The sequence below is a fragment of the Aquila chrysaetos genome, chromosome 22 (assembly GCF_900496995.4).
Source record: "Aquila chrysaetos chrysaetos chromosome 22, bAquChr1.4, whole genome shotgun sequence".
NCBI lineage: Eukaryota > Metazoa > Chordata > Aves > Accipitriformes > Accipitridae > Aquila > Aquila chrysaetos.
This window is the reverse complement of record NC_044025.1, coordinates 18,553,914-18,765,470: the sequence shown is the minus strand read 5'-3', so window position 1 is coordinate 18,765,470 and position 211,557 is coordinate 18,553,914. Positions and strand designations below refer to the sequence as shown.

Below are 211,557 nucleotides of genomic sequence, written 5' to 3'. Positions count from 1 at the left end.
GCTTGCTGAACGCTGCTGGGAGCAAGGCAAGGAGCAGAGATCAGCCCTAAACCTCAGAGGGATGATCTTCTCTCTAAGCGTGGTCGGGCTGAGCTCTACACACTTTCCAGCATTTTAAGAGACAGTTAAATTAGCTTAACTATCTCAGGCCTTTCAAAGTTTCCCAAGTTGAGCAGGGATGCAAACCCCACAGTTACTGTACATTGTGTTGTTCTTGTTCTCACAGATTTTGTTGTCTTTTACCTAATATTTAGATGTTGAGTGATTCCTTATTTAACCACACCATCTTATCTGTGCAATACAAATCTGCAGCTGTGACATTTCAGGGTTATTGCCTTTGCAGCATCTGTAATAACAGAAGGATGAAAAATGTCAACATGCATATGGGACAAGGCAAATATGCACTGAGTATTCCGGCTTGTTCTACATGGAGAGAAAAGATAATGGATTGTTTCCCATGTGACGAGTATAGCAGCTGCAAGGGGAAAAAAAGGTTGGCTCTGGGTGTTTTTATTGCTCTAGCTCTCCCTGCCCACCTCCCCTCTGGGTCTCGGCAGCGTCTCAGCAGGAAAGCTGGAAAAGAGCCCGTTAAATGCAGGGCACAATACGCCAAACCACCAGGAAACCCAGCAAAGTCTGTGTTGAAATGTCCCTTTTGCAGCTCTGCTTGCAAGGTTGCATTGGATTTGGTAGTAAGTAACAGGAGAGTAAAGGTAAACTGCTCAGCTTTCATGGTGGTTTTCTCTGAACGTCTTCAAAGAGATGGCAGATTTTGGCTACGGTGTCTTAAAAGCAAAATTAAATGTAATTTTGAAGACTGTAAACTTCACCAAGAGGATTGTTTTGGACTGGAAGAGGGTGTGCAGCACCAGGGTTGCTCAGAAGTAGGACGGGTGCATTTGCAGCTCCTGGCAGAAACACCTAATGCCCTGATAGTCAGCAAAACTAAAACAGAGTCTGGACAAGATGCTGAAAAATGTTTATTCCTTCACTTCGGGGGAAATAAGCTGGATAAATCAGTATTTTTTCCCCCTTTCTTTCCTCTGGTTTTTGTTCAGCACTGATGATGCCGGTTTCTGCCAGCGGTTCTGCTTTCCTTTCTGGGTGCAGAGGGAAGAGGCCAGCGCACCCAACGGGAGAACACGTCCCCTTCGGGATAGATGGTTCATCACCAGCACAACCCCATCTGCACCGTAAGCCCGGCTCCTCCGGGACCACGCGCAAGCGAAGATGGCAGGACGCAGCGCTGGTGCCTGTTGTATGAATTGCAGTGGGGACTCTGGTTTTTTTCCAAACTCCTGGCACCTGGGGACTGCTAATCTGCAGGGAGTGCTCTGGGCCTGGCTGCTTTTATGGACTGCATAGAGTAAGAGCAGATTTATTTCCCGAATGAAATATTAACCTCAGTGTAACTCACTGCTTTCTAACAGGGGGACTCGGGATGCCATTTACTGGCCTATGAGACTGCTCACTAGCTTTTTTTAATACTTTCATAAAATCTTTGGCATAGCTAAGGATTCCCATCTCCTTACAATTAAGTGGACAACACCGCCTGCTTGAGCAAACAGAATTACCTTACACTAATGAATGTGTGGCTGAGCGAGCCCAAGGGCAGCGCTGCCTGCTAGCCAGAAGGAAACGTGTTTGGACCTTCGCAAAAATCCCATTTCGGCTGATTTCCCAGCCGAAGGTAGTGTTTGCTGGCTGCTGAAGAAGAGAGGGGATGCCGGGGGCTGGCAGCAGTGAACTCATCATGCATTTACAAACTCATTTTGCATTTTTGGTTTTTGTATGTATCAATGAAAGGGATTTGTTGGAAATGAGGGAATTGGGGCACAGGGAAAGGTTTGCTAACTGGGGCTTGTGTGGAGCTGGAGGGCTGTACCGCTGGGGTAAATAAGCAAGGAATTAGCTCCTTATTGAATGGCAGGAAAGAACCAGAAGTCAGTTCCCAGCAGTGACTGAAACATCTCCCAGACTCAGCCGTCGACTAAACCCAGCTCGAATGAGGTTTCGCAGCTCTCAAGGAAAGCGGCAGGAGCGGAGGTCTCACTGACAAAACATCTCCATCCCCTTCACTTTGCTTTTTGCCTTTCCCGGGAAGGCGCGTGGGGCCAGGGCTGTCCCCCCCTCCATGGGACATGGCACTCGGGTGCAGGGCTGTCCCCCCCGAGGACACTCCCTCGAGCTGGTACAAATGGAAACCTTACCGCAGGCAGCAGTTTCATCTACATTTTGCTCTGAGATTTTGAGTCATCCCAACCTGAAAGTCATAACGAAAGTCACGTCGGGGTGGAGGGAGGGGGGGGATGTGAAACACCGAAACCCGGGGGAGGCTTGCACCCTCACCCGGGAGCAGAGGGCAGCGGGGAGGCTGCAGAGGGCTGAGACCGGCTCATTGCCTCGCACCTCCGACAGTCAGTGCCCTCTGCTCCCAAGCCTGGCCTCCCACGGGTGCTGCAGCCCCTTTTAGGATGCTCTTGGACCTGATCCGGGCTAGAGGACTGACAGGCTCAGCTCCTCTGCAGAGGAATTTGTTTTTCATCCTGTGACACCGTCAAACGTAGACCTAAAGGAAAAGCCCGGACTGAAACGCTGCTGTGGCCGACCCAGTCCCAGCTCTGCTCCTCTAATGACTGGCCCAAATTCCCCAGCCTCCACGCTGGCTTTGCCCCACACGAGCACCCCGCGCAGCTGAGCCCTGCCGCAGCTCGGTGCAGCTCAGCAACACGGGGGGATGCCTGGCCCGTGCTCCGGCATGTGCAATTTTGACCCCAAATTATCAAGGCAGGGAACACTACATGTCCTTCCTAACCGAGACGAGGAGCCCGCGGTGCTGCCCGTCCCGGTCAGGGCTCAGCCCCTGCCTTTCCCTTCGCCAGTGCCATCGTCTCCCTTCGGCACAGTTTTGGCACCTTCACCTGGAGAAGGGGAGGGAGGGGAAGGCCTCGGTCGGCGACACCGAGAGCATCATCTTCCCCACGAAACGCATGAGTCATCTCCGCACCGCGCAGCCGGTGTCAGCCCGAGACACAGGATCCCAGCGCTCTGCCCACACGCTGCTGAAGAGAGCCAGCCAAAATCAGCGTGTTTGGCTTCCCGGCAGCACCCGGCCCCCTCCTTCCTTCCTTCCCCCGCCACCACTTTCAACAGCCACCAGCTCCGCTCGAAAAGATGCTGCTTTTCAGAAGACTACTTTTTTTTTTTTTTTTGCGGTTGATCTGGGCCAGCTGGCTTCAGAGAGGAAAAAAACTGGGCTCATCTCCTCTCTCCCCAAGCTACACGCGGCTCTCCAAGCAGTTTGTGTTGGGTCTGATGCGGCGGCGAGGGGATTTGCTCCAAGACAGCTTCTCCTCGCTGCCGCGCACACGCTCTGCGCTGGCAGCACAGCCCCGCTGAGCACCTTCCCACCCCAGCAGTGGGGATGGGGACAAGGACGGGGATGGGGGTGGATGGGGATGGATGGGGATGGGGACAGGGACCCCCCGAGGCACACCAGGATGCTCAGCATCGCTGCAGCCTGAGGACCGTCCTCTTCCCTGTGCTCTGTGCGCGCAGGGCTCTTTTGCTCAATGATGAAAATAGCATGAAGATGTTGCCGCAATAATTTTATGACTTCTCGAGTCTAATTTGATGGCAAAGTGGCACTCCAGCCCCACAGGCGGGTGATCGCGCTGCAGAGCGTGCCGGAGCCATTGCTGCTCCTCCAGATGACACTGGGTTGTCCCCATGCATCCATCCTGGTGGCTCACCACCCGGCAAGCCGGTGGGTGGGAGCTAGGCTGGACCTGGCAAAAGAAATCCATAAATAAATAAAACTCTCAGAAGCAGCAGCACTCGGCCTGTTTCAGGTAGTGTTTGCCCCAGCCCAGCCACTCCCCGGGATGGACGGGAGCCGGAGCGACCCAGAGGGATGCGGGGCTGTGCCCGGAGGAGCAGCTTTCACGGTAGCAGCGCGTGGGAATTGCTCTTTTCTGCAGGAATACGAGGCCCCAGCACTGGCAAAGGTCCTGAGGAACACCCCACCGGTGCGTGCTCTGGCCGGGGCACAGCCACCTCCGGGCAGACATCCCAGCAGCGGGGAAAACATTTTGGAGAAGTGCAATGCCACGGGGCTGGTTGGAAGCTGCTTGGGATCATACCGAGTGCCTGCAGAGCAGCTTCATGCCCCTGGGATAGCCCAGGAGCGGCTGCGGTGCCTGCTTGGGCAAGTGGAGAGGCAGCTCTGCCACAGCTCCCAGCTTCGGCACTTTTATCGAGCACCACATTAACCATTATTTCAGCAAACAATGCAGCAAACCGCAGGGGAAGGGTGGGGAGACACTGAAATTTGCAGGCTCTTGTTAGGTACAAATGCTGCTCAGCTGCATTGCACTTACTTACCCATGTGGTTTATGCAGAGAAATCACGCAAATAAATATAAAGCAGCACTTGCTGTAGAGAATGAGCGTAACCCGCCTGATGGGAGAAAAACCATCCCATTTCGGCTGCCCGGCAGCTGGGCCCCCCCTGGGAACTGCTGCATCCCCCGGTTCAGAGTCACGCAGCTCCAAAAGCACTTTGAGATCTTTTTTGGATGAAAGCCGTGGACAGCTCGAGCCAGAGGGAAATGGGTGCTTTCAAACAGAGGCTGAACTTCTTCTGGAAGTAATTGCAGGCACTCAGCACGTTGGAGCAGCAGGCACAGATGGAGGCTGGGAATAATACAGTAATAGCCCAAGCCTGAGCAGAAGGGGTTTCTATTTAAGTGTGATGCTTAAACTGTAAATTTCCCACAATAACCTGCAATACCTCTCTTTGGCTTTCCTTACGCAGATGTGAACCGCAATATGAAATGCCTTTAAAACACAAACACGGCCTAACACCTGTTCTAACGTTTCCTACGCCGCTCTTGCTGAGAGAAAAACAATAAAACAAAGCCGGATGGCACCAACAACCACCAAAAAGCAAAACTGTGGCAAAGCTGCCGGATTAAACAGCATCTTCTTACGCAGCTCCCACCTGCGGGCGCAGAAGCTTTTCAGGGTTTACGGCTGAGCATCCCACCAGCGCCAGCATCCGCATTTACCTGAAATTAAAAGATTTTTTAGCTTTACAAGAGTATCTTACAGGCACAACCGTATCGAATTTCTTATAGGAAAAACTATATTCATAGAATTTAAGGTTGAAAAATCCAATTCCACGTGGGAAGAGAGAGGCCTTGACCCACACCCTTTACTGTCACAACGTGTGGCATCAGCCATCGCCAAGGCTCAGCCTTGGGGTGCTCACAGCACAGCGGGGTCCCCGCACCCCGCGGCACGTGCTCATCCTGGACTGGGACCATCCTCTGAACCCTCCTTCCAAGGAAATATGATTTTGGAGGGCTACCAAGAAGCTGGGGTACACATTGCTGGTTTGAATAGTGGCATTTTTGCAAATATTTTTGCTTTTTGCTGGTATTCCTGGGTACTGGGAGCCCTCCTGCTGGGTGCTCGGGACCAGCGAGGGTGATGGAGGCTGAGGGTTTCCCCACCTCGGGCCAGGCAGGACCGCAGCGAGCCCGGCTCCGAGGACAGCCACCGCCTGCGCGCCGACAGCCCCGCGTCCTGCACAAATCTGCATTTTATGCTACAACAGATGAAGAACCACTGTTCTCGCAGCTGTCTGACATGAAAATTATTCCTTGGGAATTTTCTAGAGTGGGGAAGGGAAAAAGCCACCCAAATCCGGGCAGAACGCTGCAGAAGCCCAGTCTCCCACGCAGCCTCCACCACCCGGGCAGGACCCCTCTCCCCGATCCCCCCTTTTTCTTCCCGGGGTGCCAGCACCCACTCGCATCCTGCACGCTAGTGGTTTCTAACCAAAGGCCGCCGCAAACTAGACCGAGATCTCCAGCTCATTTTATGTTAGACAGTAAACAGACATAAGATGATCGCTTCAACTTAATTATATAATAATTAAGCCCTCATATTCCTGTCATCTGCAACTGTCAAAGGCAGTCTGTACGGGGCTGCTGCTCCTCTGGAAGAGCCGTCACTCATCGCTGCTAGCTTCTGAGAGGTGTCAAAATAAGGGTAATTTTGCCCGCAATGCCAGCTAACGGCTGTAAACAAGCGATCGTGCTTTGCTTCGGAGCTCTGCCGCGGAGCAGGGCCGCGGGGACGGAGAGGTCCCGCTCACCAGCAGCGTGGGATAACGTCCCGGGACAGCGCAGGGAGCGCGGCAGCCTCGGGTCCCGGCACGGCGTCCCCACGTCCCGGCGGTGGCACCGGCATTGCACCCCCATCAAGTGAAGTCACCTCCTTGCCTCGTGCGAGCAAGCTGTGGAAAACATATGTGTTTAAGCATGTTACTAGGAGAAATTAGAGACAAATCAGCATGGGCTTTTCCATGCAGGGGCAGAAAATGAAGGCTGAGGATGGAAATGCGGCTTCATTCACTGTGCACCCAGAAGAAGATGCAATTCCCCGCGGTGGAGCTGAGCACGGCACCCACTCGGGCACGTGCGGAGATTTGGATGGGCTCCCTCTCTGCCGGAGGAGACCACGTCCTCTCCCAGCTCCTCTGCTCACCGGGCCTGATCCTGCTCCCTCACTGCATCTTCCACGGCTGAACCGAACACGCTGTATTGTCCCCTCTCCCGGGAGAGCCGACAACCCCAGGAGGTCTCTGCATAAACCCAGGCTTTCTCCTTCCCCTTTGGCTGCCTCCCCTCCTGGCTGAGTCACGGAGCTCTCCGTGCATACGCGCACTACTGTAACTACTATTTTATTATTATTTAATTTTCACAAGCACCGTGTACAGCTTGCAAGGTTTCATTTAGGATTGCTCTGCTGCCCGTCAAAAATCCTGCCACCTTTGTGGTTTCTAAGCAAGTCATTACCATTGCTCCAGCAACACCCCATCAGCTAACAGGCAGGTGGAAAAGAATACCTCATTCAATTAAAGCAATGATTAATTTTTGCAGGAGAAGTATAATGACTTATATGGAGGGCTTCCCTCACGCTTAGCCGGTGCTGCTCCTGCGCACCCGCTTCTCTTTCTCACCCGTGGCCCAGCCATGCTTTAACAAATTCCTGATTAATCACCCTGGGAGGCAGCCGTGACTCATTGCCTTCTCCAGACAAGTGCCTCCCTCGGAGCCCGCTGACCTCTCCACCCCGCCTGCAGCCGACGCACCTTTTGGCTGGTCCTTGTCAACACGGTCTGATTTGTTTGGGTGAGCCTGGCACGGCACGCAGGAAAATAAAAAGAAAGAGTCACGGCGGCACGCTTGGCATGTGGCACCGTGCTCACCGGGACGTGCCAAGCGGTGCTAGCCGGGACCCGCAACCGAAAAATACTGTGAGACACCTTGATGCTGACCTTTGTCTTTTATCTGTTCCATCCGGAGAAGGGGATTTGGGATGGGGAGGCTGGAGGAGGGCTGGCTTATGGCACTGGCGAGCCTGGGGCAGCGGTGGTGCGATGCTGCTGGAAGTGGTGGCAGTGGGACGGAGATCCTGAGCGCTCCTTGGAGCTGGGTTTATCATCACCACGGAGCAGATCATACTCCACGTGCTGCTGGGGCACGAGCAGCCAACCCTGCCCCGAGTTGTCCCCGTGTCCCCACCGTGCTGAGCCCGCTCGTTTGGTGATGCCGCCCGAGGCTGACCCAGACAGCAGCCAGGCATCAACACGGGGGAGAGAAGAGAGATCCCCAAATGCAGGCAGGGACATTACAGAAAATGCAAAACCAAATTTGAGTGAAGCGGCTTAAATCTGCATCACAAACCCGACTTTTTGCATCCACGTGCTTTTGCAAGGCAAAGCAACATTATTTTTCCTGGGTAACTTATCAGACAAAATTGCTGCTCTTTGCAAGGGTGTGTTGGCCCAGAATAGGTGCTCGTCTGCCCTTTCTTACCCCCGAGATGGACTTTCTGCTATTTGCCTTCATAGAGCAATTCAGTGAACAGCTGCAAAGGATGTTTTGTTCCTTGAACGTAATTCATTCCTCTTACACCAGCTCCATTCACCAAAGTTCTGGAGATCATCGCACAACTCCCCGAGCTCCTAAAAACCATCAATGTTGAGAGGTTAAAGATTTTAAAGCCTGCTGCCACCTATGGATGGAAAGCAGTGAGAGCAGAAAACCACCGCGGGGGGCACGGCTGGCTGAAATGAAGACTTGAACTCTTGAATAAAGGCCGTTGGCAGTGGGGACATGCCAGCAGCCCTGGACAAGACCTGAGCTTTCTCCTTCTTCAGACAAACTTAACAAGGTGCAGGGCACAGAGGGCTGATGGAGGGTATTGGGAAATTTGCTACCCATCATGTGAATACACGTAGTCCAAGAAAGGAAATAAGCCTTTTTTTTGGCTTGCTGGATTAATCTGATTACAGTGTTTTTATTGACAGACAGTAGCTTGCCCTCCCCCTTACCTAATTGTTCTGATTTAATTACATCCTTAAAAAAAATTGTACATATTTGCATTCAGATTGCTAAAGTGACAATTTTTGCAACAAAACTCTGCAGAATACTTAAAATAGACATTTGTGGGACCACAGAAACTACAGGGTGGCATATTCCACCCTCACTGGAGGAAACAGGGTTATCTATCATAAAGGGGACATGTTATTTGTATAGCATCATACCTAGCAGAGCTTCTAGTTCATGGAAGAGGCTATTTGGTTTGTGGCAGGGTAAGGGGAGAGGTCAGGCAGTATCTTCCACAGGCGCGGGACAGAAACTCCAGCCACATACAACCACGCGTGGACGGAGAGAGCTCCCACCCCGGGAGCATCCCGCCTGCGAGCCGTGCTCCCTCCACTCAGCGGGACCAGTCTTAAACTGGACAAAGAGAAGAGGATGGGGAGACTGATGCAGACAAATGACTGCAATCCAGTGTTATATGAAATGCTGTTATATACATCATATTTAATGCTTATACACATGGTATTAATCTTCTTTTTTTTCCCCTCTGGTTATCTGCATGCATGCTCTGAAAGTGAAAAGGTAACCAAAAGCAGGCACAGTCTAACCGGCTGGTGTCAGGCACCCACCATAACCACTGCCTTACTCTTTAGAAAAAGATTTCATACTTTCTACACAGGGTTAAAGATGTCCTATTATTTTATTCCTTTTTTTAAATTTCATCAGCTTCAGCTTCTTGAAAAACCTGTTTTTCTTTTATCCTGAGTCATTTCGCATGAAGAAACTATTGTTCTAAACTGTGACTCATCAGTTTGCATCACCACTTTCCAAACCCCTCGGGGGCACACGGGCTTCGAAGCAGGCAATGGCAACCAGCCTTTATTTACCAATAAATAGGCACTTCATCGCTGCATTGACTCATCGCTATTTAAGCCTCATTTTGTTCCTACTTCCCAACCGTGAACCCAGAGTGATCATTCTGGTTGCTTTTGTAGTTGTCTTTTATGAAGAACTTTCACACGAACCACGTCTTACTGACAGTCTGTCTGCTGTTTAAATACAAATACAAAAACTTGTAAGGAGAGACAAGTATCTAAATGCTAGTGCTGAAGTATACCAAGTTTCCAGAAACCAGCTTGCCACGAGGCAGAAAACACAACTGCTCGTTACTGAGACATACCTCATATACTAGAATTAATGGGGAAAAGGAGGACAACATCAAAATTATCCGCTTCATTGAAGCTCTCACACAGACCATAACTGTATCTTTTTGAAATCCAAGTCAAAAGGAGCACTTTCGGAGCTAGACTCCCCTCCGTAGCCTGGAGATACATCACCCCTGCCCAGCAAATGCGGTGCCAGCAGCAGTGTGTGAGGGATGAGTGAATTTTGGATGAGCAAAACTGAGCCTTTAACTGAGTTTAAAGGTGCAAAGTGAAAGGCTTGATCCTGCTTTTCTTATGCACCTAGACCCCAGTAATCCTCCTTGTGTTCTTCTGCTACTGAATAAGTATCAATAAAACAAAGAAACCAAGGAGTTCGGATGCATTATTCCTTCTAAATCCCACAGCTGCCAAGACCGAATGATACTCAGCACCTTACCTTAAATATATGATGCTGCACTTTCTTGTGGGACATAAATCACAGCTCGAATCTCCTGCAGCCGTAGTGCCAACTGGAGTCAGAGGGAGCTGAGTTTGCGGAGAGCCTGCTGCACGCTCAGGCAGCGCGCTGCTCCAGCAAACTCTTGCCATGGTTCATCTGGGTTGAGATTCATGTCAAGGGCAGGGGGATCGCCAAGGCACACAGCAGCCTTAACGCCAACAGTCGTGTCCGAGGCAGAGAAAAGCGCAGGAACGTCGCTTGAAAACCAGTGTGAAGAATAAAAAGAACGTCCAGACCTACGACTATGATGATTTCTGTTAAGTACCCCAAAAGTGGGTTGCACACCATGATAAGCTTAAACTGGGGCATAAACTCCTGGTTTTCTCTAACAGCAAGTAGCCTATTGATGTGAAATTTTAACACAGTTTAATTTTTCTTGCCTTCCTACTCTTCTATGCTGTCCTTTGTACACCTTTACAGAAAAAACATTTGAAAGTCATCTTTAGCCAAAATTTCCACAGCAGTCACCAACACTTCACTGCTGGCAAGAGCTTCCCAGCCATGCAGCATGGGGTGCAAATTTATTTTCATGGGGGAATGAGCTGAATTTGGGGCTTGGGGTTTTCTTTGGCTCTTGAGCAGCAGTGACACGTCAGTCTGAGCTCCTGATTGAAACCTCCTCATCTGGCACAGCTTTCCACCACCAACCTCTCCTGTACCACAGAGGGCTTTGTGGGGGGATGCTCCAGCTTCCACTTCACCCAATTTCTTAGTCTTAGCACAAAAACCCACAAACTCTCCAAAGACTGGCACTAAGAGCAGATTAATTCCTAGCGAGATACAGAAATATAGGCTGAAGGGGACAGGCGCAGGGTTGCAACGCATGCCCTATAGGCTACATTGTACAGGAGAGAGATGAAGGCACATGCTGCTCCAGGAGCTTTGGGGATGTGGTGTGTGAATGGAGGGCCACCATCTGTTTTTGAAAGGACTGTCTGCTCAGGCACTTGCTGCAGCGAGGCAGGAGTTCGATCGCCTCTTCTGTGAACTGAGAAAACCAGGAATAAAGTAAATCCAGGATCCCACTGACCTTTTTTTTGCTTTTGCTCTCCCTCCTTGCACAACTTTTTCACCCGGTCCCCGGGACAGGCTCTGGTTTTTCTCCCACCTGCCAGCACTCATCTGCCTGCACAGGCAGGCTGCCGCCTGTCCCAACGAGCTCCTGCCCGGTGCAACCCAGCGCACAGCCCGCTCCCTGCCCGCACATGCCCCTCCGGCAACGGGCTCTGGATCCCAAGGAAGCTGCCTAAGCCTCCCTACAGCAGCGAGCTACACTGAATACGGGTGCCGGATGAGGAGATGCTATGCTAGGGCAGACCTACAGTAGCCCTTGAGTTTTGGGGAAGAAATTAAGCATCCAGGGCGGGGAACATCACTGACCTTTGCACTTGGGATGCAGGCTCAGCGCCGGAGCTGATGCAGAGCAGAGGTGCCAGGGCTGGTCCCAGTGAGCGCAGGCGGGACACGTCTCCTGGAGAGCAGCAGCAGCAGGGGAGCGCACGGCTGAGGCAGGCTCCAGCGGACGACCCGGGGCAGGACCAGCTCCTTCCCCACCGCAGCCTTGTACCACGCAGGTCACCATCGGTACCACCTAACGAGTGCCAAAGCAAAGCATGAATGGCCCATTTTGCCCACATATTTTCTTCCCTTCTTTTGCAATCCTGAGACACTTTTTTTTTTTTTTAAATTTTGCAGAAAGGAACCAAGTCTCAGCCACACATCTGTTTTAAGAAGAATTCACTTCAAATCTGGACTGTACACAAGAAACATGGGGGTTTTGTTGATTTTTCTGATAGACGCTGTCTTTGTGAAGTGCTCTTACGTTCACAAGATGTGCAAGACATTATTACAGAAACTCACAGCACCTTTCCTCTTACCTGGTAATGTACTGGGTGGTTTCTTTGCTTTATTGCTTGACCTACTTCCCTGTCAATAAACATCTTCCAGCAGCATCATGTTCTGCAGTAAGTTCAAATTCACTTTGCACTCCCAGAGAGGTGCAAGTCCAATGATAGTTGACCAGGTCAGACAAGGACTTCACCAGCACCATCTCCCTGGCATGTATTTCATAATTTCATGTTTACAGAGACATAAATAGACTCCATCCCACAGTCACATGCATGAGGATCTGTTACACATTCTTTGCTGCAGTCAGACTTCCAGCAGCTCCATGAACTTCAACTAACCACGGTGACTGTAACTTTTTTGGCTTTCCTCGTTTCTCCCAAAATAATAATGGCAAACAACATGTGTAAATCTTTTACTGACTGTCTCTTGCATTCTGCCTGACAACGGCTCTGAAAACACAAGCAGAATTTCTTCTTTGATAGAGGGCCCCCTCACAAATTTCTTCCCAAAGATTTTAAACATCAAACTGTTGAAGAAAAGCTCTCCCCAAAACAGCCTGGGGGAAAAAAGTCATACTGTTTTTTAAACTTAGGAGGCAACTCAAATTACAGATTAGGAAACAAAAGGATATTACAGATGTGGTAATAGCAGACAGGATGACTAGAGGAGAACTAAAAAAAAAAAAAAAAAAAAAAAAAAAAAAAAAAAAGGACTATAAATCAAAAATAAGTTCTCTTACAAATTTTCAGGTACAAGTGTCAAACCAACACAACCTTCTTTTGGGGATGTTCATCAGAGCTCTTCAGAGCCAGCTGTCACAACCACAGCAGTGAGTAGGAGCAAGCGGATGGGACACATTTTCTAAAAAATGCTTGAGTAAACATCTCATTGTGTAGGAACACCCATACTTCTTTACAGCAATGCCAGAAGTGTCTCTGATGCCAGTAACAAAGCATAAGCTCTAAAAAAAGGCAAACTATATTATTAGCTCTGCCTCCTTCTGTTCTGCCTAAACACGGTTTCTCCGGGCAGCACCCAGAACTCCAGCTGCTCTCCCTACTGTAGCTGCACATCTGAATTTCTCCCACGGTATCTCCTGTAATTATTATCCACCAGTAAAGCAAAAGCTTTTAATTTTCTCCACTGCAAACTCCTGATTTTTTTTTAGCCTTTGAAACCTATGAGTGCAGACTTTCACTGAATGTCCTCTGCAATTTCATGCTAATGCATCTCAGTAACAATATTTTGAACATATTTTAAACATCTTGTGTATATATATCCATACATATATATATAAAAATAAGTAAATATATTGCATACATCTATACACACACACAGAGCAAGGAGTAGAAGAGTTAAGAGGCACATACAGGAGTCTTCCTTTTACAATTCCAATTTATTTGAACCTAAACCAAAATCCTGCTCTAAGAAAGCAGAGAGAAAATGGCACTTGGGCACTGGGGCTGGAACCAATAGTCTAGGCTGAACTCAAAATCCAGCTCTGAGTGCCAACAGGCATGAGAGAGCTTAAAATATGGTTTTAAGTTTTGCAGCCCATGCTTATCTCTGGTCAGAAGTCAAGTGCATTAAACAAGTGACCTCAGCTTTGTCCTTGGGGAACAGTCGACCAAGGATCAGCAGTTTGCAGTGACTTAGCAAAAAACAGCTTAATTGTAGGATAGTGGACAGATTTCAAAATAACCTGACAAACGCTGGCATTACCATAGCATGCACAGACCGATTGAAATACAGCTCCTATCACTAGCTAATTTCTCTCCCTCTTTGCTTTCACAAGCACCAGCGTTTCCAAATACCAGCCCCAGGGGCAGTCCACAAACAAGCTGTGGCAGAGCAGCATTAGGAGCCCTGTTCGTAACTGTTCTCCCTCTTACCTCGCTGGCAAGAGGACATTTTTCAACCCAATTAATTTTTCCCTTCCTCCATTGCACAGCCTGGAACTTGGTCAAGTATTTCCTAGAGATGCTCGCACAACCTGCGGGGCAGCCCCTGCACCACGGTCCCCAGCGCTGACCCCCTCCTCCAGCCTGCTCTCTGCCTGGTTTCCTGCCGCTAGCAAAGCTTCTAGGTTTCAACAAACCTTTAACAAAGATTTTAACAAACTCTAACTTAAAACAAATTCCGACCTTCCTCTCAAGAGCCACATTCTCACTGAAAAGCAGCTTCCTTTGCTCAGAAACCCCGTGTGCTACAAAACCTGAACCACTTCAGATCCTCTGGACAGGGCAAGATCAGGTTCCCCTCATTAGCTCAGCCTCCCCATCTGCACATACTACTGCAAGCACCACTCCCATCCCTTCCCAGACCAGCAGCTTGTCACAGTATACCCCTTGTCAACAAACCAGCTATATCCACTCCTGGGTTTGGGTACTCAAGTATCATTAAATTGCTAAGATCAAGTCTCCAACAGCTCATCTCTGCCCCAAGCTACTGCCAGGGGTTTGCTCCAGCTAGTGCTGCTGCTCCTGGGAGTTAATCAAGCCACTCTGACAGTAAAGTACCACCTTTGTATTCTTGGGTTAGATTTTTCCCCCACAAATTCTTATTTGCCTGTACCAAAACCAGGCATTTGGACGCAATACTGAAAGTGTACCTTTAAATTCTCCTTTTACAAGCATAGTGTTTATTTACATTGCATTTAGGAAAGAGAATCAGAAATTACAAGTAGATCCAAGTTTCGCACCCACTCTACACATAGCAAGTTTTTGTGCTGTTCTTTTAACTTGTTACCTACTAAATATTGTCATAGTTGGGTGCAACACGGTTGACAGTGAATGGTACATGCTTAGAGTGGCTTTTTTTGCTATGAATGCAGAGGAGGTGACCCAAAATGCCATTGATTTACACATGATTTGTGCAGTATCTTCACTAACTTGCATGTAATGAAGGCTTCTGTCATCACTTTAGGACACAGGCAAACGGTGCTCAGGTTAAGGGAGGCATTGCTTCATTCGATGTTGCTGCTGGTTGCTGTGAGAGCTCTTCTTATTCAGTCAGTGACCAAGTACGACCTAATCCCTCTGGACCTCACCTTCGTCAAAGGTTAAACAAGGACAACAAGAGCCCTCTGCCTCACAAGGGTGTTGAGGCAGCATTAGCAGGTAGAAAACTTCGAGATCCTGGAACAAAAGGCATCGAAGGCTCTAAAACGTTATAAATTTCTTACTGTGATGGGACACATGCCGTAAGAAACAGGGTCATAAGAAAAAACAAGGGATACCTTTTTCTAATTATTATTTTACCATAACTGCTCACTACCAAACACATTTCTAATTCTAGTTCCAAAGCAGTCAAGTAAGAAATAATTTGAAAAACAAACTAAGGAGAACACATACTTAGGATTGCAAAATAGTTTTCCATCACATAAGGTTAATACACTTTCCCATGGGCTGCCTCAAACAGGATTCAGTGGACTCAGCTTGAGGAACACCTAAACTCGGTGGCAATCCCCACTCAATATAGTCCCACCAACAGTGCAAATCCTAGAGGGCAGCTGGATTCTAAGGCAGTATCATTTGCCTGTAAGATCAGAACCTTCCATCTCATTTTAAAATTGCAACAAAGGAAACGTCATTTTTTCCATGCTCAAAGAATTTTCCAAGTAGAGGGTTTGCTTCCATGCAAACATGAACAGAAACCCTAGCAAAGAAGGGACTGAATTATTATTACACCCAGCTGAAAAAACCCAAACTCACTACTAGACCATGTACTAAGCACACTTTTTTTCTGGTTTTGATAATTAGACAAGAACTACCTGTTTAAAACTCCTTTTCTTTAAATTCCAAGTCAGAACTTTATTTTCTATTCCCGACACTTAAATTTCAAGCATGGGATGGGATAACATAACAAACACCACATTAAGAACATGTTTAAGAACACTTTCATCTTTAGCTTTTCTTCTGCAGTTTATTATATAAATTATGCTTTTAAACAGCTAGAGCACTCACATTTCAAAACAGAAAATGTTTAGTTTCACACTGAGATACTAGTGCAAAGAGTGGTTTATCTAAGTGCAAATAAGTTAAATGCCCCCACTGACAGCCAGTGGATTATGCTGTTTTTAATATAACTCCTAAGTCCATAACGAACAATTACATTACCTACACTAAATCTGAGCATGTTGTAGTCAGTAGAAATATTGGACTTTGTTTGGTAACAACCAAATACTCTGACGGTACAAACAAGAGAAGAACAATTCGACTTCAAGCAGACCTGTGAATTCACTGGGATTGGAGACCACCACCGTCACTTTCCTGACTTGACTTTAGTTATAAATAAGTGGATGTCAAATGTTCTATTTGACCTTCAATTCCAATGATTAAAATACAATAAAGCTCACATGCATGCAGGTATTGTATTCCAGTGAATGCCATAGGTCATCTTTGGCACATCATAGACAGTACCTGAACATTGAATACAGAAATATTAATGAAATAATCTTGATCTGGCAAGAGGATAAATGAGAAAGCTCAAAGATCCTTCCCATCTCCAATGCCAATCATTGCTGCCAAAAAATTTATTAAACCAAGACTGAAATACACCAATGCCTCTCAGTTACACAAGACATACTAAACCCCAAGTTTAATTAAATCCAAGCAAAATCAATCTTATTCAACCCATAGACACTAGCATATGGGGTCACTACAGTGAAATACAGGCCACTTTGTCAGAAGTAGTTATTAGCATCTTAGGAATCTGCATTCATTTCGCTTAAAGAACTGTTGCGATGTAAAAACAAAATGACACACTTCATAAATAACATCTTTATTAATGAGTTTCCTTTTTCACATTCCTTAAAGTGATGTTTAATTGAAATCTGCATAGTCAAGAGTGCAAAAAAAAAAAATTCATAGAAGTCGGACCCAAATGTGAATGTTGCCTTTTTTTTTTTTTAGTTAAGTAGGACTGGTCACAATCATAGGAATAAGCAAACTCCAGAAATAAATGGCTGGGGAGATGTGGAAGGGGTGGGGATGAAAACCACCAGAAAAACTCTCATCAGTATATCTGCCTATTAATGAAATCTTCACAAAAAGACACACAACACCCATTCACATTCATGTGTACAACAGAACATAAACTACAGAAGAAAGGTACTTCCTCTACTGAATGAAATGAAACAGAGCGAGATTATTTGTGTATTTAACTGAGTGTTGATCAGCTATTCCCACAACAGGAACCATTACAATACCCAGGCTGATAAACACAAGGTCCAGATTTCTTCATGCCCTTATTACAACCACATTTAAACTAGCATCCTACAGTAGGAAACATGAAATCTGAGTATTCCCGTAATACTACAAATTACTCTTAACACACACTTTTAAAGCAGTACCACCTCCCTTCTTTTTTAATTCTTAATACTATCAACCCTTTCCTTACTGCTAACGTTATTCACAGTTGGTTGGAAGAGCAGGTGAAGAGGACCTCTCAGTGCCCACGTAATGGCTCAGCCTGTGGAGGTGGTCTGCAGCAGAACACCTCCAGCTTCATATCATTGCACAGGCAACACAGTCCCAAGTCTCCCACATCAACACCACTACGTGACTCTGCAAGTAGTATTTTTACTATTTACACCATCTACTGATTTAGCTGTTGTTCTCTGCATTATAACCATCATCAGAAAAATCTAGAGAAAAAGAGGCATGTCCCCTACGTAACAGCTGTAGGTAGTAAAGACTCATATATTGTCCATGCACTGGTGAGAGGCCATTTCTTACCTCCAGTTTTGATTTATGCAACTGAGACGCTACTCTACAGCTAAGCACCAGCTGTATGAATGCTCTTATGTTGGTCATTTGGAAAAGCTATCCGATACCATCACTCTGAACTTCACCATGCACAAACTAGGCTTAACACTTTGCATATGATTGTGCAGTGATAAACTTCAGTTACAATTTACATTAAGTTAGGTTCTGAATTATTCATCTTATTCAGATGCACAATCTAGGACTGTAGGAAACTGATCATCAATATTCAACCATACAAGTTCAGATCTGGGCAAGGAATAAGTCTCATTTATTTGCTGTGTGCCTATAGGCTTTAAAGCCGAGATTCAAGCCCAGCAGGCCAAGAGAGAAAGTTATGAAATCAAACCAGTCAGAAATACATTTGCTGCCATGGATATTGGAAACATAAGGCCTGAAGTATTTTAGAGAAGACCTACAACAGTGAGTAACAGGGATTCAGTGAAAACACTTGCACAGTTTGTACTTGTACAAGGGGAAAACAAACTACACAGTGAAACTCAAACCCGTCACAGCGAAGTGGTGACTCCAGGGCTGAAACCCTACCTTCATTCAACAGATTAGAGCAAAACATCCCCAGCACATGGAAGCACCAACCACAGCACCATGCCAGTGTCAGCCAGCATCAACAAGATGTTGACAGACACATGTGCTTTAACACCCTTTCTTCAAAAATAACCTGCTTTCTCCTCAGGGAACTAATGCACTCAAAGATGGGGAAAACCAGTCAGAAGTCTGGAAACAAGAACTGCAGATAGCTTATTTCTGCGGTAAAATTTGGTTATCTGGGCAGCCATCAGCTGCCACACTGGCTAGGTTGCAGGGCAAAACCACGGAAAACAATCCATCTTGTCCCAGTTCAAAACACCAAAAATAAAATTGGCCAATTGGGTGTGAGCTGCTAAATTTTCACAAGCAGCAATGGCAACATTTTTTTTTCCCCTGGCAATTTCACAGGCAAATCTTCTGGCAGACCCCAAATCTAATTAAATTAGGAGCAGAATATTTAGTGCAACGGTATTCTGAATTTCTTCAGAAAAAACCTCTGTGTTTCTTGTGTCGCTTCCAGGGTTTAATTCAAGAGACCAGTAGAGTAAGACTACTTTTGACATTAGCTCAAGATTTACATTGGCACAGCTGATATACATTATTTTTACTTTTTAAAGGTGGTGGTTATAAGGGCATCGGATTAGATTTTTCTTTTAGTAATGCAAAATCCTAAAATAAATGCAATTTGGTAGTCTGAAAAAAACACCTTACTCTAACATACAATGAAACTACTTTGTGGCCTTCTGTGTTTCAGGAAAATATCCCACATATTCAGATCATCAGGCAGCCTCACTAGTTAAGACACATTAAAATGAAACATTTTCCATTAAAGTTGCCAAAAACTGGATTTAAATTTATTGCATGACGTTGCATAAGAAAGTATATTATTGAAAACCGTAAGGCATCATGCAATTATCCATCAGCTAATTATTTATTATTCCTTGAAAGATGGTTATATACTCTAAAGTTATAAAACCAGTTTCAAAAAAGTACATAAAAAAATTCAACATAAGCATTAAATATTTTTCACATGTTCGTAGTCTTTAGCTGTTAAAAAGTGCATTCAAACATACTGTACTGGAAAGTTGCTCTGACCAAAAGCGGTGCCAGAGACTCGTTAAATTAAATGCTGCAAAAGAATGTTTCATGGGATTAGAAAGCTCACAGGTTGTGCTACTTAAACTTACAAACTTGCTTGAAATAATTTTTCAACCCTCACGCTGACAATTTAGCATACATGGTATAATTAGCTAAAAATGTGTATTTTTATAACTAAACAGTCAAATGAATTCAAGTTACGTACACTGAGTGATCAAATAAGGAGCAGACTTAATACTCAGACATGGGACAGAATGTACTGATGCGATTTTGGCATTAATCAATGTACTGTGCCATCCAGCGGAAGCCTTCTCCATAGCCTTGTCTCTTTAGCACGCTGCACATAAACACTTCTAGTGGCCTTGCGTTCAATTCTTTCAATGGTATACTGCCCTGCAGAGACACAGAAGTATTCCAAATTACAGTATCGTTATAAAAAGACAGCTACTTTACATTGACATTTGTTTCTATGGAAAGCCATTATTTAACTTGTGTTGGATACTGAATTTTAGAAAATAAATTATTCTAAAACATGTACATGTTACTAAGATTAGGGTCACTTGAGAAGTACACAAAGCATATTTTCACGTGCATTGACATTTGGAGAGAGTGAAGTACATGAAACCAGAATGCAACAGCAAGCACGTGCATAGAGAATTTGAGAGCTTATACTTGGTTTTCAGTCACAGTTCCCTGCTCTGTTTCTAATAGCTTTCCAACCAGACAAAAAGAGCATTTGCTACCAATTGTAGGACTGACCATAGCAAGAGTGCAAGTTGCTTGCTTGCCAAGATCAGCACAGTGCGATAAAGCTGTTGCTCAGCTGCAGATTCACAATGGTATTCGTACTTCATAGACTACGTGCAGTGTTGTAAAAACCAGGCCAAGACGCACACACAAAAAAATTAATAAAAGTCAGTAGTAACTGTTTATAGCCCATTACATCTATTCTAGAACTAACCTGTGCAATTCTCTTTCACGCAGAAAACTAAAAGATAAAGATCTGTTCCCGCTCAACCTAAACTCTGACTGGCACTGAACTTTAAGGGACGCATCTAAGAGTGAATAAGCAAAGAGGAATTACAAGACCAGGTGCCCTCCTCAGCAGGGCCACACTGCTGGTCATCTAATGGGAGCTGGGATGGAAGCCACACTGGAATGGCTTTCTCAGCTGCAGAGAGGTGTCTTTCCAAGGGCAAAGGACAACAGAGCAACTTATTTCTAGTGCCTTGTATCCAAAGGTCTCCTCCAAGTATTTACTTTAAGAAGAGTTGAAGTATCACAAAGATCCATAATAGAAATCTGCTTTGTTGTTACAGATGCCAGTAGAAACTTTTTTTCCTCTCACGACCTACAAACTCAGACTTGTACAATAGAGTAAATCTGTTTCTAAGCTTTAGGTAAATGTGTTAAGTAACAAATTGTACTAAGTCTACACTTTAAATGAGAAAAGTCACTTAAAGACTATTAGTTTTCTCTTATAGTTCTCAGTAGAACTATAGCCTCTGAAAACTTGCTCATCATTCAAAAAAACTGCATAGGAGAGTTGAAGTATTAAAAGTTATCCTAATGAAGTTTTCTCTGAAAAAATGTGGCATTGAATAGTAGAGATGCATCTAATAGACAAAAAAAAGACTCCAGAATTCATTCCATATATGGTTACTATGTACCAAGTACTTTATATATTAAAAACCATTTCTTTTGTGTAGCTGGAGTGAACCAGAGTCAACACACAAATGTAAGGCAAATAAACTCCCTAACAAAAAACCAAACCAACAAAACCACAAAAAAAAAAAAGAAAAAAGAAAAAAGAAAAAAGAAAAAAAAGAGCATTACCTTTCCTGTTGTCTGGCCATACAGACCAAACATCTCTCGTAACCTCTCTTCACTAATGGCTTCAGGTCTGTCAATCTTGTTACCAAGAATTAGGATAGGCACATTAGCAATAGTTTCATCTGTCATTAGTGACTGCAAAGGAAAAGAGAAAGGAGGTGAGATTAATTTAGAATATAGAAGGCCAAATTGCTATTACTCATGTCCAGGTGGTAGCAGGGCTCTGTTGGATACTGGGAATTTGAGCTTATTTCTTAGAAGTTAAAACTTTCAAAAACTTATTTAAACTTACATCAAGTTCTTCTTTTGATTCAAGCAATCTTTCATGATCTGCACAGTCCACCAAGAACACAATGCCATTAATCGCAGGCAGATAGTTTTTCCACACTCTGCGAGCTACGGGGAAGATGTGAATTAAAAACAAAAGGAAATTATCCCAAAATTCAGAGTGAAGCACATCAGTAATTAAGCAGCAACAGGTTTTTTTTTTTTGAAGACTTAGCTTATGTTGCCAATCTTCAAGATGGAATTTCATGTTTTACAAAGTTTGAAATAATGGAGCAAAAGTATCATTCCCTTTACTGTTATCACCACTCTATCCCACATGTACACTGATGTACCAAAACTTTTTATGTTTCCCCAAGAATTATGTCAACAAAGGCAAGTTTGAAGCATAAAGCTTAAAGGTAAATGTAAGCAATTCAAAGTACAGAATCCTCTTCAAAATACAGATATCAGTCAAAAACTTCTGCTCTACTGCAGCTCTTACCAAATTGTATTTGGGATTTGTGGTAAGTGGTGGAGACGGACAAAAGAGCAGCGTATGTTTTTTATGCTGTCAAAGAGAGTGTGGGAAGTCAACCTCTGCAGTATGGTAGTATTTCTGATTGGAAACAGACTGTAGACAACTAACTCAATTCAGTGAAGTTAAGCGAGTCAATGTATTCTCTTACCTTGAGCATGTCCACCCAGATCGAAGGTAGTGAAAGTCATGCCAGCAATTGTCAGCTCTTCTGAAGCTAGAAATACACAGAATTATGTTCTCTGTGAAGATTATGCAGTGCATTGGAACAGTCTAACCTTCTAGCATGTAGATTTTACTTCCTCTCTTGGTTCTTTTCAGTATTTTATATTCAAGAAGCAAATCAGAGTAATACATTTTCTCTCAAAATCAATGACACATTTGTTTAACAACCAAATGTTATTAACCATTAAAACACGTGTGAAATATCTACAGTGCTAAGAATAGCAGAGAATATTCGTACATTATTTATGCCTACATATTACACAAACAACAGTTGGCTCTGGCATCCGGTTTGCCACAAAGATGGCATTTCATGTACAATACTGTTCAAGGTTTCTCCTCTTCACACCCTTTCCCAATTTCTCACCTCCCTACTGGACTTCACCAATCCACATTTTTAACCTGTGTTGAATTTTTTCTCCTGCAAGGCTACCAGGATAACAATTACACAGCAACCTCTGAGCCAAAAAAAAAAAATCAAAACAGTGTACATAAATGCTAATTTTCCAGCTACACAGAGAAGCTGCTCCCAAACACTGCAAGCTCCAATTTCCCTCAGCTTCTGTAATCTAGACTCTCAGGTCCACCATTCTGCTTGTTGCTCACCTCTTAATTTTAAATATACCACATTGAACTATCCTACGCACATTTTTTTGAATTTTACTTGAACTATCTACAGATCATAGTCCCAGAAATTCCTTTGTTTCTCCCCAGTTACGCTGTTGATCTTACGACGTATAATCATATCCTGCTTTTCCTGCAACACTTTAAATACTTTCTAGCTATGGAATCAGCGATATTAACTTACTGGGGTGTAACGTGGGGACATGTTGTCCCAGTCTGTCATCTTTGAGCATGTGCAGCAGTGTAGTTTTTCCAGCATTGTCCAGTCCAAGAAACACTAGTTTGCCCGATTTCTTGTACAGTCCTAGAACAAAGAAGGACCTAGTGAATAATCAGTTAAATTGGTGGAAGTTACTTTCTAGCTCTAGAGATGATTTTGCTCCCAGGAACAAAGTGTTCAGTCATGGTACAAAATACAGAACAGCCAAGCTCCACCGCGCACTTTATCTATGCCCTTTATCCGTGTTCTCCTACTCATACAAACTACATTCACACTTGCTCATGTGCCTGCTGCACTACGTGTACCACGTGCGGCTTACAGGAGGGGGAGAGGCTCACAACTGATGCAACGTGTCACTCACATAAATGCATTTACGTTGTCTTAGGAAAACCACAGCAGAACAAGACTAAATTTTGCCCGTGTAGCTTACTCTGCCCCAGCAAAGGGACAGTTTTGCTCACAGGTGGTGAAGAGGGGGGCATGAGGGTACAGTGCTAACAGCAGGCTCTAAAATATGGACCATCTTGGACCTGAACAGAGGGCATTCTGTTCAGCTACCTCCAATTATGACAAAACGTTTGTTCAAGGCAAAAAGAAAGTTCAGACCTCAATCAGTATATTACAGAGGAATCGGTTTCAATGTCAATAGTCATAATTAGTATACGTATGAAGACTTTTATGTTGATTCATATATTATTTTGACAAAAAGTAACACTCACCCATAAGCCCAGCTAAATTGATAAATCCTGAATGGCAGCATCAGGGCAATTCTAACATACTTGCTGTCATGTGATAATGCTTTCATAACAGGAATAAGAAATTTTATTTTCACTGATTGTCATTTTTATAAAAATGCCTTTCCCCCTTTTTTTTCCTCTACTTGTAACCCCAATAAATGCAACAGTTGCTGTGAAGGAGAGGAAGGATGTTTAAAACGTGAACACCATATTTTCTGAAGTTTGAGATTATCAAAGGGCAATTCTCTTTTAACTTGCCAACACTACATCCTATGCCAGGATTATTTTTCACTGCTTCAAACTGATCGACACTCAAAGTAAAACATTTTTAAAAGAAATTAAATTAAAAAAAAAAAAAAAAAAAAAAAAAAAAAATCACATTCTGTACTGAAAAAAACTACTGAAGTAAGAGTCTCTTAACTTCGCCTTTTTTAAGCAGAAAATCTTCCCTTATTCCCTCTTCGAAGACCTGTAGCTGGATAAGACACACTACACATTTCCTTAGGAACCACTACTGACCCCACAGCCTTCCCAAGTGCTGAAGAGGGCAGAACACTTACAACAGAGGATGAGGAAATACATACACATATATGCTGAAATTACATTTCTTCAAAAGCAAAACTGAGCTATGTTCCTAACAGAATTCTCTCTTCTTTGTGTAAAAAGAATTGCAAAATACAGCCAAATATTGCAATGTGCGAGGCTTTTACATCTTCAGGATCTTTCACTATACAATGTCATAATATTACAGTACTTTGCAATATGCTGAAGAAAATTTTATTTTGCCACCACTGCGACGATATAGAAACATTTTGTGAAGTACACAATCAGATTTTACTGTTAAAGCTCAAGCATCCCATCGCTGCAGTCCCTATACTTAACTGCACCTTCTCCTGCAAGCACAACCAACACTGCAAACTACGCACCAACACCCTGCACTGTGCCTCGGGGCCGCAGGCAAGAGGCTGGTAGCCGTCTAAAGGATGCATTAACAGCCAGCCTGGGTCTCCCTGCATGAGGAGGGTAGTGAGCAGAGTGAGCCAGTAACATCAGTTTCTGGAGCCCTCATTTTTTTCTTCTTACCTAATGTGTTATGCTCATACATGTTTTATTTGGTGGGATTTTAAGCGACAGTGTCACACAGGTGGCTGCTCGGACAGCCCCGTTGATGCCGCAGCATTACAGGGGCATAGGTGCCTCTGCCTGGCCAACCTTTACACTGCTGCTGTTTGCTTACCTCTCCCTTTGCCTTTAAGCTAATCTCTGGGGTCACATTCCAGCAGGACATGTTTTGTAACTTGCAGGAATGAATATTCTTTCATATTCCTCAGCTTCTTTCATTAATGATCTTTATTACTACAGGAAATACGCTTAAGAGTGTCTTCACAGTTCTTTCAAACACAACAACTCTTACTTCCCAAACTCACCTTCTCACACACCCAGATACATATTACCTATTAAACTACAGAGTGGAGGAGAAAGTATTAATGTTTACAGAGAAAGGAGGAGTGGGCAAACATTTTGATATATCAACACATGTCACAGGAGAAACTCCAGTTCACACTTACCTTACGAGTTAAACAAAATTCTGCTAAACCATAGTAAAACAATATTTTTGCCACTCTCAGCCTGGACATCCAGGAGCCTTTGCTCCCAAATCAAGTGCTGCTGCTCCCTTTGAAAGATTTCACGCTTCCCGACTGTCTTTCATAGAAACGCAAGATGAAAAAGCAGCAATACTTCAGCTATTAGCTACACCAAGACCAGAGTTCATATATATCTATATAAAAAGATTATCTGTGCATTCTAAAAGTATACGTGTGCAAAGATGTACTTCATAAAGTGATCTTGTCAGCCTGCTGACAGGACAGCACCGAGAACTGCAGGGAGTTTCCCAAATGTTATAATCAACCTTCTTCAACTGTAAAAGTAAATGAGAATGAAAAGAAAAAGTGTTTCCTCTAGAGTAAGAGGGACATTTTGACACTAATTCTCCTTTCTACTTCAAGCTCCAGTATCTTTCACCAGAATTAGACTTTGCATGCACAGGAATGGGAAAGCAGGCTAGCATGCAGTAATCACTGCTCCGCTAAGTAAGAGGAGATAAGAAAGATTAGTCAACTTAGTTAAAATTTCACTGGCTAATATTTCGATAGTAGGCCAAGGGTCTAACATTCAGCGAAAAAGTTTAAACTTTCAACTGATAAAAGGCAGGTGGCACAGCTTGCCATGATTCCTTCATCTCAAATGCTTTTTATTCACTTCAATAAAATCCTTCGAACTTGTAGGTTAAAGGCACAATTTACATGAGCTGCAACTTCTGTTCCTTTTTTTAGTATCCTAACATTCCTTTTCCTCCTAGTTGTTTGGTTTTTTCCTCTCCCCCCGCCTCCTGTTTTGCACAAGCTAATATTTTACCTTGGATTGATATGGATTGCAGACTCTTTTGGCCACGGAATATTTTCCTGAGGCTCTTCAGCAGATGCCAGTGAAGTTTCACACTGATTTCAGTGACATCAGTCACAGAATAACACGCTGCTGAACATGAGCAAGGGCTTCAAAATCTGGCAATAATTTTTTGTAGACAGTCCCTCATATTTGGATTCTCAAGTGATATCCTCATGTGCAAAAGAACTGAACTAAAATAACTGAGTTCAGTTCTTTACAGCAGAGAAAAATCAGGAGAAACCCCATAAAAGTCAACTGAATTACACCAGCTTAAATGTAGTAGGATTAGAAAAATCAAACCTATTGTGTTTATGAAAGAAAATGTAATTTTTTCAAGAGGTTAAATGATTAACCCAAGATTCATTGGACAGCACGCTCTGGAAATACTCAATATTGATAAGTGAAACTTTTGTTTGAATGTTACTGAATATGCACCAAAACAAATATTATTATTTAACCAGCGGCTATGTTTGAAGATAACAGAGGTGAACAGACATTTTATACAAGAATAGCAGAAAGGAAAAATGCCAAACAATAAAAACTTACCTAAAAACTGTAATACACTACTGAAACCACTGTAAATCCAATCAAATATGAAGGACATATCTGAATCTTATAGTCTGAAATAAACAGAAAATATAATGCATTTAAGATCTGTCAGAACAGCACATTAAACATTGTAAGATATTTATAGGTAACAGAAGTAATTCAAAGTCCTGGGTGAAAAATAAAAAACAATTTAGTTTTGGTAAACTGTACCATGGACCAATTAAGTGACCCCACAATGCATTAAAAAAAGAGTGTAGAAATGGAAAACAGAATCCAGACCTTGTGATCTAACAGCAAAGATCTTTTCCTCCTCTTGGAAAACACTACGTGGACATAAGTCTTTGCAAGAAGTAAAAATAATTTTATGTTAAGTATGGTTTGGTGGAGGTGCGTGATGTTCCACTGAAGATTTCAAATGGGATCTTCACACAAACTTTTCAACCAGGTAAAAGTGGCACTTCTGAGAGGACAATAGAAGGATTTCAGTGCTCCAGCTGCACTTGGGAGCTGCTAGGGTTTGAAGCAGAGGCAATAAGAGATGAAGTTTTGTGAAGTTGAATCCAGAGAAGTTTGATACCAAATAAAACCCTATTGTCTGCACAGAACCTGTCTGTTTGGTTTGTAATGGGTAACAACTACCTAGCACAAAGCACTGGCATTGCCATTCAGGGACCATGACCTCCTGTACTGTCCTGCACAGGCTGCCACAATTTAAACCTTAAATGCAAAACTTACGTTTAAAAAAGGACTCTAGAATGCCATGCTTCCCACCAAATTCCTTCAGCTTAGATTCAAGAACAAAAGGTCAATCTAAGAGCAGCCAGGGTGACTATAACCAGCAGTCTAGTTGTGCCATACAACCGCCAGCCAACTTCAGCCGACCATCACAGGCAGGGGACCCCTTGCTACCAGGATGAAGCTCTGCTACTCATTCCACAAATACCCCTTTTTCGTGGTACGGTTAAAAAATATAAGGCTGCTGTGCTCGTCCCTGGGAAAGAAGCAAGAGGCCAGGAGGGACTGCAGAGACTGACAAATTCAGTTGTTCCTGCCCCAGAAAAAAACCCTCTGCCACTGAAGACAGGGCTGTTTTCTGAACAAGCAGCCACGGCAGAGGTGTCGGGGGAGCTCTGGCACACCTCGAGTGCCCAGGAGGACAGGTAGCACAGAGGAGGAACCGCTGCTACTGCCAAAGCGATGCTTTGGGGTGCAAGAATAAAGCCATCCCTAGGTTCAATGTGCAGCCATGAGCAATTAATTTCTTAGCTTTCACCCTAATTTCCTCATTATCTAAAGTGAGGATAATCACACTGAGCACCAGTTTGACACAGTGAATTACTATCTAGTGTGAAAACCTCTTGAAAGACTAAAGGGCAACATCCTTATAAGCATTTAGCCAGCTAATTCCTACTGGAGTGCATAACCCCTGCTAACATCAGGGGATGGAGTTCAACTGTCCTTGGGAAACTGGACCGCCCTGCTAAGTCGCTGCAGGCTGTCTTGCCGCACTCGTTTTGACATTGTGGCGGTGCCTTGAGGCATCACAAGAGGACTTTTAGGGCAGCTTTGACCCTGGAGCACATCACACAGTAGTCAAAACACAGGTCAGAGCCAGACCAAAATCCAGGCATCTGTCACTGCAATTACACTCGTGACAATGAACAGAGTTTCTCCACTACACAACAACAGGTCTATCATAGAAAGATAATATGGAAAGAGGAGGAAAGAATATTTTAATTAGGTTTGCTTGCACTGGAACCAAATCTGGTCAGATGATGAAGCACTAGGAGTCTTGGTTTCTCAACAACTAACCCTGAAACCCTTACCTATGTCCTACGTCACTCTGAATAACTGATCAGCTGCAACAGGCACAAATTTTAAGAATACAAATCAAATACGCTTGTCAATGCATAAACACCCAGTTACACAACATCACGACTGAAACTGTCCCTTGCATTGCTAAAAAGCAAAGGTCAAGAATAAGCAAACACGACAGAGCATACACGTCAGCAGATTTATTTATTGCTTGAGCAAAATACCGATCGAGAAAAGCCTCTATGGGGCTTAGAAAAACGATCGACTCAAATAACCTGCAAATCAGGGCAAACAGCCTGATGTAAGAGAAGTGCTCAGGTTACTGAGGTGAGAATAACTTCACAGTGTTTAGTTGTACTAACCTTTTCCATCTATTAAACTTATGGATAAAACAAACAAACAAAATCTTCATGCATCACAGAAAAGACTTTAAGGGGCAAGATTCAAATGATTAAAGTGAGAACAGGATTACCTGCAAACACAGTTGAAGTGGCATTAATATAGGTTAAATTTCCATCACCACAAATCCAAATACACCCAGAACAGCCTCCATATCAGCTGGCAGCGCTTAAAGGAAAATACTTTTTAAATGGGGAAAAAATGGACAGCTAATTGTAAAGGCACACTGGTAATACTTAAATAGAGATATTGAATCTACTCTTATCACACAGGAAAAGTAACTACATAATTCACAACAGTGTCAAATCAGAGCATTATAAAGCCATAGTGGCTCTGCATTGGTATCAAGAGTTGTTACGCTGCTAACACGTCCAAGTCACAGAGCTACGCTGAACTAAGGGAAGAACCGAGGCTGTTCAATACACACGAACGCAAGCTCTCAGACTCATGTTAAAAATACCATAAAAGCAGAACAACGAAAACTCTGGCAATCACTGTTCACAAGCCATGATGAAGACAAAAATACTATTTAAAGGTTATTTCAAGGGTATCCTTGAAAATAATCAGTTGCGAGCAGGCATAAGCTTATAATGAAAAATTGTACTGGACACAAGACAATCTTCTGATACCAAGTACTTCTACAGACATCACCAACATACTTGTGCCTCCTTAACAAAAATAGGAAAACTAATTTTCTAGCATCACATCAACAACAGATGGCTATCACTTCAAAATGTCTCCAACAACCCTGGGTGATGTTATTTCATCAGCAAAGTATCATTCGGTAACTCCCGTGGAGCCCTGTAAGCCACTCTATAGACCGAGGAGATGGGTTTGCTTACTGAACAACACTTCTGACCACAGGGATGCAGAATTCCCAGCCAGCGGCTTTGGCAACATCTCGAGCCAGCCTCCTGAAGGGAATGTCACTGGCAGCAAGAACTAGCAAGCAAACTCACTCGCGCTTATTTCTTGTATATTCTGAAAAACAGGAGATTTTTTTCCCCTACTCTCAACTGGCATTTTTCTAGCTAAAAATTCATCATTTCATTTCTGAACCAGTTATAATAGTGCTTCTAAAGTCTGTGAAACTTTAGATAAGAGAAGATATCAGGCTTTTAAAGACAGTTTTTAAATCCCTTTATGGAATAATTAGTAAACAGAAACCAGCGACACCCAAGCTGAACAGCTCTTGCAGTAACTGGAAACACATTGTGCTGCGCCTGGGTGGGTACCCTCAGCAAGAGCTAGGAGAGAAACCTCTGTCCAACCTACCTGCAGCAGCCCTGCACCCCAGCCACAGTTAAGTCTGCAAACACAACTTGCACGCAAGAGCTTCAAGTCTACTCTTAAGGGTGTATTTGCAGTCTTTCAAGTAGGTTCTAAACATGATCGCTTAAAGTTATGGTTTCACATATGATCATTTTAACATCATAAAATGTTATCACGGACCACAAAAATAAAAATCCCTAAGAAACTCAGTGAATAAACTGATACCTGCCTTCTACAGCATGGTTTATTCTATGATATGAAACTGCACATTGATGTAGTATTTTAAAAGTTGAGGAAAAGGACAGAGTTTGAAAATGAGGTAATGGCATAGATTTTCTTTGGGTATTTTAAAAAGTTTTTTTGATAGCAAGTCATCTTTGAGATTTTGGAAAGAGCAATCATCATACTGGTCCATTACTAATTGGGTCGAAAACCACAAAGATTACATATTGCCTGGCAGATGACTTAAATTTAGCTATATCGCACCTTTCACTCTGAGACAGCCCGTCTGAATTTCGCAAAGATCTTAAGCCCACCCGAAACAGCAAACGGTTTATCTGTGAAGACGGCACTGCAACACGCACACTCGCTCCTAAGGGCACCTAATGCGGCGGTTCAGCGGCAGCCCGGCTCGCAAAAACCAGTTGTCAGAGCACACTCTCCACGTAGGGCCTACTGCAGCAGGTTACTTACTTTTACATATATATATAAAATACGTTAGGAGTCTTGATTTCTGAAGAAATAATAGTACTTGGAATAAACCTTGACGGATGGGTACAGCGTGACAGACAGCTGCCCAAGGAGGCTGCAGAGCACCTGTAGGTTACGGGGCAATACTTGCAACGCGCTCCTCCGCACCACAGACCCCCCCCCTCAGGCGAGGCAGAGCCCGGGCAGCGAAGGAACTGCCGCACACCCGTGAAAGGTCCACGGGCCGGTGCCCCCAGCCCCACGGGCGAGCGAAGAGAAGCGGGAGCGGGAGGCAGGCCGCACCTCACCTCAGAGCAGGCCGCGGAGCCCCCGGGCCAGGCCCAGCCGCGGCGCCGCGGGCCGCTGCCGGTAGGATATCGAGGGCGGCCCGCCGCTCTGCGGAGCTCGCCCCGGCCCCTCCGCCGGCCACCGAGGGCGAGGCCGGGGCGGACAACGCGCCTCAACCGCCCGCCCCACCCCGCTCCGTGCTCACCCGCCGCCGCCGACCGCCGAGCCTGAGGTGCGGGTTACTCCGCTCCGCTGGCACCGACACCTCACCCCGCGGCTGCGCCCCGCTCCGCCCCCGACGCGGCTCCTTCCGGGCCCGGCCGGCCGCGTCGTAGGCACCACGGCCGAGGTGAGGTGAGGTACGGTGAGGTGAGGTGCGGTGCGGTGCGGCCCAACGCTCCGCCCGGCCCCGGGCCGCGGGGCCCCGCCGGCGCCTCCTCTTCCTTCCCGCCCTCCCTTCGCCCACCCAGCCCGGCCTTAGCCCCTGCTCCTGCCCCTTTAAGACGCCAGGCTCCGCCCACTGCCGCAGAGCGCCGCTCCCGGAAGTGCCACGTGTACGTAGTGCGCTTGCGCTGCTCTTCCCGGTAGTTCCGGTGCGGGGCCCGTCCCTTCCCTCCTCCCCCGAGTTGGGCCGGCCGCTGCCAGACGGGCGGCACCGACGAGACCGGACGAGCCGAGCCGAGCCGAGCCCAGCCCAGCCCGCCGCCATGGCCCAGCCCGCCAGGCCCCCCACCGGCTACCCCAGCCAGAACGGCGCCGGCCAGCAGCCCTATAGCAACGGTGAGTGCGGTACCGGGGCCGCCTCGCTGGCGGTAGAGGGCCGCAGGGCCGGGGCCTGGTGGTGGTGGGGGGCGATTCCCGCCCCGTGGTGCTTCCTCCCCCGGGCTGCCCTGCGCCCGTTCTCCCCGGGGGCAGCGGGGGAAGGGTGCCGGTGCCCGCGGGGAGGAGGCGTCCCGGGTGACGGGAGCGGGGGGAGCCGGCGGACGCGGGGGGGGGGGGGGTCCCGTGTTGCGTTAGCTGCTCGGTTCGATCAGTTACAGCCCGTAGGAACGGGCGGGGTTCGCAGCGGCCCCGGGGACAGCTCAGTGTCCGGCTCCAGCGACGCCCTCACCGGACACCCGGCGTACCGGGAGATGGGGGGGTGTTTAAAAAAAAAAAAAAAAAAAGTGGGGGTGACCGAGTCCTTCTGCCCCCACCACCCCCCCGGGAGCGTTTCCCGGTCTGTGCGATGTTTCTGCCGCCCGTACCCCCGAGGGAGCCGAGGCAGCGCCCTGCGCCCCTGACCCTTTGGAACGGAGCTGTACATGTGGCACTGTGGTTATCGCTGGCGGGGGGGAGACCTGGCTGCAGCGAAACGTTTTTTTTTTTATTTTTTATCTTGTCTTTATTTTGTCTTGCTACGTGTGCTGCGGTCTGGGAAAGTCTTGATGACTTTCTTCTCCTCAAAATATGTACATATATATTTTTTTTTTTTTTTTCAAAAACGAGATGTCAAAGGTGAAACTGAATAACTTACTAGCCAGCCTTTTAAGCTAGGAAGAAAGAAACACAAGGCAAGCTTTGTCGCCGTATCTGTTTTCTTTGCATGTGTGGAATTCCGTGCTGTTGGAAGTATTTCCTGATTTCGCATATACAGGCAGCATCCTCTGTACTTGGTTCCTTAATTACATGCTTCTGTGTTTCAGTAGTTGCGCTGCATCATAAGCAATTCAGTTATAATGAGATCTTTTGATTTTTCTGTTTTATGCATGAGTAATTAAATGGTTTGATTTGTCTTTCCCCTCCTCCTTCACAGCAGACTTATTACGTTTCCTCAAAGTCATCTGCAAAATGGCATTTTACAAACAACCGTATAGTTGCTTATAGGGTCAAGAAAGTGGGAAGCGTATGAATACAGTCTGAAGAGAGAGTCTCTATTTTGGAGAGCTTACGGTTTAAGCAGAGAATGTACAAAGAGAACGTTAGCTAATGGAGTAATCGAGTGGGATGATTTACAGACTGGCATCGCTTCATGTTTGCTGATTTCCTTGTAGTCAGATTAAGCACATAATGGAAGTTCTGGAGAGGCAGTCGGAGGAGGAGGAAGAGGTATTTCAGGCTACCCGGCTGTCAGGTGTATAAAAAATAAAGAACTGAAACTCAGAGTTACGCAAATACAAGGTAATAAAATCAAACAGTTGTTATGGTATGTTAGAGATAAGGTTTGGGTTGCTGGCCTTTTGAATAAATTTGATTATTCAAGCATGGATTGTTCTTAGCATTGTTTAAAATACATGTTGAGAAGGTGCTTGCAATCCTTGACCTTTACAGTAAAAACAAAGCTTTTTAAAACAGTCTAGAGGGTACTGAGACTACTTTTGTGGTACTTACAGTAGTCTATGAGGAAAGCAAGCTATCAACAGAATGATAAATTGTTATATAGCTGTCAGCTCTTCCTCTCAACTTGTTGCTTGCTTTACTGCAGGTAACTTCCCAAGCTCGTGTGTCCATAAAGTGAAGGCAGTAAATTGTCACAGCAGCACCGTGTGCTGACTGGGAAATTGTTTAGCACGGAGCATCAGGTAGCTTAGCAACAACCTTTTTCTACTTCATTTGTGTTTGTCTTTTAATAGGACCAGTATTCTGTATTCATTTAACTGCAGGTTACTAATTTGCTTTCCAGTTAATAGATCTGAAGTGCAAACAAGAAGGAGAAACAATTCTTTTAGAACTGTTTTGCTCTCCTCATGTGGTATCTTAGCATGGCACTTTGAGGTCATGAGATGCTTTAGAAGCTGTTGGGTTTGGAAACCAGTGGGTCAAAGTCAGCTGAAGTGGGCACTGGTGGTGACCGATCCCATGGCAGTTCGGTTGGGATGCAGCTTTTCAGTGTGTTTATCCTTGCATCTCCCTGGAAGTTGGAGAGGTGGCAGCTGGTGAAAGCAATGTACTGAATAACTAGCTTGGAGTAGGTGATGCTGAAATTCTGTATGGCAGAGAATATGACTTGAATCCTAGCCTCCTGCACTAATATTTTGACCCCTCATTTTATAGAACCATCAGGCAACCTTCATATAAATTCTGGTGCCATTCCTAATCTCTTAGAAATGTCAAATGACCTTGTGTTCCTGTAGAGGTGTCTTTCGCTGTTAAGGAGGTGGCCTACCTCGTATTACTAACTCATCTCTCTGGTCTCTGAGTGTTGGTGGTTTTGCTGCCGTGCAGGTGATCTAGCTCTTCAGTCTACACTGAGTTCCTTGTTGGTTCTTGGTTTCACAGAACAGCACAGAAAACCAGTAGCGGCATTTGGGGAAAGCTGGAGAGCCTATATGCTCTCTGACAGGCCTCAGTAAAGAGGTCAGGTCAAGATGGGTACCTGGCAGCAGCAAAACAGCAAGTCCTGAGAAGTTTTTGTGCACTGTGAAGCCCTTTGGAAAGGGTTTGCACCCCTCAATGCTGTTGCTTTAGTTTTGTTGGCAGCTTTATGCAGGCTTGTCTTGGAAATGTGAACTGCGCACAGGCTATCGAGACTTCTTGTTGTGCTCCTGACTTTAAAAATAAAAATTGAAATTTGGAACATCATGCTGTCGGGAATTCAATTTTTTTTTTTTTTTTTTTTTTTTTTTTTTTAAAGCAAAGTGCCGTAGAAGATATCAGGTCAGTCAGTTTTGGGTTTCACCTCACTTCCATTGCTTTATCCTCAAACTTATCCCTCAAGCAGGGAAAACAGTGTGTGTAAGAGCAGTCCAAGTATTCTGATTTCCTGCCTAGGCTACAGAGTCGTGCTCTAAGGTGAATAATCAAGTTATGAAATTAATTTGTATTTGTTCTGTATTTTTCATACGGCTTATAATAATGTTGTTATATCAGTGTACATGCTGATGCAGTCAGGAGGCCTGGCATCACATAAGAATTCTTCATCATTCTTAGAGTTAGCAAGTTTAATTTACAATGGATTTTGTAAATCGATTGTTGAAAACCCATCTGATACACTGCAGGGTAATTTTCGAAGGTGAGTTATAATTGTTAGCATTTTCATCTTTGCAAGCTTTTTGTTTAGACACTGTTGGTTGTAGAGAATTATTAATTACTAGGATTTATGAGGAGCATTGTAAGGACAGCAGGGTATAACTGGATTTCCTAACTGAACGATAAGTAGCATTGAGATTAATGGGTGGAGAATAATATGGTATGTACTTTTTATGCACAAATAACAGAGGCAGTGCGGGTGAGATCACTGGCACTGTAGTACTGCCTTGGCTATGTAGTTAGCGTGGATATGTACGATATTCAGTGAAGTAACAGCTGTCTGATCCATAACCTAAGGCTTTCTAGGGAATGAGGAGCTAAATGACCGGTGCAGTGTTTGTCCTAACTAAGTATTTTAATGTATTCTGTGTTTAGCCTAATTTATTGTCAGAAATGCCCGAGTTCAAAGTTATTTTAACTTGGAAATGTGATCTTCCTCACCTTTTGAAATTTAACTAGAATGTTTCAATAGGAAACTAGCTGTCTTTGTTTCAATGTTAAAAGAAATTCTGTTACTTCATTCTCATAGCAGCTGTTTCCAGTACTTGTATGGTAAATATATACCCACTTTCCAAGCTAATCTCTCTGGCATGTTTTTGAAAATTTAAGTGTTGAATCCCGCAGGCATTTCTGGTCTGGAAAATTAAGTGCTTTTGTTTATCTAGGTTCAAAAAGATTGCCCGAATCTTAACTAATTCTGGAAATCTGGAGAATAGTACAGGGTTGCAAAGAAAAGGATCTTAACTCTAAACAATGAAGAGGATCTTTTCTGCTTTCAGATGTTTTAACTGTGTATGTGGAATGTCTCCAGTATTCAAACTGTGTGTTTGGGGGGTGTGGGGGGAGCCACAGCGTGGCTGGCTTAAATAAATGATACAACATTGGAAAGTGTTTTAGTAATTTTTAAGGAGTCATGGCTGGCTGTGGCATGCATTTTCTAGTGTATTCTGCTCAGAAGGATTTCACTTGAAAATTTCTAGTCTCCTTTCAGAATGTCCATTTTATGGCAACAGTGTGAACAACCTGTAGTAGTAACTTTTTTGAAGGAGCTTGTATTGCACTGGAAATCTCACATTATTCTGTCTCTTTGTGTTCCCGTGTAAAACAGAAATCTGATTATGCTCAGTGCTGTTTACTGTTTGGAGAGTTACTAACCTTTTTTTCAATTTTTTTTTTCTCCAAATGAGAGTAAAACTTAGTTCAGCTATACCAACCAACAAATACATAAAATGCACCATTAACATATCAAGTTTTATTTTCCTGATTGATGAGTTATTTTATGATAAAATCACCCTTCATTCCATGTTCGTGACCAGTTAGCTACTCACAAGTGGTATGTGTATGGAGTAGTTCTCTTACTAAAATTAACTGCAGAAACTTTCATAGATTAACTGTGTTACTTGAGAAACAGCATGGTGACCTATGCTGAAACTGGGTGTTCGTGCCTTTGCCGTAAGCTAAAGTTTAAGTTGGTGTCAATCGTCAAATGAAACTGAGTTATTACGTAATGGATGCTTCCGCTTTGTCTGCTCACTTGTACTGCTGCCAGCTGTGTGGGAGAGCACTCCTCTTTGGTTGGCTTGCTTTTGGGTGTTTCTGAAGATAGAAATAGTATTCGATGTGAATTTCAGTCTAGGAGGATAGATTGCGCTGAGGCACTGGAATGCTCAGTGGTTGCGAGGCTACTGTAAAACAAAACAAAGATCTAAGTGCAAAATCCTATCAAATTCATGTCTCCTGCAGCAGTACTCCTGTCGCTTACACCTGGTTGTTTGAGTTAAAAAAAAAAGATTACTTTTATGGCTTGGAGACTAATAAAATCCTAAGGAAAGAGATTCCCAGGAACATCTCTGATTTTCAGAAGTGATACACTACACTGACTTTCTAAAGGGTTTGTTGGTTTTTTTTCTTCCAGGCCCTGTTCAAAATCAGCTGATGCATTCATCAGATGGCCAGGGATATAGCCCTTCAGTTCCGGGATTGTATTCACATCAGACGCCAGCAAAGGTTCCTCCCCATCAGACTTCTGGACAGTACAACTATAGTGGCTCTCAGAACGTTTCTCAATTAAACAATTATCAAGGACCTGGGCAGACACTCAATAGACCACCAGTGGCACCTTTCTCTGGGTCACCAGTACAACAGACAGGTCCTGTTCCACAAGTGCTGCTGCCTGCATTGCAAAACTCAGCTGCTATATCATCTGCTGGTAGCTTTCCTCCTGGAGCTAGCCCACCAGTGCTTTCAAACTGGCAGTACAGCCAGACTCCTGTGAGTCAGCCAGTTGGGTCTCAAACAAGCCATTTGGCTCACGTGACGGGGACAGGGTCAGCTCAGCCACCGTCATCGTTATCAGGAAATACAAAACCTCCAGGAAATTATCAATATGCTGCTTCTCCAGGAGGTCCTCCGCTTCAGAACAGCTATATGAAGCCAGGTAACCATAAATTTTTTATATTTTACCAGTGTCCATTTCTCTGCATCCTTTTTAAGAAAATAATATAGAATTGACTATGCAGAGGCATTGTGCTTGTGAAATGAGGTACTTTGAGAAAATGTACATCACAAATACTGGGGTGGTTTCTTTGGATTAGAAATGGAAGTTCTGTGCGCAGGTCAGGCATTTCAGTTGGCTGAAGCAGGTAACTCCTGAATGGTGTCTCGTTGTTTTGGGAAGCTGTGTGTGGGTAATGCTGTTTCTGTGACCTCCACCGTTCCTTGGGGTGGCTGTTGGAGCACTGGCATGCTTCAGTCAAGTGGGGACTTTGGGACTTCATGGTTGAAAACTGTAGTCCTGTTGAGTGAGTATGGTCTTTTGCATTTTAAAACTTGTTAGCCTTTCCGTTAATCACTTGATTCATGTAGTTCTCTGAACAGCCTAAGCCAGGTTGATGCAAACAACTTGAGGACAGCCTGGAAAGAAAACTGAAAAGCATTCTGTGCCATTGAGGTAGAGGCCAGTTGAATGGAAAGCTTCCTTCCTCCGAACTTGTAATTTTCACTATCTAATAATAATTGTCAGTCTTTAGAATGTACTCTGAAAGCATGCGATGCGAAGAATTACCACTTCTGTTACTGCTGCTTCTGTGGTGGTATATGCAGTGGCGAAAAGCTTTTTCAACACTAAATAGCTCTCTTATATAACTTGTGATTATTAGGGAAACAAAGTTAATACTCAAGCTTCTCTTTGCCAGATTGCTGTTCCTTGTTACAGAGGGTTTTTTTTAACTGAACTAATAGGAGTTACATACAGAAATATTTTGTATGTTAAAGCAAATATTTTTTTCTTGTGAAATGCTTTTAGACTCCTTAGATATTTTTCTTGATGCTAGTTTTTTTGTTACATGCCTGACTAATTTTGTTAGGATATTCAAACTGTCTTAAGCTCACAGAATTTATGAAACTAATTCTGGCAGTTGATTGGAATAAACAATTAGTAATTTGGAGTTAGGGAGGAAAATGCTGAGAAATTTTGGAAAGTGGCATATGAAATGAGTGAGTGTCTGGAATAAGAGAGTTCTTATGTCCGTTCAATGGTGATTCCTCCTGAGCACTTTCCCTGGTAGTTTTTTGTAGAACAATGATCACTTCTGAAATTAATTTAGCTCGTTTTGCTGATCATGCTCGTTCTTAGAACAAAGCTGTGCCAGCTTCCTGCCTGCATGGCCAACTTTGGACAGCCTCTCAGAGACAGAATCTCTTCCAAGTTCTGTGATAGTATTGCCTGCATATAGCAATTATTAATTAGCTCTGCAGTATCAAACACTAAGTGAACAAACAGGTAACTTCACTGAATGTAATTTTTTTTTTTTCCTCCTTCCTTTTTTTTCTCTCCCTCCTCCCTTAAATGTGACCATACTGTGGAGGCTCATGAAGTTGCATATTTTGTGTGGTGGGGAATTCGTCAGTATACTTTTGTGTATGGCTTACAGGCTTCTATACCATGTTGAGACCTGGTGATACTGTACAATTTGGCCTTATCTTTTGAAAGGCTAGCTTTTATATTAAAACATTGGTGTCTTCATAGAGTTAAAGGGGCAGTTTTACTGGCCTCTGGAATAATAGGGAAAAAAGGGGTGGAAGTGCTCTTAGGATTTGGCATTATTTGAAGAGAAGAAAAGCAATTGGGTTTCTAAATGTCTTGGCTTGAGAAAGTCCTAGAATTTTAAAACAGAAGCAATTAAAAACTTTCCTGTGACTTTTAACATGGAAGGTTAAACATTTCAGAGCAAAACACCTCACACTCGCACAGCAAGTTTATTCAAACTGCGCATTGCTGATGCTTTCCCAAGTGAAATCTTTTTCCTAAGCAATTTTAGTAGCTATAGAATCTGTACGTTGCTGTTTTGTATCAGATTATTGAAATGGACGATGAGCATCCTGTCAGGAGGGATGTGTTTAGACGCTTACTAGTTCGTTCATATGGGGCTGTACTATAACTTTATAAAGTCCAGACTTAGTAACTGAAGTTGGGATGCTTTCTGTACCTCTTGAAATTCTTCCCAACAATAGCACCAAAAGGTGAAAGAGAGCTACAGGAACCCAGTATGAGAAGAGCGTGACAGAAACAATCCGAAGTTGTTAAACCTTCTAGACACATGTTAGTATTTATGTATCTTATGCTATTCATCACTTGAATAAGAGGAATATTTAGAGTTCAATCTGCACGTTTTTGTAACAAAACTTTTGTGACTTTTTCAGCTGGCTTAAACTCCTCCTAAAAATTAATCTCTCTACAGGATCTGCACCTCCACCAGTGACTCAGCCTTTAACTCCACTCCACCCTCCTGCAAGGCCACCTTTAGGACCTCCACCAGTTGGTGGTCCACCTTTAATTAGGCCATCAACACTGACAGCAGGACCACCTAATACACAGTCTCTGCTAAATTCAGCTGCAAATAGAGAAGGTAAGAAATAATTTGCTCTTTTTGTTGAATTTGAACATTACAACTTGCTCTAATGTGCAACCTTTAAAGTCAAGTACACTGTTCTATTAGACACTCAAATAGTAAAATTGATACTAATGCGGCATAATTTTATCTGAAAGGAGCAGGTAAGGACTTGGAAGTAAAATATTTCTTGTTGACAGTTGTTAATAAAATAAAACAATTAACACTTCAAAATAGATTCCTAAGTGCTGTTTGACATGTCCATGTCTCCCATAGTTGCCATCTCTTTTTTTTATTTTTAATGTTCTAAAGTGATACTGAAATTTTGATTTCTCTGCATCCTTGACTGCTGTGGAGGACATAATCTGTGTATAACTTCCTGTACTGTTTTATTCTGCAGGGAAAGCTAAAATGCAGACCCTGAAATTCCTTGCCTGTTTAGGTAGCTGTACCTTATTCTTCCCTTCTGTGTAAAATCACTGAAACACATATCTTGGATTTGTTCATTTTCTGAAGGTTGTTACTAGAGGCTGTTAAGTGTCAGCTGTTGAAGACAGATACCTGACTTCCTCTGTCTCCTGTGGGCCTTGCACAAATATGCCATTGTTTAAGAACTCATCAGGGCTCTGTATCAAACAGACCTATAGTTGTATTGCATTTAGTGCCCATGCTAGATGGGGCCACGTGGTAGTCGACAGTTTTATTTTTACTTATATACTTTGTTCTGTCAAAGCTGTTGGTTCCTTGCATGTTCAGATTGACAGTTTCTTGTATGTGGTAGCTGTGTGAGTACAAGAATAGTATATTGAGATTTAGCTTAGTTTTGAACATACGAAATGCATTAGAAACTGCTTCTGCTTAGAAAGTCTTTTCTTCAAAACAAAGAGAAACATTTCCGGGGCCATGGAGGGATAGAAGTGTTTAGTCTGTGAAGTAGCTCGACTGCTGCGTACTAGCAAGATTCAGTGTATAATGCAAGTTCCTTTCATTGGGCCACCTTTAAAGATTTTAATGATAATAAAAAGTAAATTGAGTACCTACTTCTCCTTAGCAATAGGTAATTGGGTTTGTATAGCTAGCTTACAAAAAGCAATCCTTTAGGAGCACTCTCTCAATTGCAAGGTTTTTCTTCTCTCAGCTGGAATTTATATCTTTACTGGTATATGACCATATCAGAACTGTTGGTGTTTGGTGAGCAGTACTGGACTAAGTGTGTAAGTGAAGGGAATTTGGTGTTTCTGTGAATTATCAGTGGAAAAAGTTCTTCAGGGAACTCAGTACCTAAATTCCAAGGTGCTTTGAAAACTGCAGCTAGCCTACAGACACTTCCTCTGTTGAGAATGAAGTGTACCCTGACACTTTATTGTGTATCAGCTTGGTAGTTAAGGCAAGTATCTAATCTGAAGTAATCTTAAAAGATCGTTCAACCAGCAGTGTAGGGACTTTTGTTTTACTTGAAAAAAGATTGTGGGGTTTTATGAATGTCCTTTGTTGAGGTCACGTCAGCAGGGAAAGTGTGTGTGAGAAAGAGGCTAAGATGTATATTTAATTCGGTTTCGTCCTGGGAGAGAACAAAGTAGATCCAAAGTAATCTTAATATTCATCCAGCAGGTAGGATTTACTTGCAATTACCTCATGACAACTTCTTAGTAACTTGTGAAAATTTTTACTGAGACTGTGTTTCTTAATAGGCGATGCTACATCTGCTGCCAGCGATGGGTCTGTGGTGCAAAACAGCTATGATGCGATAGAAGGTGGTGGCCTCATGGGTAAGGCAACTTTTTTTAAAAGAGTCTGGGACAGACAGAATTTTAGGCATTTATGTACAAACATATATACTTGGTTCGATGTCTTGAAACTAAATATGAAATTTGAAGCATTGACAATGGGCAAGTCTGCCTGTAAGTATGGTAAAGCAGTTAAGAGCATTTTGCAAAATTGACAGCAGTTGTCAGTTGTTTACACTTAGAAACTAAATGACAACAAAAAGCCCTCCTGCTTTATTAACACACTGAGCAAGTTGCTGTTCTTCAGCAATTAATTTTAAGTATTTGTCTTCTCTGCCTTTAGCAACTCCACATCCTTCTCCTGCACCTCCAAATCTTAAGATGAATAGAAGTGTTGGGTATTCTTACCCTACCTTACCTCCAGGCTACCAAAATACTTCTCCACCTGGAGCACCAGGAATGCAAGCATCTGCTTTGCAATATCCGGATGGATCTAAACATTTCCACCAGGTAAAGATTGTCTGGTTTTTATCTTGGTACTACCCGTGGTGCGTGTGGGTAAAGAAAAGCGAAGATTGGTGTGTGTTGTGCATCTGTGGGGTGCTGCTCCTACGGTTTGCTGTTTGGTATGCCATTTGTTCAGTATGGTAGATGTAGTCTAAAACTAATGCTTTTGCTGACGCCTTGTATCAGTTTGGAAAAGCTGGGTGCCAGCTCTTTCTGAAGTTTCCTATCCTTGAATCTGTTAAGAATATTACTCTTAAAACTTACAGCTGCTTTTGGCATGTTTTTCTTCCCTCGGGTTGGTATTGTTAGCTGAAGTATTGGGGTTTTTTTCCTGAAATTTCAAAACAAACTGATGAACACTTTTGCCAGCTGAGCCTCTGTATTTCAAGAGCTTTGTAGCAAATGTATGCTAATTTTTACCTCTGTTATGTTACATGCCTAAGTCCAAGTTTATGTAACAAGTAGTATTTCTAAATGTATCGTTGTAATACAATGGCAGTTAATACACAAACAAAACAAAAAACTGAAAGGGAAATATGTTTGCTTTTTAAATGAACTGTGGGTTTCATCCAAGTAATTGGTGTTAATTTTTGAAATTTTGACTCTAGCCTGCCCTGGGCACTAATCACTTAACTGCATCTATGGGGGGCCTGAGTCTACAGCAAGAAGGATTAAGACCTGTGAATCTTCTTCAAGAAAGGAATATTCTTCCTATGACCCTCTTGAAGGCTCCTGTCCCAAACTTGCATGAAGACATCCAGAAGCTCAATTGTAACCCTGAGTAAGATTATCCATTTGCTATAATTCATCAAAATAAGTAGAATTATAAATGCCTACTTGTAGGCATAACTCTTCACAAAATATTTCCTTAATTTTGTGAGTAGAAAACATTGAAAACAGGCTTCACTGTGTTACGATAAAGGCGGTAAGTGGTTTAAATTTTGAAATGTGGAAAATTATCTGTGTAGAAAGTATGAGGGAAAAAAATACATTGCTTGCAAGGCAGCTATAGATAGGTACAACACAAAAACTTTTCTCAGTCATACTCACTGCCAGCTATATTGTAAAGATATAAAATAGGAGTTAACTCACTTGACTGAGGTACACCAAAAAGACTGTGAATGCAGAAACATGAGTGACCTCTGTATTGAAGTAACCATTTAAAACAATGGAGTAAATGGAATGTCAGACACGAGTCTGGCAGTTGGTTATTCAAGTCCTCTTTTTGAGGAGACGAACCAAACTGTGTATAACCAGGTACTCCTGCTTTCCAAGTCTTTTATGATAGATAAAGGAAATAACAGCATCTTTGTGAAGTTGTTCAAACAAACAAGCTGGACTGGATTTGCAGACGTACTGTGCACATCTGCACTTGTGGAAGCCACTGAGTTCTGAAGTCCCTGAAATGACTGTGGGGTTGTTTATAGTTAGTTTTGTGTAGTTTTAAGACAACTTTTTAAACTTCACTAGTTCAGATTTGTATATAAGGCCACCTCAAAATGGTATTCCAAAATAACACTTAGTATATAAAGATTTGGTGCAACCTTGAACATTGTTAGGCTTAGCTTTGACTTGAGTGACTAAAATGATGCTCAGTTCTGTGCAAAGAGCATGTGTATAAAATAACATAAGAACTCAAAGTAGGTACTGTGGGTCAAGCTCAGACTAAAACAGAATGATTTGACAGAGTTGGAGATGATCCTTTATTGGAAATGGATATTCACCATCACCAGCTCTAGAAAAATATAAGGGTGCTCTGTACTACTGAAATAATTTTATTATCTGAAAGCCTCTGAAAATAACCCTTTGTCCTCCATGTAGGTTGTTCCGCTGTACCCTGACTAACATTCCTCAAACTCAGGCCTTATTGAATAAAGCCAAACTTCCTTTGGGGCTCCTGCTTCATCCTTTCAAAGACTTATCGGTATGACAAATATTCAAAACTTTAAATGCTGAAATATCAACTACTCCTGTATTAAAGTCCAGAGCTGGACAATGGATTATAAAAGAAGGGCAAGTACATTGGCTAATCTTGGCCCAGAAAAATTACCCTGGTAACTGACATTTCCCTGTTCCATACAGATCGTTGTAATTTTTCTGAAATTTATCTCCCTGCCATTTTTAAACATTCAAGCCTCACTTCCTAATTAAGAAAAACCCTCCCAAACCTCAAAAAACCAGAAGCTTAAAGGCGGCACAGCCTTCGGACTATGACAGAAGGCAACACATTTAAATTCCAGTATTGCTTAGATAGCTTTATCTTGTCAGAGATATCAGTTGTAGTTATTGATTTCCTATACCAAACCTTCTACTGATTCTTAATTAAGAATTAACAAAGTTAAAGGGGTTTGGATGTCCTCAGATAGCCAGAAGACTGTGAATTTAGCAGTGCCTCTTTTAAACGTTGTTATTTTTCACAATTTAAGTAATTTTTCAAAGATGTGGGGGTTTTTTTCTGATTTTTTTTATCTGTATTGGGCATAGGACTTGGTCTTAAACGATCAATGTAAAATGCAAGACTTCAGAGGCTTGAAAAGGGAACTTATGCAGTCAAATAGGTTAAAGCTCCAACCAGTCCTCTTATTAAGGAATTGTAGGGGTGCTGTGAGGATGCAGAAATACTTCCTTCAACAATTATGTTTTGACTAGCTAACCAGGAAGCATGGTGTAGATAATGTTGTTATTGTAGATGAATAGGTGTAGTGTGGTGATGCTTTAAAACAGGAAGCTTTTCTTTTCCAGCAATTGCCAGTGGTCACTTCAAGTACTATTGTGAGATGCCGTTCCTGCAGGACATACATTAACCCTTTTGTCAGCTTTCTAGACCAAAGGAGATGGAAATGCAATTTGTGCTATAGAGTGAATGATGGTAGGTTTTAAATGTGCTTATTGTTTTAAACTGCTAAGGTTAACCTTTCCCACCTTGGCCTTTGAGACTGTAATATTGTTGGCCATATCAGTACTAGGGATCGTCATCAGTCATGCTGGGGCTGTGAGACATGAGAAATGTTTCCCATGGGTAAAGACAGTGGTGTCACTAATGAAGCACAGTGAGTCTGATGTCGTCTTCCAAGGTACCCTAGCAGGTGACAAAGTAGCTGTCCTATCTAGTGTAGTTCTCCAAGAAGCGCTGCCCAACAGGCACAAAGGAGTTGATGTATTTGTTTTAAAATGCAGCACAGCTAATACTAGTGTCAAGTAATAATATATAAACTTATCTGCATAGTTCCTGAAGAATTCATGTATAATCCTGTGACAAGAGTTTATGGAGAACCTCATAAAAGACCTGAAGTCCAGAATGCTACTATTGAGTTTATGGCTCCATCTGAATACATGGTAAGGCTTTATTTACTTTTAGTTATTCTCTCCCTTTGTTTTATTTCCAGAGGGAAGTCAGAAAAAGCCTTGTTGTAGAGGATGCTTTCCAGCTTAGTAGAACAGTTGCTGCCTCAAGGACTGTATCTGAGAACTCATGGGAAGGACTTCAGATAGTTCTTCGTTTCTAAACATTTATGATGTCAAAGTTCTGCATTTAAAATATGTAGGCATTTGTAGGTCTTCTGGAAGAAAACTATAGTTCTAGAGCTACTGAATAAGACAAATGCATTCAGAAGTTTTAGCTGTCATCTGTATGCTGTTTTAATAGAGTTTAAGCTTGCAGTGGAATGAATAAACCCAATCTAATAAATGTTAATTTGAAAATTAAAGGTAATCTTTTCTTTGCTCAGCTACGTCCACCTCAGCCACCTGTGTACCTCTTTGTGTTTGATGTCTCTCATAATGCAATAGAGACAGGATACTTGAATACAGTCTGCCAGACCTTGTTAGACAATCTTGACTTGTAAGTACCTTTTTCTTAGAATCTCCTTTTTTCGTTCCTCTTATGAAACTTGTGATAGACATCAACATGCCAGTACTTCCTGTCTAGAAGAGAAATTTCCTAGCATTGGCTAGCAGTGGCCAACAATGTATTAAAATGTAGTGTAAAGCTGTAGTCTTTTTCCCATCACAGCTGCACTGGTATCAAATGTAATTTTGAGTCTTGTTTCTCAGTCTGGCTCTTCCCTATCTGCTTCATCAATCCCCAAAAGGACTAAACACCATGTTTATGATGTCTTTTGAACTGTATTTTTTAAAAGCTGAAGTTCAGATAAGCATTTGCTGAAAGGAATGCTTACGTCTAATAAACTTTTCATAAAATACATGCTGTTTGAACCAATATAAATGCTGCTTGATATTTGCAGCTTGTTTCTTCCTTTTCTTCCATTTCTTAATACCCTCTTAAAAAATTTCTTGAGTGTCTGCTAGGTGACTCTACTATGAGCCTCTTTTTTTTCTTTCTTTTTTTCTCCAAAATGACTTAGTCAAGCTGTTGCAGTGTAGCTGTTAAGCTAACTACTTGGTAACAACCTCGGACAGGTGCAGTGGATGTTTTTAAAAAAAGAAAAAAAAGCCTGCAGAAATAAAATTTCATCTTGCTGAACACCATATGTCTCATTTTTAGGCTTCCTGGGAACACTAGAACAAAAATAGGCTTCATAACATTTGACAGCACAATCCATTTCTACAGTCTTCAGGAAGGTCTCTCTCAGCCTCAGATGCTTATAGTTTCAGATATTGAAGGTATGCAGAAATAAATTCTGTGATTATTATCTACTAATGACTGCTGGTTTTGACAGCCTTTTTAAAAAATGTATCTGGTGAGAGTTTGTAGATCAGATCCTTAGTCTCTCTAGTAATGGCTTTAGAAGTAGCATATGTCTGTGTTCGTTTATGAGCAATGCTGTGGCTGTTCATGATATAAAACATGAAGACAGCCTTCCTAATTTCTAGTTTAATTTGTACAATTATCTAGATTTCTCTTATGATCCCAAATACTGATGCTTGGTAAATTGCTATAGATTCTGTGGTGACTGATGCTTAGCGCTTGTTCTTCTGCCTTTAGTTTCAAGTCACCTTTTACTGTATGTTATAGGGCAGGGCAGAATGAACACTAGAAAATCTTCGCTATGTGTTTTTACTTAATAGTCTTAATTATCCTTCAGCCCTGTTGATTGCTACTCTAACATGGCATTCTAGCCACAGGTATGCTTATGAGAAAAAAAAAAAAGAAATCCATATAATTGTGTTTAAATGGGTTTACACACTGATACTGTATTCTTTTTTCAATAGGTATAATGGTTGGCAAATAGAATTGGGGGAAGCTTGATGTGTTTTTAAAAAATAAATACTTTTTTTTTCCTTCCAGATGTATTTATACCAATGCCAGAAAACTTATTAGTAAATTTAAATGAAAATAAAGAGGTAAGAACTACCTTAAAGAACTAGTGACATTCACATAGTTTGGGATATGCTTGATAATTTCTGGATTACTTAATGCTCTTTAACACCTACAGTTTAAATGCCAAGTTTGAGGTGGAAAAAAGAGGTCTTTTACTTTATCTATGTGACTGTGAACTTTTGCCAACCTGAAACAAGACAGTACTTGACTTTTGCTAGGGCCTTTTCTTTACTACCTTAGTATTAGAAGTGTTTATATGTGTTTATGTATCTTGAGCAATCAGCTCGATAAAGAAGAAAACTCCAAAGACTCCTAGCCTTAATACATTTGTTTTCTCAATTGTAGCTCATTCAAGATCTGTTGAGGACCTTGCCACAGATGTTTACCAAGTCCCTGGAAACTCAGAGTGCTCTGGGGCCTGCATTACAGGCTGCCTTTAAACTGATGTCCCCCACTGGAGGTAGAATCTCTGTCTTCCAGACACAGCTTCCATCTGTGGGAATGGGAGCACTAAAGTCACGAGAAGAGCCAAACCAAAGAGCAACTGCAAAGGTTAGAAAAGCAAAAAGGCTGAGAGAACTGACTACCCTGTTCTGTACATGTAGGTGGTTCTGGAATTGCCTGTTCTGGGTTAATTTTGTGGTTCTCTTGTTGGGCTAACCTTCCTTTGTTAAAGTAGTAGAAAGAACAAAAAAAGCCCCAAGCACTATAAACACAGATTAATGATCTGATTTTTTTTTTTTTTTAAGATGTCACTGTAATTGGTGATGAAGAATCAATTATTAGTGTCTCTGAAAACAGGCATTAAATGTGTTAATCTGTTTGAATTTCCTTTGTATTTTGTAATACTCTATTGTATTAACAGGACATACATCTGACACCATCAACTGATTTTTACAAGAAGTTAGCCTTGGACTGCTCAGGGCAACAGGTTGCAGTCGATTTGTTTCTTCTTAGCGGGCAATATTCTGACTTGGCTTCTCTAGGTAAGTCATATTAAGCTGTTTTGGGGCGTGTAACTCTTGTACTTCTGGCAAATACATAGAATCTACATTAACATTTAGTATATCAACCTGATTTGAATGAATCTAGTGTGTTAAGATGCAAATTCATCCTTGATGAGCAGTGACAGTGAATAGAATGTAATCTTTCAGTCTTTCCTGATTTAACCTAGCTGTTTTTATATTCTCCCTTAGTGAGTCAGGATTCTTGTGATCCTGGTATAAGTGGCTCTCCTTCTTTTATGCCTTTTAATCATCAGTGTAAACATCTTTAGAAAAAAGCTTCGTTAGCATTTTAGTTATTTTCTTCTCCATTTAACCACTTTCAAGTGACAAAGTACCTGTAATTTCAGGCCAATGGAAAATTATTTTAACACCCGAAACTACGCACATACTTGAACATACAGTTGTGTTACATCTGTGTCTCTGTATGCAGGTCTGTAACTGTGTAACAACTATTTGCAGGTGTGAACAGTTTAATAATTAAAGGGAATATTGCATTTGACTGGTATATTTAAAAGACACCAGCAACTGTCTGCAATCTGCCAATGTATGTTGTTTTTGCTTCAGGTTGTATATCAAGGTATTCTGCAGGTAGTGTCTATTACTACCAGTCTTACCATCATAAACACAACCCTGTCCAGGTGGAGAAACTGCAAAAGGAACTGAAACGATATTTAACTAGAAAGATTGGGTTTGAGGCTGTCATGAGGATAAGATGCACCAAAGGTTTGAACACAGTTTTTTTGATTGGGGGGGTGGGGCAGGCAGGCAGAGGGGAAGTGGGTGTTTACTGTTATTTAGAAATGTTTTGATTGGTATTTTGGCTGTTATGTAAGCTTAAATGGTTAAAAGACAAAGATTAGAAAAGTAAAATTCAGTACCAGGAATCAGACGATTTATTAAAGACTGTATTTGCAGTATCTTTACTGGCATCCAAGTTCCATTTTACAGTGGTTAAAACTGGAAATTTTGTTGGACTGCTATTTCAACAAGGGACTGTTTTTATAGTTTAGAGACTTACTACTATTCTGGATTGATTTGACTTCCTAATTCCTGCTTTCTGTGAGGCTTTGTGGATTCTATGGATTAGTTGTCTGTTTAGGATATTTACCTTTCCTGAAGATGCTTTATTTCATTGAGAATGATCTTAACGTTCTGACAGTGATGGCACATGTGTACATGCTGTCTGTACTTCACGACTATAAAAATAAAAATTATTTGATGCCATGCTTATCTTGTAGGTCTTTCCATTCATACCTTCCATGGGAACTTCTTCGTACGATCTACAGACTTGTTGTCATTACCCAATGTAAACCCAGATGCAGGATATGCTGTGCAAATGTCAGTAGAAGAGAGTCTTACTGATATGCAGGTTGTTTCCTTTCAGTCAGCTCTCCTGTACACATCCAGCAAAGGTAAGAAATACAGGTAGTGTTAGCTGCATTGACAGTACAGTATTCAGATGAGTTTTCTTGTGTCCATTTATCAGCTGCAATTCAGTTGCAGTAACTTAGACAAACTATTTTATCTAGTATCAAGATCACAGCTGTGATATGTTACTCATGTTGTTGATGTTATTGCTTCCTCCAGACCAAGAAGGTTCTTGGAAAACTTAGTTCTGGTCTGAAAATAGGTGAACTTAACCCAGAAACTGAGACCTAACCGTTTTTAAAAGCTACTGGAAATGGCCTGATTCACCACTTATATGATAAATTAGATTAAATCTTAAATTTTCTTTTTGCTATTGAGTAAACAGTGGCATTTCTTGTATTCTTTCATAAAACGAAAGTTATGTTTGGAGACTACAGTTTTTCTTTTCTTACAGGTGAAAGACGAATTCGTGTCCACACTATGTGCTTACCTGTTGTAACAACACTGAGTGAGGTCTACCTAGGGGCAGATGTACAAGCCATCACTGGGCTGTTAGCCAATATGGGTAAGCACGATAAGAGCTTGTTTGGATGTGTATGGATGATAGCCCTAAAGCTCTGAGCAGTAGTCCTCTAGGGAGTAACATTAGAAGAAGAGATTCTTTCTTTCTTTCTAAGAGTGCTTTCTAAGTTGCAAACCTAAGAGGTTGTTTGTTGTGGTTTTTTTTCTAATGCTTGGCTTAGGTAAAGTATCAGTATAGATGTATGTAGTCACCTGGACTTACTCTGGTGCATCATCATGGGCCCCTGGCTTTTTTTTCTGAATCACTCGTCTTGGCTTCCTCTATAGTGTAGTAAAAGCTTATTAAGATGCATGAAAGTGTATGTTAAAATGAGAAAAGTTAACATATGTGACTGTACTCCTACCAAGGGACGAAAAGCCTCTTATTTGAGCTTTGTGCTCTATTTTTAGCTGTGGATCGATCAGTTTCTGCTACCTTGAGTGATGCTCGGGATGCCTTGGTCAACGCAGTGATAGATTCTTTATCTGCTTACCGTTCATCAGTCTTAAGCATTCAACAACCTGGTCTCATGGCCCCCTTCTCACTACGGCTCTTTCCACTTTATGTACTGGCACTCTTAAAACAGGTAAGAGTTACAAGGAAGCTGTGCAAGAGCATGATTGTCTGTTTGGGCATGTCACCCTGAAGTAAAAAGACATTTCTTCAATGTACAAAATAGCATCTAGCTTCTCTTTCAGTATTTTTGAAGGACTCAAAATGGAGAAGTTGCTTGATTTAGATTGTTTAATAAAACCAGCCTTCCTGCCATTTGCCATTAGAGTACTGAGAGATTTTAGATTTGAGAATGATCCTTCTTGCACAGATAAAAGTTCTCTCAAGATAACAATTCCATTTCTCTGCCCCCCCAGAATTTGATGACTTGAAAGGTCAATGTAGAACAAATCGTATTTAATTGTTTATCAGGCCTGGGTAGATAACATACGATTTTACAGGTGGCGAATATGTTTTTACCTTGGAGTCTGTTATGAAAAATGGAGGGATTTGGAGAATTTTATGGAGCAAATGTATCAGGGTAATGGATGGGTCTTCTGCTCTTGCCTGCAGAGGAGAGTGATAGGGGATAGAGAAGACGTTTAAAGAATATCACTATGGAGAATGATCTAGTTGAGAAGCAGGAGTTCAGAAGTGTGTATAAAAAGAAAAGTATAAATGTTTTCGGTAAGGGAATAGGAAAATATTAAAGACACTGACTAGTCTAGAGAATGTGACAGGGTACTGGTAGAGTGTTTTTTTCAGAAATCTAATTTTTGTGCATTTCTGGAAACGTAGCTCCACATAGCAGTTCAGTGTGGATTAAAAGAGAGCTAGCTGGCTGGTAAGGAGGTAGTTGGCTGCCTGATCTTGCAAAAGGTTTAAAGCATTTCACAGTATTTATTCAGTGTAAGTATTTTTTGACTGTATTTTGCTGAAATGATACTAGAAGTGATTTTAAGTATTGGACAAGCTAGCCAAGCTAGCTTTCTGTTCTAGAGAGAATTTTCTGATTCATGCCTCTTGATAAGGAATTAACCAGTATGTTGTTACTAGCATGTTCATCCTGGCATGTGAGCTTTTTCATGTAGAAGACTTTATAAGTGTTTGACCCAGTCAAGTGGGAGGAGTGAGCCCTTGTTTCAGTTCTAGCTGGGTTTTTTTTGTCCCATCGAGCCAGGAGTATCTCTTTCCTGTAAGTCCACAATTACCTGAGATTATGTACATTGAAGCAATTGTAAACTGCTCCAATATTTGTTCTTTTAAATTCCATCAAGTAGCATTTTTGAGGTGTATGTTAGAAGAGATATATTTCAAGATGCTGTCATCTCAGCTGTAGTGCTCACTAGAAAGGATTGATGGTGCAAGGTTACAGTTAATTCTAGAACCCAGAAATGGGAATAAGGAGACTTGTATGATTTATATGTGAAACACTGAAGAGAACTATGGAGAATTAAAATAGCAGTGGTAAAATACCATACCATGAGAAAATACCTATGGCTCATCCCTAAGACTTAAGTAAGTTAGAAATAAACAATAGATGCTGTGCTAAATTCAGCTTATCTGACTTTGCTTTAACGGTCAAATTAAATGCCTGATCTTGCAGAAAGCATTTCAAACTGGGACAAACGCACGTTTAGATGAACGCATTTTTACCATGTGTCAAGTGAAAAACCAGCCCCTTGTTTACCTCATGCTTATGACACATCCCAGTCTGTACAGAGTTGATAATCTCACAGATGAGGTGAGTATTTGCATTGCTACATGGTCTGTTTGTCTGATTCCAAAGATTTGTATGATGTGAAAATACATTTGTGTTAATCTCACAAGTTTTCTATGTTAAAGCTGTGTACCTAAAACTTACTGTTTCGTATTTTCCCATTTGTTTGCATTTATGCATTTGTTATTTGGGACTGGATTGAGGAATTCTGGAGAGAAGCTGTGCTCTGGCTATGGGTGGATGGGGAAGGTTTTTTCTAAATTACTTCACTTTTTGCCTTGTGTCATTATCTTGCACTATGAATCACATATACGTAAAGACAGTATAACATGCTTTTTGTCCCTCTGTAGCTTCCTTTATTTTAAAATGTCAAAATAGTTCTGTGAACAGTGAATGTCTGTGTAAGAGCCTGAAAAATTTTAGAAATCACGTCTTTTGTACATAACAAATCTGATATTCCAGTTCTAGAACTAATTAACTAAGATGAAGTTGATGAAGTACACCCTCTCCAAATAAAACATTATAAGATTTATTAGTAAATTATGCACTTGAAGTATGACTTGAACTAAACGGAGAAAAAGGGTCCAGCTTCAGTATTCAGTGTAATACATCCTATTCTTATTTAACCTTCTGTTCTTGTGCCTGTTTCAATGCATCAAGATGTGAACCACTGTTTTTCTTTTTGCTTTTTCCTTTAGGGGGCTCTTAACATAAATGATAGAACTATACCTCAGCCACCCATTCTCCAGCTGTCAGTGGAGAAGTTGAGTAGGGATGGTGCTTACCTTATGGATGCTGGCTCTGTAAGTTGTGTGCTGGTGGTGATCTTAAAAAGTATCCAAATTTACTTGACCCGTTCTTTCTGAGAATTCAAAATGTGTAAGAGACCGCTGAGGTGTGGTTTTGCATTGGATTAATGTTGGTATTACTGGGTATCTTTCAGGTAATGTTTCTGTGGATTGGGAAGAACTGTGGGCAGAGCTTTATCAGCCAAGTCCTTGGAGTTCCAAATTATGGCTCAATACCACAGAATATGGTACGTGCTTTCTTTGCTGTACACCAGTGGTACAGTCCTGCCAGAATATTATTTTCACAAGAACTGAAATACTACTATTCAAATATTAGCCCTTTAGTTATTATTCACTATAAATCCAGATTCAGGGAAAGAAATAATTTCTGTTACCTCTCTTGGAGTTTCTCCAGGCTAAAACTCTATAGATCTTCCCATGAAAGCACAGTAAGAAGAGGCTGGCAATGATTAAGTTTCTGAGAACTGTGGGAGCAGACTGAGAATACTTGCAAATAGCAAGCACAGTGGGTTAGTGGGAAATCCTTCGGTTTCTGCAATAAAACAGGTATCGATCACAGCTCTGTCATCACCATTCTGATAGCCAATTGCTGATACCAGTTTAGTGCACTTGACTGTTTCAAGCCCTTTAAGAGGAGACTAGACTAAAACTATACATCACAAAACTTATCTGTCTGGGTTTCCTTTATACCTGATTAGGATAGAGTTGGGCTATTTTAAGTGTTCCTTTTGCTGTTTTTCTGAAAAATATCATGTATGTATTAATGATACCCTTTGCCTCTTAGACGCATCTCCCAGAACTTGAAACTGCAGAATCCATCAGAACAATAGCTTTCATTTCTTGGCTGAGAGAACAGAGACCTTTCTTTCCTATACTATATATAATAAAGTAAGTGTTTTTTAACGGTCTTTGTGCTTCTTTAGGGACCTCTTAACAATATGTATTTGGATATCATATACTGAACTTTCTTAATGAAAATTTTAACAACAGTGCATGCTGCCCCTAACAGATTTGACAACGGATATGACTTGTTATGAGTTGTCTCCACTTAGAATTTCCAGACTAAAAAAGACTACGTCATAGAACAATCTTTAGTTAATGTTGGATAAATGTAGTAAATGCTGATAATTGCCCTTGTTAGGATTAATCATAAGGGCTATTTGAGATCCTCTTTTCATATGTCCTTAAACTCTTGAAATATCTTGCCACTTGACCTGTAGCTTTATTAATGCATTGCACTGTAGATCTTGGCAAATGTTTATTTCACTCAAATGCTTATATTTTCATTTTTAAGGGACGACAGTCCATTGAAATCAAGTTTTCTGCAAAACATGATTGAAGACAGAACAGAATCAGCCTTATCATACTATGAATTCCTCCTTCATATACAGCAGCAAGTGAATAAATGAAACACTAGCCTTTGGCTCACTTCTTTAAGGAAAGATTTTGCAGTAAAGAACGATTGTGCTTGTAGTATCTTCATTAAATCTGTGGCCTGAGGCAGTTGATGAGAAGTTCTCACTGTGATTTCAACGAACTAAAGCAAATAAAGGACCACATCTGAGAATCAAATGTGCAACTACATAATATTGTACCTTAAAAAAAAAAAAAAAAAAAAAAAAAAATCAAACTGTTGGAACTGGCTGAGCACCTTTAATTTGCTGCAAATCATGTTTTTACTGTAAGTAGTTGCAGCATGAAGTACATTTACAAAGGCAATACTGAAAAGGTGAAATACATTTTGTAAAATAAAGAGTTCTTTGTTGTTCAAAATGTATATTTCTGTAACTCTCTGCATTTTTTTTTTTTTTTTGCTGCTAGATATAAAAACCTCACAATACTGATCATGATTTGCAGGGAAATTCTTTCTAAGTGCATCCAGTGATTACAGACAGAACATCTCAATGTTCAACTTAATGCTTAAAGTAGCAATGAAACAACTGTTCATTGTGAAACGAACAAATACTTATGAAGCGTAGAATCCAGTGCTTGGATTGGATTATGGCTAATAGGACTAAAGGTAAGCTTAACCCAGACAAGATGGCTGAATTTGTTAAAGCTTTTAATAAGTCAGTATTCTAATTAAAAAATAGTGGGCAGGAGTGGGCCCTATATGAGAGACATCTTAAAAAGTCAGTGGCTGAGTCAGCAGCAATAGTAGACTTAGGTAGATGGCGAGCTTTGTTTTTCTTCAGTAAGAGGAATAGTTCTGATTTTAGTTTGTGAATGGTGTGGGAGGAGAAGGGCAAGGAAGGTTATTTCAGATTTTTTGGTTTATGTTTGGACTTTTGGCTCTTGTTTACATTAACTGAATGTTAGGCCCCTAAAATCTAGTGTGTTTCTGAAGTGAGTTTGTATGACAGCAGTTCAAACAATGTTTCAAGGCAACATTGAGTATTTTGATGTTGAAATTGGAAAAGAAACTATTTTTCCAAAGACAAAAATATTATATTGTGTTTGAAGATTTGTTTATGGTTTGAGACACACTTGAAGTTTTCAAAAAAAAAAAAAAATTTTTTTTTACTGCAGCTGTGTAATGAGCCTAGGTCCAAAGCCAGTGTGCACCAAATAAAAGCTTTAAATATACTCTCAGATCCCTGCCAGAGCTACAGATGGAAGTTGACATTGAAGTGAAAATTTATATAAAAAAATATTTAAATCATTTTGTAAAAGTGTATTGGTAATTGTTCTGTTTTAGAGATTAAGCTATCACTGAAAGCTACCAACGTAAAGAGTATTTAATTACTGTATCCCAATGCCCATAGAAGTGTTTCATATAGAAAAATCTTGGTTTACTTTTTTGTTTAATAGTGGTAAACTTAAAGGTCTTGCAAAACCTACTTTCTGAGGCAAGTAACTTGAACAGGTAAAACACAAGTGGTCAAACATGTACTGTGATTAGGCTAGTTAACTTACATTTTGTGATACAAATGTCAAAGGACATCATAGGGTAATCATTTGCTGCCATTTCAGGCTGTAGCTGCACGTGATTGTCAGGAGTTGCCTTACTTCAGGGGAGAAGTTTCTTTGCAGAAGTTGTTCTTGTCGCTTGAGCACAAGAAGCTAAAGTTCAGAACAATGTCTAAAATAGCATGAAAAGACTATTAGAACCAATTCAAGCTTCCCTGTCTGCTGTCTGCATAGCAAACAGGAGTATATTTACTTGAACAGATTTTCAGAGAATTGCACGGTTTCTAGTCATAGTGAAGAGGTTTTTTAAGTTTTGACAGTCTGATTTTTTTCCAGCGGAAAGGGTCTCTTTAAATCATAAATGGAAGCTATGCACTTGCATAGGTTATGACTTAAAACTTGTTGTTTTGGGAATATTATCACTCAGATGTTGAAATTCATCCTTGCATCTAACAGCCCACCCAAAGTCTGTTTCTTACTGTGACTGTATTTTGCTACTATATCCCTTATATTTTTTTTAAAAACATAAAATGTTGGAGATGGCTTCATTGCTTTATGTATACCAGACTAATGGCTAAAGATGTCAGTCTTTGTGGCAATTAATAACTTTGAAGTAGAGTCCCTAAGTGTTACAGAGCAAAACATTATAAACAAGACTCAGATGAACCCTCTTGGAGTTCTCTTCACTTCGGAAGAAATTCTGTATTGAACTTTGTTAGTTTATTCCCTCACAGTGGGAAAGGCCTGCTGGTTCACCTTGTGTTGCTGTAAGGGCAGTACAGGACAGATGAACACACAAACTACCTATGATGTGTCATTTTTACCTGCAATTGAAAAATGAGGACACTGAAGATGAACTGCAAAAACGGGCAAGAGTGGCTCTGGTACTTAGATCTCAGCACGACAACTCTACCACTGCAAATGTACTCTATTTTTCTAGTTGAAGACTTTTTTTTTAAAACTATTTCTGTATTTGACACATTAGTGTTCAGCCAACATTGTTACCATCCATTTTACTTTGCTTTCATTATCGTTTTTAATTTAATATATTTGAGTCTAAGTCCACATAGACTGTGTTGCAATAACTAGATGATTCACTTTTCTTTAGAATTAATTTCTTAACAGAATTTAATCAAAGATGCAGAATGGCTGTTAAGTAAGGGACCATTAAATGTGATTTTAAGGTTCTGTTTACTATTATGGATGTAATCCTTATAGTAAATTTAATTTTGTAAAGTAGTGTATAATATTGTAATATTAAATCTTTGTTTTCTGAACTCAAACATTTGATCTTCAGTATGAAGTTATAAATCTTCCCCCTTCTGAATTTGAGACAGGATTTACTTGTCCTCCTTTTTACAGTTTGTAATTTTCACTGTTTTATTCCTGTAAAAAGTCATTTGTAACACATGCAAATGCTTATTTTATCTGTGCTAATTTATCAGATTTGGCTACTCAATAAAATTAATTGAAAGAACTCACGCAAGTCCATCAGTCCTTTCTTATAAATAATGTATTTGATTAATTGAGGTAAATACCATGTACCAAAAGTGATAAATTCTGCTTTTAGCTAAAATGTAATATTTAGGTGATAAAAACTGAGAGGGAATTTGAGAAAATTAGTTCCAGCTGACTCAAACTTTTCTTCTGTCACTGGCATTTTTTTTGTCCCTCCAGAGCATCTCTGTCAGTCAGCACTGTTATTCAGCCCTACCTTGGGGTTTGTTCTTCCAGTAAGCCCGCAATGGTGCTGCACCCCACTGTGTGGTACCCTGCCATCTGGCTGGAAGTTGGTCTCAAGAGCCAGCTGACATTTATGGTTGGAATTTATCCTTCAGCAGTGTTCCCAAGATGGTGATCCATTTTATTGTAGGTAACCCGGTATCTTCATTTAACATCCTAGTCTTTCAACACTTTTTTTGTAATGGTCATTCCATCTTACGCTTGCCAGTTTTTTTTATGAGCTGTCATCACTGCTGCTTCTGGTTCATCATACATAAGTTAATGCATGAGCTTGGTACTTTGACCTCTGTATTTAACATTTTTTTGAATACAGAATCCTATCATTCTCTAAATCACTTAGTATCACAGAAATATTAATTGGACTTGTTGGCGTAAAGTTTTTCCCCAATACATGTAACGATCTGTCCCGCTGCTGCTGAATTTCACCACTTCAGCTGTCACTTGGCGTTCAACAGGCAGCCATCCTAGCACTGGTCTTTGGAACTCCAAGTACAGGATCTTGAAGCTGAGTCCTGCTTCTAATTGAAGTGCCTGTGGCGCAGTCTGTGAGTTAAGGAGTGCAAGTCGTTCAGTGTCAAGGATGTTGAAGGTAATTAGTTTGAAGTATTGATGGAAAGTATCCACGTCCCTGTCTTCATTTGGTTTGGCTTTCAGGTCCTTTTGCTATGCATGTTAGCTCTGTGAATGTTCAGCTAAGGGAATAATACTGTAGCCCAGTTTTGTCATTTTTTGTCATGCAAGTAGAGGTGTGATGGACTTTTTATTGTACATAAATATGGATGTTATGCCAACTGTATCTTGCTAGAAAGAACCGAAGACACTCCTTGTTTTATAATGTTACAGTAACTCTGGCATCCTTGAGAGGTCCTTCTTCCCTTGTTTTTTTCCTCAATATGAATAGTCAATCCCTTCAGCTGCTCACTATATTAACAGCAGTGCAGTGACCCTACACTGGGAATACGATTCGGGAAGCTGACCTGTGCTGCCTGCCAGCACCTAGAAGGCATTTCCCTATGCTGTGTATCTGTTTCATGTCCACACAAAAACGTCTGTTTCCTGGCACTCTAATAAACAGCATATTCTCTTCCCTCGTTTGGAGTGTGCCCAGAGATGACAAATTAACTTCCTAAATTCAGCTCCACAGCAGCCCTCAAAGCTTTTCCAACAGAAAAATCTCAAAACCCGGCACTGCGCTCCCCCTCAGCGCGCTGACCTGTTTTGCCTGAGGAGCACAACGGGGGCTCGCACGTTGTAGTTTAAATGTCGCGGGCTGGAAATTAAACAGCTCTGTGAACTTAGCCTTGTGAACACCTCTGATGTTCAGCTGCTTTTGTATGGTCACAGTTTTAACTGTTGTTTTTCTAGTTACAGAGTGTTAGGTAAATACTACTTTGGTTGGAAATATGAACGTTCGCTTATTCTAATGCTTTAAGTTTCTACACAGAAACTCTGTAGAAACATCTCTCTGTATGATAAGGAAAATGCTACCATCCTGTACCAGTTTTTATATTGCATCGTTAAGCAGATTTTCCTCCTGGCTTTGCCAGGTTTACCGAAAACAGAATTTTAAGCAAACCAAGGAAGGCGCTGGCCAGCGCATGAAGTCACGTCACCGCTGGTTTGCTTTTCCTATAGGCATGCAAAAACCCTTACCCTGGCGGCAGCTGTCAGGCAAGTTTCCCTCAGCGCGGCGTTCCCCCCCCGCCGCCACCTCAGCCCCGCTGAGCCGGCGCCGCCCCGCGGCCATCGCTCCCTTCCCGCCTCCTCGCTGCGCTGACGCCATCGCCTCTCGCGCCGTGATGTCACTTCCGAGGCCGGAGCGGCCATCTTCAGTGCGGGCGCCGTCCCGCCAGAGAGCGCGCCGCGCCGAGCGCTCTCCCCGCACGGTTCCCCGTTCTCCTGCCCTTACGCGAGATGGCGGCGCTTGCTTCAGCGGCTGGAGGCGGGCGGCGCTGGCGCCTGCGCGCTAACGCGGGGCGGCCCCATTGTGCGGCGCTGAGGTAACGCCGCGGCCTCTTCTGCCGGGGATGGAGGACGGCGGCGGGGCGGGAGCGGTGCCCGCGACCCCGGGGGCCCCCGCCGGCCTCTCGGCCTCCCAGCGCCGAGCCGAGCTGCGGCGGAGGAAGCTGCTGATGAACTCGGAGGAGCGGATCAACCGCATCATGGGCTTCCACCGGCCCGCGGCGGGCAAGGGTGAGCCGGGTGGCGGCGGGGCTGCGGCGGCGGTGTGAGGGGTCCCGGCCGCGGGGCTGGCGGTGAGGTCCGGCTGCGGCCTCCTTCTGCCGTAACCGCTCCCCCCCGCAGTCTCCTCATGGGACAGGAGTGGCTGGCTCCCAGCGGCTGCTGTTTGGCCTCTCGGTGCGATCTTTCGTTTCAGCGATGCTTTAAGTCAACCACGACCTTCTCTGGTCCTCGAGAGACCCGCGGATAGAATACGTGTGTCACCAGAAATGTGCCGAGATCGGGTCTTGGGGCTGTTACTGTTCATCCATAGCGAGCAGAGAAGCTGTCGTTTCCCTTCAAGTAGTTTTTCTTAGTTGAAGAAACGATGAGCCTCCCCTACGTTTTCATTCAGTAACTGCTTTCATAGCTGCGTTTTCATATTGAAGTTTTCTTGCATTTGGATAATAACCAGTCATTGGGTGCTTGTGGTTGACATGCAGAATTTTCTTGCAGATTCATAGGTAGGTTATTTATATTTCTGTACATACTCTGAGGAGGCTGACTGTCTTGTCAGGAAAGAGCTCTCCGATTCAGTTTACAAGGGTGCCCATAAGCCGTGAATCAATATGCTTTAATGCTGAAAAATACTCATTAAGCATTGGTTCTTCCTCTCTGGTAGGACCAGACCTGTTCTGCACACCTCTTGGTTTGGTTTTTGTTCTCTAGGATCACCTCTTTCGCTGTAAGATGGGGTCCTCAGGTTTAATACAGAGCAGGTTAAGACTGCTTTGCCTCTGAAAATAAAGAACAAGCCAAAGTACAGTCCTTCTATTGCCTGCTCATTTGCCAGTCTTTAATGCTCCTTCCATGTGATTCACTTTCTGTAAATATTTGTCCTTTTTTTATGTTGCTTCATGTATTTGGAACAACTTTCCTCTTGGGCATGCAACGTTGTTGCTTAAGGAGGTCTGATGTTTTAATTTCTCTATTGCTAACTGACAGCTTCAACTTCCAACCAGTGTTGCACAGCTTTCTGTCTCGTGTCTGCGCCGTTTCTGAAGAGTGCCCTGCAATGCAAAGCAGGTACACGTAGGGTTCTTTGTAGGCTGATGGAGGGGATCCAGGAGTGTGCTGAGTCCAGCTGTGTAAAAATGTAATTTTGGTGAAGCTGATGAGTGTTTTCAGTCTGGGCCATGCTGTGCTCTTCCCTTTTTGTTATCATCATCTGTTGTGTAACCAACGTCTGAGTGTAAATGTTTCCTTTGATACACAAGTAGGTTGTGTATGAGCTGAGCCCGTTTCTTTTTAAAATGGGATTGCTTGTATTCAGGTATGTCAAATGGGTTTGTGATTAATAATAAACACATTTATTAATCATAAATCTGTCTTTTAACTTTGGAAGTGGAGGCATCAACCCAGGACCCCAATCCAGTATGGCTCAAATGGTGTTCCATTTACCCGGTGTGCATAACTCTGTATTTTTGTTTCTCTTCTTTAGATGACGAAAGTCACACAGAATCAAAGCTTCAGCACGAACAAGATAAATCAAACTCCCTTCCCATTCCTTCAGTTTCCAAGCGAATTGTGCTTGGTGATTCTGTCTGTAATATGGCAGGCACGGCTGACCATGCAGGCAGCATGGTAGACCTCAAAGGGGATAAGGACTTGTACAGTAAAACTCCAGAGCTTGTCAATGAGGGTACAAGTGAGCTCCGTCACCGTAATAGAGGGGAACTGCCATCTGAAGCTGCACCACGGCCACCTAGACATGGATTAGACCAGTACTTATCCAGATTTGATGAAGCTCTGAAGCTGAGGAACCAGCTGATGAATGAGAAGCCAAGCCAAGAGAATGGGAATGCAGTGGAGGAGTTTGACTCTTTCCGCATTTTTAGATTGGTGGGATGTGCTCTGCTTGCCATCGCAGTCAGGGCTTTTGTGTGCAAGTACTTGGTGAGTTCAGGGGAACAAACAATCCTATTCTGTTTTGCTAGTTTACTGCAAACTTACTGTGAAATATCCTTTATCTAGGGCTGAAGTCCATCAGTAGCGACTGAGTTTGGAACTTCAGGCACTCTACATTTCCAACAACTGTATAAAACCTAAAAAAAATCTCTAAATTCTTTAAGATGAATCTGTGTTACCTAACACACCCACTGGGTTAACAGCTGAGAGTAGCATGCGTTTGGCTTGTAGTGTTTGAGGAGCAGAAGCACTAGAATAGTTGTTGCAGCTTCAGTCCTCTGCAAGTTTATTCCCATCTTTGTGAGCATGAGTCAACTGCTCTTCTAGTTTGGAGTCTACAAAAGAATAATAGAGTAAGAACAACAATAGTTGTCCAAGAGAAGCAGATCCTACTCATTTATCAGTCTTCTGAGAAAAGTAGTTCCTCAATATTCCTGGTGTCTGCCAGTACATCATACAGAGGTGTGTGGCTGGTACAGCCTGCCACCTCCTGGATCACTGGGCTCATTTTTACATGCTGCTGTACGCTTTAGGTTTTCAGGTTTTTAAGCTCAAAGAAAATAAAGCAGAACCTCATTTTTGACATGTAACTTGTCTACTTAGGTTTGTAGTATTCAAGAATACTGTTGCTATTGTCCAAAAATTATTTTTTTACCTACGTAACTTTCTTTTATGACTTAGGAAGCATTAAATGACTGTGTTTTATTAGCTATTACTTCTGACCAAGTTAACTTTTGTATATTCTTTTCTGTTCCTTCAGTCAATATTTGCACCGTTTCTTACTCTGCAACTTGCTTACATGGGACTGTCCAAGTACTTTCCAAAGGTAAAATATTTTTTTCATAATTAATTTGAAATGTTTTAAATTTAAACTTGTGTTTAGATTGTATTGTTTTAGGACCAATGCATGTGAAGTATTCTTCCCTTGTTTTAAACTGTAGAATTGAGAGTTTCTAAATGCTGATAGTTTATACTAGCTTTTAATCTTCCCAGATTTAGTCCAAATCTTTTTTAAAAGTTGCTGTGAAAACGTGGACTAGCAGCTTGTTTAGCTGTAGCCTAACTGAAAGCATCGGACCAGGAAAGCCAGGTAGTTCTTTCATGTCTTCAGAAAATTTTTGCTTTTCTCCTAGACCACACTGTTCCTGTGGTTACTGTTTGCTCTGTCAGCAGCTCTTTGCATGTGATACCTGGATGAAATCTGGGAGGTGTTCGTTAAAAAATGAGACAGTCCTTGGGTTTTAAGGGCTCTAGATTCCATTGCTAGTATCTGTTTGAATGGCAGCTTGAAATGAGACATTTATTTGTGTGTGAAACTTGCTGCTTATTAGCAAGATTTGCTATATACTTGCTTTATATATTTACAGCAGTTAATTGTGCTGAAGTATTTGGTTGATGATTTTGTCAGGTCTACAGTGCAAAGCAGGACTGAATGATGCTCAAGCCATAGTTGAAAGGGAAAATTTGCATTTTAAAGGAATAATAGATTACGTGTAGCAAATCAGAATAAATCAGCAGTTCTTTTGTAGTTAAGTATATCATTGAAAACTAAACTTCATAGTAGTCATTCTAAGCCGACGTGTCACAACATAGAACAGTAGAATTAGCCTTAGACTTGCACTAGCTCATCTGCTAGATCTTTTTGATCTTGTTTCTGCTGTCTTTAAAATCAGCTCTTCAGTTTCAGAATTTAAAGAGGTGGTGCCTTTCCACAGCTTGCTTTTACTGCACTTACACCCAGGTGAGGTCAATCAGCTTGTTATCCTTCATTTTTCTCTCATGAAACCTAGGGAGATTCTTGAAAGCTTAATTTAGATTGGATTAAATTAAGATGTTCAGCAAGTATCAAATTGCCAAAACTTTCAGCCACTATCATCTTTTCCTGCCTGTCAGACTTTGCATCCTCAGGATTCCTTACCTTAAGGACAGAAGAACAGCTTTCAAAAGGGCTTTTGGGCATTTCTGAGTTCAGAGGATAAAATTGCCAAAGGGAGTCATACTAAAATAGAAAGAAACAGTTGGTTTTCAATTCTAAATCATTTTTATATGTTAGAAAAGTAACTATTTTTTGCAAAGTAGTGTGAAGAGATTAATCCTGTTCTGCCAGTGGAGATGCCTGGCTTGGCTTCTTACACCCAGGCTGTCCTTGTCTGGGACTCTTCCTGCTCATGCAGAAGCTGCTGCACAGCCCCACTTTACAGCCTGCTTGGAGTGCCAGCATGAAGTAGGCATAATACCTGTGATGAATTTTACCTGCTGTTAACTAGCTTCTCACTCAGCTCCATTGGATCCATCACAACATGAATCTGTAGTTAGGATAAGTGTTGTGAATCCTGGAGCGTGTCTGGAGAGAATCAATCCAAAGCTGCTAATCTTACCGATGAATTTGGAATGTGCCTGGCTATGTGTGAAACCGACACAACATTTGTGAAATGTAAAGCAGAATTGGACTATAACAGAAGAACTAATGTAATACTGTTTGTGTGGTTTTGTTTTTTTTTTTTTTTTTTCTTGTAGTGTGAGAAGAAGGTGAAAACGACAGTATTAACTGCTGCTCTTTTACTGTCTGGAATCCCTGCAGAAGTGATTAGTCGCTCCATGGACACCTACAGCAAAATGGGAGATGTTTTCACAGACCTTTGTGTCTATTTCTTTACTTTTATCTTTTGCCATGAACTTATTCTGTTTTTTGGTTCTGAAGTACCATGATGGCTGTAGAATTCAACGCAGTAGTTACACTAAAGCTTTCTGGACTGTATTCCTTTAATGTCTGACTGTGCAGACAGGTTTAAACCTTCGTTGAAATTCTTACCTGTTGGAATGCTTGAAAGGAGCCTTAAATCCAGTCATTTTGGGAAAGGAAGAGCAAGGTCCCAGACTGCCAGTTGTATTGGTTCAGTTTATTTAAATACTGTGTCTGCCTGTTACAAATGTGAAGAATAGGATGCAAGTGTCAGTGGATGATTTATTTGGTTTAGTTAGATGATGCCCTTCTCAGCCTCCTTCATAAATATTTACAAAGCTGCCTTTGTTCTTTCCAGTGAGAACAAAGAGAATTCCTTTCAGCAGAACCATATATATATATCCAGTATGACTATAGCTAACAAGAACTGCTCATTTTGTGGTGTTCCCATTTTTTAAAGAAAGCTCCAAATAAAAGAAATCCCTGTATTCTGTTGTTCAAATTCAGAATGTTGAACCAAGTAGCTGCTTCTGGAGAATGTTGGTGAAACATGCCACTTTGTTGTCCTAATCCTTGCCTTGCTATACATTATTTGTTGTGATTGTGATTAATTTCATTTGATAATTATAGTGCAAAACAGCTAAGCAAAACCAACAACAAAAAAAATCCTGTTGCTTACAAATGTTATTAATCAAAAAATAGGAAGAAACAAAATTGTTAGTCTCACCTCTTTGTGAGTTTCCAGCAGCCTAATCCTAGTGTAGCTCATACATGTGCTTTCATTCTGATGCTTTTTCCTTATTTAACAGTTCATCTCATGAGGGGAAAGTTGTATATATTGGTAACCAACCTGCAGTATCAAATGTTTGCTCTAGTATATGTAAAACTTAAAAGGCAACTATTTTTTTTTTCTAGCTCCTTGCAGGATTGCATAAGACAACTTCTGATAAGACATTAATTTCTGCCATTTGTATCTGTTTTATTACCAGACATTTGCATGTAAACGGGATCTTAACTGCAGAAGAGTTCTGCTCCTGCTGCATAATACTACAACCCAACCGTACACAGTCTTTGACTCAGCAGAGCTGTTTATGTTAACTTTTTTTGTGTGTTTGTGCAATTGCCCCAGTGAAACCACAGTAGCCATTCCTGTTTAAATCCTGTATACCACAAGTGACAGTGAAATAAAAAACGGTGCTTTGAGTTGACTCCCACATGAAGATCTACGTATGAATGGAGAATAGCATTTTGTATTTTTTTCTGTGGGCGTCCAGCCACATAGGTGAAAAGACAAATACAGATGAATCCTGTTACTGGATAAAGTAGCAAGCTAGCGAATGCTTTTGTTTTCAATCTCATATGAATTTTGCACAGTGAGAGGAAGGAAGTGTCATTCCAAATAGTCAGCTTAAACGCTGATAATCTGTAAAAATTTCTATTTAAACTAAATTTGGTAATATTTTCAACTTGTAGTTTTCTGTTTAGAATCTGGATTTTCAGGTAATCTAGGCCAATACCTTTTTTAGTATAGGGAAACACCTATTTATTTTGGTATTTGTCTGCAGAAATTTTTTTAGGGAGCAGCAGTGTTTGATTACGCCTCTTTAAAGTAAATGGCCCTGCTTTCTGATTACTCTTTTCTGTTAAAGCTTCCTGCTATAACTTTAGTGCTGCATTGCTGACTACTAAATTAGATATATGTTTGTTTGTGGCATGAAAATGAGAAGCTTACGTTTTGATTTGACCATTTTCAGGTTTTTTTACTGATTATTTTACAGTGAGTATTATGTTACAGGTGTCCAGGGCTGGGCTGCAAAAGATTCTGACTTGGGTCTATTAGCACAAATATTTATTCAGAAGCTTTAAATCTGTTCATATTAGACAGGAGTTTCAGCAAATTGAAATAGCTATCATTTAAGGTTGAGATATGTAAATAATGAGTTTGCTCAAAAGTTACGCTTGTTCTGACTATTTATATGCCCAAACGTAATAAGAATAAATTGCAAAAATACTGTGTACTAACATCTGCAAAAAGCAATGAATTTTTAATCCTCAGCATAAAAATTTTAATCCTGATCAGCTAAATGCTAAGAAAAGGGCTGACCCACCTGCTGTATGAACGTACGTTCACTCAACCCCTTGCACCGTCCTTACGTGCACGGAAAGACGAAGCGTGTTTTCTTCTCAGGCGGTGAAAGAAACCTTGCTGCGAGACCTAACCTGGAACTTTTCAGCCCGTAAACGCTTGGGGTTTTTTGTCCGGTGAGTTCGGGGGGGCGCTGGAGGAGGCCTCCCCGCCCTTGGGTGAGCGGGCACAGCACCAGGAGGGGCTTGTGCTTGTTCCCCTCGGGTCAAGAAACGAATCCCTTTTATTCCGTTTCTAACTTATCCCTGTTCGTGTACATAATTCTCTTTAACGTTTATTGCCAGACTGATCGTTTTCTATTAAAAGTATATTTGTTACCCCCTTCCTTGGCGGTTTGTCCTGGCTGGGGAAGAGGGTCGTGGTACGGCGGAGGACGTTTTGCACCGGGAATCCCGCCGGGACCGGGCAGCGGGGCTGAAGCCTTTGCCCGGGCAGTTGCGGCGAGCGCCGGGGCGGCGGGCAGCCGCCCGTGCCTGCCCGTTCCGCTGCTGCGCCCTCCGGCCGCCAGGGGGCGCCGCAGCCGGGCGGCGGGCAGGAAGGGGGGAAGGGGGGGGGCCGCAGACTTCCCGCCGCGCCTCTCGTCGTCCCGGCCGCTGGGGCGCGGAATGGCCGCCGCCGTTTAGCGCAGGGACCGCGCCGCCGCCGCCGCCATGGGCCGGGAGTCCAGGTGAGGGCAACGGGGTCACCGCCGCCGCGGCCGGCCTGGCCCGCGCTCGGGGTTCGGCGATTCCCTCAGGCGGCGGCGCGGTGCGGTGCGGCGGGGTGGGGGGGGGGGGAACAAAGGGCGGCGGCGGGCCCGGCCACGGCAGGCCCCGGGCCCGGGTCCGGGCCGGCGGCGGGAGCTCGCAGCTGGCTCTGAGGGCAGGGCCGGGTGGCTCGGGGCTCTGGGCCGGCCTTCGGGGCCCCGTCGGGCCGCGCGGCCGAGGCGCTGTGGGGAAGGTCCGCGCTCCCCGGGGAGCCGCCGGGCCCCTCCGCCGCTGTGAGGAGCCGGCCGTGGGTCGCGGCCGCGGGTCTGGGCCCGGGGGCGCCTCGGGGCTCTGGGCGGGGGGGGGGTGGTGGTGTGTGTGGGGTACAGGCTGCCGGTTTTGGTGCGGGGCGTTGGGTCCGAAGTGCCGGGGGTAACGGGGAGGAAGCCCCCAGCCTCTCTGAGCCCAGCCGGCCTTTGCTGCCTTGTTTTAAAATAATAGCAATGGCATAATTAGCCCGGTAGGCTTTTTTACCTGGATTAGACGTTTTTGCTTGTTCTTTTTAAGTTTATGCAGATCGCGTGTCTTTTGTCCCCTCGCAGCTGGTATAAACACCTGAAGAGGTGTTGTAACCAACTCAGCAGCAATGGGATCGTGTACTTTGTGTGTTTCGGGTCAAGCCTGTGCTGCCAGATGATTTGGAGCTGCTCGCACCTGTCGGGCTTTAAACCAGCTCCAGAATTTGCAAGTGCTGTTGTGGCATATGTCTCCGTTTCCTAGTTTAATGTAACCATCAGATATTAACACTAAAACTGTGACACAGTAGTCCCGGCATGCAGTTGTGCCTGCACTGTAACAGCTTCCTAGATCCTTAACGAAGACTTATACTGTGTGAGGTGCATGAGCTGAAATTTTAACAGCCGGCTTCGGTTCAAATTAGTGATTCAGTGAAGAGCTGGGTACTCCCATAGATATGTCTAAATTAGTTTCAGACTAGCTAGGGCAGCAGTTGGTGCCAGCGGGACACTGTTAGAGACTCAGGCTGCAAAATCTCCTGGGAACTGAACGCCAAACTGCTGACGCTCAAGCTAGCAGGACTCCCTCGCTTATCGCAGTACAGCTTCTCTTCTGATAATGACAAATTTTTTCTGTTTGGCTAAAAATAATAGAAAAAGTGGGTTTAAACTTGTATTGATTTTCTGTTTTAATATCTACAGAAAGTTTTAAAAGTGAAGACATGGTAAGAGGGTGAGATTGAATGGTGGGTGGAGATGGATGGGGTGGCCTGCATGTGCTGGAGTTGATGTTCATCAGACTGGGGCTTTTGAAACCTGGAATCATATGCTCAGCTTTATTGCACACTGTAGAGGAAAACTAAAAAGAAATTTTTAGTTTTCTAAAACTAAAGGATTAGAAAGGGGGGAAGTACAGAGCAAATCCCATGGCATTTTGTGACAGAGATGGGAAAGAAATTAGAGACGTCTAACACTGACAGATGTTCTTTGCATTCAGTTATACTGACGATAGGCAGTATATGGATATCGTGCTGCTACTGTACTGATTCCAAATGTACATGGTACCTAAATATACCAAAGTGCTGAAATAAACTATATTATTTTTAGTGCCGATACTGTTGTAATACAACCCTGTGTGGCAATGACGGAAGGGAGAGAAGGAGGTGGGGGGCTTGAGGTCTCGCTTTCTCTGCTTCTTTGTGGATCCCAAGCCTGGCTACTAGGCCTTGTCAGGAGAAAGGCTCTGCGGGTCCTGGAAAAATAAATGGAAATGTAAATTTACCTAGCTTACCTGAATAAAAGTCATATATTGTATAAAAAGCAACAAGGAACAGTTATATTTGTTCGACAAATTTTGAGGTAGCTTCAAAGAGTCTTCATCTTTTCCTATGTATAATGGAAACCAATGGATTTTCAAAAAGGAAATTGTTCTTGATGTTCTCTTGTTCTCATGACGTGCTTATAGTAGTACTCTAAAACCAAAACAAAAATTTGACCAAGTAATCCCTCTAGTTTCAGCATCATCAGGAGTATATGTATATTAATCGGTTTGGCAAGATGATTACAAATGTTTAGAAATTTAAAAAGTCCAAGAAATTAAGATAAATAATTGGGTTTTGGCTTGTCCACCTAAATATGACAAATACCCTTAACTGTAAATTGTTCTCACACTCATGTTCATCTTTTTTTGTGAATTTACGATGCAGGCATTATCGGAAGCGCTCTGCGTCACGTGGACGCTCTGGTAGCCGTTCTAGGAGTCGTTCTCCATCTGACAAAAGAGGAAAACGTGGAGAAGACAGACGGTCTAGAAGTAGAGATCGAGAACGTAGACGTGAGAGGTCACGCAGTAGGGACAAGAGGAGGTCTCGATCACGTGACAGAAAGCGTCAAAGGTATGACTTATCAATTCCAGTCAAAGTAGATAAAAATGCCTGTCATCTGAATATGTTCTTCCACTATAATTAGTTAGTTTGCTGTTGTTCATGTTAGATTTTACTATGCTTGATGTTTCTGCTTATTAAATGGTTTCTAGCTGCTGGTGCTGGAGTTTGTAAGCTCTTGGTGGTCTTGATGATTGTTGGGATTCCTTTTACAACCTGTTCCTCAATGGCAGGCTAAAATTATACTATGATCATGTGCTAAATAAATACAATTTTTTTCTGTGGCAGACGTTCAAGAAGTAGAGAAAGGGAACGGAGCCGAGAGAGAAGAAGATCCCGGAGCCGAGAGAGGAGGCGCTCTAGAAGCAGAAGTAGAGGTAGACGGTCTCGATCCTCCAGTCCAAGCAAAAACAGGAAAACCGAAAACAGGTATTTGTGTCCTCTAATTATAATCAATGTCATAGTGACAAAATATCGTAAAAGTATTGGTAGCATGGAGGGAATCATCAGGCAAAGCTGTGCAAAGCTTTGGTTTGTAGAACAAGGAGAATACTATGTGAGTGTACTGTTATGATCTTTTCCCACTGCTTGATGTGTCTAACATAGTTTGTTGTGAGAACGTTTCTGTAAAAGAAAAAGTTCCAAGTTGTGACAGCTAAAAAAAGCAGTTAACTTTAAAGTTAAGATTGAATTTCATTCTGAAAGTTTTGTAGTGCTTCATTGTTATCTCAGGTTCCAGTATCAATAAGTAATGTTTTGTGTCCCGGCGTGTATGCCCAAGTTAATAAAGTACAGGTGCTCTCTAGCACAGGCATTACATTGTAGTATAACTTTCTTCAAACTTGTAAATTTGTAGGGAATAGTAAGTTTTAGTTACCAGATTTACTTCAGTGTAGTGTTCTCAGTGATGTGCTGTATCATTTTCTTCCTCAAATAAAGCACTTTATTTCTTTGGAAACGTACAAGGCTTTTAAAAAATGCAGGTAGGGTAGGAGCAGGGTATCTATAAATGGCATCATGGTAACATCTATAACAGGAATTCCCGAACTGTTACAAGTGCCACTGATTGTACCTGAGCTCAATGTTTAAGCCATTCTTTACACAAAAGGTGTTCTAAAGACTGTAAGCCAATAACGTTTGGAATCTGCTTTTTTTTTAATGATATTTTTGCAGAAAAATAAAGTATATAGTGTAACACTTCAGCGAACCTCAAAAAGTCTGCTTTGGTAAAGCCACCACCTGTTTTATCTGCTGTTTGTTAAATTCTGTGGGTGTGCTTAGTGCTGCAATCAATACAGATTTGACAAGTACTGGTCTTAGGGGTTTATAGTCGAATAAAACTGTCTAGTAAATAGACTTGGTAAAGAGGTGAAGCTTGAACTTTTGTAGATGTTGAGTTTAGAAATGTGTAAAAACTTACTACAGGTTATGTTCTTTTAAATATATTTTAATGGATTTTTCAGATATAATTACAAACAGCATGTAATCATGCTATACTGTAAAAGGCGTGGGAAGTCCATAAGTTGTAACAGCAGTCTGTATAAAGAATAAGCAAGTTGCTGACAATCTAGAAATCGTGAGCTGGAATCACAAAGTCTTTTGCAATAAGTGTATGGTTTGTATTAGAGTAGCTCAATGAGATTTAATTGGCTAAAGTGAATTTTACATTTATTATCATGAGTTAGCACATGGATGCGTTTTTTTTTTTTTTTCTTTTTTTTTAATTGGAAGCAAGTAAGGATAAAATCTGTGACAAATGGGTTTTATATTAAATGCAAGTCTGCATGTTACATTTGAGTTACATAAGTAGCTTTTCCCAGAGAGAGGTGGTTTTATGTCCTTCAGCCAGTACTGTATGCTCAGGGGGACATTCAAGCTTCTGTGGCAAGATGCTAGATCACTTTACCTTTCTCTAGAAATTCAACAAACAGGAAATTTTTAGTATCTCTTTTCTAAGCGCTGTCTTCAAGGAGGTGTAAAAAAACCTGCAGAACCACTAGCGTATCAATTGTAAGTGTTTGGAAATGAAGTCTGCAACTTCCCCCTGTAGAGAAATGAGAAGAACAGAACTAAAGCATGTGAATTGGTGGATTGCATTTCTGGTAGTTAAAGGGAATATTTCCATAACATGGAAAGATTCTCTGGGAGGCAGTGTGCTTTGTAAGGTATTTGAAAACATAAGCCTGTACAGGGTGTTCATAGTTCTGTTTTTATCCAGCACATGTGTATCCCTGCCCTGAGAAAAGCTGTAATGTTCCAAGAAATCTTTGATCTTACTTTTTAGATCAAGATCTAAAGAAAAGACAGAAGGTGTGGAAGTTTCCAAAGAAAAGAAAAAAGACAAAGAAGACAAAGAAGAGGAGAAGGACAAAGATGCCACCACAAATACTGTGGCCACTGAGGTAGAAGCTTTTAACACTTATAAATTTAAAAGATAAGAATTTAAACCAGGAATTAAGTTAGCCATAGATTACTGCATCAACAAAAGAAAACCTGTTCTTAGAGCTGGACAAAATCCCCACTGAATGAGAGAGTGTTCTCTTCAGTAACACAGACTCCTGTCATGGGGTACGCTTCCAGTTCTTGGCATAAGAAACATTCTTCTCAATTCAGGATTTCAAACTGCTTAGACTGTGAACCACAGACAAGCGTGAAGATCTCTCATTTTTCACACATTAGGTGTCAGTAGATGAGCTGAAAATTTTTTTGGCCTCTGGACCCAGGCAGGAATCAAAGAACAAAGGGAGAAGGAAGCTCACTTTGCCTTGTTCCATGTCATGAAAAGATGTGCCTAGATGAAGAATTCCCAAACTAGCAGTTCTAGCTAACTCTTCTAAACCAGCACGTTGTTAGTAACGCTCCTTTGTTAACAGTGGCTGCACTGTCAGTGAGAGCTCCCCGGGCATAAACTGATCACAGGTTTTTGTACTAGAAAGACTTTTGGAAGTAGAGGGTAACGTGATAATTCTTTAGTCTTTTATGGATCAATGGCTAAAATGAGTTGAAACTCACTGGTGTGAGTTACGGGTTTTTTTCCTAGTAAATAAAGGAAAGTTTAATTTGCTATTATCTTAAAAATTATATACCAGCTACTACCATGAAAAATAAAATAGTAACTGCATTATTTTACTTTAAAATATTATAGTTGATGTTAGTATGTTTCATTTACTTGTGTTGTGATAAGTTTGTGGATGTCTAGTCTCCTACAGCATGCTCACACAACAGTTACATTTGTTTGAAGAAGCATAGGCTAAAGCCAGTGGCCATCTATTTTCACTATTTGGTTGTTTTTTATCATAGAATTTTGATCAGAACAAACTAGAAGAAGAAATGAGAAAACGAAAAGAAAGAGTGGAGAAATGGAGGGAAGAACAACGCAAGAAGGCTATGGAAAACATAGGAGAACTGAAAAAAGAAATTGAAGAGATGAAACAGGGGAAAAAATGGAGCTTAGAAGATGATGATGGTATTTAACTTTTTATATATGACAGTTAAAATACTTTTGTTCCTAATGTTTTTATTATATTATCTTTAAAGCATTTAATTACTTTTCAGAAGGTGAACTATAAAATAACAAAGCCTAAATCTAGTCGTGGCTTCAAATGGTTTAAGATACAATTGAGATTAACAAGCTGGAGAGATTTGTATGAGGAAAAATGATACAGTATTAAAACTGGACTGTAGTTATTTGGGTAGACTAATAATTTAACACCTGTGAGCACTTCTCTCTTTCCCTGTTTTATTCCCATCTTTCTTGCTTGTATTAGATGATGAAGAGGAAACTGCAGAAGGAGAAAAAGAAGGCAATGAGGTTGAAGATGAAGAATTAGATCCTTTGGATGCTTATATGGAAGAAGTAAAAGAAGAAGTCAAGAAGTTCAATATGAGAAGTGTGAAAGGTGGAGGTGGGAGTGAAAAGGTGAAATCACTTATTAAGATTTCTTATCTTTGTCTTTTAAAAATAGCTTAGTGTTTTAATATCAAAATGGCTTTGAAAAAAAAAAGGGAGGAAGTGCAAAAAAGCAAGAAGTAAGTTAGATGCACTTAATGCCTGTTTGCCTTAACTTTAGTTTCCTGGTGCTTTTATCAAGCATTATTCTGATAAAATTTCACTGAAAGAAGTGAAAAAAAACCAGCATAATGCATTCAGAAGTACAAATATTCTGTATATTTTATACAGTATGTTTTTTGTTTTATATGCTAGCGCAATAATTTTTCTTAACTGTTTTTATAGAAAACTGGACCAACTGTTACCAAAGTAGTAACTGTGGTGACAACCAAAAAGGCAGCTGCAGAGTCAGAAAAGAAGAAAGGGGAGCTCATGGAGAATGACCAAGATGCAATGGAGGTAATGGAAGTGTCTTGTATTTCTACTGTGAAAAGGCAATGTGCCTCTGTTAAGAGGCATGAGAATGAGATTTTTCCATCTCCTAGGAGATAAACATTTAGTTATTTAATTCACAGAACACTGGTCAGAAGATTTTTTGATCTTATGCAGTTTCTTGTTACTTGTACTGTTTGGGGTTTCTTGGGTTTGGTTTTTTTGTTTGGTTTTTTTTGTTTTGGTTTTTTTTTTTTGTTGTTGTTTTTTTTTTTTTTTCAGAAATTGCCATTGCAGCTTTATTGTTCAGAGGCAGTGTTATACAGATGAGAACTGAATGAGTGCATCAGGTTGCCTGGCTTTGTATTTGTTCTTAATATGGCTGGGCTGGTGTATGTCACGTGTAGTGTGTGTTCAGTTCATGTGTTCATGTTACTGAAATTGGGCAGGCAGTCCTGGTGATCCTGTGTGTGAATGACCCACAAGCTAGCATAGAGTGTTTATGTATGCAGCTGCTCAGTCTGCACATTCAGTTGCATGTATCTAATCTGAAAAAAATGAGGTTTACAGTTCTGCTGAATTTCTTTCTAAGTAGAAATATATTAATTCCCGAAACACCTGTAAGTTACAGATCTCAAAATACTTTGTAAATCATAATGAGACATCTCTTTTAGCACAAATGAGAGGTAGATGTTTTCATTTTACAGTTTAGGAAAGAGTAGAAAGGAGTTTGATTCTGCCTGGGGCTACAAAATGCTATGCCAAGTCGTGTTCTAGTAGACAGCACCCTAAACCAAATATATAAGCATTGTCTGTTACACTGGCTGTAACTAACAGTGTTTTAGTAGGAAGAGGTGGTACAAGTAGATAAATATAAGCTGCCCTTTCTGGATGTGGGTTCAATGAATTGGTAGATCTCCCCCTAGTCTTTACGGTGTGCATTTTTCTGCATGTTGAGCAATGGCAGATAAGCATGAGTATTGAATTTTAACAGCACAGTGCTCTGGGATTCTCATAGAGCCATCTTGCTCAGGGATTGGACCTGAACTTCTCAGAATTACTCTTCTGTGACCAAACTGCCTTCATAAAATGCTTTCAGGAGAATAGGAATATTGAGTACTTAATGTGGTTGTGTGTGGTATTGTAGGCCTGAATAGTTGTTAAGTGTATAGGTATATTGCTGTCCGGGGGGTCTGAGACAGCCTTGCCCAAGTCGTGGACTAGATACCCCGCTAGCACTGTAGCTCAGCTAGGTCATGGTAAGCTCTATGTTGCTGCAGTTCCAGTGTTAGTAGAACTCAGCTAGTTTAAAACTGAGTTGGGTGCATCTGTCAGAACTGTGACTGCAGTGGGACACAAATCAGTGGTATGCTGGCTGGATTTTTTTTCTTAATATTTTCCTCTTACTGTTTCTGTTGCATGGCAGTGATTATTTCTGAATGACAAGGCTGGTAGTATTCATAAAGTCATGAAAGTGATACAGAACACAATGAAAGTTAAGGTTTGGGAGAAACATGAAAGAAATAGATGAAAGAACAGTTGGGACTCAAACTGAGAGCGGGTTTTCAGTGTCTGGTCTAATAGGGTAAGAAGTAACTGTTGCATCTGAGTGAAGTTCCTTTGTAAATGAAAAAACAGAGCCTCTCAGAATATCATTCATACTAATTTACACACAAATTATAATCTATGCAGTATTCCTCAGAAGAGGAGGAAGTTGATCTTCAGACTGCCCTGACTGGCTATCAGACCAAGCAGAGAAAGCTGCTAGAACCAGTGGATCATGGGAAGATAGAATATGAACCTTTCAGGAAAAACTTCTATGTTGAAGTACCAGAACTAGCTAAAATGACTCAGGAAGGTAAGGACAAATACAACCAGAACACCTTGGTTACTATTGAAGAAAAGAATGATGGATTTTGATGTGCAAAGAAACAGCAAATTCTTTTGGAATATAAAGAGCATTTGGAGCAACTTGGTATACAAAAACATTGAATCAGTCAGAACCCTATTACTTATAACTTCATATCATTATATATGAGGCTTTCAGTGAAAAATTTACCAGAGTCCTTTCCACCTACCTCCTGTATTTATGTATAACAAGCTAATTCTGGTAGTGCTAAAACTAATATTTCATGTTCAGGGACAGATCAAGAATATTTTGATCGAGGTGGTAGAGAGATGTCAAGTTTGACTCTGTTGTAATGCAAACTCTATTTCAGAGGTGAATGTGTACAGGCTGGAGTTGGAGGGAATTACAGTCAAGGGAAAAGGCTGCCCCAAACCAATAAAAACCTGGGTACAGTGTGGTATTTCCATGAAGATTCTCACTGCCCTCAAAAAGTAAGCAAGCACTTTATGAACTATATCATGCTTGATTTTGCTCACTGTGTTCTATCATACGTTTATGAGAAAAACCTTTTTCTTTGTTGCATAATGCAACATGCCCATGTTTATAGATGCTACATATGTAGTCATCAGTGTTTATCACTCAGTATGGAACTATTGTTATGAACTATTCCTTCTGCCATTTGTATCATGCTTTTGCTGCTCATTTTTAAGCTGTGTTTTTTGAATGGCACTGATACGCATATGTAAATACAAGTATGCAAATTTTTTTAGCATGACTTTGTGATTCACATCTGTGAAATTTTGTGTATTTTATTCTTAAAATATCTTTTTTTCCTTTCTTTAAGACATGGCTACGAAAAGCCCACTCCCATTCAAACCCAGGCTATCCCAGCAATTATGAATGGACGTGATTTGATTGGCATTGCTAAAACAGGAAGCGGAAAAACTATTGCATTTCTGTTACCCATGTTCAGACACATTATGGATCAGAGAGCATTAGAAGAAGGAGAAGGTCCCATAGGTACAAAGCTTTTATTTTCAAAATTGCTATTTAAATAAATAAAAACTCAACCATACACTTCAGAAGAGTCTTCAGTTCTTCACTTGTTTATAGAGAGGAATGCTTACTTACTGATGTCCATTTACGAGTGGCTTTTTTTTTTTATTTAGTTAACGATCACCGTGCTATTTCATGTTGTTCGTGATCACTTTGCTATCTAATGTTGTTTTAAGAGCACTTACATGTCCATGTATCTGGAAGGGAGACCTTACTCCTTTGATTTTGAAACTTTGACCAGATTTTCTCCCCATCCTTGTACTGTCTTAATTCTCTTTTTCTTGAAATTACATTTTTAAAAATAGGTGTAAGTAAATTGCTGTAAACATTATTACAAATGATTAATTTTTGTTGTATAAATAACAACATCTCTTATATTACAATGTATGATGAAAATGCTTTGCTTTTCAGCTGTCATTATGACACCTACTCGCGAGTTGGCTTTGCAGATTACCAAGGAGTGTAAGAAATTCTCAAAGACACTTGGGCTTCGAGTTGTCTGTGTTTATGGAGGAACAGGAATCAGTGAACAGGTACACAAAAGACATACCTTACTTGTCAAATAACTCTTGAACTTTATTAGTTAATGTTACTTTTGCAGTGAATTTAGTTCCTTTCTCTTTCCCATAAATCTGGTACTTTTGCAGCCTTCATTATGGATTTTCTCTGTATGAATGGTCATAATGCAAAGGCTTAACCGTTTCTACCTAACTTAGCCTTAAACATACTAATCTTGAAAATTCTCAAGTATGGTCCTGAAAAGTTTCAGACTGTTTCTTTTTATGTATGTACTGAGCATGGCAATAGTTAAACTATTAGTGGGCTGTGATAGTTTGAAAGTTATTGAGAAGCTGTACTTTTATGAGAGTTCCCCTCAAGATAACAAAAGCCAGAAAATGTTAACTGGCGTTTATTGCATTATGAAATATTGCATGTTAGAGTAACTTAAGAGATTAATTTCAAGGGGTTTCCCCACCCCCATTTATGGAAAAAACAGGAGTGACCATCTGTGATGGAACATGGTTTATTTAGTATCAGTTGTCCCTGATAAACATGTGACACTTCTTATAGGCCCTTAACTGTACAGAAGTCATATCCCTATTATAACTACTTCAAGTTGTCAGAGGTTACTCTTTTGGAAAGCAAAGTTTTCCAAAGGCTTAAAGAAACTGCTGCATAAGATCTTTACATAAACAATTCACATTAGTAGAACAGCTGTATTACAGTGTATGTCATTTTCTTTTTTGCAAGGTGATACATGTTTAAAAAAAAAAAACAACAACCACAAAGCAAAAGACCACTCTAATAGTTTGTTTACTATGTTTTGAAATCAGATAGCTGAACTCAAAAGAGGTGCTGAAATTATTGTTTGCACACCTGGACGTATGATTGACATGTTAGCAGCTAACAATGGTGAGTAGAAAACCTTTTCCTATGGAGAATTTTTTATATTTGTTGTGTAATTCTAACAAATTCAAAAGATCATGTATTTTGATAAATGGTCTTATGGAATTTTCTTATATCTCTTCAGGCTGCACTATCTAGCTATTGAGAATATATAGCACTAATAATAGGTTTAATCATACATTGGTTTGACTTTTTTGGGGAGGACAGGAAATACTACATTCTTGAAGAGTTTCTGAGAATGTTTATCATTGTTAAACTTAAAATGTGCTGGTCCAAATTTTTTAAATTCAAGTCATTTAGATAAAGGTTATATAAGAGTTGCTTATTTTGTCTGCCCATTGATGCTTTATTATTGTTAGTGTAGCTCAGCAGTTACCCACTTTTATGTAAAAGCATCCGACTGCCTTTATCTGTTGGTTTTAAAAAACAGACAAAGAAGCCCTCCCTAAATAACTGTTCAAAAGTAAAAGAACTGACCTTACATCAAATATTCAGATTGATTAAACTGAGCCACTGCAGCTTTAAGAGGTTTTGTCCTAGTGTAACCATTGCATGCTTATTAGATAAAGTTTTATTATTAAATTATTCCACATCAAAACCTCTACTAAACTGTTGACATTATTTAACTTCTGTGGAAAAAGTACCTTCAAGACATATAGAACTGGGCTTCCAAGACTTAAATCGTCAAAGGTAGGTACATTAATGCTGTTCCCAAGTAATTTTACAAAGTTATTATTTGGGGATGAAAGTGTTAAGATGTTAAATAGATATGTAGATTTTAAGAAATATTTATTTTGTTCCTTAAGTATGAATTCCATATCTTAAAAAACCGCAGCGCTAAATCTCTAAAAAATAATTTGAGGATTCAGCTACAATTTGCTGAAGCTGAAAGGACCAAATTCTACTGTAGTTTGATAGGCACAAGTCTGAGTGATAGTTGTCGAAAATGTGAAAAATCTGTTCCATTCTGAGAGCATTTCACAGTGTCACTCCACAGTTGTTTGGAACTGAATGTGTTCACATGTTTATATCGTTTGAGAATATGATTCTTAAATCCTTGAGTTAAATCCTTCTCATGAAAGGGAATCTTAGCTATTTGTTTGGGAAGGGTGCTAATTATCCTGTCCATCATAATTTCAAAATGTTCACAGATATACAACTTGCTTATCTTGTTTCCAGCTGTCCCAGAGTTTGGGGTGGTTCTTAATTTTACACTTAGTAATGTTACTGGGTAGTTTTTAATCTTTATATATTCATTTTGAAAAGACTGCTTACTCTGTTTTATGCATATTATTAGCAGTTAACTAGAATTAGTATGATTATCCTCAAATAGTTATTTCTAGCTCCAAGGAAGCATTACAGATTATATGTGTAAAAGGAATTTTTCTGAGGCTGCAACAGTTAGCACTGGACTTTGCCTTCCACACATGCGCTGTAATCTCTAATATGTTTTTTTCTAGGTGGCGCTGTCAGATAATGGCTGATGTGGCTCCTTGCTTCATCTCAGTCTTAGTTTTATGATGTGTTTTGGCGAGGGCAGTTTTCTGAATTTTACAGGTTCTTCTGGCCCTATGATGGTATGCAAGAGAAGAGTTTGACAAAATAAAGGGCCTTGTGCATACTTACACATTTCCCAGAATGTATATGTGATTAAAATGAGAACATTAAAATTCACATTTAGTGAATTTTTTAAAAAATTAATTAATGTCTTTGTTAGAAGATAGTGAGACTATATAACATTTAAAAAAAAAAATTATTCCTGAGGGAAACTAAATTTCCATTTGATTTTGTTTCCCATGTGTTTTTTCCTCTCCTTTCACAGGTCGGGTGACAAATCTCCGTAGAGTCACATATGTTGTACTTGATGAAGCAGACAGAATGTTTGACATGGGTTTTGAGCCTCAGGTAATTAATGACATGAGTGATATTGCCACAAGATGTTATTTTCCACTTAAAGGATTTTGCAATGCTACGTTATTATTATGCTGCCAATGAGTATTCAGAAAGATGCACTACATATGGACAACAGTTTAAACTGACTCTTTAATTTTTCTATTATCCTCACATGCTTTGTTTTCAATAAATTCTTATGTAGCTTAGATTTTTCTCTAATATACTTTTTTTTTTTTTCCCCCACAGTTGTTTTGGGTACTTGTGGCCGTGTTGTAACCCTATGTAATCCCTTGATGCAGGTGTCATGTTAGTAGTTGAAGCCTGCTTATAAAGTCTTTGATGTCTGGTGGTAATGTCGTGCAGGAGGCAGGAACAAAACGTTGAAAATGTTGGTGAAAAATTACTTGCTGGCAGCTTTGGACGTCCAGGACTCTTTCACTTGTCATCAGGCTATATTGTCCCCCAAAACTAGAAAAATTCATTTATTTAGGCTCTTGAGCTGTGGGGTTTCTGCTGCATGTCTTAATATTTCTGCTGGGCTGTTGTTGGGTTGCGTATTGCCACTCAACTTCCTTTTGAATCCAGCAAGTTATGCCTGTCTTCAAATGCCAGCACCTAGGTCCCAAGAGGAAATCTGTAGAGAAATGTTTTGTAGTCTGTGTAGTGCAGATACCGCCTAACTTTAAAGACAACAGCTCTCTATCTGTATGAAGTTCAATTACAGCACTTGGATATTAACAACAAGGAATGTTCTCTTAAACCAGGTTATGCGCATTGTAGACAACGTCAGGCCTGATCGTCAGACTGTCATGTTCTCTGCTACTTTTCCCAGAGCTATGGAGGCGTTAGCTCGGAGAATCCTAAGTAAACCTATAGAAGTGCAGGTCGGAGGCAGAAGTGTTGTCTGTTCTGATGTGGAGCAACATGTTGTGAGTATCACACATCTGCCTTGCTCATCTTCTCATTTGCTTGCAAAAGATTATTTCCAGCAATATTGAATGTAAACTAATATACCCACAGAGCTTTTATTTTTAGAAGTTTAGTGACTTTGTTAAAGCTGAACTCAGAATAAACTAACACCCTAATCCGCAAATGCAATGTGATCACTTTTTTTTAAAACTTGTTTTTATACCACTTAAGCTGAACAGCAGTTTTGCCACTAGCTGTGGAAACAGCCTGAAAAAGTCATCTCCTGTTCCTGATTTTTATTTTTATGCACCCTGAATGTGTTTAATGACTGAAGATACAATTTATACTCTTCCTACTTTGCTTTTGTATATCTTTTTCCAGATTGTCATAGAAGAGGAGAACAAGTTTTTGAAGTTACTGGAGCTACTGGGACACTATCAGGAGAAAGGATCGGTTATCATATTTGTAGATAAACAAGAACACGCTGATGGGTTGTTGAAAGATTTAATGAGAGCCTCTTACCCTTGCTTGTCTCTTCATGGAGGTAATCTGCAATCTTAAGGATTTATATTAACAACTCCAAACTAGAATATTGGTATTCAGTAGTTATAAAGAAAATTTACTTAGTTCCTGTATAGTACCAATTATTATTTCTTCCTAAGCAGCTTTTGCTTTATAATTGGGAAAGATATTTGTCTCTTAATTTGAAATAGACATGATAGTTTTCCATAATTACTCTTTATTGTTCCCTGGGAGATGTCATCAAATGCCAAGTCTTGTCTTTGTGCAGCAGGATTGTTACTGAGAGTTAACACCTCTCAGGGAATATTACTACTTGCTGTTGTAGAGCAGTGAATGCCATTGGGGGGAATATTATATGATATTTTTATTTGAGATTCCACAATAATAGCAGCTGTTGTTTCACTTTTCTGCCATCAAGTAGTAATATAACAGCAGTAGTTTAGTAGCAAGAGGAGGAAATCGCTTTAGAATGTTGTCCATCCCAGAGTGTTTTAAAACTTTTTATATATAATGCTTTTAAAAATACAGTAACCAATAAGTACAAAACCACTGCTCGTTTAGTGCAACAATGGAGGAGGGAAAAATATGATCATTCTTCTGAGATTTCTATTGCCTTTAGAGAACAGAAAAAACCTCCAGATGATGTCTCCATTTAATATAAGAAGTAAAATAGAAAATCATATTAAAGAAACTTTTGAGGATCTTGGTATGGGAAAACATCTTTGTAGTGGAAAAACTAAAAGTTTTGTTATTCTGGATAGTAGACTAAGAGATTTATTGTTTGGGCTAATGTATTTTGCCTGTAAAAGAGTGAATGTATTGAAATTTTATTTGCTTAGGCTTTCCGTTGTTTGAGGTTGGAGGGTGTTTTTGACCTGTGTACAAATTCTTTTGGCTCAAAGCAGAGCTTTATAATTAACTGTTTTGTCTGGTTTCCTGCAGGTATTGATCAGTATGACAGGGACAGCATAATTAATGATTTCAAGAATGGAATTTGTAAACTTCTGGTGGCCACATCTGTAGCAGCAAGGGGCTTGGATGTAAAACAGTTGATGCTGGTGGTCAATTATAGCTGTCCCAACCATTATGAAGATTATGTGCACCGAGCAGGCCGAACTGGACGAGCTGGCAATAAAGTATGTATAATCAGTTGCCTTTTGGTTATTACTGAAAATTTTTACTTATTTATTGCTTGATCAAGGTGTTCCTAAGGCATAGCTACAGAGGGAGTTGTTGACGTTATTGGTGGGAAGAGGGTTTTCCTTTAGAGTGCATCTAAGGTTTTTGAGTGATGGTGTGTAAAATATATTCTGAATATTAGCACTATGAAGGTTGGAACTTACACGTTCTTCTGATGTATGAACGTTCTTTTAAATCCTGTTTGTGGCTGAAAGTTTGGGTGTTTTTCACTGTTGGAAATGTGCCCTACTAAATTTATAAGATTTTATTTTCCAAACTTTTAACTATGACAAGATTGAAAGGAAAGACTTCAGTTTCTACCATCTGTGGTTGGTTGCCTCTGTATCAGCTTCCTCGGAAATCACATTATTCATTCTACATTCCCACTAAAAAAAGTTTATGCGTGAATATCATAGTTACTTTTATTGACCAGAACAACTGTGTCTGTGCAAGGGTGCGTCAATAAATTTAGAGATGAAATGTCTTCAGAGATTTTTCTTTATTATCTTTTAAATTAATTTTGACCAGGGATATGCGTATACATTCATTACTGAGGATCAGGCACGGTATGCTGGTGATATCATTAAGGCTTTGGAATTGTCAGGGAATCCAATTCCTACTGATTTGGAGAAGCTCTGGGCTGACTTCAAAGACCAACAGAAGGCTGTAAGTAATTCTTTCTTCTGTAGTGGGCTTTGGTCTGGGTTTAACGCGTATGCACGTGGGTCCACTTGTACAGTATACATACATGAGTCATCTCCTGACTTCATTGAGAACACATACGTATGCTTAGGTAAGCGTCTGTTTTCAAGATTGGGATCTTGAATGTCATTTACAGGACTGTTCTTGAGAATTTAAATATTGTCATCTGGTATGTGATAGAGAAACGCCTACTGTATAAGGGGCACTTTGGTTTTTATCAAAATTCACATAAAAGATAATGAAGTACTTTCACAGAATTTGTATTATTATTTCTAGAGCTCCTGCCATCAGAGGATCTTGCTTATGCTGAGAAGAGTGACTTTGGAGTTTTTCCATTAGATATTGCTTCTTAAATAATTTCAAAATTATTTGTATAATTTTATAGTTATTTTATGACTATTGGACATACTTCTCAGTATGAAAATACATGTTTTTATTTTCAGGAGGGAAAGTTGATTAAAAAAAGCAGTGGCTTCTCTGGCAAAGGTTTTAAATTTGATGAAACAGAACAGGCTTTGGCTAATGAAAGAAAGAAGCTACAAAAAGCAGCTCTTGGCTTGCAGGATTCAGATGATGAAGATACAGCTGTTGATGTAAGCACCTGAAAATAAGATTTAAGTTGCTTCAGGATTTCCAATATATTTGTTTTTTCCCCAGTAGGTTACATAATGTTGCAGATTTTTGTTACTCCATGTCCTATGCTACTGATTTAGTTAAATTGCATGAATATACCTGTATGTATTCTTCTTCGATATAAAAGATATATAGCTATGAAGATCTTGAAAGTATCTTTCTGACTTACTGGTATTTTATACTTAATAAATGTAGTTATGTAAATGTCACAGAAATTCTTTTCTTTGTAATATTAATCTTCTGTAAATGAAATAGAACAATTGCTCTCAATTACAAACTTTTTTTACTTGCACTGTTTTAAAGAAATTCATAGTAGCCTTTTCTATTTCTAAATCCTTACTAGATTCCTTTTTTAATGTTTGTTAAGAGTCATATTTGTGGCTTTGAAAGTAAACACTTATGTTCAAACTTTTTCCTAATGATTAGATGATCTGTTCATTTTTCTGATCTGTAGTTCTGGGCAGGCTTCTACCCTTTATATAGGATTAATTTCTTTAAAAGCATGTAAACTAAATGCACCTTAGTGTTTTCTTTCTTTAGGATGATAAGATTATCTAATGGTAAATGCAGTGATGTAATAATAATTATTTTCTTTAGATCGATGAACAAATTGAAAGCATGTTCAATTCAAAGAAAAGAGTAAAAGACATGGCAGCACCAGGAACATCAAATGCTCCTACACCATCAGCTGGGAATGCAGAAAAATTGGAAATTGCTAAAAGATTGGCTTTGAGAATCAATGCCCAGAAGAATCTTGGAGCAGAGGCACAAGTATTGGTCCCCTTCCACTTTAAGGTCAGGCTCTTTAGAGAGCAATTTTTTTTTTAATTTTTTTTTTTTTTTTTTTTAAAATAAAAGCAATTCCTTTGTTCTGTGGCTGCCATTTTATTTAGTGCTTCTGCACACTAAAAATATACTGCATTATTTAGCTCATTTGTGCTGGGCTAACTCAGTTACAAGTTGTAGGATTTGTAATTGAGCTAATATGATAATAAGATTTAATACAGAAACTGGAGATGCTTTGTCTGCCCTGGCAAAGAGTTAATTCATTACTGATAAAATTACACCATTAGGTTTTGTCAGCTTTAGCAGAGTTGCAGAACATCTCTCTCTGCTTGAAGCACGTGATATACAATCCATTTAGATTTAGGTTAATGTGATCTGGAATGTCCAAAGGTATTCTGAGCTGAAGATACAAAAGACCAGTAAGATCTTTTCTATGCAGATGTGAGGGGAGTTATTGAGAGGAAGGAAAGAAGAGAAAGAGAAGTTTGGAGAACATATTTATTAGGTGGACAATTATATTACATAAAAAGCTTTAATAAAACCCTTGTTGGTTTATATAGGACTTCTTTTGGCTACCTTGTTCTCAACATGGACCTATATTTTTACAGGATGTGATGCAGCAGGCTACAAATGCTATCTTGAGAGGAGGCACAATTCAGGCTCCTACTGTATCTGCCAAGACTATTGCAGAGCAACTGGCTGAAAAAATCAATGCTAAGCTCAATTATGTACCCATAGAGAAGCAGGAGGAAGAGAAACAGGATGGAGGACAAAATGAATCCTTTAAGAGATATGAAGAAGAATTAGAGATCAATGACTTCCCACAGGCAAGTAACCATTTTGCTATAATCAAGTGTAAATGACCATTATTTAACAAAGGGTATCTTCATAGTTTAGACTATGATTATACCAATAAAATATTTTGTCTTTATTTCTTATCATACCTAATTGAAATTACTACATTATCTGTGATTATTTCTCAGTTTATAGATACACAATGCTTTGGTCATATTCCAGAGAATATCAGAAAAACAAGCATTCCTTATCATACAAAAATCGTTCCACCCTCTGCCACTGACTTCTCTCCTATCTGAATCTTTGACACTGTCTGGCATTTTATTTCAAAGGTCATACTACTGTGACTGATACTGCTCTCTGCTTTTTTATTACCTGAGTATTTTTGCCATTCACAATATTGCTGCTCTAGTCTACCTCATCTGTTGAGGATTTATGTTCCACAGTATCAAGCACAAATTCCTTGTATTTATCTTTGAGGTTCTGACCAGGTTTGCCTTATTTTATCAGGTTGTTGTGTTATTAGTTTGTTACCCTTCCCTCTCAGAAATCCTCTTAATTCTTATCCTAAGTGGTTTCTCATTCATAGAACATGTTCTAGATTTTATAATTTTGCTAAGGATCGTTCAAACCCTTTAAGGATACGCTTGCTAGGTACAAAGCATTGCCTGCTTATAATGGCTAGACAAGTAACTGTTCTGTTGTCTGCATGTGTGTGTCTGCAAATAAATAAATTGCAGATCTTTAGATTACTTTTTTTTGTAGAGCTGCACTAGAAAAAATAGCTCTCTTCTGGTCTTCTTTTTGTTCTTCAATATTTTGTAACATCTTCTCTGAAATACTGATGTATATATGGCAGTTCATCAGTGAGAATCATCACTGCTCATTATGTCCCTGGAAAATCTCTATAAGGAAGTGGGACTCATCTTGTATGCGTTTATAATACTGAACACAGTGCAGATCTGAGGTGACAGAGATAAAGTAAGATAAAATGATCGCCTAAAGCAAGAATGACAGCTGACTCTGTAAGCTGGTTTTTATAGCAGTACTACACAACCATTCAATACCATCACGTCAGATACGCATAGGGTAGGCTTCCCGATTACGGGTGCAGTCATTTCTGAGAGTCAGATTAATGCAATTGTCTCAATCTACAAGTAACTTAAAAACAATCTACTAGATGCTTTCTAGTAATTTCATTGTCTAAATTAATGGGATGCATTTATCATAATGAAGTATTTTTGAGGATATTGTAGAGATTTGGGACAATTTTTACAGGGTTTTGAGAAACAACTGGCAGTGTTTATTCCTTAGGCTTTATTTATGAAGATTTTGAGGTTTACTTATTTTTGTCTTTAAGCAATGAACTATGTAGAAATAAATAGCATTTATTTTGTTAAAGGGAAGTACTTGCAGCCATTAACAGTATATGTTTGCCCTTGAAGTATATTCCTGTACAAAAAGTGCTAAATGAAATACTTGAGTGCTGCTTTAGAAAATCGCAAGAAAAAATAACAAGTTTTAAACTTTCAGTATAGCAAAATGGAAGGTCTCTATAGAGTTCTTGCTTCCATAGTACTATGCATCCATTCTCTTTTCTCCTTCTTCCCTAACTTTATCTTGCTGACATAAGAGGCAGATGTTTTTTAAATATACTTGCATAAAAATAACTGGCTAAAATTTCAGTCTACATTTTTAAAGCAGAATGCCATGACTGATTTTCACAGTGCAGTGTTCTTGTTGTTTGTCTAAAATGTCAACTAACCTTTGGATTGCCATTTTGTGTGATGCCTTTCTCCTCATTGATCCTCCCATATCTTTTCCCTTGCAGACTGCCAGATGGAAAGTTACCTCCAAAGAAGCACTACAGAGAATCAGTGAATATTCTGAAGCTGCTATTACAATCAGAGGAACTTACTTCCCTCCAGGCAAAGAACCCAAGGAAGGAGAACGAAAGATTTATTTGGCTATAGAAAGTAAGTATTCTTTTTATAAATGTTTCACTTAAAGATAGGAGTCTAGTTTTGTAATTAGACATGGAATCTCTGTAGTTGTAGTGTTTAGATGCTCAGTTACAAACCCACTGTAGTTAACTTTGCAATTACTAAAGAAACAGTCATTTATCTTAATACACTTTGTCAGGTGATCCATGGCGATCACAGAGATGCTTCTCCTCAGAAGACTGACCTGCCACAGAGCAACGCAAACATATATGGAATCAGTTTTGGAGGAGATGGAAAGAAAAGAGAGAAAAAAAAAAAAAAAAAAAAAGCACAAAGATGTCTGTGCCCCTGTTAAATAAGGAAGAAAATGGATCTGGGGGGTGGGGGATTGGCTGTTAAAGGTATAAGAAATTACATCAACTACTACACAAAAACTTTGCAAATCTCATGATGGTTAAGTTTTTCTCAAAGAAACCTCTAATCCTGGGTATTTCTGAATAGTGTAATATATGACTGTCTGTTTCAAATATCTTCCTTAAAACAGAGCACAGTCTAGCTGTGGCAGTCTTTACAATACTAGAGTGTTGTTGAGCAAATAGCTGAGGATATTCAGCAAGTTTTATCTGAAAATAGCCAGCAGTGTTTGTTCTGTGGGCTTCACGTACACAAAATGTTTAAGATGGTAATATTTTTTTGTCTTCAGGTGCCAATGAACTGGCTGTACAGAAAGCAAAGGCAGAAATCACACGACTTATAAAAGAGGAGCTCATCAGATTGGTGAGTGAAATATCCGGAATGCAGAGGGAAAGTGCCTTAATTTATGCTTTGTGAGATTGATTTCTACAAATGTTGACGCTCTGGCATACGTTTTCATTAATATCAGGGGCTGGGACCTATAGATCTCAAAAACATTGTTTCATTGAACAGCCTAGAAAATATATTGCTGTGTTCAATCAGCCAGACATACGGCTATTATCCAGCCAGCAGATGGAGATAACACATTAACAGAGCTTTTTGAATGAAGACCCCTTGAAGAGTTAGGTCCCAATAAATTTCCTAATTTCAGCACCATCAGGCAGGGGAGAGGCGAACTATTCCCCTCATTTTAGTACTTTATATGTGTTGAGAGATTTGTTTTGCCATAACTTCACAGTGTACCCAGCTAATAATTGGCTGTGTTCAACATACTCTGTTTTCAAATAAGATACTGTCTTGAGAAATCGTATTTTGAGTTCTCTGCTTGAGGAAACCTTGGCTTTCTCTAGAATAACCTTCAGTGATACTACATTAGACTTGACAGTGTCTTTGGCTTTTTCTCTTAAGTAGCCTTTCAAATCAGCAGTCAATTCCAGTGGTCCTGCTGTGAGCCATTATTGATAGTTTTGGGGTTAGTTTTTGGTTTTGTTTTGTTTTTTTTCAAAATTGTTGACCTTCCCATAAAAATGTTTTCCAAAGGAAGGAGATTGCTAAGGAATTGCTAGTGTATATGTAATGTGGATTTATTGCAATTCATTTATCCCTTTTCACTTCAAACTGTGATTATGCTTTTCTTTATTTGCAGCAAAATTCATACCAACCAACCAACAAAGGAAGATACAAAGTTCTATGAGTATTTGGAGTTATCTGTCTGCCAGTGGCTGGTGCGTGAAACTTTGTGGCTTCTGTTGTTTTTGCTGTTTACACTGCTTATTGTAAATTAAGAATTTTTTTATTTTGTCTTGCGGACATTTTTTAACAGAAAATTGATACTTGCTGAAACATCTTAATTCTCTCCACTAAAGTTATCAGTCTTAAAGCAGACCAGTTTTGGCGGAGCATGATTTAATTTAAAATTGCAGTTTATATACTTTTCATCATAAAGAATATAAAATAAAACAGATTTTAATTTTTCTGACAGACTATACTGTTAAGTAAATTAAACAATGTTGGGATTTGTGTTGGAAATTGTTAGAATGTACCTGCTTCATATTGTGGGGATGGTTCATGCCATATCAGTTTATACTGGAAAAATGATAAAACACCAAAATAAAGGCAGGCTTTTCTCCTGATCCATAGCATCTCTCTGGCTGGTTCCACACACATTCGTTCCCTGTACAAATGTCCCCCTAAGGTCAGAGAGTCTTGCAGTGATCAGAGTAGAGAATTTTATCCAGAAATACTTGAGGTCTAGTTTTAAGATCTTCTTACCCTTTTCACATCCCATGTTGTCTTTATCATCCAGGTAATAGAACAACTCTTCGGGGTTTTTGTAAAGTGAAATGTTTTGTAGTATGAAAATAGTTTTCCTGTTTTTTTTCTAAACATCAGAATTTTAGGATTTTTTTTTTTCCTCATTCTCTGACATAAGAATGAAAGCCTGTTTAGTTTAAAAAGAAATTCTCAGAAAAAAAGAGAAACCTCTTTTGTAATGAAATACAACTTTGTCACTTTTTTATAGTATTCTTATATATACATTTAATGTGATTTTTCCCCCAGGGTTGTAGTCTTTATTACTGTTAGGACATGGCTTTAAGTAAAAATGAATAATATTTATGAGTGAATTCCACAAATATTGACTATCATTGCAGTCAATAAGCTACGGGGACAAGACCTTTGTTTTTGAGGTCTTATCCCCGTAACTATTAGTATTCACGATGGACACTTACTACTCTTAAGCATTTAATTTTCCTGTCTACTTATCTGGAGCCTAAGCGGTAGCAATTTGAATCGTCTCATTCTAGCAGCTGCAAGACTTTCAAGATGATGACTTTCAAAAGGACTTTTGTAGAAAGCTTTTCTTACCTGACACATTGAGAAGAAATGTGTCATTTTAAAACAGCTGTGTATATACTGCTTTAACCCTGGTGAAGACAAATCATACATCCTGCATCATGGCTGTATAAATTCACAACTTCTATTTCCCAACTTCAGGTAATTTAAATGACTATTTCTGTTTGCATACAACTGTCTGTTACTCCAATGTCAGTGTACCTTATTTGCAATACAGGAAATGAAAAGTAATGATTATACCAACTTAACAGTATACATTTAGGATAAGAACACCCAATACTTGCCAATATTAATACATTGAGTAGAACAAAGAGAAGAAGCACACACAATAACACTTCTCAAAATTTAAACCAGAAATCTCAAACTAAAGCCCTGTGGTTCCCTTTAAATACATTGGGTTTCCTTCTGTTAAGAACTGGGTTTTGCTATGTTTCATACCACTTGTTTGTTGAATTGTCTAACTTTTTGACAGTGTCCCCCCTGAAGAGTGACAGATTTTGGTGTATTTAATGAAGAGCACTTTCAAGTTTGGACAGCCTGACACTTCTTTAAAAACCTTGTTTCAAAATGTTCATATATATATATTGGTATCTCCTAAAAACGGCATGACGGAGACATTTTTTGTGATTTCCAGCTTTGCACTGTTGGATTTCAGAGATGCAACAATGTATAATCTTTAACTTCCTGGGGTTTTTAAATGCAATGTCAATATTCCTATGTTTTTTAAATTCCAGCAAAAATAAAAATAATTTCAATGTATATTTTTCAGAAACTGTCTTTCTGAATAGCTCATCTGTTTTCTGCACTTACATTGCTTCTGTGTTTTTTCCTATGACAGTTAACCTCATACTTTTTGGAGTAGGGTGATGTGTAGAGTAACTAGTGCTTGTGTTTTTCTGCTTGAAATGCAGTGAGATGCAGCTCTGACTCAGCTAAGAAAGTCACAGTGAAGGTGTTTGGATACATGAAAACAGGAGCAAAATGTATGTAAGCCAGAGGAGAAGAAACTCTGAAATTAACAAATACACAAGGAAAAAATAGTGGAAACAAGATGAGAATAAAAGTTTGGAGAAGACACAAGTAATGAAAAATGTTATATTTAGTTCTTTCCAAGTGTTTCCATGGATATAGACAAGATCTTTATGAACATCCCAGTTTGGCTGCTTTCCAGGGAATCTACCCTGGACAGATTCCTGTCACCAGTTCTTGGAAGAGCCCAGGGATGCTGTATTTCTTTTTTTTTTTTTTTTTTTTTTTAATGCACATAAGCAGAGCTTGTTCTGTTATCTGCCCAAGGTGATACACTACCAGCTTTCTAGGTTGCCTTACGCTTTCAGTGCTTGAGTAAACAGTGGTATTTGGGGTGGATTACAGGTGGATACAGGTATTTGGTAGTGGATCATGAATGAGTTTCTGCACGTGTGTGGCAGTAATGCAGTGTTGACATCATGCAGTGGAGGTGGTGAGGGGCGATACTCTGGGAGTGTTGCTGTTCTCAGGGGACAGGACACTGGCACTTTTCGGTGGCAGTGAAATAGGAGAGAACTGCTGTGTAGGTGAAGGTCTGTGAATCTGGAAGAGATGGTGAGCACCGGGAGTGGCTGGAGGCACAGAAGGGGAGCCCCGTGCCCCTGTTTTCCATGGCAAACCTCCACCACAGCCTGAGGTCCTGGCCCCAGTGGGTCCACATCAGAGGTTAGGGGAGGGGGAGAGCAAGACTTTTGATCGCAGCCCTGCTGGCTCCCTTGTTCTCTGTGCAAGTGGCCCACCAAAGACTGAAACAGCAATGTTCCTCACTGCATTGTGAAATGTTAATACGGACATCCCATCTGTCGCTGTGGTGGCCGTTGGCATGTGAGAGCTGATGCAGCACGTCAAGCTACTCTATGTACGGACGTGAGCAGGCAACTGGGCAGAGGTTTTGCTCTGTGCCCTAGCCAGGAAAATGGGAGAGGAGGACTAAAGCCAATGTTCTGGGTGGGAAAGACAGAATTCACAGCAAGATGAAAAATGTGTGCAATCACAGTTCAGAATTTTATACTACCCTAATGATATTGCACATCGTCACCACTCTTTGTTTCGTTAAATAGGCAGCTTAAGGCTTACTTTACATGTTAGTCTTTATGCTGTAAAAGTTGTAACAAAAATGTAATGAGTGTAGATCACAGCCTGGCACGTTCCGTAGCTGTTCCCTGTCCTGGCTGCTTGAGATTTTACTTGTACAATTGAAGTGGTGCAGTCTGTTTAATGTGCATTTGGCTGCTAATTAAATAAAAGATTCTGAGGCTCAAAGTGCCATCTGTAGGAGCTTTTCTCGCTTGAGTCTTCCAAGTGGAAGACAAAAAAAAATAAAGATTTTTAAGCAAAGCTTTGCTAAAATTCTGCAATTGTAATAGCCAAACATAAAACAAACACCAAAGGCTGGATCTGGGATCTTCCTAAAATAAGAAAAAGAATGCCAGAGTCTCAGGGAGAGAGAGTGCACTTTGGTATTTCAGTTCTTCAGACATGTTTACATTTGTAAGAAATGGCAGTTACTTCAGTGAAACTAGTGACAGGCTTAGAGAGACAGGTATGTGTATCTGTGAGAATGGAGCCTGTGTAGCTTGCTAGAATTAGTTTTTAATTTTCCACTGTGGACACATACTATTGATGTTGTGTTTCTGAACACCTCCATTAATAGAGCCTTTTCTAAATTTGCCTGAATGCCCTTAAATAGGCTGGTGAGGTGGTTCTCAATGTGAATGTTGGTGTAAAACCAGCCCTTGCCACAAGCCTACTTGCAGAGAGTTACTCGTTCTGGCCTCCTCACGTGACACTCAAGGAATGCACTTTCCTTTGATTATTTTTCTTGACCCAGATCTCTTCCAAATATGGTCTCAGCTTAAACAAGTTTGTGTTCTTAGAGCTCAGGCGTTTGCAGAAGAAATTCTGGCTTCCAGCTAACTGTGGCTGTATGGGGGGAGTGGAGGCAGAGAGCAACCAAAAAATGTAAAGATAAAAGGCGCACAGCTGGACTCAAATTTGTCCCCAAATGTACATTTTGTAAAATGTTTATACAGTGCTAGAAAGGAAGATTTGTTTTCATAATTTTTAGCTACAGTGGAAACAATTGTTTTTAAATAAATGACCATTAGTCTGAGTGATTGCCACCCAAACATTGCTTCTCTGAGACTTTTCATCTGAAACAGATTTAAATATTTTTCTTTAGTCAAAGGGAAAGATACAAAATTGTCAAGCTGACCAGCATAAGCAGAGGTAAATTAATTAGTATCTCAGAACTAAGTAGTTCTAGTGAGCTAAGAAATTATTAATAACCTACTGTGGAGTGAGCATATGATTCTTAAGTTATTTTATACTTTGGCCATTCCAAGTACAAAGTTCATCATCACAAACGTGTTTCTCAGAACAATAAATACCACTGGGCAACTGTTCTGAAACTAACTGCTGAGCAAGGAAAATGTTACACTTAATGAAAATCCTTCATCTTAACTAAAACCTACATTTCCTGTGCCTGTGTATGTTAGCAAGCGAGTGAATTTGTAGAAATTATCAGCTCCGATAATTCATAGTTAAATAGACAGGAGGTCGTGGCAGTTATGGTACTGAATTCTCCCAGCTTGCTCAGCGCGCTGTGTAGCTGAGGACTGGCGAGAAGGTCATGCATTGGCAGAAGAAGGAACTTGTGATTTTAGGCCCTTCCTCTCCTTGAAAATTTGGATCCACAAGTGAGATCTCTAGTAAGGGAGGAGGGGAATGGGACTTTGCGGTCTGGATGTAGGAAGTGGCAGCGTTTCATTGCATCTTTTACCTTACAGATAATTAATGTAATCATTTGCTACTGCTAGCAAGAGCAGTCCTTTAGAGAAAGAAAAGGAGGAAGCAGATTCACAACCTGAGTAGCGGCTGTGCTTCAGGCCCTGCGGAGATTTCACAAAACAAGACAGTTGCAGACCAATTTGTCTTTTGTTTGGTTCCTGTTTTTATTAGCAGAGCGTGCACATGAGGAAACCGGACCCTGTTGCTACCATATTAATATTTGAGCACTGTAGGCATCGGAGCTGGCTCATCTGGCGTGGGTTTGCCTGGAGCACAATACAGAGCAGTCACACAGAGTCAGCACCCTCACAGAGGCACATCCAGCTCCAAGGTCAAACATTTAGATCTCGCTCTGCCAGTCTGCCGGCAATAGCGTCAACAACAGCCCGATTCAGGTTTCACAGCTTCTTGGGATGGAACCTTTCACTGCTTCACATTACAAGTTCACTCCTCTAGTATCTGACCACTTCTGCATGCTGTTGAGATCATGGTTTCTTCTAGATAAATCAGGAGCCTGAGCCTGAGCCCAGCCTGACTTCCATCACCTTCCAGACTAAGATATTAAAAGGAAAATAACGGGATACCAAAGAGGTATATACCAAAGAGGTATCGAACTCTACCACTTTTGGTTGGCGGCAGCATTTCCAGCAAGAGTTAAAAACAGCAGAAAGATGAGGTTCGTAAATAAACTGAATCATTTGCTAAATTAAGCTAAATAAATGCTGCTTTTCCCTGCTGCTTTCTTACATTGCAAGTGAGGATTCCTGCATGCATTAGGAAGCACTGGCAAAAAAAATGAACCATCGCCTTGGCAGGATGTTTCACAGCAATTTTCGGCCTGAAGAGCTCCAAGTATTGTAGAAATGGAGTATCACAGGGTTGGAGTACAGCAGTCAGCTGCCCAAACAACAGCAGAAGAGGAAAATATTTAGAAAAACAGAATTAGCCATTTGTGAAAGCTGCAGTTTCTTTTTTTGCCTGGTCTTTCTTGCTTTTATTTTTTAAGACCTCATCTGAATAACGCAGAACATCTTTCAGACTCTTTCATATGCCAGTCATTTAAGGACTCACATGCTCATTTAGACCCTGTGGTTTGAAGGTCTATGTGCTACTGTCTATCAGTGGCCCAAGGGCGCTATCAGAGGGCAGGAAGGTTTGGATGAATATACAGTGGCACTGATGCTGTTAGCATCATTAACAAACGTGGATAAAAAAATCTGTTGGTCATAGCCCTCCATAAAGTGGGCTGTCACATTGTTACACTAAAACTGACTGTGACAACAAAAGGTTAGATTGTGAAAAGTGTTGGTCACTTAAAATTCCCGTTTCTATGGGATCTCTTTGGAAATAGTTGAAGTTGCTGTTCCTGCTCAAACGTATAAAGCCTTGTTCATAGCGAAGTGCCACTGCAATACTAAACTCTTTAGAACATAGATGGATGCAACGGCAAAATATTTAATAACAGTACTTCATTGCAGCTGGTGCTGCAAAACACCAGTGGCTAATGGTACGTGGACTCAACCCTTGCATGAGTTACATTGGAAATGGCTGCCGTCTTCATTGCAAAGTGTAAGAGAACTAACCTAATATGTTATTTTAATACAGCCCTAAAGCTTGACTATTCTATAATGGATTGCAACGTGTACTTTTGGGACAGAAAATACCACACTCCTCTATCCAAATGAAAGTAATGGAAACACCAAGCACCCTGAATCAGCTTTCATGAACGTGCTTAACCATTTACAGTATTTAACATACACAGGACAGGTTCTATGGTTTATTTTACTATACAATAGATCGGTGATCTATCCTTGGGAGCCAGATGCAAAGACGAATGTGAATAATGCCACTCATGTGGTGGAGAAGAACAGGAACGACGGCTCAGTGCAAGCGCTCCCCTGCCCTGTCACAGAGGCCCAGGGCGATGGGGATCGCTCGCCTGCACCCCAGGCCGCCGCGCGCCATCCCAGCTGCCCTCCTTGCCTGCCCGGCGGCCCTGCCTCCTCCTGTGTGCGAAAGCCAGGTGCCGTCAGGGCGACCGGCCTCGCCTCGCCCCTCGGCAGCTCCCTGCGCGCCTCGCACCTCAGCCGAGCGCCCGCCCGCCACCTTCCCGCCCGCAGGACAAAATGGCGGCGGGTCCCCCACACTGAGCGCCTCAGAGGCGGGAGGAGCCCCCCCCTACCCCCACCCCGCCCGCCCCGGCCCCGCCCCGCCCCGCGCGCGCACGCTCGCCGCGCGCCCCCGCGGCGCGGCCCCCCCGCTCGGGAGCGCGCCCCGCCCTCCCTCCCGCCCGCGCCCGCCGCAGCGCCGCTCCCTGCAGCTGCCCGGCGGGGTGTGGGGGAGGCGGCCGCTCGCTCCCGCCCGCCCGCCCGCCCGCCCGTCCGCCGCCCCGCAGGCCGCCCCGATCTCCTCAGGTAGGTGCGGGCCGGGGGCCGCGTCCCCCGACCCCTTCTCCGCGCGGTGGGTAGGCGGCGGGCGGGCAAGATGGAGACGCGGCCCGCGGGGGAGGGGAGCGGAGCGGAGCCGAGCTGGAGCTCCGCTCCCCTCCCCCGCCGGCCGCGTCCAGCCCCGCCGCTGAGGGGGATCCCCCGGTCTCCTCACGGTGGGGGGCGGGGGGGCCCGCCTGCGCTCCGTTCCGGGGTACGGGAGCTCGGCCCCGCAGGGCCGCGGGAGGGGAGCTGCGCCATCGCCGCCCCGTCCCAATGTCCCCCCGCCGGGCCGTGCCCCGGGCCAAGGCAGGGGGGGGGGCGGTTTGGGCCGGGCCCTGTTTCTTGCTACCCACGCAAGACAGGTGACACGCGAGGCGAGCCCCCTTTCCCCCCCCCAGTGACCCCAGGCGCGGGTGCGGAGGCGGCGGGCCGGGACCGGGGGGAGCTGTGCCGCCCCTTTGTCCCCTCAGCTGGCCCTTGGCCTCTTCAGGTGGAGCTGGGGCCTCCTGCTGCGTCCCAGCCTGGTCCCTCTGCTGCGCTCAGGAATTATTAATTCCCTTCAGCACCTACAGCTCTTGTGCGTGGGGATAGTGTATATGCAGTGCTTTTTACTTAGATTTCCATTAGCGTTGTGGGATCTTAATGTGTATGTACAGTCCATGGATGTCTTTCCTTGGCATACCTGGGTAGCGGATGCCTTCGTTCACCTGCACGTCAGGGTATCTGGATAGCCTCTGATATGTTCCTTCTGTGCCTCTTTGCGTTCTAGCATAACGCGTGAGTGGTGTATTTTCTTGCACGTAGTTACAGATAGTTTAGTACATCCTTATTCGTGCATAGCCCTTCTGGGGTAATTAATTAGTGAATAGTTGCACCTTTAATTTGTATGCATTTCTCTCTGGATATCTTTCTAAAGAAAGTAACAGTTGTTTTGATCCACATGGGTTTTATTTTTGTAAAATGAAGGAGAAGGAGGAACACTGAGTTAATATATTTCTTAAATTATGGTTTACTTCTATTTCAGTCTTCAGATGCCACACTTTCTCTTACAACTTTTTCTTTTTGTCTGTATCTGTATCCTTCAGGTTTTAGATGCAACCTTAAAGAAAAAAAGTCCCACATGTTTGTCCATTGACCATTGTTGAACAGATTCAACAAGTGGACTTTGTCTTTCTGCGGTCTAGCATAAGTATGCTGCAGTGGCTGTGTTTGGGTGTGTTGACAGGTGCCTGGAGCCTTTTGCACCAGTCCTGTTGCAGAGAAACACCGTGGAAGTGCACATCAGGAAGGAGGTGTTTGATCTATCTCTTAAGCTTCAAAACCCTTTTGTGGGAGGAGGCTAGGGAAAGAGGAGAGGGTAGGTGAGAACACCCACTGAGATGAATGAGCACCTCTTACCTCTCCGAGCTATTGTTCTAGACTACAGCGAGGTCTGTTCCCTGGGGAGAAGAGCGGGTGGGCGAGAACACCCACAGAGATGAATAAGCATCTCGAGCTCCTCAAAGCCATTGTTCTAGGCTGTGGTGAGCTCTGCTCCTGTTTACCCGGGAGTAGCTCCTTGAGGTGAATGGACAATTTCACAAACACTAATAATCCTTTCTTTGTAAAGATCTACCTCTACCTGCTCCGTCATTCATATGCATATTTGGATTGCCTTGAAGTTTGGTAATTACAGAACCACAGAATAATCAGGGTGCAGTTTCACAACCTTAGTCTTCTAAGCCAGTCTATCTGGCCTGATGGCTGCCTTGATTCTGCACTGCCCCATCCCCACCTGTGGGCGTTTTCCCCAACCTCCATTCCCTGGTGCTGTGTTTGGGACTTGTCATACCCTTCACTCAGGTCTTTTAAGTCCATTAAGTTGTCAAAGTCATCTTTTTGAGGTCTAGTTAGTTTTTTAAGTAACTGGGACCAATGGTGATTGGGTCAGTGGCAGCCAGTGGGTAACGTGGCTTAGGCTGACCTGCGGCCTCTGTCTCTGTGCTTCTAATGGAAATGCATGTTTCTGTTCCTGTCTTGCCTTAATGCCAGCCGACTGCTGCTTTTGCTTTCTTGTTGGATCAGTTTTCACCTGGGTTAGATCCCTTGTGTTGGTTTGTCCTGCTCTTGCACAATAGTTAGTGTTGGCACAAGGAGTGGGAATGTGGGAGAAGACGAAAGGGCAAGATTGTGCCGTTCAGAAAAAAGCCGGATTCAGAGTGGTTTCTACTGATTATGAAACCAAACTGTCAATTGTGTCAGTGTAACTGGAGGTGCACAGTTAATTAAATCATTGACGTGATCTTCCTTAATTTTTGTGAAGCTATCTTAACCCTCTCAGGTGTTCTGTTTCTCATTATCACATGGTTATATGATCTTAATTTTAGGGTGGGAAGAAGTCAGCTGACATTCTTGCTGATGTTAGCATCTAGTGAAACTCTGCCCTTCGATATGACTTACTTGTCTTTTAAGGTTAGAAAGCCTAACAATTACTTGTTTGCCTGGTTCTGCAATCACATCACGAATGATCTCTAAAAGTTCACAGTTTACTTGACACTTAGCCTAGCTAGCGCCTGACAACATCTAATCTATGTGAGAGCAGCGCTGATCTCTGTCTTTAATACAAAGCTGGTGTTTAGCCTTTGGAGAGCACTATTTCTCCAAGGGTGTCTGAGTCGAAGACTTGAACTCCCAGAGGCAGAGATACATCCGGGTTGCAGCTCTCCAATAAGGAGCAGGAGTCGCAGCCCCTTTGTGAGGGAAGGCTCCCCCTCCACCTGGCACATCTGGGGAAGAGGAATTTGAAGGGGGTGGGTATATCAGCTCCAAATAACTCTTCCCTTAACTGCCATCATGTAAGAAAATGATGCTGGGTCACCGGGGGAAGGGCCATACTTCTAAGTTCTTGTATTGCTTGGGGAACTCTTAATTTCTTAGTCTTTTTGCACTAAGAATAATTGAGAAAGAAACTGTTTTCAAAATCATGAGACTGCGAATTGAAGAGACAACATAGTGTCATGTAGTAGCTCTAGCAAGTCACTGCTGTAAAGAAATTGTTCTTATATTTTGGCTGTTTTTAATATATTTTACCTAGTGTCTAGAAAAATCGTATTATGCAATCAACTGCAGAAAGTGCTTTGTCAGCACAGTTTGGAGAACCTGGTTATCTAGCTTCAGAAGTAGATTAGATTTCAAATGTAGGTTCAGGTGTTACAGTGTATGTTGTGCCACTGATAGGATTTCATAGATAGTATTTTTAAAATATTTACATATATGGGAATACTTAAGGTGGGTGCAACATTGTGAAAACAAGTGGTTACAGGTTTTTAAAATTTGGGTAAGGCCCTACTTTAGCAAGAGTTTATGTGGAGAAAAGGAGCTGACAATAAAAGGGACACTTGAAAAACATTTAGATTTATGTAATTCATTCTTTTAACTGAGTGATGAAAGTATTTCTCACACCAGCTATCCTGAGAGGGAAGAGCAGAACCTATACTGTATCTCTGTTGCAATCTTGAAAGGGAAAATATCGCTGCTGCTGCTTAAACTCCCCCCCTGCAAGGAAAATGAGCCCTTTGGTATTCCCCAGGGCCTGCAGCCCTTGCGCTGTTGTATGTGGCATAGAGCGTTCTTTATGCAGAGATCTTGAACAGAGCTGGTCCTGTGCTCCACTGCAATGGTTTTAATTGGTAGAAGTGACATTCAGAGTACTAGTGCAGAAATAATACTTGTAGCTGCTTGTGGTTTTTAGCATGTCATATACTTTTTATGTGTTGGATGATGATGAAAATGTACTTCTGCAGCCTCCTACAGCTCCATCAATGCTGTTGAAACTATTGCAAGCTCAGCTGTGGAAAACTTCAGAAAAATGAGTGGGTTTTATATACTAACCCTCATTAAAAAAAAATTGTCCCTGTTGGCGATAGGAGTTTACCTTTCCTGGTATTCCATCATTTGAAAAGCTATAACATAGACGTACTTCCAGTTTTGTTCAGACTCAAGTGTGTTTTACCAGAAGTCAAAAGCAGTTGCTGAGTCAGGACTGTTCTGGTGCTAACCAGGCTGCAGTTACAGAAAGCAGGCTGGGGTGGGTGAGTCCAGAGCAGTTGCCTGCTTCTTATATTGGAACTGATTATTCTGCTAATGCAGATAATGGGTTGCAGGTCCAGTACTCAGTATACAATAGGTAATGAGCAAGTGCCTGTTCTCGGGGCTTGTGTACTTTCTTTGCTCGTGAAAGTTTTCATCTTGCCTATGCTGGCAGCTAAATTCTGCGAATGAAGAAGGCAAAGGGCGTGATGTTTGAAAGCTAAAGACAGCATCATGTCACAATCCAAGAGGGTGTTCTTATGTAATGTGATGTGAGTAGCTTTGATCTTAAAATTTTGTGTAGTGAACAAGACACAAATGGGTATTTTCTGCATAGTTTCAAGCCTAGAGAGGGATGGCCCATACCACTAACAGAAGCCTTAGCAGTTAAAAGCTAGAGCTGTGCAGTATGTTAACCTGTATTTGGGCATACAAGGACGGACTCTCTGTCTGTCCAAAACCTGTAATATCAGTGGAATTAGGTGAAATTTCATAAATTTCTTGCTGTGTCTGTATTGCCTATAATATGGTTTCTGTTTGTCGCGTTTTAACCCCAGCTGGTAACTAAGCCCCACACAGCCGCTCGCTCACTCCCCCCACCGGTGGGAGGGGGGAGAGAAGCAGAAGAGTAAACGTGAGAAAACTCGTGCGTTGAGATAAAGACAGTTTAACAGGTAAAGCAAAAGCTGTGCATGCAAGCAAAGCAAAACAAGGAATTCATTCCCCACTTCCCATGAGCAGGCAGGTGTTCAGCCATCTCCAGGAAAGCAGGGCTCCATCACGCCTAACAGTGACTTGGGAAGACAAATGCCATCACTCTGAACGTCCCCCCCTTCCTTCTTCTTCCCCCAGCTTTCTATGCTGAGTATGCATCATATGGTCTGGAATATCCCTTGGGTCAGTTGGGGTCAACTGTCCCGGCTGTGTCCCCTGCCAACTTCTTGCGCACCCCCAGCCTGCTCGCTGGTGGGGTGAGAAGCAGAAAAGGTCTTGACTCTGTGTAAGCACTGCTTAGCAATAATGAAAACATCTCTATTATCAACACTGTTTTCAGCACAAATCCAAAACATAGCCCCATACTAGCTACTATGAAGAAAATTAACTCTATCCCAGCCAAAACCAGCACACTGTTTCATCTCCCAGCAGAATAAAGCAAACGATATCAAGCTTGGCTCTGAAATACAAAAAATCCTAACAGCAGCCTCATACGTTGTGTATTGACCGATCAGTAGCCTGGCTATCATCTGAGCAAAACAAAACTTCAGACTCACCTCGCTGGTGCTAAAGCAGGTTAACTTTGCAGGAGAGTGGCAGTGCAGCTGTACTTTAAAAGGAGGGGTTGTTACCGTATGCCCAGAAATCCCCCCACAGCAAAGCTTTGTGGGTCCTGGATGGATGGTCCTGTTTCTTTCTTTATTTCTAGCAGCTGTGGGGCTTCTGTGCTTCATTGCATGGTAAGCTCTAATGCTGCCTCTCTTTTCCCAAAGCTAGCTTATCCAGTTGTCTCCTCCTTTCCCCAGCATTTGTATAGAAATAAATTACCAGATAGAAAAGGATCCATACAGAAAATCCTTTACAGCCACTTTCCAGTAAAAATCTTTTTGAAATACGACTAAATTTTGTTACTACAATGCCTCATCTTAACTATTTGTTTACATAGAAACATTCAACTAGTCAGTTGAATCAGTTTAAAAACTTGATTTAAGTAAACTGTTGCAAATATCTTTTACATGTCTACTTACAGGTTTAAAACAAGTAAGTTCAATTTCACTGAAAACTTTTCTGGCCAGTTTTATTTAAGAATGCTCGCACACAAAGTTGTATGTGTTTGGCTCTACAGTTTAGCTACAGTGTGATTTTTAAATTGGTGTAGCTTTGCATTTTATACCAATTCTCATTTATACTGTATATCTCCCTGCCAAGAAACCTGTTTCCACTCTACAGATAGACTCACTACATTCTTTTATTCCCTGCTGTAATGTGAACGAAGTAAAATTATGCTGGAGATGTCCATGTTAGGGTAATTAAGCTCGATTACAGATTTCCTTTTTAAAACTTTTCAAAAAAAGTCTTAAATCAAAAAACACAATACAAACCTTGGCTACTCCTTGAAATTTTCATGGTTTGATGAAAAACGGTGTGGGGGGGAAGCATTAAAAAAAATCCCATTGGCTGTCTTCCACCAACATTGTGGGGTTTTTTTTTAAGCTTCCTCTTGTAAGAAATTTTAAACAGTTACTGATTTGTATGTCTTTCTTCTTTCATCAATTACAGTGATACTGGCTGTTGCCAGATGGAAGGTAAACTAGCATCAGCCAGGTTTTGTATGTAAAGTTAGTGTTTGTCAAGAGCTTTCAGGGATATTACAGTAGACACAAAACACATGCATATGGTGATGAGGCTCCAACGTTTGGCAGTTACAGCAGGATATATTCACTGTCTAGGAGTACCTGCGATAGTTCTCAGGAAGGATGGATGGTGTCTGTAGGAAAAATCTCCCTGACTGTAATGAGGAGAAAAAGCAGAGAATAGGAGTGTAACATAGACAGGAACAAGTCTGAGTGGTGGTCGGTCTCCTGAGAAATACCAGGGGCCCTCACTTTGTTCAGTGCCTTCTCCCTGCTCTGGTGTGTTCCTCGGATACTGGGCAGCTGAACTGATCCTTCTTTGTGGCAGTCAGGCTTGGAGCAGCTTTTTGGGGTGAAGCCAGTATTCCTGCGTTTAAAGTGAGTACTGAGACAAGAATGCTGCTAACCGTTCCAAGTGTCCTCTAGTGTATCAACAAACAGATGAATAGCCTTTCGGAGCCGCTGGGCTTACTCTCTCAGCAGCAGAAGTACAGTATCAGAACCCTTATGTTGGCAATTATGTATCATGAAAAATCTCAGGTATTTTTTGTGATATTGTGGGCCCTATTCTAGTGGGGTTAAAGGAAGGTAACATTTTTTTTGACTGCTAATTGTAGAAAACCTTAAGCTTCCTTTTTATTGCTGCACAGAAAAGTCTGTCTGGTCTCTTGACCTGTAGCTTACTTGTTCTTTGCTAAGTGCAGACTTGCTAATTGTTCTTAGTTGTTTTGTTTGCTAGTCAACATCTGCAATAACAGTGGTTTCACATTTGTTGCACCGTACCCCCTTCAGCACACCAGACTTGTAGCGCTCAGATAATCTCCGCTAGAATATTTAAATATTTAAACAATATTGCTATCATAATTTCACTATTTGACATAAAACCATATTCGAATATTTGCACAAGAGTAATGCATACGTTGTAATGCGCATTTGACGAGCCAAGGTAAATTGTAAATTGGGTGTTACTCTGGGAATGTATCCATTGTAATCAGAAGAAAAGGGCATGAGGATTTACTCCTGGGTAAACAGACCGTCTCTGCTGTATGCTTTCTCTCTGGCTGGGAGGAGACATTCATAACTGCCAAATAAATTCAGTAATCAATGGTAGAGTTTAAATTGGGTTGCTGTAGGAGATATTCCAGAGCTACTGCAGGGAAAATACAATAAATCTTCCAGACCTTATCTGCTAGAGAAATTTACCACAGGAAGAAATATTTGGTGTCCTAAGCATGACTGTAGGGTGCAGAAGCACTCTGATGTGCCAGGTATTGATTGGCTTAATCTTGTCTTCAGCATGGTTAAATATTACTATCTTAAACTGAGTATTTACAGCTTATTTAAGTTGTAGAACCAGTATAGTTGAATGGATGAAAAGATCATGTTGCTCCTTGTGCGCCTTGCTGGCTTCTTATGGTATTGCCACTCTTAAGAAATCTGAGGCAGTATCTGTGCGGTTGGTATTTGGAAGCATTAATCCTAAAAACGTTTTAGAATACTAGTAATATTGTTAATTGTTGTGATTCTGCCCCAGTACATATGCTGCAGGGATTTGATATGATAGATACAAGCATAACCAGTTTACTTAGAAATAGTTTTTCGTAATTATGATGGTGGCCGTACGTGATTTCTAGCAGCTGGACATCAGTTTGTCCATTGGAACGGGGCTTAGCCTGCAGTAACAAGCAGGTGAGAGTCACCCTTCTGCCATCCTGAAGATAGGGTTTTGATTCATGTTTAAACAAGTAAACCTCTGTAAACAGAGCACAGCTCGAGTTGTTTTTGTCTAACGAAAAGAGCAGGCTATATAAAACAGTTCATGACCTTGACGGACCACGCTTGTTTTCCAGAATATTTGGAGATGTGTGACAGCGTGCACGTCTGTAACAGGAGTCGTGTTGTTTTTCCCAAAGTTGTTACCTTGGAGTTGGCATTACCAGCAACTTGCACCTGCTCTTCTAACTAGGACAGCAGTGGCTTTTCTGCAGTCTAGCATCTTGTACTTTGTAATAGATTCATTCCGTACCTCTGCTTTCCCAACTATGGCACCATTGTCTTTGCTGAATGCATAACCTGTTTCTTTCTGTCACATTAATTGTGACAAGAAATGACAAAACTGATCAGTGTTTTATTAATTTGCTGTAGTTAAACGAAAAAAAAATCTTCAGGAGCCTGTATCTACTAAATCAAGAGAGTGATACCATATTTTTCCTTGACTCACAAGCGATAGGTTAATCTTAACAACTAGATGGCTAGAATTTACATGACATTCAATTAGAAAGGTTTTGAAACTGTGGTGGGTGAGCGTATATTGTATATTTTGGTTGCTTAAATGCTCTTGTTTAGTTCTATAACATACTTCTTCCCTAATTATACCTATCTGAATAATACATGGTTTTAATTGTCATTTTTAACTATGTGTAAAGGTTACCGTGCAAAACCTCAAGCAAAAGCTTAATAAAACTAATCTAAAAAAGTAATTTACTGACATCAATACTGTTTATTAAAAATAGACAAAGTAGTTCAGACTAATTTTAAGAAATAGAGGTAGCTTTTGAAAGATTCTCACTTGTGGAACGCTGCAGTATTATTATATATTGATACATATTTGTCTCTCTTATTTTTGGTAGAAAATGATGCACCCTGTTGCCAGCAGTAATACAGCTTTCTGTGGGACCGGCAAGAGTTCTTGCCTTAACGAAGACAATGTGAGATCTGCCGATCAGTTTGACTTGTATGCCACACAGCAAAGTAAATACAGCCACGCAGTCAGCCACAAACCAATTGCATGCCAGAGACAAGATGCGTTGAACGAATCGCACTTGCAGACCACAAGTGGCAGGAATATAGAGACAAAAGATGAACTAAAGAAAAAGAAAAACCTCAACCGATCTGGTAAACGTGGAAGGCCATCAGGGACCACAAAATCAGCAGGGTACCGAACCAGCACAGGTCGACCCCTGGGGACCACCAAAGCAGCTGGATTTAAGACAAGTCCAGGCAGACCCTTGGGTACAACTAAAGCAGCAGGATACAAAGTCAGCCCAGGCAGACCTCCAGGTAGCATTAAAGCTCTATCACGGCTTGCAAATCTAAGTTATACTTGTGGCAGTGCAGCTTTTCCCTACCCTATGGTGCATAACAGAGGAGTACATGCTGCTGGTGAAACTAGTAGCAAAATCAAACAGCCTAATGAATGAAAGGAGGGAATTAGTAACTCCTTACTAATCTGCTTTACTCTGAGTTTTGGCATGTTTCTTGCATTTTGTTGTAGTGTTTGCCTAAGTCTGAGATTCTAGATTTTATTTTTATTCAAATAATGCCATAGGCTACGGGTGCAATTCAGTAACTTTTCAATGTTGAGAAGGCACTGATTTAAAAGTTTTTTTTTTGTTGGTTTTAAATCATAATTTATAAGAAAGTCTGAAGTGATGCATTATGCCTTGGTGTCGATACTTAAGTAATGTCCATGTTCCTAGTTTTACATTCAATTTCTGGTAAATCTAGTTGTGTCATTATGCATTAAATAACTGAAATAAGAAGGACAGAATTAGCTGGCTGTTGGTTCATGATGTGGCCTATCCCACAATAAGGAACTCGGCCAGATGAGTTCTTACTTGACAAGAAAAAATTGATTAAGAAAGCAGCAAGCTACATTTTCCACTTCTGCAGGAGCTTCTACAGACCTCAAATAGATACTTAAAAACTTAAAAAACAAACAAACAATAAAACCCAACCTTTTTTTGAAGTGCTGATTTCAGGTGGCTTTTGTTTCTGGAGTTGTAGCATTAAGTCAATTTCAACTGATGCTCCAAAAATATTTTTGAAAATATTAAGGAAAACTGAGCATTTGTACAGCACGTTACAGCTTCACAGCGCCTTATTAATACGAGCTAATTTGCCTTTAGGTGATAGCTGTTCTTTTAGTTACGCTGTTACAGGATTCTGCTGTGTAATTTTGAAATGCCTAATAGTACGTATACCAAACCACAAATAATTCTTTGAAATTTGAAATATTTTATAGGAAATTAAGAACTGTTCATTCTAGTTACGCACTTGGTTAATATTGAACAGTATGTTCTTAAATCTGTAAATAGCTATTTACACTGTTTTTTGCCTTTAAAATCTGTGCTTAGGTGGCGACAGTTTAATAGCTTTTAAAGTATTAATCTATAATGTTTACAAATTAAACTTTTTAAATATACACTGTTGCCAAGTTTTCAGACTTAGTTTTGCCAGATATTCCTGGAAATACAGTTATTTCGTTGTTTGACACTTATACTATATTTAAGTTATGGAAGCTTATATATCTACCAAAGGACGCCATTTTCATGATTTATAAAAGCAAACTGTATAGCTGATGCAAACAGGATGCAGTTTACTGCACTGCTAGACCCCAGATATTAAGTAATTCATCTATGCATGCAAGCTGAAAAAAATGTTGTTGGTTAACTATAAATACCTTTCTTGACTCAAACTAAAACCTTCCCTCCTTCCAAAAGAAATGTTCCATTTTTCAACTGGGTGCGTTTAATTTTTTTTTTTACATGTGAGAGAGTGCGTGAGTGTGTGTGTAAAATACTTCAATCTAGACTTCAAAAGAATCAGTCCTCAATGTTGCATATTGTTTGTTCTAAATTTATTTCACTGGAATTAATGCTCTCCCCCCCCCCCCCCCCCCCCCCATCTGGAAGAAAGTTTATGTTTAAGTTGTTTCACGTATAATATGACATTATGATAAATTTGTAGCTTCAAATATCTGGGGAGGGGGAACATATAGAGTTTGCAGATTTGGGGGAGCATAAGAATTTGGGTTAATTGAGCCTGTGCTGAATGAGTAATGAAGCTGATAATTTTTGTTAACATAAATGCTATTCTGGCCTGCTGTCATTTTGATGAGAACTCTTGATTTCAGTGATGACAACTTAAGAAACAGATGTCATGTTTCATACCTTTTTTATCAGGAAAAAAGCAGCAAGCCTTCAGGTGTTCCAGTGATGCCTAACACATATTGAGCTGGACTTTATGCTGTACTTTACAATAGGTGTGTTGAATTGTTTTGGGGGAACTGTGTATGCACTGGCAACTAAGACAATGAACCTCAACTATACTGGATGGCTCCTTAGTCGATAGATGAACTAATGGCAGCTAAACTGCTACTAAAAAATAGTTTCTTCGTGCTGAAGCTATGAAATCCAGTTATACGTTCTGTTCCTCAACAAACTCGCAAGTCTGAAATTTAGCAGTCTTTCTCAGAATGATGTAACTTCTGACACATGCAAAATGCTAACATGAGTTAATTCACCCTCAGGATCTGTATTGTATTGGGAATTTTTAATCAGATGATTTTTCAACAAAAGACTGCTTTAAGTTCTTTCCTGAACTCAGCTGGGAAAGCAGTCCTCTTCAGCTGAATGTAATAACTGCAGGAGAGTCACACCTCGCTGGCAAGGAACGTGTTGCATGTCACCACTGTACCTTGGAGAAACTCCACTTCTTACCTCCTCCTGTTTATCCTGTTGGCTCCTGTTCGGTTTCTCACTTGTGCATCTACTCAATGGTGCTGTGCTGTGTGTCAGGAGATAATGCAGATGTATTGCTGTTCTGCTAGTATAATGAATTTTGTATTCAAGTATGCTGATGAAATAATGAAATCATCTAAGCAATTTCTGTTCATTACAGTGTTTATTAATTATATCAGATGGAATATAATCCCAGTAAAAAACAATTAACGTTGTCAATTGTGAAATGATGAGCATAAAGTAGAAAAGTGTTCAGAGAGTCTGTAATGGGCTACCTGGCACTCTAGATTTAGCAAGGAGACCAGAAGTGCACTGCTGGGCATTTCCTAATTCTGGTTTATTTTTTATCTGACTATAGTTTACTGGTGCTGTGCAGTGAGGGGAAGAAAAAAGAAGTTAAGAGATTCAAAGTGAACTAGAAGTGGAATTTTCAAATATTTCTGCTTTTCCTATGTATAATCTGCAGAATACATTGTGCTTTTTTTTCCAACACCTTTCTTTCCATGAGAAACACTGAAACAGCATGTTAATGCCTAAACTTTATTAGTACCAATGGGAAAACTGGCCTTTTCCCCCCATAGTATGAAAATGTTACTTGTAAGGTAAATTGCTTATTTTATATTATATATCATAATTCAGCTATTCATAAGCTAGGATCACTGTTGTGTGTTAACACTGTTCAGAAGATCTACATGTCAAGTTTGTTTTTTAATAATTTCTTTTAATTACCAAGTTTCTAACGTCTTATTTATGCACAAATGAAATATATTAGCTTGCTATTATTCCTTAATGATGCTATACAAGTTCACTGTTTAATATACATATAGTAACTACTATTCAGTTTCTGATTAAATTTACTTAAACTTTAAAACCAAATAATTTTGCTACTATAAAGTCTTGCACTGGACATATTCAAGATGCTAGCACCGTATTTTGGCATAAAAAAATCAGATACCATCAGAAGTGGCTGACTTTGATATCAAAGATAGTATTTTTAAAATCAGCAGTTAGCTTTGTCATTAAAGCAATGTTCTTTATATCTTGGATTTAGTTTAAACTAATCAAAATAACTATGTATCAAGAGCCATTGAAGATCTCTGTTCTGAATGAATATATTTTCATTTTGTCTGAAAGATCTTAGAGTTCAGTCAGGACAAAACCAAGCCTTGTCAGTGAAAAGTGATGTGTCTGTCTGTGAAAAGAATTACTTGGAACTACAATACACAGAGTAATTCAGATGAGAATTTAACTCCCTCCCCCATTTTTGAAGAGCTTTAAAAGGCAGAGCAATGTGAAGTCATTTGTCCGATGGTTTCATCAGCTGTGACTCTGCTGTTCTTTGTTATATGTATAATAATGTTTCATGCTATCCTTAGAGTTGACAGTTAAAACAGTTGGTAACAATCATAAATACTTCGAATTGCAGACTTCATTTCTGACCACAAAAGAAGTTTATTCTTCTCTATTTTAATGCATATATTTTAACACTGCTTAAATATATTTATGACTTCAGTAGAGACTAGACCTTTCTCCTTGTGATTTTTTTTTTTCCCAAATAGAAAAAAATCTGTATTCTGAAATTTGAACCACTTTCTGATACTTTAATCTTTCATCATTTGCTTTTCCACAGGTTTACTTTGGGGGAAACAGTAATCTGTTAAATAACTAGTATCAGCACCCCGTCCTCTGCTGTAAAAAGCCTGATTAGATACTGTGTATGTTTTTATGTCCATGAACTTGAGCTACTCGTGTGCAATTATGTGTATGGGAATGGAGTAGTGTTCATGATCTGTATTTACATCATCATATGGATGTATATTTATTAATAAAGTTAATACTTTAAAACCTAACAATTTTTTCTCTGGGCTTTTTTTAATAGCTTCTAAACTCTGGTCGAAGATGCCTGTTGACAGCGTTACCAGACCAATAGCCTTAGCCCTTCTCTCTGGTAAATAGAAGTGCTTTTTGTTCTCCTGACGTCTCAGTCATAGTTAAGTGACTTGAACTGGCACTGAAATGTGTTGGTACACCTTGTACAGATTTCACTTAAAATCCGGTGGCTTGTTGTGATTGTCCCTTGCCTCCCTGAAGTGTAATTGAATCCTACTGCAGTAGATCGAGTATGTTCATGCCTGTGTGGACTTTAAAACGCACACAGGATTTGTGAGAGTTGGGAGGCTGCTGTGTTGTGTGATTTTTAAATTGAATAAATAAGCCCACCCTTTCAGTATACTTTGCTTTCTGAATTTCAACGTGAGATGTGTATTGCTTGTTAAGGCAAGTCCCATGTATTTGAATTAAGGCAAAAAGCCTGTATGAATTGCAAGGTATCAGAAAATAGAGGAATGTTGGTTATTTTTTAATGAATTGAAAATGCTGCTACAGTAACTTAATTGTTCTTACCCTTTCACTCAAATATGAGAAGAGGGGCGGAAAGGAGTTACGGCTATGTATGTATAAATAGTAAGCTGCTTTTTTCTCCTCTGTTGCACATGAAATCAATTTGAGAGTACCCATAAACTAAACTTTTCATGGAATGGTGGTCATTATTCATTATTCTGTGATGAATAAGATGTATTTATCCCTGTATTCTAGCAATATTCCAATTTATCTTTGTTGGTAACATGTGCTCTGCATACCACCCAACCCCTCTTTTTTTTTTCTTTTTTCTTTTCACTACTGAAGTTTTTCAATAACTTTGGGGGAAGGTGGGTAGTCCTACCTACCAGAAGCTGTAATCTGGACTGTGCTTGGTCTGCGTCCTCCTCTTGCTCTCCAGCACCCTCTGTTTTCTCTTCCATGTACTTTCGAAGGCCCTGAATACATCTAGGGTTGAAACTTTTAAAATGTCAGTTGCAGTTATTTTGCAGACTTTTAAGTTGCTTTTACCTGAAAAAGACATCTGATGCTTCTCCCCCACCCCCCCACCCCCTCCTTGGTTGGCCATCCTGCTAATTCTAAATATTTGGCCTTCACGGTGACTGGATATGTTCAGAACAGAGTTCAACTACAGTCTGTTACATCCTGGTCTAAAAATCAGTTCCTGGATGTGATTCCTTGAGCAAAATGGATTATTTTCTTGGTTGTAACGAAACCTTAAGTGTTAGATATTAAGCAAGTCATAAATTATATTGTACAAGAATACAGGCTCTTCAGCTCTGTTGGGAGTTGCTCGACTGCTTCCATGGCTGCTGTGTTCTCTGCCATGTAAGGAACTGAACGCTAAAAGTTGCAACGCAATCTGTTCCCTCGATACACAGCTGGTGTGCAAGGCCAGGTGCTGTTTCTGATGACAGATCCAGTTTATGATTTATTCATGTTGACAGACTAGCAGTGTTGGGGTGTCAGCTGTGCTAGCTGGACACCTTGAAGGAGCCTTTAAGATGGTCATATGTTTTAATAATTTCATTTACGTGTATAGTAAGACACCAAGGCTTGCTTTGGGGCTGGACTGGCATTTTTATGCTTTTGTACCTCCTTGGTGTGATCTCTTAAAGTAGCACAAATAGTACAGTGTGAATTAGAGATATCGTACCTGTTAAATATGCCGGCTCAGCAGAGTGTATTTTTTGGACCAAGACAAATGAAGATTGTTCTTGACAGTTAATCATTTAAAGCTGTAATGCCTAAAGTAAAGGACTGACTCGCTGCCTTGCATTGCATGCTATTTTTATCAGGTTCTGCCTGTGGCTCTGTGTTTATTGTTTAACATTTAAGAGAGAGGTGTGGCCTGACCATACAGAATTGGCAGCCCAAAAGCTACCGCATTCTGGAGCTGGCTCTCGCCCAGGTTCCCTGCCTGGCCTAGGGATGGCAATGTCTCCTTTTTCCCATCGGTAAAAAGGCAGCAAAAATATCTGCTTATCTTGCAGGGTTGCTGGAAGGAATCATTAGTTAGCAACTTTTAACTACTTTGAAGCTGAAAAATGTTGTGGAATTCTTAAGTGTTGTTTAAATTATCTGAGGCAGATAAATCTTCCTGCCTTTCATGTCGTTGTTTTCATACCACAAAAGCTTGTTCTAATTAGTGAAAAAATATCACAATTAGTGCAAGTCTGATTACTTACTTAGAGTAGGCCTTTGAGATATGCATAATACTAAAATGTGTATTTACTGCTTCAAGTGGTTGTATTTTTAAATAGTCAACTGCAGCAACATTGAGAAAACGAAGATTACAAAGCCACACATCCCAAATTTAGGTGTAGGTTTAAGTTGCGTGTGCGACCTCAGCCTGTGCTCCTGACTTGAATGCTTGTCATGTTTTCTTCTACCTCATCTTTGCACTATTGAACACACAGAATGTCGTAGCTGTGAGGATGTCAGGATTATATGCGAGTGGAGACCTTGGTCTTGGTGAAGGTCCTGGCGCTGCCTCTTTGTCCCAGTCCGTGTCCTCTTTCGCTCCTTCTCTTGCCATGTTGCCCGTGAAGGAGCTTGCCCAGCGTGACTGAAATATGAGGAGGGGAGAAGTCCAGCTGCAGAAATCTATGATGCACAAATGACCACCAAGTTTTGGTGTTTATTCGTGGGTGCACCAAAAGACTTGTATTTTGCAAATCCTCCTCTTTGCTAATTCAGATTATTCCGTAGCAAACAGCTTTTCTAATGTGTCCAAGATTTTTTAATAGATGCAAAACAATGTATTTTTTTTTTACTAGACTTTTTCCTGAAAACAGACATTTGGCATTAAAAATCAGAAAAATGTAAGCCACTGAAAACAGTTTTGCAACAGAACTGGCAGGCATTGTAAGAAATGTGCCTTCTCTGTAATACATAAGCACTGGGATAGTACATTTGTTGTGAGTTAGGTATGATAAAGCCTGACCGTTTATAATTCTTGGGAGTTCATTTGTGTTCCATTAATAGATTACTTATTATAGTCACCATAAAACCCACAATTTTGCACAAACCTTTTGATTTGTGTTATGGTAGGAAGGATACTATGCTAGGATTAAATCCACAGAGGTGTCTCGGGTGGGGGTATGCTGCCAGAAAGCTATCTGTTATTTTCAAGGTTTGGAATATCATCCATCACCTGTGTGCGAGATCTGACACCATCCAGGGCTGCGGCAGGGGAGATGCTAGACCCTGATGGCACAGAGCCGAGAGCTGGGAACCACATGCAGTCCTTGGCCAGAAGGAAAATTGTTTTCAAGTTGAAAATGCTGTTTTGTCCAAACTCAAAAGATGAGGACAATTGGGAATGGGGCAGCTTTTTCCTGACTTGTCCGTACCAGCTTGGATTCCTTATGTGCTTTTGCTTTCAAGCTTGCTTGCTTGGTCTGTATCAGCTGGTCTAATTAAGTCTTTTTCCTCTATGTGCAAACCTCATGTTTTCTATCTTTAGGCTATTATGTCCTCAATATGAATGCTTATGCAAATAGACTTTGAATGAAAAAAATTCAAGAAAATGTGCATTATAAGAAAGGACAGAGTTGGAGAAGTGTCCCCTAATAAAATCAAAAGACAAAAATCCCATTTCTGTAATAAAGCTGACACCCATCTTCATTTATATGCATGTACAGTGTTTTCCTTGCTTTTTTCCAGTGTGTGTATATGGTTCATAATCTCCTAGGTCGTAATTCTCACTTCTTGACAGATGCAGTTTTGGTGAACTCTCATTGTATGGTGCTGGCAGTTTAAAAAAACATGGTAAAAAAGGGGGTATCAGCACTTGAAGTACTGTGTTCATTTTCAAAATGCCCCAAACAGTCCTGAAGCTTCACTATTAAACTGAAATCAAGTAAGAAGTAACCCTGTGAGAGGAGGAATATTGTCTCCTAAAAAGAAATACCAGAATACTTATCCTGCCTTTCAGCTTGGGAGCTTTGGTTGATACGCGGATGGACAAGAGCTCATCTTTTCTTTTTAGCTTTAAAAAATACGCCTTTAGTTTGCAGGCTTTTACCCTTACTCCAGCCTGGCTGTAGGTTAAAGTTTAGTTTTCATGTGAAAACATCCCGTACTGAATCTGTGCTTCTCTATCGTGGGTAGAAGTAGGCAAATCCTTTGGCAGGCAGCTGTGGCTGTTGTGCAGTTCTGGTCACAGCAGGCCCTTAGGGCTGCGATACCAGGTTATAACAAAACACGCTTTGGGAAGGAATTACAGGGTGCGTTTGTGTGCCCTCTTAATTACCCTTCAATCATAACATCCTGTCAAGTCCTCAGGATGACATTTCCCTCGTTGCAAGAATTTTTGACCTGAACTAATTTAAATCAACAGTGAAATGCCTGCTGACCTCCAGTAGTGTTAGCAGACTGAAACTTAGCCCCTGCAGCGTGTCCTGTTACACCGTGTCGTACAGTTGGTGGTGGACTTGGCCCTGGGCTGTGAAAATGACGTGAAGGAACGTGCGTCGCTGCTGAACCCCCCTGTTCAGCCAAACTGACAAGGAAACATGGTTAAAACCAAACCACTGTGTATTTAATAGTGGCAGGGACTGGGACCTGGTCTTATTTGCATTTCCAAAGAGCAAGTTTGACAGAGTTTATTGCAATTCTGTACTCCTAACTTGTAGCTGCTGCAGTTTGGTTCCCTGCTATCACACTGCCTCCTTCCTGACCTTCCCCAAAACCACAAACGCCTCCTTTTGAACAATTAAAATTACCCTGCAAAGGTGAAGCACATTTATAATTCAGGATTGCTTAAGAGCAAGCTGGCACAAGATGGCTCAGTAAAAAGGTCAGTAAAAAGACACCTTAGTATCAGGCCTTTGTTGTACTTCATACTCTGTTTCTGTGCTGTCATTGTGTTCTCCTCAGCTGAGCTGACCAACACAAAACAGAGTTCAAGGCGAGATTGTGGTGTGCGCTTTGACACTCTGTGCGCAAGTTCCCCTCTCACACACACACTAAAATTTCTTTCTAGGGCAGTAAGCAAGAGGTTAAATTGATCTGTTCACAATTGTACCTCTCTGCGTCTCCTGTTCTATTATTAAAAATATATATATGTATAATTAAAATCCAAACAGCCTGGTACTCTGCAAGTTCAAACAATTCTTGCACGTATTCCACTGAATTTCAGCAGCAGCTGGGGGAGGCGGGCAGCTTGTCAAGAACATGATGTTTCCTTTTCATTCCCCTCATTCTGTTTGTCTTGCACTGCTCTCTGAGCCCTAGCCGGTTTCCGTCCCCTCATCTGAAGATCCTTCGGAGCTGGCAGACGAACGCGGCTGTGGCCATCGTGTCCCCGCCGCCGCGGCCTGCCCTTCCCTCCCTCCCGCCCGGAGGCCTCCCGCCACACAAGTACAACCACGGCGAGCGGTCGGAGGAGGTAGAGCGCACGCTGGGCGCAGCTCGCCCTCCCGACAGCAAGCGCCCAGAGCCGGCCACCGAGCAGAACCGCTGCCACAGCCCCGCCGCCTCCACCGCTACCGCCTCCGCCCCAGCCAAGACAAGATGGCGGCGCGGCGCCTTCGCGGCCCTACGCAAGCACGGCGGCGGCGGCGCGCCGGAAGCGGAAGTAGTCCTTAGTTCCGGCGGAAGCGGCCGTTGTCCGGGGAGACGCAGCGCTGCGGTGGCGGCCGGGGCCGAGGATGTGGCGGCGGCGGCGGCTGTTGCTGCTGCTGGCGCTGGCCTGGCTCGGTAGGGCCCTTCCTGCAGGTGAGGCCGGTGGGCTTCGGCTCCGGCAGCCGCGGTGGGTTCTAGGGGCCGGGCGGCGTGCGCGGGGCCTCCCCGTGGCGGGCGGTTGCGCGGGGATGGCCGGGGCTCGGCCCGCAGCGCGGAGCTGACATCTCCCTCCCGGCGCAGGGGCGGTGACGGAGCAGAGCGCCGGCGGGCAGCCCCGCTCCCCCGGGGGCGGCGGCGGCGAGCCGGTGCGGTACCGGACTGCGGAGATGGCGGACGCGATGCTGGGCAGCGGGCTCCCCGGGCAGCAGGCCGTGGTGCTCTCGGTGGTGCCGGGGGAGGCGAGGGACGGCCAGACGTCCGCCGTCGCCAAGGGAGCTTGCGATGCGGCGGCGGGAGGCGATGCGTGCGGCGCGGGGAGCGGCCCGACGGCCGGCCTCGGCCTCGGCCCGGCGGGCGGGCAGGGCCGGGAGCAGGCCGTGCTGGAGACGGTGCTGCCCGCGCCCGCCGAGGAATCGAATAGCACCGACGGCACCAAAGCTCCCAAAGTGAACTGCGAGGAGAGGAACACTACCGGCATCGACCGGTTCACCCTGCAGATCCTGAACGTGTCTCAGGTAAGTGCATCCCCCGGGTGACTGCTTGGCGTTATTGTGAACGCGCTGAGGGTGGTGGAAGATGCCCCTTCAGCACGCTGTGCGTGTTTCTGTCAAGCGTTTGACGTAGCGAATTTCCATGCGTAACATCCTCTGGGCTGTCGGAAAGAGGAAATGTCTGGGCAAGGCAGCTTTTCTTGTTGTTCTGAGCAGAAGAAAACGGAAATACGGCTCAGTCCACATGCCCCTGTCTCATCTGTGTGCCTGCAGTGAACTGCCAACTGTCATGCTGCATGGATTAGTGTCTCTCTCTGAAAACTTAATGGCGCTTACTGCCAGTGCCTGTCTCTAGCTCGTTTCTTGTAATGGTTACGTATATATAATTTTTTTTTTTTTAAAGTAATAAACTTTTAAAACAACCTTTAAAAAAGGTTAAATACAATTCTCCATCTGCTTTAAACAGGTTAAACAAATGCACTGCTACTTGATAAATATTGTCGAGTATCTAGTCAATTCCGAATGATGCGTTCCTATGTGGGATTTAACTCTGTTAAATATGTAATTGTCCATGTTTGGTTTTCTTCTGCTTTCTCTAAGGACCTGATGGAGTTCTTAAATGCAAACAGCAGTGACTGTACGTTAGTCTTGTTTTATACGCCGTGGTGCCGCTTTTCTGCCAGTCTGGCACCTCATTTTAATTCTTTACCTCGAGCATTTCCAACTCTTCGCTTCCTGGCACTGGATGCGTCTCAGCACAGCAGGTAACTTACGCTTCCTCTGCTCTAGCATCAGTTTATTTCCGTTAGCAAGCTTTGTGTTTTAAAAATGGGAGTAATTTTTTTTTTTCCATGTAAAGTGACAATTTAATTTAGTAAAACTGACACTTCCCGAGTCGTGACTATCTTTGGTTCGTCCTCCAGTGGATTTCTTTTCCTTCATGCTTTGTATTTGCTTTATGTCCACCAGTTTATCAACTAGATTTGGAACTGTGGCTGTACCAAATATCCTCCTTTTCCAAGGTGCTAAACCTATGGCTAGATTTAATCACACAGACAGAACCCTGGAAACACTGAAAGACTTCATTTTTAATCAAACAGGTATGTAAATCAGCCCTGATGTGTCAGTAGGACAAACAGGCTGGCTTTTAGCTCCAAACTGGGCTTTCCTCTCCCTGCTGTTTGTTCTTTAAAATGAATTCTGTGAAGACCCTGCGAGGACCTGGCAGAGGTTTATCTAATCAGTTGCTGTAGTGAGCTGGATTTCAGGGCGTGCTGAAAGCAGAAACTCAACTCATTGGGCTGCTGTCACAGAGCAGGGGGAAACACTGGGCTTTAACTAGAGAGGGTGCTAGAAGGATTCAGCACATCTTCCTGCCCAAATATTTAATTTGGGAGTAAAGGCAGGTGAACCTTAGGATCATTGCCAGCCCCATGTAAGGCTGACAGCAGCTGGGGGATAAGATGGTTTCAGTTCTTGTGCTGGAGGAGACAAAAGGATTCCAGTTTCCATGATCTGGCTGTCCACGTTGTGAGCTCAGTGCCAGCCAGCTCTCTGGTCCTTCTGTGCTTCTGTAAAGAAAAGCAAAACAGAACAAAAACCATATATAGGCCTACGAGGGCCTTCGTTAGAGGCCAGAGATTGTTACATTTGCTCATATGGCAGAAATACTCAACTCAGACAAAAAAACCCTCCTCAATCCCGCCCCCCCAAACTTACACAAGGCTGTGCTGTGGAGGACAGAACAAGCCTTCTATTATGAAAATACACATAAAGATCGTATGTTTTTTATGTAAGTAAACTGTTTGCTAGATATACGTTAACATACAAGGACCATCTCGCCAAAATTTTAAGTCGTAACTGTAGATGCGCCTTAGTCGGAGAAGAAAAACAAATCTCCAAATAGAACCAACTTCTCTGTATTTAATGATTATTACTGGTGTTGATCAAGTGCTTGCTTTTTTAGGTATCGAAGCTAAAAGTGACGTGGCTGTGACCGAGGAAGACTGGGAAGGCCCCCTGCCTAGCGTTCTGACAAAAGGCATAGACTGGCTGCTTCTGTTTTCTTTGCTCTTCCTGGCTAGCTTTGTCATGTACGCTACCGTTCGCACAGAGAGCATTCGGTGGCTGATCCCAGGACAGGAGCACGAACATCAGGAATGAGCTGAGATGCTGAAATAGGGACAGGATTTCCCGCTTATTGGTAAAGTGGGAATTTATATGGACTAGAAGTACATTAAGAATGAACTGTTGAATTTGTTGTTGTAATTTATAATCTTGACTAAAAATCTGCTTTATTTATCAACTACTGAATCTGTAAAGAGCAAACTGGTGGCGATTAATGTGGTAAGTAAACAAATATGAAAAAACATGAACCAAAAAAGTATTTATTAAGCTGCTCTGATCAGCTTATTTTTCACAGACCTTAATGTAAATAGGTGATATGGTTCTACTTTGCCCTTCTGAGGAGGTCCCTGAGCTTTGTAGATGAACCGAGATTTTTACAGCACGTTGGTCTGTGTGGCACTGCCTGGCACAGGAGCAGAATTGCTTCCGCTCTGGTGGAATCTGGGGATCTTCTTTTACAGATCCTACAGACGTATGAACTAAAGCTTTGATGCGGATGATGTGGTAAAACACTATAGAATTAGGATGTTTTAGCCCACACAGCTTTTAGCTTGTGTATTCCCGAAATATAACATTTTAAAGGAAAATGCTAGTGAATGGTGATGTTGCTAAATCAGTTTGCCTGTCAGTAAAATGAAGCAAAAGGTGTTTTAAAAGACAGTGTACTTCAAATGAGTTATTCTGCTCTATACCAGCAATAACAGTCCAAAAGCATGTTACACAGCTCTTGACAGGGTGACTGTCTCCCACTGTTGGTGCTGGGGTTAGATGCTGATTTTCTTGCTCACTGTGCTCTATGAGTTTTGACTTACTGGCAGGTCTTTATCAGATTTAAAGTAACTTCCAAAGCTTACCTCATTGTGTTTGTGTGTATACACAACTTATTTACCACATTCCTATAGAATTAAATTGCATTTGTTGTCCTTACTATTTTTTTAAATAAATCAAGTTTTGAGTGTAACCTTTTAAGCCACTTTCTTACAGGACTAAAAACATGCAACTTCTGAAGTACAGATCACCTGCTGAAATGAGCAAGACCAGTCTTGAGATTTATTTAAATTTCTACTAGCCTGTTTGCTGGTTGCACAGTCTACAGCTGAGGCTACGTAAAGAACTGATACGGGGTTTTAGTTCTAATTGGTATGGAAGACTTTGCATAAGGTATGGACTGGTACGTTGTGCGTTTTTTGGATTATTTGACTGCGTAGCATTTATACATGGTGGAGGCTTGCCATAGTACCCTGAGAGGAAGCTTTAGAGTGCAAATTAAGCCAAGAAGAAACAAGGACGGTGATAAGATTTATTGTTTGACACAGAGCTCATAGCCCTGCAAGGTAATTCTTCAGGTATTTTTCTGGTGGCCATATCCTTCCCCTTTGGAAACCCGAGGTCCTGTATTCCTGTGTATGAAAGGGAAACCGCACTGATAAAACTTTGGCATTACTGAAGATAAAGCCAGGACGTATTTTGTTAATAAAGATCCAAGGTTTTGAGCAATGAGTTGGCGCGTTCTTGCCTCTACCACCCGGTCAGCTGGAGAGGCCCGGGGCCGGATTCTCCCCAGGAATTACCTCCGTACCTCCAAAGAAACAAGCGCCGTCTTTAAAACCCGCGCCCCCTCTCCTCCGAAAAGCGACGATTTCGGTGCCGCCCCGTGGAGCCCAAGAGGCGATGTCCTTACTCCGATTTAAACAGAAGCCGCCCGCGGTGTGAGGAGCGCCGGGCCCTCCGGCGGAGGCCGGTGTAGCGCAGGAGGCAGTTCAGCCCTCCCCGTCCCCTCCGGGGCAGGTGCCGGTCCTGCCCGCTGCCTCCCTCACCGCTACTACCCACCGCACCGGCGCGCTGTGGCGGCGGAGCGGCGAGGAGAGAGGGCGGGCAGCTCCCGCCCGCCATTTCCCCCCGCTCCAGGCTCCCTCCGTTCCCCCTCAGCAGCCGCCGACCGCCCCCCCCGGCTCCTCCCGCTGCCCCGAGAGGCGGAGCCGGGGCCTGGGCCGGGGCCGGGCCCGGCGGGGAGCGATGCCCGGCGGCGGGGCCGGCCTGCGGCTGGCGCTGCTGGGAGCGCGGCGGGCGGCGGGCGCGGCCAGCCGGGGAGACGCCGGCGGGAGACGCGCTGCCATGGTGAGGGGCGCGGCGGGAGCGGACGGCGGCGGGAAGACGCGGGGCCTGGGCCGGGCCGGCCTGTGGGGACCGGGGGGGGTACGGGCCGGGCCGGGCCGGGCCGGAGCGGAGGGCTGGCGGGGGACAGGCCCCGGGTGCTCGGGGCGCAGCCACCCGTCCCTTCTCCCCCGCTTCCCGCAGCCATCGCCCCCCCCCCCCAGTCACTGGGTTTTGGTGTTGGGTTTTTTTCCCACGTGAAGCTAATTGCACCCTCGCTCCTCAAGCGTGAAATATTTTGTACTAATTTTTTGGTGTAATCAATGACTCTCTCTCCGCCTGAGCCGCTTCCAAACGAACGTTCTCGATTACCTCGGTTAAACCCATCAGGTGCCGTTACCCGGCGTGACGAGTCAATATTTGCCCGTCCGTGCCCACGCTGCGTGTTTCTGCCTTCGTGGGGGGGTTTCTGCGCCGTGCCCCGTGGCGTGGTGCTGTGGCACGAATGGCATCTCCCACCTCCTCTTTTTTCCTTTTTACAAGCAAGTTCCCGCTACTTTCTGCTGCGTTTCCGAACAGAGCTGTGACGCGTTGGAGGGGCTAACTCGGGACCTGGCCTTCCAACCTGTTCCTAAGTAAAATGCTGCGAGCGGTGTGCTCTGGGGCCTGCATCAAACTCGGTCTCCGTATTTCTGTTAAAAACTGTATGATCTAATTTCAAGCCACAGCATTGTCTCGTCAACGCCTGCCTGTCCAGGTGAGGCCTCAGGAAGGTCACTGCAACATCCCTAAAACTAACAGAGAACATCTCTGCTGCCAGCAAGAGGAATGGACTTTGTGCTGCCTCCTGGTCACAGTCCTGGACTTTGCTGTCTCAAAAACCCCACCCCTGTGAGTTTTTGTAAAAAAGCCTACTAATTTCATCCCGTGCCGGATAAAATAATATATTTCAAGACAGCCGTTAGCTTTGGCAACTTTTATATGTGCTTGGAAAAAGAAGAATGTAAGAAATTCATGCCTGCAACTTCGGTGATAGCAACAACAAATCTGATGTTTGTATTCTTGCAAGTCCAAAGTTGTATTTGAAGCATGAAGAGCCTAAATTAGTTCAGTTTGGGACCTGTAAAACCCATCTCTTGGACTGGATGTATCCTACTGAACACAAGCGGTGGCAGTGATGCTGTTAGATTGATTTATGCAGTTTGGGGGTTTTTGTCCTCTATTATTGGTGAAAGTGTTGCTCCTGCATCTTAAAGCCTTGCTCGGGTCGCATTAATTGCATTAATTCCTGCTCTGCTCGGGCTCACAGCCCCATCTGGTGGCACTGGGGCTCCGGCCGGTCTCTGTAACAGGGCTGCCAGTGCAGACTGGCAAATCAAAGGCAAAAACCACCCTGAGCTGCTGAGCTGGCTGTGGGTACTCACAGACCTCCCACGCCTTAGTGAAGCTCTGGAGCAAAATTGCTCAGCCCCTTTCTGGAATTTCTCACAAAGCTGTGCCAGCTGCTAACATAAAGACTAAAGCCATCTGAATTTTGCTCTACTGGGGAGAAAGGTTCTTCCCATTAAAGCATTGCGTTTGTAATAGGAGTTTGAGACCCATCTGTTAGAATATATCGCCGAAGTAATCACTCATGCTCTTAGTCTCTTCTTTTAGGAAAAATATCAAACCTCTTCCAAACACCCCATAGAACTTTCCTCCGGGTCTGGCTCTGGCCCCGTGCGCGTTTCAGGCACTGATTCAGATATTTAAGCAGATAGTGTAATCTGTTATGTCTGTGCTCCCAGTGGCTTCAGGAGGACTCCTTTTGCTTCAAATAAGACATATTTAAACATAGGTGCTTTGCAGAATCTAGTGCTTATACCAGTAACTTGTAACTTCTCATAATTGTGTCTGTATTGTCAATTTTTTTTCTTTTCATTGTTAGTTAAAAAGCTCTTTGTTGCTTGTAGAACTCCCAAGTGTGTGCTATCTTTAAATCCATTCCTGCTTTCTTAGGAACAGCAACATACAAGTTGTGGAGAATACAATTTCCTATTTGGCTTCTGTCTTTTGAAATAGATATTCCCCAGTATCCCTTTTAGCCTTATAATTGTACATTTAGCATATAAAATAAATGATCCTTTATTTATATGACAGAGTGTGATACTTGAAAATTAGGTCAAGTGTTACAGCATCTGGATAATTCAGATGCAAAGGGATGGGTACAGGTATGCTGATGTCTCTATTCATTCCTGTGAAAGAGCCTGTTGCTTTTCACTAGTGTTTACAAAAGCGTTTAGCTGAACTCAATTGACCAAACAGAAATGGTGTTTCTTGGCTGTTCTAAGTTAAACTGGTCTATGAAATTATAAACAGTAAGAAACTGTACAGTGAATTTTCCACCTCCTTACCTTTCTACAATACATAACAACAATTTCGTCGTGTGGTTTTCTTATTGTTGTACAAAAGAGAACGTCAGCCTCATTCATGTCATTTTTTTTCCTCAATAGTCTTCGCAGTCTCGCTGGTTGACGGCAGAGGAGAGGAACCAAGTTTTACTTGATCTCAAAGCTTCAGGCTGGTCTGAGTTAGGCGAAAGAGATGCCATCTACAAGGAGTTCAATTTCAAAAATTTTAATCAGGTAATTATTGTTATATACCACTTTTAATATAAAGGAAATGTAACTGCTTTAATTTCCATATGGTCCTGATGGGAAAATATTTCTATTCAGAAAGTTGGGAGTATCCTTGTGGGGCCAAACCCTCTTGGGTTTGCCTCGACGGATTGCTCTCTGATTCTGATCTCATTAGGTGGAGTAAATTAATTCTGTTTTGTAGTTGTTAAGTAAATTTGTTCTAATATTACGATTTCTTGATTATAATATTAGGGTCAAGCTCAGGGTTGGTACTGTGGGATTAGACAAATAAGATTTGATCCTGATTTTTTTATTTTTTTTTTCATTACTAGCACTTGTAAATGAATGCTGGAACCAGTGGACAGTGGGGTTAATTTTTGCCAGGGAAAAACTTAGAAAAATCACAGTGAGCTAGATAAACAACAGTTTGTAACACTGGCTCTTTTTTTGCTGTTTGAGACAGTAGTTGTCATGGTAAGGAAAGCCCAGGCAGTAGAGGGAAGGTGGGTGAGGTGGGCGAAAGCAAGAGAGAAAACAACTGCAGAAAAATCCAGCTCAGGAGCAGGACAGTGCTGGTCCAGGGAGCACGTCCGGAGCCCCGAGTACATTTTTTCCTGGATTGCACTTCAAACCTGAACGTTAATACAGAACCAATAGAACCGTATCAGATAATTCAGAGGGCAGCGAAGGAGGGAAGCCCATGAGAGGGGGCTCACATGAAACCTTGCTGAGATGTGCAGGCAGCTCAGAGCTGGAGCAACCAGGAGAGACCAGCACATTTGACACCGATGGGGTAGAAGTAACCCTTGGAAGAGTTGAGATTTCCAGCCTTTGTGCTTCAAATATTCATGAAACGGCATCTCTGCCAGGGCATGGTCAAAGTCTTTGTTGGTTCAGCACAACTAGAAATGACTTTTTTTTCCCCCCAAAGTTAATTTAAAAGTGGTTTTGCATACTGTAAATAAATAAGTCAATTTGATCAGATTGACTTAGGCAGTGTGCCAACAGACAGGGTAAGAGACAAATCAGTGTGCTGCATCAGCAGATACCTAGAAAATCCATTGCTTTGGCAAAAATTTACAAAGTTTTGGGTTTTTTGACTGTGTAGATTTATCTTACAACATAGGTAGATATCCATATGTCTTCTTAATTTGGAGATTGATGAAGTACATACCAGTATAGGAAGTTGAGTATATTTAAATATGCTCATTAGTAAATGGTGAAGTATACATTTATACTTCTAGTACATGTCATCTTAGAAAGGGTACTCAAAAAAAATTGCCACTTGAATTGTTTCGGAGATATCGGTACAGTCTCCTTCATTTTTGGTTGCCCTTCATGGATGTCGGGTAAGGCAGAAACGAGAGCAGAGGCTGGGAATTGGCTTCAAAACTCAACTTTCTGCACCCAGCCAGGAGAACAAGCTGGCCAGATGGGTCCTCTGTGCAGCTCTGGTTGGATCAAGGTTATATGCGAATATCTGAAGGCAGAATTTCACCTGCTGATTTGTAGGAAGCAGCTGCAGTGTCCCCGTTTGCAGTTGTGGAGAGCAGAAGCTGTTTCTGTTATCGTAGTCCAGGAAAGGGCTCAACATGCAGATCCCGAGGGGTTGTTTAGAGCTGGTATTACAGAGCAAGTATTTCCCTTTTGATAAGTTGAAGCTGAAAGTAAATTAAAATTATGCATGTATCCTTATTGATGCTTATGTTTATAATAACTGTAAGTAAATATTGTGTGTATTACGACCTAGGGAACAAATGACAAAAGCGGAGCTTTATACCTGCATTGTACTTTGCGAGAATTTAGTCCTGCAGTGAAAAGAAATGAACTTGTAGGTACAACTTCTTTCATTTCACGTAATAAACATTCTGTTTACGTTATTTAAAGTGCAAGTATTTAGTAAAAGTCAAAGGACTGAGAAGTATCATTTCCTTGGTGATCTTCCTGCTGCCCTTTTACAGATGGTGTAAAATCAGGTGTGTTAAAAAAAAAAAACAAAAGAGTAGTTGAGCTGACATGAAAGGTATTTCAGATTTATGTTTTGCAGATGATATTGGTATGATTAATGTATTCATTGCTTTTTTTATTGCTTCTCGCAGATAATGTTCATGATGCATGGAAAATTCTGTGGCTTTAAAATCTATGCCAGGTTTACAAAGTCTCTGTATGTCAACAGATGTTAAGAATATAAACACAACTTTTATAGTAAAGTCGTGCAAATGTGTAGACATGAGCTTGGTTTATGTATATTATTTTCAGCATGAGAATGAAATGAAACTTCTGTGAAACAAGAGTTATTTAGATTCCTGAAGCTTTCAGGCCGAGATTAGCTCGGTTAAAAGTGATCAGCAATGGGCTGCCTTTGTAAGGCTGACAAGCTAATGACACTTCTGGCTTATGGAATTAGTTTGTAACCCAGAACTTGAAAGCACTGGTGCTGTTTGTTAGTCTGAAAACACATTTTCATGCAAATGGGCTTTGGAGGTACAATTCTCTGAAACAAGCTGGCAGCCTGGGGTCCCAGCTGGAAGCCCTTTGTTAGTTATGCTGCTGTGGGTGCCCACCATGGACCAGTCCTGGTGGACTGGATGGGGCAGCGTTGGTGCTGGGTACTGGGTGGTTGCTGCTCTGTGTTCCCATTGCCTTTAGTGTGAGATAGGCTCTTGCTGGCTGGGTGTTCTGAGTCTTGTATAAAATATAAAATACACCAATGGTGGAGGAAAAAATGCAAACGCAACTCAACCGTAAAGGAGGGCGCCTTGTCTAGAAGAGCTGTGCTGATCGCTCCAATGCATCCATTCCTTCTTATGCCTTGCAACTGCCGCATGTTATCACCGCTGTTGAACAGCAGGTAGGCAGCGATGAGTTAAAATCGGAGTCTTTTACCTCCAGGACCCTCACTTGGGTGCGCTCGCTCAGCAGCCCCCTGGTTGAGTCGCTTTTCCCGAGGAGCAGAAACCTCTAGCTGTGAATCTTGGAGAACGGCTGGGCTCGGACCACTCCATGGCAAGTCTCGAGCCCTGCCACGCGTCTGGGTGCTGGTGAGCCTCTGTAAACCTCACAGCCACATCGGGGAGCTTATTCGGGGCCTCTTTCCCTGTCTGCAGGGAAGAGAAGATCAGCTAGTGAGGCTTTCAGGCCACTGTGTAGTATCAGGAAGGCACACTGTTCTCTGTTCATGTCTTTGGGCTACGGAAACAAAATGTTTCTCTTCTAGCTGTGGAGTAAGCCCTCTGCTTCCAGTCTGCCCCAGCAAAATTCAGAATTGGGATAGGAAGTTAATTTATGCCTCCAGACCATGCCGGTAACTTCTCCCAATTATCATTCTGCAAACTTAGAAAAGAAGCTGCAGAAATGTTGGGACTAATGCTAAAAGTTGGTCATCGAGGGAGGGAAGGGTTGCTGAGGACCTTGATGTCCTGGCCTGTATCTCAGGAATTTCCTGGGATTTTCTCGGCACTTCAGGTCAGTGCACCTCGTGAGGGGTGATCCTGCAAAGGGGACAGACCTGGCTTCAAAATCTGAATTTCCTCCAGATTCGTCTCGAGCCCGGTCCCAGGCTGGGCAGGCGGCTGTGAACGGCTCTGGATATGGGGTGCTGAGCGCTCTGTTTGGGTCCCTTACCCAGCTGCTCATTTCCACCAAATTTGCAGGAACATCTTAACTCTGAGACTTCCATGTCCCTTGTCAAAGTTGGTTGGATTTGACCAGAGGGTTTAAGGGGCAACTGCCTGTGTGATTGCATTTCCTTAGGTAATCACGCAAAGGCAGAGGATGCAGTTAGGAAATTACAAAGGTGGGCGTGTTTGCTGATGGTCAGGTTCAGCATTTACAGCTGCTTTCTTTTATAGGGTAAGTTTTTAATTAAGGTTGTTTTTTTAAAAAAAATGTCCTGTAGGAAGTCTCCATAAGACCTCTAATGTCATTTTAAAAAATGACAGGAAATCAAATGCTCTAAGAGTTTTAAAAGTTATTTTAAATACATTTTGTGTTTTGGGGCTACAGGACACAGGTGAAAGATGAGCCTGAGTGGAGGGGACAGTAAGGAAACGCTTTGGAGGACGGTGTGCAGCGAGAGTAGAAGCACATGGGTTTCGTTGCAGTTGGGGAGTCTTGGTTTTTTGAGAACTTATTTAAAGATGTGCAAAAACTCTAGAACTATTAAATAAATGATTATTCTCACTTTGCATTTCCTTTCCAGATTTGCTCTTGCTTGAAATCCAGGGGAAAAAAAAAATCAGACCATGTTACAGAAGATGCCTTTTTTTCCCCCTCATTGAAATACCAATTATTTTCCTTTAGCTGCAGGGAGACATGCTCAGATGTGCTCCTTTAAATTGATCATCCTTGTTGTAATATCACAATTACACATCCAAACGAATTTGGTAGGATACACAACGAATAATCTTCATTTGTTTTGATGGTGGCACTTGGTGCCAATCCCTGTAATGTAATCTGTGTCTGTACTTCCTTTTTCTGGTCCCGGCATGTTGCTGTGTCTTCCGCGTTGATCAAAGATTGGAAAATTTGTTTTTATATATGTAGGCAGTGTATTTCATTGCTGCTTTATGTGCTTAATCTTTTGCCTGTTTGGCTGAAATACGTCCACGCCTTTTACGTATTGAAAACATAATATCCTTTAACCTACAATCTGCAGAGTTAAAATGAATTTTATGTTAAATATTCGATTGCGGACCACATCTCCAGCTTTTTATATGCCACAGCGGTCTTGTGTTTTTTTTCTTCTCCATTGTCTGATAGTGAGGTCATTTTCAGTCCTCTGAGAAATTTTATTCCCAGCCAGATGCGGGCCATATATTAAAAGTAGCACCTGTGGCTAATATCACAGCAGCTTACCATAAATTTACATGGTAACTAGGATTATATCTGTCAAGACTGTTAAAAAATGTCTAGATTTAATTTGATTTCCAGTATTGAAGGAGCTCTCCAACATTTTGCTTCATAACTATATTTTAAAAGTTAAAATCACTCCATTGTTAAGTTTTATAGCACTCCCAGTGCCCATTAAGTTGATTTGTTAAATGGGGGTCAGAATAAAGCAAGTTGGCTACAGGAGGATCGGAAACCAACCCATTTGTGACAAATTTAGTCCTCGCGTGTGAATCTTCTCAGAGCCCGGGCACTGATTGGATTCAGGTGCAGCTTATGTCAGTTGTGTTTAACCTCAAAGCCTGAGCAGCCTCAGCCTCTGACTGTCACTTGTGCTAATCAAAAGACGAACCTGTTTTCATTCGTTTGGGGGGGAATTGCTATTTTCAATGTAGGATCGGTCTGCTTGCTCCCTCTGCTATAGTTTTGCACTAGATTGCCTGTCGCATGAAAATAAATTATTTTTTTTTATCCGCCTAGGTAGGTGCTGGTTTTCATATAGTCTTTCCGAAACTGCTTCGTTTTCCATTATCCTTTGAGTCCTCTCCCATATGCTATGATTTGTGCACCTGCAAAGTTATGAAAGTATTTCTTTTGGTAGTTATGTTGTTCACTAACTTCCCTGCGTTTATGAATACAATAACCGATTTACAATAAATCAGAATTATTTATGAGTGGATTTACAGAGTTGAGAAAATCTTTGTATCTGAAAATAATGAATTTCTGGCGTATCTGCCTGTTGACATTTTCCTTTATTAGAAACTGATAGTGAAGTTTTCAGGACTGGCAGAGGTTAACCTGCAGGCTGAAACGGAGCGAATGAACTGGCTCAAGTGTCTCAGAGTGGGGCACAATAAAAATATATGATTCCTGGATGGTCACACCTTCCTTGAGTTTATTCTTGTTATTGACCAAGTAAATAACACTCTCGTCTTGAGTCAGCGGATTGGGGGGGTCAAGGCGCAGCTGTGGGACCTGGACATGGTCCACCTGCCTGCACCGCTGCCTGGCCCTGCCCGTGGAAGGCAGGGAGCTCCAGGTCTGGGTGAAATGAAAGAAGTTCTGGGGAGATGGTTCGTTTGAAAGCTTACGAGTCTCCTTCCCTGGCCTTGGAGGAGGAGATGACACTGGTGCCCTGGTCAGTGTGTCCTGTGTCCAGTGATGCTTCCAGTTAACTGGCAGCCAGCGCTGGGGAATTCTGCAAAGCTAGGATGTTCGTAGTGGTGGAAATATGTAATTGGGTTGCATCTAGGCAGAAATTAAATCCTCGGTGCTGGGAGTTGGGAAATAAAGGATTTATTTTCGTCTCATGGCCATCATGGCTGGCAGGGTACAAAACCATATGTAAAGTCAGCCTGTGGTCCAGAATATTTTCAGACGAGTGTTTTGCACTTGGCAACATTTTTCTGTTTTAAATAGAGTTGCCTTAGTGCATCAGCAGCCTCTTACGTCTTTTAAAGCCCTTCACAATTAGCCTTTCCTTATATGTGTGGGAACCGTCATTTTGACCTTCGGTCCCTTCATTAAAACTTCACGGTTGTAACGCACATGAGAAATTCACGCCTGATAAAAGTCAGGCAGGTGATGAGCAGGGATTGCTCCTCTTCGTACTGCGGGGTATCTCGTCTCCTCTTTGGCCAGGGTCTGTGTGTACAGATCCCATTGCCCTCGCGTCCCATCTACTTGTGGCAAGTCACAGTACCCCTGGCACTGTTATAATGTCATCGTGGCTGTACCACCAGTATCAGGCTGCCAGGATTATTTAAAATGTCACGACATGAATCATATTTAAATAAAATTAATCCTGTTTAAGTTGAAGACTCAGAGTGGGCGTGTGTCCTTCATCTCCTCCATCGTGCAAGATGTTCCATCCCAGGTGTTGTAGAAGTTGCATCAGTTTAATTTGTCTTGTGACTTAACTGTAATTAGGGATGCTCATTTTCTTGATGAGCTAAGTCATATTTCTCCCTAGAATAAACCATTATTTTATTGTTTATAATTATCGGGGGCGGTGGCATTTCTAATTGATGAGTTTTCGCCACCGAGTAGACCTGTTGTATCTCCATTTAAGCAGGCCACTGCTTAAATCTGCCCGGCTGACCTTTGGGCTGCTCTCCAGTTGGCTCTAATACAAATGCTTTCCTTAAAAGATGGATTTATTATCACTCAAGTAAAAATTATTACAGCATTTGCCTTATGCTTGTTTCATGCATTGATCTGAAAGTGCAAAAGAAATTATTTGTCAAAATGCCTTTTGGATTTCACAAGCTGTCTTGTAGATTTGGAGTAGAAGAAATGTTTCTCCTTTTTTTCAGCTGCACAAATTGATTGTTCACTCTGTTTGAATTAAACAGAACAAACGTTATATCAGCCATGCGGGCAGGGCTGCCATACATTCGTACTGAAAGAGAGCAAATGTGAGCAGGCCAGCTTGATTTTAACTACAGTTTGGGCTTTTTCCTTGTTAGAACACCCCTGGAAAATGAATGGAAAATTCAATGGTTTTGAATTCAGTTGGACACCTTCGTTTGGGAAAATGCAAGTAAGACTGATGCTGCCTTTTCTGAAGAAGATGGTCACTCAGAATAATTTTTTTACCTTTTCAGTTAAGGAAACCTGGTGTCTTGCAACTTTCTATGCATTAAAACTTATTTTTATTGGGGTGCTAGAAAAGATGCTGATTAAATGCAAAGAACACATCTTTCTGTCTTCATTGTTTAGCCTTTTGCATCCCCTTGCTTTTGGAATAATGCCCAACTGCATTTTCAAACCATAAATTGCCTTTTACACCAGCAGCTCTCACTTTCTCATACTCCCATGAAGGAGAGACGCTTTGGGATATTATTCTCTGCAGTTGCAATTAAAAGTGGACTCTGGCTGGCAGAATAAACTAAAATAAAACTACAACGCCCCTATTTAAAAATTAACCATTACTCACCAAAAGCACATCAAACCCACTTAGCGGACATCCGTTAATCCCGCGGTGAGCTGTTTCAGGCTTTAATGCACACTGTTTTACACGTTAAGGGTTTTGAAGTCGCGGGCCAGCGCTGACCTTTCGCATCTGCTCCTCTCGCAGTAGGAATCTCCGCTCGCCGCTCCCCGTCAGGGCGGATTAACGTGACAAAGTGCAGCGCTTCTGCTGGCTGCAATTTCGGGTTTTGATCAGAATTATTTCTTTCACAAACAATCACGTTTGGCTAAAACGTTACATCTGCTCTGAAAAGCCACTGGCAGGGCCGCAGTTTATCAGGGTGAGGGGAGTGTAATTTTTTTTATTCCTCTTTTATAAAGCTGAAAGCCCACTTCACATAGGTTTTTGGGGGGAGAGCTTCCCTTCTTCCTCCTCCCCTTGCCCTTCCTTTAATTTTGTTGGGCTGAGATGAAAAGTTGCTTTGGACAAACATAAAGCTGGCTGTGATGTCTTGGAGGGGTTTGGTGGGGAATGCGCTGATGAGTGGGGAGCCCCGTGCTGAGGCAGCACCACACCTTTGTGTTTATTTATTGCTAAGGGTGCTTTGTAGGAAAGTATTTTTTATTCCCAGGATCAGAGGGGAAAGTCCTGATTTCATGGTCTAGTGTGATTTTTCTCATGCTGTCATGAGAATAACAGTAGGCAGTTAAATACATGTCTATGTATGACCAAGGTGTCCCTGGTTGGGAGAATCTTTATTCCATTATACAGTGGGTGGGTGCTTGTACCAAGCAAAAATACAAAAAACCCATGGAACCTCTCAAAATATTGCACATTGGATGTACTCTGCCACTTCCAGGCATGTGCTTGGAGCACACGGAGGGGTCTGAAGACAGTTGAAAATGTTAAGTGTAGGTTGTCTATCTAAATTGTTGGCAGTTAAGTGAGCCTCATTCTTAATAATGTAACTTAATGTAGCTGCCTTTATCCATTTTTCCGTGACCTGCTCCAGCCATTCTTCCAAATACCAGAGGCTGGAGGTGAAGCACAGGTCTGGGTGACCTACAGATCACGTAGGGAGCAGTGGGCATGGCAAACCAGGCAAGGTGCCCATCTGCTCGGAGGTTGAAGGATGCCCCGAAGAGAAACATGTTGTCTGGGAAGATGCTTGCTCTCTCCTACTCTTCTTTTTTTCAAAGGATCTGTCACTTCTAGACTTGAAGTGTCTGTCTCTGCAAAATAATATTTGAATTTTATAGTGCAGTATGAATTGGAAGCCTGCCAGTGCTGGCCTGGGTAAGTCTCCTGCTGAGTTCACTGCCCCCATGTATCATCTACTCTCTTCCACTATAAGAGGCATCCAAACATGAAGACCCATTCAGCAGCTCGGTTGAGTGAAATGATTCCCTGGCTGGATCTGCAGTAGATGTTCCTTAGTTTGCTTTATTTCACGGCTTTAGGTCTTTTTAGATTCTGACTTGTCCAAGAGGGTGATTGGAAGACCTCTCCAAATTCCTCGCACCTCCATCGTGATTTCTCTGTCACATGTTTGAATTGTTGACCTTGTCTTTAAAAAAACCAAACCAAAACAAAAAAGCTGACAGTGTAGTGGGTAGGAGGATAGTGGAAGATGAAATGGTCATGAGACCAGCCACTTCTTCTCTTAATCCATCATAAAGCAATGCCTTTCTTATCACTCTTTGATGTTTTCTTAGGATCATAAATGACAGAGATTTAGAGGATTATCAGAGGCAGGATAGGATTGCCTGTGGATACTCAGCAGAGAAGATCTTGGATATTAAGCTGGTAGTAAGTGTAATCTTGGCCAAAAGACCAAGGAGAATTTTGTCTGAGCGCTCCTAATGTTATCAACAGCATGTACGGCACATGAACTTCATTTTCATGTCTACAGAATGAAATCATTCCTTTGCATACGAATAAAAAGAAACACTGGGGAGAATTCTAGCATATTGTTCTGCTATAGCCAGATCAGTTCCATCCAAAACGTGGTGCGATGGGATAATGAACTTCTCTGTTCCTCTACACTGTACCTGAGCTCTAGAAAAGTCAGAGGATTTGAGCACCTTTTTTGAAATAGAGCATTCACTGAAATTAATTCTTATTTGGTCTGTTTTACAATAGCTTCATGGCATGGGCTGGCACCGTGCGATCGAGGACAGTTCATTGCCCGAGCGGCAGCATCCTCGTGCAGCACGAAGCGCGTCGGTGAGCAGAGCGCCTTAGCAGAGGGTTCAGGTGCCTGGGTTCAAAAGGTTGGAACTGGGGACTAACTGCACCTTGTTACTAGTTTATTTTTATAGTGGTTTGTGTGATGGCTTTATTACAGTACAGCCAGGGGTTTGATTTGCTGGGCCAAACATTTACTTTAACAAGTAAAATTATCATTGTTCCTTCAGTTGCGCAGCCAAGAGAGTTTATTATTTTAAGTGACTGATTGCTTTAGCAGGTGCTCAGTTAATGGGGGCTTCGCTGTATTATTTAATGTTTTTAGGTAGGGTGCAAAAAGCTCATTTAAAAAAGTCATGTGTCTTGAAATAGCTATTTTATTTGGTGTAAACCTCCTAAGTGCAACCTTTATGTTCAATTTTTGTGCTTTTCCACAAAGCACACAGAAATGGCTTGGGAGGTGGAGAGCCACATTTAGCTGACTACATGGCTGGAGGATTTCTTCCATGTTCCAGTTCAGTCCTAAAACCTGGGATTATTTTCCTTCTTTTTCTCAAAAATGTAATTTAGAGATCTACATTTTTAAATAATACAATAATATTTATGACTCTATGGGCTAAGAAACTGGAACTGGGAAAAAAAAAGAAAAAAAACCCCCACATTTGTTTTGAATATTTCTATATGAAGTGATATATCACAAATACCATGCGACCTTGTTCCAGGTTTGGTTGGGATTTAGGATGTCTGCTTATTTTGCAGTAGTCTTTATGGGCAACTACAATTATTTTTATCTACCTATAAGCAAATGAATGTATTTTGTAATATGGTTGTATTGACCCAGTGGAGTCTAGGCTTGAAACTTTTATCACTCCCAGAAAGAAGTTTTTATGCTGCCTTAAGATATCTCCATGTTCTCTCACTTCTACTGCATCAAGTCTATAAATCTTTTTGGTGGAATAGGTGATTAATTTTGGTGTGAAGTCTGTTCATTGAATCACCGAGAATATTATCTGCTTTCTGTTCATGAAATCCAGGTGCAATCACTTACTGTAATAAAAATGAGAATAGGAAAAATGATCCTCAGCACCGAGGCTGCTGGAAAAGTCAAGATGTGGTAAGGAAGAAGGTAATAGATGTAACATTTTGTATCATATTATCACCAATAACAGAAAAACAGGTCTAAATTCAGCAGTTATGAAAATCCTGATATAAACAGGCTTAGAAAAGATGAAGTTGAGGTTTGTTGTGCAGATTGCACGCGAGGGTATTTCCACACTTAGCAAGCACGAGGGAAAGAGGAAAGCAAAGCAAGGAGAAGGCTTTAAGAGCAGGTCAGCACTCTCTACCTTCCTCTTAGTCCCTTTTCTTGCATTGATTGTGTCCCTTGGCCTTAGCAGAAAATTTGTATTTATTTTTTGGACCAGTTGAATCTCAGATGGGGCAAATTACGCTTGCACCTGCTTTCTGACAAAGTGATGTCATAGCTTAGGTCACTGCTGAGCTTGGAAGATGAAGCTTTTGACTCAGACCTCTTTTGGAGAGCTGCATCTCGAGCATCATCAGGACCGTGTCGCGTCTAGTGCTGCACCTGGTCTAGATTGTGCTGAGCGAGCGTAAACTTCCCTCCGCCGCGAGCAGCTTGGGCTTTTCCTGGGACAGCATTCCTGAAATTGCCTTCTGTCATCTCCTGCGGCTCTTGACATTGTACCGGTACCTGTGTGAGAAACGTCCCCGCTGAGGAAAGGCCATGCCTCCGAGCTCCGCTTCTCTTTGCTTCCATTTATTCTTCATGTTCTTCAAATGGGTAAATCATATGACAATAAACAGAAATACCCTCAATGAAGAGAGAAGGGGAAACTGTTGTTTATCTGGTCAGGTGGTTTAGATTAGCAGTGATGCTGGTCTGTATTATGTTACTTTAAATCATAGTGTCCCAACAGGACATAAATTATGAAGATTGTTACAGTATGTTTCATCCAATGTAAGATCAACAAATTGGAATAATTTTTTTAATAGGAAAATCAGTGCTTTGGCAGGGTTATTGTTGAAGAATTTAATTTAACTTGAGCTTTGCTTGCATTATTTCTTAATATATAAAAACTATTTGCATAATGTATGAAGTATAAACATTTTTAGAATCAAAGGCAAGAATGCCTTTTCCAAGATTACATAGAGTGGCAAACTACTTAGAATAGATCAGTGTTTGTGCTTTTGCTGTCAAAAATGTTTGATATAGAGCTGGCGAGCTAGTTTCTTCACCGACATAATTGTAAACAAGTGTTGGGAGACAGAAACAGCGTGCTTTGTAGAACGTGGTGTAAAGGTTTTCACATACGCCGCTGCAGATCTAACATGGAGTGCAGTGTTTACAGCTACAACATGAATATAAATAGGTAACTTTTTTTAGAGCACAAAGCAGCATTTCACTTTTGTATAAATGATGTGTGCAGATAAGTATGGGGGATGTGAGCAGTCGGCTCTGGATTTTAAAAGAATATTGTAAACACAGAAAAGCATACACAATTAAGTTGGAAATTGTAGTTGTGGGTTTTTTTACAGTTTCACATTTTGTTACGAAGACAGAAATGGCACCTCAGTACATGCCGGTATGTCTGTAGTATTCTTCTTCCACCCTTTCCCTTTATTAGTGTCCTTCAGAGTTAGGAGTACTGTTTTCCACAATCCCAGGCGATGCTTGGGGAATGGAAAGGTTGGCTGCATTCACAATACTTTGCTGCTCAAGCTATTAAAGAGGAGAAAAACAAATGTCTAGCAGTGGTTTGTAAGGTGTTATTCACCTTCAGACCCTGCTGGCTGCCCATGCCTGGATGGGGTGGGATGGAGGGAGTAGGGAAACACTGGCACATCCATGACTTGCACTCTCACCGGAGGGATGGGGATGCAAATAACCTGAGTTTAGCTCTTTTTTGGGGCATGATTTAGTTGCATTCTTAAGGAGTGCCCTGCTGTTCTTGGAATGATATTAAAAAGGGGGAAGAGCGATGGGAAGGTGTTCCCCTGATTTATGTCGTGGATGAATCCAGACAGGGCCAGAAGAAAAAGAAGAAAGGAGGAAAATATCTTAATGCCACGTGGATCCAGTGTCCCTGGGGATGGTTCAGGCAGGCTGATGATGCCAGCAGGGAAGAATCCCAAAATGGGCACATGGTTTTGAGAGTGAATACGTGTCCTCTTGTGCTGCCATTTCCTTCCTAAATGCTAGCTGGATTCCTCCCTTTTTGTGTTTTAACCATGTTGTCACTTTCAGATGAAGAGTGTGGCCTTGTGAGATGATTTTTGCATATTTGTAAGGTAAAAGTCTTTCTTAATGGAGTAAATAGAATTAAAATAAAACAAACGCTGCATTTTTCTTAAGAGCATAACAGAAAATGTCATGAGATTAAGTTAAACCCTTGTGACTAGCTAAACATAACTTACAAGAGCTCGACATTAAAGAGCTTTTTCCATTTATCTGCTGGCCTGTAGCTCACTGTTAGGTAGTAACGTCAGCTGGATATGTGAAAGCTCCTGCAGTTTGGAAGTGAACCTTAATGATTGGAGTTTATTGTTGTTACAAGTGTCAAACTGCAAAGGAGAACACGTGCTGTATACTGGGTATTTTTCACTCGGGTGAATGGAAAGCAAATGTGTGAGGCTTAGTCATCTCTTGCCTTGTATGCCAATGTCACTATAACTTGTTTTATTTATTCATTTCCCACTGATAAATGATACAGATGCAGCCTGGGTGGGTGGGGAAGGGAAGACAGGTAGCCCTCGCACTGCAGAAGGTCAAGGTTAATGCTACCTCCAGCATTATAATGACAGATGGGAGGCAGAAACCTTAATGTACTTGTGATTAGCATATGGTTTCCTTGGCTGAGTGTCCGGAGGATTTAAGAAGCCCGGGTATGCTCTTCATAGTGTACGCATTTTAAAACAAACAAATAAAAAGTGTGTATGGTTATATTGTTGAGCCTTTCAGCTGTTTTTCTTGAATATCTCCACTTTTGAGTCAAGTACTGTCAGCTGCTTTGTTCTGGAGATGCACTGGGGTAATCCATCACTGGGGACTCGCGGGTGGGTGATGTATTAGCACGACATATCGACCTGTGTTCCTTTGATGTATAACTCATCAAGATAATGTTGGCAAGCATTGTACAAAAACAGCATGTTTAAAAAGTATTAAGATGAATTGATTCCTTGCTTAAGAAGTGTGAAAGGAAGAATAATAGCAGATTAGCTCCGGGATCCTGTGGTTCTCCCAGAGCCGTGCAGCGTTGTGTGGTGCAGAGGGGCGGATGGAATTTCATCTTTCCTCCCACTTCTGACAGCAAAGTGTCTGGCCCTGGTTTTCCCATTCTCAGGCAACAAAAGTCGCATTAAGTCTTATTTTGTGATAGCATATGTTGTCACTTTCAAAAGCAATTTGGCCAGTCCCAAAACATGATGTGATAGCTGAATTTTTTAAAGTTTTGTGGTTTGTTTTTTTTACTTTATTAGGTTAACTTGTTCTTCTAAGAGTAGCCCTGATTTTTATCTCATGGAGACGTACTATGGCTGCTAGTATTTAAAAAACGTTTTAGAAGTGATGTTACAACTGAAACACCATGAGTTTTTAGTTCCTTCTGTTGTGATCTTAAAAGACAGGGAGGGAGAGATGTACTGGCACACCCAAGGCATCTCCTTGTCTCTGCAGGATTGCTTCACTCATTACTTCTTCTATTGCTCTTCGTGGTTTGTTACAGGGACTCTGCAGTCCGCCATCACTTGGGTGACACGATGTACTTATTTGAGTAACCTCTATGTCTGGATGTTATTTTAGCCCAAATGTCCTAAAAGGATTAGGTTGAGAATGTCTGCATAATGCCCTTTACTGACATATCAGAATACTTTATAATATTTAATACATCAAAGCCTCTTTTAATAATTCTTTATGGCTTCTAGAAAACACACAAATCCTTTCTTTCTCCTCTGTTTTTATTTTTGAAGGAAAAAATCTGAAAAAGTTCTCATTAGTGGCCAAGGGGCTGCAGATCTCTGTTATTAATATAGTGGAAGTCAAGACTGTGTTGGGTCTTAACGTTGTGAGTAAAGTACATGTCCCACTTTCATCAAGAAATGTGTGATGGTCTGATAAACTCTGCTCACCAATGCAGTCTTGACAATGATCTTGTACTGCAGACTGCATAATAATTTTCATTATTTTTAATTAAAGTTGAAGAAGTGCAGACTCCTGCTCAAATTAAGGTTGGTTGTGTTGCCGGAATGTGGTAATTACTTTAATTGATCACAAGATAGTTTCCTTGATCACCAATTAGACCAAATTACCGATCAAGTTTCAAGACGTGAAGAAATGTCCAAACTGATTTTATGTAATAATGTTTTCATATCTAATCAAACCTAAATATCTTTTCCTTCCAGAGCCAATTGTATTTTCCCAAAGAAAGGTTACGGCTCTACAAATATAAAGGTGATTCATAAACAATAGCGTTCCAATTCATTTAATTAGCAAAGGAAGTATTTAGGACCTTAATGGAGATTGCGTTGGTGAAATTGCTCGGTAGAACCGTAGCTCATTTTCTTAGTGGGAGATGCTTTTTGTGTATAACTAAAATAAACTAAAATGCAAGAGGTAAGTTGCTTTGGATAACGTGCAATGAGGGAGAACGTCTCTGAGCAGAGCAGGGCATGCACGACGGCGGGCATGCCTCGTGGGTGTGCGTGCTTCGTCCTGCGCTGTAACACCCGATTGCTCTGGCTGGGACAGTCGTGGTCAGCTGGAGCAACGAGCAGCAGGACCTGTCCTGGGGAGGGTCCTCTGCGCCAGAATTAATTCCTTTTCATGACTCGGACAGCCCCAAGTTGAGGTCTCTTCGGGAAGATGAACAGTTCTAAGACCAATGTCCATTTTATCCAGCTGGAGACTTTTTACTGTCTGCAGGGGAAGAGGCAGAGCGTTGGCGTGGTGGTTGACTGATGGGGACAATTTGGTGGTCCAGCGATTGGAGAGGATTTGTCGTCACAAAGCATGAAGGAAGGTCTGCAGAGCAGATTAATGTAGCAGACTCATTTGCTTGTGTAGTTTGCTCTGTCTGCCTTCCGTTGGAGCGATGGTTATTGTCACACAATCAATGAATTGTGTTTGCGTAGTGTAACCTGTGTACATACATAGGTAGATGAGTTCCTGGGATGGACAGACAGACACTGGTAGACCATACATGAACCTGGTAGGGCTTTTCATAAATTTAATCTATTTTTTTCCCTTGCTGTTTGTGCAAAGGCAATTGAGTTGGAGGTGCATTGCTGTTTTAAACTTTTGGGGACATTTCTGTGTACAGATTGCGGTGTTGGAAATAGCATTCCTATTAAGCCCATGGACACTTTAAAAAGATTTAAATCAAATATCATTCACCACTATTAATGCAGAAGTTTTCCAAATCATTGCTAACATCTAATGCACAACTTGCAGCTTTCTGCTTCGAAGGGTGCTGCTGAAACATTTGCAAATTTTTAAAAGTAATTGTTCACTCAAAGTAAAACTAAACCGAGCGAGACCTTCAAGGGAAGTTAGATTTTCCCAAATTTTGGAATGCTCTTGGGTCAAAGAAAAAAGCTTTTTAATTGCTGACAGTTTGGTGATTTCCAAATGACAAACCTCATTGGAATGATTTTCTCTGATTATAACGTTTGCATTCATTTGACTGGCAAAGCAACTAACAAAGTCATACTTCATCCAGGCACCAATTCTTATTTTACCTAAAGGTTTTTGTAATTTGTGAGAGGAAAAAAGACTTGAAACTATTATCAACCATTATATGTTATTCATTGACCACATGTTTGTTTGAAATGGCCGTCTCTTGGTGGAATGCGGGCTATGTACATTCTCTTCCATAAATTAGCACTAAAAAACTACCTAAATCAGGTAGGGTTTTGTTGAGCTTGTTGTATTATAATATGAACCAGACTATAACGTGGATGTTACTTTAGCTTTGCATGTTGTTAATTCAGGTCCTGAACCCCGATGGATGGAGCTCGGTATGAACAAAGCCCGCTGACTTAGAGGCGTCCTGCTCACGCACTGAGGCCCTTCGGGCCCCGCTGCGTAATTGCATTCTTGATTTACATGGACATTCTAATTTTCTTTATAATGCAGTGATTTGCTCCTAAGTATTTTGGCAAGGGCCTGCTATTATTTTCTTCTTGAGCCTGTGATAAAACCTGCATCCTGGGGGAGCGTGCCGTGCAGAATATAGGGGCAGAGGATTGGGAAACCTATTTTAACTCATTTTAAGGGAAAATATTTTCTCATAAAGCAGAGGGGCAAACCCACCTGCCACCTTTCTCCCCCCGGTAAAATAAATAGCAAAACAGTTACATGAAGGGATGTGTTTCTGGAAGCGGTATCAGTAATAGTGTGGCATGATGCTTAATTAGAAATGGCACATTTCTAAGATGCACTAAGGGATGAGGGGTTTGGGATGGATGTTTAAAATCACTGTTGGATGCCAAAGGTAAAATCATTGCTCTCACGCAATGGCTTTGAATCCTGGAGTAAGTAACATTGAGCAGAGCGATTTACTGGGGTCTGAAGGTGCTGATTTCAGCAGCCTCAGGAAATGCGTCGGCAGCATGAGAAGGTGAAACACTCCTTCAACACACACAAACCCGAGGTGCAGCAGTCTGGAGCATCTCTAGGAGTCCTTGAGATTTTGGAGTGAATCTTGCAGATCCGCTGCTAGTGCTGGTAGGTGGAGGACTGTTTTCCTCTTTCTTCTTTCTCTCCTTAGGCTTTCGGATTTATGACACGTGTTGCTCTACAAGCAGAGAAGATGAATCACCACCCAGAATGGTTTAATGTCTACAGCAAGGTAACGTGTTCATCAGCCCTAGTTACAGTCATGGCACATTAAGGAGACCCAACCACTGGCCCATTCTCTCTGCCTTTTTTTTTTGTAGCTTATATACAAGGAGGAGGCAGGGGAATGGAAAGAGGTTGTGTCTTCATAATGAGATTTGAGATTCTAAGGACATACTGAGATATTTGTAGCAGTGACATGGCCCCAGGAATCAAGCTCTTTGCAATTGTTTGCTACCAGCTGCATGGTTTGGACCTGTCCCTTCACCTCTCTGCCTGACATCTAAAAATAAAATAGAAGCCTTTAAACTCCTGTTTGGCCAACCTGAATAAATGACTGTTTTGAAACTACTGAACACTCACCAACTTTCATTCTTTTCTGTGCAACAAGTTGGGAGCCCAGCGGTGTAGGGTAGCAGACCGCCAATGCATAGGTACCTAAATGGGAGCCTGGCAGTCTCAATTTAAGTCTGATTTTTTAAAAATTGTAGTCTCCTATGTCTCGACATAGCAGCTTATAAAATTTGTTTATAATATTACCTAACTGATGGTGGTCTCGTATTTACAAGGGTTACAACCCTTGAATGAAAGGTTCTGTGTGAAGGGGGAAATTATTGCTCTCCCTTTATTTTTATTTTCTAATGCTTCTCATTGCATTGTATTGAGTTGTTTGTTTTAGCATTTGGTGAATATATGGCAATCCTGCTAAAAATATACTAAAAGGAGATGTGGACAAGCAGCCTGCAGCTGGGAACCGCCACCCCCAGAGCAGGACATCCCCACCTCTCCCCCCTAACAGAGGCATCCCAGCACAGGCTCCCCCTCATCAGCGCTTTAGGTCACCCTGTTTAAGGGGACATTAAATGATCGCCAGACAAAGTCCTGATCACCTACTCTACATGATTTTCTTGGCTTTCCAGAATATTCCGAATTTATCTTTTTTTTTCCTCTTCTCTCTTCCCAAAATCTCAGTCAAAGGCGAGACAAAGTAATGCCCAACTTGTCATCTGGCTTAGTCTAAACAAACCCGTGCAGGCAGCTGCGTCATAGCAAAATGCACCAGTCCGTTTGTTTTTCTTTTTGAAATTAATCTGCAACAAGCTTAACAATTTTTTCACCTTCAGGGTGCTGTTTTTTAACAAAATGCGTGAGCCCCTGACTCGGCTGTTGGCAGCTTGGTCACTGGCTCAGGTTCTTCATGAAACCGATCCATGGAATTTAAACGTAAAGAATGAGTTATTTAATCAGACACCTCTTCTTGGACGAAACCCAAGAATGCAAAACCTGTTTTATTCTGCGAAGGGGCTCACTCTGGTTAGACCTCAGGCTCTGTTAAGCCTCCTCACCCACAACGTCTTCTGCTTCACATGGGCAGTGAGCGTCCAGCTCGCTGCTTGCCAGGAGCATCGTGTAAAACCAGTTCACTACAAGGGCACGCAGTGTTCCTGATGAATTGCTGCTCAGCCTACGTCGCAGAGATCAAAATGGCTTTGTAACCCCCTTTCTTTTCCTTCTTGACAGGTTCAGATAACTCTGATTTCCCACGACTGTGGTGGACTGACTAAGAGAGATGTGAAGCTGGCTCAGTTTATTGACAAAGCTGCTGCCTCAGTGTAACCAATATGTAAAACGCTTTAATACAGTGTCCACTAATATTTTGTATTTTAATGTTATCCCTCATTCCTTGTAACCCTGATTTCACAAAACCCCTGAGACAAGATATAGCGTAAAAAGAGTGACTTAGCTTTGTTGGCCTTTAAGACCTTAGTCTTGAGACCCCTCTGGATGCCTGTGCTTGTCCTTTGCCATCACTGTCTCTGCGTGAGGATGCAGCAGATAAACCAGCAACAAATAAGTTTTGAACAATGCTCTTCTAGAAACTAAAACAAGCTGGAATGAAAGCTGGAGCCCACCCGCACATGTCGGTGTTCCCCAAGCCCATGGGAGCTGAGGCTGGTGGCAGCTGCCACGGGAGCCTGCCCCGTGCTGGGCCGCTTCCCTCCTATAGATTTGTACATCTGTACACCTCTGCTCTTCAAACAGCGTTAAGAACAGCCAGGCTGGGTCGGTCCCCTCTGCCTTGGTGCCTGCATCTCGGCCAGTGACCAGTGGCAAGTGCAAGAAATGCTGGTGGGAGCAGTGCAAGCTGCTGCTGTTGTTTCCTTGGGAGTTGCAGCTCAATTAGCAGTTACAGCTTTGCATTTCAGTGATTATTCTGTGCTTGTCTAGTGGCTCGTTGAACCCATCTGCCCTTTTGGCACCCACAACCTAGCAGCTCTATCCAGCAAAAGTGTTGCTGCGTGCTTGAGAACGGTTCCCCGTCTGAGATGCAGGACTGGATCCTGCCGTTGCTGAAAACTTCAGCTCTGGTCCAGCGAATACAAAAAAAAACCCCAGTGAGCTCCCAGCACTCACATCATTAAACAAAGCATGTGCTTAAGTGCTCGGCTGGGCTGGGTCAGTGCTCAGCACCTTGCAGGATTGAGCCATTATTTGTGTTGTAACGCTCCCGTACCTGCCGGATCGGGGGGGGTAGCTTGGCCGGGCGCCCAAAGCACCGGCCAGAGCTGCCGGCGGTGAAGGAAGCGGCATTAGCAGGATTCTTGCTAAGCTGGGCTCGGCTGAAGCTATGCTCACCTTTTTTTTTCTGTAGCTACAATTACTCATTGCGAACATTGTTCCAAGAGCTGCAGATCCCACTGACGAGGTTTGAAATAATTTCTTCCGTGGTTTCAGAGTCTTTGTTTTTATCCTGTGATCCTCACCGAGACAGATTTCCACTGCCGGCAGGGAGATTTCAACCTGCTTAAGGCTTGTAGGAGGGCCTCTCGCTCTGCAATCCCGCTGCCGAGTGTCCCCAACGTGCACCGTCATGCCCTGCAAGCAGCTCTGGGTGCGGAGATTGACACCTCCGAAATGCCTGAGTGCATTGCTCGAATGACACTGGCGGCATAGCTACCAGCTACCGAGAAGTGAGATACGTACTGAGCGCCAAAATCCATCTCGGATGTATATGTGAGGTGTGTGGTCTCTCAGATATTTGGGATGCAAAATGCCACTAGCTGCCATGCAAGTATTCACATCGATAAAATAAGAAAGGTATTTTTTGTTAATCCTTAGCAAGTGCACTGTCATGTGCTAATTGGTCGCAGGAAACAAGATAAGATGTTGGGGTTTATTGTCGGTAACAGTACTTGGAATATCAAGTTAATATGTAAAAAGACCCAAATTCAGACTATGTGCTCAAATGTTCTTTGCTTACAAGTGCCTTTCCCCAGCGAAGCGGTGGATTTCCCTGATACGGTTTGAAAATGGTCACTGTTGTGAGGCATGAATAAAACTAAAACAAACAACCAGGCTGTGATGTCTCCTGTTACTGGTGGGGAAATGAAATGAGCTTCACCCAAAGTTTTGACAATGTCTCTAATGAACTGTGAAAACACTGTTGTTAGAAATTGATATATCATGCATGCACTTTGAATAAAACCAATAAAATCAAATTCCTCCTTTGTAGGTTGTTTCTTTATTATTGTACATATGTGACAAAGCTGTTTAGTTTTAAGATAAATTTAAGATAAGTAATATTTAGTTACTGGGAGGTCTTTAGTTTAGAATATTGTTATTTATTTACATTCTCTGAGGAAAAAAAATCCCCACCAACTAATAGCTCAGAGAGCTGTACTGTCCAGCTATGGCATAGAGCTGTGCAGCTGTGGTGGTTTGAGGATCCCTGACTGGTGAAGGGGCAAAACTACTCAGAAAAGAGGAGGACGACTTTTGAAACGCTCGTAGTTTCTAGGTCAGCACTTGTTTAGCCACAATTTCTTGTTAACTTCTGGGGCGTCCCACAAACCTGCGAGTGCCTTTTGTGAGCGTTGCTGTGCAACGCTAATAATAATAAAATAAAAATAGTGAATGAACAGCTTCCGCTTTCTTTTCCAGCGAGCGCTGACTTCAGAGGCAGTCTCACAAGGGACATCCTGGCTCTGCTGATGCCATGAAGAGGTCTGCCACCGTGCTGCTCCCTCGGGGTTCCCAGGCAGAGCCTTTGCCTCCGGCCCCGCTTGGTTTTGTTCGGTCGCCGCCGCTTGCTCCCTGCGTGGCTCGGGAAGCAGTGATGCTCTCCTCGGCTTTTCCTCGCCTTGCAGCCACCAGGGATTTTCTTTCCTTATAAAAGCACCTTTTATTTGGGGGTTGGTTTTCTTTTTTGGACGGGCTTCCCAGCATTCCTGAAACGCATCCCGAATATGCCACGAACCCCCTTTGAACTCCACCTCCCACCCCATCTCGGCAGCATCCCCAACTCGCCGCTCTCCGCAGAGCTGGGCAGGGATGCTCTGCGATGCCGAGGAGCCCTGACCCCCCTTTCCCGTAGCTCCCTAAATCCACGGCAGCCCGTTCGCAGCCACTCTGTGCTCCTGCATCTCCCCAGCTCTTCTCCACCTGCACGTGTGCCGCTGCTGCGTGGTGAGCGCAGGGTGCTGAGGGCCACAGGGACGGGATGCACAGTCGCCCTGACCGAGCTGGAACTTCCCAGCAAATTTATACAGCAAGGATTTAATGACAGGTGCTGGATTTGGGCCAGGAAAGTTGGCCTAAGGCGCCTTCTCTTGTGAAGAGCATTGTCAACTCCTCCCGGAGCAAAAGTAGCTGGAGTGCAGGGTTTGGGTCTTTTCCAGGTGATGGCATCTCTGGAGCTGTGCTGTTCCGTGCCGATTCGGCTCGAGCAGCCGTCCAAATGCCGGCTTCTCCTCGGGGTCAGCTTGCTGTGTGCTCCCCATGCACCTGCACAGTCGCATCCCGATGCGGGATGGCACAACTGCAAACTAATCACGTTTCCCTGTTCACTGCGACGTTCGGCTCACGGCTAGCAGCCACCAGGTTAAATATTGCCCTGGAATGTTTGGGGTTTTCTTGCTTTAAGGCTGATTTTCATCATGAAACAGCCTTCTCCTTGCAGGTAACTTCCCTGCGTCGAGATTGATTTAACCGGGTGTGTGTCCCCCACCAACCCAGTCCACAGCGTGTGGGAAACGCTGTCCCTGGGAGACCCTCCGATGGTGCTCCGTGGCCACAGGAAATTAAAAAGCAAAAACTCAAGGCTGAGAGAGCAGGGTAAGAAAGATGCCTGCAGCATGATACGTGGTTGGGATCGCTGCTCAGGTCCTTTGAGGCTGGAGATCACACCTTCACAGGACTGTCTCTGAAACAGGGCCAGCGAATAATCCTTTCCTTTCCCCCAAAGAGGGGGCTCAGGTCCAGTAAACTGCAAAGATCATATTGCAAGGGGTGGCGTTGGCATCGGATGCGCTCTGGGGATGGGGTCCCGCAGGCAGCTCTGCAGGAACGTGTTGGAAAACAAAAGTCTATCTTGGTTTGTGAGTTACGGCTCAGTTCGACTGTGCCAGGACTCCTCTTGCCCTCCCTCCTCCTCCCGGCTGCCCAGACTGGCAGCCGAGGCATGGTGGTGGAGTGGCTGAAGGAGAGGTGGGTTCTCTGTTAATTAACCTCTCTCATCAGGGGCAGTTTTGGACGTTAGAAGGCTAACGAGGACATAGCCTCACCCAGCTGCTTCCCGAGGCTGGAAGGACAGACGGACGTGGTTACTTTTCAGATGCTTCCCCGTTGCCTGTGACACGTCCCCGGCTCCAGGATGGGGCTGGAGGGATCACAGCATCCCTTGGGATGTGTCCGGGCTGCTGTGCCGGTGGCCACTGGCTCTGCATCGGTCCCACCTGGAGCCCTGGGGGTTCAGCAGAGCAAAACCACAGGGCAGATCCCGTCGGACTGGAGTTTTCAGTTGGTTTATGTCCCCCAGATAGCTCGGCCCTGGGTCAGAGATGCTCGCAGCATCCCTAGTTTTCAGTGACGAGCACAATTTCTGTGTTTGCTCTGATCCCTGCTCCAGCACTGCCTTCATGCTCAGCCTCGCATCCTGCCAGGTCCTCAGCCCTGCTCTGCCTTTCCCTCATCCGTGAGTGCTTTTCAGTCATGCAAAACACAATTTTGAAAGCCTCGCACTTTCTGCAGCTTCTTATAGGTGTGTGCGTCTCCTCTGGCCTTTTCAGCCTCAGGTTAATGAAGGGATTTCCACTTAACTGAAGGTAATGGGTTCTTCTGCATGAGCTAGTTTCGGCTTTTCACAATTGTTTGCTCCAAGAAACAAATATTTGTGGCTTACTCAAAGCTGCGCCTCGGGATTAGCCAAACGTGTGTGTCCTGGAACAAGTGCTCGGAGAGCATCCAGCCTAGCAAGCACAGAGATGCTGACTAATTGAAATAAATTGGCAATTGTTAATACTTTTTCTCCTAAGGAACCAAGGCAAGAAGCAAACATGGATGTGAGTTATCCCGCCGACATCAAAGGCCGTGTTTACGTAAGCGCTGCTTGTGCTGAAGATCTGTTGCAGAGCTGGACCCTTTGGTGAGGAACTGACAATTCATTTGCAAATGAACTTTAGAAAGAGTCCAGGCACGGCTGCCAGCGGTCCTCTGCTTAGAGCCAGGCCAGCCGGCGCGGGCTGCGGGGATGCTGGAGCCTGGGAAGGGTCCCCAGAAAGAGCAGCGGTCTGTGCTTGGGCTCCTGCACCATTTCCAGACCGGTGCACGAAGGAGGATTACCCCCCCGAAAGCTCGAACGCACACCTCATCATAGGAGCGCTCGGCATTTTTTTGCTGTTAGACACTAGTGCCAGGTTGACACGACGGCGTGATGCTCCTCTGCGGGGCCGGCAGTGTTTCACCGCTGGCTGCTCCCACCTTGGCACGGAGACGGGCCGTTCCCTCGGGATGCCGGGAAGGAGGGAGCCCCGTGTCCACGCAGCATCACCCTGGCTCATCCCCCCCAGGTAAGAGCAGGTTGAGACACACACAGCAATGCAAACCCAGTAAATTAAGAATAATCAGCGTCTGCTTGTTATACTGCTAATGCAGAAATTTTGTTTATCCAGGACTTGTCCCCAGCACTTGCCTGTGTGGTTTCTTCTTCTGGAAGTGACCTCGTAAGGTGGTGACATCAAACAGCAAGTTCCACCCTCCCACCCACGCCAAGGGTCGCTTGGGGAAGCTAAGGAGCACCCGGCTATTTCATGGAGTGGGACATGGAGCATCCAGACCCTTCCCAGCATGGACAAGTCACCTCCAATTTTCTTACTAGATCCTTCCAGTGTCTGTCGGAGGCCGTTGCAAGGCATGCTCCCTTCTGCCGGCTCAGGCACACCCGGAGCAAAGTCCTTTTGGTGCGGAGCTACCCCCCAGGTGATGCCTGTGCTGGGGGACCTGCTGGTTCGGGTCCAGTTCAGCCTGGGTGAAGGGAGGACTCGGACAGGAGCAGGATCTGCAGCTGGGGTGGGTCACGGGAAAACCAACAAAAGAAGACGGCAAACTGAAAGAGCTCCCTCCAGCTCTGCTGTTGTTTCTGACAGGAGAAAGGACACCAAGCTCTGTCCCTCTCCGCGCAGGCTGCTGGGCAGCCGCAAATTCGCGACGCTCGTGATCTGCATCGTCTCCATCAACGCCATCTCCCTGGCCGTGGAGACCAACTACCGCTGCCGGCTGTGCTGGGGTACCTTTTTCGAGGTGAGGTGCGATGGCACGCTCCCACGTGCCACGGCCAGGAGGGGACGGATGGGGGGGAATGGGGGTCTGGCCCCCCGTGGCCCCTCAGGGTGGCTGCCAGCCCGCTGTCCTCCCCTGTGCCATTGCCTGCACCAGCCCAGGCTTGGAAGAAATGCGTTTCAGCTTCAGAACCTTTCACTTATTCGATAATTATCATTCTTAAAATGCAATTGTTCAGTCCTTTCCATGGCAGCCCTTTCCCCCCCTTGCGGTTTTAGCACAGCTAGTTTAAGCACCCTTTTAATACTCAATTTTCACATTGAAAAATCCCTCTTGGTCACACTCCTTGATTTCCTTGTCTTACACAAGCCAGCTACTGTACGCAAACCTCTGAGCCTTAATTATATATCCCAGTAATATATAGCCAGGCCTGGCTAATGTCAAGAAACCCAGTCACGAGCGTCGGAGGTTTCCGAGAGCTCTGGCTGCAGGACCAGGCTCCGTGCAGGGAGGCGAGCGGCGCATGCCCGGCTCCGAGGAGCCGATGGGGTGCGTGATGTGTTGGGATGCGGCCAGGACCCTCCCGTGCTGGGCAGTGACCCGTGATGATGACTGCGGTGGGGTGAGCTCAGCTCGTGTTTGAAATGGTCCTGGGGACATTTAATATGAAAGCGCTGGCTTGGTGCGCAGGGTCTGGCAGCCACAGGCAGCTACCCGGGCTCACCGCCTCCTCTCTCCAGGTCACAGATGCCTTCTTCATCGCTGTTTCCACCACCGAGCTTTTGCTGAAGCTGTATGCAGACCCCGTCCCCTGCTGGAAGAGCGGCTCCCACATCTCAGATGCTGCCATCCTCCTCATTGCCTTCCTCCCGCACGTCTTGCCCGTGGACATCGCCCCTCGTACGCACCTGGAGGGGACGACCGAAGGTCTCCAAACCCTCCGCATACTCAAGCTCATCAAGTACAGCGGCGGGATGAGGGTAAAGCTCTGCTCGCTAGTTAAGGCACAGCAGAGAGGGGGGATCCCCAGCCCAGGAGCGGGGGGAGGCTTTGCTGTACCCAGGCGTTCGGGGCCGCCTGGCCCCAGAGGGGCTGATGCTTGCGGTAGCTTGTGAGCAAAAGCGAAATCTAGTCATTCCTGATGTTTTAAGAAGCCCGTGGCTTGGCCATTGTTTTTTTCCTCTGCTTCTCCTTCCCCCAAGGAGAAGAGAGATTTTCTTTTTTACTACAGCAGAGTAGACGCAAAAAAAAAAACCCCAACCTCCTATAAAACATAGGTCACGTCCTATTCTTGGTCTGTGTGTATTTTTCTCTCCAGCACACCATCTCCTACTTAGTTTTCTCCTGACGACTCTGGAGGTTTGTTTTTGAGCAAGGAGCTTATGTGGGCAATGAATGCTCAGCCAGCATTTCTGCGTGTAATTAATTGGCTGGGTAGCCCACCAGAAGTGGGATGTTTATGGGCACAGGGCTCTTATAATGTTCACTTCTGAGCCTTCATTCCTCTAGTTTGGATCGTAAACTTCACTTATCACCAGACTTTTATATGTTAATTATTCTGTGTCGCTGGGAGAAGGGAGGACATGTAGAAGCGCATGAAATAATGAATGGTTTAAGCATGGGGGATCAGATGCCCCAGTTTGGTCTGGCTGATTATAAGAGAGCAAATTGATGCATGGCAAAATGGGGAGACATTTCAATCAGGGTAAGCGTGTGCTTGTTGGTTTGAGCCTCATGCTATGCACTTGTGGAACTCACTGCCAGGAGATGCCTCGTCTGGGGACCATGAGGAAGAAAACCTGTAGGATAAGATTTGGCACCGTTCCCCCCTGAGACGCTTAAAATGTTGAGGTGCTTTGAAAAAAAAATCCCACTCGGCACAAACCTGCAGTTTAAGAGCCTAAATGCCTTTGAAAATCTGGGCCATGCAACACTAGGTTTTGACGGAGGTCGATGGGACTTAACACCTAAGGGACCGGGGCCACTGGGAAATTTCATCCTGGCTTTGGGTGAGAATGCCTAGAATGGCATTACTGGGGGAAAAAAATACCAAAGAGGAAAATTCTTTAGGTTCTCACAGTCCCTTCCTGTTCCAGGGATGCTATAAATATGCTGCAAAGCCACGCCGCTGCTTTCCAGCTCCAGGGGCGTTTAGTACTTGCCTTTGCATCCTGATCTGAAGGGACAAGTGCCCTGAGCCGCTTGGCATCCCAAGAGACAACACCTCTTTGCCTAAAATTTGTTTTAAAACGTGATAGGTCTTTCTAAATGCATTTTGCTGAAGGTGCACGAGGCTGTTTATGCCTCTGTGTGTATTGTTATTTATTAATTGAAGCCTAAATTGGCCCTCAACAGGTTAGCAGTATTTAATGCAGAGAGCTCAAACATGCAACACATTCTTGGCACGTTTCCCTTTATTAATTAAAAACCTCTTTAAAACACTCTGCCTTCCACCTTGGAGCAATAAATTTCCACCTTGAGGAAATAATTTCCTTGTTGTATTCCATACAGAGACGTTCTGTTAGCTGCAATCCCTGTTTTAGTGTAGGCCCCATTCATCCTTATTTCAATTTCAAAATAAACTTTAAAAATGCCAGGTTGTTCTGTAAAAAAAAAAAAAAAAGAAAAAAAAAGAAAAAATCTACTTTTCTGCTTTTTTAAAAATATATTTGGGATTAATTCCGATGTAGTTTACTACCTGTGTAGACTGCGAACCACAAAGCTCCTTCTTAATAAAAGCTCATAGGACTCCACAGCGGTTCCTGAAGCAGCCGGAGAAGCCTTGGCAATCACAAATGAGGTGACGGTCCTGCACGGGAGGCACTCGCCAGCCTGCAGTTGCCGGGAGCGTTTTACGGCCCTCCTGTCACCCCCAGCTCTGGGTGGCTGGTTTTCTTTATGACCATGTGCCACAGCCCAAACCTGCCCGACGCCATGACATAACTTGGCAAAAATGTCACCTGATTTTTGGGGTTGAATGGCTTTTGTTCCCCTGCTAGTCCCGGGCTGCGCCTGCCGGAGAGACCTACGTGTGCAGGGAGGCAGGAAAACCCTTCGCTGGTTCCTCCAGGAATTTGTGCCAAACTCGGTGGGTTTAGGGCTGGTCTGGTTTGGGCTTTCTGAGATGGTTCTGCGGGCAACGCAGCTGCACGTGGTGTCTCTGCGTTGGATGCTGCCCTTCCCTGCTGCCCCGGGCGTAGTGTGGTGGGATGATTATCTGGAGCAGGCAAGACTCGCAAAAGTAGGGAACTGCTGCAGGAGTCCCTAACCCATCCGAACAAGCTCGGGATGTTGGCAGCCGGAGGAGGCTGGGAAGAGCCCCTTGCTCTAGCTCTGCACAATGCGATTCGGAGCTTTAACCTGAGATGCTGTTGGCAGTCGGAGATGATGGATGGACAGTCCTTGAACGGGTGCACTCTGTAAGACACCCCCAGCGCTAGCAGGCACAATGTTACCAGGGGAGCAGCCAGCCTGTGCTGCTCCTGCTCGCCAGGGTAATGTAGGATGGATGCAAGAGACTGCACGAGGTTGGCTGTCATTTGCCGTTAATGGGAAAGTTTCCATTTCCCTAAAAGTTATTACCAATGATAAGCTCAGTTCACCAAACCAGCACTCCCATCAACTCCCAGGAGCGTCTTTTGTATATGTTGGTGTCATATGTGGGTCTTTATAAGAAGTGAGGTGATCTCAGAAGCAATATTGTGTCCCTTCCCAGTGACCCCAGGCTTTGCAGGAGGCTTTCCCAGGCTGAGCAGCCACAGAGGGATGAGAGACGACTGCGGACTCCTGTCTCCCATCCTGGCCCACCCTGCATGGCAGGGGACGAGCAGCCGGACAGTGAGGGCAGCAGAGATATTGTTCTACCTCCAGGTTATGCTTAGACCCCAAGGCATGAGGGTTAATAGCACTGCTCGTTTTTATTCAGCTAATTTATTAATGTAGAAGCTTGGGAACAGCTGTATCCTGTATCAACAGGAATCTGTTACTCTGTTAGTAACCTGCTCATATTTCCAAAGGCAGTGAGAAGCCCGTGTGTGCTAGGAGTGATGCTTCTGGGACCAAGTAGCCCTTGGTCTCGCCACTGTGCAGCACTTACTCACCACTGAGCCCTACACGGGCCATTTTCCTGTCCAAGAGGCTGATGCACAGCCAGAGCCTCTAGATTTTGTCATGGTGTCATGCACCATGGTAGTTACCCCTTTCCTCTCCTTAATTCCCAGTACAGCCCTGTGGATGCATGCAAGGGAGCTGGTTCAGAGGTGGTCCAGGGAGGCTGTCACTTCCCACATCCCCAGCCCCACTTCCCAGCCTTCATCCCCACCGAGCATCTCCCTCACCTAGAGATCACACATTTGTTTTTCCTTTTGCGTGTTTTCACAGAGACTCTTGGCCAGACGGTACAGACAGCGATGTATGCCCTCATCCTGCTGTTCCTGCTGATGTTTGTGTTTGCCATTTTGGGACATGGATGGTACGGAGATCCCAAAACCGGAGATGCTGAAAACTGGGGCAGCTTGAAGGCTGCCCTCTTCACGCTCTTCAGTTTAGTAACCGTAAGTACAGCAGCATTTTCCAGTCTGTCTCAGGCAAACGGCAAAGCGCAGATTTTGGAGTGCTGCTGAAAAAGCCCTTTGATTAATCTGTGACTTCATTAGGGAGAGCATGAACTGCTTGGCAGTGAACTCATATTCCAGATCCCTGGGAAAATTTGCTTTGATAGACAAACTTCCCTATCCAGTATTGCAAATTCAGACGGGAAAATCTCGGAAGCTGACAGCAAAAAGATCTGTACTAGCCTATTTAAACCTGGACCTCTGAGGAACAGAGAAACTGTGATCGGTTTTAAAAAAGAAAGAAAAAGAAGAGGAAGATTTCGTATGGATTGTGAGTTATGCTGTGGTTTGGAACTAACTCTCTGGTCTGCTTAAATACATTTGCAGGTTGATGGTTGGACAGACTTACAGCGCGAGGTGGATCATTAAGGGTTTACGAGCAGCCACGTGTTCATAGTCATGTTCATCTTGCTGGGCAACTTCATCATCTTCAATATGTTGATTGCACTTCTGATTACCAGAACCCAGGTCATACAAACTCTGTGCATTGAGTGTGCGCGCGGGTGTGCGTGCTACCAGCTAGCAGGCTCTGGTTGGAAAGCTGGTGCTTCGCTGCTTGCAGAAGTTGGCTTCTGGTGCAGCTAGAAACATGCTGGATACCAAAGTCCCCAGTCCCTGAGCAGAGTAAGTGTATCTTTTCCCACGCTCCCCTTGTTGGGTCATCTCTACACTCCTGCTTTGACTATTTTTCCATCGTTGCCAAAAGCTCCCGCTCCTCCAGCACAGCCAGCCCCCAGGTCCCCTGGGTGCACGCTTTGCACCCAGGTCCTCTCAGCCACGACCCGTTTCTGCCTCCATTTAACCCAGGGCTGCTCTCGTGGTCTTGCAGCTGCCTCTGGCCCTTCTGCAACGAATCCTTGCGTGGAGCCGGGGCCGGGGTCAGCTGGGAGTGCTGGGGGAATACTGCAAATCCTATGCAAGAGGCATCTGCTCCCCAGCAGCTATCGGCTGCCAGCCCCGAGGTGGTCCCGCGTAACACCTCTCGCTGCTGCACAGGGCTGGGGCTGGAGCAGGGGTTTTTTTTTGAAGCCCAAGTCTCTTTGACCGGTCTCTTGACCCACCAGCTGTGAGCGGTGCTCGGGGACTCACTCGCATCCCTGCGGTTTGGCATTGGCAGGACTTGACTCAGAAGCATGAACAGGACTGCAAAGCGGCGAAGGGCCAAGAAACAGAAGATCCTGAAAAAGGAGGGGAAGAACGTGAGCAACCAAGTCGCGCTGGAGCAGGTGGGCTGTGGTCAGCTGTGGGCAGGTAGCACTGTCTGCAAATGTTGGATGGTGTTTAACAGGGCAAGATGTGAATGAAGTGAAGGAAAAATTTCTTTTTCTTTCCTTGCCCATTTTTATAATAATCCAGGCTGTAGATCCTATATGCCTTTTTGGTAGGCTCATCATCTGTGCAGCTAAGAGTATTATGATAGCACATAGCCGTTAAAGTATTAGAAAGGTGGAGAAAAACTCTTAATTGGTTTTGATGGGTTTTGTCTGAGTTTGTTTAACTTCAAAGAGAAGTTTAAAAAGAAATCCTTTTAGGTCATGTCAAGCCAAGAGCCCTGTCCAGAAATGGCTTGGACTGGCTTTCTGTGAGCACTCGAGGGAGGTCATGCTCCTTCCCGCACTCTCGCAGCCCGTTGATGCGAAGTATCCAAAATGCTACTACGGGGTTGAAACACATGCTGCAGCATCTGTAGGAGAGCTGTGCGCTGCTTGATAAAGGGCTTTTGCAAAGCTGACTTGAAATAAATGCAGTAAAGCTGTCACTGAAATGTAAATGATTAGAGCAATGTGACTCCCTGTTTCCCCCAACTCTTCTGCTCATTCTTGCTTTTAGCAAATGTAATTTAAAAATAATCAGTTCAGGATGGCTTGGTGGAGAGTGTTCTTGCCTTTGGGCCAGAAAATCACTGGTTCGAGTACTAGACTGACCGATTTGGGTCAGTGGTTTGGGTGCCACCCCAAGGGCAGGGGTGGGGGTCCCTGCAGAGCTGCAGGACCTGCCCGCCTGGGTGGGTGCTGGGGAGACCCCGGGCTGCCTCCCTTGGGACAGGCATCCCCATCCCGTCGGCACCCAGGAGCTCCTGCACTGCCTGGCACGTCTGCCCGCTCCAACAGTGCCTTGGGGATGGGGGTCACAGACAACCCCGTTTCCAGCCCACAGCCGGTGCGAAGCCTGTGGAGGGGTCTGCAGGGGGACAGTCCTAAGTGTCACCTCCTTCTTGCTAATGGCGTTTTCTTCCTGGGCTTGTTCTTTTTCACAGCACAAAATCACTCAAGGTGAAGATTTCAGCGAGCTGCTGGATGACATCAAAAAGACTTTGCGCCACTCCAGTATCATCATTACAGAGGGTCTTTGTTTTACCGTCCCATTTATTGATCTGTATTCGCCGTTCCTGGACCTCCAGGATGACACACTGAACAGGTCAGTAGCAGTGGAGCCGGTGACTACAAGAGAGACTCCAAGTTACAAAAACAGATGCCCTTTTGATGTACGGAATTATTTTCTTAGAATGAATGGACATTTTGAGGCTGTTCTCCCTAGAGAAAATGCTACCGGTCTCAGCACGAGCAGAGCTGAGAGCCTAGGAAGGTACCAACATACGGCACGTGCTAGAAACGGGACCGCGTTCCTCCCCGCCAGGAGGGCTAACGCCCTTTCCCAGCACCATGCAGTGTCGGTGTGGGATCGGTGTCCATCACAAATGGGCTCAGTTTCCTGCTGGCAAATTCACTGTTCTTCGTCGCTTCTTATTGCGCCCCAGCCCCGGCACGTCCTGGGGTTCGCCGAGTCCCGGGTGCCCCCATATTTCTGGCTCCCATATTTCACCCCTCAGCATCCCTGGGAGAAAGGCGAGAGCGTATCCCAGATTTATGGGGGCAGTGGGGTTGGAGGACATGTTTGCACCCAAGTTTGGGAGGTGAGGAGACAGGAGGGGAGGACTTGCCTTCTTATTCCAGCAGCAGTCCAGGCTGACCTGTGCTTTGCCTCAGCAATGGACTTCTCTGGATCTTGTTTAGGGAACGACTAACCCCAGGCAGTGAGTCTAAACCCTGTAACCAGAAAAACCTCCCACAAATCCCCCAAATGGAGACTGCTGAGTTTTACATGTCTTAGGTTAACCTTAATGTGATGCAAGCCTACGATCACAGCTTGGTACCTATTGTTTAAAACACCCGTGGTCTGGCCTGGAGTCCAGAAAAAATTTCCTGGATATCAAAAATTCCCTTTTGCCCCATTCCCCAGGTGACTGCGGTTACTGTCAGGAGTCTCTGTATTATTTTCCCCCCATACTTTGAATGCACTGATTAGGACTAGTGCTTCTGAAAATGTTTTGCTGTGCACATGGCACACGTTGCGGAGCCAGTCCTGGATTGCGCTTCTGCCATTCTCCCCTGATCTTTTGGGAGAAAAATATTTACAAGGATGTTAAAGAAAATCTGCAGAGCCGGGGGGGCTCAACGTCATGCAAAATACTTGGGATCTTTCCATTGCTCCTTGCCCTGCCGGGTGAATGGAGGGGTGCTTGCAGAGGGTTCAGTTCTCTGTACGCATTAGACATGACACTTCCCATTTTGCATGGTATTTGGAGATCTTTCTACCATGCTCTTCTCTCACTGCAGGTTGCAACATCACTGTTATGAACATACTGGCATATTGAGAGAGATTGTGGAAGTCATGAAAGAAAAATCGTTGCCAGATCATGAGAAGACGAAAAGTTAAAAGCTCTTTAGGTGGAACATGATCCTTGGTGGCTGTCAGAGCTCTGCCCACAACCTCCTCTTCAAACCTTCATTAAAATAAACCAGAAACATTTATGATTAAAAATAATTCAGAAAATATCTGCTGTCCTTTCTGCTCGCTGACCGGGTAGAAGCGCAGCCACCAGTGCTAGCCCTGCGCTGCAGGCAGCCGCTGACGGAGAGAGGCACGTCACCGTTGAGAGAAACTGTGGGCTGAGAAAGGATCACAGCCCGGGTCCTTTTCTTGGAAACCTTGTGGCAAGGCTGGGACTAGAGCCCAGACCTCCAGTGCTCTCCCTGCCAGCTCCCTCCTCCTAAAATCAAGCAGCCTCGGCGTAGCAAAGGGGCTGCTCCGAGTCAGAGCAAACTGACCCGCGCTAAGGAAATGGATTGTGATATCTCCGAACGAAGCGGCTCGTTTCTGGGCTCTGATGCCGATTAGCATCTTGGAATAACCCGCTCGGGTTTGTCTGGCAGTTTTAACGCAAACACACCCACAAGGCTTTGGGTAATGGGAGAAGGAAAGAGGAGACCTGCGGAGAGGCAGCCGTTCCTCCGCACGGCACGGGCTGTACCGGTACAGAGCTACAGCCCCAAAGCCCGGGCACGATGGCCGTGATGGCAGCGGTCGATCCGCCTGAGATGACGAGGAACGAGCCACCCTGACCCGCTCCCGGTCGTGCAGGCAATGGGGATCAGCAGAGCGGGGCTGGCTGCACGGCTCCGCTTTGCCCCCAGCGCAGTCCCCCGTTAGCACGCGATGGCAGGAACCGAGAAATTGAGTGTTGGGGATGACGAAAGGGAGGAAAGTGCCCTGGGGGGTGCTGGGTTTGGGGGTTTGGCTCCCTCCAGGCTGGATGATGTGGGGAGAGGGGTGGGTGCCTCGTGGCGGGGACGCTGGGGACTCACGGCTCCTGTGGCAGGCAGACAGGCTCAGCCTTCGATGGCCTGGACATGAGGCTGCAACAAGTTTTGCCTTCGATGGCACTGCAGGTGTAACATCAGGTGTTGAGTTTTTCCCAGTCTTGACAGTTTTTATAGGACCATTCCTTGTGATTCTGCACAATCCATGGGAGTTCAGCATTACCGGAGGAACAGCTACAAAATACCCTCTTCACTACTATGCTGTGGCTTCCAGCAGTAAAATAAATGAGCGCCAGACACGAGCCCTATCTAAGCAAAATTATTGACACATCCCTACGGAGAGGGGTGAGTTGATTTTGCAGAGCCCTCTCTGCCACTGCCGTGGCCCTGCCTGCCTCTCGCCAACCCCAGAGAGCTCATCTCCGTGGTTCTCCAAAAATTGCCTTTCCGATACCAGCCCTGGGTTGCCGTTCACAGGGAGTTTGTGCCCCAAAGCCTTCGCCCGAGCCGGCTGGTGTGAGGGGGCTGAGACCTGCTAACAGGAGCTCCTCATAAAAGAGCTAGGGAGAAACCAGTGACATAAGCTCCTGCTCAATTTGTTTTTCATGTTCTCATTTGTAATAATTTTGTGTTTTACGAGGGATAGTTCCTAAAACTTCCCCAACATGATGGAAACACATGTGATGCTCCTACACATGATGTGACCCTTTTGGTGGAGAGATGAGATGAAAACCTGCTTTTCTCTGACAGCTACATGGGGTACGGTCCAGTAAGCCGGACAATCGGTGGGGCGAGGGGTATCCGACCTTCCCCAGCCATGCCCACGCTGTTCACTCCTCCAGAAGTACTGCCTGCATACCTTTGCATGAAGAATCTCCATGTGGATTTTCTTGCTAATTCATTATTTAAACTTTCTCTCCACCTTTTTTTGTTTTGCTAGGGATAACCCAGCTCTGCGCCCATGCATGTCCATGTGTCACCTGCGGGTGACATGGAAAGCATCACTTGGAATTTTATCTGAAGTGCGGGTTTGCTCCTGTGCTCTCTTCAAGGACAGAGCCAAACTGGGGGAAGCAAACACCAACGCTAGAAATGGTTTTTGCAGGCTTCAAAGCTAATAATGCCAAGGTTATTTGAATTAGCAAATCCCTCTACAAAGGGTATGACTGAGATATCAGCATCGCTGGCTGTATTTGGGCCACGCTGCAGTAGGTGTCACTGAACTGGGACAATTCCTGCAGTGTTTGTGTTTGGGTGAGTGACAAGGGTCACCTTGCCCATCAGCCAGGACTGCTGGCATCCCTTTCCCCACAGCGGTGGGTGCAGAGGGTCCCAAAAATGCAGGGCTGGGTCTCACCAGCAGCACTGCACCTGCAGCAGCACACTGCCGGGCATCCCCAGCTCAGGATGCGGGCTGTCTGTAATCCTGGTTTTCATTATTTTAATGGTAAGATAAAACTTTTGTGTAGTGTGAAAAACAATCCTAAGTCTCCCTGTGTTTATAGAAAGAGCTCAGACAGGCTGAAAAAATGGTGTGTAAGGGCTGGAGACTGCAGGACAGCAACCAGCGTGAAAGGACACTGGTCATAAATGGTCTGGAGATATTTTTTAACTGAAAATAAAATTCTAATGGCAGGAAAGTGCAACAGTGATGTTGGTGAGTAATTCAGGATGAATGCAGAGACCAGCAATTACAGGTAGCAACCAAAAAGGTGGAGAGTGGTAAAATCCTCTAACCCTGCCAATGGATTTCTAGTTTTCAGCTGGGAATGGCAAAGCACCCTCAAGTTTTTCAGATTCCTTAAAATACTGTGGCTTTGCTTGATGGCCAAAACCATTGCTGCTTTGGAAGAAGCCTCTCTGCCTCTTGTTTTGGTGCTGACAATGTGCTGCTGCCAGGGGGAGTTGGGGGTTGTTTTTTTCCTGTGAAAGCCTTTGCTTTGGCTTTCCATGGGAGACCCGTCCTTGGCCACTTCTGTGCATTTCCCACCTGCAGCTTCACCTTATTGTCCCAATAACGTTTTTTCTTGCTACTTAATTTTCCCTGCACCTTTGCGCACCTTTGAATGGGCTCACCTGGACCACCTGAAACACTTTGAGAAAAACTCTGAATGTGTCGGAATGTTTTTCGACCCCTTTGGCCAGGCTGGGCAGTGTGAAGCAGCCCTGTGGCCAGTGTCTTTGGTTTTGGGAGATGCCAGCAGCCTTGCTGGTGCCCAACACGCACGGATGCTGCCCCTCGGCTTTGTCCTGGGGAGACTCGGCAGAGCAGACAAATATGAAACGGGGGTTCTCAGCAAAATGATCCCTGCGTATTAATGAGGGACATCAATGTACTTTGCGAGCTGGCTTCTCCTGCACTTTGGGCTGGTGTAAATTAGGACCAGGCCAAAAAAGTCAGGAGGGCTGCACCAGTGTAAACTGGACTTCGTAAAGTAAAAAGGAGAGGCCCCTTTTGTCAGGCGATGGCTTTTCCTCAGAAGCTAAATGATACATAATGTTTATATAGTGTTTTGCCTCTCCTAAATGCAGGCTAGACATTAATTGATTCCAGGTTTGCTCTGTGAAGTAGGTCAGCTCTTTCCATTTTGCAGATAAAGGAGCGGTGGGGATTGCCGAGGGGTGCACGGGGGGTCAGCGCCGGCGCTGGGGCACCTATACGGATGGCTGCCCTCGCCATCGGACCACGCTGCCTCCCTAAATATACACCACTTCTGATGTATGTCAGAATCAGCTGTGACTCTGTAAACCCAGTTACATTAAGCCCGGTTCAAATGAAATCTGTTTATGTCTCCAACACTCGCTGCTGGTCAAAGCAGGACTTAACTAACCTAACGCTGTTTGTGTTCAAAGCCTCTTAAAACCTCTGCTCTGACCGTCTTGAAGTGAAATATGAAGTACTTGCTGGGACCTGGCTGGAGTCCAGGCAAGCGTTTCGGACTCCCCCCTCTCTCTTTTGCTCGTAGGGCCGTTTAGAAAAAGCATCGCACATTTTAAACAGTGATGGAAAAAAATAATTTTAATTCACTTCTGTTTACATAGCATTGGAAGCTTGCGAGGATTTGTAGAGACAATTATTAATGGTTTAAACTGGTGTGGTAAAAATGTTGCCTTGGTCTGGGAACACGAGCTGGCTCTCGAGCCCTCGGCACTGGTTTAGCCAAGCACCGGCCCCACAGGCTGTGCCGGGGGAGTCGGGGAGGGAGGACCTCACGGCTTGGTGGGTCCCACTGTTGTGTTTCCTTTTGGCACCTTGGAAACAGCCTCCTGCTCATTCTGCTGATGCTGAACTACTAAAACCCAAAGCCTGGATCTGGGGAAACACCTGCCTTTCGCTGGTTGTCTCCATTTCTGGCAGCCCATCTTGGAGGTGTTGGGTGACCGGATCGTAGGGAGGTGGGACGTAGCCAAGCTCGGAGCACCGCTCCTTCACTACTGTCTCAAAGCTGACCTGCAAAGCCTCCGTCTAGCTTAATTTCATAAATCTGGTCCAGCTTTTTGGGAGCATGGCCCTTTATTTTTGGTTTGGACATTGTGTGAATCAGACTGTGCTCTTCCAGAGCAGGTGAAGCCATACCCGAACGTGCACCGGGTGGATGTGAGGGGGCAATCGGGTCCCATGTAAAGTGCCCCGATCTCTTTCCGACCGGCGGAGGAGGTGGGGATGAGCAGACACGGGCACGAGCCTGGCCCGCGTGTTACACGCATCCTTGCACGCATCCATCAGAAGACTTGGACTCGGTTTTACTGGTCTATCGCACAGCGGGATCTTGCACCTATAAAACTGCTCTTAATTACTTCCTAAGTTACTAACCAGGGTGATGTTGATTTTGTCTTATAACCCAATAGGACTCTGTCAGTTTAGTATAAACCCCTGCCCACCATAACTTTCTCGTCTATGTATATTGGGGTATGATCATACACTGCATGCACGTGCCCGTGGCTGGTTTTTGGGCACCCATTGACCTGCTCTCCAAAGCTGCCCATGCCATTTTTGCTTTCCAGCCTGTGCCCACCACACTGCAGCAGTTCCACACGCAGAGCTGTGATGCTGCTGTGGGGCTCTAGCAGGTTGGCAGGTGTCCGCACGAGGCGTTACACAGCCCGGGAAGGGCCAGGGAGCCTGGGATGGAGGGTGACGTGCTCCAGGTCCTCCCTCCCAGTGTGGCCAGCTCACACGTGCACTGTGTGAGCTGGGATTGTCCCCTATAGCCGTGGCACTGACTGCCTCTGATCTGCTCTCACCCTGCTTTGCCAGTTGAGTTTGAAGCAATGGCTGTAGTAGCAAAGAAAACAGTAGAGAAAATGATAGTTGGGAACTAAGCCCATGGCAGCAGCAGTTCCTGCAGCATCTAGACTCTGCTTTGAAGCTCTCCACTCAAAATACTACTTCTGTGATCCCCGGGGATTACCGTGCACAGTGGTACTCATCCGAGTGCCAATATTACAAAATGCATTAGCACACAATTTATCTGCCTACTTTGCAAGACAACCTTGCACAACAGGTTATGGGGGTGCTTAAAGGCATGTTGGTGTGAGAGGCTGGTTCACTGTTATTACTGCCACTCTGGCTCTGGCTGAAACAAGTGTAGGACTAATCTGACCTCATTAATGGACTCTGATGTATTCTAAAAACAAATCTGCAATGTGTGAAACATTGTATTTAAAAGAGAAAAAATAATTTATGAGGACAAGAAGTTTGGAGGCTTTTGCATACAGACAAGAGATTGGTCTTTTCTAGAGGACTCCCTTGAGGTGTTGTGACATATAATTCTCCAAGGCTGCAGACCCTGAACAACATAGTTATATGACAGTGAGACACGGATAGAGAAGGGGCTTCCCTCTGCAATTACTGGGTTTTTGCAGTACGGTTTTTGCCTGTGTCAGGCAAAAGCTTTGGATGAAAGATCTGTGAGTAACACAGGGTCTGAGGAATGCTTCGTCTGCTTAGTCATCACCTGTGTGAATCAGGCAGGGAGAACAGCCTTTATTCTGCAAGATGACTCCATCCCAGAGGGATTTTCCTTGAAAAAAGCTCGAAATTTGTTCCAAAAATATGCTGCTGGGTGGAGTCCAGCCTTGTCCTCCACCAGAGGTAATCTTCAGATGGATGCTGTATTTGATATGAGGCCCATAGGTAGCATCATGCTCTGACACATAAAAGTCATGAGACCAGGAGCCATCCCCACCGCCTGTCCCAGCAGCAGGGAATATTGTAGGGAAGGGTCTGAACTCAGTGGGAACTTCCCTGAGTTCAGGGAGTGGAGAGTCCAGTTAGAAGGAGATTAAGAAAAGGCCTGAAAATGGGCTTTCTGTCGTAATAGGGATAATTACCTGAATCCTTCAGTTCATGCTTCTCTTGCATGCCTGTGCACCTGGGCTAATTCCAGCTGATGAAGTTATTCTGGACTGATGCTGGCTTGGGAAGAGGATGGGTCCTGGAGTTTTGAGACCTGACATTAATGCTCACAGGTGTAAGACAGCACGTGGGAAAAATGCAGCTGGGGACAACCGTGATAGGAAGCAACAAAAAATCTCAAACCAGCACAGAATCTGGCTGTAGAAATATCCAAGCAATTGCAATGAAAATTTCATTGCTTACCACCCTAGGCATGGGGTGTACCCCAGGGGCCTTGTTTTCTATCCAGTTTTCCATTTTGCACTGAAATTGGGCACTTCTGGACAGATGCCCGTGCCGTTCTGTTGGCCTGATTAGCTGCCAGTCCACATCGCACGCTCTCCTCTGTGATATTCTCCTGGCGGGCTGTGCCCATGCCTGGTGCCTGCCTCGCCGCGGGGTTACCGCCTGTGGGTGCAGATCAGCGATCCGGACGGAGACCTTTGGGAGTCAGGTCCTCAGCCTCCGGGCTCAGATGCTACAAAGAAGAAAATGGTAAAACAAAACATTTGGAAATCTGGTTCTTATTTACTGTACTGCCAAGCTGCTGTAAGACTTGCTGGAATCACAATCCCAGAAAAACAGGGTGGAAAGGATTTTCCTGCTGATATTGTTGGCAGCGGGAGAGACCTCGCTGCCTGCTGTGGGCTGGGACAGGTGGGGACAGGGACAGGGACAGGGATGGGCTTTGTGCTTGTTTGTGAGGGTGAGGAGGAGGGAAATGTTCCTTGTTTCTCCTCAACCCTTTCCAAAGGGGAAGTTTGTTAAATATTGTGAAGAACAGAAGACAGACTGGAATACTTGGGAAGGGATACTTGGAGAGACACTTCACAGGTTAATTTTTGGTGGTGATGAAGGGTGAACCTGATGTCAGATGGTGGTGGCAGGAGAAAAAGCATCAGATGCTCAGGCCAAAGCAGGTTTTTTGCTGGGTGTTTCCATGCTCATCGCATCGCCTGGAAGGGTGTCCCAGCACTACCTAACTGTGAGGCACCGAGGGAGATGCCAAGGCAGTCTCCGCTCTGTGGGCTGGGGAGCAGAAGATGTTTTACAGTACCAGGGAGCTCTTCCCAAGGCAGCAAGGTCTCGCATCTCCCTACAAGCGCCTGCATCTCTCCTGGGAATGCCGCACATCACCCCCGGCTGCTTGCGCGCCCTGCAACCAGGGTAAGCTGAGCAGGGAAAGTTTCCCAGAGACTTTTGGGCCGTGACGCCAGGAGCCATAATTGCCTTGGCAGAGGCAGCCACAGTTGTTCAAACCTGCCCTCTCGCCCGTGAGTCAGAGTGGAAGTGCTGGAGTCATGGGATGGCTCGGAGCAAAGATGCAAAGCTGGGAATTGCTTTCAGAGCTTTTTATTTCCTTGCGGGCAAGTCTGAAAAATATTAGCGAGGGAGCGAGAGAGACTCTAGCAGCCTCAGATCCTGCCTGCAGCCCGCAAAAGCAGCGCCAGCCTTTGCCGGCTGGGACGGCAGGCAGGCAGGCAGCACCAGGAGCCCTTGCTGCCCGCAGGGGATGGGACCATCTCTGGGACCCTCAGCGAGGGCAATGCCATGGCAGGAAAAGCAGCCGTGCAATTTGTGGGTGCCCACGGGTGAAGTGGGTGAGCCCTGGCACCGGTGACGTGTCCCAGGAGCCGTTCGGGGCATGTCTTGCAGAGGCGGCGTTCAGCTGGCAGCCACATTCCTGCTCGGAGCGCAGGGGGGGACACAGCCGGTCCTGGTGGTGGGACAGAGCCCCAGCTCATCAGGAAGGTCTTGGGGAGCGCTGAGCCCCCATGTATGGGGCTACCTCTGTGAGTGTGTCCTGCTCAGGTCAGAAAGCCTCAGGAGATGGTTCAGCAGCGTTTCTTGAGGACAACTGGCTTTGGGCATCTCGGATGATCTTCTGTAGTGAAAGCACTTTTGCTTTCGGGGGGTTTGTCAGTCCCCCTCTGGTCTATGCCATGGAGCAAAGAGCAGAGCCGAGGGGGGATAAAACCTCAGCATCACCAGCCTGGGGAGAAGGGATGGGAGCTGCTTGTTCTCCCAGCATCGTGTCCTTGCCTGGGACACCCGGCTCCATCTGAGCATGGGGAGAGAGGCAGCGGGAAGAGCTGGGTGCCCAAGGGAGCGTGGGACGGGTGCTGATGGAGCCGGGGCTTTGCAAAGCCTCTGTGGGGAGGACTTGGCACGTGAACCGCTTCCAGCGCACGGAAACCGTGATGGGTGACGGTCAACCTGGCTCCACAGGATGGCTGAAGTGGTCAGAACCTGGTGGCAGCCGGGATGTCCTGAGGTTGGTATCGGACCAGTCTGGAGGCAGGTGGGAATGGAAACCCCAGTACCAAGCTCTCCCCAACCTTGGGGAGGTCCTGTTGCCTCCAGTCTCCAAGTTCATGGCTCGGAGCCATCTCTCGTTTAGTCCCAGCGAATTACCGAGCCCCAGGAAGCCTACCTTACTGAGGCTTTTGTAGAAGTCAAGGGCTCAAATTGAGCAGGAGCTTGGGGAAACCGTTTCCCTTGTTAAAATAAATGTATTAGTTTAATACGTACCAGGAGAGGATAGGGAGTTCTCCTTGTTAAATATTTACCAGTCAAACCCTGCTGAGGACTTACTTGGAGCAATTCAGCTTTAGTGATTTCCTTCTATTGTGGTCTAAGTCTCCAGCATCGCTGGGAAACTGCCCGGCAGGGCCAGGAGGGCAGGCGGCAGACCCGAGCCCCGGGCAGTGAAACCACGGCCGGGATGGCCGCCCACCGCTCCGGGGACACCGTGGGGCCTTGGCCGGTCCCCAAATCCGCTCTGGGACCTCCATGGAGATGCCAGCACCTGCCCGGAGGGATGGAGCGAGCAGCCTTCTTTCCGAAGGGGAGCAAGGGCTGGGAGAGATGCCCAACAACCAGGCAAAAACAAATTAAAAAAAAAAAAAAAAACAGATGAGTAGAGGCACAAAATGTTGCCCTGCGCCTTACCTGTCCTGGTAGCTCCTGAGAGCGTCCTGATAGCGCTTTCCCGGACACACCACAGTGAATTTTAGCAAGGAGCATAATTTCTATGGGGGCTGATCCCCTTGAGAGTGTGTATCTTTGAAAAGAACCCATATTGTGAATTATCTTGATTTCCCCAAGATGTCCCTCCTGCTACCTGATGGTGGAGTTAAGCCATATTCCGATAACCTTCCATAGTTCGGGATTTCCTGACATAGCTATTCTATTTATAGGAACAATTTTATATTTATGTTATTTACATGTATATATACTAATTTGACACACATTTATATTAATGATTTAATTATCATTTATAAGTTTATATTCCAGCAATCTCTGATGGTTCAAGATTTCTTAACACTGGTAACACATTTTTTTCTAACCAAGCTAAATTCAAATTATTTGTATTTTTGGTGACTCCTTTTGTAACCCTGTTGCTTCCCCTTTAACTCTGCAGAATAAAATGGAAGTACCGGAAAACATGGGGGATCTCTATGGAAATGCTCAGGAATTGTTGGTCACTCACTCTCCTGAATACAGCAACTCCAGATTTTTCAAGGACCGTGTCGCCGTATATTTTTTAAAGAATGACTCTATTAATAACATTAAGAGAAAACAGATGCGTCAGGTTTGCAACCAGAAATGTGGATATTGTAGGAGACATCAATTGTTAGAAGTAAACAACAGCCGATTCAACAAAGTTCTTAAGCAGACACTTAACTTTAAGCATGCACTTAACACAGGCTTCAGCCAGGCGTTAACATATGTTCTGCTATATAAAGAGGGACTTAAGTACGTACTTACAGTTAAGCTTGTGCTTAAGTGCTTTGTTGAATTGGGGCCAATACTTCAGCTCTCCCTCTGTCTCCCTAACATTAACTGTGCCTGACATCCAGGAAATTCAAACAGGGGCTGCTGTATTCACCCACCGCCACCGGCGTTTCTTTTCCCTTCGGACAGTGGCTGCATCTATTTTGCAGCAGGGCCGAAGCGCTCTGGGTGGCAGGGTCAGGCCACCTCAGGCACCTTCGTGCCCCCATCGCTCCCCATCCCTTGGGAGCCCCATGCCACAGCGCCCGTGGGGAGAGACTGAGAAACGGTCACACTTGTAAGTCTCTATGAAGACCCCACCTAGAAGTCTTTTGTGCCTTTATTTTTATTGGTTTTTAAATCAAGGTATTTTTCCGTAATATTATGAGTGTTCATAAAAGATGCTTGCTTTCTTTGTGCTTATTTGCAGGTGGTTGGTTTTTTTAGTCCTGAGCACAGTGAATTGTACTGTGCAATGATTTAGCCTCCCTGATCAACCTTTGTGCACGAAAACTTAATTTTGCAATTTTTTGCTTTTGTAGCTTTTTCTCCTGTTACGTCCTCCATCCACTGAGTTGTGCATATCAGCAGGTGAATGTGAATGGGAAAGGCCTTGGTGTCTTCGTGGGTTACTGATGACCTCCCGAACCAGCCTGGATGCTCTGAGTTGCCCTTCCAATTAGCTTGAGACTCTTCTTCTTGCCTGTAGGTCACCTTCATTTCAGACCGAAGTTACTGAGGATGAAGGTCTTCTCATTCTGGTCACTGTAAAGGCACTTTGAGTCGGCATCACTGGAAGCCCCAAAGCCCAGCTCTCAGTTGTTTACGTGGCTTGGGATCAATTCATCGTCACTTGTTGGCTTTTATTTGCAGTGAACCAGACTTCTCTGAAAACTGAACAGATCTTGTTTCATGAGCTGGGGAGAGCTCAGTGAAAGCGGGAACAAGTCGGTACCTCCAGACCCAAATCACACGAGGCAAATCCTGAACCGAGCATCTCCAAAGGTTTCCTGATCTGTAGGTGAAGTTCTGCCCTTCTTGCAATCAAAGGGAATTTTTGCACTTGCTTCAATGGGGCCGGAGCTGCTTTCTCCCCAGGATTTTCTTTTTGGACAGTTTTTGAACTGTGGGTACGGCAGAAGCTCTCTGGAAGAGAGGAGCCTGTTAGACAGCAAACCTGCTGCCTTTCCCAGCCCAGCTTTCTGTCTACACCACCTCTCTACCCAAAAGGTCATGGCCGGAGAGGCAAGGTCACTGCAAAAGAGAGGATTTTGTTTTACCAGTCAAAGCCAAGTGCGATGAACCTGTGGCCTTCAGTTAGACATGACTCAGAGAGCATCATATAGATATCACGCTAAGTTTTCTTGAATAAAAAAAAATTACTGAAGACCTCAAGGACCAGCTCTTCACTGCTTATTTTTTTTGCAGATGGCAGCATCCACGTTCCAGTTATTTCTCTCTTGGAAAATAAAACAACTCTACCAGAAGAAAAGGAATGTGAGTTTGCAGCACAGTTTGGTACCTGGAAGACTCCAGGCTGGAGCACACACTCCTGATTTATGGTGTACTTGTTAAAACCACTTGTTCTTGTCATAACAAAACAGATCCAAGCGAAGCTGGGTAGAAGGTCTCCTTCTAGTTGGCACTTCATCATGGCTTCTTACTCTGTCTTAGGTTCTGGGGGTTTACAGTTATATAAAACTTAATGAATCAGTATACTTTAGATTTCCTTCCTAATGCATATGGGTTCAATTAACTGCACTGTTTGCTTATTTAAGCGTTTTCATTAAATTGCTTTACTATATTTTCCCGCAATTGAAGGGGAACATGGTGGGGCTGATGCCATCTGCCACCATCAGTTTAGCAGAACCTTTTTCTTTGTTCAGACCCATTCTTTTTTATTAGAAGAGACCCTCCTACCCCCAGTTCCCTGTGTGCCACGCACTTAGTGCATTCTCCTCTTCTGACTGCAGACTGATAAATAAAAAGCTTGTGGAAGGACCTTCATGTATGGTATTTTTTAAGGCTCTCTTTTACAAGATCAGGTTGTGTTTTGCTCCCCCTTCTCTCCCCCTGCTTGCAGATTCCTTTTTGCTCCAGCTTGTGAATAAATAATTGTTGCTATTACAATAGCTAGCAGCTCTTGCTGCCTGGCTCTGTGGGGTGGGGGATTGTGTTGGCTAAAACACCCGGCCAGACTACAGGCTCAGCCCAGGACACCACGGACAAGGCAGGGGAGGTTTTTTCCGTGTTTTTGAGGAATAGCTGATCCTAGACATCCCACCAAACCTTCCTAAAGGTCCTACTCAGGGGGCAGGGGGTGGTCTCCCTGCCAGTGGCCCTGCTTCACCAGTGGCTTCATTTTTGGATCTGGTGCCTTTAGGACTTCCCACACTGTCCTTGCCCCAGCACAGAGCTAGTGGTTTATTACATTCCTCCTTGTTGCTTTACTCCATCCTTTAGAGCTGCGTCTTGCCAGTGTAAGTGCTCACCGTGAGCGGCCCTGTGCTTCTCAAATGACTGCCGGTCCCGAGGGGGCTGCTGCCAGCAACCCTCCGAAAAACCCCGCACCTCCATGGGGATGCCCATCGGGGACTGATGATGCCTTATCCCCATTTTACAGACAAACTAAACTGAATAAACTCACCCGCTTGATTTGGGAAGCAATCTGCACCTTGTTACACAAAGCAAGTGCTCTATAGGCATCACTAATAGGAAAAAAACCTCCTGAAGTATATAATAGAAGAAGGAAAAACATTCATCCTCGAGGACTCTCGTCCAGAGGTCGGCTTTTTGATTTGAAAATGCAGTGTTTGATATTGCGTCAGTTATCTGCCATCTCTCGGTTAGGGAACAGAGGAAGGCATTAGTGCTCCCGAAGCAAACCAATATTTTGCAATACAGTCTGGGGAGGAAAACATCCTAGCATTTATCATTTTCTGCTCCCTTTTACAGGCATTTTATGTAAGGGAAGATGCAAAGAGAATAAATAACTTGCCCTAAAGGTACACAATGAATCTGTGGCAAGGCCAGCAGGAGAAACTTTTTTAACCGTTGCTTGCAAAAGCCTTGCTCAAGCAGTACTTTCGGTGAGGGCATCCCAGCCCCTTGTCCTCCCCAAAGTCTAAGGAAACTGCTGTGGCCGTGGAGGACCAGAGGATGATGCTGTGGGACCCTCACCCAGCCTGTACCCCCTTTTGTAGAGGGGTTTCAGTTTGTGGAGCAATGTACCAGACCAAACGGCTTCAAGAATGAAAAGAAAAGAAAGAAAGAAAGAAAGAAACCCCAAACCACCCTTCAAACCCTTCCGTTTTCAGTAAAGGGAAATTAAGGAAAAGCAAAATGTGGAAAAATACATTTAAACTGGAAGGAAAAGCATTTCCCCCCCCCAATAAGTGGTAAGATTTATTTCTTCCTTTTCTTATTTTCAAAAAGGTTTTCTGATTTCTGTTTTTGTCAATGAAAAATGCAGAGAAGGCACCAAAGGTTTTGTAAAATATCACCGAGTTGCCAAATTAACCTTTGGGGGGGGTTGCGGAAAAGATCAGCTGGAAAAACATCAGCTTGGACCCTCGGCTGCATCCCAGTCCCCCCCTGCCCGATACCCGCTGGGCTCAGGGACCCGAACCTCTGCTAACAGCCCCGCAGGCTGCAGGGACCCGCATGCAGCTGGCTGGATTTGCCAAAATTCTAAGGAATCACCTGAAAAAACCAAACTGGTGCAGAGCCTGAGCTCTGGGAGGCTTTCTGAGAGCATGGCTTGACAGCCCTGCCAGCTCCAACCACTCTCTGGTGCCTTTTCTTCTTGAAGTGAGGCATAAAATAAATTGAAGCTGCTGGCTGTGGTAAACATTCCCTCCAAACATGCCTGTTCTTGATACCCCAAATGCAGATACTCAATTGTGGAAGAAAATGGAGAAAGAAAAAAAAAAGAAAAGAAAAGAAGAGAGAGAGAAAAAACCCGACGCTTCCAAGACACTAAAAATAGACTCTGATCACTTACCAAATGGTAAAATGAAAATGATTTGCTTTGAATAGTCTCCAGAAAGGCTCAGATACAATGTCTTGTGGAGCAAAATTGAATCAGTTGAAAGTGCAGACGCCAGCTCAGCCTAATCCCTCCCAGCTGCTTTGCTTTGCTTTTTTTCCAACAAGCAGCCCCTAAAAGTCATCTCCCTAATCCTGCAAACTGAAATTCAATCTTGTATTTTTTTTTTTAAATCAAGTTTCAAGCCTGGGGCTTGCAGGGTGGGGGAAGAGGAGGAGGGAGGGCTTTGGGGTTGCCTCCTTCCCCTCGACCTGACTGCAGTAAACACAGCCTTGAATTCAAGGAAAAGCTTTAGACTACAATTCGCTTGGCTTGAGCCAAACACACAAATCTGATGCCTTTAAAGCCCCTCCAGCAGACGGTAGATAGCTTTGAGATGCTCACTAAATGGCTGTCTGGTTGCTGCCTTTTTTGTTGTTGATTGGGGGCCCAAGGAGACCTTGTCTCTGGGTTGTTTTTTCTTTCCTTTTTTTCTTTTTTTTCGGTGTCTGCTTTTATCAGTGAATTTGGGTTGGGCATTTACCTAATGCAAAGACCAAGACAAACAATTTCTCACAGAGGCTGGTGATTGCGGCCAGCAGTGCATGTACAGGCTCTGCTATCTCAGGGAATATCCAGAGGTATTTATGACACTTTCCCAAGAGTTTCCTGACTCCTGCCCTCCTATCCCCAAGCTTCTTCCCCGTGTGCGACTTGCAAGGACTCAGCAAAGGCTCCTGGGGCATCCCGGTCCTCGGCTCCCTCTGCGGCACCTAGGAGCATAACTCCACGTGCTTCCAGACTTGCCTTGCCAGTCTTTGCCACCTTATGGTCCGCTGATCCCAATATTTTTTTGGCATCAAGTGGTACTGGTTTGGTTTGGGAGAGTAACTGAGAATAGATAAAATAACAGCAAAGCATTCAAACCCCAAATCCCATGGCTCAGCATCCTGATAATCCAAATTCGTGGGGCTGAACACTTCCAAACTCAAGGCTTCAAAAGTTTTCCCCCCTTCAGCCACGCAGGTTGGCCCTGTGAGGCTCTTGTTTGAACCCAGGTCAGAGTCCAGAATCCGAGCAGGAAAAAAAAAAAGATGGCTAAGAGTGAGAAGAGGGAGGGTATCATTTTACAGTATAGAAACTCCTGTAGGAACAGCTGCAGGCAGGTGTAGATTTGCCTGGTCAGGGAAGGATTCAGAATACCAGAAAAAAATAGGAAATCAAACTTACAAGGAGGCAGTGGAAAGCTCAGGTGGGAACCATTGATAGCAATTCTCTTGCCCTGATATATATGATGACAAAAGACATAGCTACATAACACCACTGCAGCTGCCACAGCCATGTGAGTATTCGAAGTTGGAAATCAGTCCCATACCATGAAAATCACACATTTCACAGAGGCAGTGGCAATTATTTTGTCTGTTCCCAATGTCCGCTTCTCTTCATCTTGTTGGCATAATGGTCTTGACCACACACACACACACACCCTGCCATGTCAGGAGCAAACTTCTACTTGTTTGCAACTGGCTGTTATTTCTGCTTTGAGACATGTGGGGTTACGTGACATTTAAACAATATACATTCTTGTTCTCTGTATCCCTGTACCCATCAACCTGATACAGGGCTGGGTCGCTGAGAGTGATAAAAGCATTATTACTGAAGTTACTTTGAACTGAATTACCTCTTGTATAACGAGGGACAGCACGTTGGGTATCCTGATCGAATGGCCCCATGTGTTCGTTGCTGGATTTTATGGTGTAAACTGATGGACATGTTTAGATAAACATACAGAAATAAATGGGTAGAGATACACAGGTACGTGGGGGATGGATGAATTAGAATAATTGGCATCATTACATAGACATATACAGGGTCTATGCAGAGGATGGATAATTTGATATTAATACAGAAGAAGTGATGATGGAAGGAAAGCATGTGTATTTGACATAGACTGGACGGCCTAGCCAGGGGTTTGGTATGGTAAGTGTGGTCTTGATGCACATCAGGATAAGTAGAATATGTGGGACATGTTCTGTTAGAGCAAGGGCCTTCTGGGTGGCTGGAAAGTTTACGTAGGAGCTGGCTGGATAGCTGGGTAGTGGAGCTAGGGATGAGGTGGCTGACGGGCTGCATAGTGAACCAATGGATAAATATGTACACAGAACAGGCGCTGGCTGGATTTACCATAAACCAGAAATATTTGAAAATGTAGAGCTAGGTATAAGAGAACTATAGAGGGAAAAAAGAAAGAAAGAAAAGAAAGGAAGGGAAAAAGAAAGAAAGAAAGAAAGAAAGAAAGAAAGAAAGAAAGAAAGAAAGAAAGAAAACACAGAAAGCTTAGAATAAACCTGAAATTAGCTAGACAGTTAAATATGTATGGGATTGATTGCAGCATATCCGAGCCTGACAGCCATATTAAAATTAGCAAATAGGTATCTGTGTATTACATATCGGTTTGTTGAATGGGTGTGGAACAGATAAGTGTGGAAGAGAGAAAGCTGAATTGGGTAGGTGAAGTAACTGCTGGGTGGCTGGGAAGTTAAGCAGAGTAAATGTAATGTGGATAGATTAAAATATGGAAATGTGGACTATTGCAAGTAGGTATTATAAGTACATTGCTGTAATAGGTAGCAAGTAGATAAATACAGGTATAATAGAAACCTTAGCGGGACATATGGAATAAATGGAGACACGAACTGATATCTGGATCAATTAACATGTTTAGGTAGAGATATGTAAAGATATTCTGGGCTACATAAATTAAATAAAAATGACATGAGCAACAGTGGCACTAACAGTTCTAAAAGGGGAACATGGACGTAAGGAGGAAGAGGTGATCCACTAGAAATACTGTGAATATTCTGGGGTTAGGTCAGCTGGGTAGAAATGGGATGGATGGGTGGATGAAGAAAAGGGTATATATACTGACTTACTGACTACTAACTGAGCTTGTATTAGCTGCATTGACTAGATAAACCTGTAGAGAGCAGATTAATAAATTAAAGGCCAAAAGAGAAAGAGATTAAATTGAGATGGACAGGTTTAGAGCAGACAGAACATGTGTTGTCTGGGTAAAGGGATGGAAAGATAGCTGGAAGGATGGAATAAATATATGACTAATACAGCCAGAAAATATGGGCTGATAGGGTGAATAGGTCATTGATTATGGGGAGTGTAGATAGAGGGAGGAACAGATAAGAGAAGAACAATAACGGAGCTAATAGATGAGTAGTTAATAGAGTAATAGATGAGTAACAGCCATAGGGAGGGTATCTAGTCATCGAGACTCCCTGCAAATACAAAGATGTAGAAGTGTGAAAAAGGTGACATACAGACATAGAGGAGCAAAGGAAGTATTGGGTAGATACAAAAAAAGATAAAGTGCACAGACATGAAAGAAGAGTAGATATGGGAAAAAGTAAAGAAACACTTAAGGAAGAGTCGGATAAAATAGGCATGGAGTAAATAGATTACATATAAAATTCATACAGAATAAAGACATTATGCTGAAAAAACAAGCTTGGAACAATTAGCGAGCTAACAGGTTGGACTAGGTATTGGGTAGATAAAGAGACAGGGAAGTATTCATGAGCTGGGAGTGTTGAGAAATTAGCCTGATGATCAAGTACGAATTAGAGGGGTGTTAAATGGGGAAGTAAATCCTGGACAGGATGATTGATGAAGAAGGATGTGGGTGCACACACAGATGACTGGGTACCAGGAAGCTCATCAGAGTGGGTACAAGTGAGCAGAGAGATGAATATGGATGTAACAAGGAGGGGGATGAAAACATATAGTTTACCATGTGCTATGGAAATCTGGAGAGATTAATTAAAATTTGCATCAGATTGATCAGATAGGTAAGCAGTCACAGGCATTAGCTTAATGAGCATGTATAAAAGAGACTGCGAAAAAAGATCATTAGTCGTGATGTTAGTTGTATTGATGTCTTAGGCATGACAGGTAAAAGCACAAGTGGTGAATACATTAGTGCTATAAGAAAGGATGAGAGCAATTAGTAGATGTGAGATAGACTAGATGTGTGAGACATGAATGTATGCAAAATAGGCAAAGAGGTCAGGTAAATGAGAATACATGGGGAAAGTGGATTGCTAAGTGTTATGAAGCTCAACTATAAACACCTACAGGGATGTGTGGGAGAGAAAAGTAGGTGATCCTCAGTCATAAGAAGGACAGAAGGAGAAGAGATCTGTTTGCACAAGAAATAAGCATAGAGAAATCACATGAGCAAGGCTGAGGTGTGACTCCCAAACCAATCCTAAAACTAACCCTAATTCTAAATCCTGACACAAACTCAACCCGATGCTTAAAGCTTATCCTAACACAACACTAAGCCAAACCTAACCCTAATCCAACAGTATCTGAACATAGCACTAACCCTAACCTCACCTAAAACTCTGCACCCACTACCTAACCCTAACGCAAGCTGAAACCTACCACTGACCCTGATACTAATCACAATCCTATCCTAAACCTAACCCATGCCTCATCCTAACCCAAACATAACCTAAAGATAATCCTAAATGCTGAGCCAACCCTATCCCTAACTCTAAACCAATCTCAACCCAACCCTAACCCTAACCAAACTCTGACCCTAACTCTAAGCAGTAAGCCTTAAGCCTATCTCTGACTTAATCTTAACCTTGCACCTTAGAGGAACAGGTAGAAATATATGATACATTTGGATTTAGCTGATACAAAACAAAAGAAAGAAGATTAGGTAAATATGTCAGAGTTGGAGTTGTCAGTTTTATGTATTGTAAAGTTATATGGTATTCATTAGCTACGGGGCGGTAGGAGGGTTGACTAAATGAGTGGACCTAAGGTAGAGATGAACAAATTAAATATATCTGTGTAGAACAGTTATACCAGAGAGCTCAGAGTGTGCAAGTAAATAAGAAATTCATAATTACGATCTCAGACCAGAGATCAGATAGGTGAAGATGTATTGAACAGAGTGATACATGCAACCAGTGGTTAAATCACACATCCAGGTAGGCTTGAGGTAGACGAGTATTTGTGTGGGATAGACAGGTAAGGAACAAGGGAGGAGGAAACGTGAGGCAGGCGAATACACACAGAGCGGGGGAGCTGTGGAATGAACAGGTATGTATGTTGTCAGAGCTTGTTGAAAGGACACGACAGGTAACGGGGTGGGTTCAGCTCAGGAAAGCGGACAGGACCATAGATTGGCAGTTTCTGCCTTTTTCAAATTATGACCCGTGCAAGTGTGCCAGCCCCTGCCCGGTGAGCTTTAGCCCATGGACCGGAGGCAAATGCTGCTTACTGTTCTCCCTGAAGCCCTGAAAATGAGACGGGGGCCAGCGAGGGGAGCGGTCCCGCGTTCATCACACGGGGCAGCGTGGCTGGGGTGCGTGTACGCGCGGGCGGGCCAGTCTGAAGCGGGGGTACAGGCAGGTGGGATGGGGCTGGAGCCCGATGTGCTCAGAGGAAAAACACACAAAGCCACTAAAGGTAAGAGGATGAGCTTTCAGAGAGACAGGATCCAGCCCTTTTTGTTACCGTGCCAGGCAGAGGGGTTGCACGGGTCCTGCGCTGAACCCACTTCAGTGCCACCGCATCGGTCCATGGGACCAGAGAGGTGGGTCAGCAGAGGGGCCAAGACCCATCTCAGCAGGCTCTGTGAGCGCAGGGCGAGAGCTGTAAGCATGCTTCCCCACCATAAACACAAAGAGTTTTCCTCCAGCTCCAAATATCTGCACTGACCTACGGTATTTTATTCTCCTCACTGCAGGGAACAAGCTGGCAACGTGGGCAGAGACTCGTGCGGGACGCCGCAGCCCCGGTCTCCGCTGCCGAACCTGCCTTGGAGAGGATGCTCCCGAAATCTGCTGGCTTCTCCAGACCAGGGAGGGGAGGCTGCTGCCTCCGTTAGCCGGTTCGTGGGGAGGGGAGAGCGGGCTGGCCCCCAGCCTTCTCACCTGCCTTTCCAGGTTTGCTTTCAAAGGTTCAAAACCTGCCTTTGTAAATGTTTAAAGAGTGGGGTCTTGCTTTGTGAGAGCGTAAGATTAAATTTAGGACCTGACTTGAAACACGGACTTGTGAGAGCTCCAAAATGCTTCCTTCACCTCGCTCAACTTTATGCTTAACTTTAAGCAACTTTAGTTTGCTGACTTCAGCCGAGCGCGAGCAGTGCTGCGGTTATCCACGGGGCACAGCCCCGCTCCCCCGCAGCCAGCCGCAAATCTCCAGCTGGCCTCCGTGGGACCAGGGCTTCACCTCATGCCTAGAAGCATTTTGCTGGGTAGTTTCCTTGTGTGCTTAAGTACTTTCCTGAATTAGCTCTTAAATGAGTGAACCCTCCTTCTAGACTTTCTGGGAAAAAGAAAAAAGGGAGTGGAGGGAGAATGGGAATTTTTGAGGGTGCCCAAATGCCGAGAGCCAGCCTTTGGAAGGGATTTGGGTTCTCACAGTTTCACCCAGGCAGTTAGAGGAGCCTCAGAAGCAGCCAGAGCAGATACCTGTAATAGACACAGGCACTGGGTGCTTTTAAAGATCCCACTCTGTACTTAGCTGTATCTTCAGACATCTAAATCCCTCTAAAAGTCTCACTCTTAGTGTCTAAATCCCAGGTGCCTAACTCACTTCTAGGAAAATCTCACACCAGGACCGATTCACTGAATCATTTTTTAAAATCTGGTCCTCACTCACATAGGGCTTTTGAAAATCCCACTGCTAATCTCCTATACCCAGGCATGTATCACTTTGAAGCCTGTAAAATAAATTGCTTTGCGCTCCTGGGGGACAGCAGCTACTTTGTCCCTGCTCAGACCAAGTCAGATTTTTGTTTCTTGCATATTAACACACAGATTTTGGGGGCAAGCTCCGAAGCAGCTACGCGAGACGTGAATTAGCAACTGGGATCGAGCGCTGGTTTACGTGTTATTCTGGGGAGGCATCGCAGGCTGCAGTGGGTTGTAGGTCTGCATCAGCGGAGGTGTCGGGAGGAGCTGGTTCTGGGCTGCTCATTTACATCGGTGGGGTTCACCTGTGGGCACAAGCCTTCCTCAGCTCCACTGATCTCCTGGGAAGATTTGTGAGGAAATTTGCTCGTCTCTAGCAGAGACTGAACATCGTTACCTGTTTTTTTGCAAGAAGTTGCTTGGCTGAAGAAGGGAAAAAAATCAAATACATATGTTGTTTCGTTTTTCTTTTTTTTATTTCCTACGGGAATTTTTATTTGTTGGGAAGTTTTTTGGTAAATAAAAATTCTGTGCATATGCTTTCTTCATTAGAGAAATTGGAGTTGGGGATAAACAAATTATTTTTTCCTGTAAAAAAAAAAAAATCATGCCGCAAAAGAAAAGGCTGGCTGCCATTGAAACATTTTTGATAGAAAATCTGCCTGCAGCCCTACTGCTTAATCAGTTTGGAGCAGAGCGTAGCCTGTAGCTTGTTAATAAGAGCAGCTTGCCCGAGCAGTTCGCACAATGGTGAGCTGCAGAGGAGGCTTGTTGCATAGCTGTGGATTTTATTTTGCAGCTCTGTTAATTAAAACATATTTTACTTTGAAGGAGGTTTTTACTGTTTTCTATGAGGGTGAGCAGAAAACTGTTCTCCTGGATAGATTAAAGGAGGGATATGAAGTATTTTTTTAGAAGTAACAACTTAACTTTGTTTGATGGGCAAACTCTTAGCAAAAACAATGTGTAGTTTCTTATTTTTATTTGTTCTCAGTCCTTGTATACAGGCTGGTTTATGAGTCTGAATATCTTGGCTGTTTTGATAATATCAGACCAAATTTTCACATAGAAGTTGCCATACTGGAACAGAAAACTTGTCACAGATTCTTGTTTAATTGATAAAGTAATTTTTACTTATACAAGGGTAAGCTAAAATAATAAGGCCTGAAACTGTGCCATTGAAGTTAATGACAAACCCTTCATAGGTTTCATATAAAGCCTGTATTTTTATTATCCCAGTTCCAGCGACTTTTGTTGCAAGTTTGCAGCAAAATGTTAGGGCATTTCTAAGTGTTATTTTTATTATACAAAATCCCATTAAAATCAGTACTGAAGCATCCCATTAATTTAAATGGGACTTTGCATAGTTTGCTGAGTTCCAGGCCACAGATAAAGAAAAGTATGCAATTTGGAGTTAAACTGACCACAGCTTTTTATTAGAAGACATTTAATCTCGAATGAACAGCGCAGTCTGAGGCATAAAGTCTTTGTGAACTTCATCTGGGCTGGTGCAATAGGAGCCTCCACCGCGCAGCAACTTCTGGGTTGGTCGTCTGGGACCTCTCAGGACCATATAGCATTCCCAAGCAAACCCCTAGCCCAGGTAGGTATGCAAAGTGCTCCCCAGGCAGCTTTGCCTTGGAAACGCTAATAGGTAAGCCAGCACACCCAGAACAAATGGAAAACTTGATTCAGCTATTTCTCTGGCTCCAAGTATCTGCTCGCCTTGACAAAGGCAAGGCTGCAAATCAGTGGGCAGGAGTCTGGGGGCTCTCTGCAGCACCCGCTGGAAGGCAAAGTCCCACCGGCCTGGAGTCACGCTAGGTCGAAGCGATGCTGCTTCAGAAATCCCCGCTCGAGCTTCACGCGCTGGAAACCGCTTGGAGGAATGCACAGGGCGAGGGATGGAAAACCATTGCCTCTGGTGTGCGGAAATACCCATCAGCCAGAGGCTGGCAAGGGGAGTTCAAAAACCAAAGCGTGAAGAGCGGTGGGGAGAACCTTTTTATATGTGGGACCCCCCCCTTTGGGGACTTCGGGGGCTAAGGGACCGTTAAATGACAGTCCCCCTCAGCCGCCCCCAGTGTGGGCGCACACCTGGGCACCTCCAAAGACATATCCCTAAGGAATCTGGGCTTGGGGAAGGCGGTCTCAAGCCATGCTTCAAACACACCAAACCCCCAAATAATTCAAGCTCTAACCATTGTGGGGGAGACCTAAAGGCTGCTGGGAGCAGGGCATCTGTAAAAGTGCACAGGGAAGGTGTAGGAGCTGCTTTCTGCTCAGTGTCTCCTTGGAATTTTCCTTTCCCTGAGCCATAAATGTGTCAAGATGCCCAAATTTCACCCAGCAGCGACGGATCAGCTTTCCCTGGTACATTCACAGGGCAGGGCGAAGCGGTGTCCCTGGTCCCCAGCTGAGTTTCAGGGAGGTTCGGGACTCCGACAACAACTGAAGCTTGCGGCAAGGTTTGCCTAAACGCGAGCCCTGCACTCGCTACTCTGATTTAGGACTAACAGTGCTACCTCCAGGAACAGGAGAAAATGAACACCGAAAATCCAGGCTAAAATAACAGCTGAGGGCTTGCAGATACCCCCCCAGATGGAAACTGGAGGGGAAAACCAGTCCTTTCCCTGGTCTGGTGCACGCTCCCCTGGCTATAATAAGTGATAAAGTAGCCGCGGAGAGTCAGCTCCTTTCTGCTAAGCCCCCCCGGGTTAGGTGCAAAGCCACTGCGCAGCCCCCCCAGCCCCGGGACGGGGGCTCCGCGGGCACGGACCCCCCCCAGCTCCCCCCCCCCCCCCCCCCCTGCCAGGGAACGGCTCCCGGGGCTCCGCAGACCTTGCGCGGCCGCGGACCCCCCCCGGGGGCTTCAAGAAGCTCCGCGCAGAGAACTGCAACCCCCCCCCGGGGGGGGGGGTATGGGGAGGGTGTGGGGAGGGACGGGACACATCCGCGGCCGCGCAAACAGCGCGTTTGGGCGGTGGGGAGGCAGCCCCGGCCATGGCTTGTCCCGGCGCGGAGGAAGGCGGCTGCGCCGGATCCGGCCTCGCCGCAGATAATGAATTGGTTCTTGGGCTGAATTACGGCTATTTTATTTTTTTTTTTCGCCACCAAATATGAACAGTAATCGTAATAGTAATGAAATAGTGGTGACATCAGTGTCTTTCGCGCTTGGAAAAGCTGGGGGAAAAAAAATAAGCAAATCGAACAACCTTTAAAATTGAGGATCTCGGCCAATTTGGAGGAGCAAGAGAAAAACGCACCTTAGCAAAACCGGCCAAACGGTTCAGCGGGAAGGAGCGGTCCCGCGGCTGCGACACGCCGGGGCGGGGGGGTATGTGTATCTTCAGGGTGCGAGGATTAACTTTTTGGGGAAGGAAACCCCCCCAAAGGCAGGGCTGGAAGCAGAAACGCAGGCGGGAAGACGGGCTGCCTCCACAAACCCCGCCGCGCCGCCGGCACAGCAGCGGTAAAAATCTGCCATAAAATTAGAGGTGGGGAGGATTTCCACTGCCGGGGCTGCCCCTCGGGATGGCAGGGATCGAGCCCCCCCATCCCAGAAAAAGGGGTGCCGTCCCCCCCCACCTTGGCCGGCGGCTCCCGGTCGGTCCCTGCCGGGGTGCGGGGTGGGGAGGGCGGGGGGGGGGGACGCGGAGAGACGGCGCAATTACCGGGAGGGAAACGAAGGGGCCCTCCCCAAAATGCCACCACGGGGAGAAAGCTGCTTTTCTTCTTGTTTAGTCGACCTCTTAAACACAGCCAGAAAAGAACATTAAAGGCATTTCTAGATTTCGTTTCGGTTTTGGTTTTTTTTTTTGTTTTTTTTTTTTATTCCCATGCTCTTAATTTTGAAAAAAAAAAAATCACAAAACATAACTTATAAAACAATATATATACTGCATCCTTATCCACAACAGCATAATTGAAACATCCAGCGTAACGTTTACCACAGGTGTGAAATACACTGGGAAAGAAGTACCGTGTGCATTTTATATTATGTTTCTTTGTCATCTACAGGTAATAAGTATCGACAAAAATAAGCAACAAATATGCCTGCAATTAAACTTCATATGCGTTTTGTATGCGTATTAATAAAGTTCATATTTATAATTTTCATGGTTGTTTTTTTTTTTGCCAACAAGCACTTGTTAAAGTATCTACATTTACATAATAACACCTTAAGATAATAACACCTTAAGATCGGGTTTGGGTTTTTTTTTTTTTGGTTCCTTGTTTTTCCTTCACAGTTAGAAAAGCAAGGAACGCTTTCAGCTTTGCTAAGCAACCTTTCCGGACGCCGAGGCTCACTGTTTCTCTAGCAGAGATGCAGTATCTGGATTCACCTCATAACAGACCATTTTTTTGTCTTTTTGTCTAGACTCTCTAAAAGGGGTTTGTTTTTCGTCATTTTTTTTTTTAAAGAGAAAAAAACCCCCTGCATTTAAATAAAGATGAATGATAATTTCATTATCAGGATAAGACTTGGGATGGGGAAAATGCTGAACAGTTTTCGCATCGCTGGAGGGTTTCTGTGCTCTCTCACAACCGAGGATACTGCAGTCTTTTGGAAAGGATGAAGAGGTAGGAACCTTGAGCTGCTTAGTATCAGGAATGACTGGATTATAGCTTCCAACTAAAGAAAAAACATCAAGAATCATGCATTTTAAAAACAGTTTATTCAACGGCCAAGGACAATGATCCGGCACAATGCAACGGTAGATATAAATATAACCTTATATAAGTGGTTGACCCTTGTCATTATTATTTTTAATAGTTTCATACCTAATATTTTAACCATTTTCCCCGCAGAATCTACTCTGCGAATTATATTTTTTTTCTCCCCCCTTGGTTTTTTTTTTTTGTTTTTTTGTTTTTTTTGTTTTGTTTTTTTGAGTGTGATTCTGTTTCTCAGTGGTAAACATTAACCAAACTCTTCCCGTGCGACAAGCGGCCAAGAACCGTCCCACCAGCTCTTACCACCGAGGCGTCTCCCACCCTCGCCGCCCTCCCCGCGGGGAAGCGGCCGCCTTACCAACTCCTGTGCAAGTTCAAGTAAACACATACAACCCGCATAATCCAGAGAAAAATTGCAACTCATCCATGTACCAGATTTCGGTGTCTCTTGCAAAAGTTTTCTGGTCCGTTTACGGTTTTCGATGGTTTATTTTTAATTTTTTTTTTTTAAAGCGCTGTTTTGTTGGTTGCGTCGTTGGTTTGCATTAATATGTTTTTTTTTTCTAGACAGTCGAAGTCCGCGGAGCTTGTGGGTTTTTTTTGGTGATGTTTTGGTTTGGGTTTTTGGTTGGGTTTTTTTTTCCTCTCTCACTTGCTCGGGTTTTGCTTTTAATCATCATCGGGTTTTAATTCTTTTTTTTTTTTTTTTCTCCTCCTCTTTTCCGTTAAACGTCGCTTTGCTTCTGCTTTGCTTTGTCGGCGGTGTTTTGTCGGAGGTGGTTTGTGTCAAGTCCGTCAACTGTTGTACTGACAGGCGTTTAGACTAGAGCCGGGGCTTTGCAAACTGCTGTAGCCGAAACTGGAGTGCTGCTTTGATTTCAGTCTGAGGCTGGCTAAGCTGGAGTTGCAAGTGTCCCGGTAGACGCTGTAAGGCGAACCCGGTGGCCCGTAGGGACAGGCCGGCGAGGACATGGCCGAGTTCAGCGAAGAACCGCTGATATTATTGATATTATTGAGGCCGGAGTTGGCCATGCCCGGCACGGCCGAGTGCCCCATACTGGAGGGCATGTTCATGGAGGAGATGCTGCTGGGCGCCGAGAACATGGACTGCGAGGAGAGGGGGCTCATGGAGTTGAAAAAGGTGAAACTCTTGGTGGAAAGCGGCGCCGGGGTGAGGCTTTTGGTAGCCCAGTTGTTGTAGGGGTAGCCGGCGTACATGTCGTCGTAGGGCTGCATCAGCCCGCTGAACTGCGGCACGTAGCCGTTCTTGCACAGGTCCATTTGCTGGTTCCGCTCCCGCTTTCTCCACTTGGCTCGGCGGTTCTTGAACCAGACCTGCGGGGGGGGAGGATTTGGGGGGGGGGGGGTGAACCGAGACGGCACGGTCAGTGCGGGACCACCGCCACCCCCTGCCCCACCGCCGGGCCGCCCGAAGCGCTGCTGATGCGCGCAGATGCTGATGCGCGCAGATGCTGATGCGCGCAGATGATGCGCGCAAATGAGCGCAGGACAAACCTCCAAAAGCACCCCCCCTCCCTGGCCAGCAACACCGGGCACGGCTCCGCACCCCTTCCCCCTCCAGCCCCCTGCCCCCGCGGGATGGGAGTCCCGCTCCGCGGGGTGCCTGCGCGCATAGCGGCTTCTGCGCGCATCCCTCTCTATCCAGCGGGATGGGCGAGCCGGGATGCGCGCAGCCGCCTCTCCGCCGAGGTTACCTGCATGTCCCCGGTCGTCCGTCCCCCCCCCGCCCCGGTCCCCCCCGCTGCCCCTCTCCCCGGAGCAAGGCATGGGGTACAGGCACGGCCCGCTCTGATTAGGGCCGACTCGCCCCGGCTCCGCCGCGTTTCCGAACGCTAATGCTGTGTAATAAAAGTCCCCTGTTACAGATCATAAAAAAGGGGATTGGATTAGTATGTTTAGGTTTAAAAAAAAAAAAAAAATCAATCCCCGCATCGCCCTTGGATAGATGCAGCCTCTGCCTTTATATCTAATGAGAATTTACAGCCCTGACTAGGGAACAGAGAAGCGGGGGCCGCTCCTGGTGTTTGATGCAAAAACCTGATCTAGGCTCTCTCTTATTTGTTTATTTATTTATTTAACCCTCGGAAAGCGTTTGAGCCCCCCGCGATGGAGGCCGGGCAGCCCCAAAATCATTTTTCCAGGTTAAAACCAAGCATCGTCCTGCCTGCCGGCTGCGCCCGGCCTGCGAACTTCTGCTGCATCCCCCCCTCACACCCCTTCACATCCCCCCCCGGCTTTCTCCCACCGGGCCGTCGCCCCCCCCGGCTCCCTGCGGACACCGGGAGCCCGGCCGGAGCTGCGCGGTTCCGTGCGCCCGGCTCCGCGGAGACTCCGCTCCCTCCGCACGCCCGCCGGAGCCGGGGTCGGGGGGGGGGTCTTTGGGTCTCCCCTCCCTGCGCAGAAATGGCGCAACTAGTATTAAACACCGGTCTTAGGGATGAAAACTTCGGGGGAGGGGGGAAGGAATGGATGGCGGAGTCGAGTTTAAAAAATAACAATAATAAAAAGAATCCCGTATAAATAGGAAACGAAAGCCAACATGTTCAAAACCTGTAATATACTCCTCGGAAGGTGCTTCCAGACAGGAATTTCCTGAAAATGAGGGTAATAGTTTTAATTATGGCTCCTAGACATTTTAAAGGAAGGCCCTTATAGCAAATTAAGGTTAGATTTGCAATCTGCAATCTCAGAACATCAAACCAAAACATCTCCACACAGAGGGAGAACGAAATTATGTTAATGGCAACTCATATATTAGTTTTATTTGCTTCCTGAAATATTCCACCGATATTAATGCTCCGGCTTTGTTTTGTTTTAAACTCAATTAAGACAATGCTTTCAGTTGCGTTTCCCCCATTGCAGATGGGTGTTTACTCTTGAAAGGTTTAAAGCAGAATCTCTGTAATCCGATTTGGTCACTCGCAGTTTAATTGCCAAGGGAAAAAAAAAAAAAAAAGGAGAAAAAAAAAAGAGGGGGGGCTTTTCGGGACGGCGGGTCTACCTTCTGCAGTTCCCGTTTTCTCCCGGGTTTCTGCCCTCCCCGGCAGCGTGCTCAGCCCACGGTCCCGGGGGGCGGTGGGCTCGGCTGGGGTGTGCGGCCACGGCCGAAACCGCGCGGGGAAATGTGCCGGGGGGGGGGGACGGGACGTAAAGTGGAGGTGGAGAAACCGTGAGAGCCCTGGCACGGCGGATCGATAAAGCCCGAACCGCTTCGGTCCGGTCGTTCATCGCCAGGATATTTCACTCCTAAATCTCTCTAAGGAACTGCCGATGCTATATAGGTGTGGGGAGATAGATATAGATATAGATATATAGATATATATATATATATATATATGGTGGCATCGGCTCCGAGGAGTGTAAAGCCCAGGGCCTTCGCCGTACAAATATGTGTCTCCAGCGTTTATTGACTTTCGAGTGCGATCGTTCCCCAGCCCCTTGTCCTTCACCTTGCCCATCGGCAGCCTCTGCAAACAGCCGTTCCGCCCGCCCGCGGCCGCGGAAGATGCGCGGCCGGGAGGGGCTGGCAACGACAGCTCCCGCACGGGGAGGTGGTGGTGGCTGTGGGGAGGGGGATCGCGGCGGGCCCGGGGGCTGAGCATGGAGCAGCGCTTTGTCGGGAGACGATCACGATTGCTGGGATTATTGGGAATAACCAGAGCAAGGGGAAGGGCCGCTGGAGCTGCCCAGTTGCTCGGGTGGGGGGGTTGCTCTAGCCCCGCGCCGGGTTTAGGCCAACCCGGGGGGGTCGTCCGCCCCCAACCGGGCCCTTCCCGAGCCCCCGCTTCCCCCTGCCCCCTCCGCTGCTCGCCCCCCACTTTTGGGGGCCGGTCCCCGAGCGCGGGGCCGGCGGTCGCAGCCCGCTCCGGGCAGCATCTCTCCGCGACCGGGAGCTGAATTTCTCCTTTCGGACCTGAATCCCAATTTTAGTATTTAAAAATCAAGCCCACGGCAGCCGGGCCTTGCTCGCAAACGGCCTCAGCGGCTCCCGAAATGGACAGCTTCCCTAAGACCCCCTCCCACCATCCCAAACCCCCCTCCCCTGCGTCCCCGCGGGGCTGGACGCCCCTCTTACCCGGACTCGGGGCTCGGTGAGGTTGGTCCATACGGCGATCTCCTCCCTCATGCTCATGTCGGGGTAGCGGTTCCTCTGGAAAGTGGCTTCCAGCTCCTGCAGCTGCTGGCTGGTGAAGTGGGTCCGCTGCCGCCGCTGCTTCTTCTTCTTCGCCGGGTCGTCGGCGGCCCCGTCTTCGGTTTTCTGCTCGCCGCTGCGTTCCTTTTCTGCGGTGGGGTGTTGGGATTTGGGGTGGGTTGTTTTTTGGTTTGGTTTGGGTTTTTTGTGTGTGTGGTTTTTCCCCCCCTCCTTTTTTTTTTTTTTTTTTTTTTTTTCCCCCAAACAGAAATGCAGGCACACAAAGGCAACCACGCCGCCCCCGCACCCAGCCTTGCCCGCCCCGCCGGAGGGATGTGTGGGGGCACCCACGCGGGTCCTGCCGGGCCCTGCACCCACCCGACCTCCCCACAGCCAAACCCAGCCTTTCCCGGGGCGGTTGGGGAAGGAGCAGGGAGTCCTGCCCGGGCCCAGAGCACCCGAGGAGGCAGGGAGACCCCCAGGGCGGCCCGGCTCGAAGCGGGCCCGAGGGGTGAGAGCAATCTTGGGGGAGCGGGTTCCACGCAGCATCGGCAGCTCTTGCCTTTCCACGGCACCTTTTCACTCCCTTCAACCTAAGGCGCGATCTTTGCTCCATTGTCTTTGTTGTGCTCGGCCGCGACAGGAAACTTTGGAAGGGCAGGGGTGTAAAACCCAGCAGAAATTAATTGCAAAAGGCACCCTCTCTCTTTAACTCTATGCTGCCCTCCCTCATTTCTTTTTTGTTGTTGTTTTTTCCCTTTTTGCCGCTTTTAGGATTTTAGTGTTTATTTTAACGCGAGGCTGAGCGAAGCCCTCTGCAAAAATCATATCGAAAGAAGCAAAGGAAAAAAAAAAAAAAAAGCAACAACAAACCAGGAGCGTTTTCGCGCTCGGGATTTGCGCGGACTGGAAGCAGAAATCCAGCCCCGGTCCCGCCGCAACGGGGAGGACAAACTCCCGTTCCCTTTTCGTAACGGCCTTTTTCTGGCTTTCCCAGCCCGGGTTTCGACCGGATTTGGCCCGGTTGAAGCGCTCGGAAAGGGATTCCAAGGTTAGGACGAAATGTGCTCCCGGCCTTGGCCCCGGCGGGAGCGGGGAAAGGTGCGGCCGGGCGGCGGGCGGCTGCAGGGCCGGGACCGGCGGCCATCCCCCCGGCCTCTGTCCTGCTGGTGCCTAAAGGAAACTCCGAGGGGAGTTTTCGCTTTTAGAGGGTGTCCCCCACCCCACCACTACCCCTTTTAGAGGGTTTTAGGCCGCCGCCGGGGGCGTTTCTACAGCCCCGACCTCTGCGAGGTAAGCGGGAGTCTAAAAATAATCGCGGGCTGCATCCAAAGCCCGGGAGGACTCGTCCTTGCAAAGTCACCCCTGAATCGCTCCTCGTCTGGGCACCCTCCGTTGCAAAAAAAAAAAAAAGGGGGGGGGGCGAGCAAGCTCCAACAGCTCAATGGAACCCCCCAAATTGGAGCCGATTGCAGCCCGGCTGGCCTCTCTCTGCTCTTAAGTGGTTTGCAGAGCAAACAAGGCCTCTGCAGCACAGACCCCATCGTCCCCGGTCCCCCCCCTCTCCCGGGGTCCCCCCCCCCCCGGTCTCTGCGGCCGCTGGACCGGCCGAGCCGCAGGGCCCGGCGACGGTGGGAAAACAGAAACCAAAATAACCCCCGTAAAGACAAATCCTCTGGCTTTCGGCTGGGAAGAGCCCGGAGAAACCGGGCCGAGAGGGAGCCGGGGGGGGCGATAAGAAAGCGGCTGGGATCCGTCCCGGCGGCCCCTCGCCCCACTCCGGGTTTTCGTTAAAAATTTCGTTAAAAATTTCATTATAAATCCGGGCTGTGATACCATTTCAAATCATAAGGCACATTAGCTTTAATCGGGCTTTGTACTTTTTCTTTTCCCATTAAAAAAAAAAATAAATAAAATGTGAAAGGTATTTTGCAGCTTCTCGGAGAAGAAAAGCAGGCAGGTCCTCAGCCCTCCTCCACCACCAAGGGGTCACACACAGGGGTAGAGCAAAACGGAGCAAATCTCCCTCTCTAATCTCAAATAATCCCCTCTAATCTCGGAGTCCCTTCCAGACGCCGGTCCCTAACTTTGTTTGTGAATCAGGCTGGGAGGCACAACCCAAACCCTTTTTATCACCGGGTGCCACTTCGGGACCGACTTTTGCCACAGCCACTCTCTAGGTTATAGGACCTGCTAAAACTCCGAAGAGCAACAACAGCCATTCAAAAATTAAAATTCAAGAAGAGATAGAACTCCCCCTGAAAGGGTCTCGGTGGAGAACGGGTATCACGCTCCTTCCTGCAGCTTTTGTTTCCTTCTCCTAGCTTCCCTTGTCAATCTAGAAATGTTGCTACTTTAATTCAATACAAACTGGGAAACCACAGCTTTCCCTGCAGCCCTCGCACATGGTGGTCAGGACGCGGGGACCCTTTCCAGCAGGGAAACTTTTCCGCGGCCGCGCACATCCCCTCCGCGGCTGTCCGCGCTGCCTGCGCTCGGCCCCACGCCGCCTCTCCTGCTCTGCGGGGCTTTTTTTTCTTTCTTTTTTAATTTTTTTTTTTCCCCTCTCCCTCCTTTCCCCTCCTTTGACAGAGAGATCTTTTTCCATCTCTGCACCACCCGAGCTGGAAAATAAACCCGGGCAAAAGCTGACATTATTTCAGAAACATCCGGCAAAACCGCACTCCCCGAAGAGCCCCCCCTTCCCTTCGACCCCATCAATTAATAACTGTGGGTTTGTTGTTGTTGTTTTTTTTTTTTTTTTGTAATAAAAAAGACCAGCTCCTGGGATGGGGAGCCGTGTGTGTCCTCCCGGAGGGCTGTCAGGACCGGGCACCGGCGGGGGCGGCAGCTCCGGCCGGGCCCCTGCCCCCCGCTCCGGTTCCCGGGGCTTGCTCGGGATCACCGGCAGCTCTTGGCCCCCCCATCCCCCCCCATCACCTCTGGTTGTGTTTGTGGGGGGTGTGGGGGGGAGTTGCGGGCAAAGCCCCGCAAAGGGAAGGCGCGGTGGGGAGGGGGAGGCGGCGAGGGGGGGAGCGGGCCGGGGCCGCGGGGTGTTGGGGGGGTGTGGAGGGGGGGGTTACCTGGCACCTCCGTGTCGGAGGATTCACTGGCTGAGTTCTCGATCGGGTCTCTGGGTTCCGAGGATCTTTGCAAATGGAAGCTGGAAGCCATGTCATGGGAGGGTTGGGGTCTCAAGCTCTCGGGCAGTCTCTCCAAATTCATTCCACCTTTAAAGGAATCCATGGCAGGGGCGCCGGGCTGCCTGGGGGAGTTTGCAGGTGTTTATTCCACACAGAAAGGAACAAGGAGCTTTTTTTTTTTTTTTTTTTTTTAAGGAAAAAAAAAGAAATAAAAAAACACAACAAAACCAAAAGCAAATCCACTTATTACTAACAGTATTATTTTAAGGGTGTCGGAAGAAGAGATCTGGGCAGTGCCTCGATGCTGCTTGTCTCTGCTCGGGGAGAGGCACGGCAGTCCGGCCGCATAGGCAGGGAAGTGGTAAAGATCCCTTATAGAGAAACGCGAGTTGCGAGTTGGACAGTTTAAAGCTAAAGAGATTAAAGTGACCTGCCCTAGAACAAATGCCTGTAGTTAAACGGGGCTCCTCCCCCTGAAGGTTAAAACCTCCCCGTCTCGCTAATGCATCACTCCATCTAGCGCTCGCCCAGCCCGGCCGCGCGGGCGGACCTGCCTCCGCGCTCCCCGCCGATGTGCGCACTTTGCGCGGCCGCGGGCCAGGCCCGCGACCCCCCGGTGGGCCCCTACCCGGCCCCCGCCGCCAGGCTGCCTTTCCTCCCAGGGTACCCCCCCCTCCTCCTCCTCCTCCCCCGCAGCCCCCCCCCCCCAACCCCAAACTCGGTGAGGTATTAAAAATATTTCAGAAACGAATGGAAAGGTGGAAAATCACTCCCAGCCGCGCGGGGGGCGGCTCGGGACCCCCTGCCCGCCCCCAGCACCACGCCAGCCCGCACTCCTCCGCAGCGTCGTGCCAGCCGGCAGCGCGCAGGTTGCGCCCCCGCGCAGCACGGTGTCTCCGCGGGTATCCTCGCACCCAGCCCGGCTGGGCCTCCCGACCCGCGGAACCTCCGCCCCCAGGCCCCCCCAGTGGACGCGCATAGTGCGCACCCCTCAGCATCCTTGCGAGGGGCTGCGCGGCCCGTCCCGGCGCGAAGCGACCCCACCGCGAGTTTCAGTCCCGCGGGGAACACGTTCCTGCGAGATGGAGGGGATTTCTTTGGGGGAAAACGGCCTCCTGGGGGTTGTGCCTGAACTGTTTTACCCTTTTTTAACTTTTTTTTTTTTTTTTCTGGCTGCGGGGTTTATAATAAAGCGGATCGGCCCCTGCCCGGCGGCCGGGGGACCGCAGCCTGGGGAGCAGCAGCGGCAGCGCGAACGCTCCCATCACATCATCTTTCAGCACATGATTAATAACAAATAATTTTCCTCCCGCAGCCGAACTCGCGGTGACCCTCCGGAGGGGTGTCTGCGGCTCTGCCAGCCCTGGGGTCGGGATAGTTGGCGGGGAGGGGGCGAAAGAGACCCCCCCCCCCCATGCCCTTCTCCTGCAGCGGGCACCAGTGCGCCCTGACCCGGTGCAGTACCGGGGGCGGGTGGAACGGGGCCGGTCCCCCGGTGCTTTCCACGCAGGCCGGGACACGGCCTTGAGCCCTCTCGGATAACACCTCGGTGTTTGGGGAGGTGGAAAAAAAAAAAAAAACCCACGGGAAGCCCTCATCCTCGGAGGGGGGGGGGCAGGTGGGAACCGGGGGTAGCGGCGGGGCAGGCGGCGGGGTGCTCGCTGCACCGGGGAAGGGGGCGAGGGGAAGGGGGAGAAGGACCCTGGCTGGAACTCTGCCTGGGGAAAGGACCTTCTCTCCTCTTTATTTTCTCGGCTCACTTTAACTGATCCATCCTGACACTCTATTTTGCTTTCAAATCAAGTAAAGATGTGGGAGAGAACTTTTGAACTGGTTTATGGAAAAGTGGAGGGAAGCAATGTTCCAGCCGCGCAGGCTTTTTCCTACACCGCCGGGGTGATGCAGCCGGGCCCGCCCCGCGCCCCCCGGCAGCTCCCCGCACGGCCTGGGCCCCCCCCCGCCCGTGGGCCCGGGGACACCGGGAGGGGAGAGTCCAAATCTCCCAGCCCCAAGCCCCGCACCTCTGATCTCCAGCGCCTTTTGCCGTCTAGGGGATGTACAGGTGGGTGCTGTCAGGGTCAGGTCTCCCTAGCTCTCTCTTCCTTCTTTTTCTTTTTTTTTTTTCCTTTTTTTTTTTTTTTTTTTTTTTTTTGAGTGACATCTTGATGTCCGTCTGTCTGTCCGCCGCTCCCTGCTGAACTTCGCTCAGGAGTCTGGAAACGACGGGGAATTTCGGGCACCCGAGGTGAACCAGGCAATCTCGGGGCTGCTAAAGATGGACGTGGTTTAAAATGCAAATATTTACCAGGGCCTCTGGGCTTGGAGGGGCTCAGCTGATGCGGGAAGGATGGAGACCTCCTCCCGGGGGAGAAGCGAGAGGTGGGGATGGCCTTTCCCCCCAGGAGGAGGAAGGTGACCGGATTACAAACGTGCACCGTGTCCGAGACCCTTCACGGTCCCTTTTTTTCTTTTATTTCCGAGAGACAGAGAGAGAGGTGGCAGCCCCGGGGCAGGTCTCCGGGGGCTCCCCCGCTCTCAGGGGGAGCGGGATGGAGCCCGGCGGGCAGTGCTGGGCGGGGGGGAGGCTGCCAACAGCCCGGCTGCTCTGCTCTGGCTATTTTAAACCTACTGCTTACAGCAGCCTCAAAACAGGAGGCGGGATTTTTCTTTCTTTTTCTTGTTGGTGTTTTTTTTTTTTTTTTTTTTTTTAATGCGCCTAATTTACAGGTTTTGTTCTCCTCTATAAAATCTCTTTTTTAAAAAATTCGTTCTAGGCTCAATTCCACCCGGCCGGGAGCGGGGAAGGGCTCAGCCCCGGGCACCGGCGTGATTTCGCCGAGGAGGCGGTCATGGTAACGCCGGGTCCGGCTTCTTCCCGGGGCGACGGCCCCCCCTGTCCCCCCCGGCTCCTTCTAGAGGGTGCCCAGGGCAGACACCCCCACGATACCGGCGTTAAATAGAGAGTAACGGGCCGGCCCTGCCGCTCCCGGCCCTGGGGAGGCGGAGCAGCTCCCGGTTCCCTCCGGACCTCCCCCACGCGTGTCCGTGCCCGGGCTGTGGCGCGGGTCAGGCATTTACCGCACACCTGCGCACGGGTCGGCAGTCTTAGGCGGGAGGAGATATATAGATATATATGTGTCTTGTGTGTGTCTCGTGTACGTTTTATGTGGATTTAAGGGCATCCTCTCGCTCGGTGCTTTGAGGAGCGGGCGCACTCCTATCTCAGACCCAAATCCGCCCGGTTCTTCACGTTCCTGGTCGCAACAACACGTGTCGCGACAACAGACAACGGAGCACACCCGGTCGCCCCCAGCTTTGCGCTTTCTCCTCTCTCCTCCCCGCCAGGCCCGCTCCGTTTCGGGATGCCGGGGACACCTCTCCGCCAGCAACTCCTTTCCAGCAGGCGCTACGTCACGGGTCCATCCGAGTGACGTCACGCGTCGCTTCCCTGACGTCACGCCTCGCCTTTCAGCCAGGCCAGGACCCAAAGAAAGCCTCGATGTCCCGCTCGGAGCCGGCTGCTTTCCCGCGACGTGAAGGCGGACCGGCGGCCCCACGGGCCGGGTAGGACGGGGATCCCGGGCTAGGGGTCTGCCTTCCCCCCGCCACCTCCCCGGGCTCTCTGGGGGCCGGGGGCAGCTGCGGGAAGGAGGGAGAGAACACAGCAGACGAGGACAGCCCGGCCGAGGGGCCCCGCCAGGATCCTCCCCCGCCACGAGGAACCGCGACCTGCGTGGGCGTGGGAAGGGGCCCGGGAGAGGCGGAGGGAGGGGTCGGCCCGGGGGCCGAGCGGGACCCCTCGGAGCTCCGGCCGGGATGCGGTCCGGTGTGCGCGGGTGGCGGGAGGGCTTTGCGTGGGAAACCTCCACGCAAGGCGGCGTGGGGCTGGCTGGAGAGCATCGCCGCTCCGCGCCCGCGTAGCCACCGCACTTCGAGGTTCCCCCCGCCCCCCCGGCTGGGGACTGCATCAGGGATCTGTAAAACGCTGGAAGCCCGCAAATAAACCGCTCCGCTTCCTCCTGCTATAAATAACCCAAAACCGAGGGATGGCGCCTATAAATAAATCAGCGCTGGCCACGCCGGTGACAACCCCGTGAAGAAGAGGACGAGAGGCGTCTGAAGGAGAGCAGGACTCCCGCTGCCCCCCCGAGGGGTGGACGGACCCCACCGAGGGCGAGGGGGACGGGGCCGTGTCTCCTCCCCCCCCGGGTGCCGGGGAGGGGTCCCTGCTTTCGGAGAGGGGCTCCCATCCCCGACGGGCTGCGGTGTTTGTAGCCAACGCAAAACCACCTGGGCCGTATATCAGGCGGCGAAGTTCAGTCTCTGCCAGCTTTTCCTCTTCAGATTTATTAGCGTTGTATAGACTCAGATTCAGTCTATAAATTATTGGGAACTGTTACAAAAACGAAGGCATCTCCTCCCAAGCACACGTCTGCCCGAAAGGAGAGGGAAGCCCTCTGAAAAATAGAGCTGCAGTGAGGCAAGAGAGGAGGGAGAGGCTCCCCAACCCAACCCAACCAAACCCAACCCAACCAAACCCAGCCGAACCAAACCCAAGCCAACCCAAGCCAACCAAGACAAACCAAACCCAACCAAGCCAAACGAAATTGCAACCAACGCAACCAAAACAAGCCAAACCCCAAAAAGCAGTCCTAACCAAACCAAGCTTAAGTCAAGCCAGCCAACCTCCACCTGGTGCCCGCTTTGCGGAGCCCAGCAGCCGGGAGGTACTGCGAGAAAACAACTTTTAACAACAAAATCCTCCTAAAAGTGCCCAGCGGGTGGCGAAGGGGCATCGCCGGGGCGGTGAGAGCGGCTGGAAGGGCGCAGCATCCCTGTACCCAGCGCCGGCAGCACCGCCACAGCGCGCAGGGGCATTTTTAAAGCTTCCCTCTATGAAAATATCCTCCGCACGGGTGGATGAGTAGTTTTCGGCCTCCAGCCCCCGTTCCCGGCCTTTGCTGATGCGTGGCTCTGCCCCACGGGATGTCCACGCGGGCTGGGGACACGCCGAGGCCGGGGATGCGCGCAGGCATGTGCGCAGGGCAGCGCGGTGCCCCGCGGAGCACGGACCGCACCGATGGGGGGGGGTTCGTTGTTACAGTGTACCGGGGGGGGTGGTGGTGGTGGGGTGGGGGTGTCCGTCGGGGCAGTGTCCCACGAGCGTCCTGCCCCAAAAGAGCATCACCCCAAACGCCGCCTTACGCGCAAGGTGGAGACCCGAGTGTACGCCCCCGCGCAAGGCAAAGCTCAGCACTCCCCGCCGCGACCGTAGCCCCGGTCCGGACCCGGCCCGAAGGGGAAACGGAGCAAACCCCAAGACCTCGAAACGAGCCCCGGAACCCCCTCGACCTCCCGCCGGAGCCGGGTCCCCCCCTCCCCGTCCCCGGGCCGGGCGGAGCGGGCAGCGGGAAGCAGAGAGGGGGGAAGAAACCCAGCCCAGAGAGCATGTTAAATCGCTCAGGAGAGGAAGGTGGAAAATTACGCTGGCTCCCAGCCGGCCTGTCCTCCTCTGCGCAGCCAGGAGAGCAATTTTCCTAAGAAGTTGAGCAAAACGAAATCAGCCCCTTTTGGATCCGCAGCCTTCGTCCCTCCGCGTGTCGGCCAAGCCTCAGCCTTCCGCGGGCGCGTAGGGCCCATCCGCGCAGCCCTGCGCCGCGGATGCTGGGCAGGAGGGTTTCCAGCGGACCCCCCCCCTTCCTCCGGCTCCCCCGGCCTCCCAAACCGCCCTGGCCCTCCCCGGCCCCATCCCGCTTCCCTCGGCCCGGCAGCCCCTGCCCCACCGCCTCGGCTCTCCCCGCCATTGAAACCTACTGGGGGAAACGGAATTTTCTGGGGGCGTTTGGTCCGTGACACCTCCCGGGGCACCTGGGGTACCCGGGGCTGAGGCTCGTCCCGGTGTCCCCCCCTCCGCCATCCCCATCCCGCCCCGGGGCTGCCCCGGGCGCAGGCGGCCAGCGGCAGCTCTTGCAAAAACTCGGGATGAAAAAGTTGAAGGCTTAATGTTTTCTGACAGATACAAATGATACCCCAAGGCTTTCTTGAAACTCAGCGACTGACGGCTGGAGAAATGGTTTTCCTATTCGGGTTTCTGCAGCTGGAAGCAGACGGGGGCGGGAGGGGGGGGGAGTTCCCCTCGGCCCTCCTCCCCTTACCCTCACCCCCAAAATCAAACCATCTCCTGGGTATCCACCGCTGACCTGGGACAACTCTTTTTTTCCCAAAACGCCTGACGGCACAGTCCCACCCTGGCCCAGAGCTGCTTCCCAACCCTCTTCGCATCCTTCAGACCACAGGCACTGAACTCGGCTCTAAGAAAATATTAATTTGCTGTTAGCGGCGGCTTGGGTTTATCTCTGGCTGTTGGCAGCCTGATGACAACGCCGGAGGATGGACAGCTCGGGAATACGGGGGGTTGTTTCCCTAGGTGGGGGGGGGAAGAGAGGGGAAAATTAGAATATCGTCCCATAATTCCCTCTCTGAGCAGAGGGAACATGCTTTTCTTATTAATTGATGGAGGAAGGGGCACCGGAGTTTGCTAAGCAGCCTGCTCATGTTACTCCGTGCATCTTTAGATCCCGAAATGTGTCTCTTGTGGACTAAAAAAGATGCCGCTGAAGCAGGAGAATCGAAGGCCCGGGCACTCCGTTGGCATTTGCTGAAGACCCTTCTTCAGCAGAAAAAAAGAGCCTGCGTTTGGAACCACGGATCTTATGTTTCCATGTGGGTTTCCCCCACCTTGTTTCAGGCGAGCAACCTCTTAATTGCTGCAGCGTTTGGATGGGGGAAACACATTTCCCTTAAACAGGACATTTCCTGAAAGGCTGAAATATTCTAATAACGCGCTGGGCTCTTTAATGTTCTCAGAACAGCAGCGAATCTCTGCAGAGCCACACATTTCCTGCTTTAAAATGCAAAATCAGAGAAACAATTAACCTTTGTGTGCATTCAGGTCCTTCTCTTATATATTATTTTATTTCTTTTTTCCTTTTTTTCCTTCTCCCCCTTTTTTTCCTTACAAATTTTTATCTTCTTTTCTTTTTCTCTCTTTTTAAAAATTCTCTCTCTCTTTTTTTTTTAAAATTTCCTCCCAAAAGGCTGATTTCGCCCCGCTGCCCGGCGGCACCGCGCTGCTCCCGGCGCGGTTCTGCCGCAGCCCCCGCTCGTCTCCGCTGCCCGGGGAGCAAACCCCGCCGAGATGAAGGCACGGGACCCTTTTCTTTCCAGTTTCATGGTGGGAACAGTCGTATCTTAACGGGCACATCTCGGGGAGAGATAGGAACATACCGCCTTCCAGAGGGCTGTGCTAATCAGCACGCCGGGTTAGATATAAAAGTTCAGGGCAAATAAAACGAATTAGTTTTATTAGCACGTTTAGGAGGCGGTCTAACGAAGGAATTCGGCTTTACTAGAGAATGTTTTCTCCTCCCCTTTTGTTATTTAAAAGCAACATGCATCCGAGCTGCTCATCACGGGAGGGAAATAATGCATCATTGAATCTGCGGTCATTTTCTCGGAGAAAGGCGCTCCCTTCTCTAAACCCGAAAAGAAGGATATATACTCTTGGAAACACAGGATTTCATAATAAAACCTGCGTGAACAATAAAAGCGACTGTAAAGGATAGGCTGCGGAGCCCGCCAGGTTATTGTTCGGCGGTGGGTTTCGGTAGGAAATATCTGCCTCGGTCACAGGCGCCTTTAACTCGGCTAAAACTTTCCCAGGGAAATGTTGCCACTGCTCCGGTGCGGGATTTCCAGGGATTTTGTCCGTATTTCAGGCAAATGAAGGATTTTGGGGAGGTTCTGTCAGTGAAGTAGCTTTCAGGAATTATTTGGAAGTCAGTTTTTAGGTCAGCGGCTGGAGTTGGCGCAGGGAATAACCCGGAGAACACGGACCTTGGTTTGTTAAGTGGAAAAAAAATATTTTTTAATTGCTATAAAAAAGCAAACGGCGTCTCCGTCCTCGATTGAGGCACAACGGTATTGTTTTACGTCCAATTCGTGCCTCGGATTTTGTGCTGCTCTGCAGTGCGGTTGGCAAAATTTGGGGAAAAGGGACGAAGTAATAGAAAACTCGCCTGGTGACAATTTTTTTTAACGTGAGACCTAAAAAAATATCCGAAAGATACCGTCGGTGGGGAGCCCTCACGTCCATTTAAGCAGGGTTAAGACGCGGAAAAAAAGCCTTTTTCCCCCCACTCTGAGAACTTCACTCCCGCTCAGGAGCGGTGCTGCGAGGCAGTCGCACTATATATAGTTCCTAAAGATGGTGCCTATTTTTTTTTAAATCAGAAAAGAAAAAAAAGGGGAAAAAAAAACCCCAAAAAGAAAAAGCAGAGGGGCGTAGAATATTATATTTTTCTGAAAAGCGACTTCATCGACGGCCCAAACTCTCCCCGCTGCCGCCTCTCCTCCGCGGCAGCGCAGCCCCGGCCGAGAACCGCGGAGGCACCGCGCACCCCCGGTCCCCACCGCCACCTCTACCCCCCCCCCCCCCAGCTCGTTCCGGGGAACCCCCGCTCCGCCGGGTCCGCCCGACCCTCCGCGCATCTCCGCGCACACAGCGCTGCTGCCAGCGGCACCGGGGACCCGGGGACGAGCCGCGGTTTCCTCCGCGCCGCGGAGCGCCCCGAGCAGAAGCGCTGGAGGCTGAAAACGGTGCGGCACGTTAGGAAAAAAATTTAAATATATGTATATATATTAAAAAAAAATACATAAAATGAGGTAACCCCTCTGGAATTGCATCTCCCAGCGTATTTGTCAGAGCTGACGAAGCGCAGAGGCCCCGAAAGAATTTATACACGGTATAAAGATGTCAAGGACTGCGCGGAACGGGCTGCCCGCCGCACCGCGGCCTCCGCGGGCGCGGAGCTGCCGCCGAGCTCCGGGGCCGGGTGGGGAGGCGAGGCCGCGGTGAGGGGCGTCCGTCCCGGTTTCGGCTTTGTTTTCCAGCCCCGAAAAGCTCCGGTACGTCCGGAGCTGCGTCCCCGCAGCTGCCGGGTGGGCCCGGAGGAGGCGAGAGGCGTGGGGGGGGGACACACACGACGGGGGCGGGACGGCCCCGCGGGACACGCGTGGGGAGACACGGCGGGGGCGCGTGGGGCGGGACGCGTTGCGGTGCGGGGGGGGGGAGGCGGGACGGGTGGCACGGGGCCGTCCGTGGGGGACAGGCGGCGACACGCGTGGGGAGGGACGGGCGCAAGGAAGGGACACACACACACACACACACACACGGGACACGCGTGGGGCCGTTCCCGGGTAACTTACCGGGCGGTGCGCTCGGCGGCGGCGGGGTGCCGGGCCCGGCGGGCGCTGTGAGCGCCCCGGCCGCCGCTCCAGGGTTTTCTTGGGAGATTTCCCCGTCTCCTCCTGACGTCAGCCCCGTCCCAGGGTGCCGCAGACGGGGGAGGGCCGGGGGCAGGGCCGGCCGCACCGGGAGACCGGCGGCTCCGGCTGCCCCGCGTCCCGTACCTCCGTCCCGCCGCCAAAGGCATCCCCCGGGCCCGGCAACCCACCCACCCACCCCCGCTCCCCGCCGCCGGCCGCCCCCTCCCCGTGGCCGGTAGCCTCCCCGCCGCCGACCCTCGGTGCAGCGGCCCCGGGGCCGCCCCCGGGGCGGTTTCGTGCTCCCGGTTACACGGCCCCTGCCCTCTTCATTTCCTCCCGGCCGGTGTTCTTGTCCGAGGGGGCAGGGACAAGGAAGGGCCACTTTTTTTTTTTTTTTTTTTTTTTTTTTTGCCCCCCCCCCCCCCGAAATACTCTCCTGGTTCAGGACTTCAGCGTGGAGGTGGGTGCGCAGGGCCGAGCACCCCGGGGGAGGCAGCAAACAGCACCCAGGGCCGCCCGGGCTGCAGCCGGGGCTGGAGGACGCAGGTCTCCGTGGGGATGCTTACGTGGGTGATACGGGGCAGGCACACTGTGCTGCTCAGCCAGCCCAACACCCAGGCCCTTCATGCAGTTTAATTTTCCAGGGCTGCTTCTGGAGTTCCAGACACTTCGCTTCTCATACCTACCCCCCTGGAAGGTCTCCTCCCAAGGGAAAAACACACAAGCCATGCGGCGACCGAGCGAACACGGCGGTGGGGATGTGCCTTGTGCTTTCCTAAGTCGAGTGGGTCACACACGCTTGCACACACACACACAGGCTATAGCTGTAGCTGAAAACCAAGGACAACGAATATGGAATGGATCAGAAAGATAAATAGCATAAAATCAGGAACAGTCCAGTCCCACACTTGCCATTTGTTATAGAGAGAAGAAGTAAATGGGATTCACATGTCGAGCATTAGCTGGTTGTTAGTCTGTAAGATAATATTAACTTTAGTGCTTGCTGGTTTACTCCAGTTTTCCAAAGGCAGTTCCAGGAGGCGCCCAGCCTGTAATTTAGGATGGCACATACTGTGTGAAAGAGGCTTTGGCACCGGGGCCTACCAAGCACATCAAGGTGATATTAACGTAATAAAACGTTTGGAGAGGGAGTAGGAGCTCATAAATTAATGCATTCTACTGTTTTAATGCTAGGAGCTAACAATGCGTTTCCTGTTCGGCTGATCGTCCCTGCTGCAGCCTAACAGCTGTTTTAAAGGTGCTGTGAAATTAAAGAGAGGGAAGATGATTGTCTTTAAATCAATGTTTAATGATGTGTCATTAGGAGAAAAGTCTTCCTCCAGCAGATGTGTACATGCTGAGGATGGAGGGGAGCTTCCCAGGCTGCCTGCCTGCCTGAGGAGCCGGGGGGGGGACACCCCCGGGTGCCACCAGTCTTGCGGATGGCCCTGATGTCGCCAGCACCGGTGCACAGCTCGCTCGGCACCGGGAGAGGCTTTGCCCCAGTCTTCAGGTGGGTGCTGAGGAAACTTCTACAGGACGTTGAACTGCTGCAAGGTTTTCGAGTAATTTGAGTCATGACTACGAGCAGGTGAATACGGCAAATGTTGAGAACATCCTGCCTGTGTTCAGCATAGGTCATGGATCCCAGGATCCTTCCCCCATAAAGATCAGATACGGATGCCAGAATATCCCCCGACCCAGGAGTCTCTTTCTGAAGGGAGAAGCTCTGAGTGATCTCCCTTTTTGCGGGGGATCAGAAGAGCTCTGGGGAGGCAAACGGGGGGCTGGGGCTGGCCGGTGGGCCTTTGGGCTGCAAGGACAGATTATATATAGACTTCATCCCTCCTGGCCTAGGAGACAATCCTCGCTGAACGTGTATGATGGGCTGGAAGTGTGTCCGAGCTCTTCACTCATGTAAGTCAGTTGGACTGAGACACCTCTGGCTAGGCACTAACTGCAAGCTCTGGGTACTAGAAAAACAAACGTAGCTTTGAGGCAAGATGTAGGAGTGAACTTTGAGATGTGGTGCCTAAAATAAGGTGGAAATGGAAACTGAGTGTAAATCTTTCTGTAGGTGCCTAAGTCTTGTTATTTCCTTTGCCCTTGATCCAAAGAAGGATTAATTTGTCTCAGCGTCTGTGCTTCAGCTTCCAGTTTAAAAGATGGCCATCGTAAAACTTCTCCTCCAGAGAAGACATCAGAAGTCAGGTGCCAACAACGCACCGGGGCTTGTGCCCAAAAGACACCGAGGAGCGCACAGCGTTGCTGGGGGTGGGGAGGGAAGGGCACCTCATCGCCAGGTGACCCTCCTGCTGCCAACCAAACCAGCGTCAAATCATCTCCAACCCAACCCAGTTTCCAAAAGTATTGTTTCCACAGCCAAGCTGATATTCCGCATGATGGTGGCATAAATTGTTCCTACACAAATAGAAGAACCCTTTGCAATTGCTTTTTCTAATCATCACAAACATTCATTAAAAGAAAGTCTCTCTGTACTTCCAAATATAGTGAAGAAATGACTCTCCAAGCTCACCCATTCCTTTATTTGCAGCCTTCCTTCTTAGTGCATCCTTGGAAGAGTGTCTAAGAGGCCACACTGCTTCTTTGAGAGAAACAGGGATGTTTGGAACATGACTGGATTGTAACGTTTCTAAACTTCCCAGAAGAGGCAAATTGTAAAGGAATAAGCTTCTTTCTGTGCACGCACATTTGTTTTGGAGCCAAATGGAAAGGAGAGCTCAGAAAAAAAAATGACAAATTGTTTGGAAAATATTGTCCTTCCCAAGACAGACCTAACCATACAGGGGGAAGGGAGTCAATACTGAAATTTTCCCTTTATATTCGAGTCCAGCAGCCCTCCCATTCACTCCGCTGGGAGGTTTGTGTGAGTCAGACCTGCAAGATCATCCATTCAGGGTAATATTTCCAGCACTTCAGTCCCCTCCCTGCTTCACTCCTATTCCCCCTGGAAGAAGTCCCCCCCCTCAGATTTATGGTAAGAGCAGCGGGATGGAACCCAGAGCTGTCCCTGTCCCTCCTAACCTCATCCACAGCCCAGCATCACTGAAGATGAACAGCGGCGAAGGAAAAGGCAGAGCAGCTCTGTCACTTAGAAAACATATCTGTGAGTTTACGCAGATCATTGCGAAAAGCAAAAAGCACGCTGGAGCAAGGAAAATTAAGTATGAGGACTGGGAGAAGTCCTCTTTCCAGCCCTGCCCAGCCTCCTGGTGTGACTCCAGCAAGTCGTATGAGGTTTATGTGCCTGCAACCAACTACCCCGACCTCCCCCCAGGGCGTGGGCAGGTTAAGGCAGGAAAAGGTGTTAGGCAAATGGAAGAAGCCATAAAAGAGCAGAGTTTATTGGCATTTTGATCATGCTTGTGAAAGGCTGCAGTAGCCACACTGGATCGATAATGCTAGACCCGATTTCTTTGTGGACAAAATGAGGGGTCTATTGCCGCCTTGGTGGTTAGATGGTAACACGGAAAATACTTGTGGCAAGGAAATCCCTTCTCTCGTTTTAAGTTACTGAATTTATCATCATTGTCATCTTTAAGTAATAAACAGACACGATATTTATGCATCCCCAACTGCTAATGGTGACATTTATGCAACAACAAAAAAAGCTGCAGCAATTGTGTACATCAGCAATTAGCAGCGCGCAGAGCGGGCAAGATGCTTTGAAAGGAGATGTTGGGAAAGAGATTTCTTTTGTGTGTGTGGTTGTGTTTATTCCCTGGTGACACGCTGCTAACAAGCTGCAAACCAAGGATCACCCACAACAAACAAAAACAAACAAACGAAGTTTTGTAGAGGGTGGTAATACTTAGTTTAATTCTCTTAGGCCTTTAAAAATAATTATAGCCCTGTTTGTGACAACTGGAAAGGCCACATTTACTCCAATAAAACTGCTTGTTATTCTTCAAGAACGACATTTAGAGATGTTTCCTTATACAAAGTAGACATTAATGGGAGTAGATCTCAATCAATGAAATATTGATGTATTTCTCATCTTTGTACTAGCAGGATTTTTGATTCTGCAGTTTGTGGTCAGCTGTTTACTTGCCAGTTAAATCGCAACATATTTAACAACTTTCTAGAGATCTGTCTGAGGGCTTACTGCCAAAGAAGAGGATCCTGGGGATTTGGGCATTAGTGAAAAGTTACTTAAGGTCTAGACATGGATCCAAGTATCTCTGCTGCAGTTTATTCCATGCATTATAGATTTTGGGGGAAAGTGATAAATGGCACATATACCTTCAAAATGACGCACACGCCTCCTATGTTCTCACAAGGCAGTTGTTACATCTGATTCCAAATACTCCGCTGTGCTTAGTATTGTTCATCTGTGCCTTGACAGCACAGCAGTGTCTTAGCTCATGCAATGTCTGAGTGTCATACTGGATTTAATGTGCCATCTATTAGACCTTAGCATTTACTTAAACCAGCTTCTTAGGCCTTGGCGGACCCCCCCTCCCCTCAGATATAATATAAATATAGATACCCAAGTCTCCCTTCTGTTGAGAAGCATTTAGCTTTGGCCTTAACAGGGACCAAGCATATATTTATGTGTAAGTTTGTTCTCATTCATGAAGGGATGGCTGAGGGCAGAGATGTGCCGTATTCTGGGGATCTGTCACTGGCTATGTACTTTATTCCTCCCTCTTCCCCAGGGATTGGCTTTGGGCCATGGTGAGAGGCAGGAGAAGGGACTTTGGCCTGACCACTCTTCATTCCCGATGTTAAAGAGTGCCGGGGAGCAAGACTTTCTTAGAGCCAGGACTGCCTCCTCTCCAGCCCTGTGGGACCTTCTCGGTCCTGTATTATTATTGCTCTATCTATTATGATTAATGACTTCCAAAGTTGTTCTAAAACTATTTAAGTGCCTGATGATCCATCTGAAACTCATCTCCATTCTGTGCACAGGTCCCAAGCGTTAATCTTTATAGGTGACCACGCTGGCCTGTGAGTAGAAATGAGGTAAATACACATTATTTGGCAGGAGCTATATGTCGGACAGCGCTTTCTGGCAGCACGCACAGGGCCTCATACAAATGAAAACTGATGGCTTACTATTTTGTTACATTTTTCCCACCAGAGTTATTACCTCCTAATTGCAGGGATGGATTAAACCGAAGAGAGCGTGCTAGTTCAGGGAGAGGCTGCCACGCGTTAGCCTTGAGCGGTCACCGGGGGAGCGGGGGCCGGCGGGCTCCCCTCCTGCTCCCACTTTCTGCCCTCGCCGTGCTCGGCACCAGCGCATCCCCCCACCAGTGCGGGAAGCTGGGGTTAAACGCAGGCTGGCGTTGCACTAGAGGTGGCATTGCCGAGGGAATTTGTACTTTCTGTGCGGTTCCAGGGACACGGGAGGATGCAACCAGCTCTGCGCTGATTTCTCAATATGCATCTCATTACTCACGGACCTACCTTACAAAGCTGTATTTAGATGATCTCTTTAATTGCTAAACATATCCCTGAGGTCTGCTGAATTCAGTGAGGCAAAAAAAGGAGAGGCGGCTTCCAGAGGGAGCCTGAGAGCGGCTGGTGGAGCCGACGTGACAAAACATCATTTTATACACCTTTGTGTGTTTTACAGCAGAGCTAGGCGCCGGGCTGAGGATGCTCAAGGTGGATTTGGTAGTTGCACGTGTAAAGACCTGCTGGATCTTGTTATTCCCAAAAGCTTTGCACCGCAGGAGCTTCCCTGTGCACCCGCGGTGCTCCTCCTGCCATCCCGCCCCAGCTCTCCTCATGGGCCAGAGGACATCATCCTGCCAAAAATGCCCGGATCACCACACTTCTGCTCTCCTGAGACCTCCCTGTTTTAGGCCACGGTTTCAAAGCTGGATCGCCAGCTTTCTGGCCCACAGCAGATGTCTTGTTGGTGTCTCCATCTCTGATTTACCATGATCGGCAGCAAAAGTTCAAGGGCACTTACCCCTGAAGACAAAGCAGCACAGAAGAAGGATTTTCACCATCGTGCCTCTGCCTGCTTTCAAAATCAGCAGGGTGTTTTGGTGCAAGACAGAGAGATTTTTTGTGCCTGTTTTAACAGTGCAGAGAAAATGATGATAGACCCTTTATAGAGACCGGCTTGTCCATGCCACAGGGCACGGGCACGTTTTTATTCTCTGTTTGCACAGGGCAAAGCTGGACGGTTCCCGGAGCAGGGCTGGGCCCCCGGGAGGTACCATCCCAGGCTGGAAATCATCCCAGGGTCAGGAGAGGGAAGGCATTTCTGGCCACTGCAAATACGGAACATGATGTAAATACATTTTCTCCAAAGGCATGAAAGGGCTGAGCTCTCTCCTGCTGAAACATGACTACACTAAACCGAAGATGCTCATAGCAACAGAAGAGCAAGAAAATGAATGAGTTTGGGTGCAAATATTTGGCATTTAGAAAGCAGATGAATTGTCCATGTGTGTATATTAAAAACACCTTTAGCATTTTTGCTCTCCCAAAGGGAACGTCTACAGAAGAAGACTAACCTGGAGCTCTCCCAATGACTGGGCTGACCACAACGTAATCACCAAAACTAGGTATAAGGTTAAAATTAAACACCTGCGTAGAAAGTGTTTGCAGAAGAGAAGTCCTCATTTGCCTGTGAGCAAGAGAATTAAAGGCATTCATCCAGCTCGATGAAATACCGTGAGATCTATGGGTGGGAAGTGCTAAGTATTACAATTATTATTTACTATATATTAATATTTGTTATTCAGGAGGATTTGTGTGTGGAGGGAACTTGGAGGATCTGGTCTGGCTCTGTGTGTGCTGGGACTTTCGAGGGATATTTTTTAGTGTCTACCATAATTATAGATGACAACTGAGTGAAACCTTGTGGTTTTACTCTACAAAACATTAAATTCAGCAACTGCCCATGTTTTCAGGAAAAAAAAAATTTAAAAAAAATCTTTCAGAATGTATTTGAACAGTATTTCAATGGTGTGGCTGGAGTGGAGTCTTTTTAAAAAGAGATCACACATGGCTATGATGGAAAACTGTAGGCTTAGGCTCCTGGTCATAAAATCGAGCACCGCGCACGAGGGTGTCAGGTATTTTAATCCTCCTCTGTCTCACACAGCCTGCAGAGAAAATCCACCTGCACATCCTGCTCACAGTGGTGCTTTCGTCTCTGTGCTGTTCGTAGCGGTTGATGTTTTGTGTGAAGATGTACCTGGCTGGGGCTTTTCTTGCTTCACCTTTTGGTACCTGCAAAGGAGAAGAGCAGAACACTTCCCCATTGACTTGGGGGAGTTGGATTTTTGTGTTTTGAAAGATGACACGTCTTTCTGGGTGAACTGCAAAAATTGCCAAAAAACATTTAAGGTGTGTTTGTATAATTGCTTACTGTACATCTCCGGATTAGCGAGTGCATTTAGATGTTTAGTTTTAAGGACCAGAGTTTATTCTGCTTCATGCTTAAGTAAACACTGGAAGTTTGGATCCTCCGTACCGGATAAGACCTCTGGTTCATCAGGTCTGGTATCCTGCCTCTGGCAGTGACTCACATCTGATAGTGGGAGAAGCTGCCATGCCGGAGACCTGCGGTGCAGCCGGGATGCGCGTGCGCTGGGATGCGGGGACCGGCTCGGCACCGCGCGCTCCAATCCTGCCCATCCTGAGCAGCAAACCCTTTGGTTCCACATCGTTATGTCTTCATTGGCTTTAAAACATCATGAAATGTTAGATACGCTTCTTCAAAAGGGCCTCATCGTCTTCATCGATAGCGCCTGCAGAACTGCTGCTGCTCGGTCTTTTCCACGCCATGGCCATACCGGCACTCTGCCATGAGAAACCTCCTGTGGTTTCTGCTCTTGCATACCAGCATGTCCCTGCATAGCTCCTCCCTGGTGTGCTGGGGTCCTCGGTCACGGCTCACACATATCGAAATTGCTGGTATTAAAGCCTGCAGGTGGGAAAAGCATTCCCGAGGTTTACTTCAGTGTTTCACTCCTCCCATTGCTACGGTGCGTCTGAGCCGAGCTGCGGTTTGGTTTTTTTAAACTTCAACCCTTATGTGACATATAATAACTCTAAACTGTGTTACAAGCCAAGATTACAAGGTATAACATGAGGTGAAACAGTATATGGGAAATAAGGATGCATGAGAGATTTTGTACAAAGGAAGTAACCCACTGTACATAAACTGGGTAGTTGCTCAGGGCAAACCTTTAGGATTTGATGGATTATTATCCCTGGGATCCAGTGTTAAAGAGTGTTTATTTATTATAGCTCCCTAGTTCTCCTGCTCCCACCACGTCCCAGCCTTGGGGCTCCGAAAGACTCAGAAATGCCACTTCTCCCTGACTGCCTCATCTCCAATCCTCATCACTTGGGCATCTCCATTTAAGGCTGAGCTCAGACCTGTACTGCTCTCCTGCTGCCTACCATAAACAAACAGGAGAAACGTGGTACCACTGTGCAGGTTTAGCACTCCTGCCCTCAGGAAACGTGTGTGGTTGCCCTGTCCTCTCGTCCCCTGTGTCCGCGTGTCCCAGCCCTGCCACCCCGCTGCCACCGCTGCTGCTGAGGGCTTGCACCTGATGCTTTTCGCAAGAGCTATGAAAGGTGATATTGTTCCAGTTCTGTTACCACCTAATGTTGCTGCTGAGCATTTCTAATCCCCTAATTACAAATGCAAATGCAGCGAGTCAGGTCCTGATGGATGGCTCTCCCCAGATGCCTTCCTCCTTGTTGGGTGACTCTGACTGTTCCTCATCAAAGCTGGATGGAAATTGTGTTTTCTGGAGGAGTACAGCTTTTGTGGGGTACAAAAGCTTCCTAGATTTGACTGAAGGAGTACTTCGATGCTGCATTGAAGCCAGTCGAGGTCCCTCTCATGACAAAAGAGGCAGCAAAAGAACAAGGATATTAGCTGTGAGCTTGCAATGCTCCCATTCCCTTTTTTCCCCCAGCACTTCATTTGGATCAGTTTCTTTTACATTTCTCCATTTCACACTATCTAACTGCAAATTTAAAACCAGTGTAAAATTATCCAGCTCCACTCTTTTTTTTTAAGTGGAGGCTGTATTTGTTTTGGTTGGAATCTGGGAGAAATGACTGTGCCCTAAAGGCAAGAGGTGTGACCTGCAGAGCAGGGCACATCCCTAATCCGCTGACTGCAGTGACACTCCTGGCAGGGCTGGGAACTGGGAGTCTCTTTTGTCTCTGACAAAAGGAGCATCATGTTAGAAACATGTATTACTTGATAAGGTATTCCTCCTGTAGAGACGGAAAGGAAATAACCTTGGAGGCCAGAGACAGAAATTACATTATCCATTACGCCTGGCAGCAGATAGCGCAGGGTTTAGTCATGGGTAGTCGTAACCATCTAAACTGCAGCGCTCCCATGGCTCCCCTGGAAGGATTATTCAGCAGCCTAACACATTTCATCATTGGGAAATATTTCCTGATATTCAGCCTAAACCCTTCCTTTCTTAATCTCATCCCATTGCTCTTAGTTATGCCCCATGTATAACTGTAAATAATTCTTCTCCCTCCTTGATGTTTACAGCCTCCAAATACTTGTAGGCTGTTATCATGTCCCCTTAGTCGTCTCCTAGCTGAGCTATACGTATTTGTCTCTTTTAACCTCTCCTTAGAACTCAGCCCACCCCCTCCACCCCGCCTGCCTTACCGTGGTCCTCTGCTTTTCTCCAAACCCCTTCCCAGTCCCTTCCCCACCGCTGTTCTGCCGTGAGGAGCTCTGGCCAGGATGCAGTCTTCCCCACACAGCCCCTGCAGAGCTGGGTGGACAGGGATGTCCCCCTGAGGTGTCCTTCGGGTCACACACCGGTCCCCATGCCCTGGCCAGGCTGTCACCCTCCCACACCTTATGGTGCTCCTTTCCTGTCTCCCGCAGCTTCTTAAGATGGAGCTAAGCTTGGACCAAATTGTGTTTTCAACCTGCTTTGCCTTTCTTTTTCCAGACCCTTTCTCAGCTCCTCTCCTTCATCCCAGGGAAAAGGGAGCCAGGAGCCACCTCTTTCCCCCTTCCCTGGGCAGCAGGACTTGCCGAGCTGCTGCAGAGATCCATCTTGCCACAGCTTTCATCTTCTTGAGTCTTTTTCTTACCCAGAGGAGAAGTTAAACCCCATAAGCTATTTGTAGGATTATTAATGTCAAAGCTGGTGGCTGGAGAAGAATCCCAGGACGTCGGCATTTAGAGAAGCACTTGCCCAACAGTGCTCTCTCCGGAGCCCTCCCGCAGATTGCCCACGGCTCGGCGGCCACGGGAAGATGCTGTGAGGTGCGGAGTCCCTCTTTTCCAGCACTTGGCTCCCATCACCCAGCAGCAGCCGTGAAACCCGAAACGCCTCCTTCCAGCCCAGGGCAGGCTGGCTGCTAATTCCTCCCAGTGTAAATTTACACCCGGAGCTGTTTTCTGACAGCGGGCAGAGGGCAGGCCGGGAGAGGGCTGCCCGGCCACAACAAATTAGAGCCCTGAGTGGCAGCTCTCGTGGGGATGCTGCTCCCCTTCTCCTGACACGCTGGGCTGCCTCAGGCTGCAGGCTCTTGATGCTCATTGCAGTCATCACGGTATTTTCCCCTTGGTGTACTGCAGTTAATTATTTCTGTGTTGGGTTGCAGTTATCATCTTCTCCTGACCTGCAGCGCCTGCAGCGATGACAAGAGCAAGAGCACGCAGGTGACTGGGAGCCCTGTACAGTGGGAGCGGGGCGGCTGGCTCCGAGCAAGCCCTTTCCCTCCAGGATTGCTGTGCTCACGCTGGACTGCAGGAGTCTGCAGTGGGATTTTTGTCTGCCGCCTTCTTCAGCACGTGAGGAGGATCCAGACGCACCTTGTCGGTGACAGGAGGGGTGTGCTGGGGCAGGTAGAGACTCAAGGGCAAGGTCACACCTTGAGTTGCCTATGGATGATGCTCTCTGCCTTCCAGAAATTGTCTCTGGAGGTGAGACTGTTGTGTCTTGCGTGAAGCCAGTGGGGATCTGGTCTGGGAGGGGAGACCGAGCCCTGGCTCAGGGCGGCAGCGGCCACGTCGCACTCGGCATCACACTGGTGATGACTGCAGGGCACTGATCTTCCTCCTGGAGGCAGAAACCAGCAGGATCAGGCCGTGTCGGAGTTCTCTGGTCCAACCAAACCAGCCTGGGAGGACTCACTGCAAACCACCACCTGTACACCGCTAAGGGACGGCTGATGTCCGCAGTCAGTGTGCTGGAGAGGAGCCTCTCTCCAGGAGAATCCACCCCTCCCGCCAGCACCTCCTCTTGAGGGAGGTGGCTACAAATTTGTAGCTCCCTTGCCAAGGCGCTGTGAAATGGAGTGGCCGACCTTCCTTCCAGCATAGCGGCCAGCTCTCATTTTGGTGGTGGTGACATAGGTGGGAGCTCGTTGCGTTAAACGTCTGTGTGAAGCCCGGACAAGGCGTGCTCTCGGAAAGCCCCATTTCACCGCTTTCCATCGCTAACCCCTCAGAACAAGGCCAGGAGCTCCCTGCAAACCTGTT

General features: G+C 44.7%; 9 protein-coding genes and 1 long non-coding RNA gene across 24 annotated transcripts; 7 read left to right on the top strand and 3 right to left on the bottom strand.

Annotated features, from left to right (window-relative positions):
- Positions 1-16,677: 16,677 nt before the first annotated feature.
- On the bottom strand, positions 16,678-31,666 carry SAR1B (secretion associated Ras related GTPase 1B). Of its 3 annotated transcripts, none has more exons than XM_029998604.2 (7): positions 31,432-31,666; positions 26,756-26,830; positions 22,989-23,108; positions 22,110-22,175; positions 21,449-21,552; positions 21,160-21,291; positions 16,678-19,716 (listed from the first exon to the last, which is right to left on the bottom strand). In XM_029998604.2, exons 2-7 carry the CDS (start codon positions 26,811-26,813, stop codon positions 19,600-19,602), a joined length of 597 nt encoding a protein of 198 aa, XP_029854464.1. In that variant the 5' UTR covers positions 26,814-26,830; positions 31,432-31,666; the 3' UTR covers positions 16,678-19,599. The 3 variants fall into 3 exon arrangements, with proteins under 3 accessions (XP_029854464.1, XP_029854465.1, XP_029854462.1); XM_029998605.2 differs by having other exon boundaries at positions 31,435-31,666; XM_029998602.2 differs by having other exon boundaries at positions 26,756-26,829; positions 31,428-31,665.
- A 135-nt stretch (positions 31,667-31,801) lies between these two features.
- SEC24A (SEC24 homolog A, COPII coat complex component) lies at positions 31,802-57,983 on the top strand. Of its 2 annotated transcripts, XR_003921128.2 has the most exons (24): positions 31,802-32,002; positions 37,146-37,667; positions 39,970-40,137; positions 41,811-41,888; positions 42,190-42,356; positions 42,962-43,134; positions 44,175-44,277; positions 45,096-45,222; positions 45,580-45,689; positions 46,082-46,194; positions 46,858-46,976; positions 47,602-47,657; positions 47,980-48,186; positions 48,500-48,620; positions 49,206-49,364; positions 49,880-50,053; positions 50,464-50,574; positions 50,982-51,157; positions 52,670-52,807; positions 53,482-53,586; positions 53,727-53,819; positions 54,377-54,480; positions 54,887-55,273; positions 55,414-57,983. XR_003921128.2 is itself a non-coding variant. In XM_029998601.2 (23 exons), exons 1-23 carry the CDS (start codon positions 31,930-31,932, stop codon positions 54,999-55,001), a joined length of 3,312 nt encoding a protein of 1,103 aa, XP_029854461.1. In that variant the 5' UTR covers positions 31,802-31,929; the 3' UTR covers positions 55,002-57,983. The 2 variants fall into 2 exon arrangements, 1 of the variants encoding a protein (XP_029854461.1); XM_029998601.2 differs by having other exon boundaries at positions 54,887-57,983.
- Positions 57,984-60,138: 2,155 nt separating this feature from the next.
- CAMLG (calcium modulating ligand) lies at positions 60,139-67,078 on the top strand. 3 transcript variants are annotated; one of them, XM_029997829.2, is made up of 4 exons: positions 60,139-60,438; positions 61,907-62,361; positions 63,134-63,199; positions 64,891-67,078. In XM_029997829.2, exons 1-4 carry the CDS (start codon positions 60,273-60,275, stop codon positions 65,080-65,082), a joined length of 879 nt encoding a protein of 292 aa, XP_029853689.1. In that variant the 5' UTR covers positions 60,139-60,272; the 3' UTR covers positions 65,083-67,078. The 3 variants fall into 3 exon arrangements, with proteins under 3 accessions (XP_029853689.1, XP_029853690.1, XP_040975322.1); XM_029997830.2 differs by lacking the exon at positions 64,891-67,078 and adding an exon at positions 64,055-64,880; XM_041119388.1 differs by lacking the exon at positions 64,891-67,078 and adding an exon at positions 64,047-64,880.
- A 676-nt stretch (positions 67,079-67,754) lies between these two features.
- On the top strand, positions 67,755-93,218 carry DDX46 (DEAD-box helicase 46). Of its 6 annotated transcripts, none has more exons than XR_003921028.2 (25): positions 67,755-67,869; positions 70,110-70,298; positions 70,575-70,715; positions 72,571-72,688; positions 73,587-73,752; positions 74,054-74,205; positions 74,521-74,634; positions 76,300-76,465; positions 76,827-76,947; positions 77,301-77,476; positions 77,924-78,045; positions 78,847-78,925; positions 80,742-80,824; positions 81,577-81,741; positions 82,103-82,265; positions 83,186-83,379; positions 83,951-84,088; positions 84,568-84,717; positions 85,355-85,552; positions 86,152-86,370; positions 88,170-88,314; positions 88,985-89,058; positions 89,843-89,921; positions 91,002-91,191; positions 91,962-93,218. XR_003921028.2 is itself a non-coding variant. In XM_029997828.2 (24 exons), the coding sequence occupies exons 1-23, from the start codon at positions 67,853-67,855 to the stop codon at positions 89,888-89,890; spliced, it is 3,138 nt and encodes a 1,045-aa protein (XP_029853688.1). In that variant the 5' UTR covers positions 67,755-67,852; the 3' UTR covers positions 89,891-89,921; positions 91,002-91,809. The 6 variants fall into 6 exon arrangements, 3 of the variants coding, with proteins under 3 accessions (XP_029853688.1, XP_029853687.1, XP_040975321.1); XR_003921027.2 differs by lacking the exon at positions 91,962-93,218 and adding an exon at positions 91,523-91,809; XR_003921026.2 differs by lacking the exon at positions 91,962-93,218 and adding an exon at positions 91,523-91,809 and having other exon boundaries at positions 89,843-91,191.
- Positions 93,219-97,129: 3,911 nt separating this feature from the next.
- Positions 97,130-114,748, top strand: C22H5orf24 (chromosome 22 C5orf24 homolog). 3 transcript variants are annotated; one of them, XM_029997577.2, is made up of 4 exons: positions 97,130-97,283; positions 106,345-106,774; positions 111,116-111,184; positions 114,251-114,748. In XM_029997577.2, exons 2-4 carry the CDS (start codon positions 106,348-106,350, stop codon positions 114,286-114,288), a joined length of 534 nt encoding a protein of 177 aa, XP_029853437.1. In that variant the 5' UTR covers positions 97,130-97,283; positions 106,345-106,347; the 3' UTR covers positions 114,289-114,748. The 3 variants fall into 3 exon arrangements, with proteins under 3 accessions (XP_029853437.1, XP_029853436.1, XP_029853438.1); XM_029997578.2 differs by lacking the exons at positions 111,116-111,184; positions 114,251-114,748 and adding an exon at positions 108,679-111,086 and having other exon boundaries at positions 97,134-97,283; XM_029997576.2 differs by lacking the exons at positions 111,116-111,184; positions 114,251-114,748 and having other exon boundaries at positions 106,345-111,086.
- LOC121232532 lies at positions 108,349-125,162 on the bottom strand. 2 transcript variants are annotated; one of them, XR_005931147.1, is made up of 3 exons: positions 125,148-125,162; positions 123,495-123,496; positions 108,349-108,375 (listed from the first exon to the last, which is right to left on the bottom strand). It is a non-coding gene; the product is annotated as an uncharacterized LOC121232532 (long non-coding RNA). The 2 variants fall into 2 exon arrangements; XR_005931146.1 differs by lacking the exon at positions 123,495-123,496.
- Positions 116,697-121,015, top strand: TXNDC15 (thioredoxin domain containing 15). Its single transcript, XM_029997575.2, has 5 exons — positions 116,697-116,838; positions 116,986-117,419; positions 117,996-118,159; positions 118,365-118,495; positions 119,362-121,015. Exons 1-5 carry the CDS (start codon positions 116,772-116,774, stop codon positions 119,556-119,558), a joined length of 993 nt encoding a protein of 330 aa, XP_029853435.1. The 5' UTR covers positions 116,697-116,771; the 3' UTR covers positions 119,559-121,015.
- PCBD2 (pterin-4 alpha-carbinolamine dehydratase 2) lies at positions 121,524-145,580 on the top strand. Of its 2 annotated transcripts, XM_029997580.2 has the most exons (5): positions 121,626-121,640; positions 122,339-122,507; positions 124,109-124,240; positions 142,013-142,093; positions 143,602-145,580. In XM_029997580.2, exons 2-5 carry the CDS (start codon positions 122,445-122,447, stop codon positions 143,695-143,697), a joined length of 372 nt encoding a protein of 123 aa, XP_029853440.1. In that variant the 5' UTR covers positions 121,626-121,640; positions 122,339-122,444; the 3' UTR covers positions 143,698-145,580. The 2 variants fall into 2 exon arrangements, with proteins under 2 accessions (XP_029853439.1, XP_029853440.1); XM_029997579.2 differs by lacking the exon at positions 122,339-122,507 and having other exon boundaries at positions 121,524-121,640.
- A 1,961-nt stretch (positions 145,581-147,541) lies between these two features.
- CATSPER3 (cation channel sperm associated 3) lies at positions 147,542-158,044 on the top strand. The gene is given in 9 exon segments (XM_041119416.1): positions 147,542-147,567; positions 149,505-149,658; positions 150,378-150,617; positions 154,020-154,190; positions 154,578-154,814; positions 155,315-155,316; positions 155,380-155,476; positions 156,508-156,668; positions 157,868-158,044. Coding segments are annotated over 9 exon segments (1,188 nt in total). The 3' UTR covers positions 157,968-158,044.
- A 25,469-nt stretch (positions 158,045-183,513) lies between these two features.
- Positions 183,514-191,112, bottom strand: PITX1 (paired like homeodomain 1). The gene is made up of 3 exons (XM_029997975.1): positions 190,692-191,112; positions 187,552-187,757; positions 183,514-184,790 (listed from the first exon to the last, which is right to left on the bottom strand). Exons 1-3 carry the CDS (start codon positions 190,852-190,854, stop codon positions 184,251-184,253), a joined length of 909 nt encoding a protein of 302 aa, XP_029853835.1. The 5' UTR covers positions 190,855-191,112; the 3' UTR covers positions 183,514-184,250.
- Between the last annotated feature and the right edge of the window lie 20,445 nt (positions 191,113-211,557).

Bases quoted from the DNA above. Each gene is read 5' to 3' on its own strand.
- SAR1B (XM_029998604.2), bottom strand. From the start codon at position 26,813: ATGTCCTTCATATTTGATTGGATTTACAGTGGTTTCAGTAGTGTATTA. The intron at 23,109-26,755 runs GTAAGTTTTTAT...TCTTTGTTCTAG, and splicing joins TAGTGTATTACAGTTTTTAG to GACTGTACAAGAAATCGGGC. The intron at 21,553-22,109 runs GTAAGAGAATAC...TCTTCCCCGTAG, and splicing joins TCTGGGTGGACATGCTCAAG to CTCGCAGAGTGTGGAAAAAC.
- DDX46 (XM_029997828.2), top strand. The intron at 73,753-74,053 runs GTATTTAACTTT...TGCTTGTATTAG, and splicing joins GAGCTTAGAAGATGATGATG to ATGATGAAGAGGAAACTGCA. The intron at 86,371-88,169 runs GCAAGTAACCAT...TTTCCCTTGCAG, and splicing joins AGATCAATGACTTCCCACAG to ACTGCCAGATGGAAAGTTAC.
- TXNDC15 (XM_029997575.2), top strand. From the start codon at position 116,772: ATGTGGCGGCGGCGGCGGCTGTTGCTGCTGCTGGCGCTGGCCTGGCTC. The intron at 116,839-116,985 runs GTGAGGCCGGTG...CTCCCGGCGCAG, and splicing joins CGGTAGGGCCCTTCCTGCAG to GGGCGGTGACGGAGCAGAGC. The intron at 117,420-117,995 runs GTAAGTGCATCC...GCTTTCTCTAAG, and splicing joins AGATCCTGAACGTGTCTCAG to GACCTGATGGAGTTCTTAAA.
- PCBD2 (XM_029997579.2), top strand. From the start codon at position 121,539: ATGCCCGGCGGCGGGGCCGGCCTGCGGCTGGCGCTGCTGGGAGCGCGG. The intron at 121,641-124,108 runs GTGAGGGGCGCG...TTTCCTCAATAG, and splicing joins GCGGGAGACGCGCTGCCATG to TCTTCGCAGTCTCGCTGGTT. The intron at 124,241-142,012 runs GTAATTATTGTT...TTCTCTCCTTAG, and splicing joins ATTTCAAAAATTTTAATCAG to GCTTTCGGATTTATGACACG.
- SEC24A (XM_029998601.2), top strand. From the start codon at position 31,930: ATGGCCCAGCCCGCCAGGCCCCCCACCGGCTACCCCAGCCAGAACGGC. The intron at 41,889-42,189 runs GTAAGGCAACTT...CTCTGCCTTTAG, and splicing joins AGAAGGTGGTGGCCTCATGG to CAACTCCACATCCTTCTCCT. The intron at 42,357-42,961 runs GTAAAGATTGTC...TTTTGACTCTAG, and splicing joins GATCTAAACATTTCCACCAG to CCTGCCCTGGGCACTAATCA.
- CAMLG (XM_029997829.2), top strand. From the start codon at position 60,273: ATGGAGGACGGCGGCGGGGCGGGAGCGGTGCCCGCGACCCCGGGGGCC. The intron at 62,362-63,133 runs GTGAGTTCAGGG...CTGTTCCTTCAG, and splicing joins CTTTTGTGTGCAAGTACTTG to TCAATATTTGCACCGTTTCT. The intron at 63,200-64,890 runs GTAAAATATTTT...TTTTTCTTGTAG, and splicing joins TGTCCAAGTACTTTCCAAAG to TGTGAGAAGAAGGTGAAAAC.
- C22H5orf24 (XM_029997576.2), top strand. From the start codon at position 106,348: ATGATGCACCCTGTTGCCAGCAGTAATACAGCTTTCTGTGGGACCGGC.
- PITX1 (XM_029997975.1), bottom strand. From the start codon at position 190,854: ATGGATTCCTTTAAAGGTGGAATGAATTTGGAGAGACTGCCCGAGAGC. The intron at 187,758-190,691 runs GTAACCCCCCCC...ACCCCACCGCAG, and splicing joins CTCCGACACGGAGGTGCCAG to AAAAGGAACGCAGCGGCGAG. The intron at 184,791-187,551 runs GTAAGAGGGGCG...CCCCCCCCGCAG, and splicing joins TCACCGAGCCCCGAGTCCGG to GTCTGGTTCAAGAACCGCCG.